This window comes from Microtus pennsylvanicus, chromosome 10 (genome assembly GCF_037038515.1).
Source record: "Microtus pennsylvanicus isolate mMicPen1 chromosome 10, mMicPen1.hap1, whole genome shotgun sequence".
NCBI classification, from domain to species: domain Eukaryota; kingdom Metazoa; phylum Chordata; class Mammalia; order Rodentia; family Cricetidae; genus Microtus; species Microtus pennsylvanicus.
Genome location: NC_134588.1, coordinates 82018092 through 82306449, shown reverse-complemented (window position 1 = coordinate 82306449; position 288358 = coordinate 82018092). Strand labels below are relative to the sequence as shown.

The following is a 288358-nucleotide window of genomic DNA, read 5'->3' as shown; positions in this document are numbered from 1 at the left end:
TTTAGTCATTTTATCAGTTCAGATGCTAATCTCCTCTGGAAACACCTTCACAGACACATGCAGAAGTAAGGCTTTACCAAAGTTGGTGCCGCCCTTATTCCAGTCAAACTGATAGATAAAATTAACTAGCACACCATGACACACTTATTTGAGGACACACTGAAATGTAGGCTTTTCCATAACGCAAGCAGACCTAGCAATCCAATGTCACTTGAAAACAATGTAAGTTTCATCTGGTTGTGGTGGTGGCTCCTAACTACGTGCATCCGTCAAAATTCCCAAATCCTTAGAAGGATAGATCGAGGTGTCTGTAATTCATACCTCATTGTTTTAGAGAATGAACGTAAGGATGGGCATGGGTATTAAATAAATGTTTGGTAAAGAGACAAAAAGGCAAGGAGACTTCCCTTTCATTTGCTGAATTGCAAATTTTGCAGTCTAAACAAAACAACAAAATTGATCTCAGTTGTAAGAGCTCTTCTGTGGCTACTCCAACCCAGCACTACTCGTTGCCGAAAGCTGGAGACTGGAGCCACCGCCACGGGCGCCACGTTCTTGGCACACAGCACTCATCCTTGAAAGCCAATGAAATCGAGTATTAGGACTCACATAGGAGAATCGATGCCTTTTCAATTTCAGTGTGGTGAGCAAGCAAAGGAGCTCAGAGGGAAAAGGTGCTCTCCAGCAAAGCCGACGACTTGAGTTCTATACTCAGGACCCACATGGTAGAAGGAGAGAAAAGACTCAGGCTCAAAGAATCTGTCCTCCACATGTCCCCTCATGGCACCCTCATGCCCTTCACATTCATATTGCTAAATGTGATATGAATTTTACTAATTAAATGTGTAGATAATAGTTAACAAAAAAAATCAATATTTTCCACTTGCTAGACACTGATGACACAGTGCCCCTACGTGTCTGTCCTGGAGGTCTCACAGCCACTTCAGTATCTCCAGATCCTAGCAGGCTGCTTGATAAAAACTGAGTAAAGATGAACGAACAAGTGAGTCTGGCTGAGCCATGCAGAAGTTTTAATGCCCTTTATGGATACAGCTAGAGAAAGCAGGGGCTATTTATAAGTTCCACGAAGTTAATGACAACCTGAAGCCACTTGTATTGACTCACGTGAACTACTCTATAACTAAAATTTCAGGAGTTTGGCCAATCTGCTGTTAATGCAGTCACAATTAAAAACCAAATGATCGAACTCTTCAGGAGCAGAAAGAGAGAGAGCACGAGCATGGAACTCAGGACCGCGAGGGGTGCACCCACACACTGAGACAATGGGGATGTTCTATCGGGAACTCACCAAGGCCAGCTGGCCTGGGTCTGGAAAAGCCTGGGATAAAACCGGACTCTCTGAACATAGCGGACAATGAGGACTACTGAGAACTCAAGAACAATGGCAATGGGTTTCTGATCCTACTGCACGCACTGGCTTTGTGGGAGCCTAGGCAGTTTGGATGCTCAACTTACTAGACCTGGATGGAGGTGGGGGTTCCTTGGACTTCCCACAGGACAGGGAACCCTGATTGCTTTTCGGGCTGGGGGGGAGACTTAATTGGGGGAGGGGGAGGGAAATGGGAGGCGGTGGCGGGGAAGAGACAGAAATCTTTAATAAATAAATAAATTAAAAAAAAAAACAAATGATCTTAGCTTACACCTAGAAATTATATTAAAAATTGAAATAAAAGCACCTGGGATATGGCTCAGTTGGTGAAGTACTTGCCTAGTATGGGCAAACCCCTGGGTTCAATCTTCAATACAGCATACACCAGGCAGAGAGTTATACACTGTTCATCCCAGCAGTGAGGAAATGGAGTCAGGAAGATCAGAAAGTCAAGGTCATCCTTAGCTACCAAGTAAGTTCGAGTCAGCATGGAATATGTGAGACCCCCAAATGAAAAAGAAAAGAAAAAGTTAATAAACATTCAAGATACACTGCTTCCTGATTATTATACTTCAGTTAGCAATGGTCACCACTGTGGGTGATGGGACGTGTGGAATGGTACACTCCCGTCCATTGCTCCCAGAACCACACTCCATGAAGTTACGCTGGTAGTGGGAGACTGGCCATGGGAACAGGACTCACCATGCAAATGAGCAAACACCTGAAGATCAGGAACCCCACTTACCAGAGCCTTCCATAAAACCTTCGCCATCCTGCTGCTGGCTGCGTCATATTTCACACGAGTCCTCCAGACAGCAGACTTCTTCTGTGGGAAAGAAATCACACACGCCATCCTTCCAGAGCCAGCATCCTCTCTGCACTACTGAACCAGAGCCAGCATCCTCTCTGCACTACTGAACCAGAGCCAGCATCCTCTCTGCACTACTGAACCAGAGCCAGCATCCTCTCTGCACTACCGAACCAGAGCCAGCATCCTCTCTGCACTACTGGATCAACAGTTTTCCTTTCTCTCCCACCCATGCCTTGAGGGTGTGCAGAAAGATCATATGCAATGCAGTCAATCAAATGAGTTTCCTCCTCAGTGCAGGTGACTCCTCCCCTAGGAGGAAAGGTTAGATGTTTGAAAACCCACCTATTCCCAACTTAACTGGTCATAAAATGTGTGCCTACATGTGAAGTGTGGGTGCAGGGTTCTCCAGCCTTAAAGAGCTAGAAAAGATGGCCATGCCCGCAAAGTGAAATAAAGCAGGCTTGAGAAAGACAAATATCATATGCTGGCTCTCATATGCAGAATCTAGGTTAAAGTTATCTACATGTGACATGAAAACAGAAGGGGGAGAAAGGAGACCGTGGAAGAGAGACAAGAGGCAACAGGTGAAGAGGAAACAAGTCTATAATATATACCGACAAGAATCAAGACCTTTTATGCTCATTAAAAATAAATTTTAAAAGTGAAGCAACTAATTTAATTATACATTAGAAAAGAAATTCAGAAAACACTTTTAAAGTAAGTGTGGAGGAGAATCCAGTGATTTCCTTTGAAAGCTAAAGTCCAGCCTGACCCTGTGCAGGTCCCAGCCCTGAGGAGATGGAGTGACATAATCCCAACTCTGATTATTTAATGTGTTTATTGATTTTATTTTTTCACTCTTTTTATTTGTTCTATGTGTTTGTTTGTGTGTGTGTGTGTGTGTGTGTGTGTGTGTGTGTGTGTGTATGTAAGTAGGTCAGAGGACAACTTGTAAAAATTAGTCCTCTCCATTTGGGTTCCAAAGATCAAACTGAGGTCATTAGGATTGGTAGCAAGTACCCTGACCATCCCACTAGACCCACGACAAAGCTTTAGCTGTTCCCATAAGAAATCTGAAGCTGGACTGTTCCGTACAGTATATGGACATACATTCGGTACAGGCTACCCTGGGAAGCTGCAAGAGCTCAGGCCAGGAAGCTATGAGCAGAAAAGAGTTAACAGTAAGAGCTAACATCGGCCAGTAGCACTTCCTAGAGTGCCATTTCTTCATGCAGAGACAGTGTCTTTCAGAAATGAAGGGCATCAAGGGTGGCACACAACAGCAGCTATACAGTTCCCAGAAGCTTTGAGGGACCCCACTGTAGGCACCAAATGGTAACACAGATAGTGGGATTCCATCTTTGGGCTCTTAGTCTAATAAATAAAAAAAAGTTAAAAATGAATTCAAAAGGAAGCTTGAGAACAGTTTTTATTAGAGTTTGAGAGAAAAATAATGAAGCAGAAAACTATAAATCTTGGCAGCTGCCCAGATGAGGAAGATGGAGAAGAAACCATACTTTCTGCAGTGGAGGTTAGCAAGCAATGGCATGAAAGAAGCGGGGAGGGATGGAGAGCTTCCCGTAGTGAGAAGACCCATAGCTTCAGAAAAAGCATGCCCAGATTTTGGTTACTATCAAAAGGAAATAAAAACCTGAGAACAAAAGTTCGAGAAAAGAACTGAACTCCCCACTGAACCTCTGCAAGGTTAGTTACCCCACAAGATCATCAGCGATGGCGGCAGACATGCTGGACCTACCCAGAGCCCAACTGCACTTTAGCTTGGGCTATCTTTAACTCCTCAATAGCCGGCCATTTTTGCCTTCTCCATTTTTGAGCAAGCATCCTTATAAGAGATAAACTTATTTTTAATGTATTAACTTAAGGGACCAAAAGCTCGCCTTAACCAAAGCTGAGTGACATCAGATAGCACAGAAGTCTGCAGCAGAAAGTCCCTGCTCTCTTTACCCTACCTAACTAGTGTTTCCACCACTATGTTTGAAAAGAGCTTCAATTTCTGATTTTCTTCTGTTACTATAAAAACTTCATTAAACTGTTTCCACATTAGATCATGGAATTTGGAGTAACTAAAACCTATCTCCCCAGGCTGTGGTCACTCATAGTTGGCTCTAGAACGAGCAATCTCTTTCCCCAGATGAGGTGAGAGTTGTGTTTTTGCATTGGCAAAAGAAGGGAGAGGCAAAGTTATGGTTTTTTGAGTTAAGACTCAGAGAAGTAGACGAGCCACAGGATAGAGGCTCCATGTACTGCCTGATGGAAGCTCTGCAAGCAGTAGCCTAGGAGTGGAGTTCCTAGGGGCAGTAAGTACTTTAGCTCAGTGAGGAGACAATTATTTTCCCCATCTCTTAAGCAACTTCAGTGAATCAGCCTTCCCAAGTAGTGGTCTCTTGGCTAAGTAACTGACAGGCTCAACTAGATTAACTCTCAAGGGAGGAAACGGTAGTGTGCCATGTTCTAATCTTTTGGTACAGAGCAGAACGTCAGGTCTCTTACCCAGGGACAGAGGTGCAATCCATTCTTTTGATCAGGAGGAAATGGCTTTTTCCTACCAGGCCTCAACAGAGGCCCTGATCACCATCCTCTATAGCTTTCAAGGCTACTGTAACAGTTATACTTTCCTGGATCCATAGGAGGCTATTCATTTCCTATGTGTGACATGATTAGCACCTGCAATTAAATCCCTGCTACCACTCTAACCCCATCTTTCTCCAGCCCTGTACTGGTTAATTTTATGTCAACTTGACAGAAGTTAGAATTATCAGAGAGGAGAGAGCCTCAAAGGAGAAAACATCGCCAAAAGAACAGGATGTAGGGAAGCCTGTAGGACATTTTCTTAATTAGTGACTCATGGGGGAGTGGTCAGGCCACTGTGGGCAGTACCATTAATGAACCAGCCTGCCTCCATTTTAGGCTTAAAAACCATCTTGTAAGACAAACTAAGTTCATTCCTGTTTATGATTAAACCTCTGTTTCTCAAGGAATAGGCAGGCTATGCTCCATCTGCAACCTTAACCACAGATGGTGCTGTACTGCATGTTCCAAGAAACAGCAACCATGTCTTTGTTTTCAAAAGTCCTTATAACCATCTATCTTTGTTTCAAAAGGTTGTTACGACTACCTTGTTACAAGCACCTTGCAATCCTGTCTTTGCTTCAGGAGATCATTATGACTAACTTGCTATGCTTACACTCTCCTCCTGCAACCTCAGCTACTTTCCCCACCAAATCCCCAATTTGGAAATCCCCTACCCTTGAGCTATAAGAACCTTGTCTTCCTCAAGTCCAATGCTGACCTTTCGGACCCTGCGTTTATGGAGAGACAGCCTGTGTACACAAATTTTTAAAACAAAGTTTTCTTTAATTAGTTCGGCCATGATGATTTGGGTTGTGGCTTTTTTTTCCCTCAGATCTTTGGGATTAGCAGTCATCTCTGGGGTGGATGGTGGTCCTGGATTCTATAAGAAAGCAGGCCCAGCAAGCCATGGTAGCAAGCTAGGAAGCAGCACCCATCCATGGCTTCTGCTTCAGTGCTTGCTTCCTGTTCCAGTCCTGCTTGCTTGTGTTCCTGCTCTCGCTGCTTTTAATGATGAACTGTTACATGGAACTGTAAGCAAAATAAACCTTTTCCTCCCCAAGTTGCTTTGGTCATGGTATTTCATCACGGCAATGGTAACCCCAGCTAGACAGTGCCCTTCCTTTGCACCCCTGCACTTTAAATGTCACGATATAGGATTCCTACTTTGTCCTTTCCTGCTGTACTGGGGTCCTGTGGCAGCTATAACAAATCTGGTGGTTTTCAACAACATACATGAGTTCTCTAACAGCCCTGGAGGTCAGAAAACCAAAGCTAGTTTCACTAGGCTGAAATCAAGGTGTCCACCGGGCCTGGCTCACCACAAGTTCCAGGAAAGAATGGGATTCCTGACCAATTCCAGCTCCCAGAGCTGCATTCTTGACATTTCTTGGCTCTAGGTCTCTTTCATCTTTCCAGCCAGCAAGGAAGAACTTTGCTTTGCGGTCACTTGGTTGCTGCAGCGTCTCTTTTGAGTCCTTTCTATAAAGATATCTGTGATTAGTGTCCCCTGGATGACAAAGGACATTGTTCCCTCCATCTCAGCACACTCGCTTTGATCACATTTGAAGAGAGGGAGAACACACGTGTGTGAGTGCTATATGTAGAAACCAAAGGCTGCCATTAGATGCTCTTCCTCAATCATTCTCCACCTTTATTTTCGGAGACAGGGTCTCTTGACAAAAATCAATTTGGCTAAGATGACTGGCAGTGAGCCTCAAGGATCTTTCTGTCTCCCTAAGACACAAAACCCCTATTCTATTGAAGAGAGACATTTTCTTTTTTTTTTTTCGAGACAGGGTTTCTCTGTGGCTTTGGAGCCTGTCCTGGAACTAGCTCTTGTACACCAGGCTAGTCTCGAACTCACAGAGATCCGCCTGCCTCTGCCTCCCGAGTGCTGGGGCCACCACTGCCCTGCTGAGAGACATTTTTTTAATAAATAAAAAAGAAATGCATTAAAAAGAAACAGGTGCTAAGGGAGAAACAGTAGAAACTGTATAGATTAGAGATGTGACAGAAGCAATGGGGACAGCTGAGATCTAAGAGGCCATCGGGCTAGGCCTCATGGAGAAAGACATCTGATAAAGTCTTAGATACTGTTACCTGGCAAAAGAGCCTTCTTGTTAGGGTAAGGCAGAGAAAGGTAGTTTGGCAGGTTGGGGCCAGAGTGTGTCACTAAGAGATCACAAGACTCGACAGACCTAATGTAAGAGTTTTCTAGGGTGGTGGTCAGCAAAAGGCCATCTTGGAGTGGAGACATGAGAGAGAGATGGAGACAGACAGAGAGATTGGGAGGCAGAAAACAAAACAGAGTGAGCTGGGGCGGCCATTGATGCACAACTCACAGCACCAGTGAAAAGATGCCACACCTGGCAGTGGCTATGCCACACCATGGAGGCCGCTATGGCTGAGTTGCCAAAAGGCAGGCTGGCAAAGTACCTGATTTTTGCTTCTAGATAGAACTATCCATGCAAAGGCCCTGAGTTCAGCATGTTGGAGAGCAAAGAGGAGAGCTCCCAGAGACTTTGGTGCAGGGGAGTGACAAGATCTGGCTTTAAAGGACTGTTACACACAGCCACGTGGAGCACACATTTCATAGCACAGGTTGAGGGTGAGGGGTCCCTACTCACAGACTGTGCATGCAACACAACACATACGGCTGGAAGTAAACCACAGAGGAAAGCCCGAGGTAGAGAAGCAGAAGGGCCCCCACGAATGCTTTTATATTAATCACAAGACTATTTGTGCCCAACATGAGAATAGTGCTTGGTGCTGACCAGCTCAAGAGAGGACGGATGACTGCAGATTTCTACCACAGCATAGGTGGGATCCAAGGGAAGAGGCCTTTGTATTTCAGGACATTGATTGATTGTAGATCAGATCTAAAATCCTGTCACCTCAGCCTTCCCCCGTAGTCCACCGTTGTCTCCCATCCTGCATATTGAAGAGCGCTCGCTACTTTAGTGTTCATCTGAACCTGCTCTCAGCTTCCTTTTCTGTGGCCAGAAGCATCCTTTTTCCACCTACCTAAATCTTTTCCAGTCTTGTCTAGGCCTGTGTCTTAAAACATCTCCATTCATTCCAGGGCCCACACCCTAATTCTGTTCCCACTGCATCTTTCCAGGAATCAGCGGTTCATTCCTAGTCCTACCCCATTCTCTGGCTCCTACCAAGTTCCTGCATCTTGCCCTCATTCTCCATCCTGAGAAAACTATAAGATCTTCTCACTACCCTCCTCATCTTCCTTCAAGCCCAGCTCATGTGTCAATCTTCTGTCTTTTTATTCTCCCTTGAGATACCATCTTGTTAAGTAGCCTAGGTTGGCATGGAATTCATGATCCTCTTGCCTCAGCCTTCTGTATACTGGAATTACAGGTTCATACAAACACATGAATCTTCATGTGTTAGTCGTCAGCTGATCCTACTTCTTCATAACCTTGTCCTGTTCAGAGTTTTTCTGCCCTTTGTAGTGCAATGTTTGGCAATATGTAGGGATGAGACCAGAGAAAAGGGAAATAACACAAGTTCAAATTCCAGCTCCTCCATGTTCTATTTGCAAATTCATTCATATCAAAGACTTTTTATTTTTATTTGTTTGTTTGTTTTTTGAGGTAGGGTTTCTCTGTAGCTTTGGCGCCTGTCCTGGAACTAGCTTTTGTAGGCTGCCGTCGAACTCACAGAGATCTGCCTGCCCCTGCTCCAGAATGCTGAGATTAAAGGTGTGTGCCACCACCGCCCGGTTTTCAAAGACTTTTTTTTTTAAGGATTAAGAGTTAGGTTTTACTTTGTATTATCTGGGTGAGTATTCAAAGCTAGTGGTAACAAAGGTGACATGTTAGACCCAACACATGTCACTTCTTCCTTCCCTCTCCCTATCCCATGCCTACAGTTCTACCAACTACAGTTGGCATTTTGATTCCTTTATCTACTGCCTTGCTATATTTTGATAAAATTTTACTTCTAAATATACATGAAAACACACTTATTATTGGTGGTAGTAATAGTAATTCTTGTTAGAATACAAGGCTATGGAAAATTTCCTTGGTAATCATCTGTTTGAATATACATCAAAATCACATCCAGAAGCGCCAATCTTTTGACACTGTGCCATGGCTTATGACATGGCATTGTGGTCTATAAAGGTATTGAGCTGCATTCATAGCTATGCTTGGATGTACAAGGCAGATTGTACACACCTGAGTTACATACTTATATACTTGTAGTGCCAATGAAAAAAATTATTTAAGGCTGAGAATATGACTCAATGGGAGAACACTTTTCTCGAATGTATAAAGTCCTGAGTTCCATCCCCAGCAACACAAAAATAAATAAGTAAATAATAGAATCCACTCAGCATGTTTTTCTTACCCTGACACCATGAGGGAATACTATAGGTACTGCCTACCAGCTCCCTCATCATTAGCTCATCCCCAGTCCTGTTTATCTATTTCTTACTCTCAGTTTTTACTTCCGGAGTATTTAAAGCATGTCACCTTGTTCTACCTTGTCCTGTGGGTCTCCTTACTAAAAGGACAGCAACTTGGGGCCCACAATATCTTCCACTGCTAATTTGCCTCCACAGAAACTGACAATAATACCACCAAAAAATTACCTTAATGTGCTTGATTATCAAGCAGTCTCTGGGACAAGGGTCATTAAATGATGAGATTCATTGATCAATCAGCACCATTTCCAGTTTTTGCCATTTGTGTTCATTCATTTAACAAAGTTATTTTCACTGATACCAATTCTGTTTCCACGAAATTTGATTTGTCAGCATCCCCAATTTTTTTCTGCTGTTAAGACTTGCTCTTTGGCCATGACGTCAACCAGGTTTTCTTGACCAGATGCAGCTGTCCACCTCTTGTGAAAATCTAGTTCTGTATGCAATTTTCCACCAATAATCATTTTTTTCCTACATGAAGTTTTAGCTGCTGCTAATCTTATTTGGTGCTGGTTTTACCAGTAATATTCATTATTACTTTGACAAAAGACTGACAACTTAGATTTGCTTCATTATATAGCCAGGGGGTAAAGAACCAAAACTTAAAAGTGCTCTGTATGTGTCTAAGAGAGAGCAAGGGAGATGGCCTGTGGGAGCGAGAAAGGGACAAGGGGGGACCTGGGAACAGACTGAGGAAGGAACTGCAACTGTTAAGATCCTACTTGCTAAGCTTCAGAGCGCGCCACAAACGCCTTGGGGATCAAATGGCATGCTTAAAACAATACGATGCTACGACAGAACAGAGTTGCCCAGAAAGGGCTGTGCAAATAGCTCAGAGCTTTAAATCCTGGGAAGTTAAACACACAGCTGTCATCTTGACACTCCTACCCCTTCACCACCCCCTTTTATGACTCTTTTATTTCTTGTCTATTTTCCTCTGTTCAGCTTGCTCCCTTCTCCTCCCTCCTCTCTCTCTCTCTCTCTCTCTCTCTCTCTCTCTCTCTCTCTCTCTCTCTCTCTCTCACACACACACACACACACACACACACACACGTAAAGCACCCTTAGCAGAGCCTGACCCTTTGAGTTTTACCCATGAGTAGAACAGCATCCTACATTGAAAGCCCAGTGATTAATTGTCCACGGGGTTCTCTTAAACTGACACCCGTACGATTGCTTCTCCCCTAAGTTAGGCAGTGCTGAACAAATCACAGTTTGGGGAACTTGACCCACCACTCCCTGGGGGGTAAGTGGGTGGACAGAGCCCGATTCAGCAGCTCTGAACTGCTGCACAGCCTCCCAGTCTGCAGAATCGAAGCTTGAGAAGTTTTATTTTTTGCCAGTTTTCCCTAGCAAAAGCCTGCTGCACACCCACACATAGCCAGCCTGGGGTGGGGGTGGGGGGCTGCTAAGAGGATCCCAGAGGAGCATGAATCTCAAAGCAGCTACTGTGAAGCTCCTATATCAGACTGGGTCTTCTAGTCCAAACTCATGCCTGAAGGGGGCTGAAGTCACGGAGGGACGCTTGAGGAGAAAGGGAGGAGAGGGCTGCAATCAGAGACTTGGGAGAGGGACACGGAGAAGACCCTGGGGAGTGACCCTGGAGAGGCTCCTCCCAGCTGAGAGAAAGGCAGGCAGCAGAGAGCACAATCCCTAGGCTGTGTCTAGACACAAAGACTTGAGGGCAGCACCCCGTTATAAACTGTGTGGCTGCTGTGTTCCAACTCAAGGGTTAGCAGAAAGGAAACAGAACAGGCTGAACCAAAGGATCTATCTATCTATCTATCTATCTATCTATCTATCTATCTATCTATCTATCTATCTACCTATCTATCCTTACTTTTTAATAAGTAAGTGGGGGAGGGGGAGAAATTGCAGCGAGAGTAGAAGGAAACCAGTCTTCAGGAGTGTGGAAGCAAGAAGGGAGAAAAGGGAACATTTAGGTTTCTCAAACTTGGGGGGCATCACCCAGTGAGTGTTATGATCCAGGCCTGGGCCCCACCAGAGACTGATTTAGTTGGTATTGGTGGGCTCCGAACCTCAGGATTTATTTAAGCACTCTAGGGGGACTCTACTATATGCCTGAGTAGAAACCAAGAACGGAGGAGTAATCTCCCTGGCCTCTACCAGTACAGCAGAGAGGGTTCTGGGACCTGATTCTCCTCTGGCAAGTTCTGAGGTTTGTTGCCAAGAACAGAGATGACAGAGGGCCTGGATTCTAGTTTGAAGCAGGCCTGTTATCACTCTGCGGCCTTGAACGCGGAAGACAGAGGAGATCCCATCCCAGGATTAACTGTGTGCTGGTCTAACTTCTCTCATTGCTTTCAATCCCCCCCCCCTCCGCCCCTTGAAAACCAGATACTGCTCTCTGGCTCTAAAACATCCCAAAACTCTACTTTCATTAAAATAGCCCAGTCACTTCTAGTCCAACAGATTTTTCCCCATGAATTATTCAAGCTGGGGAGTTGGATGTTGAAAATACAGTGTTCATGGTTTCCTCATTAGGAAGCTGTTAGCTGTGAGTCTCTCTCTCCCTCCCCCTTCCCTCTCTTTCCCTTTTTTTTTCTCTCGGTCTCTCTCTTGCTGTATTTACAGAGTTGATTTTTTTTTCAGGACTTGAGGGGGATAAATGCAGTCCATCATTTATAGAATCTCTAGAAAATGTCACGTGAACATAGACAACGGACACTCTGCTGATAGGGAGCACATTCAAGAATTCCGCAGCCCTTAAACAGGTCTCCCAGGCTCGCAGGCGGGCAGTGAATCTCTGCGGCATGCTTGTCTTTCATAAGGAAGGCAAGTGGACAACTCAAGTGTAAGGATCCCCAGTCTGGTCAGCTGATGGACACAGAAACAAAGAAAACAGTGAGTAAGGAACAGAATCTGATCCAGACTCTCAACGACCAGCTTTCTCCTTGACTTACAAAATTACGACACTATTTACTTATTTAAATATCTCATCCTCCTGGAGATTAACTTTCATCAGGCGATGAAAGCAGACAGAGACAGAGACCCAAATTGGAACACCAGACTGAAATCCCAAGGTCCAAATCAGGAGCAGAAGGAGAGAGAGCACGAGCAAGGAACTCAGGACCACGAGGAGTGCACCCACACACTGAGACAATGGGGATGTTCTATCGGGAACTCAACAAGGCCAGTTGGAATGGGTCTGAAAAAGCATGGGATAAAACCAGACTCGCTGAACATAGCGGACAATGAGGACTGCTGAGAAGTCAAGAACAATGACACTGGGTTTTGATCCTACTGCACGTACTGGCTTTGTAGGAGCCTAGGCAGTTTGGATGCTCACCTTACTAGACCTGGAAGGAGGTGGGAAGTCCTTGGACTTCCCACAAGGCAGGGAACCTAGACTGCTCTTCAGGCTGATGAAGGAGGGGGACTTGATTGGGGGGGGATATGGGAGGCAGTGGAGGGGAGGAGGCAGAAATCTTTAATAAATAAATAAATAAATAAATAAATAAAATATCTTGGGTGTGCACACTGGTGAACACGTGCCACAGTGGAATGAGGAGGTCACCTTCTGGGAGTCTGTATTTTCTTCCAGCTACCTGGGTCCCAGGGCTCAAACTCAGGTTGTCAAGTTTGGCAGTAAGTACCTTTCTTTAACCACTGAGCCGTCTTACTGGCCGCTCTCTTGGATTTAGCCATCAGACTGGATCCCAAAATAAAGAGAACTATGATGCTGTGACTCTGCCTGCAGGACATCACAGATGCCACCACGATCTACACAATCTGGGGCTTCTAGAGACGGGATTGTGCAGGTGAAGAAAAGAAAACCCTGTGATTTGTGTACTATCTGTTTCGTACATCTGTCTGCAAATGCACTGCAGTTCTGGCAGAATGGTAATGATAGAGACCAGATGGCGGGGCTGGGGCAGATACAGAGACAGCTCAATCAGTAAAGTACCTTCGTCACAAGTGTGAGGACCTGAGTTCAAATCCCCAGAACACATATAAAAAATCTGGGCAGGTTGGCATATGTTTTTAATCCCAGTGATAGAGAAATGGAAACTATAGGCAGAAGAGGCCCCCAGAGTTTGCCAATCTGCTAAGCTAACTTACTTGGCAAAGTTGCAGGTCAATGAGAGACCCCCCGTCTCAAATAAAAGGTGGAATGACTACCACATGTACATATGTGCACACCCGCTTGTGCAGAGAGAGAGAGAGCATGGAAGTGAAGGCAGATCCATGTGTTTAATGTTTAGACTCCTCTGGTATTGCCGCTTCCTGATAATCAGAGGGGTAGTCCATGCCCTTGCCTATCCCTGCAAGAACTGGTAGAAACGGTGTCTGGGAACTCTGCAGCATGTGTGTGTGTACATCAAGGAGGAATTTATGATTTGCGCTAGGAAAGGTAGCTGTAAGCTGTTCTCATGTGAACTAGCAAGTCCCGAACTCAAGCTGTATCTGAGCCATGTGGAGGCCTAGCTAGAAACACTGCTGATCCCCACCCCCAGGCTTTCTGCTTCTTCAGTAGGTTCCCGGGAGATGTTGATTCTGAGGCGGCCACACGTCAAGAAACACTGATGTGAACACATGATTTCACTGTGCAAATGTTGCCTGAAGCAGCGGATGAAGTCATCTGAGGACTCCTGGTCACGTTCCCTGTGCTCTACTGTTTATGTCTCTCCCTGTCTGTTCACGGTCTCCCTTTGCAGTGACATGACCCATAGCACTGATCCATGGCCAATCAGCCATAGAGGAAAAAAGTGTCCCTTCTGGGCCACCATCACTGCAAGTTATTATTAGCGCCTAGGTGCTACTGCGAAATCTAAAACTTGACTCACTACTGCAGGATCCTTTTCCCTCCTGTTTAGTTTTGTTTTTCTCCCCCAGTAATCCAGAGGTCTTAGGACCTTGCCCAGGGCAGGAGAGATGGTTTAGTGGGGAAGGTGCTTGCCTCACAAGACTGACAATCTGGGTCAGATCCAGGGAACCCACACTGGAAGAAGCAAATTGAATGCCCAGAGTTACCCTCTGACTTCCACATGCTAGTGGCACTTACACGCCTAGGTCATATACATCATACCATCATCATCGTCATCTAAAGTATTAAAGCCCTTGTCCTTGATCCCATGATTTTATGAAGCCCTTTTTCTATAAACCATCCACTTACCTACTTATATGCTAAATATCAGTTAATTATCCCAAAGCCATTTGAGAAGATACCATGTTAAAGACAGCCACAAGGAAGTCCAGAAGAGTGTGGGCACAGAGGCAGGGTTTGAACTCCTCTCTCTTTGCGGTATGACTGTTCTTGGTGTAGGGACAAAGTGAGAGTAATGTCAGAGAAACATTTCCTCCCACGGGCTGCTCATGGGCTTCCAAACAACACTAACACTCATGTTTTTACATCCAAGAGGGAGGCTTTGGCTCCAAGCACCCTTGTTTACTGATCTGGAATCCCACACACAGGAAAAAGTGAATGCAAGGCCAAGAGGGTAGGCAGAGGACGAGGCCAAGCTGAGATGGCACAATTGTCAATGCAGCAGAAATACAGAAAAAGGAAAACGCATCTCAAGACTGCAATCAGTCGTTTTATTTTTGCTAGAAATAGCAACTTTTGACCCTCTCTTTGAATAGGCTTTTAGTTTTGTGGGGAGAGGGGTATACTGTTTCTAGCACTCCTAATAACAAGGTCTCAATGCTTACAAGGTGATAGGAGGAAGTCTCTCTGTGACACAGATGGATCTATCCAATCTTAACATCCACTAATTCAAATCCCAGGCTCCAGTGACACTCAGAGGAAAAGAATATGTTGCCCAAATCTGATCCCTAGTACGAGGGAAGTGACAGCTATCAGCCACCACTTACCTGGGGTCCCTGTGGGGCCATCTGGCTTGACGTAGGCAGTCTTGGAATAGTGCGCAGAGTCAAAAAGGCCACTGCAGTCAGCCGTACTGGCTGTTGGAAACTGCACCAAGTGACTCCCTGGATATTCAGAGGCAGAAGTGTAGGAGCCCTGCAAAGGACTTCTTCCCTCAGAAGGAACTCCTGCCCAGGGTCAAGGCCAGGGAAGAGAAGGGCTAGCCCAGCACTTTCTTCAACTCTTGAATTTTGCTCATTGCAGGTCTTGTCTCACTAGGTCTGGGCTGGGGCTGCGGCTCTGCATACCTAATGGTTCCCACGTTCACCTACGTCAGTGGTCTGAAGAGCATATGCCACAAGTGTGGGAAACTTTCCACTTGGAATCCTGGGAGATTTTATGAGGGTGCTTTCCACATTCGCCATGTTCACTTGTACTCCTTCTTAAAAACAAAACTGAGCCAAAAAAAAAATTAGGTCAAGGTTATAGATTCTCTTTTACAATGTTTTCACCCTTTTTTCAAAGAAGGCCCACTCTCTCCCATCCTAAATCTTGTAACTGGCTCTTTGCCTCAGAATACAAAAGCTCAGGTTTCCAAGCAAAGCCACAACCTGAAATATTGGTGCCATTGCTGGGAAAGTGACTAACGCCGTAAGCCAGGGACAAATATTTCCACAAGTCAAATGGCATTGATTCATTGCTCTCAAAATTGTAACAGGCGGGAATGATCCTCCGCTGGCAGTTTAAAACTCACCTTGAGAGAAAAGGTCATGATATTCTTTCACTTTTCAACTCCGAAAGAATTCAAAACAGTAAATGACATTTCTACAATTAAGCTTCCAATCCTTCAAAAACTTAAAGTTCTTGTCAAATAGGGATTGTATTTTATTACATTAGAAATTATTTATTATGTGTGTATGTGTGTGGGCATATTCTACTAAGCTGGCTAGTCTGTTAAGGTAGGAGGGGGAGTCAGTTAAAAGGACACATTTTATAAACATTCTTCCTCCCACTTCAGAGCACATCTTATATAACTGGTTCAACTCAACACTCACTCTTACAGTGTTCAGGCTGTAACTCCTTTAGTGCAGTGCTTGCCTGGGACACATGAAGCTCTGGGTTTCATCCCCAGCACCATACTTAAGGGGTGGGATGAGTCAGACCTATAATCTCAAGGGAGGTCAGGAATTCAAGGCCACTTTCAGCATCTCGGAAGCCAACCTGCTATCCACGCAAACAAATAAATAATGTTTTTAAAGATATAATCACAGTCCTTCCTGAGAGCCCAACCACCTCTTTAACCATACAGTGAATGATTGTGAATAGAAAGATTCCTTCTAGGTTTAGCCCAAGCACAGTCTATGCAAGTTAGAGGTTGCCTTTCATCAGTCACCATGTACTGCCTCCAGGGGCTTCTTTTACGGATCCAATAAAACCCTACATGTGAAATAGCTTCTAATCTTAAAGTCCTAATCTAAGCAAAGCCATGTGTTCTGTATGTATTTATCACACCATCCTACTAGACGGTGGGTTATTGAGGGTAGCCATGAAGCCACATGCATGCCTGTGTGCTCATTCAAAGTCATCACAGAACTGAGCAATGCTCCTCATTGTCCAGGTGAGGCACAAGGCAAGCAGAGGATCCCACTAATACCTCCCGTGCCATGAGTCCCAAAGCATTGTGAACGAATAAGAAAATGAAGACTTTTACGAGATCTGGGTTCCCTGGAAGAGTAATCAGTGCTCTTAACTGCTGGACCATCTCTCCAGCAGAAAATGTGCATTAATGCAGGGTCCGTCCTGCCAGCAGCACTCAGGAGTAGGGCTCCGTGCGCACACGTGGGTACCGGCTAAGCCTGGCGGACTGACTGTTCTCATAGCAAGGCCTCAGCTTGAATGTGTGAGCATGGAAGCTCTGTCCATCCACCTCTCTCAAGATCCTTACACTTGGGGGCTGGAGAGATGGCTCAGTGGTTAAGAGCATTGCCTGCTCTTCCAAAGGTCCTGAGTTCAATTCCCGGCAACCACATGGTGGCTCACAACCATCTGTAAAGAGGTCTGGTGCCCTCTTCCGGCCTGCAGGCATACACACAGACAGAATATTGTATATAATAAATAAATATTAAAAAAAAAAAAAGATCCTTACACTTACAAAGCCTGGCATCATCAGCACATTATCAACAAACTGGATTCCCCCTTATCCCCGACACTAAGAGCAAGGGATTTTTCTAGTTTTCAAAAAAAGTATTGGTTTTAACCTATAATTTTAAACACACACATAAGTAGAGGGGATATAGCATTAAACAAGCCACATAAGCCCAACACCAGCTGCAACAGCGGTGAACTCCACCCTCTTATCTCGTGTATTCCCTCACCCCTCACTCTTACTGCCCCATACCATGGTATTCTAAGCAAATCTCAGATACCACATCATTTTAACTGTAAAATTTTCAATAATTAATCATTATACAAACTATGATAATAACTTTGTTACTCATAAGAGAGATAATAAAACTTCCAGACTGCTGTGACAAGATACGCATTCTACGTAGCCTTAACAGTACGCATTTATTTTCCTTCTGCTCTTCTCTCAGCTTTAAGTTCAAAATAAAGGCACAAGTAGAGTTGGTGTCTTGGAAGGCCTCCCGGCCTGAGCAGTAGACAGCCACCTTCTCACTGTGTTGTCGTGTGGACTTTTCTCTGGAGGCTCACAGGGGATAAGGAGTAGTTCTTTTCCTGGTGTCACTTACTTTGCTGAAAAACAATAGTCTAGTCAAGTGTGCTGGTGAGCATCAAGATGAGGCAAGAGTCTCAGGGATTGGGCTACACAGACAGACCCTGCTTCAATAAATGTCAATAAACATATAACTAAACTGAGATATATTGTTAGCCTTAATTACCACCTTAACTACCACCTTAAAGGCTCAGCTGCCAAATAGCCACACTGGAGGTGAGGGCAATGATGTATGGATTTGGGGAGAACACGATTAAGATCATGTGGACACAGTCTTGATTTCATGAGACCCCCCCCATGGTGGTACCAAGCAAGTTCTACATCCTCTGTGTTTTCTGAATCTTAGTCATTGGATTTGGAAGATAATATTAAGACTTAATTTCTTGATCGTTTCATAAAAATATTGTATAGTTCCATCTACAACTCTAATTCATATAAACAAGCCTCAATTATTAGCAGACTTACAACTAAATTTCCTGAAACTGGAATCCAATTCCTCAAAATAATCAAAATACCAGGTGTGTTTTTCAATCATGTCAGATTTCTCAAAAGTAGAATCATAGATATTAATAATGGCTAACAAATATTTGTTGAGTACCATGTGACACTTTTTGTTAATTCTTTACAGTCTTGTTGCTATGCAAGAATTTTGATTCCTGATTTTTCCAATGAAGTACATAGAATCTTAAGTTTTCATTTACTTCTTTTGAAACAAGATCTCGCTATGTAGGCCAGGCTACCTTCAATCTTGTGATCTTCTTATTTTGATCTCCTGAGTACAGAGATTATGGGCATGTGTCACCATGCCAAACTAGAACATTTTCTTACATTATTTTAAAATATCTTAAATATTGGGGCTGGAGAGCTGGATCTGTGGTTAAGAGCACTTGCTGCTCTTGCAGAGGGCCTGGCACTCACACGATGTCTCACGACTATCTGCAATTCCAGCTCCGTGAGATCCAATGCCTCCTCTGGCCACGCTGCTTGCTGGTGGTGTTCATGAATATAGGGAAAAACATTCAGACATGGAATTTTCTTTAATGTGTGTTAAAAAAAAAACAAAATAGAAACTTCTTAAACATTTAGCCAAACACCATGATTTGATTCTGTTTTCTAAAAAGTTGTAAATTTGAGCCTGGAGAATGGCTCAGCAGTTAATACATACTGCTCTTGCCAAAGAACCAAGGTTTGTTTCCTGAACCCTTGCTGGAATGCTCACAACTACCCATAAGTCCAGTTCCAAGGGTTCCAAATCCTCTGGCATCCATAGACACCTACACTCGCATGCACATACCCACACACAAACACACATAAATGCAATTAAAATAAAACCAAAAAAATAAAAATAAAAGGCTGTGAATGTGTGAAGATATTAGACCACCACAGTGTCTCCCCGACAGAATGATAGCAGATTGCTGATATGTGTTCACCAAGTTAATTACTGAATTTTACCATGGCAAATTGATCCAAGGTGAAACTAAAAAGAAAAAAAATTATCATGAGCTGAGGCACCCAGCCTGAATCAGTATAGTTCCTCTTCTGTGCATACCCACCAACAGCCAACATTTGCTTCTATTTTAATATATTTTTTCACCGTGCTCTTTTCTAGAAAAAAAAAAGCAAAACAAAACTACAACAACAGAAAAAAAAACTCTTTAACTGATTAGACACTAGGCCTGAGAGGATTCTGATGTTGTCTTCATCTGATGACAACTGAGTCAGTCTTCCAGGTTCTTCACTGTCTGGAAACTTCACAGGAAAAAAAGGAATTGTAGGTCAGAAAACTCCGAGCCTCGGGAAGGAATTTTATAGCTAGGATTGGGGATGTTGGCCAGCACAAGGAACTGAGGTGACTTGGAGATGGGTCCTTCCTTGTTTTGCTGGCATGGGAGGACAGAACTGGTGTGTTTCTGCACTAGCTACTGTGGCTTGCTTCCTGAACTCTGTCACACATGTGCCCTGTTCTCTGTTGAGAATTCTGACCCTGCTGCACAACCAGGTGTTCTGGACAGCTGACATCAGGTTGGATGCTCCAGGAAAGGACGTTGGCAGATGACCAGGAGGGAGGGGAGAAAAGGCAGGTGTTTTCCCTGCTTTCTTCTTTGTATACATCTGGCCATGTTTGTGCCCTTCACAGGTACCGGTACTCAATGGCGCCCATCACAGGTACCGGTACTCAATGGCGCCCATCACAGGTACCGGTACTCAATGGCGCCCATCACAGGTCCTCAATGGCGCCCATCACAGGTCCTCCATGGCGCCCATCACACACGCTCTAGTAACTCTCCTCTTGACTCTGTCTGGGTTTCCAGGGTTGTGTTGGCTTCCTATTACTCTCACTCGCTGGGTGCCTCTCTGTCCTATCTGCTCCCTTGACTTAACTCAAACTTCTACAACCACTTTCTTCATTAAAGTCTCTGCATCTGAAGCTAAGACTGGTGGAACACACCTGCAATCCTAGCACTCAGGAGACCAAAGCAAGAAGATCAAGGCTTGGAGGGCAGCCTGGGCTATGTGTCAAGTCACAGTCTCAGTCCCTTCCTGTCAAATACAATTCTCTTCAGCTTGTATCATGAGATGAACCTGGTTTCATGATGAGACTGTAATTGAGTGACCAAAGTGGGACATGTAACCCTGGAGAGACAAGTAGGTAGAAGACCCAGCACAGTACAGAATGGAGTAGGATTGTTTTAGAGTTGACCAGCACCAAGTGTCACTTACTCCCCAGCTGTGGTCTGTGGGGCCCAAGAAATGATTTCAAACTGCTGTATTTATCATCCACCAGCATTGGTAGCCTCCTCCTATATAAGAAGGACTATCCAAAGTTTCTTAAGATCCTTATTGTGGCTGCCAAGGGCATCTGTTGGAGGAAAGGACTGCTTGTTTGTCCTGACTGCCTGGTTAGCTTAGCCCCGAAATAATCACACAGAAATTATATTAATTAAATCACCGCTTGGCCATTATTTCTAGCCTCTTATTGGCTAACTCTCATATCTTGATTTAACCCATTTCTATTAATCTGTATATGGACCGCCATGTGACAGTGGCTTACTGGCAAGATTCTAACTGGCATCTGTCTCAGGAGGTTCCATGGCATTTCTCTGACTCTGCTATCTTCCTCCCCATATTCCATTGAATTTTCCCCACCTACCTAAGTTCTGCCCTATCAAGGGCCCAAAGCAGTTTCTTTATTAACCAATGAAAGCAACACAAAGACAGAAGGACCTCCTATACCAGGAATCATCACTCTAGGAAAAGTTGGCAAAATTCTCACCAATACTTTTGTTTTTGCTGTGGCTCTAAACACTGCAACATGCCCTTTCTAGTGTGGATGCCATTGCAGTGTTAGAACCAGTGTGCCTCAGTAAGACCATGATTCGGTCCCCATGCTCCTCCAGTGACTTCAAGTAAGTACATAATTCCTCTAGTGTCTTCATTTGTAGACTGGAATAACAACAGAGTTAGGACAGGGACTTAATGACCTATTACATAGAAAGCTCAGCATAGCATGTGACAGGTTATCTCTGCTGCTTATGAAGTCACATAGCCTCAGGCAACTTACTCAGCTTCATGTGTCTCCATGGCCTCCTCTGTGAAGTGAGTTGATGACACTGACTTTGATTGGATTAAATGGAAGTAAAAATGAAAGAAAGGCAAATGAAAGTGTTCTAGGAACTAAAACATCTTGTGAATGGTCTTTTAAAAATACATAATAATAATAATTGTCAAATTAAAGACAAGCAGGGGAATCTAAACAAGAGTTCAGCACACTTTAGCATCAAACACAGAGGAAGAAATTTAATAAAAAGACCATGAGACGTTCTTAAAGAACAAACCACTTAAAATGAAAGGGAGGACAGCCAGAGCTACACAGAGAAACCCTGTCTCAAACTCTGCCCCTCCAAAAAAAAAGAAAGAAAGAAAGAAAGAAAGAAAGAAAGAAAGAGAGAGATGGCTTCATTAAAAGTAATTTTATCACAATAAATATTATCTAAATTAATTTATCATTAAGCTATGATATAAACTATTTTATATATAAACTATAAAATACATTGAACCAGATGCACTGCACTGAATGTAGTCAGCCCCTGGAAAACTCCCAGAGCCCATAAGGTGGTAAACTCTCAGAGCCTACTTAAGGTGGAAAAACTCCCAGAACCCACTTAAGGTGGTTTGAATGTGAACCATCCCTCCAAAAGGCCAACATGTTGACAGCATAACCAGAGGCAGGGCTTTGGGGAAGTTATTGGATCAAGACTTCATCAATAGGTTAACCCATCAGTGGACTCATAATTTGAGGGCATTATTGTGAAGTGGTATTAATGTTCAGAGGTGGAGCCTCGTTGAAGGAATCAGATCAATGGGGTTATGTCCTTCAGGATGTAGCTTGTTTTCAGCCACTTCCTCTCCAGCCACTTGCTGACTGCTATGAGGAAAATAACTGTGCTCTGTGTCATGATGTTTTTCTTTTCCACAGAGAAATCTTTTGTCCCTTGAGTTGCGTTAGTGGAATATTTTTCAACAACAAAAAGTTGCCACAGTAAATTGGTAAGGAGAAGAGGGGTCACTGGTGTGACTATATCAGCCAAGGCATCCAGAGGTGTCATTGGTGTGACTACATCTGCCAACAACCCAGAAGGGTCACTGTGTGACTATATCTGTCAAGGAAGTCAGAGGGGTCACGCCATGTTCAGAACAGCACTCCTCCCTTCTACAGCCACCCCTGCTTGGAAAGCAGACATCACAGTCCTGGTCAATGAGCATGACTCTGGAAAACCAGACTCTCATACTAGGCTACTGTTCTCTCCCTGTCCTTCCCTCTCTAACTTTGCAATAAAATTATTGACTTTTGCCCCACTTCTTTGTTTTCATCTGTATGTGGCATGTGTGCAAATGTATGTGTGTGGGCACACATGTGTGTGAGGACATGTGTACACATGTGTGCATAAACATGGAGGAGTGATGTTGATTTTAGAGAATCCCCCTCTATCACTTTTTGACCTTTTTCACTGACACAGAGTCTTTCAATCAAACTCAGAGCCCACTGTATGGCTAATCTTTCTAACCAGATGGCTAGGGATCCACTGTATCTGCCTTCCAAGGCTGGAATTACACACAGGCCACTGCATCTGCCCACTGGTCCTCAAGCCTGTGTAGCAAGCACTTTAACCACTGAGCATCCCGTGTGCTCAGGGTTTTACCTACTGCTGTTCCCACCATGGTCTTTGGGCCAGCAGTCCTCAGCATGCTCACCTTGAGATTTTTAGAACAGAACATTCTTGGATACAGGTGCAGACTTGTTCAATCAGAACTCATATTAGATTGTTTAGTCCTGGTGATTTGTACCCTTAGGAAAGCCTGAGCTTCCTCTTTTGAACCTTGTGTTTGTCTTGCAAGGCTGCTGTAAGGGTTAAATGTATTCAACAGCCTGGCAAACTGAGGGCTGAGTGTGTTACCTGCCTTCTTCCCCGGAACCTGGCACTGTCTATGCCTTGGCCTGTGCCCTTCTTCTTACCCTAGGCTCCTCAACACTGACCTTACTTGCTTTCTCAAACTCTGTTTCTCGGCCAGATCCTGGAGCCCTGACCTCAGATCTTTCCCTGGCAAGCAGCCTGTGGCCTGTTGCTTACTTTTTTTGCCTTCCCCAAACTCCACCTCTCTTGGCCTGTCCCTTTCTGGGGACACTTAAGAAGAGCTTACACCATTGCTTATTTTAGCCATGCTTCCTCTGCACAAAATGACCTTGGGATTTGCCTTCACAGGCTCAAAGGTATTAGCCCAGCACAGGCGCTCAACTAAATATTCTTCAGGAGAACGACTGGCGAGCTGCTCTGTTGAGTCTCTGTCTCTCTCTGGAGGTTCTCTCTGCTTCTCCTCAGTCCAGTTTCCCTTTGATATACACAAAAGATATGCACAGGAGGCTGAGATGTAACACACAGGAGAGAAAGGCCTGGCTTGCTTAGGACCTAAACAAGTTTGAAGTTTCTTTGTGAGTCCTTGATGCCCCTCAAGGTCCAGCCCCGTCTGCTGGGATTCCATCTTGAGGCCCGAGGGCAGTCAATGTTAAAATGGCTCTGGTCCTGGCCTATTCCTTTATATGTAGGTCACTGTAAGTGACTGGTGTTCTGCCCAAATCACCAGCAAGTACACTCACTCCTAGCTGCTGCAAGGGCAAAGTCCAGCCCATGCTGGACTCAAACTCATGGCAATTCTCCTGTCTTGTTGTACCCTGGTTTTGATCAATTGCCTTGTTTTTTTTTTAATCTGTCATGTCTGTGTACATCTTGACAACACATGTTTCGGCCTGTTACTTTAAGACCAAAGTGCTTAGTAGCTCAAGTTCGTGAATTTACATCATCTTTGATAAGCTTTAATCTTATCACGGTGGTTCTCAATCTTCCTGCTGCTTCCCTTTACTACAGTTCCTCATGTGTGGTGACGCCCAATCATAAAATTATTCCATTGCTACTTCATAACTGTAATTTTTATACTGTATAAATCATAATGTAAATATCTGATATTTAGACTGATATGTGACCCTTAAAGGGGTCACAACCTGGTGTGGGATAATTCTATATTCTGTCAATTATGTTTTAAATAAATGCTGATTGGCCAGCAGCCAGACAGGAAGTATAGACGGGACAACCAGACAGGAAGTAGAGGCGGAGCAAGGAGAATAGGAGAATTCAGGGAAGGAGGAAGCCCATTCCTCCCCAGTCCTGTCCAGACACCTAAGAAGCAGGCTGTGACCTGCCCCACTGAAAAGGGTATTGAGCCACATGGCTAACATAGATAAGAATAATGGGTTAATATAAGTTACAAGAGTTAATAAGAAGCCTGAGCTAATGGGCCAATCAGTTTCATAACTTATGTAGTCCTTCTGTGTGATTCTTTGGGACCTAATGACTGTAGGAACCGGGCAGGACAGAAACCCCAACAAGCAGGCCCTCATGTTACAACAGCCCATAGGCTGAAAAGCACGGCATCTGATGAAGTAACCATCCTAGCATATGTGCTGGTTGGTCTTACTTCAACTTGACACAAGCTAGAGTTATATGAAAGGAGGGAACCTCAATTGAGAAAATGCCTCCATAAGATCCAGGTGTAAGGCATTTTCTTAATGAGTGATTGGTTGATGGGGGAGGGCCTAGCCCATTATGGATGATGTCATCCCTGGGTTGGTGGTCCTGGATTCTATAAGAAAACAGACTGAACAGGTAATGAGGAGCATGCCAGTAAGCAGCACCCTTCCTTGACCTCTGCATCAACTTCTGCCTCCAGGTTCCTACCCTACTTGAGTTCCTGTCCTGATTTCTTTCAGTGATGAACAGTGATATGGAAGTGTAAGCCAAATAAATCCTTTCCTCCCAAGTTTATTTTTGGTCATGGTGTTTCATAGCAGCAATAGAAATCCTAGCTACAACAGCATATAAAGCAGTCATTTATAGCAAGACAAGAGTTGATATTAAGTCTGTGTCTTTAGCTAATTCTATTTTATCTAAAAGAGCAAAGCTGAGGCCTCTTACACTGTGTTCTTACCCTGATACTATTCTGCTTATTGCCATCTTTTTTTTGGACTCATGAAAGTTGTATATCCTAGAGAGGCTTCCAGATCGCCAGCAAGCAACTGTCTCACCAATTGCCCTTGTCTAAGAAATGGTCCCATTTTTTTCTTTCTTTCTCCAATCAAGGATTTGAAGGACCACATCCCAATGTCTAGACAGGAACAAGGACCAGTAACTGAGCTACATTGTGATCTAGTGGAAGTGCACCCCACAATAGAGAGATCAACTGTCTCTTGGGGGGTAGCCTGGAGTAAAAACCTACCTATCAGAGCTATTCCACGGAGCATGGTGGCATAAGGCCAATTACATTCTCCTTTGCAAAGGATGAACGTGAGGATCACAAGGGGCCATGAAGGCCACACAGACCCAGAATGAAATAAGACCAAAAAGAGACTCAAAAAGACAGAAAGACCTCAGAGTTGTTGAAAAGGCTCAGTTGCCCTTGTGTCTCGAGTTGGGTTTCCTAAAACAAACACCAGAATAAGAACTGCTGTGCAAAGCATTGTTAATAAACTGCCTCAGAAGGAAGCTGGTGGGAAATGAAGGGAAGAGAAGAGAGAGTAAACAAGTATAGTGCCAGGCCAGGCCACTCTACCGAAGGCAGGGTAGCTGGAACCTGATCTAGCTAGAAAGGTCTAGAGTATAAATTACAGACTGGAGATGGTCCCGACTCAAAGTGGGGACTACTGGTTTTTTTTTTTAACTTTCCCACAATCAACCACTTATTGAAGGCCTCTTGGCAGGAGACATGACTACATAGATACACGCAACTTTTCCAGGCAGGTGGAGCAGTTTCAGGAACTGAGAGAGTTAGCAGAACCAGTGATGCAGTGAAATTTCGAGTAATGCATGCACAGTGTCCTCAGTGCTCTGTCATGGGAGGCCGTCTGTCCCACAGTGTCCTTAATGCTCTGTCATGGAGGTCCTCTATGTTTCCCGCAGCCTCAAGGGTGCAGCTGATGGGAGTCTTGTGATCTTTGTCCAGTTTATTCAGTGGCTTTAAGAGCTCTTTCTTGGGCACGAGAAACTCAGGTGATAGTGGATCCACTCTCTATTCAGTTCTAAGTGGAATAATTCTGGGTTTTTTTTTATTTGTTTTACATATTTGGTATCTATGCCTTTGCTGAAGTCCAGTTTTCCAAGGCTATGGAAAGACTTGAAACTATTTTGATAGACTATCATCAAAATGAGCATAGTGGTTTCCTATTGTAGTGTAACAAACTTCAGAAAACTTAGGTTCAAACAGCACATTTATCTTCTCAACTTATAGAGACCAGAAGCCCAGGTTCAGCCCACTGTCTTTGCCACAGTCTACCATTTACCGCAGACTGGTCTTAAACAGGCAAAGTCTTTCTTATGTCTCTTCTGTTAGAGGCGGGTGTTGTAGCCCAGGAGCCCAGAACTCAGTGTATACCTCAGTCTGGATTCAGATTCTTAGCAGTCCTCCTGACCAGCCCTAACCTGGTTTTGGTCAACCACCTTGGTTTTTGGATCTGTCATGTCAGTGTGCATTTTGACCACACATCTTCACCTATGTCCTGACCCCTGGTTCTACCTCTCCCCAGCTAATTATCACCTCGCCTCAGCATTTCTGCAGCTGTTGCCTCTGGGCCCATACTCCTAACTGTTATGAAATTAATGGCCTGCCTCAGATTTTACATAATTAGTCATAACTATCATATAAGAAACAGATAAAGTTCACTCAGCTATATATAGTACATCATATTTATTTTACAAGAAAATCTTTCAATTTCTTTCTTTTCTTCTTTCATCCCTCTGTTTCTTTTTTAATGATGAGCATTTCTTTCTGCGAATGTGAGGCAAGAGCCCTACTACTGAGTTATATGGTGGCGGTGCACGCCTTTAATTTTAACATTCAGGAGGCAGAAGCAGGCATATCTTCAAGTTTGAGGCTAGCCTGGCCTATAGGGCTCATTCCAGGACAGCCAGGGCTACATAGAGATACCCTGTCTTGAAAAGTCAAAAGAAAGAACTAAAGGTTATATTAAATTAATTATACCCAACTGCCTTAATACATTTTACATTATTTAAATTTATATTTAGCCCTGTGATAACTTTTTTTAAAAAACATTTAGGATACTGGCCTTGGGGAACTTGGCTGATATTACTAAAAGCCACATTTTGCTAAAAGCTTTTGATTTTATGTGAAAGTTCACATTTTATATGAAATTTAAAGCATCGATTATTAATAGCTCCAATTTATTATCTCTCTTTCCTTAGGTCTTAAAGTGTCACTATATTTTATTTCACCGATAGTAATGGTTAGCAGGAAACATTAGGGAATGAATAACATGTTACTTACCCAGCATTATCAGAAAGAAAGAAAAAAAACAAACAATTAATAATTCATCAGCAAAACAAAGGGAATTTGTGAATGAGGTCATTATTTTAGAGGTTGACTTATCAGGAACAGAAAATATTCAACACAGATGCTTTAGTTTCCAATCCTGTACCATGACAGACATCATCAATCAAGCTTCCAATCCTGCACCATGACAGACATCATCAATCAATCACCATATTCTTTTGTTGAGACTTAATAGAGCTTCAGAGTTTTTATCAACTCTAGACAATTATTACTGATTTAGATAGAGCTCATCTGTATCACGTAGCAGAGACCAAACTGAACCTATTTGGGAAAACAAGGGATTTTTTTTATCCAAATGTAAAAGAGTGACTCAAAAAAGTCAAGTTCAGGAATGTAGTTAGGCTTCTGGAAGTAGGAATCACAAGGCCACTGCCTGGCCTCTGCTCTGCGTTTGTTTGCCTGTTTCTTCTGCTTTTGCCTCTGTGGCTTGGTTTTCTCTGCATCTCCAGCATGCTTGATATCAGATAGATACCCTCAGCACCCATGTTCATTCATCCCCATCACCTGGACCTCCTTGATGTAGGAGGACCCAGCCCACTGTGGGCATTTAGGCACATGAGCTTGGACTATGTAAAAAGGAACTTGTATCTCAATTTCAGTACCAAATTTCCAAAGAAGAATCTCTGTCTGACTATGGTTGGGTCAGGGGACCACCCCTGTTCCAAACATGACTGCCTATATTTACCCTGTGGGCTAGAGAGCAGGCTTCAGAGACGGTGTGGATGGCTACCAGGGAGAACTGACACACTAGATGCTTTATAGCATTATCAGATCATCTATAGGCAGTCGCACTAGAGAGGGTCGTCAGTGCAGACCAAAGGAACTTCCTGTAACAATGTATACATATACATATATATATATATATATATATATATATATATATATATATTTGCTGACACAGCAGCACTCAGTATGGGTGAGCTTTGGAGAACTTGAAATAGATCTGAGGAAATTTTAATCTTGTGTATTTAAAATTAATTTAATAGCTATATACAACAAATGGCAGCCATATTAGCTAGCATAAATCTGGGCCTTTCTGGCTTAAAGATAAGAAAACTCAGCTCCTAAACTATGTAACTGCTCAACTACAGAGCAACTAAAGTCTCTCTTCCTCTCCCTCATGCATCATAGTAAGTAGAATTGAAGACGCCTACAGGACTGATCTTCTCACATAATTCTAATTCCCCTATTAGATTTGTAATTAATTTGTTAAATTAATTTTATTTTAATTTTCTTATTTTGTCATTTTTATTTTATGGATTTTTTTAAATTTTATATTGTAGTCAAAGCAGTGCCATTAGCAACAGATTCTTTCTGAAAAATTAAAGGTGCAGTGCAATCAAGGACAGACATGTTGACCTGGGGCTTTCACACAAATGTGGACGTACATGCACATGCGCCCACACACATGCACTAACAAGTACACATCAACATACCTACACACGTGGGTTTTTGTTGTTGTTGTTGTTTTTGCTTTCTCTTAAGGAAATGTCCCTGTCTTGCCATTCTTTGATGTAAAGTCTTCTAATGGGTAATTCACACAGACTCTCTTGTATTGGGGAGAAACACTGGGGAACTATGCAGCTTCACTTAATGGCACAAGGCTACAGTGGGCACCTCACTTGTCACTCTGGTTAGACCAGCGATGCCCTTGAAATGCTACCTAGCGAGGCTTTCAAGCCTTCCTCAGAATTAAGTCTCTGCAGCTGGGGGTCCTTGCCACAGCTTTTGACAGAAGCCCTGCTCCCTTCACAGTAATAAATCAAGGGGAGATGATGGGCACAATTTCACCCACACTTCTGAACCATTAAGCCAGGAGGTTAGGCAGGCGTTCACCACTAAACAAGGCGCAAAGGGTTTTGCACAAAATTTGCCACAGCATTCAGGTTTTATCTCTATTTTCATAATGAATGGTGAAAGCCTCAGAAAGTCAGCTGCTCCACCAATAGTTTGCCACCATGCTTAACTTTCATTGTGCCATTCTGGGCAGATGAATGCAGTAATATGTAGGGTACTGAAGTCAGGGAGGATGATACACAAAATATCTTAAGAAAGGAAATTCTTCAACGCAATGCCCAGCAAAATCCCAGCAAAATCCTTCAAAGACCTCGAAAGAACAGTAATCAACTTCATATGGAAAAGCAAAAAACCCAGGATAACCAAACCAATCCTGTACAATAAAAGAACTTCTGGAGTCATCACAATCCCTGACTTCAAACTCTACTACAGAGCTACAATACTGAAAACAGCCTGGTATTGGCATAAGAACAGAAAGGAGGACCAATGGAACCAAATAAAAGACCCAGATATCAACCCACACATCTTTGAATACCTGATCATTGATAAAGAAGCAAAAAATATCAAATATTAAAAAGAAAGCGTATTTAACAAGTGGTGCTGGCATAACTGGATATCAACATGTAGAAGAATGAAAATAGACCCATATGTATCATATCACCATCCACAAAACTCAAGTCCAAATGGATCAAAGACCTCAACATAAAGCCAGCCACACTGAACCTTATAGAAGAGAAAGTGGAAAGTACACTTGAACACATTGGCACAGTGAAACATTTCCTAAATATAACCCCAGCAGCACAGACACTGAGAGAAACAATTAATAAATGGGACCTCCTAAAACTGAAAAGCTTCTGTAAAGCAAACGCATGGTCAACAAGACAAAACAACAGTCTACAGAATAGGAAAAGATCTTCACTAACCCCACATCAGACAGAGGTCTGATCTCCAAAATATACAAAGAACTCAAGAAATTAGACACCAAAAGAACAAATAATCCAATAAAAAAATGGAGTACAGACCTAAACAGATTACTCTCAACAGAGGAATCTATAATGGCTGAAAGACACTTAAGGAAATATTCAACATCCTTAGTCATCAGACAAATGCAAATCAAAACAACTCTGAGATTCCATCTTAAACCAGTAAGAATGGCCAAGATCAAAAACACTGATGACAACTTATGCTGGAGAGGTTGTGGGGAAAAGGGAGCACTTCTGCATTGCTGGCAGGAATGCAAGCTGGTACAAATTCTTTGGATGTCAGTGTGGCAATTTCTCAGAAAATTAGGAAACAACCTTCCTCAAGACCCAGTAATACCACTTTTGGGTATATATCCAAAGGATGCTCAATCATGCCACAAGGACATGTTTGTCATAGGCAGAACCTAGAGATAACCTAAATGCCCCTCTACCAAAGAATGGATAAGGAAAATGTGGTACATTTACACAATGGAGTACTACACAGCAGAAAAAAATAATGACATCTTGAATTTTGCAGGAAAATGGATGGAGCTAGAAAACATTGTTTTGAGTGAGGTAACCCAGACACAGAAAGACAATTATCACATGCACTCACTCATAGGTGGTTTTTAAACATGAAGCAAAGAAAGTGAGCCTACAAACCACAACCCCAGAGAACTTAGACAACAAGGCGGACACTAAGAGAGATTTACATAGATATAATCTACATGGGAAGTAGAAAGTAGAAAAACAAGATCTCCTGAGTAAATTGGGAGCTAGGGACCTTGGAGGAGGACTGAAGGGGGAGGGGAGAGACAGGGAAGGGAGCAGAGAAAAATGTAGAGCTCAATAAATATTAATAAAAAATGTATATATAAAGAAAAGAAGCTAAAAAAAGAAAGAAAGAAAATTCAGGAAGATAACAGACTATTTAGATCAGTTTCCTGAACTGCTTCTCCTGAGTATGTTCTGGAGTCACAGAATAGGGAATGATTTTAGGATCATTTTGAAAATATTTTAAAAAAAATCAAAGTGCAATTTAAAAACACTAAAAATTAGTAATAAGTGTACTTCAGTTATTTTCCAGACTTGCAGTAATTATATCTACCCTCGACATATTTGAGATAGTAAGAGGACTCAGGGAGTGGCAGTTGTCACAAACCTGTGCTACTCATTTGTACCCAAACAAAACAAGACACTCCGAGAATCCCTAAACTAGGTCTCCTGCTGTGGGCAGGGCACACAGGCTGAGAATGTGTGAGGAGATAATCCAGGTCCTGCTACCGAAATCTGAGCCACTAAAAGCCAATGAGCGGCATTACACGCTGCCCAACATCTCTAGCGAGAATCTAGACAGATTTCCAGAGGCAAGCTAAAATACTGGGTGTTTGGGCATTACGAGGATAGCTTTAATTGTCTGGGAAAGGTATTTCTGCAATGGTACAGCTGCCAAGCAGGTGTTCCTGAGTTTTGGAAGGGCTTGAGGATTTGTTCCAGGAAAACACTGCTTTTGCCTATACAGCGCTTTAGAAAATAACTTTGCTAAACAGGGGCGTCCTTCCATGTATTTATAGTCAAGTTTTGATTATCCACCAGGCAGGTTTCTGGCTCCGTTTTCAGCCCTCTGTTTGCTTTTCTCACCTCCCACCAACACACACTTGCTGCAGCTTGTAAGCATCTTAGAATTTCCCCTGAGTCACAGCTCTTCTTCCCTGCTTCAGCCCAGCACCTCCTCCCTACCCCAACACCAAAGGCAGCTAAAAAGCAAAAACAACACTTATCTACCATCTTCTCCAGGTCCCCCCCCACAAAAATGGTACAAGGTCACCAGAGACAACTCAGCTGTGGAGTGAGACTGCAGAGCACAAGACAGCCCTGGAGCTCAGGTGCCCCTGAAGCCAGAAGGTTGGGAAGGGCTCACTGGCTGGGGCAAGCCTGGGCTATTCAATAGCTCCCCTTCTCCTTTCACAGTGTGGGCTGAAGTGTTCAGTGTTTTTAAGACATGTGACACACCCTCCAATACTCAAATTCCAGATGCTCACAAAAAAACCACATTCCTCAGCTTCATCTGAATTCTTTCTGACTTCAAAGTACTTTGAACCTCAATGACAGTGGCCCTGGCCCTTGTTTGTGCTGAAAGATTTTCTTCTTGGCCTCCCAATTCCCCCAGGCAAAGCCTGGTAGTGGATGGCAACTGTGGCATACTCGGGCCCAGGTATCTGCTTCAGAGATTCCAGTTTTAACTGGTCTAAGGTGAAGCCTGGGCCTTGAGATTTTCCATAATCCCCTGAGCGATTATTTAGTCCAGTCAAAATTGAGAAGCACTGACTTGGAGCCTCGTGGGTTAAAGTGGTTTTATATGTGGCTCTTCTAGTGTATACTATGGCACCGTTGATGTAGAATAAATGTTTAAGAAGGCAGGGGAAAGATGTGCGCGCGCACATTAAGGCCAAATCAAGACCTATTGTGTATTGCCAAGATCAGCATTTCATTTACTCCTTGACTTTAACATTTCTTGAGGGTGGCTACTAGGTGGGTGTGTACCAAGATGCACAATGAAAATCCGGCCTTTAGACCTAACCATCCCCTGGAAAACTCCCTCTATCCCTCTATCCTACCCAAATACCTTCTGTATATCCCCGTTGGGAAGCTCCACCCAGGCCGGCTCCTCCCATTCTAGACCATGCACCTGAGAAGCTGGCCTTTGGAGGCTCCAACCCTGGAGGGCATTTAAAGCCCCCTCCTCCTGGCTTCCCCTCGTGGTTTCTCTTCTTCCCTGGGACCATCTGGTGTTGACTTAGATTTCTGTCCTGCCCGGTTCCCACAGTCTTTAAGTCCCAAAGAAACACACAGAGGTCTACATAAATTATAAACTGGTCGGCCTAGTCTCTTAGGCTTTTTATTAACTCTTATAACTTATATTAGCCCATACTTCTTGTCTGTGTTAGCCATGTGTCTTGGTACCTTTTTAGTCAAGGCAGTCACATCTTACGTCCTCTGTATTTGGGTCACCACTGCAGAATGAAACTCCCCTCTTCCCAGAATTCTCGTTGCTCTGCCTCTACTTCCTGCCTGGTCACTCTACCTACACTTCCTACTTGGCTACTGGCCAAACAATATTTATTAAACAAGTACAAGAAACAAATCTTTACAGGATGAAACATTGTCCCACAGTAACCTGGGGATGCTTTGCTCAGATTAAACCGGGATTTATTAATTTGGCCTGATCTGATGTGTTGCCTTGGTGGAGAGACTTAATACCGGGGTACAGAAGGTGCTGTAGGACGTCTTACAGCTTGTGGGTACCCGTCTACTGGGGCGTGGCCTTTTATACTATATATGCTGATGCAGAGCCTATGTCTGCCCCTTCTTCCTGGGTTCGATCTCTGTTCTCCATTCAAGCAGAGAATTCTGATTTGTGAGTTTACCCCTAAATAAATAACCATCTATTTCTCAATTCTGAACTAGCGTAGGATTTCTTTTTTTTTTTTTTTTTTTTTTTTTTTTTTTTTTTTTTTTGGTTTTTCGAGACAGGGTTTCTCTGTAGCTTTGGAGCCTGTCCTGGAACTCCCTTGGTAGACCAGGCTGGCCTCGAACTCACAGAGATCCGCCTGTCTCTGCCTCCCAAGTGCTGGGATTACAGGAGTGCGCCACCACCGCCTGGCTCGTAGGATTTCTTTTAAGCCTCCATTCCACAGGAAACCTTTCGTCCCCAACTCCCCTTTGTGCACGAGCAACTCTAGTCCTCCTTCTCCAAGTCTCAAGCTCCCTCCATGCCCATATGTTTGTGTGTGTCTGTGTGCACATACATGTGCATATGTGGCTGCTTATGTATTTGTGTGCATGAGGTAAGGAAGCCAGAGGTTGACATCCAATGTCTTCCTCAACACCCTCCACCTAATTTTTTTTTCAACAGGTGTGTTGTTGAACCCAGAGCCTGACAGTTCAGCTGGACGGACCAGAAACTCCTCTGCCTCTGCCTCCGGAGCACTAGACTTGCTGGTATGTGCTGCCACACCTGGCTTTCACGCATGGCTGTTGGAGCTAGAATTCAGGTCCTCAATGCTTGATGAGGCAGGCACCTTACTGACTGAACTATCTTCCCAGCCCCTGTATATGAGTTGATCCAACACATATAATCTTGATGCCTGTAGTTCCTAGGTGCTCTATAGAGTACAACTGATTGAATTATGACAGTTATCTCTGCTTTTTTTTTACTGCAGAGTTATAAATATATATGCCACTGGCATATTTGAGGAGGCATGTGGGAGGACATGCCGAGCTGCGGGCCTCTCTAGAACAGAAGCTTAGCTCCTCACAGCCAGAGCTTCCCCAATAACCTCCCCAGACCCTCGCCCTCAGGTCTCTTGTATAGAAGGGATTTACTCTACAGAGTAAATCAAAAATCAGCGTCCTAACAGTCGATTCTTTCTTCTGGCTTCCAAACGAATTTCAGAACCAGCTTTGTTTTTCCCAAGGGGAAACTGGTCCTGCAGTCTCTAAGAAACTAGAATAGAGTTAAATGGGTGTACTATGACAGCCAGCAACAGAGAGAGGAGATGGCTGAGCCTGGAAACGCCAGCTGTGCAAACAAGTTTGTTAATTCTAGGATGTGCCCTGCCGAGGTGCAGGTACAACCTGTGTAGACCCAGCAGACCAATGAATCTGCCCTGCTGGGATTTGGAGGAGGAGTCAATGGAGACGGTTTCTTGAGGAGTTCTAACTTTTTACTGAGCATGGTAACATTAAACATCACCGATCAGTCAGTACAGTTTAGCCTGGGACTGAATTGCTTTCAAAAGACTGTACTTTGTGGGCAAGAACAGGCATGTGTATAACAGATAAGTATTATGCAGTGTATGTTTTTAAAAATAAACAAGTAGCTACTTTGATAACAAATATGTTTATTTGCAATGAAAATTGTAATTACGGTGTTGCACAGCAGGTAGAAAGCACCGCCAGTTGTCTAAACTTTTTCATGTTGTTTGGGGTTTTTTTTGTTTGTTTATTTGTTTTTACTTCCCTTGCTAGTTGCAGCCTGATTTGGGAGGATGGTGGGTGGGTGTCAATTTCACCCAAGTGGGAATGGCCATATCCTATCCCCAGGTTCAAGAATGAACCTGAAAGGGCCTGAGGCAACGCCAGTGGCTTGCTTCCTGGCTGGGGTGGGTGTTCTCAAATGCCTGCTGCCAGTGTGGCATCATCATCTTCCTTTCCAAGTCCAGGAACCATCACCATCCTTATCCTTTTCCAGGTCAGTGATCATGAGAGGAACTGAGGCAAGATAGAGAAATAGAAAAGCATTGCTCCTCCGGGATGGATAGACAGATGAGAGGTTCTCAGCAACTTCTTGGGAGAGATTTGAGGAAATTACACCTAAGCATTTCTGCTTGGAGTCTGTTGAGGTAGCGTGTCTTCACTTCGTTCTCCCCACGCCCTGTTCTCCCAGCAACCACGGATGCCTCTGATTCTGTTAAACCCTTTATACCCAGAACGAACAGGGTGTCTTGAAAGTGTTCTGGTCTTGATGTTACAGCATTGGAGGGGTACAGTTCTGGTCAATAAGAGGAGAAAAGTGGTGTGCTGGAGGGTATCTTCTTAGTCCTCAGAAGACTCTAGAAAAGCCATCTCCTGTCTTCATTTGATGCCTGAGACAGCTGTCATGATTTCCTTCCAGCCTGAAATAGAGCCAGTATGCAAATGGGGGCAGAGCCAGGAAAAATGCCAGGAAGAAGAGCCAGAGTCCTGAGGTGCCTGCACCCAGTGGCTTCCTAATTGGTACAGACTCATGTCTCAAGGAGGGAAGGTTTGAGACAGTCTGCCATTGGCAACCAAAGTTCCCAGTGAACCATCATATAGCAACTCACACCTGTGCTGATTCTCCAGGCAAATGAGTACCCAGAAAATCTCAACTATAGCCCACAACAGTGATATAACTATATGAATTATTGCTTTGTACTGTGGATATGTCTATAATATTATATGTAACTTTGTCATTTTTGAACCCTAGTTATACGTTAAAATACACTTATATTGCTAAAGCATCGCTATGGTCCTGTTATTTTGAATTTCTTCTTGTCTTGCCAACAATCAGGCCGCTTTCATCTTGCATGGTAGTACATAATCATAAAAATGGCAAGGCAAACTGAACAAGGGCCAAGCAATCTTAGGAATCAAGAGGTGATACACACCTGCAATCCCAGTACTAAGGATTGCTAAAACAAGAGGAGTATAAACTCAAGACTAACCTGGGCTACATCCCGAGACTCTAGGGGGGAAAAAAAAGAAAAAAAATTACTCCTTTCTGAAGCGGGATCCTAATTAGTTTTAACAATAAAAACCCAGAGTCACATATTAAGATAAAAGAAAGCTAAAAGATCAGAGAAGCAGAGCAGTCAGCCACTTCTTACCTCTCTAAATCTCAGACCAGATGGGGGCTCTTGTCTACACAAACCCTCAGACTGAATGAGCCCGAGATCCTGTTTCCACCCACCTTATATTCCTGTCTCCACCTCCCTCATGTTGGGATTAAAGATGTAAGCCCTCAACACCTGCCTTTGTTTCTCTTTAGACTGGTTCAATCTGCACAGCCCAGGATAGCCTTGAACTCCTGATCTTCCTCCTCCTGAGTGCTGGGGTTAAAGGTGTGTACTGCCACTGTCTGACCTCTATGTTTTAACCAGTGGCTAGCTCCATCCTCTGATCTCCAGGCAAGCTTTACTTGTCAGAACACAAACAAAATATCACACAACTTCCAAAAATACTTAGTAAAACATCAAAACTCTCTTCTTTCATTATGAATGCACAGGGATTTTTTTTAAGCAAGAGTGTTTTTTTAATGGGTTAGACTGAGAATATTAGAAACACTGATAAAATATTCTTATTTCTTTGTAAAAATCTTATCAAGAGCACTTTATTCAATGCCCACCCTCTGAGCACCTTTTTGCATCTTGACACGGTATCATACTTTTTCCAAGTTTGGATTCATTCCCAACATTGTATCCTTTGTGATTCTGCCCATCCAGACAATGTGAGATAATCCCCAATGGACAACGTGAGGATCAGAATGGACATTTTTTTTGGGGAGGGGGAGCTATTATTCTGCCTACTATAACTGCTTAAACAGAAGACAGATAGCTGAACACATCTGCTTGTCCTTCCTTCTTCTGTCCTGGTCCAAATGTGTTTGAGAAATCACCTTAGCTCATAAAGTAACCTAACGACACAGTAAAAGTGGTCAAACAATAGATGAGACTTGTATTCTCAACAGCCTTGGAGTCACCATCCAGTTCAGGCTTACCTTTCTTTGGATATCTTTTTAATTTTTAAGTTAAATTAGCATCAGGGCACATGGATGGAGTCAGAGCACAGCTTTCGGGGGTCAGTTCTCTTCCATCAGAGTTGAGAAGGGTGCCTCTGTGCCAGTGCCTTGCTGTGTGCTCCTGTCTAACTGGCCTGCTTCTGTCTCCCATCTCTCTGCAGGAGGGTTGATGTCACAGAGGCATGCCACTGCATCCTGCTTCTTATGTAGGTTCCAGGACAGAGTCCAGGTCACTAGGCTTGTAGGTCAAGAGATTTTTAACTGATGAGCAATTCTCCCAGACCCTGGAGCTCTTTTTACAAGAATAAAAAAAAAATCTCATTCAGCCACGATTTGTGGGCCATCTTTTATGAATTATGATCAAAATAATCAAGGCATACGAGCCATCATTACTATCTTATACAAAAACATCCTGGTGACCTTTATATCACATATAAAGAAAATGTTTATAGAAACCTCTGATCTTATTTCTGGGAAAGTAAGAAAATACACAATGTGAATTCTCTCATCCTAATGAGTCCTGACTTTCTAAAATGCATTTTCTTTCAGAGGTCTCCATTATGTACCACAAACCTGGATTAATAGTGGATCCTATTTTCCCCTTCTGAGAAAAATAAGAGAGGGGAGTGATGTGGTTTTTCCTAAGGCTGCACATTAAGAAAGTTGGTTTCGTTAGGTCACTATCATATAGGCCAGCAAAACAATATGGTTTCACAGGTCAAATAACAGTAGCTTCCTAGAGTCTCTTGTTAGAAAGGACTTCAGGCTATGTGGACTCACAAAGAAGAGCTCTGAAACTGAGTGATGATATTTAGTGTAGCTAAAAGAGCCGAGAGTAAACATTGTGTACAGGTTGCTTTGGGACTAGAATCTGGCTTTCTGTCATTAGGTCAGAAAAAAGTTTGTCAATTTATTAGAGGTACCCAGTCTCTCAGGGATGAATTTGTGCTAACAAAATCCAGAAGGCAATGATTTATAATTACAAAATCTTTGGGCTGGAAAGATGTCTCAGCAGTTAAGAGCACTTGCGGTTCTTCCAAAGGAGCTGAATTTGATTCCCAAGATCCATGTTGGGTGGCTCATAGCCAACTGTGTTTCCACCTCCAGGGGATCTGATGCCATTATCTGGCCTCTGTGAGCATCTGCACACTCGTGGCATACACTCACATAAACATGTCACATCCAGCACGGAAAAATGCAACACCCAGAGCTCTTCTTGCAGCAGTTTATTCCAGGACTTTATTCACTTTCTCTCTCTCCTCCCCTCTCCTTGACCTCTCTCCCCGGGCAAACCTCTCCCAGCCCTTAAGTAGGCATGGGCTGCCAATCCCGGATTGCCAGGTGGGCACTGCCCATAGGCCCACGCATATGCAAGCAGCTGATAATCATTGCGTGATCATAGCATAGGTCAGGCCTTAGCCATCTCAGGAGTTGATTATACATCTCCATCAGGTGTGACACCACACAGCTCGCTACATAAACACAAAGAACATCAATAAAAAATAAAAATTTTAAAAATAAATAAACCAAAAAGCCAGCTTTGGGAGATAGCGCAGTTGTAAAGCATTTGTCATTCAAGCATGAGGACCCGAGTTTGATGCCCAGAACCCACATGAACAAGCCAGACGTGGGTGCTAAAGTGATGGCTCAGTACTTATGGGCACTTGTTGCTCTCACATAAACCTAAATTTGGTTCCCAATACCCATATCCCAAAGTTCACAACTAACTCTATCTCAAGCTCCATGGGAATTTGATGTGCCCTTTTGGCTTTCCTAGGCACTTGCACGCATGTGCACATGTATACACACACGTACAAATAAAAATAAGGTGAATCTTAAAAGTAAAGCCAGATGTGATTGTGTAACTTTGTAATCCCAGCACTAGAGAGGGAGAGACAGGCAGATCGCAGGGTTCATGGGGGCATGCATGCGTGCAAACACACACTCACAAGCTAAAAATACACATCAACCAGAAAACCAGTATAGTGACCTAAGTTACAAACAAACATAACTGTGGACTTGTTAAGATGTGTTGTCCTATGTGGTATGATGAAAAACTGCAGTCTTTGGAATCAGGCAGCTCTCCTTTTGCAGTCAACTAGGGACATTTGCTTGGTCTGTAATCAGAGGGGAAAAATGTCTTGATCCAATAACTGTCTGAAATCATCAAGGTGGGGAGTGGGAGAGGTCCTCTTGGCCCAGATTTTCATGTTTTCTAGATTCTACCCACCAACCACTCCTCCCAGTAGAAAAGTCTGTTTTCCTAGAACTGAAAGGCTGGTGGATGGGGACACAGATATAAAAGATGTTTGCTGGGTGGTTTTTATGGCTTTTATTATTAAGCTGTTTTCTCAGTACAAACTAAATGATTTAGGAATAAAAAATAGTGGTTTGTGTTTCTGGATGCCCATGGCCTTAAGAACTGGAAGAGAACCAAGCTATGGGGTATGGCTTTAATCCCAGCACTCAGGAGGCAGAGGCAGGCAATCTCTTCAGTTTGAGGCCAGCCTGGTCTACAGAATGAGTTCTGGGACAGCCAGGGCTACACTAAGAAACCATGTCTCAAAATACCAAAACAAAACAAAACAAAAAACCCTAGAAGACATGATCAATGCTTTCCCCTGTCCACTCTCATTTTATATATGTCTTATAGACCAGTATTTACAGAAATAAAACACAAGTCACAACTGTGAATTACATAGGTTAGAACTTTCTAGTAGCCAAATGAAAAACAGGGCAAAATTTCATCATATAGTTCTATCTCTCATAATAAACTGCCCTGCATATCCTCATTCTCAGAGATAACATCTTTATACTTAGCCTGTGGCACCAGGTCTCCCTGGCTAAGGACTGCTGTCTCCAAAAGAACGCTGGAGGCTTGGTCCTCACAAGCCTTAGACCTCTCTAGTCTGCCCTTACTCCTGGGTGGCTGAGAGCAGCTGCCCAGCCTGATATCTGTAGTTCTATTTGTGGTCCACAGCTACTGCTCTCTTATGTCCTCACTCAAGCCTTTTATTTCCACTTTATATTCCTTCCAAAGCTTCCCCTGCAATCAGCAAAAAGTTTAAATGCTGTGGGACAATGGTCTGCACCCTGTCACTTGTATTTTAAATAAATGCTGATTGGCCAGTAGCCAGGCAGGAAGTAGAGGTGTGGCAATGAAAATTCAGGAAAGAAGGAAGATTCTGTCTGCAGTCATAAGGGAGACAGACACAGAGCCCACAAGTTGTGACTGCCTCGCCGAAAAAGGTATCAAGCCACGTGGCTAACACAGACAAGAATTAAGAGCTAATATAAGTTATAAACGTTAATAAGAAGCCTGAGATACTAGGCCAATCAGTTTATAATTAATGCAGACCTCTGTGTGTTTATTTGGGACTAAAGTATGTGGGACTGATGTGGGAGTCCCCTCTGTGTGCTGTAATTACCATTAATGAGTAAAGAAATTGCCTTGGCCTGTTGGTAGGACAGAATTTAGGTAGGTGGGGCAGATGGAACTGAATGCTGGGAGGAAGAAGATGGAGTCAGAGAAGCCATGGATCCTCCACCTAAAACGGACGCTGGTTAGAATCTTGCCAGTAAGCCACAGTCACGTGGCGATATACAGATTAATAGAAATGAGTTAGTCAATAAGAAGTTAGTGCTAATGGGCCAAGTAATGATTTAATTAATACAATTTCTGTGTGGATATTTCAGTTCTAGGTGGCCAGGACAAACAAGCAGGCCCCCCTTCCTACATGGAAGCTGGTGGGACAGAAACCTCAGTCAACATTTAAACACGGACGAAAGAGCAGACCTCTTTGGGGAGGATATTTTTAAGCTGTGCTCTCAGAACCCTCACTGCTTTCCTCTAAACCAGTGGTTCATCATCAACAGAGGGATTATTAAAACACAAGCCACTGGGCCACCTCCAGACTTTCAGAGTCAATAGGTCTGGGGTGCAATTTAAGCATTTGCATTAACCCTTCCCAGGCCATAGTGCTGCTGCTTACCCAGGGGAGGGGTCACACCTGGAGATCCACTGGAGCGTGGTATGCACCAGATGGGGAAAAGAGGGCAACAGAAGTCAACTGGAAGGCATCTGGTTACACCTTTGCTCTCAGATAAGCCTAACCCACTTCTGACATTGCTTTTTCTCCAGAGGGGGCATTTCCACTTCTTTCTCATTCTCTTCTAGCTTGCTTCATATCTCACTTGTAATATCTACCCCTAATACTTCTTAAGGTTGCCATCAATCTCTATGGGGCTCAGCTTAATGGCCGAGTCTCACTTTCTTTTTGCGGTGCTGGGAATTGAGCCCAGGTCCTTGCCCAGGCTCAGCAAGCCCTCCACCGTGAGCTGCATGCAGTATCCGCTCACTTTTCCTTTTTACTTTCCGTGGGAGCCGTACTCATCTAGAGAACATTCATTTTTTTTTCTTTCCTTCATTTTTATTTTCACACACACATGCACAACCCTTTTTTTAAAGATAAGTTCTCTCTTGCTATAGTCCAGATCTTTCTGGATCAGCCTTTGTGCTGCTGAGATTACAAGCCTGCTCTGTCGTGCCTAGGTTGTTCCTTCTTTCTCAAAATATGCTCTTTTAAGTTTTTGGGTTCTCTTGTTCCACATATTTCCTTTGTTGGCTCTTCTCACTCTATTGAGAACATATTCCACCTACCTTCTTCTATTGCAATAATACTTTATGTTATGTAAGTTGATTTTGAGGTATTAAATTCGTCTTTCATTCCTTCAATAAATCCTATTTGATTATATCACATAGTTACTTTGTGTTGCTGATTTCAGTTTGATGTTTTCTGGAATCTCTTGGTCTTTCCTCATGAGAAATATTGGTATATAGTCATCTTGTTATACTCTCTGGCTTGGATAGCAAGGTAATCCTAACCTTAGGAAGTAAGATGGGAAATGTTCCATTTTCTGTAAGAGTTTGTGAAGGATTATAATTGTTTCTTTTTAAAATAGTTTATAGGATTTACCAATAAAGCCATTTGGTGTTGCTTTTCTTCATGAGAAGATTTGGAATCATTAATCAATGTCTTTTCTCATGATAAGTTTACTCACATATTTTGTTTCGTGGCTATGTAGTGACTTCCATAAGTCTGTAAATCTTATCAAAGTTGGTTAATCTGTTATCATTAGTCTATTCATGATATCACTTTGCAATACTTTCAAGGTGTGTAGAGTTGACAACCATACCCCTGGCTTTGTTCCTGACTTTAACAATTATTGCCATTTCTTTGGAGGTTTGTTTTGTGTTTTGTTTGTTGTTCTTTTTGGTCTGTCTAGAGAAAGTCATTCCTATTCTGTGTTTACATATTTTTTTAAATATTTGGAGTTTCGCTTTATTTATCTTCCATCTTCCTGCTACAGTATTTACTGCCTCACTTGTTCCCTTTGCTCTTTGGGTTGAACTTGCACCTGGCCCTCTGTTTCGTATGGAAGAGGTGTAGGACCTTGATTTAAGGCCTTCCCTCTCTTCTGATCCAGGGGTCTCCGGTTTCACATTCCCTCCAGGACTGTTTCAGCTCACCACACGCATGCTGCAGTGTTCAGTTTATGTTCAGCCTAATTAATTCTGCTGTTACCTCTTCCACTCATGGGTTTCTTAGATATGTTTTTAAATGTCCCAATACTGGGTAGTTTTCCAAGCTTTTCTCTCTTACATGCTCTTGTTTAACTCCATTGTAATCAGAGAATGTGTTTTATATAATGTGCTCTTCTTTATCTTATTGAAGTGTATTTGGGGATCTAACATATGGTCTATCCTGAAGGATTTTCTATGTACATTTGAAGTGATGTGTTGAGTCATTGGTGAAATGTTCTATAAATACAGTTAAATTGATGGTGCTGTCAGTCTCAAGTTCCTTAACTGCTTGATCAATTGAGAATGAAGTGCTGAAATCACTCCTTTTAAAAATAAATGTTAAGCTGGTGGTGGTGGCACACACGTTTAATTCTAGCATTCGGAAGGCAGAGGCAGGCAGATCTCTGTGGTCTACAAAACAAGTTCCAGGACAGGTTGGGCTATTAAACCTCTGTTTAACCTTGTCTCAAAAAAACCAAATAAATAAATAATTTTAAAAATATATTTAAAAATCTAAAACATAAGACCAGGAGATACACCTATACAATAAAATACAGTTAAACAAATTAACACATCTATATCCTCCCATAACTATCTTTTTTTTTCCATAACTATCTTTTTGTGGCAAGAGCAACTACAATAGTCATTTAGCGAAAGGTCTGAATACAGTGCATTCTTATGCACTTGGTACATTCAATATCTAGACATACTCATTCTACATATTTGATCCTTTGCATTGACTAACTTCTCCCATTTTCTCCTCCACCTCAGGTAGGCAATGTTTTATCTATGTCTATGTGTTTGGCTGGGTTTTGTTTTTTTGTATGTTTTTTAGACTCCATATGAAATACTTTTCTGTGTCTGGCTTATTTCTCTTAGCATAAAGTCTTTCAAGTTCATCCATTGCAAACAGTAGAATCACCTTCTTAAACCGAGATAATGATGGTGGTGGGGGTGGTGATGTGTGTGTATGTGTGTGCATGCGTGCATGTGTGTGCACATACATGTGGAGCTCAGAGAAGTTAATTCTTCAACAATTCTGCATCTTACCTTTTGAGACAGGATCTCTCGCTGAACCCAGAGCTCACTGATTTGGCTAGGCTGGGATCCTCCTGTTCTGTAATTATGGTCTGCACTGCCTTCCTGGCCTTTTCACTTTTTAAACTTCAACACGTAGGAGCCTGAACGTAAGTCCTCGCTCTTTCCCAGCAAGCACATTACTAACAGTTCCCCCTCCCCAGTCTTCTTGCTCATTAAGATATTCAGTTATATGCTTTCTCATTTGTGACTTATACAAATTCTTTTTAAATTTATACACTAGTCCTTTATCAGATAGTTTGCCTATTTTCCCAGCCTACATGTTTTTATTGATTGTTTTCGTTACCATGAAGAAGTGTCTTAGTTGGATGCAGTTCTGTTTATTTCTGCTTTGATTGACTGAGTTTTTAACTCAGATCATTGAGGGCCAGGGCCAAGGCACTGTCTCTTGTTTCCATTAACAGTTTTCTAGGTCCAGGTCTTTTCTCCATTTTTGAATTGATCTTTATATGTGGTATAAGACAGGGAGCCAATTTCATTAATTTGGAAATGGAAATACAGTTTTCTCAATATCTGAGAAAGTCACCTGTCACTGTGTCTTTCGGTGCCTCTGACAGTAAGTTGATTACATATCTTTAAATTCATTCCTGAGTTCTTTACTCTGTTCCACAAGTTTGTAGCTGTCTTTACTTTAGTGCCATACTGTTTTGATTACTATAGATTTATAACTTTAAATCAGCATTGTGAGGCCTCTGATGATATTTTCCTTGAGAATCCCATTGACTGTTTAAGATTGTTTTGGTTCCATTGAAATTCAGGATTTCAGAAACAATCTCTTTGATGTGTACTTGGAATATTGATAAGGGTTTTACTGAATCTGTCTTATTGTTTGGGGTGGCATGGACGTTTTGGACAATATTAATTTTTATGATCCATGAGCACAGGATATCTTTCCATGTATTTGTGCCTTTAATCTCTTAATTCAACATTGAATAGTTTGCAGTGTACAAGTCTTTCACTCCCTTGGTCAAATTTATTCCAAAGTATTCCATAAGATGACGTGTTTAATTAATTATGTTTAGGTGTGTGTGTCTGCATGCGGGTGTGTGCAAGTGAGTGCAGGGTGGAGATATAGGTAATTGGGCACCAACCTGCCAGACATGGGTTCTGGGAACTGAACTCGGGTCCTCTGGAAGAGCAGGAAGTGTGCTTAATCTTTGAGTGATCTTTCCTGTCCCCCTAAATATTTTGATGCTATCCTTAGTGCCTCCTTAGGAAATCCCTCCCTCATTATTCGTGTGTGTGTGTGTGTGTGTGTGTGTGTGTGTGTGTGTGTGTGTGTGTGTGAAGGGACCAGAATAGAACAAGGCATCAAGTGTCCTCTTCCACCACTCTGTCTCCCTACTTCTTTTGAGGTATTGTCTCCACGAACATTTGGCTCAAGGTTTTTGGCTGGACTGGAGTCGGGAAGCCCATCAACTTCCTCTCTCCTCTGTCTACCTCCTTGAAGTTGAGATCTATGTATGCTTTCGGTGCTAGTTTGTTATGTGACTGCTAGGACCCAAACTCCAGTCCTTAGGGAGCACAGCAAGTGCTCTGACTTCTGAACCATCTCTGTAAAACCTTTTTCTTATTCTTCAGATGAGTAGTGACCCGAAGGCATTGCACAAGCTGTGCAAATGCTCTGCCTCTGATCCAGCTTCAACCCCTATTTCTATTTTAATTTGCCAGGTTTTGTGGTGGAATATCTGTTTCACTAGGCAAAGATGTGTTCCATTTGTTTATGCTCCATTTCTTTGACTATGGAAAGATGTGTTGCGTTTGCATTAATTTAATAAAATTAACCTGGGCTCGGAGAAGCGGGCTTAGCAACTGGTTGACCACGAGAAGTAGCGGGGAGGAGCATAGTGTGGGTTTTTTAGTTGTGATGGTGTGGAAGGGAGTGGCTTCTGAGGTTACCAGCTAAGAAAGAAAGTTAGCCAGTTGCTACTCTAATTCTCTTAGCTCCCAGGTTTTCTATTTAACTGTGCTGCCTTTAGTTCAGCAGCAGAGCCTTTGTCCGGAGGAACAGAACTCCCCCCAGGCTATGGCCTTTGTAGCTGGGCTACTAGTCTTTTAAAGGGCAAGCCACCGTGAAGGTAAAACAGCAAGTTTTCAGTCTATTTTAAAGCTAATTCTTAATCAACGTTTACAATAGTTATGGCTTCTGAGTGTATTAACCACACAACAAAAATACACAGAAAATTTTCTAGTTTTAAACTTATTCTGTTTGCCATACAATCATTCCGGATATTATATAGTTATTACTGTATATTATCTTTGCTTGTGTTTTCAGTTTACTTTTGTCTGTAGTCTTAGGTATTTATGTCACTGTCTTTACTTTGGGGGGGAGGGGCTTGTTCTGTTAAGACAGAGCCTTGTTATGTAGTCCAGGTTTGTCTTGAACACACTATCTTCTTGCTTTGGACTTCTGAGTGCTGGGATTACAGGCATTTGCCACTGTGCACAGTTTAGGTTTCTCTCTCTCTCTCTCTCTCTCTCTCTCTCTCTCTCTCTCTCTCTCTTTTGTTTTTCCGAGACAAGGTTTCTCTGTATCTTTGGTGCCTGTCCTGGAACTATTAGATTAGTACACCAGGCTGGCCTCGAATTTAGGGAGATCTGCCTGCCTCTGCCTCTGGGATTAAAGGTGTGCGCCACCAATGCCCAGCAGGTGTGTTTCTTTAAGCAACATAAAATAAGGTCTTGCTGTTCCACCAGTCTGAAAGAATATACTTAGTGTGTGTGTGAAGACATGGGTTTAGTCTTCAAGACTTAAAACAAAGAGGGCTAAAATAAAATGTAATTGTAAGCACACTAACTGTGGGTTAGTTTGAGTGAATACACTAAGTATATTCTCTGCCTGAACTACACTATCTAGCCCCTTTTTTTCCATTATAGTAGTTTGTCTTTCCTTATTCTAATGAACGTAATAATTGAATAATATAAGTGTACATAGAATCTTAATATATTAAAGAAAATTTGCAAGATAAAGATTTCTCATTAAAATGTGCAAAATATAGAAAACGGATGGCTCATTTCTGTCATCCAACCATAACTCCAGTTAATATTAGCATACTTTCTGTTTTTGTTTTTTCAAAATGTTTTTTTAGTTTATATCATATTGTGTATATAATTATGAAATGTTTATCTTATGCAGTCTTATACAGGTATTGCTCATGTATATCAAACATAGAAGTGTTATTATCAGAGGGGTAGCAGTTATGCAAAGACCCCCTCAGAATTCTGAGTAAATGAAGTGATTCTGAATAGCCTGTTGTTGATACAGGTGATCACTGGTGGGATGTCTGTTGGGTAAACCTCTGAAACTGTGAGCCCAAAGAGATCTTCTGCCCTCTATATTGTTCTCTCAAGGAATTGCCACAGTGGTTGAAAGTCTAACACAGCTAAGTCTAGTGACTTAATGGTGTGAGACCTTTGTGGTAGTTTGTGCGTTGTTTTTGGATATTGTCTTTGCTATCTTCCTTAAACAATTTCATAAAATTTTGCTTTATGTAGTTAAACACACACAAGTTCACAACCATGTACCTTTTTTTTTAGAAAAAAATATAAGGACTTTTAAAAATCTTTTTTTGTGTGTGTCTGTCGAGTGTGGGTATGTGCATGTAAGTGCCGTTGCCTGCTGAGGCCAGAGGCATCAGATCCCCCTAGAGCTGGAATTAAAGGCAGTTGTGAGTTGCTCAACATGGGTGTTAAGGATTGAACTTGCGTTCTCTGCAAAAAGTGCTCTTAACCACAGAGCCATCCCTCCAGCTTATCTCCTTGACTAATTAACTATGCCTTTTACTAGGATAACATATGACCTATTTATTCTTATCAATGCTTATCTTAAATTTTGATACATATATCTGCTACTGATATCTAGATGAGCAATCTTTTGTTTGGTATTTTCTAGGTATATAATCCTTTTTCCTTTCCTAAACTTTTCTGACCATGTGTTTTAGCCATATACCTTGTGACTGACTCATAGCTCTTATTTTTTAAATTGAGCCTAAACATGGATGTATATGACGTCACATTTTATAGACAGGTGTAACCTATTAACTTTTATTATGACTAATTATATCCTTGGACTTCTTTTCATTATCTTGAGCTAAATATTTGTCATATGTTAATTTGCCTGACCCACCATGTTTCCCTGTCTCTGTTTTTTATTTCCACTCTCTCTTCTGTATTTACTAAGTTTTCTTTAGGCCATGTTTGTCCTTTATAGGTTTGAAAGTTAAACTTTTTATTTTCCTCATTTTGGTGAGTATCTCCCAATGTAGTCAGAGTTCTCCTGTCCCAACTGCCTGTTCTTCCCAAATGACTTGGAAATTGAATATGAATTATAAATGCTCGGCTGATAGGTCAGGCTTGCTATGAGCTAACTCTTGCATTTAAATCAGCCCATATTTCTTATCTATGCTTTGCCATGTGGCTCATGGCTTGTTACCTCGTTTTCTATACATCCTGTTTCCTCGGCAGTTGGCTGGTGTTTCCTCTGACTCTGCCCTTCTTCTTCCCATCATTCTCTTAGTTTGGGTCCTGTCTATAATTCCTGCCTGGCTAACAACCAATCAGCTTTTTATTAAACCAATCCGAGTAACAGATTTTCAGTGTACAGGAGAATTATTCCACCGCACCCTGATGTTCCACATGTTAGTAACAGTTTATTATATTGGAGGCATATAATTTAATTATTGTCATATAATTTAAATAGGCCTATTGTAGGATAGCTTCTGGATATAAATTCCCACCTCTTTAGAGAAGAATTCAGAACTCTCAACTTGGTTCAAGTGAGTGGAAGGCATGCACAAGCCAGCCTGGGTCCTCAAGGCCTGGGCTTGTGAGAAGATATCCACAGACCATTCTGGGTTCCTCAAGGTCTGAGATGGCAGGAAGACATCCACAGGCCTGCCTGATGCCACTCAGCTCAGGTGGGTAGAAGGTACTCATAGGCCAGCCTGGGTACTCAAAGCCTAGGATGGCTGAAGACATCCCCAGGCTCACCCGGTGCTGGGCAGAAGGGTGCCATTAAGATGAGCAAATGTGTGGTGAAAAAAATGGGAAAGAGGTAGAATGGAAGACGTGAAGGTGGCAAGGAATGGGACGATATGGGTAGCCTATTATGGAATATTTGTATTCTGTGTGAAGATAGATTATTGCGATTGGTTTAATAAAGAGCTGGGTCAATAACTAGGCAAGAAGAGGTTAGAAGCGACTTCTGGGGACAGAGAGGACTCTGGGAAGAAGAAAAGTAGAGTCACCAGTCAGACGCAGAGGAAGCAGCATAGGCGGTACAGAGAGATGAGTTAACAAGCCACATAACAGCGTAGATTAAAATAAATGGGTTAAGTTATAACAGCTAGTGGGACAAGCCTAAGCTAAGATCACGTTTCCATGCTGTTATTTGGGAGATAGCTGGCAGGCAGAGAAAGACTTGTTACAGTAGCCTGTTTGCCATGCAGGGACATGGTGATTGATGTCCAGGCTTGGGCTGCTGCTAAGGGCCATGACTGGGTTCATTGTCCTACCAAAGCCAGGCTCTGTGTTGACATCTGTTATCTATGTTACCACCAAAGGCCACAAGGATGCCCAGTGTCTGGGCTGCTACCTATGGCCATGCAGGTGTTGGAGGGCCATGCTGCTGCAGGGACCTTACTATTCCAAGTGGCCTACACTGCCACCCAGTCCCATGGTAATGTCCAGGACCAAGCTGCAACTGAGGGGCATGTCTGGGTCCATGGCCCTCCTTCAACCAGGGTCTGAGTTGATGTCCTTGGCTCCTGTTACCACTGAGGGCCTTGTCAATGCCCAGGGTCTGGCCTGCCTCCTGAAGCCACATTGTTGTCCGAGAACCATGCTGCCAGCAGGGTCATACTGATCTGGGTGACCTGAGCTGTCACAGGGGCCATGGTTGATGTCTGGGCCCAAGCTGTTGCTGAGGGCCATGTCTGGGTCCTGCTGTAGGTGGGGTATACATTAATGTCTGTGGCCCGTGTTACTACAGGAGGCCATAAGAACCATATATCATGAAATCCAAGGGCCAGGCTGAGTCGGCCCTGCCCTTCACTGGCCCTGCCCCTCGCTGGACACTGCAGCAAGAGAGCTGGCTCCACCTCTCACCATGGGCTTGAGAGACTTGGCCCTGATGGTGTGGGCCTAGGAGAGCTGGCTCTACCCCTCACCTGAAGAGAGCAGCTCCAGCAGCTGGTTCTGACTAGTTCAACTACCACTCTGGTCCACATTCAGGGCCTTGGAGTAGCCTACCCTAACATCTACACCATCTAAGACTTACTGGAGCATATGAAGGGTCTCCATGACTCAGGGTGGCCACTGGATATCTGGGAGGATTTTTGGTGAGGATCCAGTAATGATGGTGTACCAGAACCAGAGGCCTTGAACCAGGCCCAAAGCAATGAACATTTACAAATGAAGTTGAAAGAACCGAAGGGTATACTGCATGACACACACTCCCAATGCCATTAAGACAAATAAAGAGATGTTGGAGAGGCAGAAAGGATGGAGGAGCAAAGTGTTTTGTTTGGTTGGTTTGGTTTTAATTTTTATTAAATTTTGGGGGGGGGGATGCTGTAAGGGTGAATGAAGGGCAGATAGGGAGAGATGGGACATGAGCTGAATTGGGGTGCATGATGTGAATTCCCAAAGAATCAATAATGTTGGGGGGAAAAAAAAGAATTCAGAACTCTTTTTCTGCTTCTCTTGCAGCTAGCAGGCGGCCTACGGCATAGGCTATGCAAACCAGAAGGACCAGTGGAAACGTGAGAGATGGAGGCACACAAGCTCTGTGCACAGCATGATGTTGAAAGCAGAGGAAAATGAAGTAAAGCTGAGCTCCTGGTACCTGATGCTTGATGGAAATAGCAGTGTATCATGTCGGTTCTGATATGTGGGTTATGATGGTTTTTTTCCCTTAAAAGACTAACCTTGTTTTTTCGAGCTCTCCCAATGATTCTATACTGTTCTCATTTTCACACATACACAATCCGCACCCCCCCCGGCCTAAAAAGGAGTTTAATGGATATAACAACTTGTCAAAGTCTAAAGTCAGTGTATATTCTCTTTCTGAGTAAGTCTAGAACATCTTAACTCCAAACTGGCTCCTAGTATAATCTATTGTATTCCAAGGGTTAGTAGTTCAATTGCATATAGTTTTCAAGTTCTAAAATATCAGAATCTTAAAAAAAAAAACAAAAAAAACTACAGCTTTGGATTGACCAAGATATTTACTAATTCATTCATTTATTCTTTCATATCTAACTTCATTTCTTTTGGGGGACTTAACCTCTTTTTTTCTTCTAATACTATGTCCTTCAGGATTTCTTTATTCCTTCTTTTTAAGATACAGTTTATAGCCTAGCCTAGCCCTGACTCCATAAGTAACTGAGGATGATCCACTGAAGATAATTCTCCTGTCTCTACATCCCAAGGGCTGGAGTTTTTGACATAAACACACCCAGTTTGTAAAATCAGGGGATTAAACCCGGAGCCTTGTGCATGACAGGTGGGAACTCTACCAGGCTACATCAACAGTTCTTAGATTTTTTTCCAAGGAGCATCTGTGAGTCTGAATTTTAAAATGTGCTTACCTTTTTTCTTGAAAGATAGTTTAAGCCTGGTGGTGGTGGCACACGCCTTTAATCCCAGTATTTGGGAAGTAGAGGCAGGTGGATCTCTGAATTTGAGGCTAGCCTGGTCTACAGAGTGAATTCCAAGATAGCCAGGGCTACACAGAAAAGCCCTGTCTCAAAACTAAACAAAACAAAACAAATAATTTAGCTTCTTTTCCATTTATGGATTCTCAATACCCGAGAGACCTTTTCCATCTTCGTTGTTGCTGAAATACCTGCTGACAAGTTCCTTTTAGGTCAGCCTGACTCTACTCAGTGTGAGTTAACATTTCCACATTCTGCTTAGTTTTCTCGACTTTCACTACTACCCGCTTCATTTTTAGTTTATTCCTATGGAGACTCAGTTTCTTCCTTTAACTCATGATTTTCTTTAAGTCTGAACCACGTAGATGTTATCTTTATGTATATTACCTCTCATTCACATTCTCCTCCCCTCCCGCTGAACTCCCTGGGATAAACACTTGGCACCATCAGGTCCTCGGGCTCTGCATTCACTTTCGCTGCTTTGCAGTCTATTATTTCCATCTTATTGGTAGCTCAGATTCTTCAGAAAAAAAATCATTTTTATGCAATAGGGATTATCTGGCTCAAAAAAAAAAAACCACCTAGAAATTGTCTATTTCCTACCATAAAGGCTGTTTTTCTGGTTGTTAAGAGCATTCCATATCAGGTCCATCCAGTGGTAAGTGGGTGACTCTGGGCACAATTAGCTTCTTTAGGTAGCAGTATAAAAACGTTAATGAAAATTACATTAGGTAAAGAATATAAGGAAGGTACTTAGTAAGTGTCTGACATATAGTAGATAAGGAAATAAACTGTTTTGTGGTTGTTTAGCTTATGCTAACTTCCCTGGTGGTTGTTGTATCTGTGCAATCTCTTTTGAACACAAGTTCTGATGGAGACTGTCATCAGCTCCCAGACTTGCCAGGAGTGAATGGCTGAAGCACGGACACATGGGCCTTTCCTTGAGTCTTGTTAGGAGTACTATTTTATGCCTGTGTGAGCAGGGTTGCCGGAGGATGTCAATGGTGTACAGACAAGGAGACCTGACAAGTGGGAGATGGCTTAGGGGGTAAAATGCCGGCTGCAGGAGCACGAGGACCTGGGTTTCGATTCCAGATCTCGCTGGCCAGAGTTCAGCCAAAACAGTGGTTCCATGTTCAGTGAGAGTCCTTGTTTGAAAAAATAAGGTGCAAAGCGACTGAGGAAGACATTCTGTTAAGCTTTCACAAGGGTGCACACCAACGCACATTCACACAACACACACACACACACACATACACACACACACATGGGGGGATTATGGGCATCATTTTAGTATTTGGCCTCACTGGTTACAATGATGTAGTTATCCTGGCCAACTTGGAACTATGTAGATCAGGATGGCCTCAGACTCACAGAGCTCCGCCTGCCTATTCCCTAGTGCTAGGAATAAAGGCATATTCTACCACACCTGGCTGAGCTCTTTACAATGTTAACATATGAAGGAATAATAATATATTTTAATGTTAATAGAACTTGAACATGAATATTTTCAATTTATGCTTAGTTACATAGAAGTTTTATTTTTTTTTCCAGAGTCAACATCTGTTACTATCTCAACAGCTATGGAAATATTGTTGTTAAAATAGTAATATTAAATTTGGATGGTCCTTCAGAATTTCCACAGCCTTTCATTATCCTGCTTGACTGTGTGAGATGAGTAGGCTGGGTGAGACTGAGCTTAGTTTTCTTTCTTCTTTCCTTCTTTTTGAATAAAGAGTGGGCAAGAGACACAGGATGTTAAACAGTGTTCAAAGTGGAGAAAGGTGAGCCCACCTAGGACTGAAGCGACCTCTGCAGCATGATCACACCCACAATAACGCAGAGCCTGCATGCTGTAAAACATTTCCAGCAGTTACTCTTAGTTAAATTTCATCAGCTCAATCCTAACACACTGAAGGGCACTCCTGGTCCACTCTCAACCATACCCTCAAAGCCACTTTTATGCTCCCCAGAGTCTGTGCCGTGCTGCTAACCAAACTCCTGTTGTGCTTTTAAATTCCAGAACTTTAATGCGGTGAGATTCCTGCGTGTGGCTGTTTGTTTAGTTGTATTAATATCTGGGTCCACCTCTAGTGGTAACCAGGCAAACAGATAGAGGTGAGTAAAATCTTACGTCCTTGAGCAAGCTAAGGCTTGGGAAATTGAAATCACAAAGTGGTGTAGGAAGAACTGTCACAACACCTTTGTCTTGGAGGACTCAGGGGCTTTCCTACCACCAGCTCATTCACCTACAATGCACTGATGAAGAGAGATGAATGACAGAATCCTTATTTCTTCTCCAAAGCTGGAGAAAGAATTGGTTACTGGAGAAAATGCAAGGCAAGGACCATTTGTCTCCGTTGGAAGCCTCTTCCATCAGTTATGGGAATTCCTCCATTTTAAAGTAGAAAATATCATCCATGGCAAAAAATATAATTTTAGAAAAAAGATTCTTTCAACAGATGGTTATATTAAGAGATATCAGAAGGCTCATAGTATTAGTGAGTTCGATCTTGCACTTTGATATTGTCTGTTCTTATGGGGCTAAAGAGTTGCTAATGTACTGGTATAATAAACCGACAGTCCTGGCACAGATCCGAATTTCTCTAGACTGCCATTAGGCTCAAATCGATTCTCTAAATAAAGTCTGTCCCAAGAGACACAATGATGCAGGGGAAAAGGGAGGTTTTTTTTTTTTTTTTTTTAAAGCAAGCCTCACGTTTGTCTTCAAACCATCTGTACCTTTTATTAACCAGGGGCTGGAGCCGCCCAGGCGGACAGACACAGGCGAACAACAATCTTCTCCCACACAAGCCTGGAATGGTAACAGTGTGCAGCTGCCTAAGAAAGAAAAGCCTCTTCTGAGCAGTGGGCTGGCGTGGGTGTGTGTGTCAGGGCGAGGGAGTCGTTCCTCTTCTCCATCCAAGGATGCTATTTATTGGAAATCTTGCACATCTTTTTACAAAAATTGATTCCTCTCGAGTGGGAGGCAAAACCCTTTAGATCATAAAGAAAGGGGGGAAATTACATGCAAGATTGAAAGCGGAGCTTTGGAGAGAAAAGCTTGGCGGTCACAACCTGCTCTGGCTATGAAGACCACGCCCTTCCGTCCCGCATGCCAGCAGTCCCCAGTGATCACTTCGTCCCCAAAACCTCGGAGGCATTTTTATTCTCGCTCCACGTGCGCGTCCGGTTCCCCGGGTACCCTCGCTACTCTCATGGAATCAGCGCCAGCCCCGTGCCCTCCCCTTGCACCCGTTCCGGCTGCTTCATTCACACCTGGTTGAGCCGAACCTCTGCACGTAACCTCCACGTGCCAACCCGGGCCGTTACTCCAAACCGGGCTTCGGTTCCTCCCCCATCTCCCGCCCCGGCTCCGCCCACCGCGCCCGGGGCGCGCGCCCAGACCCCCGCCACCAGGCCCGCCCGCTCGGCGCGTCGCCGCTTCCTGTGCCCCGCCCCTCCCTCACCGGGGAGGCGGGGCCTGGACGCGAGCGAGCGCGGCGGCGTAGCCAATAGGCGCTCGGCTTACTCTGGCCTCTCCCCCGCGCGGCCGCCAATCGCGGCGGGCGGTGGTGGTAATATTGTGGAGTGGAGTTTGGATGCCGCCGCTGCCGCGGGCTGGAGCGGCGCGGCGGCGGGGGTTGCCGGGGTATTTCGGGGAGGGGGTGTGAGGCGACGGCGAAGGCAGCGGCTGCGTGTGGAGGCGGCCGAGAGAGAGAGAGAGAAAGGAAAGAAGAAAGAGGGCGGGAGTCCTCGGTGGAGGAGGCGGGACCGGCGGGGCTCTTCACGGCGGCGGGCGGCCGGGGAGGCGGCGCCGCCCCCTGCCCGCGCTCTTCTCAGCGAAGCCGGCCACCTACCTACCCGCCGGCCCCAGGCAGTGGCCAAGCGGCGGCGACCGCCATGGCGTTTCTCAAACTCCGCGACCAGGTAGGTGAGGGACGGCGGAGCGCAATCGCGCCACCGGGAACCCGGAGGAGGGCGGACCAGCGGCGTGGGCCGCCCGGGTGCCCGCTCAGCGCGGTGGCTGCGAGAGAAGAGGGTGTCCCGGGTCGGGGACTGCGCGAGGCTGCAGCCTGGGACCGTCCGCCTGTCAGTGCAGCTCGGGCTCTGAGAAACCCACGTGCCGCCGGGGGATCGCGGCCGCCACCACAGGGGCGGGTTCCGCGCTCGCCGCCCTCGCGTCCGGCGCGCTGCCGGGTAGGCGCCTCCTCTTTCCTGCCAGGTGAGGCTCGGGCCTAACAGGTGGCTTTGCTGGGCAAAGCGGTAAAGCGGCAGCGGTGCTGGTGGCCGTGACCTGGGGTCACGACCTTGCTCTCGGGTGGCTTCGTTGGGTGGTTCCCGGACCAACGCGTTGTCTCGCGGAGAGGTGGTGGCGGAAGAAAGCAAACCTACCGTTCTTGATTGATTCTGCTAGAGACTTGTACCGTGCAAATCCCCGGACTTGTTTTCTCTTGACATTTTCTGCACCATCTTGGTTAGTTTTCTTGACTTAGGAAGAGCTTGTCAAAGAACACCTGAAATGCTGCAAAGACTCATTCTGTGGGCCTGGAAGAATAACTTAGTATCTACCAATGAAATCGCAACTGTGTCTGAATGTTGTTACCTTTAAAAACGTGAGAAGGTGGATTGTAAAACTTTATAATTTGCTTCAGGAGATGTAGATTCTCCCCAATGTTTATATTTTTTGAAGGAAAAAGGAAATTAACGTGTGAAATTTCGGGATCGTGGGAACCTATTAACGCTGAGTACTTATTTTACTATTGTTTCCTGAATAGGAGATACTGAACAGATTTGAAGGGAAAGTTACTTGCATGCATTGGGAAACCATTCCGAAAGTGAGCACAGGCTTACTAAAAACGATAGGGAAAAACTTCATATGTATATGTATTTTCTGCCAGTAAAAGTTTAAGTTCTGAATCCAGCTAATAACATTTTTTACTTAAAAAAATGGTATATTCTCTTTAGACTGATGGCTGGCTTTCTGTATCATTTGGTATCAGCATAGTTTTAACTAATATTAACATTAAGGTATGATTCTTGGAAAAACTTTAGTTGATAGTTTATATTTCAAATTATGTGGATAACTTTATTGTCCAGCATGTTGCCATTAGCCACATATAGTCTTTAATTAAATTAAAAAAAAGAACCAGTTTCTTAGTTGTGCTAGTCACTTTTCAAAAGTGTTCACCGGCCACAAACAGCTCTGGTTACTGTGTTAAATACAACAAACTCTTTCATTGCACAAAGTTCTGTCAGAAAAAAAATCCTGGTAACAATAAGCAGAGTTAAAGCCTACGACATGTAATTCTTATATAGTTAAATCCATGAAACAAGATTGAGATTTTCCACTAATTTTATTATTGTAGTAGCACTTCATGCCTACATATTTGATTCTAACCCTTCACTTTTGAAAAGATTATCTTGTGATTTGGCCCTTTGTGTGCATTAGGAATCTGGTAGACTTTTTAGAACATCTTAGTAAAGAAAAACAATGCATTTGCATCTTTGCATTTGAGTATCTAGGAACTACAATATTGAAGCATTTGTAATACTGATCGAGTTTGATGTGATATCCTTTAATACTCGGTGGTGATAGTGATCTTTAAAATGTCACCTGTAAACTTAGAGATGATGGCATTGCTGGTGAAGACTTACTGTAATACTGACTAATTGTCTCATCTAATAACCTTGCCTTTAGGGTTATTTGAAAGACTTTACCAACTGAGTTTATTTTGCCTAATTTAAAGGGAATTGTTCTTCTTAGAAATCAGTTTATGTCTCGTTATTACAAACCATTAGCAGTGTTGATAGAAACAAAATGGAATGCAGACAGTTTAACCTTTCTCATGTGTAGGAAAAGCACTTGGCTAGAGAGATTGCTCAGTGGTAAGAGAGCATTGGCTGCTCTTCTAGAGGACCTAGGTTCAATTCCAAGCACCCACAGGTTTGATTCCTGGAACCCATATTGTGGCTCACAACTGTCTTTAGCCCTAGTTCCAGGATATCCAGCACCCTTCTTTCATCTGTAACAATGGCAGGATTTTACCTCTTTAAGTATCACTTTTTATCTCTTTAGCTGATAAAAAACTGTTCATATGTATAGTTAAACTTTAAATCATAGGCTTTCTTTATGTTCTATTAAGAAAGGTGGTTGGTCTTTGTTAGATTCCCCATTTCAGAAGCTAAATGGCAACTGACACTGGCTTCAATGTATAGATGATGTGCAGTGGTGGCGATCTTGACCTTAGTATCAGCCATGTTAGTGCGCTGAGCCCCAAGCCTCTGTTGTTGTGTAAGGTCTATCTAGTATTTCTGGAGTTCCATTTTCCTTTAGGATGCCAGACGTTCAGATTGTTAGGTAAAAATCTATTTATAAATGTTGGTAAATTGGTAGCTACCAATGAGAACAATGAATACTCAGGTTATAAAAAAGGACTAGTATGAAACTAGTTTATAACTGCTTATTTAGATGAGTTGGAGAAAAACTACAAAAATGCACACCCATGGCTATAAATTTCTCCCTTAAAGCCACTTTTGCTGTATTTCATCCACTTTAGCAATGTTTTCATTTTTATTTGGTTTAGGAAATTTTAATTTCTCTCAATTTCTTCAAAAATTTATGGTTTCAGTCTCTGTATATTTTCTGTAATTTCACTTGGATTTGATTTGGAAAGATAAAAGAAGCTATTTCAATATTTTTGTATTCATTAATACTTGTTTTATGTTCTAAAATACAATGTTTTGGAGAAAATATCTTGGTAGCCAAGACCAGCATGTATTCTGCAACTCTTGGATGAGATATTCTGTAGATGTTATTAAATCCATTTGATCTATGGTATAGTTTAATTCAAAGTTTCCTTGTTGAATTTTTTTAATCTAGATAATCTGTCATCTGAGAGGAGTATAGTCATGTCTTGTAATATGTAGACAAGTAGTGCTTGTTCGATAAAGTTGAGTACATATGTATTTACAGTCATAGCTTGACAATTACTGCCTGTTAATATTCAGTGATTTTCTTGCTTCTAATTTTGGTTTAAAGTCTGCTTATTAATCTAAAAGTATAACCTACTCCTGCTATTTGCTTGAGATGAATGTGCTGGTGAGGTAATTTTCTTGCACATAGTTGGCTCTTGTTTTCTAAGCCAAACATCCAGTTTGTATGTTTCAATTGAAAGATAAAACCTTGCCTTTAGGGTTATTGAAGGCATGTACAAAATTTCTCCTTATTCACCTTAGGTTTCCTGAAATATTGAGTTTGATTCTTTACTAATTCTCATTTGTTTATTTGATCTCCTAGTGAAATTTTCTCTCTCCTTTGAGCTCATGACTGTGTTTGTCTGTCTTCCTCTCCGTGTAGTATTTTTGGAAGTATACATTGCTCTTTTGATACTCATGACTTGCTTCCGCTTATGTTTATTGTGGGCGTTTTTTATTTCTCCTTCAGTACTTTTTTTTTTCTTTTTTGAGACTGTTTCTCTATGTAGTCCTGGTTTCTGGAACTCGCTCTGTAGACCATGCTTGGCTTGAACTCAAGAGATCCGCCTGCCTCTGCCTCCCAAGTGCTGGATTAAAGGCATACATCACCACCATCAAAGTCTCCTCCAATTTTCAAAGATAATTTTGCTAGATACAAAAATTTTTGTTTCAGTTACTTTAAAGGTGTGAAATATATTAGTACATGCTCTCCTAACCTTTAGGGTTTCTGTTGAGCTTTTTGTTTTGATAGATTCATTGTAATGAGAACGTAACTTTTGCCTTGAAACTTTCAGTATTTGTTTTGTACTCTGGGCATTATAACTGTATGATGCTATGGAGAGGATTTCTGGTCACTTCTATAGGGAATCTTATTGTGTTCTGTATTTGGATATCTGTCCCTTTCCTAAGATTTAGGGGAGTTTTCTGCTTTAATTTCTCCCCTTCTCTTCCCTTCCTTCATTTGGTGATAAGATCTTGCTGTGTAACTCAGGCTGGCCTAGAACTCAACTATGGTCATCCTCCTGGGAATATAGGCATGTGCCATCACACCGTGTCATCTTTATAACTTCCTCTTTTACACCAAAAACATGTATTCTTGATTCTTAATTGTATCCCGGAGATCTTAAAAGTTGTGATAATGATACATTACCCCCTTTGTTACTGTCTGAATATATTCTCAACTATATCTTCAATCCTTGCTTTTCTTCCTCCTACCTATTCTAGTCTCTTGGTGATGCTTTCCATTGAGTATTTTATTTGATTTTTTGAGCTTTTCCTTACCAGGAGCCCCCTTCCACATTATGTATGTCTTTGCTGAATTATCCAGGTTGTTGACTTTCTTGTCCAAGTCTTAAATTGACTTTGCTATTCATTTGTTTATTTGAAACCTCTTTGAGGTCCTTGTCATCTTAAAATTTAATTTTTTAGTATTTTTAAAATCTAGCTTTCCAACTATTTCCATATTTTTGTATTTGGTTATGGAAGATGTGTGCAGTTTTGTAAGATCATTTTGCTTTTTTCATATTGTTTCTCTGCTACAATAGAGATATTATATAATTGGGATAGCTATCTCTCTGGTTTCTATGTGATCTTCTTAGTGAGTAAGTAACCTTGTGGACTTAATTCCCAGTACTATTCAGAGGAGAAAGCCAGTGTTGGTAACAACAGCAATACCCAAGCAAGCCAAATATAGCAATGTCTAGTAAATCTTAAAAGACTGCCATATCACTGTTAACTATAGAAAAAGAAAGAGCAATGTCTAGTAAATTATGAAATTAAAACTATGAAGGTAAAGGTAATAAAAGAGTGAAAAAGAGGAGAAAAAAGATAAAGGAAAAGACAAAGCGCAAGAAAAATTTGATTACAAAGTTTAAAAAGTAAGTAAAAATTAGCTCAAAGGGAGAAGAGGTCGTAGCACAAATAATAAAAACACAGAGACAGATATTGGGGTTCAAAGTGGAGATCAGAAAAGCAAAACAGCCAAGCCACTAGAACAGTCTTAACCTCTGCCAAGGCTGGGCAACTTCAGCAGACTGAGCCCTGAGCTTCTGTCTTTTCCAGTTTTAAATTCCCTTTTGTTGCTGGATTAAAGGCGTGTGACTCCCTATTACTGGGATTCTGGGATTAAAGGTGTGAGGTACAACCTGCAGTGATTGTGTGTAGCCCAGGATGCTCTCAACTCACAGAGATCTCCCCCCCCCCCCCCCCCCCCCGTTCTGGTATTAAAGGTGACACCACTGCCTGACCTCTAGTGGCTTAGTTTTACCCTTTGATTTTCAGGCAAGCTTTATTTATTAAAGCATAAATAAAATATTATTCTAAGAGGTAGGTTAGAGAGAGAACAGCAATGATAGAGCAACCTACATGCCCAAAGCTCTGAGTTTAATATCTAGGACTCTTAAAACAACAGCAACAATAAAAAAGTAGCAATACATAATAAAACAGAAAAGGATTTTTTTAATTAAAGTACTAAAAGTAATATAAAGAAATAAGGTAAAAGAACAAATTAGAGGGTTCTTTCCAGAATCTATAATAATTGTAATCTTGTAGATCTGGAGGATGATGTTGTTGATTATTTTACACTTTGCTCTTTGGTCTTTTGTGGTCCTTTCACACAGCTGTCAAATAAATCACACATGGAGAGACCTATTATTACGTATAAATGCTCGGCCTTAGCTTGGCTTGCTTGTTTCTAGCCAGCTTTTCTTAACTTATCCCATCTATCTTTTGCTTCTGAGCTCTTATATTTATCTGTATACCTTTTCTTCTTTCTCTGTGGCTTGTGTGAAATTGGGTAACTAGCCTCTGATGTCCTCCTCTCCTTGTTCTCTTGCTCCTTCCTCTCTCCTCCCAGATTTCTCTCTGCCTGCCAGCCCCACCTATTTTTTCTCCTGCCTTGCTATTGGCTGTTCAGCTCTTTATTAGACCATCAGATATTTTAGACAGGCAAAGTATAACAGCTTCACAGAGTTAAACACATGCAACATAAAAGAATGCAACACATCTTTGCACCATTAAACATATATATGTTCCACACCATAACAAATGTAACACATCTTATAATAATATTCCACAACAGGAAGAACAGTTTTTACAGCTCCAGTGGTACATCAGTGACAAGGCCTCATTTAGTTTAGCTGGTATCCTTCTCTGTGTAGCTGGAGTTGCTGCTGGCTGCTGTGGGGTGAGGAGATTTCCATTCACATTGGTGGTTCCCAAGTCAACGTGCCTGTGGGCGATAAACATCCAAACTGAGGGATTTCTCCATGTTCATATGAAAATGAGGAAACAGTCCTGAGATCTGCTTTGGAGAGAACTGAGATGTTATGATGTCTTACTCTTTTGGCTTTTGGGGGAGGGAGGATGGACCCACCACCCAGTTCCCAAATAAATCACACATGGACGTTTATTCTTGTTATGATTGCCTGAGCTTAGTTTGGTTTGTTTCTTGCTCACTTTTCTTAACTTACATTATCCTGACTACTTTTATCTTTCTCTGTTTCTGTGCATCTTACTTTCACTCATGCTCTGTGACTGGCCCCTAATGTTCTGGCCTTGGTCTCTCCTTGCTCCTGTTCTCCTCCTCGTTTCTTTTATATTCTCTGCCTGTTAGCCCTGCCTATCATTGCTCCTGCTTCACTATTGGCCATTCAGCTCTTTATTAGGATCATCAGGTGTTTTAGACAGGCATAGAATCACAGCTTCACAGTTAATCAAATGTAGTATAAACAAAAGTAGCACACCTGAAAATAATATTCCCCAATACTGAGATATCCCATCAGTCACAGTGCCTTCAGAGTCTTAACACACAACAACCAGTAAACCACCTTGTAGTTGGAAGGAGTCTGTGGAAATAGAGCAACCTGCCCTTCCTGTGTTCACTATTCCTCTTGTTAGTAAATTACTTGTGGCCTTGAGGCAGGTCAGACTGTAGGTGAGAATGGCCCATGAAGATGGAAGCAAAGCTAACCAGTTCTAATGCAAGGAATGCCCAGAGTCATCACACTGGAGAAGATAAGAATTTTTCCCTAATATATTCAGGGCTTGTCAATTTGAGACTGCCAACCTCCATGACTGGTAAGAAAAAAATGTTGGTTTTTATTTTAAGAATTATTTATTTTGTTTTTTTTGGGGGGGGGGTAGAGTTTCTCTTTGTAACATTCTTGGCTGTCCTGGAGCTCTTTGTAAAAAAAAAAAACCAGGCTGGTCTTGAACTCACAGAGATCCGCCTGCCTCTGCTTCCGAAGTGATGGGATGAATAAAAGGCATGCACCACCTCCGCCTGGCTGATTTATTTTTAATTTTTTAAAGAGAGAAAGTGGGCGTGTGTACACATGAGTGAAGATGCTTGAAAAGATCAGGCTTCAGGTCCCTCTTTAGCTATAGTTATCAGTGATTGTGAGCTGTCCAGCACGGGTACCAAGATCCAAACTTCGTTCCTCTGCCAGAGCAGTACATGTTCTTAAGCGCTGAGCCATTTCTCTAACCCAAATTTCTATCAATTCAAGCCACCAAGTTTGCCTTAACAGTAGTCTTTAAGGGAGTAACAAAAAGATTTAATACATTTAGATTTGTATATACAATGTGGTAGGAGTAAAATTTCATTTTTATGCATATTTACTTGTTCCTGTGCTATTGAATTATCATAACATACTTATCACAAATTTGACAAGTATGAGACTTTATTTGTTCTCTTCCACTGATCTCTGTGTATCTGTGTACCAGTACTAAAAGGCTTGATTTCTATAGTTTGAAGATGGAGAATGAGTCCTAACTTTGTTCTTGTTTTTCAAGTTTGTTGTTATGGGACATTTGTATTTCTATTTTAGTTGTAGCAACAGCTCTGAATCTGTCAGAAAAGAAAGTTGGAGTAATCTCATAGCTATTGTATTTAATGTATAAGTCAATTTGAGAAATACTGAATCTTATTAGTAAGTCTTCAATCTGAGACTGAGTTGTTTGCCGTTTATTAAGGTTTTTAAGTTTCATTCAGTGTTACTGTGTAGATTGTAAGTTTTAGACTTCATTTGTTCAATTTACTGTTTTTATGTTATTTATTGGAGATTTCCTTAATTTTCAGAGTGTGTATAGAAGGACTTTCTCTCTCTCTCTCTCTCTCTCTCTCTCTCTCTCTCTCTCTCTCTCTCTCTCTCTCTCTCTGTAACCCTTGAATTCACAGAGATCCACCTGCTCTGCCTCCCAAGTGCGGGGATTAATGGTGTGCACCACTTCCTGGTTACAACCATTTTTTAAATTGCTCTTGTACTCTGCATTTCCATTGAACTCATTTATTAGTATGAATAGGTTTTTAGTGAATTCCTGGTAGGGTTTTTTTTTTTTTTCTGTGTAGAGATGTATTTTCTTACTGGATGTAATTTTACCTTTTCTTTCTGGTTTGAATGCTTTCTATTTCTTCTAGCTTGCTTTCACCAAGTGGAACCTCCTGTACAATATTTCTAGTACAATATTAAATGGAAGTGGTGAGATAGACAGTCTTTTGGGTATACGTGGTAGCAGGATCTCAGTGGTAGCTTACACTGTCCTGACACTCACTGTGTGTAGCCTAGGCTAGCTCAGACTCATGGCCGTGCTCCTGCCTCAGCTTCCCAGTTACTGTAATTACAGATATGAGTCACTGTGTCTGGGTTAAACATCCTTGTCATCTTCATAATCTCCTGTCATTCACTATTAAATATGATTTCTGCTGTGAGTTTTTGTAGATATCTTTTACTAGACCGATGAAGTTCTCTTCTGGTCTCAATTTGTTTATTGGTAACTTCTTAAACTTGATCAAATATTAATTGTTTCATCTTGGTTATTATAACTATTTGAGTAAAATGAGAACTTAGGAATAAAAAAAGAATTTTGGTTTCACACAAGATTGTGTTATTGATACAATTTTTCCATCCTTAAGACTTCTAAACATTTTAATAGCAAGCCCCAAACTTTTGATTATGGATTTGAGTTTTTAAGCAAGCTCAAATCTCTCCAGCATTTTCCTATTTGATAATTTCAGTCAACTACATTTTACTCCAGATTTAGTACAACTTATTATTCCTTTGATTGACTGATTTTATTTTGCATCAGATTCTATAACCAGACTAAAACATACAAGAATGTGTTTGAAGAAATGTTGACAGGAAATGTGGCCAAGCATAGTTGCCTCTGCCTGTAATCTCAGCATTTGAGGGAGGTTGAGACAAGGGAATTGCTGCAAATTCAAGGGTAATCTGAGCAACACTGAGTTTCTGCCCAACCCAGTACTATATGGCAAGATGTGGTCTCAACAACACCTCCCTAGTCCTCCCAGCCAAAATGTGGGAATATACGGAGCATTGGGCTCATGGAGTGTGAAGTCTATGCTGGAGAGCGTCCAGTCATGAAAGGCCTGCGTTCTAAGGAGTTGGAACTTGATTTTGAAATATCAATGCAGACAGTACAAGATTTGTGTTTTGAATGAATTCTGGAAAATTGATAATATTTTGGATCAGTAAAGTAGAGGAATTACTAGGAAGATAAATCTATTTAACTTAGCCAGTAAGATAAATTTGACTTTGGAAATATTGAAGTTTTAGTGGAACTTCTAAACATTGAAGTGTCCTTGAGTAAGCTGCTAAATATGAAAGTGATTTTATAGAAGAGTGTTTTAGGTAGTAAATGAATTTATTTAGGAAATGAGAAGGGCTCGTGATCAAGAAGAATGTAATGGAAAACCTAGGATTGGTGGAGGAAAGGAATTCTGAGAAACTACCAGAGGTAAGAGCCACAAGAGGCTGCTTATCACAGACCAAAGAGGAGAGATTGCCAAGTGGTAACTGTATTCTCTTGGGATTTGTTTAATTTAGGCTTTATACTAACATGATCTTGATTGAAGCTAGAATAGTTTTCTTTACTAGACTTTCATTTTATGCAAATAGTTCCAGTGTCCAAGATGGGAATTACTACTGAATGCCCATCATAATTCAGAACATTGTTTTAAACTTCTGTGGAAATGATTTTCCTATTTGCCTCAAGCTCTTTACTACTTAAGGCCACTGTTTTATAGCGGAATACAAATTCTTGCTGGGCGGTGGTGGTGCACGCTTTTAATCCCAGCACTCGGGAGGCAGAGGCAGGCGGATCTCTGTGAGTTCGAGACCAGCCTGGTCTACAAGAGCTAGTTCCAGGATAGGCTCCAAAACCACAGAGAAACCCTGTCTCAGAAAAACAAAAAAAAAAACAAACAAATTCTTGATGTATGTGTGCTCGAAGTCCAGTTAGATCACCTTGGGTCTTGCTCTAGAGTCTAAATCTTCCTTCCTATTTTAAAGGCTGTTTTGTTCTTAGTAAGTGGGTCCCAGTTAACTGATATTTACTACCTCTTCATGCATTTGTTGTTGGTCGTGGGGGTGATGGTGGTGGTGGTGGGTGTGTTTGAGGGGTGTGTGTGTGTGTGTGTGTGTGTGTGTGTGTGTGTGTGTGTTTGAGATATAGCCATAGAAAATTTAGCCCAATTGTTTTGTGTTATGAACACTCCTCTTATTTCCCACCTGTTGCCAGAACAGCTTTAGAAACAATGGGTTCAGATCCTGAACTTTGTTAGTCCAAGTAGATTCCAGCTTCCTTAGTCTCCCAGGTGATCATTCATTAACTTGGAGTTTTCTAAGGATCAAAATTTTGCTAAGTGTTGGCCTCAGCTTGTGCTCTTTTTGTTTAAGAACTTATTTGGCTTCCAGTTCTTGTATATTGTTTTCTTTGTAATACGTTTAATAGAAGTAGGTGTAATAAACACCCTGATTGTTGGATTAAAAAAATTCATGTTTACAATCTGCTGATCCTTGACACTGGGGATACATCTGTTTATAAAGTAAGGTATCTGCTTCTACTATGAGATAAAATGAAATTAGATAAGGACAGTTATATTAGCTATCAATTGGAGACATTCAAGAAGTGGCTAGTTGCACCCAAGGGTGAAGTTGGAAGGACTTCTTGAAATTTTAATAGAATTTTGTTTACTGGTATTACTTTTATAGTTTGCAATTCTTTCACCCTCTCTCCCTTGTTGTAGGGATTGAACCCAGGATCTTGGGCATTATAAGCTCAGCCCTCTTTTCTTTATTTTGGCTTAAGGGAATTAATATTCCATTTTTTTCCAAAATGTACTTTTTTAAAAAAAAGATTTATTTATTTATTATGTATACAGTGTTCTGTCTGCATGTGTGCCTACAGATCAGAAGAGGGCACCAGATCTCATTACAGATGGTTGTAAGCCACCATGTGGTTGCTGGGAATTGAACTCGACCTCTGGAAGAACAGTCAGTGCTCTTAATCTCTGAGCCATCTCTCCAGCCCCCAAAATGTACTCTTAATATTAACTGAAATTTGGGTAGATGTTTATCTCCTGTTTTGTTTGTTTTGAAATTTTCCCCCTTTCTTACATATTGTTCCATATTAGTATCTGGATGTACTATGCCTGTTAACTAAGATTGTAATACTCAGGTTGGACACAAATCAGGTAACAATGCACATTATTTGGATTGGTTTTGTTTGTTCAAGATGGGATCTTCATTGTATAGCCTAGGCTGACCTTAAACTTAAAATTCTCCTTCCTTAGCTGTTAGAAGTGCAGAGATTATAGGCATTTACTACCATGCTTAGCCAGAATTTAGTTTAATGCTTAATTTTGCAGTGTATTGTAGTATAACTTTAAAATTACTACTTCTCTGATTAATGAAAACATTTTCCATTGTCAAATAAAAATTGTAAGTAAATGATTTATGTTTGCTGGCAAAAGTGTGTGTGGCTTGTTTTGTATAAATATTTTTAAGGTTCAGTTATGCTTGAACATACTATTTCTTCACTGCTGAATAGTAAGCATTTGTGTGTGTGTGTGTGTGTGTGTGTGTGTGTGTGTACCATATACAGTCCAGTTGATGAACACTTGAATGGTTTCCCAGTTTTGGAAAATGTGAGTAATATTGCTGTGAATATTAAAATATGTCTTTGTAAAGATGTGTTTTAATTTTTTTCTGGAAGTAGTTCTAGAAATAAAATTGTTAGACCATGTGATAAGTTTATGTTTGCAGACTACTAGATGACTTGTATAAGCCCTGCTGTGTAGTTCTAGATTTGGCTTGCTGGGACTTTTTTTTTTTTAATTGCTTTTATTGAGCTCTACATTTTTATCCGCTCTCCTCCCTTCCTCTCCCCTCCCCTTCTATCTTCTGCCATGGTCCCCATGCTCTCAATTTACTCAGGAGATTTTGTCTTTTTCTGCTTCCCATGTAGATTAGATCCGTGTATGTCTGTCTCTCTTAGGGTTCTCTTTGTTGTCTAGGATCTCTGGGGTTGTAAATTGTAGGCTAGTTTTCTTTGCTTTATGTCTAAAAGCCATGGCACTTTTTCATATGGAGGTATTGCTTTCTTCAGAATAAATCTGAGTAATAGTCCACCCGTTGAATTATCTTCATGAGTTTATGAAAACTTGAATTTTTATTAATTTGATATTTGGTATAGTGAATGGAGCTCAGGATTTTTCTTTGTAGGAGAATTTGAAGTACTAATTCCATTTCAAATGGTATGGGTTTAGTCATATTTTCTGTTTTCTCTTGAGCCAGTTTTATCTAGGAGTTTTGTCTAGGAGTTTGTCCATTTTTATCATAGTTGATTGTATGTGTTGATACCGGTTCATATATTTCTTTATAACCATTTTAGGGTCTCTTAAAGTTGGATAGTGATGCCCTTCCTTCCGTTGCTGAATTGGGTAATTTGTGTTTTCTTTCTTTAAAGATTTATTAATTTTGCTCATCTTTTCAGTTTGATTCTTGTTAATGCTATTCCTTCTGCTTGCTTTGGGTTTACCTTGCTTTTGTTTCTCTAATTCTTCAGGTAAAAGTTGGCTTGAAAAATTTCAGTTTTAGTTTTGATGTTTACAGCTATAAGTAGCCTTCTATAAATGTTGTTGATTATATCCTAAGTTCGTGCTATATCTTATTTTAATTCAATTTAAAGTATGTTCTGAGTTCCTTTGTGATATCATCTTTGACCCATGGGTTTTCTTTTAGAACTGATTTAATTTCCAGTGATTTTGGAATTTCAAATATTCTTTTGTTGTTGATTTCTAATTTACTCACATTATGATTGGAGAAAGTTCTTTGTATCACTACTTTTAAGTTTGAACCTATTTCATGATGTGATTTGGAGAATGTGGCTTAACAAGAATGTGTTCGCATTTTGCTGTTGTTAGATTCTTTTAGGTCAAGTTAGTGAAGTTCAACTCTTCATTATTGTTTCTAATTTCTTGCTTACACTTTTTTCATAGATGATGAGATTGGCATCTGCCTGTAACCATTAAATTGGCAATTTCATCTATCATTCTGAGATCTAGAGGTGGAACTCAGGCCATCAACTTTGGGTCACAGTACTTTTACCCACTGAGCCATCACTTTGACCCTGATTTGACTAAACTCATTTTAGTGGAGTGTTTAATCCATATATTTATTTTAAAACATTAGTTTTATTTTTTAATTATATGTATATATGTGTTTGTTTCTGTGTGGATATATGTGTGAGTGCTGATGTGTTCAAGGAGTCCATTAGAGGGTGCCACCTCCCATGAAGCTGGCATTATGGGTGGTTGTGAGCTACCTGTGTGTGTACTGGGAACCAAATTTGGTTCCTCTGCAAGAGAAATATGACTTCTTAACCAATGAACTATTTCTCTAGCTTTAATCCTTTTATTTTTAATACATGTATGTTTTCTCTCTTTCTATTTTATCATTTTTGATTTCTTTTCAAAAATTCTATTTTTCCAACTTTTTGTTCCACACAACGTGTATCGTGTTTATTGCAGTGTACTTCATATGAATCCTGTTAATGCCTCAGTATAGCTAACTCCATTTCCTCTCCTCTTCTTTGTACTATTATATACATTACATTCATTAGCATAATAACCTAATGGCAGTTTTAATTATTCTTTCTATAGTGAATACCAGTTAAAAAATAAAGCAAGGTTTATAGTATTTTTATTAACCTATACTCTTACCATATATAATTCTCTTTATCCTTAGAGATTCAAGCTAACTACATAATGTCATTTTTTTTTTCACTAATACAGCTTTATTATGTAACTCCTTTTTGTGCTTTTTCTATTATGTGTATGTGCCTGGTACATGCAGAGGATGTTAGATCTCCTGGAAGTATACTTACAAACAGTTGTGAGTCACCATGTAAGTGCTGGGAACCAAACCTGGGTCTTCTGCAAGAGTAGCAAGTACTCATAACCTCTGAGCTACTTAGCCCCACTTTACCTTTTTGTTAAAAAGCTGAAGTCAAGGGACTGGAGAGGTGGCTCGGTGTTTAAGAACAACAGCTGTTCTTCCAGAGGTCCTGAGTTCATTTCATAGTAACCACATGGTGACTCACAACCATCTTTAGTGGGATCTGATGCTCTCTTCTGGCCTACAGGCGTACATGCAGCTAGAGCACTCATACACAAAAAAATAGATAGATAAATCTTTTTAAAAAAAAGATGAAGACAAATATTATAGACAGTTTACACTAAGAACACTTTTTCCCTCCTTGCTCATTTTTGGCAATATCTGTGGGCATTTTTTTTTTTATTGTTAAAAATGGGGAGAAGAAGAGGTGCTAGTGCTATTTATTATGTAGAGGCCAGAAATGCTGCTCAAATTTTGCAGTGAATGAGACATTTCCTTTTAATAAAAAAAAAAATCGTCTGAGGATGGGGAAATGTCTTAGTAGGTAAAGTGTTTACTACATACACAAGAGTTTGATCCCTAACATTCACATAAAACCTAGGTAGATGTGGTGGTATGTGTCTAGAACCCAGTGCTAGACAGGCAATTCTCTGGGGCTTTCCTACCAGCTAGTCCAGCCAAAATACTGAGCTAGGTTTAATAATAAACCTTGTCTCATAAAGTAAGGTAGAAGGGTTGTCTAGAGTATTAGCTTAGTGATTAAGAGCAGTTGCTGCTCTTCCAGAGGACCAGAGTTTGGTTCCTAGTATCTACATCTGGCAGCTCACAGCCACTCATAATTCTAACTCCAAAGGATCTGACACCATCTTCTGGCCTCCATTGGCGCCCTTACACATGGTACATACATACACACACATACACATAAATAAAAATAATAATGATCTTAAAGAGTGACAACTAAAATTTCATATTAGAACAACTACAGCAATCCCACAAATATACATTGTAGATTGCTATCCAGAGGGGAAGAATCTGTTACATAATTTGGAAGATCTGACAAAATTAAAGGTGGAAAGTATCACCTAAGACTTGGGGCTTAATTAGAACTGATTGTCAGACAATAAGGTGGGCTTTCATTGTAAATTACTTATAGCAATTGCCTCAGTGACCTGGTTGGTTTCTACACAGTCTCCCGTATTTAGTGAAAAGGCATCAGATAGAAAATACCCCAAGTAGGAAATCCTTTTGTGTATACTGTCGGAATTCACCTGGTATTAATACAAGTCAGCTTGGATGAATGTGCTTGTTGAAATGATCACAGAAAGCTCCAGAAAGGAAGATTACATTTGTTGGTACATGAAAGCATAGTTGGATACTAATACTAGGGACAGTTGGCGATACCAATAGACATGATTCAGGGTGTCTTGAGGGAGAACGAGGGAGTTCTTCTCCAGGGGATCTTGTAGCCTCCACAGTCACACAAACCCCTAAACACGGCATACACACGTACCCAAATGCAAATAAAAATCTTTTTTTTAAAAAAAATGTGGAGAAGGGATTAAGAAATACATCACAATGTCAACCTCTGGCCTCCACACATGCCTACACAGATCAGTACACCTGCGCACACACACAACACACACGATGTAAGCGAGTGTGAGTGTTACATCTCTGGAGCAGCATTGATATCCTGACTTATCCAGAAGCCAGGCTTTACTTAGAGCCACAGTAGGACAGCTGTGAAGGGATAGAGCCCAAGGGATAGAGCTCTAGAAGCTGGAGCTGCAATAGCTCAGCTGTGGAGGGAAAGGTGTCCTGACTGATCCAGAAGCCAGCTACCTGGAGCTGGGGTGTGGTGGGTGGTGGTCTTCACACAGGATATAGCAATCCCTCTCCTAGAGAGCCACTACAGTTGAGCTCTGCTTCTTCTAAGAGAAAGTCCTAGCAGGTCCTAGCAGAGCTATCCACTTCTTCTGCACAAAGATGTTACTACTTCTGTCTCCTACACTTTTCTTAAGGGGAAGCTCCTGCAGAAATGTAGCAATCTCCTCCATCTCTTAGGAAAAACTGTTACTTTTTTGTTGAGCCTTGCTCACTACCTCTTAGGGAGCTCTCAGCAAGGTTCTTCTATTCTGCACTGGCAAATGAAGATCTTCACCCAAGACTCTTTTTGAGAAAGAGATTTATTTGGGAAGGAGGAGTCCAGGAGAATGGCTGCCTCTGCCAGGGAGGGAAAGAATAGCCACAACTGAACAGGCAGAGGGGCTTATATAGGGCTTCTTGGGGAAGGGGACAGTTTTCCCAGGGACAAGTTTTTCTTTCTGCTCAGGGATTGGTTAGTTTAGTTGATCAGGTGCTGAGTTGACTCTGATTTAAGGGTTAAGCTGCATTTCTTTCACTGGCACTAGCTTTTTTTGTTATATTTTCAGGGCTGAAGTGTATTTAATTAGCTCTGGTCTTAGGGACAAAGTGTATTTCTTTGGGTCTGTTTCAGAATCAGAGTGTTTTTCTTTGGTTCTGGGTTCAGAGATAAAATGTATCTTTCACTGGCTCAGGTTTCAGGGCAGGTTTGTTTTTTTTTTTGTTTTTTGTTTTTTTTTTTTCTGGTCCCTTTTCCTTATACATGAGTGGCAGTGGGGCAGGGAACAATCTAAAATTTCAGTATTATTGAGTTTTGTAGCACATTCTAATTGGTATTAATAATAAAAACTCAGATACAGGGGTTAATGCTAAAGATCAGAGAAGCAGAGCAGCCAGCCACTACTGCAACTGTCTCCACCAAACCTCAGACTATATTCCTCTTTCTGCCCAGCCATATCACTCCAGTCTCCACCTCCTTAGCACTGGGAATAAAGGTGTGTGCCACCACTGCCCGGCTCCAAGGTGCTGGGATTAAAGGTGCCATCCATCACTCCCTGGCCTCTAGTGACTTAGCTCTGTACTCTGATCTTCAGGCAAGCTTTTCTTATTAAAATACAAACAAAATATCCCTACAGAGCTAGAGAAACCTTTCTCTAAAACGTTCTGCTTGACCACACAGTCCATATCTTTGTTTTTATGTGAATATGTATATGGATGTGTGTATTTATGGATACATACAGATACACTAGTTTTAGACTCTGAGCAAAATTGTATGTCTCATGTATACAAGCCTGTAGGTGATTAATTTTCTTTTATATACTGAGGAGTTTGTGGCCAACATTGTTTTAGAAGTGCCTAAGACCACTTAGTAATTTGATTGGACTTAGAAGTCTCAGCAAAAACAGTTTAATAATATGGTTTACTGCATCATAGGAATACAGGTTTAACCCACCAATATATAAAGGTACACAGGCCTGGGTCTTGGAAACTTCAGGCACAAAGTAGCAATTGTTCTTTTATTTGGGTGGGGTTTGGTTTTTTTATTTTGGAGACAGCATTTCTCTGTGTAACAGTCTTGGCTATCCTTTACTGTGTAGACCAGACTGGCCTTGAACAGAGATCCACTTGCCTCTGCTGCCTGAGTGCTAGGATTAAAAGTGTGAGCCACCACCACCCAGCAATTTTCAAATTTTATTCATTATTATTAATATATATACATACATACATACACACACACACACATACACACACACACACACACAGATATGTGGTCAGTGGGTGCTCACTTCTCCCAGTAGTGATGTAAGCCTGAACTTAGGAGGTTTACTAACCAGTAATACCCACCTGAGCTTTGGTGTGCAATGAATTTATTGAGTGATCAATCACAGGTAGAGTCAGCCACCTATGTGGCTGATCTTAGTCTTCATCTTCTTCATAGGTAAATCAGATGCTGTGTGGCCTAAAGTTATGAACATAATCTTACTGTTCAGTCTATCAAGAATAGTGTTTGTTTGTTTGTTTGTTTGTTTAAAGCAGGTCATTCCAAGGGCTTAGAATTTATCTTCAAGATTAGTAAGGGTCAAACCTTTCTTTAACTAAAGTTAATTTTTCACTGTATACTGTGAGATTCATTGTTTTAGTTCTTCTTTAGGAACAAATAGCTACCAAAGGGCTGTAGAGATAGTTCAGCAGTTAATTCCACTTAAAGCTCTTGAGAAAACCTGAGTTCTGTTCTTAGCACCCACACTGAGCAGTTTACAACTTCATGGAACTCCAGTTCCAGGTGATCTGACATCCACTTCTGGCCTCTGTGGGCATTCAAACACATGCATATACACACATGAGGAAAGACACATGCACATAAATAAATAATAAAATATTAAAATAATAATTATAGCTACCTGAGTAATTCTCAGAGGCTAATTTAGAATTTATCTGTTAATGGATTTAAGGTTACTTTGTACCCATGTATTGTTTAAGGAACTTGTTTGTCCATTGAAAGCAGTGGTTTTGAAAGCATACTTCATGGACCCATAACCCTGGGGTAAGATTTTCACATAATAAATGTTATATGCATCTTGTACTTTGTTGAAATTTGTACTGGTGGTACAAAAGTTGTGCTTACTGTGTATCTTCTTAGGTGTCAAGATGATGTGTCTTAGTTACTGGTCTACTACAGCTGTGAAGAGATACCATAACCAAGGCAACTCTTATAAGAGAAAGCATTTAATTGGGGGCTTGCTTACAGTTTTAGAAGGTGAGTTGAGTCCATGACCATCATGGGAGGAAGCAGACTGGAGCAGTAACTGAGAACCTTACATCCTGATCCACAGGCAGCAGGCAGAGAGAGAAAGCTGGGTTTGATGTGGTTCTTTGTAATCTCAGAGCACACCTCCAGTGACATACCTCTTCTAACAAGGCTACACCTCCTAATCTTTCTAAAACAGTTCACTCTCTGGTGACTAACCTTTCAAATATATGGAGGCCATTCTCATTCAAACCACCACATGGTGGCATATGTAAGGTCCTATGTTCCATTCCAACACAAAGAAGAAAAGACAAGTAGAAATTACTTTGATTACATTTAGCTCTTGGGTTTATGGAAGATAATGCTTAAGTACTTCACAGATGTGTCTTGTTAGTTGCTCGCCTAAACTAAGACCCAAGAAAATAAATAATACATTTTTACTTGAAAGAGTAACTGACAAATTGTATTTACTCAGACTCAAACATTCCATTGGAAAGGGAAAAAGAAGAAAATTTTGTCACTTCAAGAAATGTACCTATCAATGTTTTTTACTATCATGAAAATTAGAACTTTAAAACAGAAATTATAATCGGAAAGATTAGTATTGGCCACCTACACTTAACTTTACAGTATTTAGACTTTCTGGTCATTAGCATGAACAAATGTGATGGATATTTTGGGGGATGGTATTGCATATAATGAAAAGTATCAATAATTGGAAGATTTATATAATTTAGTAAACTAGTATTTTCCAGATTATTATGCATGGTGTTATTAAGTCGTACACAGGTAAAGCATCCATTCAAAAATGTATATTTGTATATATTCTTTCCAAGGCTAGATATCAAACTCAGGTTTTTGTGTATTCCAAAGTGCTCTATTACTGATTATACTTCAAGACCCTAGCCAGTGGATGTTAATGAAGCATGAAAAATTCATTGATACGGTTCCATTGCAACTAGAGAGATTACTGTATCAATTTAAAAATATTACTTGTCAAGCCTGGTGTAGTCAGGAGAAAATTCACAGTTACCTGAAAAAGACTCTTAAATGCTGCCGTTTTCTGTTTACTAATGGATGCAGATTTTCTTTATGTAATTGAGCAAGGATGACTCACTGCCACCGATTGGATACAGCAGCAGCCAAGACGTCTACTTTTGGTTAAGCCAGTCAGACATGAGAGTTTGTGAAAAGTTAAAGCAGTGCTACTCACCTCATCTTTATCTTTTGTTTGAAGTTTTCAATTTTTTTTCAGTTTTAATATTCAGTATAGTAATTATTAAAGGAATAACTCCTACAAGCAACACTCTCTCAGCTCCTTAGGAATTTAAAAGTGTGAAGGGGTTAGAAGATACATAACTTTTAGAGCAGATGTCCCACTAAGATTGGTCCCTTAGGTAGTTTTGAGCATACATTTCTTTTTTGTTGGGTTAGGCTGCAACAGACTAGATTTAAATTCCTTGGATTTTAATGAAAATCCCCCCCCCCCCCCGATCTGAATATTGTTTTAATAAATGGAATTAGGGTAGAATTTAATAGTGATCAATAAGTCCTGGCTTTATGTGGCTCAAAAATTTATTATAAATCAGATGATTGAAAAATTAAATCAGAAAAGAATGAAAAAGTAATTAGATGGTGGTTGAATTTTCCAGGTCATAATAGACAGGTGATTATGGAGAAAGCATTATGTTATGAAAGTTGCAAAGAGGCAAGATAAAGTTTGACACCTGAAAGGTAAGAAATTATATATTGGTAAGAGGGGAAATAATAGGGAGCATTTTAATTTTTGAAATATCTTTTTTCTAATCTTCAATGAAGGTAGTAGGCTTTCTGTTCTGAAAATACAGGCTTTTTTTTGAGACAGGGTTTTGTGTGTGTGTGTGTGTGTAGCCCTGGTCATACTGGAACTCTGTAGACCTATCCACCTGTCTGCCTCCCAGTGCTAGTATTTAAAGGTTTGCACCACCACACCTGGATTCTTATATATTTCTTCATATAATTAATCAGGGATGCCTTGTTTTAGAATCTTGCTGTTAACACCTTCGATAAGGGTTGTTTGGTCTGTTTTCAATTAATACTTAGAGAAATATCTGTAAAGCCATTGAAAAAGCACACCTATAAAACTATGAAGAATTCTGTATTAGTCAGGATTCTTTAGAGGAACAGAACTTAAAAGAGGATTTATTAAAGTGACTTACATAGGCTGTGGTCTGGCTGGTCCTCCCGATGGAAAGATCAAGAATATGGTAGTTTTGTTCTTCAGTTCATGATGCTGGATATCTCACTGGGCTTAGGTCTCTGTTGGAGTCCCAGGGAAGTGTATTCTAATACCAGTGAAGGAATTCATCATCATTGTCAGCAGCAGCAGCAGCAACAGAGTAAAAGTAAGCAAGCAAAAAACTTCTTCATGTCTTTTTCAGCGGACTGCCATCAGAAGGTGTGACCCAGACTTAGGGTGAATTTTCCCACCTCAAATGATCCAATCAAAAGATCACAGTTGATCTGTTTTATTGTGTTGAGCATCATATGGCTCTCCTTTGTTTATCTTTTTCTCCTTATGCAATATATTCTTTTTTGTGCTTTTATGCATGTAATTTTTTTCTTTTTCTCTGTATGTTATTCCTGTGTTTTCTTAAAGGCAGCTTGCTTGCTGTGAATTGCTTTAGTTTGTGTTTGTCTTGAAAATATTTTTATTTTTCATCAATTTTGACAGATAGCAGCTGGGCATAGCAATCTTAGTTGGCAGAGTTTGCTTTTAGGTCTTGACATATACCATTCCATAGTTTCTTGGCTTTTAAGGTTGCTGATAAAAACTTAATGCTATCATGATGTGTTTTCCTGTGAGTTGCCATTTCTCTTACAGCTTTTATTATTATTTTCTTTGTATATTTGACATTGTAACTGCTGTGTTGTTTAGAGGTTCATTTGTAATTATTTTCAAGCTACCTGTTGTATTTAGATGTCCCTATTTTTCTCTAGACTTTGTCCAGATTTTTTGCTACAATGTCATTGACTACACTGTCTTTATCTTTAGATTACCTTAGTTCCTTTTACTTCACAGATCCTTAGGTTATCCCTTCAGCATTATCCCAGGGTTCTTGAAAGTTGAAGTCATTCTTTTTAGTACTATTATTTTTTTTTTATAAGTGACTGAAAATACCGTCCTAACCTTGACTCATCTTTGAGCTTTGTTTTATCTGGTTTTGTTTGTTGATTGTGGGTGAATTCCTTCCATCTTGACTAAAGATCAGAGAGTTCAGTCCTGTTCCTGTTCCTTCAAGGTTATTGACAGGAGGTTTGACCCAAGGTGTGACTACTAACAGGATGTTTTGCTCTAGGGTGTGGTTACTTGATGCTTTGGGTATTGAGAAGGTGATTACTTTGTTCCTTATATTGTGGTAAAGAAATCCTTTGTCTTCCCTTTCCTGGATCGGGGTATATGAAGCCTATGAGCAATAAATGTGAGCAGATTCAGTATTCACTGGAGTGCCCTTCCAACTCTATCCTGTATCTCTGTCTTTTCTTTGGTATTTTTAATTTAAATCTTTAATGCCATTTCTTAATCCTCATTCTTTCCTCCAAGCATAGGTGAATTAAGCCAGGTGGGACCCTGGCTGATGTTGTCTCCTGGATGCGGGATTAGGCTGTTGATAATACTTTTTCCGCTGTGCTTTTGCTTTTTTGATCCATTAATATTTTCATTTGCAGCATTTCTGTGGTTCTTTTCCAGAGTCTTCATTTCTTTTCTGAACATTTCCTTTCATATTTTTTCTCCTCCATATTACTGGCTGATTCATCGGCTTTGCAAACTTTGTTGTCTAGGTTCTAAAGTGATTTCTTACTCTTTATTCATATCCTTGAATCCGGCAAGAGGTCATTGATTGCCTTCTGAAAGTAGAAATTTGAAATATTTTTTTCCCCTGGTATTTCAAATATCTCGTTGTCTTTGGTTTCCATTTTGTAGTGGCTTGTTTCATGTTGTGTTAGTGTTTCTTACATTTTGTGCTTCTCTCGGGATGGCTCTACAGCCTTAATTTTTTTCCCTTTTTATTTTATGTGAATCTTCTTGGTGAGTTGTCTTCACTTAGATTTATGGTCACTGCTTTTATTTAATGGAGTGTCAGGAGCCGTTTCCCCCCCAAAAATTATTACAGGAACCATCGCCCTGGGGAGTCTGCAGAGAACCCCACACCCCCAATTGTATTGAGAACTGTTCTATTGATAGAGCCTACCCCACACCCAATTATCTGTTAATAGAGAGCTGTTAGCGGAATCCGCCCCACATTCCAAACTATCTAGAGAACTAGGTGTGTCAACCTGTGAACTCCTGGCCTGTGTGACCTGACCTAACGTAACCTCCTGGCCTACTTGACCGTGGACCACGCAGCAAGATTCCATGCCCCTATCCCCATCCCAAGCCAAACTCCTCATCCTATATAAGCTGTAACCTGACTTTAATAAACGGAGGCTCTGACAAACCTAGCATGGCCTTCTTCCTCTCTCTCCACCCATATCTTCCAGATAGCGCCTCTCCGGGACCCTGGAATTACTGAACTGCCAGGCGGGTTACAACCCCTAGACTGAGTAACCCGCTGAGGCAGTTTACAATGGAGAAGCTGACTGTAGTAACAGATAACAATAATTTGACAGCAGTCCCAGTGTTAACTTGAAGTAGAAGACAGTTGTGTTGCCTGTTTGAGAGGTTAGCAGTACCAGAATACTGATTGAGGGAAAGTGTAGTTTAAAGTAGTGAAGTGAGAGGGAATGGGATAGGGAAAAGAAGTAGGATATGCAGAAGAAAGGTTTATGGGTTAGAGGTATGAGAAAATATTTATGCTATGTGCAGAGAAAGAAAGGGACATTTGGGCTGAGGAGATGGCTTAGAGGGTAAAATGAGAACCTGAGTTCAAATCCCTAGCAGGCATGATTGTTATGCCTGTCATTTCAGCATTGGAGGGAGGAGACAGACAGGTCCTTGGAGCTTTCTCACCTACCAACCTAGATGAAATTTAGTGAGAGATTCTGTTTCAAAGGTAAGTTTTGATGGATCAGGAAACGTGACATCTTTCTCAGGCTTCTGTGTGTGTACATTCATCCTCCTACATACACGAATACAAGTATATACCACACATACATACATCACACACGTGGAAAAAATTAGAAAGGGCATCCATAAAAGCTTATTTGAGCAAGATTTAATTTCAAACACCAACTGAACAATTAAAGTATAGAAATATAAATTTAAAAAATTTTTAAATAAAATGAAATAGTCTATCCCATTCCCTCTCACTTCACTTGGCATTGATGTGGTTTCTACCTCTCCTTTGACTGTCTTTTGCAGGATTATTTTTGAAGTGTTCAAGATAAGTCAGTATCTCATGTAGGAAGACAACTTCTAGAATTTCTAAGGTCACCCTGCCAGCAATTACAATCTTGTCCCTGGTGTCTTTAGAATTGTGCTTTCCAAGTGCTTGCCTATATGACTTTTGTCACTGGGAAATCTTCCCAGCCATCAAGAGACTGTACCAGATTCCCAAGGGTGCTTTCTTATTCCTTTGTAACTCATTCATCCAGGCAGTGAGGACCGTTTTGCCTTTTCCATCATTTATCTCCATGGCCTCCATGGAGAACCTCTCAGCTCCCACACCACACCTGCCTCTATCTTCAGAACCTGCTTTATTTCAGCAGTTTTCCTCATAGTGTGTCCAGGCTCTGGTTACATCCCCACAGACTAGACAGTCATCCCCAGTTCTGTATTTTCACATTGCCACTGTGTGTGCCGGGAGAGTACCTTTTAACTGAAGCCTCTCTCTGTCCCTGGCTTGATTGTTGCTTTGTTGAGAAAAACCTTACTTTAGCTTAATCCTTTTTCTTTAGCTTGTTCTCTTATTGGAATAGATTCTTTCGCTGGGTGACAGAGACAGCTAATAATCTGCCATTTTACTTTGTAATCCTAGCATATTCCAGTATTACACTCTTTGATTCGGATTACTTTAGTTTTATTTAAGGTCTTTGTATTACTTTTTGAATTTTTGTTATTTGTTTTTTTGTTTTTTGTCGCCAGAATCTTGATGCTGATTACATTAAATCTATCGCTCATTTTCAATAATGTATCCATTTTCATAGTATGAATTTCATATGTAATTTAGTACCTGAGCATGGGAGACACTCATTTCATCTAAGTACCTGCAGTTTCTGTCTTAGTGTTTAAAAATTGTCACTGTAGAAGCTGTCTACCTATTTGCTTGTGTTTATTTCTAGGTCTTTTTTTTTTTTAAGCTATCATGAATAGGTTTTTTTTAATTTTTTTTTTTCAGAAATTTTATTATTGTGAATAAGAAACCATGGAATTTTTACATTGATTCTGTTCCCAGCTACTGTTGCTGAAAGTGTATTTAAATGTTAAAAGTTCTGTTAAGTCTTTATGCTCTTAAATATAGTGTCATGTCTGCAAGTAGGGAGTTGACTTATTTTATATTTGTCTATTATTTTTTCTCTCAGTACTTGGACACTATGTTAGTTATAAGTGGAGAAAGTAGACACCCATAACAGGCTCCAGATTTGAGAAAAAAATTCTTTTAGTCTTCCCAATTTGCTGTAATATTGACTTTTGGTCACATGCAACTTTATTATGTTAAGTTCTGCTTTTAGGTTCTTCAGTGCTCATATCCTGAAGGGATGTTGGGTTTTGTCAAAGACCTTTTCTGCATTAAATGAAATGGTAACATGACTTTTGTCCTTAAGTCTTTTTATGTACACTGTTACACTTACTGATTTATGTATGTTGGGCAATCTTTTTGTCCCTGGAATGAAACTGATTTACTTGTGGTATATAATTTAATGTATTCTTTAATTCAATCTGCAAGTATTTTACTGAGACTTTGATTTTGAGACAGGGTCTGTGACCTGCCTATACTAGAGATCACCACGTAGACCACACTGGCCTTGAACTTTCAGAGATCTTCCTGCCTCCCAAGTTCTAGTTTGAGGAAGGCTGATGTTGGCTCTTCTCTAAAGCTTTGGTAGAGTTTGACAGTGACTGTTTAGGGCAAGGGCCTTTGTTATGAGACTGTTACTGCTTCAGTCACATTGTCTGGGTTTATCATTTTTATTTAACTTTAGTAGGGCATTTGTGTAGGAATTTATCCATTTAGATTGTTTAGTTTGGGCTAATATAAGTTTTCAAAGCTACTTCTCGATTTCTTTGGTATTTGTTGCAATATCCTTTTTTTTTTTTTTTTTTTAGCTATTCATTAAGTTGTTGCGTGTTTCTTTTTGTTTAGGTTGTTGGGTTAAGAGTTTGTCAATCTCATTTGTTTTTTCATAGAGCCAGCTTCATTGATTCTTTATATTCTCTGTTTTTCCTAAATTTCTACCCTGATTTACTTTTGTCTACTGATAATTGGTTTGTTTTGTTTTTCCTAAGACCTTGAAGTACATCATTGAGCAGTTTATTTTGGATTGCTTTGTTTTTGAAAAGTAAGCACTTATAGCTACTCATTTCCTGTTAGGAAATGCCTTTGCTGTATCTCAAAGATACTGATGGTTGGTACTTTTAATCTAGAAGTTTATAATTTTTTTCCTTAATTTAAAATATTTGGAGAGTCAGAGAAAATTCCATGGGCTACTGAGAAGATAATCCCCAGCTGTTGAGTGAAATCTTCTGTAAATGTCTGTTAAGTATATTTAGCCTATGGTATGATTAACTCTGAATTTCTTTTATTGATTTTTTTTTTAATCCTGGAGCAACTATCGATGAGAGCAAGACGTTGGCATCATGGACTATTAATGAATATATTCTCTTATGTGTAGTAGTACTTGCTTTATGAAATTGGAAACCCCAACATTTAGTGCATATGCATTTCAAAATACTCTATCTACTTAAAAATTTTACTTTAGTTTTGTGTGAATGTCTGTCTGCCCACATGTATGTGTATGCATCACTGACTTGTCTGTGTGGTTCCCACAGAGACCAAAAGAGACAGATCCCCTGGAACTGGATTTACATAAGGTTGTGAGCTAATATGTAGGTGCTGAGAATTGAATGTAGGTTCTTTGCAAGAACAGCCAGTGCTCTTAACCACTGAGCCATCTCTCTAGCCCCATACAAATGATGTCTTAATGAATTGTAGTGGCCTTCTTTACCTCTTCTGACTAGTTGTGGATTGAAGTCTTTGATTTTATATGGGAGTCTTCCAGTGAACTGCCTATTTTTCAGGAGTCTTTTGTTCAGAAAATTTTAATTGTAGTATAATCATACCTGCTGATTTCTTTTTTGCTCCCCCATCTTACATAAGCTACATACCAAGGTCCCCAGAATGTTCTATTTCTTCTGAAAATCTTTTTACAAATTATATATTTTTATATTTTCCTCTTATATGTTGTGTGAAATCCAACCCCCCCACCCATTGACTCTATGCTTTTGTCCTCTCTGTGAATTTAAAAAATTATAGTGTTATGAAAATCTTTCTGAATTTAACTGATATCCCATTGAGACTATGGTTTTAATTTGGAAAACTGATGATACAGTCCTGGGAAAAGCAGATAAACTCATGTTTATTAGGAGCATTTTGACTATGTTCCTAAGTGTCCTTTTCTCCTTCCCTCTTTCCTTCTCTCTTTCTTTCTCTCTCCCCCTCTTCCTCTCTCCCTCTCTTCCTCTCCCAATTTTCCTTTTCCTCTTTTCCTTCCTCTCCCTCCCACTTCCCCTCTCCCCCCTTCCCCTTTTCCCTCCCTCCCTGCCTGCCCTTCCTTCCGTCTTTGTTTGTTTGTTTCTTGCTTGTTCTCTCTCTCTCTCTCTCTCTCTCTCTCTCTCTCTCTTTCTGTGTGTGTTTAAAACAGGGTTTCTCTATGTATCTCTGGCTGTTCTAGAACTGGCTTTGTAGAACAGGCTGGTCTCGAGCTCACAGAGATCCATCCACCTCTATCTCCTGAATGCTGGGATTAAAGGTGTGCACCACCACCACCGGGCACCTAAGTGTTCCTTCTAATAGTAAAGTTTCCTTCTGTATCGTTTTGAGTGTTTTAATCATGAAAGCATACTGGATTTTATAAAATGCATTTTCCTTTACATCAACTAAGATGGTCAGTTTTCTCATTTAATTAACATAGTGTGGCATTTAAAAAATGTTAAGCCACCATACATTCCTGAGATTAAAGTCCTCCTCAGTTATGGTTTGTAATCTTTCATATGCTGCAATATTTGGTTTACAAGTACTTTTGCTGAGGATTTTTATGTTTATATTCGTAAGGGATTTTGGCATGTGGATTATTTTTCTCATACTGATTTTTTTTTTTTTTTTGGCTAGGTAATGGGGTAGTACTGGCCTCAAGAATTACTGATATTCACTTAACTGAGCTCTTTTTGTTGGGAAACAATCACGTTTCTTCCTCTGTTTCGAGACGAATTGATGTTAATTTTTAAATTTCTGCTAGACTCATCAGTGAAGGAATCTCTCCTAGTCTGCTCTTCATTGGAAAGTTTCTTTTTAAATTTTATTTGTGTGTGTGTGTGTGTGTGTGTGTGTGTGTGTGTGTGTGTGTGTGTGTATGTGCGGTGCTTTTAGATCTCTTAAAGCTGGAGTTACAGGTAGTTATGAGCTACCCACAGGGGTTCTGGGAACTGAACTCCCACCCTCTGCAAGAACAGCAAGTGTCCTTAAACACATTTAGTACTGCATAGAAATCTCTAAGACATACGCCAGGAACTGCACATTTTTTGGGCAAGCTGCACATTATTTGAGTCATCATAATTATAGATCATAATGTACTTTAGGTGTTGTTTTTCAATAATTATAACATTTTTATTTACAAAAACAAACAACCAATTAAACAATTTAAGTTCCCAGTACTTTTTAATGCGTGGTACTGTGTAAAACATTTTCCTCTATGAAGAGGCACCAAACAAAATTTACCTAAGTATTTAGTTTCGCCCCTTTTACCATGGGCAGCAGAAACTAAACTCTGCAGGTTCTTGAAGGATTTTTTTCTTTCTACTTGCTTAATACATATAGGTTCATTCTGCTTCTCATCATCTGACAACTCTTTTGGGTGGATCTTTATGAGGAGCTCTCCCTGCACACCCAGCGGAAGGTCTGGTTCCAGGGAGCCTTCATTATTCTCATCTGTTACCCAGTCTCTCACCACTAATAGCAGAAACTGTTTATGCTTCATTTTTGCTTGTGGATTGAGGATGTTGTACACTCAAATGAATTGAAAAAGTCCACGGTTTATAAGGTACAGCACTACTTTTTTTTGTCCATTTCATCATTTTTCTTAGAATGGAACAACACAAAAGGAAGTGGTCCTCATTATCAACGCCTTCCTTTCATGTGGGCTTTGTATTCCTTGATGCAGGTAGGTTTTATAACATTCTCTCCCGTTTTTCTATTGTTTTACCTGTTGAGACAGAAGTATCATGGATCATTGATATCATTGGACAGTATGCTTGTCTTTCCATGATAGGGGAAGAATATCACCTTTTCTGGAAAATATTGTGTTACCTTTCCTCATTCTTGGTATTTTCATTTTCAAATTTGGCATAAACTTCCCCTGTCCCTAAAACAGACTCTACTTTTCTCTGTAGCAGCGATTCAGCTGTAGATGTAGCATTGTAGTACTTATCCTGGTAAAAATGGTGCCTTGTGCCAAGATATGGTCCAAGGGCTCAAAGAACAGTTTCTTGCCATCTCTTTCCTTCAGCAGTACATATCTCCATATTGCAGACATTTGCACACCATCTGAACAAGTAAACAGTATTTTATTATTTTCTGGGTTGTACATGCGGAATTTTAAATGTCCTGTCCATAGAATCATTCCCTTGTCCAAAGACAACAGTTGCTTTGACTTGTATATTGTTTGAAATTTATGCAGGAAATCAGTACAGGTTGGATGTTGAAAAGTCTCCTTGAGTGACTGTCTATTTTGACATTATAGAAATGCCAGAAGTCCATATTTGCTCAAAAATCTATAACAACTTATTGTCTGGAAATATAGGGTAAATATCAAAGGATCTGTTGACCAATAGTCTTTCAGGCAATCTTTTCTTGTTTGACCTATCAGAATAATTAGGCCAAGGAATTTCTTGATGCCCTTCTGTGTAACCGGAGACTACTTTAGTTTTCTAGATGGTGTTTTGTGTTTCATTGCAGTTTGATTGTGATAGTTGGGTAACTATTTGCACAGTTCATCACCAAAAACCAAGATTGGTCACAGAGGTACAGAGTCACTCTGAAACGGAAATGTAATGATCCGAGAATGACCTTCAAACGTTTGTAAGCATGATGGTGTGTCAACTTCACACCAGCAATTATCAGTAGCTTCGTCAGTGTCAGAATCACTTGAAACTACCATCGCCGTGCGCTGCCTTACGGGTCTAATCATTTCACTGTCAGTAGAGTCGGCAGAGTCAGGCCAGGACTTGTCCAGATAGTCATCTGCATCCTTGATCCCACTAGGAATAGCTGAGAAATTACCATTAAATATGGAAGTGTATCTCTTTCATTGATTCCCCTCCTTTTTCTGAGAGAGAGGGCATTTCTAAAAGTGCCAGGAACTTGAAGACTGAAGACTATTTGAATGACCAAAATACAGTGTAACTGCAATGCTTTATGGGTTTGTGCAATTATATAGTTTTTTGCAGATTAGCCTGCAGTTTCCACCAATGAGATTGCTTCATTCAGTGTGGACAAGACAAAAAGTTCACATCTGAGGTTAGTAACAGACAGCATGTGAAACATAAGAAAACTTGTGAGCTGTACGAAATGTGTTAACTGCTGAGCCATCTTTTCATCCTCTATTGGGAAGTTGTTGATTACTAGTTTAATCTTATTTTGTTGTTGTTTGTATGTATGTTCAAGTACTTTTTATTTTTATTATGATTTTTTTGGGGGGTTTGGGGTAGCTTTTTCAGTTCATTATCTAATTGTTGGTATACAATTATACTAACCATAGTAGTAGTACTTACCCTTCCCCCAAGTAAGGTCAGTGTGCCTGCTTCTAGTTTCTAGTTTTTAGTAACCTGAGTCTTGCCCCTGTTTTCATATGATCATTTAGCCAAAGTCCTGGCAATTTAGATAATCTTTTCAAAGGGCTATAGTTCCTTTTTATTTTAGTTACTGTATTTTTCAGCTCTAGAATCTTTGTCTCTCTGTGTCTGTCTGCTGTCTCTCATAATTTCCATTCCCATTGTTTCTTTCAGTGGTTTTATTTTTTTTTTATTTATTTATTTATTTTTTTTTTTATTCAAGGTAGGATTTCTCTGTGTAATAGTTCTGGTACTCACTTTGTACAGCAGGCTGGCCTCAAATTCACTGAGATCCGCCTGCATCTGCCTCCCAAGGGGCTGGGATTAAAAGTGTGCGCCACCACTACCTGACTCTTTTAGTTCTTTGTTCTAGGTTTCTACTAGTTTTTTTATTTAACTTATAAGGACAGATGATTAAAAATCTTCTAATAAATCTAGCAACTGCCCTTTCTTAGAGATAGTTTATATTTTTAATGTATACTTTTGTGTTCATTTACATGGCTCAAAATTTTTGTTATTGTTGAACATATGTAGTACAGTGGTTCTCAACCTGTGAGTTGTAACCCCTTTGGGGTTACACATCAGCTATCTTATGTCGAAGGTATTTACATTTTGGTTCGTGATAGTACCAAAATTACAGTTACGGAGTAGCAACGAAAATAATTTTATGGTTGGGAGTCACCACAAATTAGGGATGGTATTAAAGGGTTGCAACATTAGGAAGCTTGAGAACCACAGGTGTAGTATATAATGTATCTGAGAATTCGGTTCTTTGGACTCCCTGGGGCTTCTGTTTGTTTTTTTTTCCTTTAAAATTTATTCAGCACAATACAATCTCCAACTCCACTGAGATGGCTGACCATGTCCATGACCAAAGCAGTTTATAAACTGGAATTCAGTTGCTGAGCCAGCCCAGCCTCAGCTTTCTTGTCATATAGCACCTACAGCCTTCTTCTGTAGACGTCTTTTCTGCCTCCCCTCTGTGAACCTTGCCTGTTGCTCACTCTCTGGACCTTTGGACTGAGGCCTACCAGTTTCAGGAAGGCTATGGTGCACGGTGACAGACACTATGTCCGAGGTATGTGGAGGAGGTAGTAATGGAGATATTGGATGCTATTGTTCATAAGGTACCAATAAAAACGTTTCCAGGCAAACTGTTCCTTCATGTAGCCTTTAGACTTTAGAGACTTGTATGGCCTTCATTATATGAAGGTTGGACATCTTTCTTGTCAACCATCACCCCTTCTTAGAAAAGGAGTTCATAGATGGCAATCCGATTCTTCTTAGGCATCAACATCCGTGGTGGCCACAGGGTCAGAGAGGGAGGCTGGAAAGGAAGGAGCATGTGTGGCGCAGTGTCCCCCTAGGGATTGTTATTTCTGGTTTTTACGACTTGTTTAATTAATTAATTAATTTATGTAGGGGTAGCCCTAGCCAATCACCTTGCTTGTAGGGCGGGGTTGCCTGAGGATATTTTTTACTAATAAATATTGCTGGTGTGCTCTGCCCCTTCCCTTCCGCTTTCCTGTTCTCTGCTGGAACCTTGGGTTCTGTCTTTTCCCAATTAAAGCTGAATATATTATTATAATTTCTGTCTGCCTTCATTTATGCCGCTACAAATTCATTCATTCATTCTCTCTCTCTATTGGTAGACTGTATTTATTGGGTATCATAACTGAATTCTATCTCCTCCACTCCGTGATCAGCTGTAATTTGACAGACTTTTCTTCAAAACCCTCATCAGAAGATAAAAACTCTACTAGTCTTTGCAGAGCCCTCTGTCTTAGGACAGTCAGCGTTTAGTCATTTCTGCTTGCATAGGAGCTAAAAGATGCACCTAAGGTCAAAGTTCAGGTTCTTGTTAGATGTTTTTACCGAGCTTTTGTGTAGCTTTGGGTATTCATGGAGACTTCTAGAGTTTCCAACATGCATAAGTTTTAAGCCTTTATTCATTTAATTATCTCCTTTTTCAGCCTCTTTGCAAACTTTTAGTTTTGTCTATTGCTTGTTGCAAATGTTATCTCTTGTCCTGGGTAAACACTGACCCCAAAATGATTTTGATACATACCATCTGGGAAGCTGCTTCAACCCTAGGAGTCTCCAAGTCTTGGAAACCAAAACAAGGCCCAAACCCAACCTTAGGTATCCCCATGCCAGTAACTGAAAACAAGCGTCAGATCTATTTAGTACCTACAACTACACCAACATAGGTTGCTATCATAGTGGTTGCAGTCATTTGAGGAAATTGTGGGTGGTGAATAGGTAAATTAAATTACCACAGATTTACTAAAATCCAGCAGCTTCTCTCTCTCCCTCTCTGTTTTATTTTTTCCTCTTTTGGAGTGGGTGTGGTTTGAGATAGGGTCTCACTATTTAGACCAGGCTAGTCTTGAACTCATAGATATCCACCTGCCTCTGCCTCCCAAGTAGTGGGTTTAAAGGCATATGCCTCCATGCCTGACAATAGCTTCTTTCTTTATTAATCATTTTTCTAATTTTTAAGATATCAATTAACTATTACTTAGATAATAATTGGTTTTGATTGTTTTGCTGTGTTCTTCATTGCTTTGTGGTGGCATAGAGTTATTTTGTTTCTTTTTGTTTCATTGATTCTTTGTGAATTTTATTATCATGCCTCTGAAAAGAAAACAAAAACATGAAATAAAAATTTAAAAATAAAAATGCAAATTAAAGAAAGAAAAAACCATTTTACAATGGAAACTGCAATGTGTCACCCATTCTCCCCTTTTGCCTAAACAGCTTTACTTGCAAATGTTCATTGTCATGACATTGGTCTGGTTTACAGCCTCTGGTTTCTCCTACACCATCAATATTGGAGCCATGGGATGGAGTTTAAGTGTTCCTTACTATGCCATATTTTTAATTTCACTACCACCTTTTTGAACAAGTTAAATGGAAAGCAATATAATGTTCATTGTCATGTGCTATTATTAGTCATTTCTTCTCTCTGTCTCTCTCTGTCTGTCTGTCTCTGTCTGTCTCTCTGTCTCTGTCTCTCTGTCTCTCTCTGTCTCTCTCTCTCTCTCTGTCTCTCTCTCTCTCTCTCTCTCTCTCTCTCTGTCTCTGTCTCTGTCTCTCTCTCTATGCCTGCCTGCCTTTCTTTCTGTTTTTCTTTTGGGGGTTTTAGTTTTTTGATATAGGGTGTCTCTGTGTAACTCAGGCTATTCTGGAATTTGCTCTGTAGATTAGGCTGGCCTCAAACTCAATAGAGATCTACCTGCCTCTGCCTCCCAAGTGCTAGGATTAAAGGCGTGCACCACCACCTGGCTTAAAGCCATTTCTTAATGTGTACTAATATTTTCTCATCCCCTAACATTCTATCTCCACTTACTAATTAATAAGTCTTTTACTTTTTCTCACCAATATTTCATTGTTTGTGTTTTACACTGCATTGCTTGATACCATGCTAAGCAAGTGCAGTTTCTGCCTTAATTTTCCAGAATTTGAATGCCGTTACAAATGGTATCTGGAATACTTTTAATTTGTTTGTTCATTGGTATTATCTAAAACTAACGACATATGATTTTTAATAAAAAAACCCACTTAGTTCTCAGAGCGTTTTAGTAGATTTGGTGTAATTTTCTATAGAGACAAGTATGTTCTCTGCTATTGAAGGCAGTTTTATGCCTTCCTTGTCCAATCTCTATGCCTTTATTGCTTTTCACAGCAATGCTAGGGCTTCCATTGACTAGGAGTGGAAAAATCAGACATCCTGCCCTGTTTGCTGTCTTAGAAATCAATCAGTACTTCCCTGGTATCTTTACATTCCCTTAAATATATGTAATTCTCAGTATAATAAAATTAAATAGAAGTCCAGTTTTCCTTCTATACATTAACGTAGGCTGAAATATCTTATAATTCCAGATATACTAAAGTGCATCTATGTCATTCTTTTCTTTGCAGATGTGCGCATTTGTAAATATCTATGAAAACACTTCTTTACAGTTCATTTATTTTTCTTCCTTAAGAGATGAGCATTTAGGAAAATAGAAATGTCTGGGGATTTTATATTGTGGACACTTATTATATTGTGGATATTAAGTTGAACTGTGTGAAATTGTTCACTAGTTTGTAGGCTGTAAATCTTGCAGAGACAACAGTGCCCCCAAAATTGGGGGAAGTTATGACAGTTCTTATAAGAAGATATAATTTAGTATTAAGTGTTAATTCATGAGAAAAAGTCCACCACTGCATATGATACATGTGGTCGTGCTCCTGAAGAAGATGCTGTCTCAAGACTGAGACTTTTACAATCTTCTTGTGTGTTTGATTCCGCGATTTATCTGTCGGAGTATCCACATTTAGGTTCAGATCGAATCCACTTGTGATCCTAGTTTTATGCATAAAACATTTTGGGAACACATTATTGAGAAATGAAACTTTGTTTACTTTGCTGTGTTATAATTTTGTGCAGGAAGCTGGTCTACATATGTCATTATTAGTTTATGTGTGGGGCTGTTTTGCCTGCACGGATGTATGTGCATCTTTACTTGCGTGCCTGGTGTGCCCAATAGAGGCCAGAGGATGGTATCAGGTCCCCTGGAACTGAAGTTCCAGAAAATTGTAATCTACCATGTAGGTTCTGAGAATTGAACTGGGATCCTTTGAAGAGGAGCTAATGTTCTTAACTGTTGCCATCTCTCTAGCCTCCTAAATACATTTTTAGGTGTTTTTAACTTAAAATATTTAGGTCAGGGTATGGATTTGAGAAGTGGAATAGTTACAGATAAGCAGGTGCTTTTCCTTTCAAAATAAATATTTCAGCAGACGATAAGAATGGCAATAAAGCAAACAAAACAGGAAGGTTGTGCATATCCTTTACTTTGTTCTTTTTGTGTAATTTTTTTCATTGGAAATTACTGGTGGAAGAAAGGTATACACTCTGTCTCTGTCTCTCTTCCTCCCTCTCTCTCCTCCCTCCCCCTCTCTCTCTGGCTCTCGAGTGGGTTTTTTTTTTACTATCTATTCTTCACACTACTGTTCCGTATAACAAAATCTGGGTAAAGATTTTATATAATGTTCATGAAACCAAAAAAATCTTGTTCATTGCTGTAATTTTAGCACTTATATAAATAGTTATTAACAAGCAATAATTTGAATAAGTGTGGGGATAGATTGTTAGGCCACCTAATTTGGTTCAAGTAAGAAAATGTAATTTGTATATTTTTTATTTTAATACACGGTATTCAATAATCATCAAAGAGTCACATGCTTTTTGGAGTGACTAAATTGTGTTTGTCAGTGCTGTTACAGGAGGCTGTTGTTTTTAGTCCGAAATTTGAGCTTGATTGAAAATGTTAAAGTCATTACTGACAAAAGTTGGATATGTTGGCTAGCACATGCCAGTAATATTAATATAAGGGAGCTGAGGGAGAGGGGTGAGAAGAGTGCAAGACTGCCTGGTCTTGTTTCTGTGTAACAACCCCAAACCTCTTAAAGTTTGTTCTGGGCAGTGATGCACATGTCTGTAATCCCAGCACTCTAGAAAGCCAAGGGGCGGGGGGAGTGACTTTGAGGCAGATTGAACAACATAATCAGAACCTATTGTTGTTGTTGTTTTAAGAAGAGTAATAAAGCCCCTCCTTCATTTAAAACTCCTGTTGAAAATATAAGATTTAGAAAATATTTTTATATTGGTAAACTAAATAGAACTGAATTTTTTCTTTTGTATTTGCTGCCACCAAGTGGCAAATTAGCGACATTGCCACTTCTGTTAGTATCTTTTTGTTTTGACTTGGGTTTGTTTTTTAAGCTGTTGCTCAGCCTGACCTTGAACTCAACAAAGCCTTGAGTGGTGGGTTTTACAGGTGTGTATCACCCTGCCCAGCCACTCTGATATTTCAGCTAGCTTGATTTGTTCCTATTTTAACAAAGGATGAGTAACACATTTTAGTACTTGACAAGCCTCAGCTTACCTTCTTGAACCAGAGCTAGATAAGAGCATTTCTGTGTTTCTTGCATTTTACAAAGGCCTATTAAGACATTAGCAACAAGTTACTGTTGACAAAGAATATTTTTTTAAAAACACAAGATTTTTCTAGTGTAGTATGAAATATGATCGATACAAGCTAGTTTACAGAAACTTAATTCTTACACGTATTCTTTAGTGATACTGCATATGAGAATTCTGTCTTCCTAATCTTTTAGAACTAATTTTGCTTATTTTGAAGAAATTTTGCGAAATTAACTAGTGGGCAACTTATTTTTATTCTTGGAAAACTATTATATAAGAATATGTAACATTCTTAGAAACGTGTTTAATATTAGGAGGTGGGTTTCATGCAGCTTGATATACTTTGGTATATAACTTGATGTAATCTTTCAAAATGTTATAGAAGACTGTGTGAAGACATGGATAAATCATTGTCTCCAGAAGTACATGCCCATTCTCCCACGTGTTTCTTCCTTCACACCCAGCTTAAATCCCTACTAAAACTGATTCTTTCTCTTTTTTGGGGGGGGGGATTTTTGAGACAGGGTTTCTCTGTGAAACAGCCCTGGCCATCCTGGAACTCACTCTGTAGACTAGGGTGGCCTCGAACTCAGTGAGATCTGCCTGCCTCTGCCTTCTGAGTGCTGGAATTAAAGGCGTGTGCCACCACCACCTGGCTTAAAACCCACTCTTAATAAGCCCCCACTTTGTTTTGTGGGGAAGAAGCAAATTAACAAAATACATAACTGAAAGTATTTAGAAACATATATAGAAAATACCTAGCAGTGTTTAATTTTTTGATAGATCATGGTAAATTCTTAAATTTATGTATTAGAAATTAATGCTTGGTATTGGCATAAAACAAACAGGAAGACCAGAGGAATGGAATTGAAGATCCAGATATCAATTCACACACTTATGAACACCTGATTTTTGACAAAGAAGTTAAAAATATAAAATGGTAGAAAGAAAGCATCTTCAACAAATGGTGCTTGTATAAATGGATATCAACATGTAGAAGAATGCAAATAGATCCATATTTATTGCAATGCACAAAACTCAAGTCCAAATGGATCAAAGACCTCAACATAAAGCCCGCCACACATAACCTCATAAAAGAGAAAGTTGCAAGAACACTTGAACGCATTGGCACAGGAGACCAATTCCTAAATAGAACCCCAGCAGCACAGACACTGAGAGAAACAATTAATAAATGGGACCTCCTGAAACTGAAAAGCTTCTGTAAAGCAAAGGACCTGGTCAATGACACAAAATGACAGCCTACAGAATGGGAAAAGATCTTTACCATCCCCATATCGGACAGAAGTCTGATCTCCAAAATATACAAAGAACTCAAGAATTGGACACCAAAAGAACACAGAATCCAATAAAAAAAATGGAGTACAGACCTAAACAGAAAACTTTGAACAGAGGAATCTAAAATGGCTGAAAGACACTTAAGGAAATGCTCAGCATCCTTAGTCATCAGAAAAATGCAAATCAAAACAACTTGAGATTCTATCTTACACCTGTCAGAATGGCCAAGATCAAAAACACTGATGACAGCTTATGCTGGAGAGGATGTGGGGTAAAGGGGACACTCTTCCATTGCTGGTGGGAGTGCAAACTGGTACAGCCGCTTTGGAAATCAATATGGAAATTTCTCAGAAAATTAGGAAACAATCTACCTCAAGACCCAGCAATACCATTTTTTGGGGTATATACCCAAAGGAAGCTCTTTCATACTACAAGGACATGTACTCAACTATGTTCGTAGCAGCATTATTTGTAATAGCCAGAATCTAGAAACACCGTACATGACCCTCAACTGAAGAATAGATAAAGGAAATGAGGTACATTTATACAATGGAGTACTACTCAACAGTAAAAAGTGACATTTTGAAGTTTGTAGGCAAATGGATAGATCTAGGAAAAACCATATTGAACCAGAAAGACAAGTATAATATGTACTCACTCAGAAGTGGCTTTTAGACATAAAGAAAAACCAGCCTACAGCCTACAACCGTAGAGAACTTAGACAACAAAGAGGAGCCTAAGAGAGACATATATGGATATACATAGGAAGGAGAGGAGGCAAGATCTCCTGAGTAAATTGGGAGCGTGGGGGTCATGGGAGAGGGTAGAGGGGAAAACGGGTGGAAGGAAGGGGAGCAGAGAAAAACATAGCACAATTTAAAAAAAAGGAAAGATAAAGACAAACTAATCTTTTATATGTAAAGGTATAAATAATATTTTATGCATCACCTGCAACTTCTTAAACCATGTATAAATAAATATGGCTAAGTCATTGGATATGTTGTCAGAAAATATATTTGGACAGGGTTTTTGCTGTGTGTGTGTGTGTGTGTATTTTAAGATTTAAGAGGATAATTTATTGCCACTAGTTCTGAAAAAAAAAGCCCCATACTTTGTGTTTCTTCGAGAATCCAATAAGGTTTAACTTTTATATAGAGGTAATCTTTAAAAGTGCATGTATATATGATATATGTTTCATATAAATATGGCGTGTATACATCTGTAATTCTCAGAGTTGTAAGTTGGAGGTAGGAGGATTGAGTTTGAGATCATCCTGGACACCATAGAAAAACTTTGTCTCAAAAAAATAACAGGAATAAAAAACATATCCTACACAAATTAGTTTTATTGATAGGAAGATAAAAACTAAATTCTGAATTAGTAAAAATCAAAGTAAACTTTCTATCATTTAATAACTTTTCTTAAAGCACATAGTCCCTTCATTTTGTTTGTTTGCTTTCACTGACCTGTGATTGGAACTACTGCTTTCACTAGAGGAAAATAATATGGAAATTCATGTTATATCCTAGTATTCCTGTGTAGTATTGTCATTGGCTTTTTTTGTGCTACTTATGCCTCCTTAAAACTTAACCTTGCCACACATATAACTTAACCGTACACATAATTACATGTGACTTAATACTTAATGCCAGCCCCAGTTGGAGGCAGCTAATGTATAGTAGTGAGCTCTGTATTGGTGAGAGAATATGATGGGTGCCTCTTCCTAGATAGATCTTACTTAATGTTCTTTTTATAGCTTGGGGAAGAAAATAGTAAATAGCTGAAGATAATGAGCAGGCTGCAGCTTGTTTTATTTTCTCCTGTAAAACCAGTAAACACTTGCATCCTGTTTCCCGGCTGTCTGTTACTCTTCCCTTCTCTTAACTATTAAATGTAATACATACTTTAATAATTATCAGCCACAGTAATCATTAGGTGAATGTCTCCTGTGGTTTTAGTGAAAGTAGTTTTATAAAAATATCTTAGACTGCAGAGGAAAAGCATTAGACTGGGGAGCACTAGAAAGACATTTGAGTTTGATATGTGTGCTGTTTGTTGGGCTTCACATTTGAAGTGGAAACATTAAAGACTGTAGTCAGTAAAGGAAGAAACCGTGGTTTAATAATTGTTGCTTTATAGTCACTAGGCTGCAGTTACTATGTTTTTGTTAGATGTCTTTATGCTCTCAAAACAGTAATGCTGCTTGATATTACTCAATACAGTATTCTTCAGAACAGAAAAAAGTACCCTTACTGGAGTTGTATTTAAGTTGTCTTTGATTTTTATGTTAAGTTAGAATGGAAAGCTGTTTGTTACCCTGTGATGAATAGACTATTCGGTATGTTAAACTGGACTGAATATGATTACGTTCAAGATCCATGTTCCCTTTAACAGTTCTGATGTATGAGATACATGGCTGCTGGTGTCTCTTTACGTGGCCCCCTTTTAAGAAAGTCTAGATGACATTCCAAATGACCACTCTTTTGTTTTTTTACGATGCTGATAGGCACATGCTAGCAAGTGTTCTCTTTTCCTTCATACTTTATTTCTCTCCCCCACTCCTTACCACTACCACCCCCTTTGAGACAGTGTTACCATGTAGCTGTAGCTAGTTTCTTCTCACTTTTTTTTTTTTAAAGTTTTGGAGCCTGTCCTGTAGACCAGGCTGGCCTTGAACTCACAGAGATCTGTCGGCTTCTGCCTCCCAAGTGCTGGGATTAAAGGCGTGCATCACCACCACCTAGCCTTCTCACTTTTAAAAATGTATTGAATGACTCATTTGTTATTACCTGAGAGATGTTGGTAGCTAGATTTTCACTGGAAAATTCTGTGCTTCATTTGCTTTCTGTTCATAAATCATCTTGTAACTCCTGACTCATAAAAGGCTTTGGATAAATCATAAAGTATACCTATTCTAGTTTCTTTCTTAATTCAGTGTTTGAGAAATGGATGGACAAAACAGAAAAGCAAACAAAAAGTCCTATGCAAAAGAGAAAGACAAATCAAAAAACCTTTAAGAGTTTGTGTGATAAATAATTTTAATTGGAAAAATACGACAAATAGCTGATTGCTAATAACACACATACACACACGCCTCTGTTAGTGTTGAAGACTACTGAATTTTCAACCTGCTTTTGCTATTGTTTTTGTAAAAGTTGTAATTCTTACCTTTTACCACTGGGTGGTGCATTTGCATTGTTACTACTACCCCTTTATAAATTTATATAAGGGAACCATTTGAAAAATCCATAATAAAATTAAGGTGGTGGTATAGTTTATTGTGCATTTGAGCAAGTTTAAGCTAGTTCCAAAAAGTATCTTGTGATATACTATGCAGTTAAAGAGAAAGAGTGAGAAAGTGTGTGTTTGTGTGTTTAGACAATGTCTCATATAATTTCAGAATTTGGGAGACAGAAGCTAGAGGATTTTTATGAATATAAGGCCAGCCTGGTTTGCATAGTGAGTTCCAGGACTACATAGAGACCCAGTCTCAGTAAAACAGAAAAAAGTTAAGATGTTTTGATATTGTAGGTAATAGCTTCATCAAACTAGGACCTTGTACACGCTAGGCAAGCTGTCTACCCTTGAGCTCACAGATGATACTGTACTTTAAATGACATCCAAGTTATTTTTTTTTAAAAAAATTCATAATTTCATAAAATGCTTAAAAAACAGGGAGCTCTGGTTTTAAAAGGTATCCTTAATTATATCATTTTGTCTTTTTTCTCCTGTCCCATAGCTATTCACACCTTTATGACAAAAACTTTCCTTTTTTAAAAAATATAGCTATTATATTTGCATTCTACTTTTAAAGCTACCAAATGTCTTGTTGACATTTTTTATTTCAATGAGTTAAGTAGTCAGGTGTCAAGATTTTATTTGGAGTTATAGCAAGGTTCCAGTTCAGAGGAGAAAACAAGCAAAAACAGGCATCCTAAATTACCCTATGTTGTAGTTTGTTCAGATTATCTGAGCATGTCTTGTGTTCACGTATAAATGTAGGTGCTCTCCAAGGCTAGAGGCCTCAGATCTACTGGAGCTGGAGACAGACAGCTGTGAGCCATCTGTCGTTGGTGTTGGGAATAGAACTTGGGTCTTCTGCAAGAGCAACTTGCCACCAAACCAGTTTTCCAGGTCCTATTTTTAAGCTTTTGAGGAATAAATTTAGAGGTTTTTATTACCCAGTGAGTTTAGAGCGATAGTTCCCAACCTCCCTAATGTTGTGACCCTTTAATACGATTCCTCATGTTGTGGTGACCCCTCCCCCAAGCATAGAATTACTTTCATTGCTACTTTATAACTGTAATTTTTCTACTATTAAGAGTTGTAATGTAAATAACTGATATTCAGGCTATCTGCTATGTGACCCCAGGGAAAGACTCTTCTGTCCCAAGGGGGTCGCTACCCACAGCATAGAAGGGAGGCTTTGGCTTTGTAGGTTACTTTTTAGCTTAATAAACACAGTCATTACGTTTTGGCATTGGGAGCTTTAGTTGCTTCATCTTCCTAGGCCTTACTTTTCTTAGTTATAGGATAGTCTTTGAGTTCAGGGAAATGAGAGTCATGGCTCTAAGGCTGGGCGGTTGTGGCGCACGCCTTGAGTTCGAGGCCAGCCTGGTCTACAGAGACAGTTTGAGGACAGCCAAAGTTACAGAGAAATCCTGTCTTGGAAAACAAAACACACACACACACAAACACAAACAAAAAATATGTGACCTATGAAGGTGAGAATAAATAATCCATAATCCTGCTGTGGCTTAATTGGTCTGTTGTTTAAACAAACAAAACCAGCCATAACATAAACACAATGACTGTCGATTAAGCTAAAAAGTAACCTACAAAGCCAAAGCCTCCCTTCTATGCTGTGGGTAGCGACCCCCTTGGGACAGAAGAGTCTTTCCCTGGGGTCACATAGCAGATAGCCTGAATATCAGTTATTTACATTACAACTCATAACAGTAGCAAAATTACAGTTATAAAGTAGCGTGTGTGCACGCACACACATACACAAAAGAATCTAGCTCAGTATTAGAACATTTATCTAAGGTGTGTAAGGCCTAAGTTCAATCCTCAACACTCAAACTTTCTGCCATAATTAAAACTGTCACACACACACGCGCGCGCGTTTTATTCCATGTGACATAAGTATTGTTTTGTGTTTTTAGAAATCTCTTATAGAGAAGCAGGGATGTAGCTCAGTGGGTAGAGTACTTGTTTAGCATTTGTAAGGCTCTGTAGTTCTTCAGTCTCCAGTATTTCAGGGCAAAGGAGATTTTGAATATCAGATAAATGTGCATTATATGGCATATATTGTATTTTAAATCATTCTTTTATTCAGTATTAAGGTGACTTCATGTTTTAATGATGTTTAATAATCTTACTATGTACACTTTATAATCTTCATATTATTTTCTTATGTTTACTTTTTTTTTTTTTTTTACTTTTTCGAGACAGGGTTTCTCTGTGGTTTTAGAGCCTGTCCTAGAACTAGCTCTTGTAGAGCAGGCTGGTCTTGAACTCACAGAGATCCGCCTGCCTCTGCCTCTCAAGTGCTGGGATTAAAGGCGTGCGCCACCACCGCCGGGCTATATGTTTACATTTTTTACAAGTGGAAATGATAGCGAAAAAGTTTGAAAGGCATATTGATGTTATTGATAGCTGTTGGCAGATTGTTTTTTCCCTCCAGTTCACTGTCTTGTGGTCTCTGGCATAGAATTTTGCAGTAGCTTACTGGTGGTTATCTCTGCTATAGTGGCAGCTCATTTTTAGGTTACTTTTTATTTTATGTCCACAGTGAGTTTTTTTTATGTATAAACTTGATTTTTACTTTTCAACTTGATTTAAAAGGTACAGTCCATCATTGTACAGATTTAAAAATCTGTTTGCTATATTATGACACTCATGGCTCTTCATGACTTAGCTGCTCTCTAATTTTCTACTGTATTTTATACAGCCCTACTATATATTCTGTGGATAAGGAGGTGACGAGGGAACAGTGTATATACAAAGGCAGAACTATATGGAATGTTGTGACATATTTTAATTGTAACAAATTGGCATATGTGAAACTTAGGGTACTAGTAGAAGTCTTTCTGATTTTGTGTGTGTGTTATAACTCACAGAGGTCAGAAAATACCTTGTGTGCATTTATTCTCTCCTGTCATGCAGATTCTGGGAATCAAGCTTTGGTTGTCAGGCTTGGCATCAAGTGTCCTCACCCCCCTGAGCCATCTGACTGGCCCTGAGACAAATATCCAGATGAATTGGGTAGTGATATTTGTCAGGTACAAACAAAAAGAAATAAAAAGATTACCTAATTAGATGGTACATGCCTCAAAAGGGGCAATGCTTTTATAAGCAAGTTTATTGATAACATTTGCCGACTAAAGTTTCTCTCAACTCAGAAACACAGGTGCTCTGGGGATATCCCTGTGTGTGAACAGAGCAATAGCTAACAGTAGAGAAGACCTCTAGAAAAGCATGAATTCAGGAAAACAGAAGATAAAATGGCTTTTTTAGGGTAGACTAGATTCAAGAATTATGCACAAGAATTTATGATCTTATTCAGAAAATCAAGTGAACACAATGAAAATTTTGCCTCTATTTCCTTTCAAAAGACTATAAACAAAAAAATGTAATAGGGTAAGCAACAAGTAAGATTTTTAGAATATATCTAACTTGTCAAATGTGAAGGACATAAAAGGGAAAACTGTTCTAATAATTATGTACCATTACTGTATTTTGGAAATTACATTTCCTCATATCGCAGGAAGTAGGTTGAAAATAAGCAAAGCTACTAATCATTCATACTGATTTGAAAGCCAATATGAATTAGAGGGTCTTTTCCCCCTCTTTAATGTTTTGTTTTCTCAAATCTCCCATTTGATTTGTCTAGTATTATTAGTTTTTTGTTTGGTTTTGGTGGGTTTTTTTTCCCTCTTTTCCCTCCCTCCTTCCCTTCCTTTTGACTGTCTTGCTGTATAGCCCAGTCTGACCTTTAGTTCAAATATGTACCACCATACTCAGCTGAAACACACTAACTAGGTCTTGCCCTTTAAGAAACACTGAAGAGATGGCTCATTAGTTAAGAGACTTGGTACTCTTTCAGATAGGATCTGAGTTAAGTTCCTATCACCCACGGGGCAGCTCATAACTGCCTGTAACTTCATTTCTAGGGGAAATCTCATGTCCTTTTTCTGGCTTCCATGGGTACCACAAATTCACAGCATGTGCTCGCGTGCACGCGTGCTCGCACACACACGCACACACACGTGCACGCGTAGGACTCATACATACACAGAAATTAAATTATTAAAAAAGACTAAGAAGCCGGGCGGTGGTGGCGCACGCCTTTAGTCCCAGCACTCAGGAGGCAGAGGCAGGCGGATCTGTGGGAGTTCGAGACCAGCCTGGTCTACAGGAGCTAGTTCCAGGACAGGCTCCAAAGCCACAGAGAAACCCTGTCTCGAAAAACCAAAAAAAAAAAAAAAAACCAAAAAAAAAAAAACAAAAAAAGACGAAGAGCCTGGCAGTGGTGGCGCAGGCCTTTAATCCCAACACCCTGGAGGCAGAAGCAGGTGGATCTCTGTGAGTTGGAGGTCAGCCTGGTCTATGAGAGCTAGTTCCAGGACAGGCTCCAAAGCTACAGAGAAACCCTGTCTCAAAAAATGAAACAAAACAAACAAAAAAGAATAAAAAAAAGATTATTTACAGCGTGATTATTCATGTTGGTTTCTATAATTTGAAAACACTTGGGTAAATGTGGTTACTGTACTTTAAAAGTTAAGGAGAGTGAGTTGCTATGGTTACCCTGTGTTTATTTCTTTGAGCAATAATTACATGAGACAGCCCAAGAATTTCCACTAGTACAGAGAGATCAGTCACTTACGTGTACACTGGTTATTCCACACACAAACTAAAACTGTGTATCACTTATGTTCGAAAGTAGCTATCATTTGGAAAATAATAAAGAAAATGACTCATGTCTTTTTGAACTGTAACGGGGCGGGGACATACTGAACATTCTATTTTAAAATTTAAGCAATGACTCAGATAGTTTAGAACATTTTTCTTTAGTTCCCTTTATCAAAAAATGCTATATTTTGCATGGAATGGTGGCATACACCTTTAATCCCAGTACTCAGGAGGCAGAGACAAGTGGATCTCTTATTAGTTCGAAGCCAGCCTGGTCTACAGGAGCAAGTTCCAGGACCACCAAGGTTACACAGAAAAACCCTGTCTTGACAAAAAAAAAAAAAAAAAAAAAACAGACAAAAAAAGAATGTTGTATTTCAGCATAGCAATTTTTATGGCTAAAAGAAGGAAAGTAGTTTTCTGATGTGTTTGTGGTATGGAGTTTCTTTAAAAACAAAACAAAACACTGCTGTAGTAACCAGTGTTTTGGAGAGCAGCAATCTTCAGGAACACAGAATGGGATCTTTTTTAAATATTTTTTTTACTTTAGTAAGCTTATAAAATGCTATGATTATAACTGTAAGCAATGCTAATTCCATTAGTTGTAACTGGTTCTAAACTTTTTAAAAATAAAGGAGCTGTCTTATTAGAATCTGTGACTAGTCCATTCTTAGCTAATTTAGTTGTTAAGCCTACCAACAATGATGCTTCAATTTTTATTGTTTTGTTGATGTTTATATTCATAATATCCAGCATCACAGGCATACTTAAAAACTTTTGAGCCAATATAAGGTTAATCATTATATTTTAATAACTTTTATTTGTAATAGAATATTGTTTGTCCCTTAATATTAGGGCTATTTTAAACTGAAAATAATTTATATTTAAAATAGAAACTGGATTAAATAGTAAAGGGTCTTACCATAGCAGTAGGAATTGAAATACTGTTCTTCAGGTTGAGTGGTTTAGTTTGCTTACTGCTGGACCATACATAGGTTTTCCCTCTGTTAGACTTAGCGTGGACTCTAAGATAACTCCATTCAGTCATAAGATACCCAGCATACCTCATGACATTATTATCAAACATCCTTGTTCAGTAGGAGGACCATTTTTTTCTCTCCCTTAGATCAAAAAAAAAAAAAGAAAGAAAGAAAGAAAGAAAGAAAGAAAGAAAGAAAAAGAAAAAAGAAAAGCTTTCCTAGAAGCACTACAGCTGACTTTCCCTGGCATGTGACAGAGCAAGCTAGTATGATTGCATGTCAGTTACCAAATTAGTTACTTAGTAGGTAGAATAGAATTACCATGATCACCTTACTCTATTCAAGATTTCTCCAAGCCATGTGTTATATAGAACAGAACTGAAGGTAGGCTGTAAGAAGGGAAGAGTTAACAAAGGTTGGTAAGTAGACAACCAGTAGCAAACTACATATTAACATAGAAAAGTTAAATTTTGTCATTGTCTTCCAGAGTTAATTTCCCTACTTACTGTAAATTATTCACAACACACTAATAATGGAAAATACGCTGAGGGTTCTAGAGTGTTTTTGTTTCTTTTTTAAGGGGGGGGGGACTCTTAAAACAGACTGAAGGAAACCCTCGTATAAATGCTATTTACATTAGAAAAAATGTCAAATTTAAGAAAATATATTTGAGACTGAAATAGGAAAAGTTAATTTTGACCATATACAATGAAAGTTTTATCTTCAAATGTTTCCTATTAATCTTCCCTATGAAAACCAACCTCCTTTCTGCATCCTTGTGATCATAATTCTCCGCTTTTACCTGCTGATTGGGGCGCCTGGGCTTATTCTGTAGTTCAACTATTGCTAGTACTGTGATAATGGTGGCCACACAGTGTTTCTGTTATATGTCAACTTTGACTCCTTTGGGCGTCTACTGCAGAGTAGTATATAAATGGGTCACATAGTAGTTCTATTGTTAGTTTTTTTTTTGAGGAACTTCCATGTTGATAGTGGCTGGACTAGTTTACATCGTCATCAGCAGTATGTAAGAGTGGTTATGTTGGAGTTGGACATGGCAGCCCAACAGGAAGAAGAGTTCCAAGAGTCAGAGTTCTCACAGTCAAGGGTGCCATAAAGAAATAAGCTAATAGCTATAATATATACACAGAGAACCTGGTGTAGACCCATATGTTCCTTGCTTAGTTGATCCAGGGGGCCTTGTTCTCACTCTCCATCATCTCTGGCTTTTCCAGTCTTTCTCCTTCCTCTGCAGGATTCTCTGAGGTCTGAGGGAAGAATTTCGTGGAGACCTCCCATTTAGACTCTCTTTCTCCACATAATATAATATTGTGGGTTTCTCTATCTTACTTTGGACATGTTAAAATTTTAATTTGCCAGCTTTTGCTTAAAAATGTGACTAGGTAAGAAATTACTTGTGTAGGTATCTTTATATTTCTATTAGATCATACTAGTCTAAGATTTGAGTAGCTTATTCATGCAGTACAAATAGTGTTTTTAAATTTTGAAACCTTTTCCCCCAAATGTGAGTTCTGATCCTAAAAGCTCCAGCTAGTTATTACTGGTTTAAGAGGCAAAGAAGAAAAAAAAATTAGTAAGTTAAAACAAGAAACCTAGCAGTGAGGTTTGTGGATAGCTTTGTAAAAACAATTGGAAGGTCCCTTACATGCCAGTTACAGTTAATGAATTTGTATATTATTCACTGCCTCATGAATGTGTGGTCTGTATTTCCTGTGTAAGCCTCTGGTATATGATGTTGCCTTTCAGTATCTTGTGTTCTTATACTGGTTATTTTTCTTATTTATGATATAGCAGCTTGCTTATTGTCTAATGTCTTAGCAGATGAAAAATTTTATATACACGCAAACACAATATTTTCTAATTTTTTTGATGTGCTGTGCATAGAAGAAATAAGACTGAATATCTGTTCAATCAATGCTATATAATTTTTAGTAAATATCTTTAAAATGGGTGTTCTTGTTCAATATGGTTTTATTTGTGCTTCTAGATTATTACAGTAGTACTGATGCGCTAACCCTTCATTTCCAGTCATGCTGTAGATTCTGACATAGGGGCTTTAAATAAAATTTTAAATTTTTGTAGGATAAATTTTATGTAAAGAATGGTTAGGAAGCCAGGTGGTAGTGTCACATGCTTTTAATCCCAGCACTTGGGAAACAGAGGCAAGCGGATCTCTGTGAGTTCCAGGACAGCTGGAGCTATATAATGAAACCCCGTCTTGAAATCCCTCATCTCCAAATGGTTGGGAAAACCTTCAGTGTAAAAGTTGGTCTCAAACAAGAAATAGGATGCAACTTCTTTAATCAAAGTAGATGAACTTACACCAGATCTTTGGAGCAAGTAAAAAATTATTTATATAAATAGAGGTTCTATTTTAGAGAGGAACCCTGAAAATAGGCAATAAGATGTTATTATAATTTTATTTTTATGTTTCAAGTGTTAGAATGATATATTTGATTTAACTATATAGTGATGGGTAGCATCATATGTTACAAGATTTGCCTATAAAAACATTTAATATATTTTAAAGTAACTAGTATGTCGTGGTCAGGTGCCAGCCCAGACCATAAATTACTTCTCTGGACGAGAGGGGAGGTGTGGGATTAAAGACTCAAGTCACATCGCTTTATTGGGAGGGAGATTCTCAGTGATCCCTCCTGAAATCCTGCGTTCACATCCTGAAAATTCTCACCCGCATTTATTCTCCAAACAGCTTTTATACCAAAACTTTTATACTTAAACTGAGGAGGGAACTCATAAGCATTCTGTTCCCTAGGTAGCTAGGCTAATGTCTAAGGTCACGTCCGTACCTATCTATACCTGCTCTGTCACATCTTTCTATCTTCCTGTTCTGTACAGCAGCTCTGTAGCTGAATTAGTATCTCTATCCTAGGTGTCCTCCAAATTACAAAGAAGGAGCAGAACAACATTAGCATATGCTGACCCTTTGTTAGGTTTGTCTGGAAAGGTTAGGTGACCACCTTCTGTGTGGTCAGGTGCAAACTATGGCTTGAGAGTCTGGCCGCCATACAATGTAGACATATGAGCCTGTATAATATATGGCCCTACACTAATAGAAGCAGACATGGTGACATGTACCTAGAGTCCCATCTGCTAGGCAAAGCAGGCAGATCTGTTCAGTGCAGGAGTTCTAGGCTAGCCTAAGCAACATAGCAAGAGCCCATTCTTCCCCACGGAAGATTAACTATTGAACCCCATGTGAATGTTGGTTTTTCTCTACGTGAATACTTAATAATTTTCAGTAATTTTTGTCTCTAATTTCTGGCCTTCTTACTTATATTAAGTCCTCCTCCCCATGATTTAATAAGTAAATTGGCCAGGCGGTGGAGGCGCACGCCTTTAATCCCAGCACTCAGGAGGCAGAGGCAGGCAGATCTCTGTGAGTTCGAGGCCAGCCTGGTCTACAAGAGCTAGTTCCAGGACAGGCTCCAAAACTACAGAGAAACCCTGTCTCAGGGGTGGGGGGAACTTACTCACAAATAGATAATCTTTTGTTGCCTAAACTTTCAACAGTCATTATCAGTTTTCTTTAATGATCAGTTCTTCCACATAGAAGTAAAGTTTTTTTTTAAAAAAAATCTTAATGGTAGTAGAAATATATGTTTTTTGGCATTAAGCATTTTAGTCTTCTGAGTTCTTTTTTCCTATATAAAATGTGATTATAGTAGATCATTATATTAAGGGAAAATATAGCACCATGCATAAAATGCTGAAAAATAGCATGAGGTTGTTTATAAGAATACGAGATGATAAAAGGAGAAAATACAGATCAAGATGGGGCATAGTATTTCTTTGTAATAAATTGAGAAATATTCTTAGTTTGGGGCAAAGTGGGAAAGGTAGTGAAAGACATCTTCACAGTGGTTTTGGGTGGTTTTGTTTACAGTGTTTAGGATTAAACACATGGTCTGGTACATGCTAGACAAGTGCTATAACATCAGCCCCCAAATGGTTGGTTTTCACACTGAATTGTAGCTTTTGGGAAATTATTTTATCGGGAAGGAGGGCTTGGTTGTTTAGTTTCTATGTTAAGATTCTATGCTCTATGTAATTCAGGACAAGAACTTTAAACAGCTGTTTTATGCAGCTGCTTAGTGGGTTTTTAAGACTTCAGAGCATATTCAGATATGAAGGTATTATTTAATGTCTTCAGTGAAAATTCAAATGTTTCATAAAATCTTAACATTAGGACTTCTACCTTTATGAAATTTAAAATTTTTTCTTTAAAAAAGTATGAGTCAATAAATGATTGACTCATTAATATAAAAGTTAATTCATTAACTTAGAAGTCATAACAAGCCTTAACATTTGATTTTTTAGAACCTCTTTCCATTCTAGAAAATAACATACATCCAAAGGGGAAGAAGAAATGAGAAGGGAGGAAGAAGGTGGTCTTGGAAAAATAAAAAGTCGTGCACCTTAACTTAGGTTCATGGTCTTTAGTCTGATACACTATGTCTCTTTCCTCTTGAGATCTCTCTTACTCACTACGGACATTCTTACTGCAGCTGCTATTATGGAGTTAAACATTGGCTGTACTTGTCGCATACGAAAGCAGTTAAGCTGTTTGGGATTGTTTACTTGCTAATGCCAGTGTTACTCAGCAGAGGCAGTACACCAGATTTCCTTGTGGCTTTTAGTGGAAAATGTTAAAAGTGCACTTATTTTTCAGTTATAGAATTTTCAGTTTGATCTGGATTAGTCACAGAACTGGCATGAACCCTCTAATTGTGAAGGCTGTCCAAATGCACTGTTTTTTTCTCCTACTAGAGGAAGTTACATCCGTTACATCCTGAGCAGTCGTTCGGCTCTCTGGTAAGTGTAACGTGAGCATTACTAGGCATTTCATCCTGCGGGTCTTCAGACTGTTGCTCGGTCGAAATGCTTCTGCGGGACTGATTCTGAGGTTGTGTAGGTATTTCTCAAGGGCTTATTCATTTGAAGATAACAGTGGAATTTTGCAAGATCATCTGAGGAACAGGAAAGCATCTGAAATCAACTGAAAAGAATAACTCTAGCGGTTTTTACCAGGGAAGGAAACTGTATTGGCACAGAGGCAGATGACTGAATAAAGTAGTTGGCTCAGAGAAGATGCACAGTCTGCTGTTTTCCCTCTGAATGAGGACTGTTTAATGGAAGCTGTATTCATGCAGAGATGAAAGGAAGTACTAGAGCGATAAACTACTCAAAATGAAAACTCCGAAGCAGTAATTGGAGCTCAAAGGTCTTCTGATTCTTTTGCTGTCTGCTTGTTAGGATTCTCCACTGACACCATTTCTGCCTGGTGCCTGTGTCTTTTTGCTGGGCAGCCAGGAACAACTGCCTGATGGAGAAAGAATAAAAGCTTTGCCTTGCTTCTGTTACTGATGGGATAAAGCTCTGTGTTTGGACTGCTGTGTGTGAAGTCTGGATTATCAACTTGTATTCTCGTACCAGAGGTCCTCTTGTCTCCTGTGATCTGACTCATCACGTGTAAATGTGCTGCAGCTTTGCCGTTAATGCAGAGTGGTGGCTTTTTTTTTCTTTCCTAAACACAGAAAGAATTGTCAACCCTTGAACTTCATTTTCAGGATTTATACTAACTTCTATATTTTTTGTTTATTTGTTTCCTGGATAATATCTGTATTAAGTCGTTTAAGCTGAAAAAATGAAGACAAATTAGAAGTGGAAACAGAATAGTGAGATTCTGTTGTTTTTATTTTCAGCTACAAGCCGCCCAGCCTACTGGTAACTGTGTGACCTTGTAGACAAGAGTGGGGCTGTCTGTGGCCACCTCTATCTCAGCAGTTGTTTCTGATTTCATTTTTTTATGGTGTGGTGTCTGTCTCCCAAAACAAGGATTGTTTTGTACAAAGTAAATTTCAGAGCTTAATGTAACTATTTTGGCAGAAGAAAAATATTTTTAAAAGAATTAACCCATAGATTTGAGCTTTAATTATTGACATATTGATGTGAAACTTTTTATAGATTGCAATAACCTGGCAGAAAGAAATAGGTTTTTATTTTTAGGAAGTTATGTGTCATAATTTTAAACTTCAGTTACTCTAATATTACTATGAAACCAGCTGCACTGTTCAGAGAATGTTCATGAGTGATATACAGAAGAGGAGGAAAAACTGCTCGTCCCACTGTGACTTCTATCATAAAGCGTGGAGTTTAATGTTCTAAAAGAGCGAATGAGTCGAGTGTGTATTGTTGTCTTGGAGGAGGTAGAAGATGATTCTCCCGTATTCATTTCTAAGTTGCCCCAGGAAAATAAATCTCTACATTCTCCATTCTCTGGAAATGTATTGGTAAGCTATGAGAGTTTCTGTTGATTATATTTTATAGAGCTAGTTATGTAAATTTAAATTTGTAGTAGTACATTGAGTTAGATTTTACTAGCTTCATTAGAAACTCCAGGCAGTATGTGGGTCTGTATGATGCAGTATTATTTGTGTGTAAAATGAGTACACTTCTCAGTTTCTCTTTTTCAAATGCTTAGTTTTTACTTTAGACTATATCTGTTCATCTCCTTATGAAGACTCGAAAATAAACCAAAGTAGTTATGAAAACATGCTCTTTGTTTTCTTTTGGTTTTAGAACTGATCTGACAATCAGGGATTCTGCATATTTTTGAAAAGGTTGACTACTACCAGCAACGTCAAGGCATAGCCTTTTCTATAATGAATTTTACCCATTTTCATACAAAACTTTATATTAAAAAGAATCAGGGTATGCCCTTAACCTTATTGTAAACACTGTTTTCATTAGCTAACCCTTATTTGACTAGTATATTATGATGCCTTGCAGAGGCTATGCTGATGGTTAGGAGCTTATATTTAGATATGACATGCATATGTTTGTCTTTCTTGTTATTCAGATGTGTATTATCTTTTGGTCTTTGAATAGTAGTTATTTTTATCAGATGCTAAATTTTGTTTCTGGGATTTCTATCATTATATATTATATACAGGGTGTATGTTTTCAAAATCTCCTTCTTTCATAGTCTTTAGTGGATTAGGAATTGGTTCTATTCCAAGAATAGATTTGAGTTATCAGACTTATTTGTATGTCTGTCTTTTCATCAAATTAAGCAAAGGGCTTTCACATAAGAAATAAAATGAGTGTCAAATCTGTTACTTAATTTTGGTCAAATTACTTTTGAAAAGATTTATTAATTAGGCTTCTTTATTACACTCCCCAGGATGAACTGCATACTTTTAATATTATTAGACTGCATGAAATGTCTGATTTATGTTCCCTACCCCCTCAAAAAAGATTATGGCTACAGGGGAGAAAAAAAAAACATTAGATTTAGAAATCATGCAAAAATATCTTTAAAGTTATATATATTATATGATCAATGTTTATTTATTTATTCATTTTCTTTTTTTTAGCCATCACTGGTGCAAGCTATATTTAATGGTGATCCAGATGAAGTTCGAGCACTAATATTTAAGAAAGAAGATGTTAACTTTCAGGTAAAGCAGTTAATTCAGTTATACCAACCTTTTTAGCCTACTTTTAAAAACCTCTGTCCTAGTATTGTGATTTTGTTTGCATGTTTTTGTTTAAAAGCATAATTTTGCAACAGTTGTTTTCAGTGAGGGAGGGAAAATCCTGCTCGTGATCAAAAGAGATATATTGGACATATATAATGTACTATCAGAAAACCCACAGCTCCCAGAACTCAGTCGAGAGGTTTTTGTCCTCTGAACTTTTTATATGGAAATTTTCAAATGCAGGAATATTGAAAAAATAGTCTCAAGACCCTTCCTTCGGTTCAGCATTGATAACATTTTGCTGTTCTCATTCATAAAGAGCGTGTGTGTGTGTGTGTATGTGTGTGTGTGTGTGTGTGTGTAGAGATACATGTTTTTATTTTGTTGAACCATGTTTTGAAAGTAAAACACAAATATGACAGTTTATTATTTTTAGATATGAGGATTCTTTTTAAAACTTGACAGAAAAGATTTCTGTAAAGTTAAAATGTATCTTATGATATCAGATATGATTTCTGTAAATAATTGTGGTGAGAGCTTTGTGAATACTTTTTGTTAAAGTATATTTGCTGTACAAAATGATGGGCTTCATTAATCACATTTTTTGTTCAAGTAAATTATATACTTTGATTTTATTTACTCTCTATTATCCTTTTTTATCCTCTTCCTCTTTCCATCCCTTCCTCTTCTCAACTAGTCTTTTTATTTTCATGGGTCATATGTATGTGATTCTATGTAGACAGATAGATATATACATAGATACACACAGAGACTCTTGATTTTTATTAGACTCAATTTTGATGGATTGTTTGAAAACTTTTTGAACTTAATAATATAGTAGCTGTAATATTCAAGGTTAACATGCTAGAAAGTGTAGAAAGAAAATATATAAAACAGTATGGAGATTATTTTTTAAATATATAATATTTATATGTAACTGTTCTGAAATAGGGTCTTATTTTGTAGCCAGTACTGACTTTTTTTTAACTTATTAAACTTGCTTAAATAATCTAATGTAGTAAGACAAAATAATTTCATTATTTTATAAACATTTCCTGGAAATAAATATTCCTCTTAAGTAAGGATGGCATGGAAAGTCCCATGACTCCTAAAGTTGCTATAACACTACCAAAATAGATGTTCTAGAATTTTTTGTAATTATAAGAAATATATACTATAAACATAATACACTACAAGCATATCTTGAACTCTTATCTCTTTCTTTAGTTTTATAGAGTACCATTTAATGTTGTTAGATATTTAAACGTTTATCTTCTGAAGTTCAGATTATCTAAATAGATGTGCGTTATTGACTCAAATGGTTGATTTCTAAGAACATGGAGTATTGACCTAGAGACTGCTGTCATAACTTTTCAAGTGAATGGCTTCTTGGTTTATATTTAGTTGGAGAAGCATACACCTAATTCAGGATTTATTTATTTTAAGTGGAATGCATGGTTCACTTTACCTAATTAGGCTGTCTTAGCAAGTCCACTTTGCCTAGCACAGACAATAGTTGTAGGAGTGTAGATGTATGAGGAGAAGGGAAATGAATGTACACTATTTTGTTTGGTCTTTGACCTTTAGCTTTAATAATACTAACATTTCTTATTTAGTGAGAATCTCAGGAATAATCTAATTACCATGGCTAATTACTCCATCACAAAGCTCGTAGGTGCCATTTATTCTCTATTCAGTCAAAATACCTTAAATGGAAAAAATAAATCTTGTTTTTGAACATCATTAACACTATAAGAAATATCAGTGTCCCTTCTTTGAGGGAGACTGTAGCAGGTTCCTAGTAATAACAAAGATTAAGTGTTGAAGAATTATGCCCCTTGAAACTCAGATTTCTTGTTTTTAAAGGTTATTTTATGCAAGTGTGTTTATGTTGTATTTGTGCGTGCGTGCATGTGCTCTTGTCTCTGCATGTGGAGTCGAGATGTTGACATTGGATATCTCCTTGAGTTCCTCTTCACCTTATATTTTGAGGCAGGGTCTTTCACTTAATCTAGAGATTGCCTACCACCCAGCACTGACTGGGGTTTCAAATGCTTGTTTTCACCCCTAGATTTTGCATAGCTGCTGAACTCAAATAAGGCCATTTACTGGCTCAGTAAATGGAAGCTTTTTGTATGTGTAGTTTGTTGGTAGTATTAGTTTGTTGTAGTGTTGGTGATCAAATTCAAGGCCCTAAGCATGCTTGTTGAATAATTTACTCCAGAGCAAGCTGATTATTAGTCGGTCTTATGACAATGCAGAGTTTAGGATCTGAGCCTTGTCCACACAGCATGAAATGAATAACAACTGCACATGCTCAAAACAAAGCTGAAAAAATATTCTCCAGGTTTCCTTTCAAATCAGGAGAAAGCATCTTTGCTTAGAATACTGACAAAATATCCCCTAAAGTCTTGATGATTATAAGCCTGCTCTATCAGTAGGCAAAATAGAAAATGGTTACCTACCTACCTACCTACCTACCTACCTACCTACCTACCTACCTACCTATTACTTAGTTTGCTTATGTCTGTTGTGGTTTATTGCCTGCTTCATTTCTTGGGGGAAAGAATAGGAGCTTGTTTGGCTATGTCTATAGTGATTCTGAATTTCCATAGGAAGGAGGAATGGAAAAGTAGTTGCTTATGTCCGTAACTTAGCAAGGATAGATAACTGATTACTTTACAATAGAAATAGCAAACTTTGAAAAAGGAAGTTACTTATGAAAGAAACACTGTAAACCACTAGGGATAAATAAATAACTTAAAAATTAAAGTTATGTTGTTATTTATAGTATAAAGAACATTTGAACTATGAATCAAATTTTCTTCATCATTTTAGACAGACAACTTAGAACAGTTCCCTCTAACTTCAGCGTTGACATTATGCTTTTGTTCTACATATGTAGGGTTACATTAATTAACTTCAGGGTCATTCTTGAATCCAAATTTAGGATTCTCCAAAGGTCCTCAATGTCTTTGAATGCCTTCCTGATTTTATCCAGAAGATACCACTTGTTTTTCTGATTTATATGACCAAAATTATAATTAAATGTCTTTCCTTAGAATTTATAAGAATTTGATGTCATATTGTAGTTCTCAGATAATTTAATCTGAAACATTTATGGCACCCTATTTCAGAGAAAAGTTTGATCTATATTTATAGCAAGCTATTTTTCTACAAGTAGAAATTACTTTCCTCTGTCCAGAGTGGTAGATATTAGTGTTACTTACAAAGTTTGACTTCAGAGATGGACATATGTATGAACCTTTTAAAAATGTTTTACTCAAAGAACAGTCTTGTAAAGGTAGCAGAAAAATATTTGTATTTCATCATTCAGTGTCAAAATAAGATTTATGAAAGTTAAAACTGTCTAGGATTGGCAAGTATAGCTTAGTATTCAGATATTTTTAGCTTATGTATTTAGCTAAGTTTTCATTTCTTTTGCCAATATTTTATACTTTCACTGAGTATGATTTTTGTTAGGTTTTTCTATATTTTGTGCTTTTCGTTCCTAATGTAAACAGTGTTTCATTTGATTTGAAATGTTTAATTTTTTTTCTTCGTGCTCAACCTGTTTAACAAGCTCTCTTCTCTTTAACACAGACATTCTCACTGAAGATGACATTACTTGTAGCTAGGCAAAAAGATTTTTTGAGTATGTTGGAAAAAGCTTACATGCTCTAGCAGTTCATGGTAAACAAAAGGCCAAGGTATATAAATTACAAACACTGTGATTTTAACATTTCCATACCTGTGATGAATCAATTTACATGGAGGAAAGTTTTTTCTGTTGATACATCTCCACTGACCAGAATGCACAGCTACCGCTAAGATCTTTCTCCGTGTTCCTGCACCCTCGCCATCCTCCTGATTGTAGGTGGTCCACCTCGGCCATTCTCAATATCTCCCATGGGGTGAGACTGGCTACAAAGAAGTATTAAATGTTAGGACTCTGAATTTAGAATCTACCTCTATCTTTGGTTTTCTATTATAGTAGAAGCAAGAAGCCCAGAAGAATCCTCTGTGTGGTGCAGTACTATTTTGGATGAGTTCTGATGTAAACAAAATGGAATTTATCTTACCCTTCTAATATGGTTCCTCAGTTTGTGCCATCCATTGGGGTCCCTAAACCATACTAAAGAGCTTTTTTGGACATTGACAAAGATAATACTTATGGACAGTTCTTGGTTGTTTTAGTTGCTATTAATAACTAAAGTATTAGTTACCTTTGGGGACAATCAGTATGAGGAAAAAGCTGCCGTCCTTTTATAGATGAGTGTTAATCTCTGTGAGACTTGTGTGTATGTGTATGTATGTACATGTGTTGTATGTATATAAATGGAGATAAACCATCAGTGCCTTTCTGTCACTCTCTGCCCTATTCTTTGAGACATGGTCTCACTGACCCTGAAGTACTGATCGAGCTAAACTGGCTGGCCGGCAAGCTCTAGGGATCTGTCTATGTGCCACCTACCCATAGTAATGGAATTACAAATGTATGTCCAAACTCGGGTCAGATTTGGCTGCAAGCACCTTAATCCATTGATCCATTGTCACGGCTCTACCTCGACCAGCAAGGAAGACGCAACACCGGAGCTCTTCTTGCAGCAGTTTTATTCAGGACTTTATTCACAGCAGTCTTTCCCCTTCCCCTTCCCCTTCCCCTTCCCCTTCTCCCCCCCCCCCCCCGGCAAACCTCTCCCAGCCCTTAGAAAGGCACAGGCCGCCAACCCCGGATTGCCAGGTGGGCACTGCCCATAGGTCCACGCATATGCAAGCAGCTGACAATCATTGTGTGATAATAGTATGAGTCAGGCCTTACGAGTTGATTATCACAGAGAGCTTTTGGGATCGTGGAGGGCAGGAGCCAGCACCATCAGGTGCGGCTCCACGCAGCTCTCTACAATCCATCTTGCTGACCCTTATGAGAGCTCTTTATCACCCAGTCATATTAGAACGCCTTATTATCTCTTAAACTCCTTCCCCATTCCCATTCACTGTCCTCTTGGCAGCACCTACACTTTGGAGAGCACATTCAAATCATTTTACCCTCAGTGCTCAGGTCAGGAACCTCAATTTCTAGAAAAGCCATTTACTTAAAGTTCTTATCAGTATTCTGTCAAGCTGAGGTTTTATCATTGTATTACAGAGAGGAAAGTTAGAATTATAAGATTATTAAGCATAAAATCATAAAAGTAACTCAAGAAGTTATGAAAGCCTGGGGCAGGGGCAAAGGAATAGAGACAAGGTGGATGCTAATCACCACCATTCTGTACAGTGCTCAATTGAGCCAAATGTGTAGCATTTGGTAATATAAAGCTTGCATTTTAGATCCTGCTGCCCGATTATTGGTACATATAAGCCAGTGTAAAAGTAACTGATATATTCAAAATTGTGCAAATCAAAATACTTTGAGTCAAGACTGAAAGGGAAAACGCGCCTCGTCCCACTTAAAGCCTGTATTCACAAAGAAAATATTTTACTCTCATTACATACATAATTGAGACTCTCTACTATGAAATAAATGATTGTAGATTATTAAATAATATAGTTTTAGAAAATTGCTAGGAAGCCTTGAAACAAATCTTTCATGTCTTATAACCACTTGTAGACTAACTTCATCTGACTTGTACATTTAAAAAGCGCACTATACTATTTTTTCTGTTGTTGTCTTGGCACTCATGCCAAAGTTCTAGGCACAAGCAGCCACACCTGGATTTTCACATGTTGGAGGTTTAGATTTAGGTCCTGCTTGTGCAGCAACCACTCTTGTACACTAAACCATCTCCCCAGCTTTTGTTAGTTTTATAGAGAATCAAGGATTTGAATATATCTTACCAAAGTTGTTTCAAAGATGTTCTCCAATACCAGTAAAATACAATAAACGAACTATTTTGGGATGTGTCATATGCTTTAAAGAAAATCAAACACAACAAAAAAATCAGGTACGAAATGTAGGTCAAGTATTTAACATTGATTTGAAAAAGAAATAGCATTCAGTGAAGGTTTGTAGTTTTATTTATGTAGAAACTAGGTTGCTTTTTTGCCTCTCCAAGATTACTTTATGTGAATCTTCAGTGATTTCTTTAGTATCTTAGTGTCCATATAGAATCAAATGGATATTGAGGGATATAAAGAGTGAGCATAGTATTTTTATTTTTCTAGTAATGTTTTGAACTTAAAATGATAATCATTCCCAAAGGAATAAAACAAAAGCCAATAGGTATGCTTTGTTTTTTGGAAGGGGATTTCAGTGCTAAGGATTGAATTTGGATTGAACATAGAATCTGACGTGAGAGGCAAGAGCTATTTCCCCAGCCCCCTTTTTTTTTTCTTTTTCAAGACAGGGTTTCTCTGTGGCTTTGGAGCCTGTCCTGGAACTAGCTCTGTAGACCAGGCTGGTCTCGAACTCACAGAGATCCACCTGCCTCTGCCTCCCGAGTGCTGGGATTAAAGGCGTGCACCACCATCGCCCGGCTTTCCCCAGCCCTTTTATCTGTCTATCTATTCATTTATTTTTGCTTTTTCAAGACAGAGTTTCTCTGTGAACCAGCCCTGGCTGTTCTGGAACTCACTCTGGCAAGCTGGCTTTGAACACAGAGATCTGCCTGCCTCTGCTTCCCAAGTGCTGAGATTAAAGGCATGTGCCGCCACCACCACCTGACTTCCTTTAATTTGAAAAAAAAATTTTTTTTTTACTACTTTATTTTATGCTTGTGAGTGTTTTCCCTGCATGTATGTCTGTGAGCCATGACAGGCAATGTCAGTAAAAGTTATTGGATCCTCTGGAACTGGAGTTAAAGTTAGGAACACTATATGGGTACTGAAAACCAAACCCTCATCCTCCAAGAAAAGTAGCAAGTGCTCTTAATCACTGAAACATCTCTCCAGTCTTCTCTTTTTTCTTTATTGATTTTTATTGAGTTCTGCATTTTTCTCTGCTCCCCTCCCTGCCTCTCCTCTCCCCTTCAATCCTCCCCCAAAGTCCCCATGCTGCCAAGTTACTCAGGAGACCTTGACTTTTTCTACTCCCCATATAGATTAGATCTGTGTATGTCTCTCTTAGTGTACTCATTGTTGACTGGGATTATGATTTGTAGGCTGGTTTTCTTTGCTTTATGTTTAAAAACCACTTATGAGTGAGTACATGTGATATTTGTCTTTCTGGATCTGGATTACCTCACTCAAAATGATGTTTTCTACTTCCATCCATTTTCTGAAAAATTCAAGATGACTTTTTCTGCTGTGTAGTACTCCATTGTGTAAATGTACCACATTGTCCTTATCCATTCTTTTGTTGAGGAGCATTTAGGTTGTTTCCAGGTTCTGGTATGACAAACAAAGCTGCTATGAACATAGTTGAGCACATGTCCTTGTGGCACAATTGAGCATCCTTTGGATATATACCCCAAAATGGTATTGGTGGGTCTTGAGGAAGGTTGTTTCCTAATTTTCTGAGAAATCACCACACTGACATCCAAAGGGGCTGTACCAGTTTGCATTCCCACGAGCAATGCAGAAGTGTTCCCTTTTCCCCACAACCTCTCCAGCATAAGTTGTCATCAGTGTTTTTGATCTTGGCCATTCTTACGGGTATAAGACAGAATCTCAGAGTTGTTTTGAATTGCATTTCTCTGATGACTAAGGATGTTGAGGATTTCCTTAAGTGTCTTTCAGGCATTATAGATTCCTCTGTTGAGAGTTCTTTGTTTAGGTCTGTACTCCATTTTTTTTATTGGATTATTTGTTCTTTTGATGACTAATTTCTTGAGTCCTTGTATATTTTGAAGATCAGACTTCTGTCTGATGTGGGGTTAGTGAAGATTTTTTTCCCATTCTGTAGGCTGTTGGCCATTTCCTTTGCTTTACAGAAACTTTTCAGTTTCAGGAGGTCCCATTTATTAATTGTTTCTCTCAGTGTCTATGCCGCTGGGGTTCTATTTAGGAATTGGTCTCCTGTGCTAATGCGTTCAAGTGTACTTGCCACTTTCTCTTTTATGTGGTTCTGTGTGGCTGGCTTTATGTTGAGGTCTTTGATCCATTTGGACTTGAGTTTTGTGCATGGTGATAGATATGGGTCTGTTTTCATCCTTCTACATGTTGATATCCAGTTATGCCAGCACCATTTGTTAAATAGGTTTTCTTTTTTTCCATTTGATAATTTTTGCTTCTTTATCAAAGATCAGGTGTTCGAAGGTGTGTGAATTAGTGTCCGGGTCTTCTATTTGGTTCCATTGGTCCTTCTGTCTGTTCTTATACCAATACCAGGCTGCTTTCAGGACTGTAGCTCTGTACTAGAGTTTGAAGTCAGGGATTGTGATGCCTCCAGTAGTTCTTTTATTGTACAGGATTCTTTTGACTATCATGGGTTTTTTGCTTTTCCATATGAAGTTGAGTACCGTTCTTTCGAGGTCTGTGAAGAATTTTGCTGGGCATTGAATCTGTAGATTGCTTTTGGTAAGATTGCCATTTTACTATGTTAATTCTGCCTACCCAAGAGCATGGGAGATCTTTCCACTTTTTGGTGTCTTCTTCAGTTTCTTTCTTTAAAGATTTAAAGTTCTCATTATACAAGTCTTCCCCTTGTTTAGTTAGAGTTACTCCAAGATATTTCATGCTATTTGTGGCTATTGTGAAGGGTGTTGATTCTCAGCCCTTTTATATCTGTGTGCAGGAGGGCTACTGTTTATTGTTTTTGTTTTTGTTTTTTGGTTTTTTTTTTTTTAGTTTATCTTGTTTCCTGCTACATTACTGAAATGTTTATGAGTTGTAGAAGTTCCTTGGTAGAATTTTTGGGATCGCTTATATAAACTGTCATATCATCAGCAAGTAGTGATAGTTTGACTACTTCTTTTCCTATTTGTATCCCCTTGATCTCCTTCTGGTGTCTTATTGCTCTAGCTGGGACTTCAAGAACTATATTGAATAGATATGGAGAGAGTGGACAACCTTATTTTGTACCTGATTTCAGTGGGATCGCTTTGAGTTTCTCTCCATTTAATTTGATGTTGGTTGTTGGATTGCTTTATATTGCCTTTATTATGTTTAGGTATGTTCCTTGTATCCCTGCTCTCTCCAAGACCTTTATCATGAAGGGATGTTGGGGGTTTTTTTTGTTTTTTGTTTTTTGTTTTTTTTTTTTTTTTGGTTTTTCGAGACAGGGTTTCTCTGTGGCTTTGGAGCCTGTCCTGGAACTAGCTCTGTAGACCAGGCTGATCTCGAACTCACAGAGATCCGCCTGCCTCTACCTCCCGAGTCCTGGGATTAAAGGTGTGCGCCACCACCGCCCAGCTGGGGATGTTGTATTTTGTTGAAAGCTTTTTCAGTATCTAATGAGATGATCATGTGGTTTTTATTTTTCAGTTTGTTTATATGGTGGATTACGTTGACAGATTTTTGTATGTTGAGCCATCCCTGCATCTTTGGAATGAAGCCAACTTGGTCTTGGTGGATAATGATTCTGATGTGTTCTTGATTCAATTTGCTAGTTAGTTGCTAGCTAGTATTTTATTTAGTATTTTTGCCTCAATGTTCATGAGTGAGATTGTTCTGTAATTCACTTTCTTAGTAATATCTTTCTGTGGTTTGGGTATAAGAGTGGGATTTGATCACTCAAAAGTTTAAGGCATTATTAATGGTCTTTTCTGTCCACCTTCTAGCTTCTGGAGAGGAAAGACTGAAGATTGGTGTGATCACCAGTGATCACACACAGGAGTTCCTGGAGGAATGACATATACACAGGAAGATAGAAGGAGACTATAGGAATCATAATTTATAGTTAGAAGTACAGAAAAGACAACTTGGAACATGTGACTAGTGTCTGAATTGTGGGCAGTATTGAGGAACTGAGCCCTCTACTGTGTCATTTAATACTACCTCCCAAGTAAAGAGTGTTAGTACTGAATTTGAATTGAAGATCATCCAAACAAATCCACAGCAGGACTGATAGCTTGTGTCCTGATGGTAATAGGAAACCTAAATGTGACACATTGGTCACAGACATGGGACATACTATATTTATTTGTTCTTTTATCCTTAATGAAAAGGCAAATATTCCAATTTTTTTAAAAAAGGGCTAATGATGAATAAACACACCTCCAGAGAAAGTGCACAGTGGTTGATAAGCACATAAAGACATGCGGAACATGATTAGCCATTAGGGAAATACTAATCAGAACTACAACTGAGATGCCATTTGCTACACAGTGGGATGAAGTTGATGGAGTTGTGGTTTTTGTTTTCTTTGGTTTGTCTTGGATTTTGCTTTTTGCTTGTTTAGGCAGGGTCTCATTGTGTCACCCTAGATGGCCTGTAACTTACTATTGTAGACTAGGAACACCTTGAACTCAGAGATCTGTTTCCTGAGTTTGGAATTAAAGGCATGTGCCACATGTGCTTGATGGAGATGATTAACAAATGATGTCAAGACTTTCTAGATATTGGAGCCCTTGTTCACTCTGCTAAGAAGTCACTGTAGAAGACAGGTTGGTAGTTCAAGTCTAAATATGAGTTGCTATATTTATTACCGTATTGTTTCATTCCTAAGAATATACCTTCTAAAAATAATAAACAAGTTCACATAAAGATTCTCTTCTTCCCCCCTTCTCTCTATCTCTGTTTTTGGTGGTGGTGGTTTTTGAGACAGGGTGTTTTTCTCTGTGTATCTCTGACTGTCCTGGAACTAGCTCTGTAGACCAGGCTGGCTTCGAACTCACAGAGATCCTCCTGCCCCTGCTCTTGGGTGCTGGGATTAAATGCATGCACCACCACCACCTGACAAGATTTTCTTTGTAGAAATTAATGTTCTTGTCATTATTACTAGTAATAGACAAAAAAATGTAAGCAATTCAAATTTCCATCAACTGAGTGAATAAAAAATGTAATATATCCCTACAGTGGAATATTATTAATCAGTAAAGTGGAATGCTAATAATTCTATGGTATAAACAAACCCCAAAGATATGTAAGCAAAGCAGGCAAATCCATAGAGATGGTGTGTTTATTTATTTTGGTAGGGCTAGGAATAATGGAAGTAAGGAGGAGGCAGTGGTTCTCAGCCTTCCTAATGTTGTGATCCTTTAATTCAGTTCATTGTGTGGTAACCCCCAGCCATAACATTATCTAATTGCTACTTTATAATTATAATTTTTGCGGTTAATGAATCATAATGTAAATATCTGATATATAGAATATCTGATGTGCAACCCTTTTGGGGATCATAACCCACAGTTGAGAACTGCTGGCTCAAGAGAAAAGCTTCTCAGGTATAAGGATAAGGTGTTGTAAGATTGATTGTGAAGATACATATATAACTGAGAATACCACGTAGCACTGAATTGTGTATTCAGTATGTTTGCAAAGAGCATTTCGAGAAAGCATTTTTAAAAAGCTTTCCACCTTTTGTTTGAGATGAGGTCTCTGGATGACCTGAATCTTGTCATGTAGGCCAGGCTACCTAGTCCAGGAACCAGGGATCTGTCTGTCTCTGCCTCCCATCTCACCATTGCTGGTATTTGAATTACAGGCATGATAACTGCACTTCTTATGTGTGTTCTGGGGATCGAACTCAGATCCTCATGCATAGTAAGCACTTTGCCAAATGAGCAGTCTCCCTAACTCATGAAATCTTTAATAACTTGAGTCAAAGATAATATTCTGTATTTATGAGAACTTTTAATTTTGCTCTTTACATTTAAAACATACTCGATTAAAATTTGCATATAACAGTAGACAGGAAGAATTGTCTTTGAGAAGATTGTTATGTGTCAGTGTATATGTGTATGCTCACGTTTATATGGAATACCATTTCTCTCTCAAATCTCAAATTTTGGGTTTAATATAGTGTTTTATTTGTGTTTTAATAAATAAATAAATAAATCTTGCCTGACAATCAGAGTGCAGAGCTAGCCACATTAGTCAGCCATACAGGCTAAGCAATGGTGGCACACACCTTTAATCTTAGCAGCCACACTAGTTAGCCGTAGAGGCTGGGTGGTGGTGGTGGTGCAGGCCGTTAATCCCAGCACTATAGAAGAATATAAGGCAGAATGAGGCAGGAGCTCGCTCTCTTTCCAATCTGAAGATTTCACAGAGGTAAGAACTCTTTAGTGGCTTGCCTGCTTTGCTTTTTTGATCTTCAGCTTGAACCCCAATATCTGTCTCTGGGTTTTTATTACTTGTGCTACACTTTAATTTGAAGGTTTTAGATGTTACTTCATTAAACATATTTTCTGTCTTTCCTTCTGTATTTTGTTGTGGGTTGTTTGATATAGAGTTGCCATGTAGTAAGGATGGCTTTTCCTTATCCCCTGCCTCTCTCTATCCTCCTAAGTGCTAGGACTATAGGTATGCACCAACAACTCCGCTTCTTTTCCTTCTTGAACTCCCATAATGCAGTGTTTATTCTCCTGTGACCTACAACACACCCTCACCTGTCTCTCCCTTTCCGTCTCAATTTAAATTTTAAGCACAGTATTTCAATGTGTAGATGTCCAACTCGTAATCTTCTTTTCTGATGTGTTTAAAGTATGACTATTGCTAAGCATTTCAGTATAACAATATATTTACCAGGGATTTCCCTAAATTAAGCTCGAGGTTTTTCATTAATAATGTGCGTCTCAGTAATAGGAATATTTTCCTTGCACTGTACCCACAGTGCATTTTTAATTTCTTTAAGTGGTATGAAAAATTAAGCCTTTAAATGAGCATCTTAAGCTAGGCCTGGTGGCATATGCCAATAATCTTATCACCTTGGAAACAGAGTTATGATGATCTTGAGTATGAGCCTCCATATATTACATAAGAGTTCTAGGCTAGCCTGTGGTACAGAGTGAGACCCTCTTGGGCAAAGCTAGTCTTAGAATAAAACTCCTGAGATTTTAATGATTACTAAGGCCCAAAGCCTAGTGCTTCAGTTGTCTCCTCTTCTTCAGTTCTCTAGCACTCTTTGAATGTTTTATAGCTTTCCTTTACTAAATTTTAAAAATAATATTTAGCCTGTTGATCATAGACATATTTGATTCTTTGTTCCTAATTTGTCAATTTAAATAGAGCACATATACATAAATTACAAACACATTTTACTCTTGGTATACACAGACCCCATTGTTTGTAGATTTGTTAGTAGAAGACTGTATGAGTCAAAGTACCTCATGTACAAAAAAATTAATTATTCATTTTATCTAGGAAACCAAGAATATTGGTTAGTCATGTGAGTTAGTTAAATAAAAATTGAAGAAGAGCCTCTCGTGTCACATTAAGTAGCCATTTAGGGGACATCAAATTTAATAAGGTCTGTTTTTTTTTCTTTCATTATTAATTCCCTCCTTTTATTTGATTTACATAAAGGGGTATTATGCTCATATGAGTCATAGCTTCATAGTATTCCAAGCGTTGAGTCATAGAATTCCAGGCATCTCTTAGACACAGATGACTTACTTTCTGTGTCATCGTTCTTTCTGTCATGTTTATTCATTGCAATAGAGATGTTTTTCTTTTTTACTGGGTCTATCATATCTTTACATTAGTAGAATTTCTTATTTAATAAGTTGTACCAAAATGTCTTAAATTAATATTCAGCTTTCAGTAAATCTTTATCTTTCAATGTTTGTTAGATATTCTGTGTTAGCTTTTCAACAACTGTTTGGTGTGTGATTCTCTCAGTCTATTCCGTTTCTTGTGATGAAAATTAAAATAACAAAACTGATGCACTAGCTTCTAACTCTGGTCATAGATGTAAGGACTCTCAGCTTACTAACTAAATTAACATTATAATACTAATTTCCCATATAGTATTTTTATATGGTATTGCTAACCCCCCCCCCCCACCCAATTTGTTGTTCTTTCTTAAAGTAATTTAGAGATTCTCAAACTGGAAACTTACTACAAGATCAAGTAAATTCATTATATTTTAAAATCTTGAGGCTGAGGAGATAGCTCAGTGGGTATGCTGGACAGATATGAGGACCAGAGTTCTAGCAGCCACATAAAAGCTGGATGTAGTGGTACAGTCTTATAATATCAGCACCAGGAAGGCACAGTCCTGGAGATCACTGGGCAACTAGACAAGCCTAAGGAGCAAGCCCCAGATCCCAGTGATTGATCCTGTCTAAACAAAGTAGACAGCTCTTGAGAAATGACTTCTGAAGTTGACATCTGACTTCCTCATGTACCCTTGTATTCACACATATAACCCACCACCCTCCCAAAAAACTATGAAGACTGGGGATTATTCTACTTTATACAAGCTTATTTTTTCAAGTAGTCTAGAAGTTAGAGTTCCAAGATGGTGGCTCAGTTCTTATGAAATCATTTAGAATCTTGTTTGACAGTCTGTGATACTGATATACATCTGCATGTTCAAAGCTGACTTGGTTTCACATCTTCCTGTTAGCCTGTGGGAAGTGATAAAACACTCCAATTGTAAGCTAGTTTTTGTTTTGTTTTCATTTGTTTTGTTTTTTTTTTTTTGTTTTTTTGTTTTTTTTTTTTTTTTGTTTTTCGAGACAGGGTTTCTCTGTGGTTTTGGAGCCTGTCCTGGAACTAGCTCTTGTAGACCAGGCTGGTCTCGAACTCACAGAGATCCGCCTGCCTCTGCCTCCCGAGTGCTGGGATTAAAGGCATGCGCCACCACTGCCCGGCTTGTTTTGTTTTTTAAGACAATATCTTACTATATAGCTTAAATTGATCTGGAACTTCATAATGTAGCCCAGGGAAGTTAATTATGATATTTCTGCCTCAGCCTTCCAAATACTGCTATTAGGCTTGCTTACTTACCCAGTTTGACAGTTACCTTTTAAAGTGAAGGTGATCAGAAAGTTCTGTGAGTTTTCACTCACTCCTCTATTTTGGAGTACACTAATTATAAATAACATAACTTTAGGTAATCTAAGGATGTAACCTCATCATACAGTAGATAACAAGCTACAGTTTGCCAACACCCCCCCCCCCCCCCCGCAGGGTATCTTAGGGTTTCTATAGCTTTGAAGAAACACCATGATCATTGCAACTCTTGTTACAAAGGAAAACATTTAATTGGGGTGGTTTAGGTTTAGTCCATTATCATTATGTCATTATGATGGGACATGGCAGCATGCAGGCAGACATGGTGCTGAGAATTCTACATCTTGATCCAAAGGCAATAGGAAGTGAACTGGAACACTGAGTGTAGCTTGAGCATATATGAGATCTCAAAGCCCAACCCCACGGTGACTTAAAACTCCAACAAGGCCATACCTTCTAATAGTGCCATTCCCTATGAGCTTACAGGGAGGCAGTTACATTCAAACTATCACACAAGGTTTCTCTGTGTCGCCCTGGCTATCCTGGAACTCACTCTGTAGACCAGACTTACCTCTAACTCATAGAGATCCTCCTGCCTCTGCTGCCTGAGTGCATCAGTTAAAGGCGTGCGCCACCACAGCCTGGCACAATTTGCTTTCTTTTTTTTTTCCTTTTTTTTTTTTTTGGCTCCCGAAAGGTGGAATTGAACCACTCTGTCGCTAAACAGCTACAGGTTTGAAGCCTGCACCCTAGACCACTGAGGATCATCCAGGCAACAACTTGCTTTCTATAGACAACAAATAGAACATGGTGGAAAAAAACTTAATCTGTTACAAAAACTCTCATTAACAGTACTAAGTGTAAATCTCAAAATAGTTACCTCTAAATGAGTGTTTTTTTAAAATACAACCATGTCAGTTATATTCCAATGTAATTTTGTATTAACTTTGTTAATTAAAAGTCCCTTAATGTGACATTACTTTGTACCTTGCTTGATCAATTGGAGTACACTTGCTTTGGAGGAAGAGAATTATAAAGCTGTACATTAAATGTAGCTTCCCTTTCTGGAGGAAGATTTAGGGAAAAAATGCATTTTAGGTATTAAAACAGACATGTATATATTTTGAGTATGAAAGTAGAAACCAATAGAAACACTAAGATTAACCTTGTTATAGTGTTAAAGGATAATTCTAACTTCACAAAGTCATTTCTATGTCCTATGAGTACACCTATTTAAAGTTTGTATTTAAAGTGTTAAGCTTTTAAAATTGTGGAACTGTTTTGGCAAAAGAAAAGTAGTAAAAAGTGAAAAAAAAAAAAGATTTGCTCAAGCCAGATATAGTGGCTTTAATAACAACATTTGGGGGCAGAACAGGTGGTTATCTTTGAATTTGAGGCCAACCTGTTCGACATAGTGAGACTCTGTCTTGAAAAAGCATGTATATGTATGAACATACTGTTTCCTCATCTGTGTTTTTTAAAGTTTTATTTATTCTTTTATGGACTTTATATAGGATGAATATCTTTATCTAAAATTCTTGGGATCAGAGTATGTGAGATTTCAGATTTTGAAAAATATTTTGGGTGTGTGTGTGTGTGTATGGGGAAATTGTTTTGAGGATGAGATTCAAGTTTAATCATGAGACTTGTCATCTCAAGGTGCCTTATACACATCAGCTGAGAATATGTGCATAATATCTTTTAGAATTTTACATGTGAAACAAAATTTCTTCAAAGTTAATTTTCCATTTGTGGTGTCATGTTAATCCTCAAAACCTTTTGGAATTTGGTTCATTGCAGATTTTCAAAGTAGGACCGAACCATTCAACTCATGCCATGTTTTTTTTTAAATGCTTTTATTTATTTATTTTTAAATATTTATTTATTTATTATGTATACAGTATTCTGTCTGCATGTATGCCTGCAGGCCAGAAGAAGGCACCAGACCTCATTACAGATGGTTGTGAGCCACCATGTGGTTGCTGGGAATTGAACTCAGGACCTTTGGAAGAGCAGGCAATGCTCTTAACCGCTGAGCCATCTCTCCAGCCCCCTCATGCCATGTTTTTATAGCTATAGCCAACTACATTTGTAAAGGCTTTTTCTTATCTTAGCAGTTGAAACATCCTATATCTTGTTATTGAGACTTGTGGAGTAGATTTGTAGAAATAATAATTTGGTAGTTACTAATGCTTCTAAACTCTATCTTATGCTATTTCATCTTTTCGCAGGACAACGAGAAGAGAACTCCTTTACATGCCGCTGCCTATCTTGGAGATGCAGAGATCATTGAACTGCTTATTTTATCTGGTACGACAACTCCTCTGATGAGTTCATTGTGTTTGGTTTTGTCATAATTACTATTTCTCAAGCCTGGCTGCCTACTGAATATATAACCTGTTTTTTAATATTGGTTTCATAAGTTGAAGCCAATTTGATCATTCTACAGATTCTGATCATATAATCTGATGTAGGTGCTTAAAGTACTTTAAGAAGTAGAACAAAAATTGCTATCCTTATAGACTTTCTTCTACTCTGATAAATACAAGTAATGTTCAGTTTGCTTTTTTAAAAAAAAATCTGTTATGGAAAAATGAAAAGCGTAAATAAGGAGGAATGGGTAGGAGATAACTTTTACAAAAGGCCTTATATATTGTAATTTTCACGGACCTCATTGAATACATAGTTACAAGGAGACAGTTACATCATTCCAAAGGTGACTTCTCCAAAGGGGAGAGAATAATAGTGGTAATAGTGTCCCAGAAGCTAGATGAGAAGAAACAAGTTTTGGTGTATACAGAAATTTAAGGCAGTACTATCAGAATTTCTTTAAATGACTTTTATTTAGAGCTGAGGATATGATTCAGTTGGTAAAGTGATTATTGTATAGGCATGCAACTTAAGTTTAGATTCCTAACCCACATCATAATGCAGGTTTAGCAGTACACAGCTGTAATCCCAGTACTAGAGGAGGCAGAGACAGGTGGATATCTGGAATTTGATGGCCAGCCAGACTGCCTAGCAAAGGCAGTGAATTCTAAGTTTAGTGAGAGACCTGATTTAAAAAATAGGTAGAAAATTATAAGGAAGACAGCCCAATATTGGCTTCTGGTTTTCACATGCACATTTATACCACATATACCTATGTATGCCACATACTCCTACATAGGAAAACACACATCAAAAAGAAAATAAATTTTTTTTCTTCAAAATTTTTAAAGATTTTTTAAAATGCCTTTTTAGAAATTATGCTTTATGTGCTGAGTTTATTATAGCCAGAATTTTTTCTGTATATGAGTACATGATGTGTATTCACCACATCTATGCCTGGTACCTACAGAGGTCAGGAAAGGGCCTCTGATTCTCTGGAAGTAGAGTTAAAGCGTTGTGGAACCACCGTATGGGTGCTGAGAATTGAACCTAGGCACCCTGTAAGAGTAGCAAATGCTCTAAATCACTGAGCTCTCTCTCCAGCCTCTAAAACAGATTATTTTTCTGATATTTGTTTGTAAAGGATATGAGACGCTGAATTTTTCTTGCATTTCTAGGTTGAGCATATAAGTTAACAATGAAATGGAGTGGTATCATTCTTTTGATATTTTAGTTCAGTCTGGATGAGCTAAGGAAAGAAATTTTGTAGTGTAGTCTCTTTAAAAATCGCTCCGTAACTCGGTAGGCAGAGGCAGGTGGATCTCTGTGAGTTTTAGGCCAGCCTGGTCTACAAGAGCTAGTTCCAGGATAAGGCCCCAAAGCTACAGAGAAACTGTGTCTCGAAAAACCAAAAAAAAAAAAAAAAAAGACAAAAACCAAAAACAGTAAGGCTGGAGAGATGGCTCAGTAGTTGTGAGCATTGGTTGCTCTTCCAGAGAGCCCAGGTTTAATTGCCAGCACCTACATGGCAGCTCACAATTGTCCGTAACTTCAATTCCAGAGGATCTGACACCCTCACACAGACATACATGCACACAAAACACCTATGTCCATAAAATAAAAATAATAAATTATAAAACACACAATTTCAAAAAATACCATTATACATATACTTAGAATTTTTAAATCTGGCTTTTATAATAAATTTTATGGTTATACAGAATTAAATATGGTGTGGACCTATCTGATATTGTTAATTTCTTTATGAATTATTTTATCTCTGTTTAGTCATTAGTTTTCAGCTAAAACTTACTGAAGTTAAGAACAAGAAGTTGAAAAAAAATAACCTTTTCCTCTTAACTAAGGCAGATTTTTAATAGAATATGTTGATGAGTCAAAATTTAATACAGGGAAGTTTTGTCACAAAATTGTTGAAAAACCATTTTTTTAAATGTTTAGAAATAGCTGTGCTAGGGCTCGAGAGATGACTCAGTGAGCAAAGTGCTGTCACATAGGCATCGAGACCTGAACTCAGATCCTCAGAACCTCTGTGAGACCAGGCGTGGTGGCACATTCCTAATCCCAGTGTACCCATGTGAGACCAGGCGTGATGGCACCTTCCTAATCCCAGTGTACCCATGTGAGACCAGGCGTGATGGCACGTCCCTAATCCCAGTGTACCCATGTGAGACCAGGCGTGATGGCACCTTCCTAATCCCAGTGTACCCATGTGAGACCAGGCGTGATGGCACGTCCCTAATCCCAGTGTACCCATGTGAGACCAGGCATAGTGGCACCTTCCTAATCCCAGTATGCCCGTGTGATACCAGGCGTGCTGGCACGTTCCTAATCCCAGCGTGTTGACTGATGTTTCTGTCCCGCAACCGTTCAGTCCCAAAGAAATACACAGAGGTCTACATTAATTATAAACTAGTTGGCCTAGTAACACAGGCTTCTTATTAACTCTTTATTACATCTTAAATTAGTCCATAATTCTTGTCTGTGTTAGCAATGTGGCTTAGTACCTTTATCAGTGAGGTGGTTTCATCTTGCTTCCTCTGCGTCTGGGTGATGCCTGCAGACTGAGTCTTTCCTCTTCCCAGAATTCTCCTGTTCTTGTTGTCCCACCTCTACTTCCTGCCTGGTCACCCCACTTAACTACCTACCTGGCTACTACTGGCCAATCAGCATTTTATTAAAACAATACAGTGTGGCCAAGTGAGATGGAAGACAGAGACAGGAGAGTCTTTAAAAGCTTCAATATATAATGGTAAACAACAAAGGTAACCCTGTTGCAAAACACAGTGGAAGGAAAGTACAAGAACCTGCAGTTGTCTTCTGACTTAGACACACATCATTCAGACACATACATAGCATACATGAAAAGATAAAATAATAAAACTAGCTATGTAAGAAGCAGCACAGTTCTGTTTATTTTAATGTCTAAGACTTTGATAACTTGTAGGTTGTTTTTAAGAATTGTGTTCATTTTTATTTTAATATACACACTGTTTTATATTATCTATTATGGAGGGCTCCCTTCCCCATTTAGTTAAAAGTGAATAGTTCCAGTAAGGACTTTGTTCCCTTAAAGAAACCATATCATGTATAAATGGCACCAGGGGCATTCTCATTTGACATTATTACTGAATCAGGAAATAGACTTAAAGCCTAACACCTTCTGAGTCTGGTCCCTAGACACTGAACAAATTCCAAACAGTCCTATAATTCATGACTGACAAAGCACTAACAAATCAAAGGATGTGTAATAACTAAACAGTTTCAAGTGAGTTTATTTAAACCATGTGTACTTTGTTTTTTATCAGCATAGTCTCTTATTGAATATACTGTTGAACTTAAAGTAGCTCTTTTCCCTCAAGTCCATAGACTTATTAAGTGATCTATTGCTGACTGGCTGTTACCCTCCCTCATCACCACTAGTGTAAATTAACCACATTGTCTGCTTAATCTCTTAGCACAGTGTTTTCTGTGGAGAGGTAACAGCTCCAGATCATATGAAAGAGTGTTTGGGACTTTAGAATATACATAGCCGAGAGAAAGGAACACGTTAACACTTGTACAAAATGTGCTTTTTAGAGAATTTAGCAGCCTTTCCTGTAACTGAAGAAACTTCACTTGAGTCAGTGTCCATCCTCATTGGGTACACATTTTCCCATAATATGTAGAATTTTTTAATATTTTGGTTTATGATAGTGTTAGTTTTATTATTGTTGTTGTTCTGTAATAAAAGCCAGTAGTGTTTATTTGGGGCTTCTGGTTCCAGTAAAGTGCATAAGGACAGACACAGCATGAGAGCAAGAGTCAGCCATGGAGGCTGGAGCAGGAAGGAGAGAGAAAGAGCGAGCAAGCGAGCGCAAGCACTGGAAACCACACTTGGCTTTTAAAACCTTAGAGCCAATCTTCATTGACACACTTTTTCCAACAAGGCCACACCTGAAGCCTTTCCCAAATAACTGGGGATCAAGGATTCATATGCTCAAAACTTATGGAGGACATCTCATTTGAACCACCACATTCCACTTGTTGGCCAACATAGGCTTCTGACCATCTCATAATGCAAGTAAATACATTTAGTCTAATTTGAAACTCTCCATAGTCTTTTGCAGACTCAACATTGTTTTAAAATTTCTTCTGAGATTCAAGACTGTCTCTCAGCTGTAACCCCCTGTAAAATCAAAAAAGCAAATGCATCCTTCCAACATACAATGATACAAGATACACATTACTATTCATTCTAAAAGGAAGAAATAGAGTCATAGTGGGGAAACAGTAGACCAAAGTAAGACCAAAACCAGCAGAGCAAACTCCAGATTCTGTAACTTCTTGTCTGATGTCAAAGTGCTTAGATGGCACTGTCCCTCAAGCTTTACTGCCTGCAAGATTAACTCCACCACCATCATGGGGGTCACCAACACAAACCAGAGTTTACCTTTCACAACTTCAGACAATGGCCTCTTCAGGCCTCCATGCAGGGACCCCCGATCCCAGCCATACCTAGCCTCAGTGACTCTCTTCAACTGCAGAGGAAGTTTATCTTCCATGTATCCTTCATGACTCCAGAGCCAGCACCTTGTGCATGACACTGCCAGGGAGAGCTGCAAACATGGGATGAGTTCTGCCCCCCCTGCCTTTAACCACAGCAGCACTTGTTGTTTTTGTTGCTTTATAGGAACAGAATTTTTTTTTTTTCTCACAAGTTGGGAACTTTGTTGGCTGGTGTCTTGTCCTAAGGGCACCCTTCACTTTATTCCACCGCAGACTTGACCTCTTTTTAATGGTGTGACAATATTCTTAACAGTTACAGTCTCTTCCCCAGCTCAAGCCACAGCTATAACATTTAGCTTGTCAGTGTCTTTTTTTTTTCTCTCCAAACTATAAATTTTGCATTTCTTTCTACCTCATTTGCTCCTTTTCATTGTAGACTTACATATGAATGATTGCTAATAACCATGCAACAGCACTGATATTAGGCTATATTGAAATCTCTACCAAAGAAATTAGTCCATGACTTTTAAATTTAGCCTTAGGAAAGTTCTTAGGACTAAGGTTTAAAAAAAAAAAAAAGCAGCCACATTATCTACCAAAATATCTGGAGTGGTCTCTAGCCTACTTGTTAATATTGCTTATCTGAAATCGCTTGCATTGGACCTCTACTTTCCCATAGCTCAAAGCCCTGTACTATACTATACTATACTATACTATACTATACTATACTATACTATACTATACTATACTATACTATACTATACTATCATGGTCCACTAAGTTCCTATCAAGCTTTGCAAGTGTTCACTACTTTTCTAGTTTAAAGTTCCATATTCCTCTAAAAACCAGCATAGTCAAGTTGGTTAAAGCAGTAGCCTTCTCCTTGGTACCAATTTCTTTATTAGTTACTTTTCTGTTTCTGTGATAAATACCACGACCAAGACAACTTTCAGAAAAGTTTATTTTGGACTTAGAGTTCCAGAGGGTTAGGGTTCATAATTTTCGGGACAACATGACAGCAGGTACCAGATGTAACAGCTGGAAGCTGAGAGTTAAGAACTCAAATCTCAAACTAAAAACAGAAAGCAGAGTGAACTGGGAATGGCATGTTGCCTTTGAAACTTCAAACACTTGGTTCAGCAAGGCAACATTTAAATGTCTTAACAGGACTACCAACTAGGGACCAAGTGTTCAGATGCCCAAGGCTTATGGGGAGCATCTCATTCAAACCACCACAGCTAGTATTAACCATTTCCTCATTGAAGGTGCTGTTTCTTCATATTCTTTTAGATTTTTCACAAAATTATTATTTTGTAATCAATATTATTATCAATAATAATCAATGCTATTTTTAATGAGTTGTTTTAAGATTAAATTTTATAAAGCTTATAGTCAAATTTATTACAAAGTAAATATTTCTGTATGATGCAGCTCCAAGGCTTGTAAATAAATAGTGCTTTTTGACATCCTACATATGGTCAAGCTTTCTTAGAATATGGAGTTAAACTGACATCCACTGGAATTAATAATTCTTTTAGAAGAAGTAAAATAACAGTAAGCAATGATTACTTAATATATCTCTTTAATGATATACTAAAAATAGCTTTTTCTTTTACCCTATTTTACCCTCAGCTCTATAAAAGTATTACAAAACAAGAAAACAGAGACATCTTTTGTTGAATGCTTGACTTACAACTGAAGCTTATACTATTATTGAGGCTGAAAAGCTAGAGGCAGAATTCAGTCTCACATTCTGTTCAATTCACATTAACTCTCCATAATTTGAATCTCTCTTCTTTCCTGTACTTAACCTCCTTTGTTACCACTGTTGCTTCACATTGAGCAAAATTTGCATACGCAATAATTTTTGTTCTTGAATGTCCAAAAGACTAAAAATTTTTTATCACTTAAGAATAGATACTTTGTTTGAAAGCAATTAGTTTAATACTTCCATTCAAATCATATTAGCTGACTAATGAATTTTTAACCTCCCAGCATATGGAAAGCATTACTCAAAAATTCATTTTGTTGTTCTCTCATGGAAAATAACTCTAAGTACAGAACAAGAGTCTGTTGTTTCTGTCCTCAAGAGTTAGACATAAAGTATGAACCACTTGAAAGTTTGCTTGTAACTCAAGTGTATTAATCAGCCAGGACTGTCGTTTGAAAAAAGAAAAGTTCCGTCAAGCAGGCAGCTTAAACAGCAGAAATCTGTTTTTTCACAGTTCTAGTCAGAAACCTGAGATGGAGTCATGAGTGTGATTTCTTCCTTCTTAAAAACAAAGGCTCTGTTATGTGCCTCTTCCTTTGGCTCATGAGTAGAGGCTTTCTCCCTCCATTTTCAATCTGTCTGTATCTATCTACATTTCTTGTTCTTTAAAAAATAAATTACTAATTCTTTGAGAACTGTGTTTTGAAGGCGGAGAAATGGTCCAGCCATTAAAATAGTCATCAATGCCGTCTTGCTTAAACTGTTCTTTTTTTGTCTTCAGATTGTTTGCAGTGATTTCTCCTGCCAAAACTTCTACCAGTAACCTAGCAGTAGCAGTGAAGATGGGGTCGCTAGTGTATAGTTTCTGTTTGAATGACCAGGATATAGTAAAGAGGTTAATATTTTTTTAGTGACTTTACATCTTTGTAGCTCATAGGTTTTTATCCTTTGTCATATGTGGAGCTTGTGATGATACTACTAAAGACTGTTACAGTTTTGTGGGTTTTTTTTTTTAAATTCTCTCCACAAAGAGAGTTTGTTTTGAGGGGATATAATGTTCTTCTCTCTCTCCTCCCATTCCTTTTTATTTTCCTTTCTTTCTTCCCATCTTCCCTGTTAACCTTTCTGACTAGTAGTCTATACTCTTGACTAGCTGTTGGACCACTTAATTTTACTCTGGCTGTATATTTTTGCATTGCTATATTGGCTTTGCTATCCAAAGTATAAATGTATAGCTAGCTAGTCTTAGGAGAGTTCTTTGTAGGACAGAGATCTATTGCCTTCAGAGAGTACACCAAAAGAGGCTCTAGGACTCTGAAACATCAAAAATGTGCTGCTTCGCTTGTGACTCTTATACATCATTATTGTTGGCTATTGTTATTCCCTTTTTGTTTCTTAGAAACACAGCCAAATTACTTACTGTTCTTGGAAATATGTATTAGTATATCTTGTTTGTTAGTATGCAAACCACATATAAATTAATGCATGTATGTAAGAGAGAGATCTTTCTCATTGGTACCGGCAGAGTTTTTTAATTGGCCTTTACAATATAAGAAATCAAAACATTTCGTTAGTGCTTTTATTTTTTAGCATAATATTCTTATTATTTAGAAATTTTACATAATGCACCCTGATCACCCTACTTTAAAACTTTTAAAATATTTATCTCCTTTCTCCCTTCTCTCTCTCTCTTTCTCTCTCTCTCTCTCTGTCTCATAAAAGCTTTGGAAACAATGATTAAGGATAGCTAAGAATTTTAGCATTTTATTCTACGTACTAACAAAATAGAAACTACGTGGGTTGTTAATTTTTTTGTCCACAGATCACCATGAAAAATCGTTTTTAAAAGATTTTTGTTTGTTTTTGGGTTTTTTATCGCTTGTTTCTTTTTGAGACAGGGATTCTTTGTATAGCTTTAGAGCCTGTCCTGGAACTAACTCTTGCAGACCAGGCTGGCCTCAAACTCACAGAGATCTGCCTGCCTCTGCCTCTCAAGTACTGGGATTAAAGGCGTGTGTACTTCTACCACCCTGCTACTCTCAAATTTTTAATACATGTGTTCTGCATGTTTTATAGTCTCTTGGGTTCAGGTCATCTAAATCTACCATCAGCATATGTACTGGGTATACATATGTTATATGGTAATCTTTGTACCGAGGTATTAGGAAATCCGTTTATAGATGAAGGAACTTAGGTTTAGAGGTGGTCACACAGCTACATTACAACTATAGCATAAAGTCACTGCACTTGATTATCCATCCCCTGCAGAAATTTAAAGCCAGGCCGTGGTGGCACACACCTTTAATCTCAGCACTTAGGAGGCAGAGGCAGGCGGATCTGTAGTTCGAGGCCAGCCTGGTTGGCAAGAGCGAGTTCCAGGACAGGCTCCAAAGCGACAGAGAAACCCTGTCTTGAAAGGAGAGAGAGAGAGAGAGAGAGAGAGAGAGAGAGAGAGAGAGAGAGAGAGAGAGAGAGAGGCCTTATAATGTAATATTTTTTTTATCTTGTTGGATATTTTATTAGAACTTTTGTCCAGTAAAATTTTTTTAATTATGCATACTTGATTTTTAAAAAATTCTTCTTTAAACTTTAGGTATAACCAAGAAAGACATGTAAATTGGTTTGCTTCTTTGTTTTCATACATTTGTAATCTTTGGGTCTATTTTGTACAATAACCTTATAGTAATAATGTATTTATAGTTAGATCTGTATAACTATATTTATATTACTTTATGACATAATAATTCATTAGTAAAGGAATGCAACCAAGATTTTAAATTAATATACAATTCATCTTGGAGTAATATTGTGTTCATTTCTTTAAAGTATTTTGGGGTTAACACATCCTTTAAAGTGGGATTTGATTTTATCTTGAATATGCTCTGTATAAAGGTGACTTTTCTAGCCTAGATATAAAATGTTGTTTATTTTATTTTTAATAGGAAGAACTGATTCATTTTTTGATAATTACATCAATTTAGAAGAATGATTTTGTTTTATAAGCAGGGTAACTTATTGGCAGAAAATATACAAATTGGGACTACATCTAACTTGAGATTTATTAAAAATAGTTCATGTAAATTATTTCAATTACTTTTTCTTCTTGTTACAGGAGCTAGAGTTAATGCCAAAGACAGCAAATGGTTGACACCTTTACACAGAGCAGTTGCATCTTGTAGTGAGGTATGATATTTCTCTTAGTCAATTGTATATAAAGAAACACTAAGTAAGCCTGCATGGGTCCATCTTTAATTGAAGAAAAAAACTACTAAAATATCTAGGCTGGTCTTTTTATTCCAGAATTTGTACAAACTAAGTTAATTGTTGGATTTCTCCTTTTGTGTGTAAGGCTCTTGGAGTCTGGAGTAAACAAGAGTAGAAACCCTATTTCAGTCCCTCCAAGAGAAAGCGTTTTTCTATTTTATTTATTTTCATTTTTATTGGTATTTTGCCTGTATGAATTTCTGTGTGAGAGTGTCTAATCCCCTGGAACTGGAGTTGCAGATAGTTATAAGTTGCCATGTGGGTGCTGGGAATTGAACCTGGGTCCTCTGGAAGAGCAACCAGTGCTCTTAACCACTGAGCCATCTCTCCAGCCCTACAAAGCATTTTTCTAACACATAATCCTATTTGAGTATTTTCTTTACTGCATCATAATACTCTGTCCCAAGGGTATGCTAAACATACTGTATATAATGACTAGTTTTAAGGATTTATTTGAACATTGAAGTTAATTTCAGAAATAATACTTTTAAGTGCATTTTTGTGACTGTCTTGTGCATATGTGTGTCTGCATTCATATTCACATGTGTGTGTGTGTGTGTGAGTGTGCTTGCATTGGTATCACATGCATGTGGAGGCCCAAAGTTGACATCAGACATTTTTCTTGGTCACTATCCACTTTATTCATTGAAATGGGATTTTTTTGGTGAATCAACTCTGGCTGGATAGCTAACTGGCTTGCCCTGGATATTTCTTGTTTCTGCCTCCAAAGTGCTAGGATTACAGGTAGCTGCCACACCTACCTGGCTTTTTAGTTTATAACGGTTCTAGGGATACAAACCTGGGTCTATACATACTCGTACTTCATCCAACACTGCACTGTGTTTCCAACTTTTAATTCCCTTTTCAGTTTGAAAAGTATTGTCTTAGTGAGTGTGAGTTTTCTCCCATGGATAAAAGACTCTTTCCTGCTTATAGTTCTATGTGCTGCTTATGCATTAAGATAACTGATATTTTTAGAAAGTTTTCTTAATGTGTTTTTCATCTTCTAGACCTTATAACACCTTGATGAGAACAGATGTTTGAAGGCAACTGTTTTTTGCTTTTTCTGTCATTTTGCTGCTTCATTAAAGTGCATGAGATACTTAACTTGCCCTTTCATGTCTCTTTTTATTCAGCTTTCCATATCCCCAGAGGCAGCTAGAGTTATTATATACTATCATTTTCCCTGTTGTAGAATTTTGTAAAATTGAATTAAACAATATGTACTGTTGTTTTGATTTCTGCAACATAACCTTTTTAAGATTTGTTGATGCTGCTGATATTAATAATGAGTTCCCTTTTATTTGTGAATAGTATACAGTTTGCCTTTCTGATTTCTTATTGGGTAGATATTTGTATATTTGATTTTATGGCTGTTCAAAAGAAATTTATATGAGTAGTTGTCCTTGTTGGGTTTGTTTTGTTTATGCAGCTTGACAGAGCATGTCATCTGAAAAGAGATTTTTTTTTTCCTCTCTTTTTTTTCTTTTGAGACAGGCTTTTACTCTGTAGACTGACATCAGACTTCTGATCCTCCTGCCTCAACCTCCCAAGTGCCAGTGTTATAGATGTGTATCACCATACCCAAGCTTGGTATGCTGTGTGCTGGGGGTGAGGGGTGGGGAGTGTTTGCCGGCATGTATATCTGTGTACCACATACATGATTTGTACCCATGGGTACCATAAGAGGGTATCAGATTTCCTGGGACTGAAGTTACAAATTATTGTAAGCTGCTGTGGGTTCCATGAAACAAACCCAGGGCCTTTTCAAGAGCAACCAGCACTCTGAACTGTTCAGCCCTCTCTCTAGCCCCAGAAGAGGGAATCTTTATTGAGAAAATGGTGTTAAGATTTTGACCTGTAGGCAAGTCTGTGGAGTGTTGTCTTGATTGATGATTGATGTGGGAGGGCTTAGTCCACTGTGGGTGGCACATCCCTAGGCAGGTCATTCTGGTTATTTAAGAAAGCACACTGAACAAGTGGGGAAGAGCAAGCAAGTAAGCAGCACTCTTCCATGACCTCTGCTTACCTGCCTCCAGGTTCCAGCCTTGAATTCCTGCCTTGACTTTCTTTCATGATAAACTTTAAGATGAAATAAACCTTTCCTCACTAAGTTGCTTTTGGGTCATGTTGTTTAGTCATAGCAGTAGAAACCCTAACTAACAGCATTCTTGAAAAGGTCTGTTTATTTTCTCTAAATGGAATGGAATTGTAGGGGCCATAGGCCTCTTTGTATCTTTGATACCCTGCTTAACTTCCTCAGCAAGTTAGTAGATTCCTGAGCATTTCTCCAGTTCTTCTGCTAACCCTATTAAATACTACTGCTGTTTCCTGTATTTCAGACAATCTGATTGTTCTTTATTTCAAAGACCAACATTGTGCTTATGCCATTTAGTCATCCTTGAACCCTTGTTATTTTATAGCTCTTCACACTTTAATGCTCTCTGTGTGCACTAGGTAGTAATATAACAATTGGGAAAAGAGCGGTGCTCAGTTAGTATCCTCTTTCTCCTAGACAGGAGCACCAAGGGGCAGTCTTACAAACTTGAATCGTGTCTTGTAAGTGATATGTGCCCGAGAGTGAAAGCTGAGTCATATAGTAGTTCTGTTTTAAATTTTTAAAGAACCCTCAAGCTAATATTCATAATGGCAGTATTAATTTTTACCTTCAGCAGTGAATGTGGATCTTTCTTTCTCTACGTCGTCCTCAATATATGTTGACTGTGACAAGCAGAACCAGTGAGCTGTGAACTGACCAGCATCTGCTGGGAGGTCCTTGAGCTATGTCACACCTGGAGGGTGTTGGAAGTTCTAGAAGGTCCTTAAGAGCATTGGCCAGTGGCTAGCTCTGACAGTGACAGCTCTAACTCATCAACTGTGCAAGAAATTTATTAAGGATTTCTGCCTCCTCCCCGCCACCGCCTCCCATTTCCCTCCCCCTCCCCCGATCAAGTCCCCTTCCCTCATCTGCTCAAAGAGCAATCAGGGTTCCCTGACCTTGTGCAAGAAATTTGAAGGTCTCAGGAGCCAGAGTCACACAGTGGTCAGTTTCAGTCTTTTTGCTGATGGGGATCAGTGCAGTGACTTGATGTCAGGGAGCTTTGTGTCAGAGAGCACAGTAAGGTCTGTGGCCACCTCCAGTTTTGTACCGATCCAGTTGGTGTTAGCTTTGCACTTCCAGGACTCACATTTTAGGGCTGATTAATTAACTTATCAGAGAATCTATCTTAGGCTTGGCTCCTATCTGAGTTAGCTGCCTTATGACTAGCTCCTTAACACAGCTTGCTAACATTACTTTTTTTTTTCAAAATCACATAGAATGGTTTTACATAAAATAGTTCTAGTTATGTTCCCAGCACTGCCCGATTTACTTATCTAGATTTATTTACTTTGACTTTATGTGTCTTGAGTGTTTGACCTGCAGAGTCCAGATAAGAGCCCTTGGTCCCCTGGAACTGGAGTTCCAGGTGTTTGTAAGCTGCCATATGGGTGGGTGCTCAGAGCCAAACCCAAGAGCAGCAAAATACTCTAACCTCTGAGCCGCCTCTCCAGCCTCTGTTGTTAGATTTTTCGATGATAAGCCATTCTGAATAGGGTAAGAGTAGTTTTAATTTGTATTTCCCTAATGGTTAGAGATATTGAATACTTTTTAAAATCAGTCATTGACTGTTTGTGTCTCTTTTAACTGCTCAATTCCTTTACCCGTTTGTTGATTGGCAGTTTTATTTTCATGGTATTTAATTTTTTGAGTTACTGTAAATTCTGGATATTAATTCCTTGCGTGACATGTAGCTGAAGAGGTTTTCTCCTATTCTGTGCTGTTTCCTCTGTTGATAGTATCTGTTGCTGTTAGTTAAATTTTCATAAAGTCTGATCTGTTGATACTTAAGGCTAGTTACTGTGCTGATAGTGTTTATTCAGAAAATTCTTGCTGAGCCTAGTATCTTGAAGAGTATTTTCTGTTTTATTTAATTCAGTGTTTCAGGTTTTAAATTAAGGAATTTAATCCATTTATAAATTTTTTTTGCAAAGTGAAAAATTAATCTGATTTCATTCTACTGCAGATAGATACCCAATTTTGAGAACACCATTTTTTGAATAGGCTATCATTCTTTCAAATATGTGCTTATTGTCAAAATTAAGTGGGCATAGCTTTGTCTTTTATTTCTGAGTCCTCTTTTCTGTTGATTGTCCTTCCTGTTTTTATGTCAGTACTAGACTGTCTTTATTACTATACTGATAGTACAGTTTGGGATCAGGTATTGTCATATCCCCAGCAATATTCTTAATGCTTAGGATTACTTTGGGTATTTATAGTTTTTTGTGGTTCATGATTCTTTGTTTTCTTTTTCTAAATATATTCAGTGTGACAGTACACTTACTGATTTGTGTGATCTGTTTTGAATATAACATTAGATTTTTTATAGATAATTGCACTAAATCTGTATTCTTTTTTTGTAATACAGCCATTTCCACAATATTAATTCTACAATCCAAAAGTATGGAAGGTCTTTCCATCATCTGGTACCTTCTCTGATTTCCTTTTTCATTGTCTTGAAGATTTTGTTGTATAGAGGTCTGTTCACTCTTTGATTGGGTTATGTTCCTAAATACTTCAAGGTTTTTGGAGTTATTTTGAATGGAATATTTTTGTAATTTATTTCTATGAGAGTACATTGGTGGAAAATATGAAGGCCACTGGGGTATTTTTTTATGTTGGTTTGTGTATTCTGCAACTTTGCTGTGTTTATTAGATCACAGAACTTTCTAGTAAATTACATAGGGTCTTTTAAGTCAAGGGTCATGCCATCTACAAATAAAATTGATTTGACTTCTTCCTTTCTTATTTTTATCTGTCTTCTGTGTCTTTCTTTTGCTATAGCTAAGACTTTGATACTGTATTAAACAAGACATAGGAGAGTGGGCATTTTTATGTTTTAGAGGAAATGCTCTCAGTTTGTCTCTGTTTGCTATAATGTATGCTATAGCTTTGTTGTATATATTCTATTAGTTTGAAGTATATTCCATCTATTCCTAATATCTTCAAAACTTTATCATGAAAGTATATTGTATTTTGTCAGTGGCCTTTTTTATCAAAAATCAAAATGATTATGTGGGTTTTGTCCATAAATTCATTTATATGGTGTATTATATTTATTAATGTATGTATGTGAACCAACATTGTCTTTCTGGGATGAAGCCCACTTGGTCATAATATATAATCTCCTTAATGTGTTCCTGAATTCTATTTGCAAGTTTTTTGCTGGAAGCTTTTGCATCTGTGTTCATTAAAGAAACTGGTCAGTAGTTTTCTTATTGTTTTTCCTGTGTCTTTACGTGGTTTTGACATAAGAATAATACTCACTTTATAGAATGAATTTGATAATGCTCCTTCATCTGTTTTGTGGAACAAGTTAAGAAGAATTGGTATGAGATATTCTTGGACGTTTGATAGAGTTCAGCAGTGAATCATCTAGCTCTGGGATTTCTTTGATGGGAGAGAGGCCTTTGACTATGGCTTCAGTCTCATTACTTGTATATGATAATAATAATAATCATATTTTTTTCATAATAATCCCTCATAATGTTTTGTATTTTGCTGCTCTGTTGTAATGACACTCTTTCATCTAAGAACCAACCCTGGTTGATTTTTGTATTTTGTTATTTTGATAGTTCTTTAATTTATTCACTAAACTTTATTATTTCTTACCATCCACAGAGATATTTGCACTCCCATGTTTGTTACTGCTTTAGTCACTATAGCAAAAAAAAACCTAAATGAACCTAGTTGCTCATCAAGAAATGAATGCCTATTAAAATCTTGTACAAATGGAATATTATTCAGCTTTAAAGAAAAATGAAATCACAATTTGAAGAAAAATGATGAATAATTTGAAGAATATTTGAAGAATAATAATAATTGAGGTCACAATTTCAGAAAAGAAAAATACTGCATATTTTTCCTCATGTGAACTCTGGTCTATAGTTTATATGTATATACAGTATAACGTGTAAAAAGAACAAGAAAGGGAAGATAGTAGGTGATGAGGAAGGGTGGAACGTAGGCATAGGACACTTACATGAAAGGATATGAAGCTCATTGTTTTTCTAGTTTTAACTCATGGATTTGGAGTGAGGGTGTGGTAGAATAAATGCATAAAAATAATAATTGATATTGAAAGTAAGACCCACAGCTGAAGTTCTTCAGCTTCAGAATGACTCTTCTACTTGTATAAATTCACGTGATTTTTGAGTCTGACTGTTTTCATTGTGTGATGTTTTTTATTTGCAAGTTCTCAACAATAAAGTTTTTAATTATTTTTAAAAGGTCATAGTACTGAGATTCTGTTCTAGTTCTGTTGCTTTTATTTTCGTATGTGATTTTGTACTTACCTACCAAAGGTAGGATTATCACTGTAAGGACACAATTTTGCTGTTTAATTATGATTATATTTTTTGATGCCAGTGACATAATAAAGTCCTAAGAATCCTGCTTTATACATCTGCTTTATAAAAGTGATAGTGTAAGGTTCCCACACGCTTCTAAGGATGAAATTTTGGGACAGTAATTCTTAAGTTGCTTCCATAATAATATTCCTGTTAAATAGCATTGTAATAAAAAACTTTTTCTGTAGTAATTTAATGAACCAGACCTAGTGATTTTTTTTTCCACTTGGTAAATGTATGCATAATTTTTTGAGAGGTAAGAAATGTCTTTTTAAGTTTTTATATTTAATATTTAAAAGTACATGTTATTTAAGGTATACAATGTATACGCTGATGTATTTTGCTAATAAGAAACCAGATGAACACTTAATGAAACACATGCATTTCTTTTTTTTTTTCCTTGTGCCTTTTAATAGAGTGCGTGCTTTAGTGAGAAATGCGAACATTTGTTATCAGGATACATCTTTTTATGGCTCTAAGTACTACCATTCAACTAAAAATATTTTCTTAAATTGTCATTACTTATAGGTAGATTCTTTTCAGAACTTTTATTTTCTCACTATGTGTACATCTTTATAAATTCCTAAAAGTATTCACGCCTCTTGTTTATATTTTAGGAAGCAGTACAGATACTTTTGAAGCATTCTGCTGATGTTAATGCTCGAGACAAAAATTGGCAGACCCCTTTACATATAGCTGCTGCTAATAAAGCTGTCAAGTGTGCTGAGTCTTTGGTGCCGCTTCTGAGCAATGTGAATGTATCAGATCGAGCAGGGAGGACTGCGTTACATCATGCAGCTTTCAGTGGGCATGGTGAGGTAAGTGCATTCAATGAGAAACTGATTCTTTCTTCCAGCCTTTGATTATTAGTGAATTTGCCCCCTTTTAATTCATTCAGTTCATAGGAAAAGCAAACAAAATATCCTAGCTTTTCTTTTCTAGTAATATAAGTGTTTTCAAATTTAAAAATGTATTTAGTACTTAATACACATACACTAGAATTTCATAATGGCCTAGAATGACAGCACTGTCTGCTCTAGGATAAACAAACATAAGAGATGTTTTGTCATTGTCAAGAAAGTGCAGGGAGACAACAATTTCATTGTTCTTTCAGAAGGTAGAATAATAGCAAAGAAAGGCAGTGGTGAAATCATGCTTTCTTCTATTTCATTATTAAAATAATTCCTTAGTGACAGAACCATCAAAAGAACAGATTAAGAAAATTAGTTGGGCTAGAGAGATAGCCCAGCAGTTAAGAGCACACTGGCTGCTCTTCCAGAGGTCCTGAGTGCAGTTCCCAGCAACCACATGGTGGCTCACATCCATCTATAATAAGATCTGGTGCCCTCTCTGTCATGCAGGCATACATGCAGACTGAACACTGTATACATAATAAATAATAAATCTTCTTAAAAAAAGAAAATTAGTCACTACAGGACTGAGGAGATGACTCAGTCCCTAAGTACTTTCTGTGCAAGCATGAGGACAGATCCCTAGCACCCATATAAAGAGCAGGGTGTGGTGGTGCATACCTGTAATCGCAGTCAGATCTCTCAAATTTGTCGGTCAGTCTGCCTACCCAAATTAGTAAACTCTAGGTGTGAGATCCTGTCTCAAAAAAAAAAAGAAAAAGAAAGAAAGAAAGAAAAAGAATAATTAGCATGCTGGGCAGTAGTGGTGCATTGCCTTTGATTGCAGCAGTCAGGGAAGCAGAGGCAGGCAGATCTCTTGAGTTCGAGGCCAATGTGGTCTACAGAATGAGTTCCAGGACAACCAAGGCCACACAGAGAAACCCTGCCCCATCATCATAATAGGTGGAGCGTGATGGAGGAAAACACCCAATATCAACTTCTGGTCTCCACGTGCACAAACATACACTAGCACACACACACACACACACAGGTATACACTCCACATAAAGTAGTTATGCTTTCATCAGTATTGGCAAGCCTAGTTGAATCAGCTAGAACTTTGTCCAGCCTCACACATACTCCCCATCTTCGCCTACCTTCCTTACTTTCCTCTTTTTTCTTTCTTTTTTGCACTGTTTTTCCTACTATCTTCACTTCCCTTTCTTAATTAAAAACGAGATATTACTATGTTCCAAACTCCTTAACACTAGGCTATCCTCCTACCTTAGCCTCTTCCAAGCAGCTGAAACAAGTTGCACTTGATTATACCCAGATCCTAGTCCTTCAGTGTGCAGACCCAAAACCACAAAATTTTAGAACAGCATTCTCAAGATCGTGCAGCTGGAAGCCTAGTGGCTTCATTGTTCTCATTTTAATGTGCCAAATCCTTGCATCAACTGTAGCATAGATCACAAAAAGGAGAAACAATCATAAATATTATAACATAATTATTGATTCATTATGTTATAATAGACTATAAATATTGAATTTGAAATATAACATTTGAAAATAGACTTTGTAATAATTTGATTTAAACATAGTGGATCTACCATGAGGAATAAAATTAAATTTCAGACATTACTGGTATGTGACAGTTCTTTACATTCTAATAACACTTTGGGCTATAAATAGCAGTATTTCTTTTTAAGTATTCCCAGCTTTAGACTTTCAAGGTTTGTACTTACTTAGATGTTCATAAAATGTTGAATTGCAAAGGGGCATCTTAAAAGTAACTTCAGTAACACAGTGAACTTCCTTCCACGTTATCATATTATATTAAATGGCCTTTACTACTTTAGTTTTTTTCTACAACTACAGCCATTCAGTGCCAAAGAAATAAAGTTAAATAATGAAGTTAAAACAAGGCATATTTATAAACAATTCATCTTCTGAATCTCCATGAAAATATTTACTTTTATTCCAGATGGTCAAACTACTTCTGTCCAGAGGTGCCAATATTAATGCTTTTGATAAGAAAGATAGACGTGCCATCCACTGGGCGGCATATATGGGTATGTACTTTTTAAATTGACTTTTAACAATATATTTAGGGGAAATAATGCATTTTGGTTTTGGCATTTATGCAATTTTTCTATGGCATCTATGCAATTTTCTAAAGTATAACAATAAGTATACTTATTGTTATACTTTAGAACATGTAAGAGAGGTTTATTACAACAGTACACTGGATCCAGGCTATAAAAACTGAATAAAACAAGAGACATCTAAGATGATGGCCTGGAATATTTAACTTAAGATGGGTATTTACTAAAAGTTCGTTCTCATATCCATCCTTCTTTTTATTGGGTTATTAATAAGTTGTATAGATGAATTGAGAAGCATCTTATTAAACTGGAGGTATAGCTGAAATGACACTGTGTTTGCCTTGCATGAAAGAAAACTAAAACCTATTATTATGATCTAAGCACTATGTGTGTGTGTGTCTTCATTTATTTGTACATGCATCTGTATATATGTGTCAGGTCAGCTTCCAGTGTCATTTCTCAGGAGCTGTCTGCCTTATTTTCTGAGTCAGGGCCTCTAACTGGGACCTAGGGTTATATTAGACTAGCTGGCTAGAAGCCTAAGAGCTTTGCCTGTTTCTACCTCCTCAGCACTGGGATTATAAGTACACTCCCAAGTCTAGGGTACCGTTTTGGTCACATACATTATTTTGATGGCCAAAGCCTAAAAATGTAGTGTTTACTATCAAAAATATGTCCCTCTTCATATGTAATGAAATTTTTTTGTGTGTTAAAGGTAAAATAGCCAGAAAAAGTTCTGTTTCATCTTAAAGTCTGTTGTTCTATGTGGAGTTTTATATGCTTAAGTTTTAAAGGCTTTCCTGAATATTCTATTGTCAGTTATTCATTGGGACAGTTTGTTTTAGAGTGTGATTTTAAAGAGTACTTTTTGTGTTGAAAAGGTCTGCACAAACAATGGAGTATAGTAAGCCTTTTACTTTAAAAAAATTTAGGTTTGACTTCACAGTTATTTTTATGAAATGAAGAGCCAGAATAATTTTGTGGCTTGTTTGAAGTTGAGCTTCTAAAATAGTTAAGTGTGTGAATCTTGGCCTGGGCATAGCTTGGTTCGGATGTCCTTGATAAACTTAATTATAAGGTATTCTGTGTTTTAGAGTTAGCAGCACATTTTTTATTTACCTTGTGTTACTATAATGGAATACCTGAGATTAGGTAATTTATCCTGTCAGAATTTCATTTCCTTCAAATTTTGGAGATTTGGAAATCCAAGATGAAGGTTCTGTTATCGGGTAAGTGTCTTCCTTTCTACTGTGTCATGTTGTGACGTGACGGAAGACATCACGAAAGAGAAAGATGTTAACTTTGGGTAGAAGAACAAGATTGAGTCAAGGTTAACACTAGATAAAATAGTGAATTGCAATGTTTTTAGTTGTTTTCTCTACAAATTTTTGTCAAAATTCTAGTTTCTTAGATTTTTTTCAATTCTCTTGAAGTATAGCATGAATTATTACTCATGCATTATTATGCTGTTACATTTCTTAAAAGGTATTCACAATATGTTTAATAATTTCTATGTACTGATCTGTTTGAGTTTGTTTGCTGTTTTTGTAAATGTATTTTCAGGTCACATCGAAGTAGTGAAATTACTTGTATCTCATGGAGCTGAAGTGACATGCAAGGATAAGAAATCTTACACACCTCTTCATGCAGCAGCCTCTAGTGGAATGATCAGTGTAGTCAAGTACCTTCTAGATCTTGGAGTTGATGTAGGTATATAGATTGAGCAGTATAAATTAATGTATTATTTGTTTTTACTATATTGTCAGAAATTAGGTTTGAAAGACAACAGTAATATCTTTGTCTTTTTACCAAATCTTTCCAACCCTTTAGTTATCTAGTATCCTGATATGATCAGCATATGTGTCTTAGTTACAGTTACTATTGTCTATGCTGAAACACCATGACCAAAAGCAACTTGGGGAGGAAACGGTTTATGTGGTTTATGCTACCACATCACTGTTCATTATTGAGGGAAGTCAGGGCAGGAACCTGGAGGCAGGAGTTAATTCAGAGGCCTAGAGGATTGCTGCTTACTGGCTTGCTCCTTATAGCTTGTTCAACTCTCTTTCTATAGCACCAAGGACCACCTTCCCAAGAATGGCACCACTCACAATGGGCTGGGCCCTCTGCATCAATCATTAAATTAAGAAAAGTGCCCTATAGGTTTGTCTACGCCTGATCTTATGGAGTCAGTTTTTTGATTGAGTTTCCCTCCTCAGATACACAGATGTGTCAAGTTAACATAAAACTAGCCAATATAATAGGTAATTAGTCAAAATATATAAAGAGTTAAAACCCATTCCAAAGAGGAATGATTCCAAAGATGAATGATTTTTCCCAAAGCTTTTCTTTTCCATCACATTTCAGGTCCTGTAGCTCTGTTTCTTCCAGTTCTCTGGGAGCCAGCAGATCAGACACACGTTGACTAGGTAGCTGTGTTACTGTCAGTTTTCTGAGTGGTAATTCTACCTTTATTTAAATAACTGTAGCAGATCACAGTATGGGATACTGACAAAAGCAAGGAAGGAAGACAATATACTTATTAACCAAATATACATATTGACTACTATAAGCACTATATAGTGATACCATTCTGATTAGGAGGGAATATTGTTTTCTTGGTATATAGCTGATCCCTGAATAAGAATACATGTAGCTTTTTTATGCCATTATTTAAATACATGTCCTTTACTTCTTCTTTTATTTTATTTACTCTTACTTTGTTTTGGGAACAGTCTCATTGTGTAGCCCAAGTTGACCTCAAATTTGGAATCCTCCAGTCTCAGCTTCCAAGTGCTTGGGTCTGTGCCACCATCTTTTTCCTAATATCATTTACTCTTATTGTATGTAGGGACATGTTGATCAAACTTAACTGGTTCTTCAAAGCAGTGGACAAGGAGAAAGGACAGTGCAAAGACAGGGAAGCAATAAAGTTAATGTGATTCTAGTTAGACCAGATATGACAGGGCTATGGAGCTGCATTATCTGAGGACTGTGAGAAACCCTGTACTGAAAAACAAGGAAGAAAGGCGTTGAAAATGTAGGAAATAGAAGTTGCCAAACACCCAGACATACTGTTGAGTGGGATCCTGAAAAGTACAAGATGGGTAAAAATTTCAGTTTTGTTCAATAGTACCTATAGTTCTGTTTCAACCAATTAGCTTAGTGGCCTTAAAAGATGTGAGAAACAGATGAAGGAAGCATTCTTGTTTCTGCTCGCATTTATAATAAATTCTCCCTTAGCTCAAAGACTTGAAAATATGTTGTTTTTAAAATAACTCTTGTGGAGGAATTTAACATTGTATTGTGAAGTACATTCTCTAAGTGTATGTAACCCATTGAACACTAAATTGTTTACTGTTGTGTTTATTATGTTAAAAGAACCTTAACATTATAAACCTCATCTTTGTATTTATTCCTTTTCTTTAACTAATAATTTAAAATAGTAATTTTAGTAATAGTAGTGATAAAAGAACTACTTAACATTCACTTTTTTTCCTATAGATGAACGAACCAAATGCCTATGGAAACACACCTCTTCATGTAGCCTGTTATAATGGACAAGATGTTGTTGTGAACGAGCTCATAGACTGTGGTGCTAATGTAAATCAGAAGAATGAAAAAGGTTTCACACCTTTGCACTTTGCTGCTGCATCAACACATGGAGCACTGTGTTTAGAACTCCTGGTTAGCAATGGGGCCGATGTCAATATGAAGGTATGAAAGAAAATTAGAATCCACACTTTTGGTACTTAGTTAACTGTCTAAAACAATATTCATAACACAGACCATCCAGAATTAAAAAGACATTCTGGTAAACTTAAGAACATGAATAAGGCCAGACATGGTGGTGCACACCTTTAATCCAGGTCTCTGGAGGTAGAGGTAGGTGGATCTCTGAGTTGAGGCAAGCAGAACTATACAGTGAGACCCTGTCTCTACTACTACCCCTTCCAATAAAAGAACATGGATAAATCTCTAAAGTACTATGCTGAATCAGATAAAGAATTTAATAGATTTTCCATCTCCCCCTCCAATAAAAGAACATGGATAAATCTCTAAAGTACTATGCTGAATCAGATAAGGAATTTAATACATTTTCCATCTATGCAAGATTCTAGAACAGATGGAATTCTGCTTATTTGGAGTTCCAGAATTTATAGTCAGAGGGAAAATAACAGATCAGTTGTTGCCCATGGGAAGGAAGGATCGCCGGGCAAGGGGCATGAGGAGACCTTACAGGGTAACAGTGCTACTTTGTTCTTGGAAGGAATTGTGTAATGTAGATACGCACTTGTGGAATAGCACCAGGGTTCTTAAGACTAGCGCGCTTCGTAATGTGTCAGCTTCCTGTTAGAAGGAAACAATAACTTCGTGTTAGAAGGTTTGAATATTGAATGATACACCCTAATTGTCACATTGTGATGACAGCTGTGACTAACGCTAAAGCATCAAATAATTGTATCGATAATGTGATTAAAAATACAGAGTTAAATGTTGGTGATGGAATTCAGATATGTATGTGGATATTCATGCTGTAGTACTGTTTTGAAATTGTTCTCATTTCTGAAATTTCTGTTACAAAATTTTTCATAGTGTTAGGATGAAAATGTTATCTTTTTACACATAAAGAATAGTCGTTTGGCTATTTGTTCATAATTGCTTTCAGGAGTAAGCATTTTAGAAATACGTTAAAATTCAGGACTCAAAATAAATTTATTTTCACTGTGTAATTCTGTGAGAAACATCAGTAACCAATATTTCAAGCATTATTATTTCATAGTATATAATTGTTTTACATTGTTAAAGATGTCTTTTCACTGTTTCTTCCTGTATTCAATCATCAGTTTATCACTTAAAGTACCTGATAAACCCTATCTTGTGTTATGAAGAAAACCACAATCAATCAAATTTGAATCTTGTAAGATTAGTAGAAATTTATAAGCTTAAAAATAATGTTTATGGAGAATTTTAGCTCCTTCTGAACATGGATGTACATGAACACTGCCTTTCCTAACTGAGAATATTAACCTACACAAGAGAAGTAAAGCACCATTGAGTCTAGTGGGAGTTAGTTCATTCTCTTCTCTTTCAACTGAGACAATTTTATTTACTTCACACTCAAGGAAGGAAGACCAGAAAGTATCACTTAAGAGCCTCTATTACGCTTCAGGCTAAGCTGTCCTTTTTAATTTCTTTTAATTATCTTACTATTTTATGTATATGGATATTTTGTTTGCATATACACCTTGTACTCATGGAGGCCAGGAGTGGGAGTCAGATCCCCTGGAACTGGAATTACAATTGTGAGTCACCATGTGGTTGCTGGGAGTCAAACTGGGACCACCGGAGCACTTAGTTGCTGAGCCATCTCTCAAGCCTAGGGACTGTAGAAATACTCAGCTAGCAGGCCTGGGGACTCTAGGCCAATGATAAACCCTCCCTTCCTTAGAAAACAAAGTGGGTGGCGCTTGAGGAACAACCATATGTTGTTCTTTGGCTTCCATGCATACACATTCATGTTCATTTGTACACAAAAACATGTTCAAAATTTATGCATTTAAAGATAAGTATAATGACGCATGCTATAATCATAACACTTGGGAGCTAAGGGATGGTGATTTTGAGGCCACTGTGGGGTATATAGCAATATACTGTCTTAGTTGAAAAGAAAACATGCATGTATGCATGTATATGTATGTTTTCAATCCTCAAGTCTATGACAGCCTAAGAAGAACCAGCTTCTGGCTATAGGCAGGGTTAAAAGGAAAAATTCACTGCATTATGAAGTTAAAACCTTTTTCTTTCAAAGGGATTTTTTTTTCTTAGAAAAAAATGACACATTCACACCTGTTCTCTTGTATTCCTTCTTTATTCTCACACGTTACAGTGTTACATTCTCTGCTTTCTCAATTCTATCTCTCATTTTAGCTCTGTCTTTACTTTTTTTCAATTTTGTTTATTGATATTTATTGAGCTCTACATTTTTCTCTACTCCCCTCCCTCCCTCTTTCCTCCCCCTTTAAACCCTCCCCCAAGGTCTCCATGCTCCCAATTTACTCAGGAGATCTTGTCTTTTTCTACTTTCTACTTTCCATGTAGATTAGATTTCTATAAGTCTTTTTTTATTTTTTATTTTTTTTTGGTTTTTTTGAGACAGGGTTTCTCTGTGGTTTTGGAGCCTGTCCTGGAACTAGCTCTTGTAGACCAGGCTGGTCTCGAACTCACAGAGATCCGCCTGCCTCTGCCTCCCGAGTGCTGGGATTAAAGGCGTGCGCCACCACCGCCCGGCTATAAGTCTTTTTTTAGTATCGTCATTCTTGTCTAAGTTCTCTGGGATTGTGGTTTGTAGGCTAGCTTTCTTTGCTTTATGTTTAAAAACCATCTATGAGTGAGTACATGTGATAATTGTCTTTCTGTGTCTGGGTTACCTCACTCAAAATAATGTTTTCCAACTCCATCCATATTCCTGCAAAATTCAAGATGTCGTTATTTTTTCTGCTGTGTAGTACTCCATTGTGTAAATGTACCACATTTTCCTTAATCATTCTTCAGTTGAGGGGCATTTAGGATATTTCCAGGTTCTGGTATGACAAACAAAGCTGCTATGAACATAGATGAACACATGTCCTTGTGGCACAATTACGCATCCTTTGGATATATACCCAAAAGTGGTATTTCTGGGTCTTGAGGAAAGTTGTTTCCTAATTTTCTGAGAAATCACCACACTGACATGGAAAGAGGCTGTACCAGCTTGCATTCCTACCAGCAATGCAGAAGTGTTCCCTTTACCCCACAACCTCTCCAGCATAAGTTGTCATCAATGTTTTTGATCTTGGCCATTCTTTCAGATGTAAGATGGAATCTCAAGAGTTGTTTTGATTTGCATTTTTCTGATGACTAAGGATGTTGAGGATTTCCTTAAATGTCTTTCAGCCATTTTAGATTCCTCTGTTGAGAGTTCTCTGTTTAGGTATGTACTCCCTTTTTATATTGGATTATGTGATCTTTTGGTGTCCAATTTCTTGAGTTCTTTGTATATTTTGGAGATTAGACCTTTGTCTGATGTGGGGTTAGTGAAGATCTTTTCCCATTCTGTAGGCTGTCGTTTTGTGTCATTGACCAGGTCCTTTGCTTTACAGAAGCTTTTCAGTGTTAGGAGGTCCCATTTATTAATTTTTTCTCTCGGCGTCTGTGCTGCTGGGGTTATATTTAGGAATTGGTCTTCTGTGCCAATGCGTTCAAGTGTATTCCCCATTTTCTTTTCTATGAGGTTAAGTATGGATGGCTTTATGTTGAGGTCTTTGATCCATTTGGACTTGAGTATTGTGCACTGTGCTAGATATGGATCTATTTTGATTGTGCTACATGTTGATATCCAGTTATGCCAGCACCATTTGTTAAATATGCCTTCTTTTTTCCATTTTATAATTTTAGCTTCTTTGTCAAAAATCAGGTGTCCAAAGGTGTGTAGATTGATATCTGGGTCTTCAGTTTGGTTCTATTGGTCCTCCTATCTGTTTCTATGCCAATACCAGGCTGTTTTCAGTACTGTAGCTCGGTAATAGAATTTGAAGTCAGGGATTGTGATACTTTTAGAAGTTCTTTCATTTTACAGGATTGTTTTGGCTATCCTGGGTTTTTTGCTTTTCCATATGAAGTAGAGTACTATTCATTCGAGGTGTGTGAAGAATTTTGCTAGGATTTTGATGGGCATTGCATTAAATCTGTAGATTACTTTTGGTAAGATTGCTATTTTTACTGTGTTAATTCTGCCTACTCAAGAGCATGGAAGATCTTTCCATTTTCTGGTGTCTTCTTCAATTTCTTTCTTCAAAGATTGAAAATTTTTGTCATATGTGTCTTTCATTTGTTTAGAGTTACTCAAAGATTTTATGCTGTTTGTGGCTATTTTCCCATCCCTTTACTCTGAGGTGGTATCAGTCTTTGAGGTTGAAGTGTGTTTCTTGTATGCAGCAGAACGATGGATTCTGTTTATGCAATCTGTTAGTCTGTGTCTTTTTATATAGGTGATTTGAGTCCATTTATATTAAGGGATATTAATGACAATTGATTCTTATCTCCTGTTAATTTAGTTTTTGTTGTTGGTGATGTTATTTTGTGTGTTTTCCCCTTTTTGAGATTTGCTGCTGTGAGATTATCTATTATTTGTTTTTTTGTTGATGTAGCCAACCTCCTTGGGTTGGAGTTTTCCTTCTTATACTTTGTGTAGGGCTGGGCTTGTGGCTATGTATTGGTAAAATCTGGTTTTGTCAGGGAATATCTTGTTTTGTCCTTCTCTGGTGATTGAAAGTTTTGCTGGGTATAGTATTCTAGGCTGTCAGCCATGGTCTCTGAATGTCTGCATAACAGTTGACCAGGACCTTCTGGATTTCATTGTTTCCATTGAGAAGTCAGGTGTAATTCTTATAGGTCTGCCTTTATGTTACTTGACCTTTTTTTTTTCAGCTCTCAATACTCTTTATTCTGTGTGTTTAGTGTTTTGTGTATTATGTGGTGAGGGAACTTTTTTTGGATCCAGTCTATTTGGTGTACTGTAAGCTTCTTGTATCTTCATAAGCATATGTTTCTTTAGTTTGGGAAACATTTCTCTGTGATTTTGTTAAATATATTTTCTGTGATTTCGAGTTGAACTTCTCATTTTTCTATACCTATTATTCTTATGTTTGGTCTTTTCATGGTGTTCCATATTTCCTGGATAGTTTGTGTTAAGCTTTTGTTAGATTTAATGTTTTCTTTGACTGATGAGTCTATTTCCTCTATTATATCTTCAGTGCTTGAGATTTTCTCTTCCATCCCTTGTATTCTGCTGTTTGTTTGCATTTGTGGTTCCTGATCATTTTCTCTTGATTTTTGTTTCTATAATTCCCTTTGCTTGTGTTTTCTTTATTGTCTCTATTTTAGTTTTCAAGTCTTGAATAGTTTCTCTCATGTTTGATTGCTTTTTCTTGGCTTTCTTTAAGGGGTTTGTTGATGTCTTCCATTTTTTGTTTGTCTCACCCTCTATTTCTTTGTGGGAATTTTTCATTTCCTCTTTAAGGGCCTCAAATATTCTCCTGAAGTTATTTTTTAGGTCATTTTCTTCGGCTTCCTCTGTATTTGGTTGTTCAAGTCTTGCTGTTGTAGGTCACTAGTTTTTACTGGTGTGTTCCTCTTTGTGGTGGTGTATGTGTTCTTACCTTGTCTATCCATTTTTTCCTCTGAATGGTATATTTGGGGCTGTCTGTGACTGTGGTGATCAATCTTCTAGGTGCCAGTAAATCCAAGGCTCTGATGGTTGTTGCTCCTGGTGGCACAGTCAGGGCCATGGTTCCAGTCACTCCATTGGTCACTCCATGTTCCTGGAAGTCTCTCAATGGTCTTGAGGTTTGCTGTACAATATTGAGGCTCGTTAGGGCTTTCTCCCACCGAGATGGTTTGCTTGTGGCTCTTTCTGTTGAGGTTACTGCCTTGGGCCTGCTGGCAGAGTCCTGGCTCGAGCCTACTCCTTTGGGGGTTCCTGATTAGCGCCCTGGACCTGCAGAGGTCTCTGGTTTTTGCCTACTCCCTTGGAGGTCCCAGATTCATGTTTCCTTAACGTCAAGCTAAGCTGTAGTACATGACAGCTCTTAGTGGGAATTTATAACCCCTGACTTGGGTAGTATTTCTTTCTTTGTATTCATTTTTATTAATCAAAACTCTGTATAAGCTAACATTATAAATATCAACTAAACAATGCAGCTAAGGAGGAGTTACCTTCTTGACAGTCCACAGATAAAAAATGCCCAGTAAATAGAGATGTAATCATGAGATAAACACACTACAATACGTGTAGTGAGGACTCCCCACATATAAATACATCATATCAGATTCCAGAGAAGAGCATGTAGCAGCAACAATAGAAGGCACAGCATAAGTAAAAGGCTATATTTTCATAAGCCTTGCTAAAACTGAACTTCTGGTAGACTACTAACATCTGAGTATTAATTGCCATCTGCTGTATTAAATGATAATATCCTCTGGCACAAGTCACTTAGTAACATTCTTTAAATAGTTTAAATAAAATGGATATGAAAGTTTTCAAGTTTTCATTGTTTTGTTTGAGAAAAGGTCTCAGTGTATTATCTGACTGGCCTAGAGCTTGCTGTGTAGAGCAGGCTGACCTTGACACTTCAGACCGTCCTGCCTCTGGGAGTGCTGAGTTTAAAGGCGTTCACCACCACCCAGGTGATCATTTTATTTTGAATTCTTACCAAGCCCAGAAAAATAACAATTTCTGTTGTAAGGAGAATTGTTTTTTTCCCCAAAGATAAAATCTTTTAGTTTATCTTAATGGAACTCAGAGGCAAAGATCAAATCTAGTTTTGTTATGTTGGTTTTTCGTAACAAGAGTTTCTCCTTGTAAATCTAGGTTTGTTTGTTTTTTTAGGTCTCTGTGATGTGTTTATGAATCATTTACTAAAGTCATACAGGGCCCAAAGGAAACCTTCATGGATTTTTTACAGATACTGATATCAGTAGTAAACAGAATGATACCCAATTCAGAAGCTAGACAATTAGTAATTGAACCTCTGGCTTTTGAAAATGCTAATTCTCAATGCAAAAGATTAATTATGCCATTAAAGGCAAGGTCAGCACCTTTGGAGGAATGGATCCAAGATACACTTAATATTTAATCTTTTGACCATGATGATACCGGAGAGGTGATTTCCAGAGGTTGGGAAGAAAAGCCGAAATTTCAAGTGTTTAAATTGTGACAGACAAGGTCACATTAAAAGGGATTGTAAACAGGGCATTCCTAGAAACAATGTTTTTGTCTAAGCATGATCCATTCAGAAAGCCTCTCCGTTCTGGATTATGGGGATGGTGTGGCGAAGGCAGGCATTGAACTAATGACAAAAAGGGATATGACAACAAGGGTCAACAGGCATATTCATGGTAATCCTTTGCCATTGGGAAACTTTATGAGGGCTCTCTTTCAGTCCCCTGTACCAAATCCGGTTCAGTTGTTTCCTGTCATCGTAGAGGAAGCTCCTTCCCAGAGTAATTAAAGAACCTAATGCCTATTGTAAGAAACCATACTACTTTGGATAATAGAACAGGTATAGAAGAGAAAATTTAAAAATCAGGAAAATCCATAAAGCGGGTATTTTGGCAAACTTTTTGTTGTTTTTGTTTTTGTTTTTTCAAGACAAGGTTTCTCTGTAGCTTTGGTGCCTGTCTTGGAACTAGCTCTTGTAGACCAGGCTGGCCTAGAACTCACAGAGATCCGCCTGCCTCTGCCTCCCAAGTGCTGGGATTAAAGGCGTGCGCCACCACCGCCCAGTGGCAAACTTCTATAAATGAACAAAGACCAAAATAAAAATACAAATAACTGACATTGTCATTGAAGGTCTGGGAAACACAAATGTGGATATAACAATAATTTCATCAGAATCTTGGCATCTAAATTGGCCTTTTGAGGATATAAATGTTCAGTTTTTGGGAATCGAAACTTTATGTCACATAAAGCAGAACGCAAAAACAGGTTGACTGTATAGGGCCAGAAGAACAGAGAGAAATATTAAAACCATATATGGCTAACATAGAAATGAATTTGTAGGGATGTCATTTGTTACAGCAATGAAGTATTCAAATGACCATTCCCCCAATCTTAGAAACAAACTATATGTTTCTGGGGAAAATATTAAAGATCAGTGACCAGCCATTCAGGTTGTACAAGAACAGGGCGCAACAGCTGCTGACCATTCAAAGGCACCAACAGCCCTACCTTTAAAGTGGTTGACCGACAAACCTGTATGGGTTAAGCAATGGCCTTTAACAACAGAGAAACTGCAGGCTGTAGAACAGCCGGTACAGGAGCAACTAAATGCTGAATCAACCATAATGAAGAATCAACCAGCCCTTGGAATTCTCTTGTATATGTTTTTTAAAAGAATCTAGAAAATGGAGAATGGTAACAGATCTAAGAACTGTTAATAAGGTGATTCAGCCAGTGGGTTTTCTACAGTCTGGCATTCCATTTCCTTCTCTGCTGCTTATGGATGGCCATTCTTATAGTTGTTGATTTAAAAGATTGTTTCTTCACTATACCTTTACAAGAAAAAGACAGAGATAATTCTCAGCTTGCTAAGAAATATCAATGGAAGATTCTCTCACAGGGAATCTTAACTAGCTCTACCCTGTGACAATATTTTGTAATTCAACTATTGGAAATAATGTTCGCAATTTCCTGAATTTATAGTTTACCTTTACATGAATAACATTTTACCATGTGAGTCCAATGTAGATACTTTAGAAAGAATGTTTGAAGAAGTAAAAAAATTTTGCTTTTTTTAGTGAATACAAATTGCTCCTGAAAAAAAATTCATAGAAGAGATTCTATTTAGGCTATAAAATAGGTTTACAAAATTAGACCTCAAAAGGTACGAATTAGGAGAGATCAATTGCAGATTCTTAATTACTTCCAAAGAATGCTAGGAGACATTTCCCATCTACATTGCACTATTGGAATAAAACATGATAAACTGATTAATTTAAACAAAAGCTTAGATGGTGACAAGGACTTAAATAGTTCAGGGAATTATCAGCTGAAGCTGAGAGAAAATTGGCTTTGATTGAAGAAAAATTACAGAAGTCACATGTGGATCCTGTGGATTCAAATCTTAACTGCATTCTGGTCTTATTACCCTCCAAATAGTTCCCTACAGGAATTTTAATGCAGAGAGACAATACTCTCTTAGAATAGATCTTTTCACCACATAAACTGAATAAAAAGTTAACACCTTATGAGGAAAAGGTCTCTGAGCTAATTCTAAAACGAAAATTGATACTTTGTCAATTAGCAGGCATGAACTCAGCAGAAATGATAGCACCTTTTAATAATGATGAAATTTACAAATTGTGGGAAGAAAGTAAACCCTGACAAAGAGCTTGTAGTAATTTTTGGGGAGAGATTAACAACTGTCCTAAAAAGCAAGAGAATTCAACTTATAAAGAGAACTAACTGGATCCTTCGTTGCATTCCGGACACACCAATAACAAGAACCTCTACATTCTATACCGATGCAAATAAATCAGGAAAGGCAAGTTATAAATCAGAAAACTTAAGTAAATGGATCAAAGCCCTTACAAAAGTCAGAATTACATGTGATTCTAAGGGATTTTAAAGAACCTCTCAACATAATTGCCGATTTGCAATATGCAGAAATAGTTGTTTTGTATATTAATCTGCTTACTCAGTAAATATTTATTTCTTGAGTCTCTGAGGGAGTTAAAGACTAGATAGTTACAGTTTTTCTTGTTTACCAGATGCAGAAAGCAAATTAAGATAGAAAGTAAATTAGGTACAAGACTTTGGACTCACCAAGATGGCATAGATAATGTAGTATTTCCCCTGAATTTGTCAAATGCAAATGGACTAGACATTGTTGATGTATTTATTGCCATATATATATATATATATATATAGTACTTATTGTGCATAGTTTTTCTTATATTAGTTAGAGCCTTTTTATTTTAGACAAAAAGGAGAAATACATTGGTATATCATTTGTGTTTTAATAAATAAACCTTGCCTAAAGATCAGAGGGCAAAGCATCCACCATAGTCAGCCATACAAGTCAGGGAGTGGTAGCACACACCTTTAATCCCAGGACTCAGGAGACAAAGACATTGGTTTTTTAAATGACTAATAGTGACTAATGATGTGGGAGTGATTTCTTTCTGATCTGTTGCTTTCATTGGTTAATTAATAAAGAAACTGCCTAGGCCCATTTGATAGGCCAACCCTTAGGTGGGTGGAGTAAACAGAACAGAATGCTGGGAGAAAGAAGCTGAGTCAGGTCAGTCGCCATGATTCTCCTGCTCCAGACAGACGCAGGTTACGATCTTTCCTGGTAAGCCAGCTTGTGGTGCTACACAGAATATTAGAAATGGGTTAGATCAATATGTAAGAGCTAGCCTATAAGAGGCTGGAACTAATGGGCCAGGCAGTGTTTAAAAGAATACAGTTTTCGTGTAATTATTTCGGGTATAAAGCTAGCCGTGCTAGTGGCCTGGTGCGAGGAACATAGCCCACCGCTCGTATTACAACAGACTAAAGATGAGAGGGTTCTGGGTTCCATTAAAGGAAAGCATTGGTGCAAGGTGAAAGTTTGAATGTTAAACTTGGGAAGCCCATTGTGACTCTACCACTTGAGGTTATGGTACACTTGGTTGAATCATTTAATATCCTGTGTTTTAATTTTCTGACCTGAAGAAATGGGAATGCTAAGATTATACTCTACAGTGCCATACAAGATTTGTATAAATAGTAATCATGGGAGTTTTGTGTGTTTTTGATTTGATTTACATTAAAATGAAAAAGCCAATTCAATTCATACTTTGAAAAGGTGGTTTAACCTCTGGAAAATGTAATTCTTGAGTAACCTTTATGAAATTTATATAAGAAGGTATCTAAAGTACAACTGAAGAATGCATATCCTGGTATAGCATAGTAAACAATTTTTTGTTATTATTTCAGAGTAAAGATGGGAAAACCCCACTACACATGACTGCTCTCCACGGTAGATTCTCCAGATCACAAACCATTATCCAGAGTGGTAAAAAGTATTTCTGTTTGTTTCTTTTATTTCTTCAATGTAGTTTTTTGGTTTTTAATTTTAATTTACATAGTGAATGGCACTGTGGAATTGCCATAGCAGTGTATATACTGTTAAAATTTTATTTTAAATCTCTTAAAAATCAGTAGAGTCTAAAATACCATGAATATATATCATTCATAGTTACTTCTATTCTTCTGAATTATTAATTTTATTTCTTCTCTTTTGAGTAGATAGGAAGGGAGAAGTCTCCCTGCGTAGTTTTGGCGACCTTGAATTCATAATCCTCTTACCCTGTAACACCACCTTGCCCAGCTATGAGTTCTATTTCTATAGCAATTAGGGTCAACCTTTTTCTTTTTCATTATTGCTAATTGGAAAACCGCCTTTTTGTGTATATTTTTAATATGTGCTTTGTTTTATTTTTTTCATTTTTTCCTGTTTGAATGCTTTGAAATGAACTCCTTTTAAGGTTTTAGTTTAATCTCTGCACTTTATTCTCTTATGTTTGAATTATTTCTAGGTAAATTAAACTTTTTAGTATTTTTATGGCTATTAATGTAAATCTGTTTCTTAGACCATGTTCTAAAGGAGTGTTTGTTAATAGTTCTTAATATACAATTTTTATTAAAGGTTTTATTGATCTCTAAGATTTTGTTTCTTTTTATTTTATGTACATGAATATTTGCCTGGATGTCTGTCTCTGCACCACATGCATGTGATGCACATGGTGACCAGAAGAAGGGGTCAGGTTCCCTGGGACTCTCATTACAGACAGTTGTAAACTTTGATATTGCTGCTGGGAAGTGAACCCAGGTCTTTGGGAAGAATATCCTATACTCTTAACCAATTAGCTATTTCTCCAGCCGCTTGTTGGCATTTAAAAAAAAAAATTCTGTTGGGTTTTGGTGATGTACACTTTTAATCCCAGCACTCGGGAAGAAGAGACGGGCAGATTTCTGTGAGTTCGAGGCCAGCCCAGACTACAGATTAAGTTCCAGGATGGACTCCGAAGCTACACAGAGAGGCCCTGTCTCGAAAAAAACAAAACGGAAAAACAACAACACAATCTTTTATGTGTATATATTGGTTAATGTGTTTGAGAAAGAGAGTGAAAGAAAGGCATACAGATGCTATAGTGGACATGTAGGGATCAGAGGACAGCTACAGATGTTAATCCTTCCCTTCTACCTTGTTTAAGATAGAATTTTATGATGTTAGCTGCAAACTGCTGTCTCATGCATGGGCTTCCCTTCCGGGGATTCTTTTATTCCTACCTCCTAACTCATCATTTGGGCGTTTGACTTACAGATGGGTGCTACCATACCCAACTTTACATGAATTCTGTTACTCATGTTTAATAGCAGGCATTTGGCCCACTGAGCCATCTCAAGAACCCCTTTGTTTTTAGTTCCTAGAGTTCTGCAAGGGGAAATAACAATAACAATGATCATGATGATGATGACATCAACAGCAACAATAATAATAGATCCCTGACCCAAAGATTTGTAGAGTACTGTGTATGAGCAGTCGACTTTATGAAACATGGGATAGCTCTTAAGTACTGCTCTAAAGCAGTATGTTTAGACTCATTGCACCCTAGAACTCTTTTCTACTAGTTTAAAATATGTTTAAGTCCTATTCTCAATTTACAAAACTTTTAAATTTGCAGTTGATAACCCCAAGTAAATATGCTTTAAATGAAATTAATTAGAATTGCTATATCCATTAGTTTATACTTAAGCATCATTTTATTATGTTGCATTTCACAGAGTTGACCAATCTCTATATAATCTAGTGTCTGACACTATGTCCTTTATCATAGGAGCTGTAATTGACTGTGAAGATAAGAATGGAAACACCCCTTTGCATATAGCAGCCCGGTATGGCCACGAGCTGCTAATCAACACTCTTATTACAAGTGGTGCTGACACTGCAAAGTAAGCAGTACTTACAGAGCTGGTAATTGCTGTCTGGGGAAGCACAGAAGCAAGTGTACAGAGTTTTGTAGAGATTTCAAGTGGGAGTGTGCGTTTTGTCTTCAAAAGTGTAGTCATTGGCTTCTTTGTTTGCTTTCTTCTTACCTTTTATCCTGACACTGATATATCTTATATGTTTTGTATATAATTTTGAGTAGCCAGTGTGGCATATTTTTATATTTCTGTTCATTTTTTCTCCAGCATAAATAATACATGGTTTTGATAAGAAACTTAACTTTTATGATCCCTTTACTTTTCAATCTAGAAGTTATAAAAATTGTGCATACCAAATGCTTTTCTTGGACCATCTATAGACAGTGATTTCAGACTGTGCTGTGCAGAGCCCAGGGAGTCCCTGATACAAAGGAGTCCCTGTCCCCCAGCCCCATCCTCTTTAAGTTGCCCTGTACATTTTTAAAATATACATGGTTTTATATACTATGAAAGTCAAAACCATAATTATATTGGTATTTCTAATTTGTATGTCATTTATATGTATTAATAAACAAATTGTAAACTTTTTATGTATTATAGATGATATGCTGTGTACCTTTTTTTCGATTTAAAATATATGTGTTTGCTGATAGAGACTTTAGGTTTTTCAGATCTGTTTATACAACTTGGGTTTACTTTACGGGATTTAATTTTATTGTATAAGGATACATACAATATTCTCCTTACTTGCAATCAAGTTGCTTTCAAATTTTTACTATTATAAAATGACTGAGATGAACATTCTTGAGCCCAGCACCTTGCAGAAATGATTTTAAATTGTGAAGTGAGGTGGAGAAGAAGTTTTGCTTCATGAGCAAATACCTGGAAATATTTTCGTTGGGGAGAAAAGTATCAATAACATAACCCAAAGGTGCTGCTAAGCATTTGACATTAGAATATAGACCTCATAAATACACCATGAGTCTTGGTGATTGGTGCTGTTACACACCTTTAATCCCAGCACTTGGGAGAGAGAGGCAGGCAGATCTCTGTGAGTTCGAGGACAGTCAGGCCTATACAGAGAAACCCTGTCTTGCAAAACCAAAAAATAAAATAGTCTATTATTGTCCTAGTACTAAGGTTAGAAAGATAAGCTTTGGGAAAATATAGCTGGGTAGTTAGTTTTACCACTTTTCAATGACTGGCCAGACTTTCTCCAAAGTATTTTTTTTTTTTTTTTTTTGGTTTTTCGAGACAGGGTTTCTCTGTGGTTTTGGAGCCTGTCCTGGAACTAGCTCTTGTAGACCAGGCTGGTCTCGAACTCACAGAGATCCGCCTGCCTCTGCCTCCCGAGTGCTGGGATTAAAGGCGTGCGCCACCACCGCCCGGCTTCCGGCTTCTCCAAAGTATTAAGAGATTTCTTTTCACCTAATTTTTACTTAAGTAAATTTTTTTATAATAAATATATTTATATTATTGTATTTTCATGTGTTCAATGAAGTTTCTGTCCTATTAATTTAAGGCGTGGTATACATGGAATGTTCCCACTCCATTTGGCAGCCTTAAGTGGTTTTTCAGACTGCTGCAGAAAACTTCTTTCTTCAGGTAAGTGGAACCTTCTCAGACCAGTTTGTTGGTGCGTGCTTGCTCACACGTTCTCTCTCACCCTTCACAGTTATCAGTTCTGAGAAATGCTTTATTCTTATAGTTGATTCTCTTTGTTAATTGGAGACATGGGGTGTGAAGTCTATAGAGCAGCTTCTATCTAGTGATGGTAGTCTCTTAACTTGCCCTATCTAACTTGTTCTAGAAGCAGTACACCTTAATTTGGCATGTTTCATTGATTTGGGTCTTAATTTTGAGAGTTAAAAGTCATAATCTTATAGGCTTATGAAATTATTAATTTATTGTTAATACTTAGTTTAAAATGCTATAACTGTAGTTGGCGTGGATTTTTTTCCGTATTACTGCAAACTATGATTGTTATTAAGTGCAATAAATTACTGACTGTATAGGATTTGTTTTTAAATTGCTTTCTATTTCTCAGAATATAAGAACGTTAAACATTAACACTCATGTTTATTGAAATAAATTGATGAGGTTTCAGTGAAAATATTATAGAGTGAGACAGATATTCTTCTGAGGTTTGGGGGCTCTGCTTGTTGGGATGTATGTACAATACATTTTTATTTGAGTAACTTCATTATTGTGGTTGTTTTATTTAAGTCTGGATCAACATGTATTCATATGAAACTGTCCATTTCACTTTCATGAAAAGGAACATTAAAATCTCTTCTCAGTATTAATAATAGCCACATGGAACAAAGTACATGTCTTTTTATTTTGGAAGGGAGGGAGATGATGAGTGGAGAGTGTGTAAAGCCCAGGCTGACCTTGAATTTGCAATTCTCCTGTTTGTGCTTCCCAAGTGTTCAGATGACAGGTGTGTACCATCATGTCTGATTAAAATGCTTTATTGAGATATCTGTGTATAATACACTTCTAAATTCACTTATTTAATGTATACAGTTCAATATTCATATGTTCATGTGGGTATATAACCATAAATTTCATCCATTGTGGAATATCTTTAATTCCTATAATAGAAATTCCATTAGCATAATGTGGTATATTAGTTATCACTCATACAATTTCTATAGAATTACCCAACAAAATCTTTTATGACTAGCATTTTGCATTTCATGATCTTAAGGGTTCTGTTTGTGTCTGTTATTTCTTTTTCTTGTTGACTATTATCCCCATTGCTCCCTATAGCCTTTTAGAGATTAGAGTGGTTTGCTTGCTTGCTTGCTTGCTTGCTTGTAACAGTTTTTATACCATGTTGCCAAGGCTAGTCAAGACTCAGATTAGTGATCCTCCTGCCTTAGTCTTCTGTGTGACTGGGACTATGAGACTGAAGGTGTGAGCTATCATTCCTGGCATATACAGCCTTTCAGACAAGCAATATAGCGCTTGTAAAATTACCAAACTTTTAGTAGAATTTTTTTGTAATATTGTATATTACCAGTCTTCTTTTTTATATATTTTTGTACTTGTTAAGAATATATGCTAAATAAATGAATGAATGAATATATAAGTTTGCTTAAGATTGAAAAGAACAATGTGATATATTTTTTGATAATACTATCTTAATGTAAAGTAATACATCTATGATATTATATGAGAGAAGATATTCATTCTTACAGGATTTGACATAGATACCCCAGATGATTTTGGCAGGACCTGTCTACATGCAGCTGCAGCTGGAGGGTATGTTAATAGTATTTTTATTTCTTTTATGAAGACAGTATTAGATTATACACTTAGCACCCCAAGAGCATCTGGGTTCATTCCAGAAATCTCGAGAGACAGATACCAGTCATGAAGGCTGTCTCTTTGTTCCTCTTTATTAGTTCTGAGTCTCCCCATAATAGAAACTGAAACATACCTGGAGTTTAACAAAAGACAGTCCAGGGCAGCAAAAGTTACCCCCTCCCCCCGCCATCGCCTGTTGGCTTTATTTCAACTAAGTCATGAGTGTTAAGTCAGAAAGAACAAACCTACAAAAGAAAGAGAAAATAATCCCTATATAAATAAAGATGTTCATGAAATGATGAGAACATTCAAAATACTAAAAGTATTGTTTAGTGTTCTAAATAATACTGTGTACTCCACTATAAATAGTACTTTAAAAATTATATTATCAGAGAAAATATGTTGATGATATAGTTAATGTCTTGGCTCAGAAGAAATGTGATTAGAATATTTTAGACTAAATTTTATTTATATTATTTTTAGTTTAGGGTGTGTGTGTGTGTGTGTGTCCCTATTTTTGAGACAGAATCTTGCTGTGTAGCCAAGTCTCCAACCTCAGCCTCTGAAATGTTGGAATTATAAGCACACAACACCCTCCTTGTTTGGATTAAGTTTTAAGAAACACTGTAGGGAAAGCTAGTCAATTAGTTCCATTGAATGACCAGAGGTCTTGGTCTCTGCAAACATTCTGTTATCTTACTGCTTCTGATAAGTTAGATTTGTGTTAAGCCATTTAATATTCCAAAGGACATTTTGTGAGCATTTTATTTCTAATGATAATTCCTTAATATTTCCCTGTTATTTCAAAGAACAAATGTGCTGAACCAAGAATGCCACCATGCAAGTCTAAGTTATAAAGATGAATTGAGAGCATATGTGACTCACTCCCTTGTTCTTCTAAGGTCACCAGAGGACATTTCAGTTAAAACCTAATCTCTGTGTAACTTGCCTACAGAAGTCAACCGGCATGGTTTCCATTGTAATATACAAAGTTGTTCAGGTTGATAAAAATTAAGTTATAATAATAAATTATGTAAGCAGGTCCTACAATTTTAAGGTTCATCTAAATAAACAATGAAAATATAGGAGAGTGGGGGAGATTAATTTACTATTATGTGCTTTAAGGGTATAAAAAACTTTTGTTGTTTGTTTTTAGTTAATTTTAATTGAGTATTTTTAAACTCCTTGAATTTAAGACATTTAAATATAAGTGCTGGTTTCCTACAAATCTCTTAGAATTGTTTACAAAGTGATCTTCCTTTTCTACAGAAATATAGTTCACTTATTTCCTTTGTGCCAGTATATGCACATAACTTTTTAAAGTGCTAAATATAATAAATTTTAATGTTTTATTCTTTGTAAAATGTAATTATCATTTAAAAAAAAGTGCTAAATATAATAAATTTTAATGTTTTATTCTTTGTAAAATGTAATTATCATTTAAAAATATTCATTTATGCTTATTTAAGCCTACCATTTTTATTATAAAATCACTGATAATTATACTTTCAAACTTTTTTTTTCCCTGATTAGAAATTTGGAGTGCCTAAACCTTCTGTTGAATACTGGTGCAGACTTCAACAAAAAGGATAAATTTGGGAGGTAATCAGTTATATGACTCATTTCAAGCTAGGTTAAATTTGCTTACTTAATGGCTTCCTGGGCCTTTAACTGACCTCTAAGATTTACATTTATGTGTCACACAGCATCTTTGGAGTTGTAGTTATGATTACTAGACTCTGAAGCAAACCTGGGGTTGTGACTTATCTTTCCAAGTGCACAGGATTGCATTTGATCCATAGCACTGCCAAAAGGAAAAGAAAAAGAGCACATGCGTACACCAGCCAGCTAAGTCAATGGGTTCTAAGTGTTTGTTCTCAGCCCCAGCCTTTTTGTTTATTTGTTTGTTTATCTGTCTGTGTAGCCTTGGAGTCTATCCTGGAACTAGATTTTATAGACCAGGCTGGCCTCGAACTCACAGAGATTCGCCTGTCTCTGCTCCAGTGCTGACTGCTGGGATTAAAGGCTTAAAGCCGTGTGCCACCACTGCCCCGCAGCTCCAGTCTTTTAATTGGGTTCCCCTTACAGTCCTAGCCTCTGTCGTCGTCCCCCACCCACCCACCTTTTAAAGAATTTTTTTTATTTTATGTGTGTAGGTGTTTTACCGGCTTGTATGTTCATGGAAGCCAAAAGAGGAAACATCAAATCCCCTGGTGCCAGAATTAGAGATTATTATGAACACTGAACCAAGGTCCTCTGGGAATGCAGCCAGTGCTCTTAACTGCTGAGCTGTCTCTCTAGCTCCTTACCCTTCTTGATATTAATTGTCCTCTTCCTATAATTTTGGCATAGGAACTTAAAACTACATTGTAACAGAGTGCCTTTACAAAATTCATAGTACCTAGAATTTTTCCAAGTCATCTTTTGTGAAAGTTTCTACTTCCTATACCTACTTACCACTACTAAAAGGAAAAAATAGGTTACAAATATGTGTGTGATTTTTCCCTTATACACATCCATATAACCCACTGAATACAGTCTGCAGGAAAACGGCTATAAAAGGACAAAGTCTCATTTCTAGCTTTGTTGTTACTAGCGTTTGTAGTAGTAGCAGTTGAAGCTTTTATTATCTACTCCTATGTTTAGCAGGATTAGACACACAAAGTACATTAAAACCATTCAGGAAAGAATTAAATGCAGTTTGAATTTGTTTGAAAGATGTTGGTGGTAGCATAAGCAATATGTGTCAGCAGGTAAAAACTACAAAAGACTTGTGACGGGAAGGAGATGTGTAGGTTTGTATTAGTTTCTTGTAAGAGTGCCAATGCAGAAGAAAAAGGAAGAATTGTGTAAGGTAGGAAGTAAGAAATAAATAGAAGAAAACTAAGTGCTGTTTGACCCCTTAATACTTGGAAGAATAAATGCACTAATAAAAAGAACAAATGGCCCACAGAATTAAGTTTAAAGCTATTTTTTTATTTGCAGTAATTTTTAAATTCCATACAACAAATAGTAAAGAGAATTTTTGAAGCATATCATATTCTAATATGAGGTTGAAAACTGTATTTCCAGTATTAACTCCATTTTAAAAATCTCTATAATAGCTGGGAATCATAGCACTTGCCTTTGATTCCAGCACTGGGAAATAGATCTGTATGAATTTAGGCCAGTCAGGGCTACATAGTGAGACCCTGCCTCAAACTAATAAATCGTAAATAGTATAATATCCAATAAAGCAAAATAATATTTTGGTATCATTTCCTTATAAATGTATTAGAGGGAAAGAATACACTGTGAAGAACTCTGAAATGAAGTTACCATAATTTTTTTCTTTTAATGAAATCATAAAATCATCTTAGATCTATCATCTTGAAATAGTTATCCTATGTTTAATAGAATTCTGTGATTTTAGTAATCAGAGAGAAATTAGTTATGATTATTCATAACTTTAGAGATTAAAACAACACATTAGCTTCTTTGAATAGGAAGTTAGTCTGTAAGCCTGCACCTAGCTTATGCTTGAGAGCTCTGGTGTTACTGCTGAGGCCTATGTGGAGTTGATAATGACCACTCTTGTTTGTGTCTGTGTTTTTCTTCTTTGCTTTTTCTACTCAAGGCATGGACTCTGGGGCATTTTTGTTAGCGTAAGGCAAACTTTATTAAAATGAAAGATTTTAGGTTTCTAAGCAGAATAAAGAGGTTGTAATTGACTTGGGATTGTATTGTAACTAAATGTGTAGAACAAAGGTCAGCTATGCTTATGTTTACAAATGTATGTTCTTGGCTTCTATATATCCTGTGTTACTTGATCACAAAAGATCTCCACTGCACTATGCTGCTGCCAACTGCAATTACCAGTGCCTGTTTGCTCTTGTGGGATCAGGAGCAAGTGTAAATGACCTTGATGAAAGAGGCTGCACACCCCTGCACTATGCAGCCACGTCAGACACAGATGGCAAGTAAGTATCATGTGGAAGGAGAAGAAGATTGTTCTTTCTATAAACTGGCATCTTCATATGGGTACCGTTTTACTGCAAATGTTTGTTGCCTTTTTATATTTTTATTACCATTCCCTGAGTCCACAGTTTGAAAAATGAAGACATTTCATAATTACTATTAAATCCTAGCTGTTGCTGTCTCCCAAGCATCTGGCTTTTAGTTGAAAAATCTAGTAGAGGATGGTCTTATTCTTCCTGCAAAACAGTGTTTGTTTGTTTTTTGTTTTTCATTACAAGGTTTCTCTGTGTAGCCCTGGCTGTCATGGAACTCACTCTGTAGACCAAGCTGATCTTAAACTCAGAGATTTGCTTGCCTCTGCTTCCTGAGTGCTGAGATTGACATATAGTAGGTACATCTGGCTTGAATATTGTTAGATAGCAGACCGAGAAATGTTGATCAAGAGTGGTGGGTGAGAAGAAAAGGATAAGTGGTATACAAACCGGCAAAAGAAATCCCGTTACCAGACCCATTTGTAGTGCCTCAGTATAAAATTTTTCTTAGACTGATATCCAGTGAAGACAACAAATTATATCTTCAGTGTTTCTAGTATCCCTCGTGTGTCAGAGGAGGAACAGTTAGTTATTCCTAGGGAGCAATGCTAAAAACATGGTTCTGGGAAGTTACAGTTAACACAGAAGCTTTTGTTTTTCACTTTTTAAATCCTTTTCAAAATGTGTATAATTCAGGCTGGGGAGATGACTCAGTAAATAAAGCACTTGACCTCACAAGGTTGAGGACCTCAGAACTTATGTAAATCCAGATTAGTTGTAGACATCTGAAATTCTAACACTTGTACCTTGCTGTCGGAGTCAGATAAAGAATCCCTGAAAGTTCCCTAGCCAACTAGACTGAGATACATAGCCACAGACCACAAGAAACCTGTCTAATGGTAGAAATTAGGGCTGACACCTAGGGTTGTCTTCTGACTTCCACATACCTCCTATGACACACATAACCATACCCAAAAAATGTGTGTGTGCATGTTTTATTATTTATTATTATTGTGAATATATATTATAATGTATGTACACATGCTCTTATAACTTAAATTAACCCATTTATATTAATGTGTGTGCTGTCTTAAGGCTCATTAATCTAATGTATATACTTCCCACCCTGTTCACTCTGTGTCTTATGGCGTCTCTTCAAGACTCCCCTCCTCCTCCTTCTTCACAACATTCTCTTCGTCTGGTTCTCTCACCTAATCTTATCCTGCCTAGCTATAGGTCTGTCAGCTTCTTCTTTTTTTTTTTTTTATTGAGAAAAAAAAATTTCCACCTCCTCCCAGCCTCCCACTCCAGTCACAGTTATATATGCTCATGCAGTATAATGGTATAGTCTACAGTATAGAAAAGTTTATTGAGTTTTATAGTCTTTCTTTAAGCCTGGTTAATTTTGGCATGTGATTTTGTGGGCTTGTGGTATTTTTTTATAATAAAATAGTTAAATGTAAAATTTGGAATTTTCATTTTTGCTGTTATTATATATAGGTGCCTGGAATACTTACTAAGAAATGATGCAAATCCTGGAATCCGGGACAAACAAGGATACAATGCAGTTCATTACTCAGCTGCTTATGGTCACCGTCTGTGTCTTCAACTGGTAAGATTTATGAATTCTCATGACAACTAGTGTGAGTTTTTTAGTTTAGTAATATAACTAAAATGAGACTAAGTCCAGCAAACATTTAGCTTTGTTCTTTAACATTTTCATACTCCATTTCCCTCTTAAATTCATAGTTGCTTCAGTAAGATACCTCTCATTCTCTAATTACCTTTTGAAAAGGGAAAAACAGCAGGGCAGTGGTGGCAGACACTTTTAATTCCAGTACTTGGGAGGCAAAGGCAGGTGGATCTCTGTGAGTTTGAGGCCAGCCTGGTCTATAATAACTAGTTCTAGGATAGCAACGGCTGTTACACAGAGAAAACCTGTCTCGAAAAACCAAACCAAACAACAACAAAAAGGAAAAACAAGCCACTAAATCCAGTGCGGTAGCACATACCTATAATCCTAATCTTTAAAAAACTAAGGCAGAAATATTGTAAATTTGGGGCTCAGTGAGATACTGTCTAAATGATAGTGCATTTCATCTCTTGAGGGGAGTCAGGCACAGTGGGACATCTCTGCAGTCCTACTTGGGAGGACTGGGGAAGAACACTGACTTGAATCCAGGACAACATAGAGAGAAATTCCTAAAAAAAAAAAAAGGCAGATTAATCTTTGAAGAAGACTATGAAAATGTTGTGTTTCTTGAGATGGTCGCATATCGCAAGACTGACCTCAAACTAGCTGTGTAACTGAGGATGACCTTGAACTTCTGAGCCTCCACGTTCTGAATCCTGAGTTTGCACCATCCCACCTAGTTTTATGTGGTCTGGGGATTTCGTTCATGTGAGCACACTACCAACTGAGCTATATGCCAGCCTTCAGATCTTTGTATTGTTCAACTTCTAGGTCTATTGCATTTATTTCTACCCCTTTAAATAAATATTTCTCCCCCCTTTTTAGTTTTATTGATTTCTATTGAGCTCTACATTTTTCTCTGCGTCTCCCCTCAACCCTCTCCCAAGGTTCCCATGCTCCCAATTTACTCAGGAAATCTTGTCTTTTTCTACTTTCCTTGTAAATTAGATCTATGTATGTCTCTCTTAGGGTCCTCATTGCTGTCTAGGTTCTCTGGGATTGTGATTTGTAGGCTGGTTTTCTTTATGTTTAAAAACCACCTATGAGTGAGTACATGTGATGATTGTCTTTCTGGGTCTGGGTTACCTCATTCAAAATGTTTTCTGGCTCTATCCATTTTCCTGCAAAATTCAAGGTGTAATTCTTTTTTTCTGCTGTGTAATTCTCCATTGTGTACCACATTTTCCTTATCCATTCTTCAATCAAGGGGCATTTAGGTTGTTTCCAGGTTCTGGCTATGACAAACAATGCTGCTATGAACATAGTTGAACACATGTCTTTATGGCACGATTGAGCATCCTTTGGCTATAAACCCAAAAGTGATATTACTGGGTCTTGAGGAAAGTTGTTTCCTAATTTTCTGAGAAATCGCTACACTGACATCCAAAGGGGCTGTAACCATGTCTTACTTGAAAAAAATAAATCCCCTGAGGGAATTACATTTCCCTCATGTGTTTAGAGAACTATGCAAAGTCCTTTTGTTTCCCAGTTCTTAATAAAGGACAATCTGCTTTTGCAAAGGAAGTTTGAATTTCAGTCATAGTCTTGTCCTGGAATATACACGATTCAGAACCCTTCTTTGCCAAATTGGAAAGGAAGAAATGAGTTAAAATATACTGCAGTGCATATACTTCTTGTTTAGGTCAAAGCTTCCTTTATAGACATGTATAAGCATTGCTTCCCTTCAGTAGGAAATAAAACTGAAGGAAGGCATCTAAGAAGGTCAACATATTTCATATAACCATTATTGTGCTACTGTAAAAATAACCCATAATTTCATAGGTTACTATGCATCTTTAGAATTAAATTATAGGCTTTGTATGTAGATTTGTTGTCTGTGTTAAAGACTTCTTTTTGAAGGCAAAGAAATCATGGGTTTAAAACAGAAACTAACAAAGCCCTATATCAATAAAAATGTTAAACATCTTAATATATATGAGTAACTTCATAAAATGTCATTTCGTTTGTTTCAGATTGCAAGTGAAACTCCTTTGGATGTTGTAAGTATTAATTGAGTCCCCCCCCCCCCCAAAACATTTAAAATAGTGTATTTCTTTATTCTCATTAAAACTAAAGTTAGACATATTTTCACATCATACCCCTGATACCAAAGACAATGACAAGAATGTATATTCAAGAAAGGAAGGTATTTACCTGATGGAAGAATGTTTCTTCAAACACCTGGTTGATAAAGCTCAGAGCCTGTGATTCTTACTATGCTTTTGTGATTATGCTGTTTTGTGAATTTGCAGAGTTATTGACATACTCTAAAATGGAGTGAGGGATAGGAAGGATAACTACTACTGATATATTTAAAAGTATCATTTCTATCATTTTTAAATGGCCTCTCCTTTTTTCAGTTAATGGAAACCTCGGGAACAGATATGTTGAGTGATTCAGATAATAGAGCGACAATAAGTCCTTTACATTTGGCTGTAAGTACTGCCTTCATAGCTAACTTTAATGGTTGTTTCACTATGGATCTCTGGTATATACTTGTGTTGATTGGTGTAGTCATTATCATAGAATTAAGACTTAAAGAACTTTTTAATCCTTTACTTTTGAGCTTACTTATGTTCATATTGCAGTTTATATTCAATCAGCTTATCAGTGGACACTTAGTGTTGCTTCATCTCTTGACAGTGTAAGTGCTGGTGTGTTAGGTTTTTAACTGAAATAGACAGTTTTGCAATTTAATGATTAAATTCAATGAAATGTGATTATTTTACAATTTTAACATTTTATATCTAATCCTAAGAGACTTTCAGAAATTAGTTAAAGTAGTTTTTTAAATTATTATTATTTTTAAACTCAGGTTTTCAGATAAACTTCACTCCATTATTTCTTCCTAATGTTGGTGCTAGACACAGGCTTTTCCTTCAGTCTTTTTTTTTTTTTTTTTTTTTTTTTGAGACAGGGTTTTTCTGTAGCTTTGGAGCCTGTCCTGGAACTCCCTTTGTAGACCAGGCCGGCCTCGAGCTCACAGAGATCCGCCTGCCTCTGCCTGCTGGGAGTGCTGGGATTGAAGGCGTGAGCCACCACCACCCAGCCTTCCTTCAGTCTTGTAGAAGGAAGTGATAAGGAGAAGAGCTCTATAAAAAAGCATCTATTTTCTCTCCTCTTTATTTTTTTTAAATACTATCTTCTGTGTATCCAGTGAAATTCTTCAAAGTTCATTCTTAGAGTAGCATGAGTTCTTCCACCTAATATTGCCATATAAAATTGGGTGTGATCCTAAAATTAATTCTATTGTCTACACTCGTGTTATCTTTGAGATAATTAAGTTTGTAGATAAACTTCCAGCAAAGCCAACCTTTCTCTTTGCTTGTACTTTCTGACTTTTTCTTTCCTTTTAGAGTAGACACTCTGAACCCTCTGTACCCCGTTTTCAGACTATTTCCTAAATGACTTTGATTGTGTCCTACCATTACATGAGTTCTGGAAATTGAACTTAAGTCACCAGGCTTGCAGAACAAGTGCTGTTACACACTAAGCCATTTCACTGGCCCAATTTTTGGACATTTTGCCCAAGAAATAACTGCTTTATTGTCCTTTGAAGTTTATTGCTTTATTTCCTGTAGAGTGTCCAGTGCAGTGTCAATGCAGTGTCATTGTTCAAGGCGAACTGTCTGGAACACTTTCTTGTCACCAACTTCACAGCCAGAGCTTCCATGCCTGCTGTTATTCAGGCATTGTTACCTCCTGCCATTTAAGGCTTTATTATTTACAGAATATATGTTTCTTTATATGGGAGAGTGCTGGTGATTCTTATGGAAAAGAAATCTATGATTTAAACTTCCTGACTTCTCAATATAAAAGTTTGTATTATCTCAGTTGTAACAGTGTAAAACTGAATATGCAGGCTGGAGAGATGGCTCAGTGGTTAAGAACACTGGCTGCACTTCCAGAGGTCCCGAGTTCAATTCCCAGCAACCACATGGTGGTTCACAACCATCTGTAATGAGATCCGGTGCCCTCCTCTGGTGTGCAAGCATACATGGAGGCAGAGCACTATATACATAATAAACAAATCTTTTTAAAAAATGAATTTGCTAAAAAAAAATGAATTTGCTTACATTTTTCAGAACATTAGTGTATTAGGCATGTAACTCAGTGGTAAAACTTGCTTACTTACCTGGCATGCACAAGTACTTAGTTTATATTCCCAGAATAGAGAAAGAGAGAAATAGAAACCTAATTGGGGAGTTGGTCTAAATATGTATTTTTTTTAATTTATATATTTTTATTTCTAGGCCTATCATGGTCATCACCAAGCCCTGGAAGTGTTGGTACAATCTTTGTTAGATCTTGATGTAAGAAATAGTAGTGGTAGAACACCCTTAGATCTTGCAGCATTTAAGGGCCATGTTGAATGTGTGGATGTACTCATTAATCAGGGAGCTTCAATCCTCGTAAAAGATTATGTTTTGAAGAGAACACCTATCCATGCAGCAGGTATGCCAAATATTATACTTGATAATGTTTATAATCCTAATGTACTTTTTCATACTGATACTGTAGTTGTGTTTACTTCTATGTTAAGTAGTCAAATTATTGTATTCTGAAGGAAAAGCAACACTTTTATAAAATCATATACCTTTAGGATTGGATTTATGAAATAAAATACTTAGGTTATCATCAGAGTTTAGTGTTTTGTACTTTACTTCCTTGCTTCCTGTCCTTCCTTCCTTCCTTCCTTCCTTCCTTCCTTCCTTCCTTCCTTCCTTCCTTCCTTCCTTCCTTCCTTCCTTCTCTCTTTTTTTTTCTTTCTTTCTTGTTTGTTCTTTGAGACAGGGTTTCTTTTTGTAGCCCTGGCTGTCCTGGAACAAAATTTGTAGACCAGGCTAGCCTAGAACTCAATAGGTATCTTTTACTTCTTTCTAATGAAATATTTTAGATTAACATGTGCTTTCATGGCAAATCATTAATGTTTTAAAAATAAGTCTTTTTCTTTTTAAGACTTATTTGAATTCCATGTGTATGAGTGTTTTGCCTGCATATATATGTGTGTGCCACATGTGTGCCTGGGACTCAAGAAAGACAGAAGAAGGTGTTACATCTCCCAGAATTGGAGTTGTGGATGGTTGTGAGGCATGTCAGGGTTAGGAATCAAACCTGGGTCCTTTGCAAGAGCAGAAGCTCTCTTAGCTACTGAGCCATCTCTCTAGCCCTAATAGTCTCTTTTACTATTTTACTGGTTACTGCATTAAACCCTCAGAAAAAAATTCACAAAATTTTAACTTCTGCAAGAACTACCCCAAGTTGTAGTTTCATAATTTTGCCAGTGTACTAAAAAATGCAGGGATGTGTAACCAAGATGTTGGTATGTAGGAAAAAGATTGGCAAGGGGAAAGAGAACAATTATAGAAATGACTTAGTACCAACAGTATATCAATAGAAGACACAAATTTCCCAGTTCTTTATAAGAATTACTACAAGGCACAGTACTCATTTTCAATAACCAGTACTGGTACAACTGAAAAATAGTAGCCAAGTGTTTTTCTTAGTTCCAATCTTATGTGACCAGATTCAATTCACTTTGTTTATGGAACATTAACCCATTCAAATATATGACTTGATTTGTACTTGTTTTGGGGAAAGATACATTTTAGAAGACTATAGAAATATAGAACACACTAACTGTTGATCCCAGAGCAGCTTTTAAGAAGTATTTGTTATTCAGGCAAGGTTTATTTAGAGACAAATAACAAGCATTTAAACTCTCAGATAAAGATGTCTGTAGAAGCTGTCAAGTGGTGTGAATAAGATGGAGTCAGCTGGGCAGTGTAACACATGCCTTTAATTCTTCTAAGTGGCAAGCTAAATAAAATGAGGATTCTGTTAACATGAGGGAGGATGAAGGGGTAGGGGCAGTATATGCATTCCGCTTGCTGTGTGCAGACAATTCCTTAATAGCAAATACAGTATAAAACCTTCTTTATACACATAGTTGTTGTTCTGCTTATTGAATTCAGTAAAACTGTCCCCAAATTATATTCTAAAAGATGTGCTATCTCTAATATATTTTTGTTTAATGATGTATATTAAAATTATTTAAAATTTTTGATTTACAGCGACAAATGGCCATTCGGAATGCTTACGGTTATTAATAGGAAATGCAGAACCACAGAATGCAGTAGATATTCAAGATGGAAATGGACAGTAAGTTTGAATAATTTTTAGATTAACTTTTTTTATGTCTTACAATATAGCCCCAGCACTCCTCCATTTTACAATCTTACTACCTTACCACCTCACCCTTTTTAATGCTGGGTACAGGCATGATTACACTATACCTTGCCTTTGATTGTTGTTAAAATACTAGATGTTCTAATACTCTGGCCCCTATTTTAGTAAGTTTGTAATAGTTTGTATACTGGAGAAAGGCAAGCATATATTTAGTTTTTTTTTCTTTTAAACACATAAAAAATTATGTCACGATAGTGCATATATAGAAAATAAGCCATGACATCATTGCTGTTTTAGAGTTTTGTAAGTGATAACACTAAACCTAATTCTGTTCCTGTTCAGGACACCTCTAATGCTATCTGTTCTCAATGGACACACAGACTGTGTATATTCACTACTGAACAAAGGAGCAAACGTAGATGCCAAAGATAAGTGGGGAAGGACAGCATTGCATAGAGGGGTAAGCCAAAATTAAATTAACTAAATTTGGTCCGTGGTGCCCACATAATGTATTTAATACACCCAAATTGTTTTGCAGGCAGTTACAGGCCATGAAGAATGTGTAGATGCATTACTTCAACATGGTGCTAAGTGCTTACTACGGGACAGCAGGGGTCGGACACCTATACACTTGTCAGCTGCCTGTGGACACATTGGAGTTCTTGGAGCTCTTTTGCAGTCAGCAGCATCCATAGATGCAAATCTAGCCGTACTAGACAATCATGGGTATACAGCACTTCACTGGGCTTGCTACAATGGTTAAGTATCCGATAAAAACCTGCACTGAGTGCCTGCCTACTAGGTACTAATAAGTAAAAACAGGCAACTCAAAATACATTGTGGTATTGATGACAGTAGCATATTTATAAGTCGGGCTTAAAATGTAAGATTAGTGGAAAGACTAGGAATAATCTACTCTCTAGTTGTATCTTACTCCTGTCCTTTATTATGCTAAAGACAGGTCATTAATTTTCAAGTGTTTGAGATAGCTTTTATGTTCTTTTCCTTTCAGCTCTCTTGAATTGATGTTTAATGGGTATAGTAGAGTAGCCAAAGATTGTACCTGAATCAAAAGAATTGCTGTATATTGTCATTGAAGTTTGATTTGTTTTTATACTATGAATCAACATTTTATGAGTCTAATAACCTGAGAAAGTATCCACAAATGTGAATTTTATGTAAAAATCAGCAAGATAAACTTTTTAAGCAAAATTTTTTTTGGGTGGTGGGTTTCGAGAGGGGTTTTCTCTGTGTAGCCCTGGCTGTCCTGAAACTTTGTAGGCCAGGCTGGCCACAAAAAGAGATCCACCTACCTATGCTTCTCAAGTGCTGAGATTAAAGGTGTGTGCCACCACTGCCTGTTGAAGGCAGAATTTTTTATTGGGTGATTTTTTTTTTTAAAGTGATCAGTGACATTCCATGTTATACAGGAAGTGTATTTCCCAAGGTAGAGCATTTACTTGTCTTTTGGAGGTTTACTCTCATAGAAACAGAATTTTACACCAACAGCATGCCTGGTTGCCATTAAAAACAAAATAAAAAACAAATGGGTCTGATTATTATTTTTTTTTTTAGAAAAGCAAAATTGTAGTGATTCTGAATTGAGCTAGAAGAAATGTAATGTTAGTTCACGCTGTAACAGACTATGCAGTCTAAAATTAATGCCATATTTTTAGCCAAATGCCTCCCTTATAATTTGACATTACATAAGTGGAATATATTAAATGGTTTAACTGATTAGTAATTTTTGTACAGAAAAATGGAAGTACTCTAATCAAAACAAGCTTTTCTCTCAATGAAATGATGACCAGGTTTTAGAAAATAATTGACTATAAACTTACTAAGCTTAAAGTCCAGAATTTCAATTTATTGTTCCTTTCAACAACTAATCAACTTGATGTTCTTAAGCACCCTCAGAAATAACTTTCTGAACCAGGTAGTGATGGCACAGGCCTTTAATTCCGGCACTTGACACAGGCGGATCTCTGTGAGTTCAAGGCCAGCCTGGTCTACAGAGTGCCTTCCAGGACAGCCAGTGCTACACAGAGAAACCCCGTCTCAAAAAAAGGAGGGGGGGGGTGGAGGAAGGACGAAAGAAAGAAAGGAAAGAAGGGAGGAAGAAAGGAGAGAGAAAGAACTTTCTGAAATACTAAGAGAAATAATAAGACTGTATTTAGATTGTAGCTTGGTTCTACCCAGTGCTAATCCCTGGAGATAGCAGATAAAGTACTCTATAACTCAGATAGTGCATCTCTAGCCCTTGGTCTCAGGCTTTGTGGGTTACAGCTATTGATGATACCTGCATTGTTAATGGGACTTGAGAAGTTTAAAAATCTTTACAAGAGCAACTTTTTAAGGGACCTGCAAAATGACTTAGCAAGTAAAGGTGCTTGCCACCAAGCCTGACAACCTAAATTTGCTTCCTGGGACCCAACTTCTAGGCTAAGTAAAACTAGTTTTTGTTGGGATCTATTGTTTTGTTGGATTTTTGTTATATGTTTTTAAAGCTGCTTTTTAAAAAAGCTTTCTGCCTATTTCTCTCAGAATATTTTCCTTTTTCACAATACAGTGTTTTAGGAAATTGTCCTATGCATGCTATTATAGAAGATGCATACAGTTTATTAATTGAAAAGGAAAGTTGCAGAACAAAGTATACCATTTGAATTGTAAAAAGAAAAAATAAGTGTTTAGGCAATTGTATGTGCCTGGAAACATTATAGCACTCTTGAGATCACTGGTTATGGTCTAAAAAGAGTGAAGGTTGGATGTAACAGTCTTTTTAAACTGTCCCCTTCTAGATTCTTCTGTGCATTTGAGATTGTTGCAAGTATCTCTTGGATTTTAATATCTGGTTCTTATGTCCGTATTAGGTCATGAGACATGTGTGGAACTACTTTTAGAACAGGATGTTTTCCAGAAAATAGAAGGGAATGCTTTTAGTCCATTGCATTGTGCTGTGTAAGTAAAGTCATAGTGAATCAAATTCCTTTCAGTGTTTTAAGAAACACTGTTACCATAGACTTATCATCTTGTACCTTTTTCAGGATCAATGACAATGAAGGTGCTGCTGAGATGCTTATTGATACCTTAGGAGCCAACATTGTGAATGCCACAGATTCAAAGGGAAGGTAGGATCCAGTTAATAGCACACAGTATTTCTTTGCATAAGAGAAAGCACTGTAATTTGACCATCTGTTTGAAAGTTTATAGAGAACTCATATTTAATTGAAAACAAGACTTTGCAGATGTTGTAAATTATTATAAAGTCTTAAGTTCTTTGCATTATTAGGACATTTAATTTTTTTATCAATTTATTTTAAAATATAAATGTTACTCTCCTGATTTAAAAAGTATGATTTTAAACCCAAATAAAATTGTTCATATTTCTCTAAATTAGATTAAAGGCTGAAAGAAGAGTCTAGCAATTGTAATATGTAGTAATTTTGGAGTAAATTATTTATCCTTTTAAGTTTTCTTTAACAATATAATGTTAATAGTATTATATAGCTCATCCTTTTTTTTAGGCAAGTTGTAGTTTAAAATAGATTGTGTCAAGTATACTTATCTAAAGTAGAAATTTGTAAGTTCCATTGAACTTATTTGTGTTGAGGATCCCACAATTGGTATCTTAGCAATGCTTTTATAACCTACTAGATAAACCCTTGAAAATTTTTTGTCCTGAATTAAGGAGTAATTTTTCGGTGTATGTGCTATTCAGCTTTTGTTGTGTATTTCTCTGTGTCCCAGAACTCCTCTCCATGCCGCTGCCTTCACAGACCATGTAGAGTGTTTACAGCTGCTGCTCAGCCATAATGCTCAAGTCAATTCCGTGGACTCTACTGGAAAAACACCCCTCATGATGGCTGCAGAAAACGGACAAACCAATACAGTTGGTAAAGAAACTGTTTAGAGAAGGCCGAGGCAGTAGGACTGCCTCTGAGTGTGAGGTCAGCCTTGGCTGCATAGTATCTCCATAAGAAAAGAGAAGTTGTTTAGAACCTGGCTTAGTGTGCACCTATAAACTCAGCTACCAAAGAGCCTGTCAGAAGATCACAAGCGTAAGGCCACTCTGGGCTAGGTAGTAAATCACAACCCATGTTGCTTTTTTTTTTTTTTTAAGGTTAGTATGAATTCTGTTGTATGTGTAACTTAGATCCCAACCCTTCTGACTTCCATGAATTATCCCACCAAATTCCACATTTTCATTTTGGTTTATTGCCCTTACTGACTGAAAAGTTTTTTTTTTTAATCAAGGTGGTTTAACCTCATACAACACAGGCTGTGGAATCAGACTGCATGAGTGTGAGTCCTAGATCTTAAGTGACCTCTCCTACCTCACTTTTTTCACTTATGAAATGAGCAAAATGACAGCATCTACTTTAAAAGATTGATGTGAGGGTTAAAAATAGCCTGTAAGTCCAGGGCATATAAAACTTTGAACATTAACACTCCAAAATGTTGGTTATTGTTGCTAGGACATGATTGCATAAGAATATAAAAGTTCCGTATAATTGCATAGTAATATAATGTGTATGTATGTATTATAGTGTTTTACTTGCAAGAGGGCTTTTTTTTCTGTATGTCTTAATCTCTCTACAGTAAGTTATTGATAGTCTAAGAATCATGTCATAACAATTGATGCATTTTTTTCCTCCCAGAGATGCTGGTGAGCAGTGCTAGTGCAGACCTGACTTTACAAGATAAAAGTAAAAACACCGCCCTTCACTTGGCTTGCAGCAAGGTTTGTACATAGTTTAAGGATATATTTTCTTGGTTACTATTGAGTAGCATTTAAGTTTTTCCAGCTCACTAGAATGAACAGAAGTCAGAAACAAGCCTAAGAATTACTAACCCTGAGTTTCTGGAGTGGGGTGGGAGGTGTTGGCTTACTAGGTTTTGAAATACGAGCTTAATACTTAGCTATTATTGACCTGGTTTTTATTCACATTTCTGATACCTTTGAATAAACACTTCAGACATTATCTTAGAAAAATTGTGATATGCGTGTAATATTGTACATATGTTAGAGATAGTTGAGTTGATGTGTTTATTCTTAATAGTTCACTGTTTTTAAGATCTATTTGCCACAATTTTAGGGTCATGAAACTAGTGCCTTGTTAATACTGGAAAAGATAACAGATAGAAACCTCATCAATGCAACCAATGCAGCCTTGCAAACGTAAGTACTTTGAGTATCTGGGTAAACTTAGTGATCTCTATAATTCTAAAAAAGGATAAATGCACTTTTAAAATGTGACCAATAGTATAGATCAGTTACAAACTGTAAATCATATAACTAAAAGCTCTATTACTTAAAATTTTTGATATTTGAACTGAAACTTTTACAACATTGATGGATTTTTTTTCTTAGTTTACTTTATAATTTTCTAAAGGAAGGTAGTTCTAGTCTGTGTATTATCATAATCATCTGAAAGATACCATTTCATACTAGCAGTAAATGAGGTGAGAAGTGCTCTCTCTCTGTCTCTCTCTCTGTCTCTCTCTCTGTCTCTCTCTCTCTCTGTCTCTCTCTCTCTCTCTCTCTCTGTGTGTGTGTGTGTGTGTGTGTGTGTGTGTGTGTGTGTGTGTGTGTGTGTGTAAATTTAAAGAGGTTTCAGAAAGAATCAGTCTCTTGGAATAAGCAGTTAAGTCTTGAATTTGACTCGCAGAAAAAATAGGCCCATGTCTCCCATCTTTGTCTTCCAATTTCCATTGATTTTAAAAAACAAAAAAATGCTTTTAATAGTTCACATTGTAGGTTCAGTCAAATCTCTCAAAGGCCCAAATCTTTTTTTTATATTTATTTATTTATTATGTATACAATATTCTATCTGTGTATATGCCTGCAGGCCAGAAAAGGGCATCAGACCTCATTACAGATGGTTGTGAGCCACCATGTGGTTGCTGGGAATTGAACTCAGGACCTTTGTAAGAGCAAGCAATGCTCTTAACCGCTGAGCCATATCTCCAACCCCTCAAAGGCCCAAATCTTAGTCATGGGGGCCAATAAACATCTTTTAAAGATTATTAAAATTTGTAGTATTGCTGTTTATAGCTTTTATTATATATTTGTTCACTTCATTGCTTATAAGTTAGGGCTGTAGTTCACCTAGTCCCAGTGGACAGCTACTTAAACCTAAGATTAGTGAACATTGTAAAGAGGGGACTGAAGGTAAGAACCAAAGGGTCATGGAATATCTTATGAGACTGTGTCTTCTGGTAAGGTCAGAAGCTACACTCAAAGTCTTGCCAACATAACTGCCTAAACATGACCTGAATAAGGGCAACAACAATAACCTTGCTAGAGTGGATCAGGGAAACCCAGGAGGTGTCAACCCCTTTTAAAGAACTATTGGTTCCTAAGGAATGCTGAGGGCAGAGAAATGGTCTTCTCCAAGGAAGAACACACCAATTCAATACCAGTAGTCAGACCTGAAAACATACATACAGTATGTGCAAGTAGCATTATATAGACTGAACAAGTTATATTTAGTAATATACCTGTATATGCGCATATATCTATAGATATATAGATATATAAATATATGGGAGAAAAATAAATGAAACAAAGAGCAAATGAATTTGAAAAAGCACAAAAGTGGGAGTATATGGGAGGATTTAGAGGAAGGGAAGGGGAAATGATGTAATTATAATAAAACTTCAAAAGTATAAGAAATTTTTAAAAAAATAATGTAATTTATTTGGTTAACTCTTTTTAAGTATGGAGTCTTGGAAGGTTCAAAGTCTTGGAAGGTTGATGAGGCCAGGAAACTACTACTAATGTTTGAGGTGCTACTGTCCTTCCTGTCTTCATTGTTTGAGAACTGGGTGTCTTGGATTCTCATCTCTAGTTCTTCACAACTTGATCAAATGCTCTTTGCAACCAGCTGTTTGTCTATGCATGCACTGCACATATATGTACAATTTTCTCCCCCAGGCCTTTGCATGTTGCTGCCCGAAACGGGCTAACAATGGTTGTTCAAGAACTTCTGGGGAAAGGAGCAAGTGTACTTGCCGTCGATGAAAATGGTAAGTTCTGTGTGCCTTCCCTTGACCAATTTCTTGGTAGAAGTTTTTCTCTTGATGGTGTATTTTTGAAATAAAATGAAGTTCAGTACTTTTTTATTGTGCAAAGAAAAGTGTTGAAATAAATATTGAGTTCCTTGTTGTAGATAAATAAGAATAAAAAACAAGAAAGTCATCTGTAGGTGAGCTTCTGAATTAATGTATCTTCTGTTAAGCCAGATTTGATGTTCACTATTTGGTCACCACTATTACTCAGTTGGTAGCCAAAGATTTTGTTATTTCAAAAAATATTTACCAAGGCCCTACTAAAATATCATATTCTTAGGCAAAGCCAATAGTTCTACTCTTAAATTAGATTCTGTTACTTTTTCCTACTAGAGACTATGCTCAGTTGGAAGTTCCACCTTGGTCCCACTCCTCCCTATTCCAGACTCCTGGCCCCTGTCCAGTTCCTTCCCTGAAGGTCTCCCTGTCCCTAGATTTCTCTTCCTCCTCCTCCCTCCCTCTCCCTCCCCCCCCCCCCCCCCCCCACCTCACCTCTTGGGACATGGAAAGGTCAGCCAAGAATGATTGGCTCATTAAACCTGGTCTTTTTTAATTCATCTTGATCTGGCTTATTGCTCTGGTAGAGAAATCTATTATCAGGGTACCAAAAATGCCTGTCAGCTATCACTTTAGCAATTGTTCTTTGTCAGTATATCACTTTTTTATGTGTTGTTGCAGTCAAATTCAGAGCCTTGTGCATATTCTGCAAGTACTCTACCACCAATTGCACCCCAGTCTCCCCCAGCAACATTAAGGTTCTTCCACTGTAGCAATCACTAGTCTCAAAACTGCTGCCAGCTCCACTATATTTCTGTCTTCCACTGCAGCAAGGATGACTTTCTATAGGCAGGCCTTTGTCCCCATTACATTGTAGAACTCTTCTCATCAAGGTTCTTGGTTCTCCACAGTATTAAGTCAGCTTTTGTTTCACTTGGCTGGCCAGCTTTTGGTATATGATTACTCCTTTTCTCTTGGTAAACTTTCTTTACTTGGCTTATAGGGATTCTACACTGATGTAGAGTTCTGAAATCTAATAATCCTGTTTCTTATTTTCTCTGTCTACATTTACTCTCTAGGTGACTACTCTAACCCATGATTCTGAACATTATTTGCAGAGATTTCCTACATTTATGTTGCCAGCCCATACCTTCCCCAGTGTCTGTCTGCATTCATATATCTAACCGCTGAATTCATAATACCATACAGATGTCTAGAACTGTCAACCCTTTTCCTTACTCACTCTAAACTTACCCTTCCAAGCCTGATTCAGTTGAAGACAGATCTTCTCTTTATATCTCGAGGCAAGAATTTGAATTGTCCTTGGTTCCTTTCTCACGCCCACTGTACACTCCAACAGCAAACGCAACTGATTACATTTAAAGTAAATCCCATATTTATCCGTCTCTCTGCTATCCCACACACAGATACCCTTAAAACACACGATAACATATTTTTACTGCCAATTTATTCATAATTCTCACAGTGACCTACAAAGTAGTCCACTCTTATGACCTTTCTGCCTCACTTTGTCCCTCCTACGAAACTACCCCAAAGTGTGTGTGTGTGTGTGTGTGTGTGTGTTACAGTTTTTGCTTTAGCTGTCTTCTGACAGGAACGCTCTAATCTGCAAGTATTCTTTAACCAAATCCTTAACCTATTTCAAATCAGATTTCATCTCCGTGAAGCTTTACCTCACTAATTAATTGTATTATGGCATTCTTAGTCCCAGTTAGCCTGTTCATCTCTTATTCTCAATAAAGCTTAGTATAGTCTAACTTACTGAATATGATGTACTTTTCAATGCCGATGTGTGTATCTCCTCCATTAGAATGAAAACACACTCCATAAAAGCAGAGAATCTTTGTCATCTGTGTTCATTGATGTTTCTAAGTGTCAAAAGAATTTGGGAGTTCGGTGGATATTTGTTGCATGTTTAATTATGTCAGAACTGTTAAATCTGAGACTTCTGTGTGAAATAAGTATGACATAGTCTACTCCCTATAAAGGAGCATTAAAGACTCTTGACCATTCCTTTTAAGATCAGATAAAAGGCATTCCAAATAGCAGCAAGTTGGGAGGGAAGTTTCTTTAATTGATAATTTTTTTTTTCATATATTTTGATCATGTTTTCTCTTTCCAATTCTCCCAGATCTTCCCTACCTTCCTACTCACCCATTTTATGTTCTCTCTGTCTCTCTCTCCCCATCTCCTTAAAAATAAACAGAAAACACACAAACACACACAAACAAAGAAAAACATGAAAAATGGAAATCAATAAGCAAAATACCAAGAGGAAAAAAAAATCCAAAGCAAATGAGTCAAAATGTCTACAAGAGGGGGCTGGAGAGATGGCTCAGAGGTTAAGAGCATTGTCTGCTCTTCCAAAGGTCCTGAGTTCAATTCCCAGCAACCATATGGTGGCTCACAACCATCTATAATGGGGTCTGGTGCCATCTTCTGGTCTGCAGGCATACACACAGACAGAATATTGTATACATAATAAATAAATAAATATTTAAAAAATGTCTACAAGAATACATACAAAAATATTTAAAAATACAAAAGTAATGATTATTGGCCAACTACTAATGGGCATGGGGCCTGCCCTGAAGTGTGGCTAATATACTCAGTGAAGCTAGTAAAGAAAACTAATTTTTTCTTTGCCAGTGGTTTTAAATTGCAGATTGCTCCTTAGTTAGAGGTGGGAGCTCTATCTGCTTTCCTTTCTCAGTGCTTGAACCCTATCTGGCTTGAAATGTGTGGGCTTTGTTTATGCTCCCACAGCCTCTTAATTCATATATGCATCAGTCCTGTTGTGTCTGGAAGATGTGTTCCATGGAGTCATCCATCTTCTATGGCTCCTTGAGGGGTGGGGAGGGTGGAGTCCACAACAGGGTTTTTCAGTGTGACACTCTTGCTGTCCTGAACTCCCTCTGTAGACCAAGCTGGCCTCCTCTGACTCTTAGAACCTTTCCCACCTCCTCTTTCACAGAGATCTTTGATCCTTTGAGGGGAGAGGACATCCCATTTAGTAATAAGTACTCTAAAGTCCCTCATCTGCACATTTTCCAATTGCAAGTTTCTGTGTTAGTTTGGGAGAGAACCTTCTAAGCTGAAAGAGTAATAAGCCTCTTGAGAGATAGAACCTGGGGTAAGTGTAAGCATTAAGTCAACTTGTTAGGAGTCTAAGCATTAGAAAGATGGCAGTTAGTCTGAAAGGGGAACAGCAAGACTAGATTGGGGAAATAAGAGAGGCATAGGTAGCCAGTAGCATTGAGATGAGTACTTAGAATGAAAAAATGTTTTCTAGGGTGTATGATCTTTGGAATTTGGTAAAGGAGTGAGGTTTTGTAGGTGAAGTTATACCCAGTATGCTTGGGAAGCTTGTGTGGATGACACTTTAAATGGCATTGGGCCAAGAATTACCCTATATTACGCTTATTTGGGGACATAGGGAAACCTGAGTGAAAGTGAGCAATTAAATGTATGGATCTGAAGCACAAAAGCAAACTATATTTCTAGGAATACAACTACTTGTATAAATTAAAATGAGGGCCACACTATGCACATTATAACTGCCAGTATGTATTACTTTGTTTGCAGGAATTCATATTGTCTTTTTAAAAATAAAAAAGAAGTGGGGCAGTGGTGATGCACCCCTTTAATCCCAACACTCATGAAGCGGATGCAGTCAGATCTCTGAGTTTGAGGCCAAGCCTGGTCCACAGAGCAAGTTCTAGGACAGATAGGACTACATAGAGAAACCCTGTCTCAAACAGACAAAGAAACAAAAAGGGAAAGGAAAGGATCATAACCCTGTTGATGAAGGTTCCCCACTAGTGACCTAGTTAACTTCTAATGCCCTTTGACATGTTTCATAATAATGTGGCTTCAGTTCACAGGTTAAAGAATTGTCAATCTCATCTTACGATTGTGTGTAGTGTTAGTTGTAAATCAGTCTAGTAACAACAGGTTGGTGATTAATTACGTTCTGAAGACTAAATAAAGACAAGATAAAGTCGCCAGTACATTCTGTACCTTTGTTCACTCCCAAGAATGGGATTAGTGATATTGAGATGTATTTCTGAATAAGAAGAAACATGTTACATATTCAGGGAATGTCATCAAAGAGTTTCTCATGTAGAAAAGAGAGAGACTTCTGTTTTAAGAAGCCTACAGATACTGACGAGAAAGATATTCCCTCTCATTCGGGGCATCATGTCCTATCTAAGGATTTGGCTATGCTTGCCAGCATTGGGGTAACAGTAACTAGCACCTTCACATTTTCAGAAGAGCCTTAAAAGATAGGTGAGACTAATGTACTTGCTTGGGCATTTGAGGAACTAGTTTAATTAAAATACATTCATCCTTCAGTCACTCTTTCCATTTCTTTCTGGAAATCAGCTAGTTTTCCCTTTGACCTTTAGCAAAATGACAGTTTTACAAGGGAAAAATTGTATTTTAATCATGAAGGCTAATAATACCTTCATCATCATCATCACCATTATAACAATAATAATAGTGGAAATATATTGAAACAGCCAGATGTGCAGTAGTTAAATGTATATATTGCAGTATTATCATATTAATGAATACTATACAACAGTGAAAATTAGCTGACTATAGTTGTCTGTTACAATATTAGGTCTCATACATAATTAAGCAAAAGAAGTCTGATTTTAAAATGTGTATACTATGTGCTTCCATTTAAATTAGGTTCACAAAAACTAAGTAACAAGGAAATGGTTACCACAGAAGGAAAAGGTCAGGATAATGGTTATCAATGTGGAGGAAGAAAAGACATGTAGTATTAGTGGTGTACTGGTAATGTTCTCTTTCTGTGTTCTTTCTTGTTCTGACTGGTGACTATCAATATTTGGTGTGTGATAAATCTGTTTTAAAAACAAGTCTTTTGTAATCCATATGTATGTGGGTTCTGAAATGTAAGCATAATAATATGAAAAATAGTGCAACAATAAATGAAGCTATAGGCTAAAATTATAAAACATCTGTGGCATTAGCACTTTTTGCCTCCACATGGCTTAAAACAAAATCAAAGCTTCATATGGAATAATTGAAATGTCATCACACATTTTCTCACCATTTTCTCCCCCTTCATCCACAAGGCTCGTTCTTTACCAAGGAAGGGACCACATGCTTCTCTGTTGTTTGCCCATTGATGCTTGTTATTGGGATACTTTATATCTGAAGAAGCTTTTCTGCTAAGATAAAAGGAAATATTTGTCTTAGATTTCGGGCTTTTAACATTTGCCTTTTTAGTTTATCATTTTTCTTGTGTGGATATGTCTGCCCAGTAGACCTCAGGAATCCATAAGTGTACACCACAGTACATGGTGTAGCTCAATGAATGGAGGTCCATGAGAACCTGAAGTAAAGGTTAACAAATGTTTATTGGGGAACACTCACAATAGAAAGCCACTGCCAACAGAACTCTGACCACCAACCATGTGAAAGGGATAAAAAGGGGGCCAGGCATGCTTCCTGTCTGTGCTTACAGTACCTCAGACCACACCCTAATGGGCTGGTATCTAAAAGGCTATTGGCATTGGCTGAATTAATTCCTACAACACCCTGGTTTACTTACATGGATTCTGGAATTGAACTTAGATTCTCATACTTACACAAGGTACTTTACCTACCATAGTCTTCATCCGAGGCTGAATGACAAACACATTAGGAAAAGATGACTCTTAATAATTCATTTAGTATGTAGTAAACGAATATCTCTTTAATGCTTAGTTCGTATACACATTTAGACTCAGCATATAAAAGTTGACTTACACAGATATGAATGACAGTAAGCCTTGGCTCACTGTTTTAAACCAAGATGATTGACTAGTCTGCGGATTTGTTGAGGTTTTTTTCCTTCTCCTTTTTCTAAGAATACCCAGTATTTTCTGAGTTGGGTTGGGTGTGTGAGTTGTGAGATGTTGGGGAAAGTGTGCATCATGAGGCCCTAGTTTCTTCTTTTATTATTCAGTTTGAACACTCTCCTTCTACTCTGCGTTTTTATGATCGTGTCTCTTTCTGATTGCTAGAAAGTTGTGACTCTATCTGCTGAAAGAATTTGTTGTAAGCCATAGAATCTATGTGTAAAAGTTTAAGACCTTTAGACTTACTACCTCATGCTTCATGGATTTTCGGATACTAATTTTTATATTTTAAATTGAATCCTAGGCTATACCCCAGCTTTGGCCTGTGCTCCCAATAAGGATGTGGCTGACTGCCTGGCTCTCATTTTGGCCACCATGATGCCTGTCTCGTCAAGTAGCCCATTGTCATCCCTGACATTAAATGCCATTAACCGTTATACCAACACCTCAAAAACAGTTAGCTTTGAAGCCTTGCCCATCATGAGGAATGAACCTAGCTCCTATTGCAGTTTCAACAACATTGGTGGGGAACAAGAGTACTTGTACACTGACGTGGACGAGCTCAACGATTCTGATTCTGAGACCTACTGAAAGGCTGAGTTAAAGGTTGAAGGAAGTTTTAACACTGAAACTTCAAACTGGGCTTTTTCAGGAAAAAAGCACTTTTCTTACTCATACACAAGTTCATCCTGAAGAAAGATCACGCAGTGAATGGATAGAAGAAATGTGATGACATTAGGAAGAAGAATCTGAAAGGCAAGTTTTGCAAAAGGAGCTTAGAATCTTAATAATGACTTGACCAATGGAAAACACATTGATGTCGATTACTTTGTGGGATTATTTAATTGGCTTTTCAGTGCCAGAAATTGGGACACTGCTCCCTGACTTGCTTATACAGACAACACTGCTGTAAAGGAAGAGATGAAAACACTAGGTTAAATTTTACCCATAAATTTACAGCTAAATTTAAATGCAATAAAGTTTGGTATAATAGGCATTATGTACACACCAAATTGCCAAAGGACCAAATAACGTACAGATTTTTCTTAGAACGCCGTCTGTGGAATAGAAGTAAGTGAAGTAAGACATCATCAGAAGCAAACCAATACTTCTGAAAATGAAGCTAACATTTGGTCTGGTGTTGATTTTTGTAAAGAGAACATCTAAAAAGCCTTCAATGCTATATTAATCCATGAGAGAAAGCAGATGTCTTTGGTTTTTTAACGTAAAAATTTTAAGATTCCAGTTTTTATAGAATTCAAAAGCAGCTGACTAGGTACTGTGTAAGTGGATATAGACTAGGTCAGGGCTACTGCCCACTTTTGAGTGTTTGGTTTTAAATTGAATTATTTTTATTTAAGGAATTCCATAGGGGAAATTTTTTGATGAAATTAAAAATCAGATTATTTCACCTGTTGTAGCCCAGTTGTCCTGGGGAGTGGGACTGGTTAAGCCTCTGCAGGGTGGCACACCTCCACCTTGGGTTGGAGGACTTTCATTCACTCACTAATCTTTGAGCTTTGCAAAGCAAGAATCAAAATAAAAAATTTTAAATCCTTGTTATGAGAGATCATCTAAAGCTGGTTTTAAGTTGTATAAAAACTGGAATTTTAAAGTTTTTATGTGACATCTGCTTTCTCATGGTTTAATATAGCAGGAAGGCTTTCAGATGTTTTCTTTTTTTTTTTTAAGACAGGGTTTCTCTGTGTCGCTCTGGCTGTCCTGAAATTCACTGTGTAGATCAGGTTGGCATTGAACTTAAGAGATCCACCTGCCTCTGTCTCCTGGGTGCTAGGACTAAAGGTGTGCCACCATGCCTAGCTTTGGGTATTTGTTTTCTTTATAAATTTCAACAAACCATTTGGCTTCATTTTCAGAAGTACTGAAGTTTGCTATAGATGATGATTTCTATCATAAACAGAATCAGGTCACCTGGAAGGCATTTATATATTGGGCAGAATTTAAAATACTTCAGGCTTTGGGTTCGACTCAGATCTAGAGTAGCATGTTTGCAGCTTGTTGCTGTCGGAGAAAGATTGCCTGCCAAATTGAAGACTGCCTTTCAGGTAATAGAGAAGGGGCTGAGCTGACATTAGGCTTTTAAATAACACTTCTCTGTGGTTTTGTTTTACTATAGCTGTCACTTTCCCAGTAAAAATAATTTCACATGGGAGGGGGTTCTTAATAGAGCCGGAGAAAGTTCCATACATTGCAACAAAATGATACCCAATTCATCTTATCCTTTTTGTATTGTGAAACTGGAACTTTATGACATTGTAAATTATCAGCTGGTTTTTCTGAATATAAAGTGTGAAAACACAGAACAGTATTTTGATCTTTGATAATTTTGTGGGTTTTTTGAAAAATTAATGAGCATGTACATAGAAATAGTGACTGCTTGAATACTGTATTTACTTGCACTCTTTCAGTACATCAAGATTCCTGTATATTTTAGAGTATAATAAAACACAGATGTGAGTTGTATTTAATGAATAATGTATTTGTATCTGTGCATATTACTTAAAAATCTATAAAGTTTCTAGGGCATTGACTACTAGATTTTAAACATTTTTTTCTAAAATATTTACAAAATTATAATCTCCATCTTTTCTTTATATATAAAGAAGTTGTAATGAACCCTTTCTAACTAATAATGGTAGGAGGGTAAATATACATTTTAAAGACTCTAGAGTACATTTTCTATTGTACCTTAAAAAAAAAAACTCAAAAGGATTTTAAAAGTATACCATATGTGTGCTTTCTCTTTCCTTTTAGGAATTCTCTTCTGAATTCCCTGAGGGAATTTTCTAGAATCTCAGAATTGAAAGAGACCTGAGGTTCATCCAGTCTAACCTCTTAACAAATGCAGGCGTCCCTTCTCCAAGGTTGTCTTTCCACCTTGAACACTTGCAGTGACTCTACCTCACAAGCAGTGCGTTCATTGTTGAGCAGCTCTGTTAGGAGGGCTCCTTAACGGAGTTGAAGCCTCCCTCCCGGTAACTCCTGTCCTGGGCCCAGCTCTGTCCTCAGGAGAGTGTTGGAAGACTGACTCTTCCACCCTCTGCCACGTCTTCTCTTTCACAGGCTGTTGACTCCTTTGCTGACATGACTTCCAGAAGGACTTGTTAAACACACTGTCTCCACATCTAATGACATCCAAGGTGTAGCTATAAAGTAACAAACTCATCTTTTAATTTATCATCATATGTATGTAGAGACCATAGATTCTGCCTCACTTTATCTAAATGATGCCGTAACTGGAAACATTTTGGAGGTGGTTTGTGCTGTCTTGTCTCTGGCCAACTAGAAAAGCTGTTCCTTTGCTTTGCGGAAGTTTGTCTCTGGCTCACTTCCTTTGGTATGCACCGAAGAGGGAAATTCTGAAGTACTGTCCCAGAAAGTGTTGACCAACCCCAGTATTTGGAATAAATACACGAGCAAAGCACAACATCATACGTTACTTTATAGTTAACATACACCTAGTGTGCAAAAACACTGGACCTGGTTCTGTGGTGTTTTTATCCTCACCCAGAAGGGAAAAGCCTGTCAGCCTTTAACTTCTGTGTGAAAAGTAATATCTGAAATACATGTGTTACAGTAATACCAGCTTTTGCTCAAAAACAACTTTGGGGAAATAGTGATCATAGGTGACCTCGAACCAGTGCCATTTAGTTCAGGGGATCTCTAAATGTAGCTATAAATTTGGGGTTAATTTGGCTTCATATATTGGATCTTTTAAATGAAATAAAAAAATTTTAATGCAAAAAAATCAAGTGTCTTTCTTTTTTACATGTAAAGAATGTTTCTATTTAAAATGTACAGTGATAAGTTATGGCAGGATTTCAGACAAGTGTTTTTTTAGGTTGTTTCTGGGTCTTAAATAGTCCAGGATGGATTCCTGGTCATTCTTCTTCCACCTCCAAGTGCTGAGATTACAGGTATGTGCCTCCATGCCCATTTCTGACTTTTTTTTTTTTTTTGGATTTTTCTAGACAGGGTTTCTCCGTAGCTTTTGGTTCCTGTCCTGGAACTAGCTCTTGTAGACCAGGCTGGCCTCAAACTCACAGAGATCCGCCTGCCTCTGTCTCCCGAGTGCTGGGATTAAAGGCGTGTGCCACCACCGCCCGGCTCATTTCTGACTTTTGTCCTTAAAAATTTAGTGACTTTTTAACAAAATTAGACTTTCGAATTTATCTAAATGAATCTTTCAAATGTACTAAGTTTTCCTTACCTGCTATGTACCTGGGGGTAGCAATGGGCAAAATGGTGGTGGTATCCTTCAACAGCTAGTTTGATCTTGAGACAGTGTAAATAGATGATGACAAAATACGATTGAGATAAACTGCTGAAGAAAGCAAAAACAGGACACCTTGAAGAAGACAGAACGAGCTTTGTGGAGGAGGTGGCAGAGAGACTGGACATCAAGAACAAGTCTGATTTAAGCAGGTGAAGAAAGGCTAAGTGATTTCCTTAGTTCCAAAGCAGAGCCAGTGGGCCTCAAAGTGCTTGGAAGATGGCTATGTGGGGATGCAGTGCTCTTCAACACTTAGCATTCCTGAGTGTGAGACTATAAGAAACTATATAAAGCTTACATAACAAGCACAAAATATAGATATTAATAGCTGGTTGGAGCAACAGATAAAGGGAGCTTTCCTCTTTCTTGAAATCATCTCTGTAGGTAACAGTAATAGAAAGGCCAGTACAGCATCTGTCATGTGCAGGCAAAGTCATAAATACATTATCCCTTAATCCCCATGACTGAGATAGGTACTATTAATAGCATTTAACAGGGTGTTAGTTTTAAAATTTTGAATTTAAATGCAGGCAGTCCTCCATTGCTATGATCCTTTAATGTCTCTTAACATGTTTGCTGATTTTCTGCTTTTTATCTTGACTTCAAAATTGTTAAGTTCCCTTTAGTTTTATTCTCATAGGTCACTATTTTTAGAACAAACAGAAATTTGGTCACAACCGTTACTGAACACCTGCTACTTGCAAAGGAACTGAGGCTCTGGATGTAGAGAGGTAAGGGAGGATATAGTGTCATTCATCCTGTGATGGAGTGGCTCTGGAAAGCCCACCAGCTGCTCACCTCGGTTACTGTTGCCCTCTTGAGCACCCTATATCTCACTTGCTTAAAATAAGCCTCATGCCTTTGCAGGTTGGCTGATAAAGGTTTCTTAGAGTGACTGCTTCAAGCTGGGGCCAATGCAGGGCTTTGCCACCTTTTAGGAGCTGACCTTCGTTCTTTTTATCTGTATTCACTCTTGAGCCTGGGTTGAAATATAAAAAGTTACATGTAGGGCTTTCATGCTCCTGGAAGGAATTCTGACCACACCATCATGATTTGTGCACTCTGTATATCACATCTCCTGCCATCCCATTGAGCTTAACGAGTGGCGTGGCAGGATAGGAGAGGCTGGTGGGTGCAGCTCCTACAGTCACAGTCCTGAGATGCTTGTGCCAGCTGGTGGTTGCCCTTGTAAGTCTTATTTAATGCCGGTTTCTTCTTTGGTTTTATGCTCTTTGTCCTGTTTGTTTCCTTGGATACGGGGTGTTACTATGTATCCTAAATTGACATCAACCTTGTTCTCTCCCCGTCTCCCCCGGAGTGCTTCAGTTACAAGTATATACTGCACCATGCTCCTTTCTTAACTCCCTGCTAGTGTGGGTGGGATATGGGGCTGGACTCTTCTCCAAAGGTAGGGAACCAACTTCTGCCTGCCTCAACCTTGAGAAGAGCCTAGTCTTCTCTGTAGTTCTTACCGTGATCATTCTTTCCAAAGCGGAGGCTAGACTGAAGAAAGATCATAAAGTTTTCCTAGTGGTTTTTTTGTTTGTTTGTTTGAGCTGTACTGTGGCTTTAAATCATTCTCAGATACACTAGACAAACGCTCTACCCCAGAGCTTTCTTTGATTTTCTTTTGAGCTAGTTTGTTGAGTGTGAGCCCTCTTCGAATGCCCCTGCCTATACAGCATTAACTTGCTTTGCCTCCAGATAGCCGGAAAGATGGCACGAGACTTGAGTTAGAGAAGCACTGTTTCCTAAAGCATGAGCCTTATACAAATAAAGAATGGGTAAGAACATCAGGTAAGTTGGTTCTTTTCTGATCCTCAAAACATCAGCAGGCACTGTGACTACTAGGCTCTGCTCTAACAGAGACAAATGCACACTTCACATGGATGGGAAAACTTGCCATTTAACTTCTGCCTTGGTAATCTGACGTGAGTCCACATTCTGGTCACATATATTAAGGCATAACATATGTGAAAGAAAAGTTCTTTGTAGTTCTTAAGGATGAAGCCTCAAAGCAGGAAATGCCAAAAACCCAAGAGAATGAAGGAAGAAAATCTAAGGCAAAGTTGTGTCTGGAGGAGAGTGGCCTTCTTTAGCTGAGCAGCTGTGAATGTTAATAGTATTGGGTATGGGGGGAGTGCGGAGGTGCACCCCTTTGACCCCAGCACTAGGAGCATGAGGAAGGGGGAAGGCCTGCAGTTGCCTGCAACTCTGATGTAGGAACAGGACATGAGAACAGCAGTCAAAGTTTGGGCATTGGGGCCTGGGTTCAGGACTCTCATCTCCATGCTTCCCCAGTGTTGGACTTCCTGTGGAGTTATGTGCCCAGAGCTGGTTGGAGGCTGAGTGTTCAGGGAAGGAGCCCGTGCTTCACTAGAAACATCTAAGCCCTGGAATGAAAGATGGCCAGGGCCATAGGAGTGCCCAGGTGAGGCACTTGAGGGGCTTGAATGGCAGATGCCTCACCAGTTGAACTGAAAAAGGACTTAGGACAGACTTTCTCACTGCTGGCTTAGCGCTGTCCTGTTGCTTGTGTTCTGACTCCAACAAAGACAATTGATAAGAAAAGGAGGGACCATCTCCATCAGGGAGGTGGAGACCAGAGACTAGCACTTTCCTGTAGTGGACTGTATGATGCAGGTACTCAGTTCCAAATATTTACTGTGAGGCATGGAAACTCCAAATGTGCACACTGATGCCAAGCTTAACAAAGATCTGGGCTAACTATTGTGTTTGTGTGCATCTATTCAGAAATCTATAGTCAGTATAGAGAATTGTCTATATGTCCAGTACAGTTATGAAACTTCAATTAATAGAAAAGCGTTTGCCATATGACAGTGAAGAAGGCAGAATAAGCAGTTCTGAAATTTGCTTCCAAAGAAGTATTGACAAAACTTACCAGCATCGAATTTATCAAAAGTGGACATGAATGGCTGCTGCCAACCTTCAGAGTGTGTGTTTAGGAAAAAGCAGGGACTGTAAAAACAGAAGTGCCCCAGCCTTTGGCCACACCCTCACTCCCCAGCTCTGTGGTAGCTTAGAAACTTGTACTTCACATTCCTGATGCCACCTGGCAGCCACTAGGCATCAAAGCTAATAACTCTTTCAAAGCAATGTTCCCATTTTTGCCCTGTGTTCAAAGTCCTAATCTTTCTCTTTGACATTTAACAATAGGGTATCAGAACCAATGATACAAAAATTAAAGCTGATGCGTCCACTTATACACCTGAGGATATCCCTACCAGTTAACCAGTGATGGGAGACTAGCAGGTGGAAAATCAGCAGTCATAGTTGATCTCCACAGCAGCATCAACTGCTAGACATAGCAGACAACTGCTGTAGATTACAACAGCAAAATACACACTCATCTGAACCACACCAAATAGACTGCATTCTGGAGTATAGAACATCCTTTAGCAGACTTAAAACTGTAGAAAATATATGGAACCTTGGTGTGGGACAATGGTCTGTATTCTTTCAATTATATTTTAAATAAACGCTGATTGGCCAGTAGCCAGGCAGGAAGTAGAGGCGGGTCAATGAGAACAGGAAAATTGTGGGAAGAAGGAAGTCCTATTCACCAGTCCTGATCTGGCCAGAGAGCAAGCAAGATGTAACTGCCTCACCGAAAAAGGTACCAAGCCACGTGGCTAACATAGACAAGAATAATGGGCTAATATAAGTTGTAAGTTAATAAGAAGCCTGAGCTAATGGTCCAATCAGTTTATAGTTAATGTAGACCTCTGTGTGATTTCTTTGGGACTTAATGACTGCCGGAACAGAGCAGGACAGAAAACTCAGTCAACAGAATCTGCTTTTGGACACTGATAGCATTAAGTTAGAAATCAATACAATAGAAAACACTTAAAGATTAAATAATACATATAAACCAAGCAGGTAAAGAAGATACTGTGATTTTTTAAATGGTGAATTAAATGAAACATTAAGAATTGTCTGTGTTGGTACTCAAGCAGTGTTTAAGTGTAAAGTTTCTGGCATTGATTGTCCATACTAGGAGAGAAAAAAAAAACGATCTGAGATCAACCCTGTGAGCATTTCACCTTAAGAGACTGAGAAAAACCAGAGCAAAGTAAATCCAAAGTAATTAAGCAAAAATAAAAGCAGAGGCTCAAGCCTTTAATCCCAGCACTCAGGAGCCACAGGCAGGTGGGTCTCTATGAGTTCAAGCCAGCCTAGTCTATAAGTTCTAGGACAGCCAGGGCTACCCAGAGAAATCCGAAATAATGAAATAATAAAAATTTTATAATTAGGAAATCCAACACCTGGTGCTTTGCAAAGATTGTTAGATGTCTTTATCAAAGCTTTTTTTAAAGGCACAGTGAACCAACTTGACTACCAAGCCAGTGAACATGAATAATAAAGGATTGCCACCAGCAACTTCCTACACACAGATTTCATAGCCTAGATTAAACAGACTAATTCCTTGAAAGAATTTGTGAAAAGCTACAAAAAGAAAAATGTATATGAGGTAAATGAAGTGAATATATAAAACAAACTGGAACAATATTTCATGCTCATCAAAATATGAAGATAATAGGTCCTCCTTATAGAGTCAATACAGTCCAAATGGAGTTTCTAGCCAGTTTGTTTTATAAACAAATTGACATTAAAGTTTGTATATAAGAAAAAGAGAACCCTCACAGAATACTGGAGAACAAAGAGAATTGACAGGAGTTGACTTCATAGCCTTACAAAAAGCTACAGGACAATATAGACACTGACTAGAGAGTATGACGTTGGAAAAAACTTGGAACAGAATAGAGTTCAGGCATTGGGGTCACAACATCCAACCCATCTTTGACAGCTGAGTTAGGATGATAAAATAGAGCTAAAGAAAACCATTTAGACTACTGGAATTCATGAACCTCTACTAAAAGTCAGTTGAGGCTCAGAATGTACACACTTGGAACTTCGTTCAGAAACTGATTGCATATCTAAATGTAAAATTCTTAGAAGATGCTATAGGCAAAATCTCAATGCCTTGGGGTTTGGCAGTGACTTTGGGTACAACACCAAAGGTACAATCTGAGGATAGAAGCTAGACCTCAATAATTTTAAATTATGCTTTGCAAATGTCAACTGTCAGAGAATGAAAGGCAAGCCATAGACTCAGATAAGATACTAACAAAAAACATGGCAGATAAAAGAATGTTATTCAAAATAGACAGATGACTTAAAAATCAATTATAACCTTTTGTGGAAACAGACCATAGGCTTTGCCAAAGATCTTACCCAAACAGATAAACAATATTCTCCCCTTATTTGTGGTTTCACTGCAGGCCAGAAAATTTGAGTGTCAAAAAAGCAATTCTCAAGCCCTGAAGTTGAAGGCATTCTTTGGTGTGGTAATACAGCTTCCGATCCTGCTCTGTCCCACTAGGGACGTAAATCATCCTCGTGCCCTGTATACCTATGATGAACACACTAGTGTCTGCTGATAACTTAGACATCTGCCTATCAGTTCGTTTGCTACAACTGTAACATGAGGGCCTGCTTGTTGGAGTTTCTGTCACGCCCAGTCCCCCAGCCATTTAGTCCAAGAGAAAATCACAGTCTACATTAGATATAAACTGATTGGCCTATTAGCTCAGGCTTCTTATTAACTCTTTTTAACTTATATCAACCATTTATTTATTTATTTGTTTGTTTATTTATTTATTTATTTATTTGGTTTTTCAAGACAGGGTTTCTCTGTGGCTTTTGGAGCCTGTCCTGGAACTAGCTCTTGTAGACATTATTCTTATCTATGTTAGCCACATGGCTCAGTACCTTTTTCAGTGGGGCAGGTCACATCTTGCTTCTTCCATGATCTGGACAGGACGGGAGGAGCTTCCTTCTTCCTGTTCTCTTTGGCCCACCTCTACCTTCCTGTCTGGTTTTCCCGCCTATACTTCCTGCCTGGCTATCAGCCAATCAGCATTTATTTAAAATATAATTGGCAGAATATAGATGATTGTCCGGCACCACACAACCTCAGTGCTGGTGTTCAATGAATCCTTACTGTGCCGAATAATGGCCCCAAGCTCAAGAGCAGTGCTCTGAAAAGCAGGCATACTATGGAGAAGCCATACAGTGCATCCTGCAGCAAAGGATGACTTTATATGGAAATCAACTGTGCTCAGATTTATTTATTTATGTGCTAGAGTAATGTAGTTTGAAAGGTCACACGTAACTTGTTACAGTATGTTTTTATAATTTTGATTATTGGTTGTCAATCTCTTACTAAAATTTACAAGTTAAATATATACAGATAGAAAACCACATGGAAAGCCTGGTACTGTGAGGTTGCAGGCATCCACTGAGGCCTTGGAATGTTTCCCTTATGGATAAAAGAATAGACAGTACAGATGACAAAAGATTGGAAAGATGCTCCACACCATTGCCATAAAAACAAATGGAGCACTACACCAATCAGAGTGATAGAGACTGAAGACACCGACACCACAGAGTGCTGTTGCTGAGCATCTGGCAGAACTCCATCCATTGCTAGTGGGAATTCAGAATGCTTCAGCCACTCTGAAAAAGCGCTTTGGCTGTTACAAGACTAAAACATTTTAGGCATGGTGGTACACCTTTGACTCCACCCCACCCTAGCACAAAGGAAGACAAAGGCAAGTGGATATCTGTGAGCTCAAGACCAGCCCTGGTCTACATAGCAAGTTCCAGGGCTACGAAGAGAGACTCTGTCTTAAAAACCAAAGACATACTCATGTTAGTTACTTCATGATTCAGCAATTGTGCTCTCTAGTATTTACCCAAAGGGACTAAAAATGTATGTCCACACAAAGGCCTGCCCATGAGTGTTTATAGTATATACAATTGCTAAAACTTTGAAGCAACCAAAAAGACCTTCAGTAGGAAAAAGGCAAAGCAAACTAGTACATCCATGGTTACTCAAAGCTAAGAAGAAATGACCCATCATGGAGCTCAGGAGATGGCTCTGTTGAAGTGCTTGCTATGCAACATGAGGGCCTGAGTTCAGATTCCGAGGACCCTTTAGAAAGCTGGGCACATTGGCACATACCTGTAATCCCAGAGCTGGGAGTTGGGGGCAGAAAATAGGATTCCTAGATCTTGTTGGCCAGCCAGTCTAACCTAAGTGGTAAGTTCTAGTTTTAGTGAGAGATGTTGCGCTCAGTGTCAACTACGGGTGTCTTCACACATAATACACACAAGCACACACGCATGCAAACACATACACACACATATACCACACACAGCACACAAATCCAGGTTACCAAGTGAAAAAGCCAGAAAGACTGCATTCTCTAAATCCAACCACGTTCTCTTGGGGGAGGAGACATCTCTAGAGAGATGGCAAGCTGTGAGTCAACCAGGACTGGGGCCACCGGATGCCTTTCCCTTTAGGCATAACGGCTTGCCCCAGGGCTGAGACAGCACCAGGAGTTTTACAGCGAATTCACACTTGCAAGAGCTGTCCACCAGAACCTAGGATACCCTCAGTTAACCTGCCAAGGACCAGAGAGGGAATGACCAATAGCTAGACAGAAGAGGGATACACAGTGCTGGTGAGCAAAGAAAATACATAAGGAGAGATTTAGGTTCGAGAAGGAGAGAAGGACAAGAGAACATGGAAGAAAGAGGGAGACACCTGGAGCCAGTTAGGCAGCCACCAGTCAGCCGACATGAAAAGCAGTGAAAGTAAGATATACAGAAGGAAGAAAGGAAAAAGCCCGGAAGCAAAAGGTAGGTAAAGAGAAACAGGATAATTGAAGTTAAAAGAGCTAGCCAGAAATGAGCCTCAGCTGGGCTGAGCATTCAAAACTAATAATAAATTTCAGTGTCATGATTTGGGGACTGGTTGGTAGCCCAAAAGAGAAAGCCTGGTGCAGTTTTTTATTCTAAATTCTAGCAGTTTTTCTTTCCTAGAATGACTTTTATTGCACTCCACTGGTTGTTGAGCCCTGAGGTATGCAGGACTTAGAAGGGGGCAGGGCTTCTGAAACTCAGAGGCAATGAGAACAATCATTTCAAATGGCGTCACTCCCCAGCTTCACACTGTCACTCTTGTGCCCCTCCACAGTCCTCCACAGCCAGCAGGGCACACAGATAGTAGTCACTAGTGTCTCCTCCCTGGCCTTCTCTATTTTTAATTTTTTAAAGACTGTCAAGCAGCCCAAACCATATGGTTCGTGGATGCCAGCTCTGATTGTTTGCCGCATAACAAGTCATCCCAGAACTCAGTGGCTCCAAACAACAGTTACTTCATTTTGCTGGTAAGTCTGCAGCTTGGGCTAGGCAAAGTGGAGATGTCGTGCCTCTCCTCTGGGGCATCTTTCTCAGAGGACAGCAGAATATTTGCTGGGCTACAAGCCAGCCAGGGCTGAGGCAGGGGGCCACATTCTCTCATCCTGTGAGCCTGCACATTTGGCCTGCATTTCCTGAGTAGCTGTTTGTAGTCACAGAAATAGTGCAACCTCCACAATCCTCACAGATGTCTTGCTATGCATCCCAGCTCTGAGTTTAAACCAACTTTCTGTTGGTTTGTGTTTGTATGTGTTTGAGACAAGATCATACTATGTAGCCTAGGTAGGCCTTGGTCTTTCAATTCTCCTGCTTCAGTCTCCTGAGTGCTGGGATTACAGGTATGTGCCAACATGGTTGGCTTAAACCTAGCCCTTTTGTATAGTACCATAACTATAGAATCCATTTGGTGTTTATTTGAAAGCTAATAAGTGTGTGGACTTGCTACAATTGCCATAGTTAACCAGCATAGCCCCATTCTGTTTCACCCATGATGTGGTTGCTCAGACAAGTTTTCCTTGGTGGCAGCGGTGGGCATTTTTGCCCCTATAAGTGGGTGGTAGACACTGGATCAGTCTTCAAGAAGGCTGTTGGGGGTTTTGCCTCTCTCGGGTCCAGATGTTAAGCTCAGTGTGAATACATCTCATTGTGCCCTTCCTTCCTTTGTGAGAGAAGCCAGTTAGGCACAGCTGCAACTCCAGAAAGCCCACACAGTCTAAGCAAGCCACTTCCCCCAAGTCGGCCTCCACCAGAAGTACTCTGGGCTTTGTGCCTGAATGCTGTGGTCAGGGTTACCATTTGCTTCCTGAACTTCAGTATTATAGTTAACAAAAGCATACCACAACCATTAGTCATCAGTATATTTTTATCCAGAAATGGTTGGTTTTATTCATTTTCCCATTCTTCCCTTTGTTCTGCCATCTGGCAGCTTCTTTTAATTGCGAGAGTCTTTTTGTTCTGCCACCATTATTTGCTGTTGCCCTTCTGTCTGCATGACAATTCTGAATTGTCATTAGAAAGTGACTCTTGGGAGGGTCTGGGCTCCAGCAGGACACGATGCCTAGGATTGTCACTCACTGAGGGGACTAGCTGTAGCAGGTCTGAATTCAGGACGAGCCTTTCTATATAGCTTCTCATGCTGGTTTGGGTCATCTTGGCATGAAGTGGTGATAGGCATTTTTAAGAGAATTCCTGTCTCTCTAGTTTGGGGGCAGGGAAGCAGCATGGACTGTGGGCAGCCATATCTGGAGCCACATCCAGCCTGCCAGCTCCCGCCTCCTGGCAATGCCTGAACTGAGAGAGCAGGCAGAGACTGTCCTCTGGTGGGAGAGGTCCTGCACCATCCCCCGGGCCGTTCCAGGGCACAGGAATCCCAGGACTTCCTGAGGGATTCTGAATTGTTCATCCCTGCTCATTTTCTCAAAACTTGACTCATGCCAAGCCTTTGCAAGCTGTGAGTCAACCAGGACTGGGGCCACCGGATGCCTTTCCCTTTAGGCATAATGGCTTGCCCCAGGGCTGAGACAGCACCAGGAGTTTTACAGGGAATTCACACTTGCAAGAGCTGTCCACCAGAACCTAGGATACCCTCAGTTACCCTGCCAAGGACCAGAGAGGGACTTCCCTGCCAGAGCATGGGAAGAGTGCAGTTTTCATTTCATACAGTTTTATAATTTTGTTGTTTTTTGGGACAGGGTTGCGCTAAGTATTCCTGACTGTCCTGGAACTTAATATGTAAACTAAGTTGGCCTAGAACTCACAGAAGTCTGCCTCTCAAGTGACTCCATGGCACATGTGCCCACATACACAGGCACACTCGCGTGTACACACACACACACACTCACCCTCATGGTTTGGGTTTTTTTCTTTTTTCTTTTGGTCTTTCAAGACAGGGTTTCTCTGTATAACACTCATGGTTTTAAAGGAGTTAAATAGCAACATTAAAGAAGCAAATTTCATCCCTCAAGATAAAAAGCTAGGCAGGAAAGGAAAGAAACAACAGCAAGCGGTTTCTGTTCCTTTGAGGCTGGGATGATCAGATGAAACTTCCGGGTTGACAATCTAGGTTTCTTATCTTTCTTGAGGGCAGGGTATACATCCAAAGAGACTGTGTAAATGCCCTGGGAATTTTTACATCTTGGAACTAGAATCGGTTCTGGTCTGTCCTAACTGTAGCTGGAATATTGGAGGTGTGAACAAGGACAGGGTCAGACCTGCGTCACACAGAACACACCTCTTCCATGTCTTCACCTAAGGCTGAGATGAATTACCGGTACTCAATGGAAGTATGACCAGCCCCCATTATACACGAAGCAGCAGCTCACTCAGAAAGATCCTCAAGTCAAAGCCAGTCCTATCAGGATGATGGTCGCTGCCCACTCCAAAACTAAGATAGTCTTACCTGGAATAAACAGGGTTTTACTTGTTTAATGGTTAAGGTCAGACTCAGTCCTTAATTGTACTTCAATGAAGGATTTGCTTTCAAGAAATGTGTTTGTTTTTCAAATCTGTTATTGTAGGAAATAATGAGTATTCTGACTAGTGGGAAAAAAAATAGTATGTTTGGTTTGTACATAGATGTGGTCTTTCTCACAGCCTTCCTGCACAATGGATTTTAACAGGCTCAGCAGGGAATGGCTCTGGGCTTCCACAAGTGGCATATGTTTCAGGAATTTTGCCTTTAAGCATTTCCCTTCAGTGTATCTGAAGCACCTCTACATCTCTTGTTTCTTGAATGGTTTTACAATTCTTTGAATATATGGACAAAGGGGAAAATTAATCCCAAGTGTTTTGTTACTTATCAGGTGGTATATGAAATATTTTCTACTGTTGGGGCAAAAAAGAGGCAAATTTCAGAAGACTATCCATTCTGTACTCAAAAAATAATAAAATAATAAAAATAAAAGAAACAATTGCTCTGTATAGAAGTAAAATACTTTTTAAATGGCTTTCAAACATTGGTTGCAAAGAAAGTATCAGTGGCCTATAAATGACGTCGCTGTGCTACCCATGGCTTCTCAGCTTCTGGTGCGCATCTGTTACTGTGCACAGTCCTTGCTCTGTGCTTCTGTGGGCCCTGAGAAAACACCTGCTGTGACGCGCTGAGCTGAGTTTGTGACTGCAGCAGGCTGGCCAGGCAGCTCCCAGCCTCTCTGCACGAGGGAGACCTATTGGGTGCAAACTCACCTGAGCACAGCTAAATCGATTGGCTAAGGTCTCTGGAATCCCTGGATGAGACGCTTTGGAGGGAATAATTCTATTACTCATGCTTTCCTAGCCTGGCCTTGCTCAACATTTTCCAGCCCCCGCCCCCTCCCCACTTCCACAGCACTGCATTCCTGCAGAGATTCCAAGCCTGCCCACACTGCCACCACGACAGCAAGGCACACGTGAGAAAGCCTCGCTGTTTCTAGGGCTACATATCTGCCACTGCTGGTAGCTCTGACTTTGCCACCGCATCCGAACAGAGTCCCTGTTGACCAGAACAGGATGATTCACCATGGCAGCTCTTTTCACAGCTTTTGCTTCGAGAGTCTGTTTTTTACCACGGAAAGTGTTTGAGGCTTGGAGAATATGGATACTGTGTCACTAGATCAACAATGAAAGAATAAAACGGAAAGAAAAAAAAAACAACCAGGGCTCTGTGGGATTGTAAAGTAGCAACTTATGTCTATTTGTTATTTTAGCATTTAAAACTAATTGCGTAGTAGGAAGAAGGTGTGGTTTGAAAAAGAGTGTGAATAGAAAATACCACAAAATGTCTGTCATTATGTAGAAAGGAAGAAGGAACTGCCTCTCCCATCTTCTTACAGTTCCCAGGGTGGGACCAAGGGTGGGACCCTGTGCCACGGACGTGCCTTTCCACCCTCTGGGTAGAGACGGTCCTGTGGAAAGGCACGCTGGCACAGCCCACTCCACTGACCACACACCTTTTCTAGTCCCTCTCATACAACCGCCCATAGAGAGCTGCTGTCACCAGACCAGAGGACAGTCCACTCTTCCTCAAGAAATAGTGGTCATTTTCCCACCCGAGCTGGTCAGGGGTATCCAGAGTCATCCCTGAGGTGAGAAACAGAGGAAAGATATAGGAAGTGCTGAAGTTCCCCCACAGGTGAAAGTCAAACAGGCCTTGTGCCTCTGAGATCTCCTGCCCACAAGTGTCAAAGCCGAGGCCCCCACACTTGACCAGGGCACAGACTTGAATGTAGTAAGTGCCGTGTACCGTGTGGAGCCCATCAAAGACACCCAGGGCGTACAGCTCTTCGGACAGGGTGGGTCTCTCGTAGAGTAAGTGACAGCAGAGACCGTTGGAGCAGACCTGGACATAGCCTTCCTTTCCCCAGACAGGCACCAGGGTGAAGTTGTCGTACATCATCTCTGAGTGGAAAGTAGGTGGTGCGTTCATGTCCCACTTGGCAGCCTCCTCACAGTGCACTTCCTGGGCGTCCTTCTCACAGGACAGGTCACCGGCCAGGATTTTTAAGAACTTACTATGGGATGGGTCCGTTTCACTAGTTGCATTCTCTATCCCAACAAGTCCCAGGGGGTTTGTGGCTACCTGGGCAATTATAAGGTGGCCTTCGGGGTTGTCCATGTCATGGTACCAAAAGGACTTCAGAGGGGTGTGGATGCCACTGCCAGTCATCCCCAGAGTCGGGTGGTGGATGTTAGCTGCCAGAACACTGACACCAAAGGCAGTGGCGAATGCTTTCTGGATTTCAATGGCTGCCAAGAGCGGCAGCTGGTTCATCCAGGCCGTGGGGTACACAATGTGCTTCACCTTGGAGTCTCTGAGGAGTTGGATGGCGGGCTCAAAGAACAGGATGTCAAAGCAAGTGAACATGCCAAACTGGCCCGCAAAAGGGGTATCAAAGGTGACAAGGTCCACATGAGCAGGGGTATCAAAAGCCGCCTCAAAGTACAGATTGTGCTTACGGTAGCGGGCAACAAGGGTTCCATTGTGGCTGAACACCACATCTGTATTAAATTGGTATCTCCCGTCATCTGGGCACCTGGGGTCACTGCGAAGGCAAGGCTCTTTTGTTCCAAGATTGGCCACCAAGAACATCTGTCCCTTGATGGCCATACAACTCAGGCGCTGGAGGACCTGGGGTGGACAATAAATAAAATAAGTTTAAATACTGCCTTTTGGATCATATTTTGGTAAAGAAGTTCCTGTATTGTGTCTGTCATATATAAACAGCTATCATAAGTCAGAGGGAAAACACTGTGAGAGTGTACAGAGGCTAGGAACATGTGATTCACAGGACAAATGTAAGAGGCACCTGCAACTAAACTCAGTAGTGACGACAAAATGTAAATTCAGGGAGCCTTTGTTAGAATGGCAAAAGCTCAAGGAAGTATTGCATCTAATGTTGACCCAAGGGCAGAAAAACAGACTCACAAATTAGTACTGGAGGTATGTAAAATGAGACAAACATCTTTTAACCCCGAAATTTAGTATTTGAAAAATACATTAGATATTAATTAAACTAATTAAATTCCATTTCCAAGAGTTTTGCAGGAAAACTTGAACATGCTTACAAAAATATACATACAGAATGCTCACTGAAGCAGTGCTTAAAATAGCAAGCGGGAAAAGAAGGGAGCTTGTCTCCTGCTCAGCCGGAGGTCAGCGGAGGGGGAGAAAAGAAAGCACAGCACACCACTGTTGGAAGGAAGCTTCCAGAAAAGCCAGTGGATGAGGGCCAGGCAGTGCTGAGCTGAACTTTTAGAGTGTTTTGTTTTGTTTGAACTTGACTTGCTTAATATGTTTCAGTTTGCGTGTGTTTCTTGTGTAATTCACCAGTGAAAAGCCCGGGAGCTGAGTAATGTCCTAGATTAGTTAACAAGGGGCCTGGGGCGTTTGGGTTCGGTGGTTTGGAGCCCAGACCTCCTTCAGTCCTCAGGCAGCATGCTGTGGCTTTCGGCCAAGGACCTGGTTCTGCTCAGCCTACTGGTCCTCTCACCTACCTCCGTGTCATTGAACCGAAAGGGCTCCAGACAGGGGTTCCACCTGACCAGCCTGGGAGATGGCATGAAGTCCAAGAATGGGTAAATGGATGTTCTTGTGAAGTTGAACCCATGGATGCCATCTTCTGGGAACACTATAATCTGCACACCCTGTAAGTAGAAAGACAGAGGAGAGTGTCAGGAGGTAAGGAAGCACCACGTTCTTGGCTGCCAAACATCAACAAGCCGACGGACGGGGCTGGGAAGAAGATGGCTCAACTCAGCTCAGTGGGAAGGCTTGCTCTCGGGCCATCAGTTGACCGCCCAAGTGCTGGACGTGGCCGCACGTGTGTCCGCGTCCTGGAAGAAGAACCACCAGCATGTGGGGATGGAGGGAGGGGGGAGCAGACGCCTCTAGTCCAGCTGCTCTTGCCCATCCTCTCATGCCTAAGTCAGCTGGGGAACTTCTGGGAAAAACTCTGATATGGAGGCCCATCCATAAAACAGCCGACTGGAATGTGGGTGAGCCCTGGCTGCAGTGTTTGTTCAAAAGATTCCACTGTGTAGTCACAGTTGGACTCTGGGGGCCATGGATGAGCAGCAAGTGTGCGGTACACAAAGCAGCTCCCACCCGGGACTTAAGAGTCCCTTTAGGGGCTCTTGCTGCTCTGCGGGCCTCTCCCCACACTGTGGCATCTACAGCAACTTAGGGAGAGAGAAACAAACAGGGCAGCCCTCCGCCCTGTCTCACCTCGCGCTCCGGGGGCTCTCCAGCTCTGTGGATGAAAATGTCAGGCCTAGATGTCGGCCCAGTGCGGAGGGTGGAGGCGGCAGGTAGCGACGGCGGCCACACACAATAGCAGGCGCGCCAGCACTTAGTTCCTCAGGGAACTGCAATTTTATTTAGGTTTGTTTACCCACTCCAAAGTTTAACCATATAAAAATCTGCAAGACCAAACACCTTAAATCCATCAGTGCATATCTCTAACACAAAGATGCCTGTCGCCATTCTGCCAGTCCTTTTCCCCGTGTGTCTGGGTGCTGATGAGATGGTATATTGTGTAGCATTTGTCCTTCTCATAGAGAACAAGCAGACATGCCAACTGTAAGGGCCACCTCATACATAAGATGCCACCATTTCTCCTCCATTGATCATCCGAATGCAACCTCTGCAGTAAAACCAAAGCTGAGGCAGCTGTCGGTGTGTGGTCTGTGTGTGGCGCTCACTACCCTGACTGAGAGGTGTTCATGTCTTTAGTTGGCTTCCACTTAGAATACAGTGAATTTCACATGTGAAACCGCTGGGTTAAAGAGCGGGAAAAGTTTTACATTCTTTTTTTTTTTTTTCCATTTTTCAAGACAGGGTTTCTTTGTGTAGCCCTGGCTATCCTGAAACTCACTCTGTAGGCCAGGCTAGCCTCAAATTCACAGAGATCATCCTGCCTCTGCTTCCCAGTGCAACCACCATTGCCCAGCAAGTTTTACATTCTTAATACGCATCGACAAACTGGTGTGGCTCCCCATAGCACTGAGTGACAATGACCTTCCCATTGCACAATGAGCCTTGACGGTGCAAACAAACTGATCACAAACTCAAGAAGGAGATGGCCTGCCTTCCCAGACTAGCAGGCTTGCTACAGAGTTAGGCGATTTGACTGTGTACAGAATATGCCACCACTGCCTTTTGTTAATTAAAAGATTACTCCAAGGAGATGGAGGTTGGAGGCTCCTGAGCTCAAGGCCAGCCTAGCTAACAGTTGAGCCTGGTTCATCAAAATCAAAATGGAACAAGTCCTCACACTGAAGACTGCATCTGTGTCTTGAGGAACAGTTGCTTATTTTAGCTAGCAACAAATTCTCCCGGTCACTGCTGGGTCACTGGCAACATTCCCTTTTTCAAATTCCTACCATGATCAAATGAGTTAAATAAAAACTTTTTATTATGTATTTGCATGAGTCCCTTCTGGGGGGGGGGTCCGAGACAGGGTTTCTCTGTGTAGCCCTGGCTGTCCTGGAACTCACTGTAGACCAGGCTGGCCTCGAACTCACAGAGATCCGCCTGCCTTTGCCTCGGCCGGGATTAAAGGCCCGCACCACCACCACTTGGCTATGAGTCACTCTTTTAACGTTTTGAAAATTATACTTGGAGAGAGGTTTTCCTTTATTCAGAAAAAAACCAAAACAACAAAACAAAAACACTTGAAGGAGTCTTACGGAGCCTGCCATTTCAGTTACGTCTACACATTGACTACAGTGCTTCGGCTGGGTCCTGACAGGCCTAATGAGCTCAAGAACTCCTGAGGAATGAAGGTCACCAACCCTTGGGACTGCACAGTCTAATCTTTAGGGCTGACTTGTTGTCCCTCTATGCCAGGGGTCCTGTGGGGAACTCTTGTCTTCAGTGCATCTGATGTAAGACGTGGATGCCGCAAACACAGCGTAGGAGCTAAGGCGCTGGACAATACAAAGCAGCCCTGTGAGCCCCTGGCACGACTCACACAACCATGTTTGGGAGTTCTAAGCTGGAGATTCGGTAGTCACCATGGACAGATGGAGAAGCCAGGTGAGCCTGCAGGTGCTGAGGAGGCACCGTGCCATTCAGTGCCCTCCGCCACAGGGCCTGCCCTTGTGTGGGTCAGGGCTGGTAGGAGGCCTGAGAGTACAGCTGGGATTTATTTTACACTGACTTCAGCAGAGACATAAAAGGGATAAGTATCAAATGCATGAATGCTATGTAGATGTCAGTAAAGATCCCTAAATAGCCCAACAGGCCGGAGCAGGGAACAGCTCGGATGGGAAGGCTTGCTCAGGTTGTCAGCTGACTGCCCAAGTGCAGGGGGGCCGCACACAGCCTCGTGTGTAAAGGAACAGGAGGTCCTAAGTGCCCTGGAAACACAGTGTGATGTGACTGCCAGGAGTCCACTGGGGACATCACCTGGAGCAAGAAGGCTGGGAGAAGCCTGCCACCCACCCTGCCACCCACCCTGCCACACAGCAGTGCATTCGTGCCCACAGTTCTAAGAGAAGTCTGAAGAGGACTGGAAGCTCGGGCTTTTCCGGGGGGACTGGGGCAGGTGTGCAGACGTTGGAACTCAGCGGCTTTTCAAGGTCAGACTGTGGTCAAAACCTTCCCAGAAGTAGCACACCTGGGAAATAGTGCGTCCTGAGCTACTGAGGGGGGCCGAGAAGCCAGGTGCCAGGTGGGGACAAGAGAGGAGTGCCATCCACGAGGAATGCTGGACCATATACACTAACTAGCCCAGGATTTTAAAATGCACCAAGAAGTGGTAGCTATGTCCTTTTGGGTCACGAGGTGTGGGCATGGGGTGGTGGGTCTGTTGGCATGGCCAGGTCCACACCAGCAGCAAAGGCAGGGCATTGGCTCATCGTCATTAGCACAGCAGGCCTTCCTCAAGCAGCTGGGCTTGGCGGCCCCACCAACAGGGAAAAAACTCAGATCCTCTTGGTTCCAGACTTCCCCACCCCACAGTTTCTTCTGAGAGCAGCACTTCCTCCCCTGTCCCAGGGGAGCCTATCCTCCAACCCCACCCTTCCTGGCTGGCAGAAGAGGAAAGACAGCCAAGAGGAAGTCCTTACAAGGCCTGGGGTCCTATTCCGTCTGGACTAAGGGCTCCCCATCTGCACGAAGTGCACCACAGACAATGGGCAGACAGCCAGCGGCAGTTCTGTGGGCACTTACAAGTTCCTGTAAGCTTTGAACGCCTTTCTGAGCATGGAGTTCACTGTGCTCAATGGTTTTCAAGTGGGTTTTTTTCTGTTGTTGTTGTTTGTTTCTGAATATCATTAATCCCCCGGGGATGTGCTGTGCACACTCCCACAGCCCAGACTGCACCCATTCTGGAACAGTCGGCTAGGGCACCAGACCCAAACTCCAGCTCTTGTTTACTTCACCGTCAAATCCCAGGCAAAGCCACCCAAGACCTAAGCAGGGGCTTCTTCAGCTTGGGGAAAACACTCCTTGGAGATGACCTTGCTTAGCTTACTGGTCCTGACTCTGGAGGTCAGGAGTGGGGCCCGATTTAATAAGCGGCCATGTGCGGTTGGTTGGGCCGCTGACTAACTTCTGAGAAGCAAGATGCCAGTCAGCTGACCCATCAACTCAGACCAGAAAGCTGACGCATTTCTCAGGGGGGCCTTGAGAGGCTGCGGTTTCTCCTTGCTCAGAGCAGCTGGCTCTGCTAAGGACAAAAAGGGCTCTTGCCTTCTGGGCTGCAGCCATCACTTGCTGTTCATAGATGTCGAGGTTCTGCTTCATGAGCTCCAGGGCCTGTTGGCGGCTGGTGAGCTCCAGAGGGTTTGGGCTCAGGACCGACCGGTGCTCATACACTGCAGCAATGTAGTGCTTGGCCTCGCGGTGCTCCAGGGAGCCTGAGCCGAGGCCCAGCGCAAGCGCACAACAGCCGAGGAAGAAGACAGCAGGCGTGGTACGGGCTCCAGACATAATGCAGACCATAAATCTGGAACGAACCGGCAAGGGGAGAAGAACTGAATAAGGAGGGCTGCCAAGGACTGAACTTTCGCAGATGTGATTTATTAATCCTGGCAATTACACTCGCCCGCAGTGATGCTGCGGCTCAAAGAGTTTGTTTCATGTCCCTAATAAAAGCCGTGTTTTTCTCTCCAAACACGTAGAGCTGCATTTCAAATGGCTCGCTGTGTTAATAGACTGGTTTCAGAACATTTGCAAAACAGACTCGGTGTTTGCCTCTGTTTTCTTACGCAGCATGCAGGAAGCCTGCAATGCGCCACTGCCTTGCTAGCCAGGCGCCTACACTGTGTGCTGCAGGAACTGTGCGGAATTTTTGACACAATTTCTGTGATATATTTGACGCTCTGTCGGAGCCTTCCTACTCAGTGCTACAAGTCAGCCCTCTATGACAGCTGTAAAGGTCGTGAGGCTCCTGAACACAGAGCAGCTTCCTAGCTGACATTCTTCAGTCTATTTGGGGGCCATCAGGAGTCCTAGCATTTGCTGTATCACCCACAGGGCAGCCATACCCAAGTTTCCCAGTCAGAGCTCTGCAAGGCTTTCCGCTCGAACCTGGGTGAGTCTTGCCAGCCACTGCTTTCTACACCTTTGTCTATGCTACTCCAAATCACTTGCTAAAACACACATCTGTTTGGGGTAGCGGTGACGCAGGCTGTTAATCCCAGCACGTGGGAGGCAGAGGCAAGCGGATCTCTGTGAGTTCAAGGCCAGCCTGGTCTACAAGAGCCAGTTCCAGGATAGGTTAAAAAAAAATGGAAATAAAAATCCTTCTTACAGTGATAACATGGGATTTTTCCAGAAAATAAATTGGAATTTTGTTGTGAGTATGTGAGTAGACTCTACTTACCATAGACAAAAGTGAATGACACTTCTGTATCCTCCCTTGTCCTGTCCCTGACATAGAAATAGTTGCTCTCCATAATTGCATGTGTCACTAAGTGTTTTTCAGTGACTGGCCCGATTGTGCCTTGAAAAAAACCCCTGGTTTCCTAGCTAAGCCCCTCCCCTGGAGGTGTACTACAGTCAAGCGGCTGCCCTGTGGAGACAGACAGGGGCTGACAGCCACCCAAGAAGAATTCTGGTTCAAAGCCAACGTAACAACGACAAATCAAGGAATCCCACTGCTGTTCTTTAAAATGGCATCCCATCCAAAAAAATGACATCCAAGCCTCAACTCGGGATGCGTATGTTTATATCCCAAACAAACCGCCTGGGCTGCTATTAGTCTTCTTTTTATTATTTGGCTAAAAGTTCCAGAAACAAGCCATATTTATTACAGCCAAGACTAGACATAGGGATCCTCATTCAGAACCCTTCGACATCAAACTCTCCTCAGGGAGCTGCCTTCTTCCTCCACCCCCATCACATCTGAAACTGCCATTCGTTTCACCGGGGAATAAATGGACCATACAAAGCCCAGGGTTTGCTGCCACTCATCTGGACACTGTAAGCAATGTTGTAGGGCAAGAACAAGGGCCTTTGAGTGAGCAGTCACGAGTTTTGGAGTAGACACAAAGGAGTAATTGATAAGCTTTCTTATTGGAACTTTGTCTGCAAAGACACCAAGGAATAATTTTACATGCTTCAAAAAAATCTACTTTGCATTCCTCTTTGAAAGGACAGTAATGGGGCGGCCTGGGCGAGGTCACAGTAATAGTGACAATACTTTTAAAGCCCAAGTTGATGGCCCCTTGAGGAGGTGTGGAAACTGGCTGAGGTCGAGGGACACATAAGGCAGGCCTTGCTGGTGGCAAGTCAGGGACTCCCAGGCTAAGAGGGGCCTTGACAGTTTCTGTGTGCAGATATGGGCACACAGGGAAGGGACGGAACTCACAAATGGCAGCCTAGGGCTCTGCCACTGAGCCTCACCCAGGCCCTGAGATACAGATATCTAACTGCAATCCAAGGAAATAACAAGGAAACTGCAGGACCAGCAAAATACCACATTCCTTTCTATTTTCAGAAAGTGAAATTTGTGTTCTTTGTAGAAGGAGTACAGTAGGAAAGTCCCAAGTTGCAATTGTATGTGTGTGTGTGTGTGTGCGTGTGTGTGAACAAAGGTAGATCGATAATTAGAGGCTATGCACAGTTAACCAGGTATTCACGCTTCAAAGACTCAGGCTTAACGAGGTAGGAGAGAATGACTAATTACAATAAAAATAGCTGCAAGAGTTTGCCCTTCCCCAATGGCAGCAAAGCGGGAGACATTCTCACCAATGCTGTGAAGCTGGCTTCCTCTCTGCACTTGGCATCACACAGTCTCAGGAAAAACATAAGGAGGCTGAGCAAGGACGCCGAAGGGCTCAGCAGCAGCAGAAGGGTGCTCAGTTTTAAAGTGACAGAGTCGGGAACTAGGGAGGCAGCTCAGCTGTCAGAGTGCTCGTCTGATATGCACAAAGCCCTGGCTTTGATCCTAGCGCTGCACAAACCAGCCATTGTGGAGTGTATCCCTAGAATCCCAACACCCAAGAGGTGCACGCAGAAGAACCATTAGTGCAAGGTCCTGGATCAGGGGACATGGCTGGGGAGTAAAGTGGCTCTAAATTCAGACCCCAGCATCCACATAAAAGCTGGCATGAGGGCACACCAGTTACCTCAGAACCGGGCACGGGGGCGCACCTGTAACCCCAGCACTGCAAGGGATGGACATAGGTTGATCTATATGTCAGGCTAGCCACTGGACCCTGAGTCAATGCGAAGCTCTGTCTCAAAAAAGAAAAAAAAACAGTAAAGAATGCTAGAGGAAGTCTGCTGATGCTGGCCTCCGCCATGGGCACGCGCATCACATATACCACACACTGCAAAACAAAAAGAAAGTCAAGGTCATCCTTACCTTGAAACAGAATTCAAGGGCAGCTTGTGTTAAAGAGGGGGCAGGGAGGAAGGGATGTTCTGGAGTGGCCAGCACTTCTAGATACATGTAGATGAGGCAGTTGCTAGGTACTGACTCATGATGTACAGATACTGGGATGCAGGGCTTCCTGGAACAGGGGCTCTGGAGCCAAGGAGTTTTTGGAAACCCAACCAGTGGCCCATCTTTGGAGATGGCCAGGACCTTAACCAAACAGCCAGAAGTAAGTGTCTGGCCCAACATGGTGGTAACAGTCCTTTTACTGCAGGAACAGGGAACTGAACTGTGGCAGGGCCTCGACCAATATACAGCTGAGGAGACAATGTGCCTGCCCTCTGTGGGCGTGCTCCACTCTGAGACAGGGTCTGGTCTCTGAGGTACCCCACTTCTAAGAAGATACTCACTCCAGACATCCATATACTAGCCAACTGAGCCAGGCCCAGGAACATGTCTGGAATGCATCAGTAAGCAAACAGGGCTTCTTGGAGCTCATCACTGGATACACAGGAGGCTGGACTTAAAGACGTTGGTTTCTATATGTCAGATAGCAATATGGGTAAAGGAGAAAAGACAGTGAGAGTGCACAGTTCGTGACAGTGTGGAGAGGAAGGTCGCCAACCTCTGACCTGAGGCAGCTGTGAGAGGCACACTGGACCTGGAGGAGGGTGCAAGGTAGCAGCATGCCCCTCCATTCAAGAGATGGCCGAGGAGCTGCATGGCTGGAGCAGGTGGGAAGGGGTGGTCAGAGGATGCAGGTGGGAAGGGGTGGTCAGAGGATGCAGGTGGGAAGGGTTGGTCAGAGGATGCAGGTGGGAAGGGGTGGTCAGAGGATGCAGGTGGGAAGGGGTGGTCAGAGGATGCAGGTGGGAAGGGGTGGTCAGAGGATGCAGGTGGGAAGGGGTGGTCAGAGGATGCAGGTGGGAAGGGGTGGTCAGAGGGTGCAGGTGGGAAGGGGTGGTCAGAGGGTGCAGGTGGGAAGGGGTGGTCAGAGGATGCAGGTGGGAAGGGGTGGCCAGAGGATGCAGGTGGGAAGGGGTGGCCAGAGGATGCAGGTGGGAAGGGGTGGTCAGAGGATGCAGGTGGGAAGGGGTGGTCAGAGGGTGCAGGTGGGAAGGGGTGGTCAGAGGATGCAGGTGGGAAGGGGTGGCCAGAGGATGCAGGTGGGAAGGGGTGGCCAGAGGATGCAGGTGGGAAGGGGTGGTCAGAGGATGCAGGTGGGAAGGGGTGGCCAGTGGAATTAGAGGAAGAGCGGTGTCTGGTCACTGGACTGAAGACCTCTGTGCACATCACTTGTCCTCCTCCCACATCTCATTAGAGGTGTTATGTTGTGGGAACTCCTTCAGCCAATAGCCTTTTAGATACCGGCCCCTTTCTTTGCTGGATACGGTTCCCAGCTTCCAGCACCGAGAGGACTGTGGATCTCTACCCTTACTGTCAGTTTTAACCCCAGTAAATAAACCCTTGTTATACTCCATTCTGGGCTCTTGTGGACCTCTCTAACAGGCCTACAGTGTTAAGCAGAATTATGGCCTGATTATCGTTTTCATTTGAAAATTTAGCACATACGAAGATGTCACTGTGTGTCAAGTTGACAAGGGGGGAACATAGTATGACTAATCTTGGTTGTCAACGTGACTACATCTGGAATCAACTAAAACCCAAGCTACTAGACACTCCATCAAGGTTTTTGTTGTTGTTGTTGTTTTGTTTTGTTTTTAATTATTTGAAGTAGGAAGATTTATCTATGTCTGGGCCCCACCTTCTGATAGCAGGTCACATAAATGAATACACAGGAGGAAACTTTGCCTTTGCCTGCCTGCCCTCAGCTTACCTGACCAATTCATCTATACTGTGGCTGCTGGTGATAAATCAGATTTCTTCAGGATTCCACTGTAGACTGAACACCAGCAGCTCCCCATGAATCTGCCCGGACCCCAGCTTCGCAGACTAAACAGTGAGCTGATTTTGGCCTTGCTGTCCCGAGGGAGCCATTGCTGGGCTACCTGGGTGACAGCCTGCAAGCCAGTTGAAAAGGTCAACTGTAAATAAACACAGCGTGGCAACCAGTGACGTGCGAAGTCACGGCTGAACCCACAAGAACAATAAGGAAAGTGCCAAGTCCTCTGAGGTGTGACTTTAAAGAAGATGAGGCAGAAATGGCTCGGTACTGCGCCTTGGACAGGGACCAAGTTCTGCTGCACTAATTAAACAGCTTAAACTAAGGGAGAAATCCAGAGATCATGACATGTTAGCTTACATTTCTCTGAGATGAGGTTCATTTGAGTAAAACCTCCCGAACTGCAGCTGTGGCTCTGCAGTCCAGCATTGGCCAGTTTGTGCAAGGCCCTAGGTCCTGGCCCACGACTGCGAACATCTTCCTGCAGTGCTGAAGGATTTCGGTAAGGAGGTGGTTGTTGTTTGCTGACTGCATTTGAATTTAAATCTTGGGGTCTTTGTGTGCGCCATCCGCTGTGGGAAAGCCCAACACACTGATTTTACAGGTGTGACTGCCACCTAGTGGCCCACCTGAGAATCACTACCACCCGTGGGTATTTATTTGACAGGCAGTAGCGGATGGGTTCTGTTTCCCTCCTTCCCTCACCTACATCATAATGAAAAAAGAAAACTTAATATATCTGATTTTTTTTTTAAGGATTTGGTCTTCCTAAACCAGGCGTCAGAAATATCACCTTTATTTCTCAGGTGTTTTTCCCATACAGCTAATGGGATCTGGGTACATTTTAAAGTGTTTTCATGAGCACCAAAGGATAGTGTTTTGAAACTATAATTCCAATTTTTCAGGAGACAGAGGCAAGAGGATTACCTACTTCAAGACCAGGCTGGGTAATATAGTGAGAGTTTGTCTTAAAATAGGTGATTTGAAGTGTGCCTCAATAGGCACCAATAGGGAATTGTGGAAATTACTCCTCCATTTTCCTGTTGAATTAATTAAAATTTAAATCATAAGAACCACCTTTGAAAGACGCAAAGTTGGCAACACAACTGGCCTGGAGTCCCCTGTCAACCCTGCCAGGGATGACAATCTCAGAAGACAGAACGAAGGCTGCCTTTTTCTATTAAATGCATGACGGACACCTAATCTCACGTGAACGAAGGTCACAATGTCTAGGTATGTGGCAGATGGAACCGGACAAGTGCTCCAATCAGTCCTGTCACCGTGTGCTCTTAGAAAGCCAGTCCTCTGGAAGAGCTGAAGACAGGGGCAGGCTGTACATGAGAGGGCCAAAGACTGCTCCTGTTCCCCACACCAAAATGATAGTCCTTCACAGGACAGTCTGTAAAAACACAAGTGATGGTGGGCAGTGTGTGTGTGTGTGTGTGTGTGTGTGTGTGTGTGTGTGTGTGAGAGAGAGAGAGAGAGAGAGAGAGAGAGAGAGAGAGAGGGAGAGGGAGCACAAAGGCCAAAGCAAAGAGTCCTACAGATAACAGGTGAAGGCACCTTCCTCCACAGAGCTGAGCGGCACAAACTGGCAAAGGTAACTATGTCCAGAGAGAGAGGAACAGAAAAACTCATGGATCTTGATGTCTTCAGTCCCTGGATCAGGAAGAGGAAGGAGCATGTGACAGATCGTATGGGACTAAGAGAAGCCAGTGGTGTTGTGTTCAGACAGAGGGCAGGACATGATAAAATGACAGCTCCCTGTTGGGGCCTGCTTACCCACTCAGCCCATGCTCAGCAACAGCAGTGCAGACTGTGGAGTGACTCACCAAGCGGCCCCAAGCATTTCTGCCTGGTCTGATTTGGTTAAATCGGGCATTATGTGATGAATGACGTCTATTTCTATAGCAAAGGTCCCAGCTCAGTCTCAGCGGTATCCTGATCCTGACACACGGCCAACTGTCCTATGCTTTCCAGTCTCTTAACTGGACAGGCCCGTGGCCTGTTTTCCCAAATCCTGCAGCTTTACCAAGCTTGAGGGGCCAAGTCCTCCAGACCTGGGGAAGCCAAAGGTGCTGCAGCTATGGCCGGGAAGGGAAGGTTCGGCTCCTTCCATGAATGTTGCAGGTTCTACACTTCTTAGCATTTACTGCAAAGCTGCGGTAGACATTCCAGTTCCTTGGCTGGAGAGAGGTGGCCCTTTACCTAAAAAGGGACTGAAGCCACAGCCAGGATTTCACATGTGTCGGAGTTCACACAGCCTTTCAATGCCTCAATCAAAACATGGAGGAAAGGTAGAATAAATACACCTGGGGCGGCTAAACAATTTGGAAATAAGCTCAAATATCTTGTGGCATGCACAAACAACTGCCAGACACCAGATATTTGGGACAGCTGTCTAAGAGATGAGGCAGTTAAACCGGTCAAAGAGCAGACTGACAGAATCTGCACGCAAAATATGAACATCAAGGCGGCCCTTAGGCAGACAGGCGAACCACAGGCACGGGAAAAGCCTCCGAACTTCCCTAGAAGACCAATTCAAACTGGTACCTTCCCAAACTTTGAGTTGAGAAAAAAAATTAAGGCAAGCAAGTAAAGTGATCACAGCGATCTCTAACTGGCCCAAACAGATCTGAAAACTGGTGTTCCGAGTGCGCCACCGTTTGTTTCGGGGGCTTTATCTCAGGGCGTCATTCTAACGGAGGAGGAGGGTGTTGGGGGGAACAACAGCGTAACACGGAAGTAAACGAAATGGGCGTTTGGGTTTCATTGCGCAGGGGGCTAAAGATCAGTTCTGATCCTCGTCATAAAATAGGGCGAGAAAACGAAGCTTTCACCCCTTCACCTGTAAGTTGAAAATAAAGCTTCTGATGTGGAGTGCTCACTGTTCCATTCCCTGACGTGGCCGATCCTGGAGGTCCGGTCTAACAGGAAAGCCATGAGCAGTAGGAAGAAAATCACAGAAATCAATGCATATCGGCAACACGGAGCATTAGGCAGAAGGTTAAAACATAATTAAGAAGAACCTTGATAATGAAATACGCTTAATATGTTCTCTTACAGGAAACCATCCATAGCGACAGCGATAGCCGCTGGGTAAAGCACATGTGCGTGCCAGCAAAGACCGCAGATGGCAGATGGTGAGGGAGTGGGAGCACACACGTTATCTCATAGCGACTCACCACGTTCTGTGGTTCTGCTTTGTTTTGAAACAGGGTCTCACTATGGAGATGGGGCTGGCCTTGAACTTGCAGTGATCCTCTTGCCTCTGCCTCCTGTGCTGGAATTGCTTAAAATGTTTTCTTTCCTGGGCAGGGGTGGTGCACACTTTTGATCTCAGCATTGGGGAGACAGAGGTAGGTGGATCACCGAGGTTTTGAGGCCAGTCTGGTCTGCATAGACAGATCCTATCTTTTTGTTGTTGTTGTTATGTTTTCTTTAGTGTTACACGGTTTTTCTAATAAATGACAACTATTAAAAACAATATCAAGGGGCTGGAGAGATGGTTCAGAGGTTAAGGGACTTGACTGCTCTTCCAGAGGTCCTGAGTTCAATTCGTTGTGAATACAATGATCTATAATGAGATCTGGTGCCTTTTTCTGGAATGCATGGAGGCATAGAGACATAATAAATAAGTAAATAAATAAATACATAGATAGCAGAGAGTTCAAGTTTCTGGTTTGGCCCACAGGAAGCATAGATACGGAGACTTTATCCTACTAACAAACTGAGGATCAGGGGCTCTCCCAGCTGTACATTAGCATACAGACAAACACAGAGAACCGCACTGGGAGGGCAGAGGCCTGGGAGCAAGCAGAAAGCTCCTTGGCCCCCAGAACCTGGCAGGAAGCCTAACTGGTAATTGAAAATTGCAAAAGGCTCAGATGGACAGGCCCAGGGACCAGTCTGAGCATGCCTCTAGGAAGGCTAGCGATTTTCGCAATGAAGATTAGAGAAAAGCCCTCGTCCCATTTCTGGGAGGGTCAGGGGAAGTCACAAACCGCTACCTCTAGCCCTCTCCAGCTGCCGCGTGGGGGAGGGAAATCTCCCCAATAGCTCCTTCTGGCCTTTCCACCTCACCTTGTGGGAGAGCCCTGAGTCCAAGGTCAAAAGTCCAAGAATACAGACAGTCCACGACGCCCCTGCGAACTCCAGGGCACCTCTCTTGGTACTGTGACAGCAAGACAGTGCAGCGGTTCCTCCATCTTATATTACTGCTGCAGCCATTTTAGATGGAGCTGGAATTTGATCTTTTGTTGGTAAGCTCTGTGGAAAATTACCCAACTCTGTTCTAGGAACCCAAGGTCAAGGTGCCCCGCTAATTTAGGTAAGCTTCTGTTGAATGGCCTGCCTAGGGAAACCTCCAGCTGCAGCAGACCGCTTATCTTATCGTCAGTTACACTCCTCTCAGGCACAAAACCACCCACTGCAACGGCCAAGACAGAGTCACCAGGATATGGTTTTAGCCTTTAAAAACCCCTTACTCTAATCACGGGGCACTCACTTGGGTCCTGAATCCCTGAGTATAGGTCCAGCCAGCTGGAATGACTTTCAGCTGGTGAGTGGTCTTCTCTGGTGGGCTCTCCACCCCACCACCTCTTTACCAAAGGCCTGGTTCCTGAAGCTGCTCGCGTTACCAGAGCATGATGTCATTCTCTCAACAACAACAACTTTTTTTTTAAAGATTTATTTATTTATTTACTTATTTATTATGTGTACAGTGTTCTGCTGCCACAAGTCAGAAGAGGGCACCCGATCTCATTCTAGATGGTTGTGAGCCACCATATGGTTGCTGGGAATTGAACTCAGGACCTCTGGAAGAACAACCTGTGCTCTTAACCCCTGAATCATCTCTCCAACCTTCTCAACAAAAATTTACAAGGATACTAAAACGTCAAAACCAAAGTTTGAAAAGGCAGTACACATATCAGAATAGCACTTATAATACTATGACAACTATGCTACGGGCTCAGCTGGGGGGAAAAAAGACATGGTGGAAGAACGGATGGGTTCTTCCAGGTACAACATACAAAAAACTAACAGAAATGAAGAATCCTTAGCTGCTCCTTAGTAGAATAGACGTGGCTGAGAAAATAATCTCTTTACCTTACTCTGCTAATAGAAACTTCAAATAAAAGGACTCAGGAAGCCAGGAAAGGGGGGCTGTCTGGGGCAAGCACCACAATACAGCAAAACTGTCTTTCAAATGGACGAACCAGCCGGGCGGTGGGGGCGCACGCCTTTAATCCCAGCACTCGGGAGGCAGAGGCAGGCGGATCTCTGTGAGTTCGAGACTAGCCTGGTCTACAGAGCTAGTTCCAGGACAGGCTCCAAAGCCACAGAGAAACCCTGTCTCGAAAAACAAAAAAACAAACAAACAAAAAAATTAAATGGACGAACGACAGCCACAAAAAACTCCAGAAAGAAAGCAGGGACACACACTATGGGACGATTACAAGGTTGTGAACACGCGAGTGGAGAACCTGCACAAGGAGAAGGAGGAGGAGTGCAGGATTCAGGGCGATGGCTGGAAATTCCTAGATGACTACCAGACACTGAAGCCACAGGTCAATGAAGCTTAGGGCACACAGCAGGTGCTTCCAGGCGAAGCCGGAGGTTAGCGTTTCCTCTGCATGTCAGAAGGGCCAGGGTAAGTAGGGCAGAACTACATGCCAAGGGGGTAAGGAGAACACTGGCAATCAAGAAGGAACAGAGGGAATCTCGCAAGGATGGAGAAACACAAAGCTGCTGCCGCGAAAAAACAGCGCGCCTCAGCTCCAGCCCTGGCACCCTAGGGAGGAAGGCGCACAAGGCAAGCCTGACAGCCCCGGTGTCCCAGATGGCAATTCTAGCCACAGAATTCCTCTCTTCCCCAGCCTTAAATCTAGGGCAAGCATTTGCCTGGTACAACAGGCCAGCATTGGAGAAGTCCCTGGCAGTGTTTCTCAGAGACTCACAACACTGGAGCCAGGTACCAGGTTGAGGGCTCCAGTGCTGGGAACAGCCACAGTAGGGGCCTGGCGACGTCCACTGCAGAGTCTGCGTGGGAAATGGCAATGGGGGCCAGTCAGGGTGCAATGGTCTGAAGGAGAAATACACTCCCTTGGTTCAAGTAAACTTGGTTCCCTGCTGGTGTTGCTGTTTGGAGGTGGTGCGGCCTTGAAGGAACTGTCAGTGAGGGATGAAGCTTTGAGAACTCATGGTCTAGCACTGTTTGCTGTCTTGGCTTTGTCTTTGTGGTTGAAGACTGATTCGCTCAGCTTCCTGCTCCAGATGCCTGCTCCATGCTGTCTCCGCTAGTGTGCACTACAGCTCTTTAGAACTGCAGGCCCAAATCAACTCTTCTATATTTGTATCACAGCCACAGAAAAGTAACTACTGCGTAGCTGGAAAAGGAGGGTTGAATGTCTAACAGCCCATGCAGTGGTCGGTGGCTCTGCCTTCTGGTGACAAGTGAGCCCTGTCCTGTGCCAATCAGCAGAGACTGAAGGCCCGATCTGGGTCTCATGGCTGGGAAACTGCTCAGCGTAAGGAGCACCTCATTCACAGCCATGTGCCTGAAGCCGGTGAGCTCAGCTCTGAGTCCAGAGTGCAGGACTGCTGGACTTCGATAGCCTCCTCCTTCCTGTAGGGTGAAGGACTATCTATAACCACTGTGTCTGTGTCCAAAAGAGGGCTGCAAATACCATGGGCAGAGCAAATCCTAATGTAAACTACGAGCTTTGCTGGATGATGATGGGCCAAGGCACGTTTATAGCCTGTACCAAATGTACCACCCTCTGGTCCAGGATGTTGATAATGATGCAGGCTGTGTAAGAATCAGGGCGATGGGTACAGGCTAACTGTAATTTCTGTTCAATTTTACTATGAACCTAAAGATTTTCTTAAAAATAAAGTCTTTTAAATAAAAAATAAGTTAGAAGCCAGAATGGGAAGGTAGGATTGGAAGATTTCCCAAGCCTGGCATCTAAGATGTTTAGTTTTTAATTGTCAGAGACAGTCTAAGAAAAAAAAAAATCTTAGGGTTGTGGTGAGATCTGTGCATCTAGCTAAGAAGACGTGAGGAACTATTCCCTCACCGAAAAGACGGAGGGCTGGAGAGATGGCTCAGCAGTTAAGAGCACTGGCAGGTCTTCCACAGGTCCTAAATTCAATTCCCAGCACCCATGTGGTGGCTCACAGCCATACATAATGTCTCTTTCTGATGCCCTCTTCTGGTGTGCAGGTGTACATACAGATAAAACACCATGTACATAAAAGAAATAAATCTTAAAAAAAAGAAGACAGATGGAAAAAACCACACACACCTGCCTGCCTGCCTGGAAAAGAAACTGCTGGACCTGGAACCATATATCTCATCTTCTGCTTTGTTCTAAGTAGGAAAATAAAAAGCCATCAGCAATCCCCCCACTATCTCCAGAGAAGGGATGAGTATTCCCCAGTATGATCCCTGAGAACTAATCCATTTCTGACCCCAAGGATCCTTCAAGTAAAAAGAGACAATGAGGGAGGGGCAGAACCAGAATGCTCTGGTTATTGCTTTCCTGAAGAAGACAGAAAGGGACACTGGGAACCGACAGACCAGTGCTGTCACCTGTGAGAAGCAGAGAGAACTTGTTTGGCTATATGACCCTAAAGACAGCTTGACCCTGGGATGCTGAACACACAGAAACAAAGGCGGCAAATAAGAAAGACCAACACTTAGTCAGCTTGCCTATAACCCCTTTACCTGGAGTAAGCAGGGTGGCGAGGAGGTACCGTGGAGGGGTAAGTGCTCATGGTCTCCATTATCACTGGACTCTCCTATGTCTGGGTATTGTCTTCAGTCTCTTGGCAGCTTACCCATCTGCCATAGCAAAGTTAGGCTGTGGACACTACACTTCAGAGAAGTGATAACCAAAGCTTTTTGTTTACAGTGAGTGGGGAATTCAAATTCTGACAACACACACAACCCAGGCCACAAGATAAAGGTGCTGAAGCACAAAATTCCGAAGATGTTCACATTCCTGAGACGCCTGGAAATGTCAGTCCATGCCCCCTCTATAGAAACTCTTGATCCAGACCACACAGGACATTCCAATTAGAGTCATCAACAAAATGTTCAACATCACAAAACAAAGAAATTATTACTCAAGGGAATCCAAAGAACACAGCAAAATGAGACCCCCAGCAAATTCAGATGATTGTAACCCAAGTGAAAAATGGCAAAGGCACTGATGATGACTGACAGAGCCCAGTGGGCCCTAAAGTGGATCAAAGAGCGAGGGATTATTAAATAGAGTCAGATGGAGAGGTTTGTAAGAGATGAATGAGGATTAGAGCTGGCACACAGCATGAAGGGCTGGAGAGATGCTCAGTGGTTAAGAGCACTTGCTGCTTTTAAAAAGGACCTGGGTTTGGTACCCAGCACTCACATGGCTGCTAACAACCATCTGTAATTCCAGCTACAGAGGGTCTGATGCCCCCTTCTCAGCTCCTTGGGCACTGCACGCATGGGGGGCACTGCACGCATGGGGGGCACGGACAAATATTTAGGCAAACACCTAGATACATAAAATTCAAATTAAAAAAATCTTTAAATTAAAAAAACATACAGCACAGAAATGGCAAAAACAAAGAAAGTAGGGTAGAGACAGGGAAACCACATATGATGTCCCACAATATTCCTACGAAGTAATTACAGGAAAGCCTCATGTCCGATAACGAAACACAGAAATAATAAATTCAGGATAAAAAAGAACCCTACAGCCGGGCGATGGTGGCGCACGCCTTTAATCCCAGCACTCGGGAGGCAGAGGCAGGCGGATCTCTGTGAGTTCGAGACCAGCCTGGTCTACAGAGCTAGTTCCAGGACAGGCTCCAAAGCCACAGAGAAACCCTGTCTCGAAAAAGCAAAATAAAAAAGAACCCTACAGCAAGGCAATCTTATGCAATCGTGAGTCTTGGAAGCAAACGTGGGAAAGCATGACCTTTAAAGATACAGGTCTTTGGGATCATCCTGATGTCTCAGTGGAGAAAGCTGTGGCGGCCTGAGTTCACGCCACAGCTCCCAGATAAAGGTGGAAGAGAACCAACCTTAGGGAGACCTCCACACACCCACCTGGCATGCGCTCCCCCGCCCACACCCTAATTTTAATTTGAAAAAGCTGGTACAGTGATTTTTTTTATGGTGAGCTGAACAATAGTAGACTTTTCAATATCAGAGAAAGAAATAAGATATCTTCAAAGTGCAGAGAGAAGGTAATTATCACACAGCCTTGTTTACCTCCCACATAAACTCCTACAAATAAACCCAAACTGTGCTGGAGGATTCACTCGTTCTGAACTGAGTAAACAAAAAGCCAAAGATATTTTGAAAACTACTATAAGAAAAGAAATTGAAGATTACTCACCAGAAAATTACCACACGTAGTAAAAATTGTTACTAAACACTCTGTTATGAATGAAAACAAAGCAATAATTGCTTATTATATATTTAAAAACCAGCACAAAATAGACAAGAGAAGGAAGCATTTAAAAGAGGAGGAAGAAGGAGGGAAGGAAGACAGAGAGGAAGAGGACAAAATGAAATGAAAAAGAAGTAGGGAAGAAAATAAGGCTAGAGAAACCGACCTGTGGATAAAGTGGCTGTGTGCAAGCATGAGAGCTTGAGTTCGGATCCCAGCGCCATGTAAGAGGCAAGGATGTCCATGTCCATCATCTGTAAGGCCGGGTCCAAGGCCTTCCTGTCCAGCCAGTCCAGCTGCAGCTGCAAGTTCCAGGTTCAGCAAGAGATTCTAGACAGCAATTGAGGAAGACACCTTATACTCCTAACGTCTACCTCTGGCCTCCACTTGTGCCCTCAACAGCCTGTGCTCCAACCCCCTACCCTCCCCCCAACACACACACAGTTATGGCAAACAAAGGAACCTGACGATGGTGTAAATGAAGTAAACAATAGAAATCTTCAAGAATTAGAAAAGCAAGCGACGTGAACGGGAATAAAGACCTAAAAGGGAGTCTAGAGAAAATGAACAGTAAGGATGACAGCTGGATGAGATCTAAAGACAGGGTAATAGGAGGAAACAAAATAACTTGTGTGGTGGGCACAACCACAGGGACTTCACTGTATAATCAAGTCATTCCTTCTGTGTTGGCAGCTCCGGAATCAATGAACCACAAATGCTAGGCTAAAGGACAGCCTCTAGGGCAAGAAGACAATAGCAGGCAGTGAAGTAGCGTGTCGTAATCCAAGTGGTGGAAAGGCCAATACAGTACACATACAGTTTTGTTATTTCGCACTGAAAAAAAACCAAAGGGCAAAGGGCAAGACACAGAATCAGTCCCAGTCCTGGCACCCGAAACTGTGTTTATACCGTTATGGAAGAGGCAAGCCGAGTTCCCACTTGGCACATAGAGATATAAACCTGGGAGGTCTTCACTAGCCACTGAGTCTTCATCTCCAAAATACTATCTGGAAGTAGCTGTGAGGTTCTGTTACCTTCACCACCTCCCAAAGTCTCTTCAAAACAAAATGGCAATTTAGCATTGTGCAGTTCCTGGGTGTCCTTTCTATTTCAGTTTACTAGGCGTGGGACTATGCTTCAACGCATACTCCACCCGCCTATGGAAGTGTGTGACTCTCCCACCACCTATGGAAGTGTGTGACTCTCCCACCCACCTATGGAAGTGTGTGACTCTCCCACCCGCCTATGGAAGTGTGTGACTCTCCCACCTGCCTATGGAAGTGTGTGACTCTCCCACCCGCCTATGGAAGTGTGTGACTCTCCCACCTGCCTATGGAAGTGTGTGACTCTCCCACCCGCCTATGGAAGTGTGTGACTCTCCCACCCGCCTATGGAAGTGTGTGACTCTCCCACCTGCCTATGGAAGTGTGTGACTCTCCCACCCGCCTATGGAAGTGTGTGACTCTCCCACCTGCCTATGGAAGTGTGTGACTCTCCCACCACCTATGGAAGTGTGTGACTCTCCCACCCGTGTATGGAAGTGTGTGACTCTCCCACCTGCCTATGGAAGTGTGTGACTCTCCCACCTGCCTATGGAAGTGTGTGACTCTCCCACCCGCGTATGGAAGTGTGTGACTCTCCCACCTGCCTATGGAAGTGTGTGACTCTCCCACTGCCTATGGAAGTGTGTGACTCTCCCACCCGCCTATGGAAGTGTGTGACTCTCCCACCCGCCTGTGGAAGTGTGTGACTCTCCCACCTGCCTATGGAAGTGTGTAACTCTCAGCAGGACATTTGCATCACATTCCCCCTACGTGCTGAATCCTTAGGAGGAAACCACCACTCTACAGCAGCCTTTCACTGCTGCATCCCTCAATACCTTCATTAATAAAGCTGTTAGTTTACTCACCAAGATGTCGAGAATGGGCGTGCTTTTTTTTTTTTTTTTTTGATTTTCGAGACAGGGTTTCTCTAGGTTTTTTGGAGCCTGTCCTGGAACTAGCTCTTGTAGACCAGGCTGGCCTCGAACTCACAGATATCCGCCTGCCTCTGCCTCCGAGTGCTGGGATTAAAGGCGTGCGCCACCACCGCCTGGCTTGGGAGTGCTCTTCTTAATAATACTTTAGCTGCTAAGATTTCGTTAATTTCCCAAGAAATCAATTCAAGCTGCCTTCAAGAATTAACAAAACTCATGTTCCCTTTCTTTACATAATCTTCCTAAAATTCTGTTCACTACTTTCTAATTAATTATGTGATGGAATGTTAGTATCTCTCCAAATCTTGAAACTTGAATTTTGAGAATGCATTGAATTTCTGTGTTAGTAGAAAAGGTCTCAACTATGTTTCTAGTGAGTCTTCTGTAGAATACCATTTCTCACAGAACTGTGACTACTTGCACAACTTTGCACAGAACTACAGTTTTTTTCTTAATTTTAACTGTTTGGATAAGAATGGACTATATATTTTTCTCCAGTCCCCTTCCACCCTCCTCCCTTGATGTGGGATTCCCCTCTGTATAGTGTGAATATGTTTTATTGCTATTGGTTAATAAAGAAGCTGCTTTTAGCCAATAGCTTAACAGAGTAAAGCCAGATGGAAAATTCAAACAGATGTAGAGAGAGGGTAGGTGGAGTAGAAGAGACACCATGTAGTTGCCAAAGGAGACAGATGCCGCAGAACCTTACTGGCAAACCATGAGTCTCGTGGCAATACATAGATTAATAGAAATAGGTTAATTTAAGATGTAAGGGTTAGTTAATAAGAAGCCTAAGCTATTGGCCAAGAAATGTAGTAATTAATATAGTTTCTGTGTGATTATTTCAGGTCTGGGTGGCCTTGAAATGAACAAGCAATCTCTATCTACAAAATGGTGTCCACCAAATGGGACATGGATCTACATAAGACCTAAAAGAAGCTTTGAGAGAGAGAGAGAGAGAGAGAGAGAGAGAGAGAGAGAGAGAGAGAGAGAGAGAGAGCGCTTCTAGACCCACAAAAATGGGAGTCAAGCACAGATTCTTGGTAACCACTTTTTTTTTCCAGATAGGCTCTGTTTGTTGGTAGCAAGCAAAGAGGTGTAGCGCCTCTAAGAGAAGGCTTCCTGATTCAGCACTAGCAGTAAAAACTTCACAGCCTCTTTTAAAAAGGGGGCAGCCCCCTCACTCTTGCTAGTAGGGGCTTGTGAGTAGTGTGCTACAATCTGCTAATGGCAACATAGACCTGCTGCTGGCAACATAGACCCGCTGTGTCCCTGGAGCTGGGACACTGAGCATGGCTCACAGAGGCAGTGAACATTACTTCCACCATGTTGACCTGGGCAGAGCAAACAGGCAGGGCCATAGAATTGGTCCTAGCCATGCCTGCTTAGCTTTTTTTTTTTAAAAAAGGTGATCCTATCAAAAAATAATTACAGATACGCAATAAAGACAGATTCAGACAAAAATAAACCTCTGAAAAGGTCACAGTGTTGGAGAAATGTATGTAGGCTTGGGATAGAGAAGAAAAAGAGTATAGACAATTATAAAAAGAAATAAGTTTAAAAAATAAAACAAAGTCTTTAAAGAGACAGTAAAAGTAATATAAATGAGTACAGTCATAGATTAAAGGAGTAAAGAGCCGGGCGGTGGTGGCGCACGCCTTTAATCCCAGCACTCGGGAGGCAGAGGCAGGCGGATCTCTGTGAGTTCGAGACCAGCCTGGTCTACAAGAGCTAGTTCCAGGACAGGCTCCAAAACCACAGAGAAACCCTGTCTCGAAAAAAAAAAAAAACCAAAAAAAAAAAAAAGGAGTAAAGAAAAATAAGCCACGTAATGATGGAAAATACATAGAGAGTCTGGATTATGCATATTATTGTGTTTTCTTTAAAATTTTTGACTGTGAATGAGCTAAGTACAGAGAGACATTTCATTGTACAGACTGCTAAGCTAAACCAAAATATATTTTAAAGGTATCTTGACTTCAAATTTGAGTTAGCTAGTAACAATCCTAAGCTACTGGCCAAATATTTATAATTAATATTAAGCCTCTGCATGATTACTTAGGAGTGGCTTGTAGGATAGAAACTTCTGCCTACATAGGATATAGAAGAATTTTTTTCTCCATGACGTCAGACTCAAGAGGTTTCACTAAGACTCGAATTCTTCTCTTTCCATCCGCCTTTGCATGTGTCTTCCATCTGCAGGATTACCCTGTGGTGGCAAGATGACAGCTCCAAGTCTAGGCACCACATGGTGGAGAAGCAGGATGTACTTGCCAGTTCCATTGACTTTCCCCAAAGGTTGCCTAGCAACCTCTTCTAGCTATGAGGAAGGCTTGGCTAATGGAAACTTCTTTACCACCTTAAATAAAAATTATGGCTTTTGTCAGACATGGAAAGCCAGTCATATCTGATTTTCACATAATTTCACATGTTAAAAGTATCTTTATACTAAAACTTTTTCCACTGAGAATCTAAAGCTAAAATTTAATTATGTGTCTAGATGTCTAGGTTTTGTTTTTGTTTTATTAAGTCAGACAACCTTATTTATAAATGTTCATGTAATTAAAACACTTTTAGAACCACCATGTCTCTTTCTTTCTCTCTTTTTTCTTTTTTAAAAAAACAGTTTTGTTGGAACTGGAGAGAGGGCTCAGTCGTTAAGAGCACTGACTGCTCTTCCAGAGGACCTGGGTTCAATTCCCAGCACCCACGTGGCAGCTCATGGCTGTCTGTAACCCCAGTGGCAAGAAATATGACACTCTCTCTCACACACATGCAGGCAAAATGCCAATACACATAAAATAAAAAGAAAAAATTATTAAAACAGCTTTGTCACCCACTAAACATTAATTTACTGTTGCCCATTTGAAAAAAAAAATAGACTTTTTAAGTGTCTTTTAGTCTGTAGGCGCTTCTTTCCTCTTTATTTCCTTAAAACTAATAGAGAAGATGTTGTCAGGAGGTGCCCTGGTCTGTAATCTGCCGGCCATGCATGTTACCTCATATCTTCAGCACTCACGTGAATGTGGGGAGCACTGGTGTATGCTGTAATCAGGGAGACCATGTCTTAAAATTAAGTTAAAGAGCAACTGAAAAAGACATCCGGCATCTGCCTCAACATGTACCTGCACATGCCACTCAAATATGTACATACAACACACACACACACACACACACACACACACACACACACACACACAGAATAAGGCAGAAGCCAGATGTGGTGGCTCAGATCTGTAATCCCAGCACCTGGGAGCCTGAAGAAGGAGGATTGTGAGTTCAAGGCCACACTGGGCTATATAACTAGTTCTAGGTCAACCTCAGTACATAGAGAAACCTTGTTTTAACAAAATGAGCCTGGTGGTGGTGGCTCACACCTTTGATCCCAGCACTTGGGAGGCTAAGGCAGGCAGATCTCAGTGAGTTCGAGGTCAGCCTGGTCTATAAAGTGAGTTCCAGGATAACCAGGACCGTCCCACAGAGAAACCCTGTCTCGAAAAACCAAACCAGACTTAAAACTCTGAAGACACTGTCAAAAGAAACAAAATAGTATCATATAGGTGTTAGAAGAGGAAGCAAATAGAAAGTTTTATTCAATATATATATGATGGAAATAGAGCAAATATATGTATATATGTGATATATGTGTGTATGTATGTATATGTGTGTGTGTATAAAATGACTTGAATTAAGAAATGTGCCACATGGGCTCATGTATTTGCCCACTTGAGCCTTGCTGTTTGGCACTGTTAGGAGAGGTTATGGTACCATTAGGAGGTGGAATCTTTCCAGATAAAGTATGTCACTGGGGGTCACTTTAAGGGTTTACAGCCTCATTTTTCTTCTTGCACATGGGAATCAATCTCTCTCTCTCACCTCACCCCCTTCCTATGTAAATGAAAATATGATCAGCCCGTTTCCTGTTCCTGCCACCCCGCCATGCCTTCCGTGTATTGATGAGCGCTATCCCTCTGGATCTGTAACCAAAATACACTCTTTCTTTCTGAAGTTGCTTTGCTCATGGTATTTTACCACAGCAAGAGGAAAGCGATGCATACATGAAGCTTGATATGTGTCTAAAGCGACAGAACATGATACTGGAATCAGAATGAACTGTTACAAATGGTGCTCAAACAACTGACTATTATGGCAACTTGACTATTACAAAACCCAATCAATTAGTTCCCTCTCTATTTCCTCATAGTGTAATTTAGCTCAGAGTCAAGTCTAAGTTTAGCCAAGTAACTTGGGTCAAATGGGACATTACCAAATGTGCAAAGGCTTACACAATGGGTCTTGTCCCATTCTACAGCTATGAAGAAAGCAGGTGTCTAGTGAGATGTGTTTCAGTGGCAGATATGCCAGGTGCCCAGACAGACAACCCTGTCTGTCAACTGCCAGTATAATCTAGTGATAGGCAAATGATCAGACTCATGAATGAGGCCAGCTGATCATGAGCCCAGCTGAACCTGGGTTCACAGATACGTAGGTTGTTTTTTTTTTTAAACCACCAAATTTTGGGTGGATAGATTTCCAAGCAAACCTAATTCATAAAGGTGTTGTGTAGAAACAAGTGCAGGTTCCACACACCTCTGCCCCTTGTGTGTGTGCATTTCCTGGTTGTTGGGAGCCAGGCCAACCCAAGGCTTTCTCAGAGGCACTGATGGAATAACAAAGAGAACACTAGTTCTATGTATTTGCCCAGAGGCAGACTTGGCAAGATCTGGTTTGGGGCTGGGTTGAGGGCTTGGAAGGTGTTAAGGTTTTGGTTCCTGGGAACCTGGCTTTTCCCCTGAAGAGACTGGGGTTATCAGTCCCAAAGCTGCCATGTGCTCTGTCTACACACTTGAGATTCCCTGTGTTCCCTTTGTACATCATTGCTTGGTTAGCTTCCTGCCGACACCATCTCATTGTGTGATAGCTGTCTGTTGACTCTGCCCATTTTCCCCTGTAAAATGTATATAAGATGCTATACTTACTTGGCATAAACCATCAGCTTAATTGAGATCTCCTGGTCCCAGAGTTTCTGGGTGCTTTGTTGTTATTTTTTATTTTCTGTTCCCTCATCCCTGGGTCTCCCCCCTCAGGATCCTGCCACTGAAGAATGACTTGCTGGACCAGGTCACCTACACCAGGTACACTAGAGACTTAATGAGCTTGGCATAGTGGTATACATCGGTGATCCCAGCACTTGAGAAGCTGAGGCAGAAGAATACCAAATTCAAAGCTAGCTTAGACTACCTAGTGAGTCCAAACAAAGTCAGAAAATCAAATAAATACAAAAGATGAAACAAACTTTTTGACACAGAAAAAGGGTTAAAAGTTTCAAATTAGGGACCACTTATAAAATGAGATACAAGAAATAAAACATAAAGGAAAACAATTATCACAGATAATTAGAAAATTCAACATCTCAAAGGGAACTACAGGCAGATCTCTAGTTTAAGACTAGTGTGGCTCAAGTAGGGAAATTTTTTCTCAAAAAGAAAAAAAGCAACTATAAACAAAGAAAAGACAAATAATTTGCATTCAGGACATATAAAAGATATCTATGAACCAATAAGAAAAAGATAAATAATCTAGTAAAGAAAAGGGCAAAACTTTACTTCATTCATAATCATAGTATCTTTGGAAATGAGAAGTTATTTTATGTCAATCAAGTTGGCAAAAATTATAATTTTATTTTAATGTTTCACTAGCATATGTTAAATATGCATAATGACAGGTTTTCTTATGAGATTTCACCTATGTACGCGATGCATTTCTTTTTTTAAAGTATTAAATTTAACTGTAAATTTGAAATATTTTAAATTTATATTTTAAACTAAATATAAGAACATACTCATATTGATTTAAGCATAATTAATTTGCCACTGTCTTTCCCAAAAGTTTCACAGTGCTATTATAATCACTGACAGCAGCAGTACTTTTTGTTGTTGTTTTTGTTTTTTATTGTTTTGTTTTGAGAGAGGGTTTCTCTGTGTACCCTTGCCGTCCTTAAACTCACTCTGTAGACCAGGCTGGCCCTGAACCCACAGAGACTCACCCGTCTCTCTCTCCCAAATGCTGGGACCAAAGGCCTGAACCACCATAGCCCAGCTAGTTACTTGAATTGTGTGTGTGTGTGTGTGTGTGTGTGTGTGTGTGTGTGTGTGGTGTGTAACAAAAGAATGACATGAAGCCAGGCAGTTGTAACACACACCTTTAATCCCAGCACTTGGGAGGCAGAGGCAGGAGAATCCCCGAGCTCGAGGCCAGCCTGGTCCACAGAGTGAAATCCAGGACAGCCAGGCCTACATAGAGAAACCCTGTCTTGACAAAACAAAACAAAAATAATAAAATAAACATTTCTCAGTTCTGCAGTATTGATACTTTGGACTTAACCCACACTTGCCTAGAACTCACAAAAATCTAACCGTATCTGCCTTCCTAGTGCTGGAATTAAAGGCAAAGGCCACCAGGCCTATCTGGACCAGATAATTATATGCTGTCAGGGCTACTACAGGTTATTAAAATACCCAGATGCCGGCAGTGGTGGCGCACACCTTTAATCCCAGCACTCGGGAGGCAGAGGCAGATGTCTGTGAGTCCAGCGCCAGCTTGGTCTATAAGACCAAAGCTACAGAGAAACTCTTGTCTAGAAAAACAAAAACAAAAACAAAACACCCAGATCATAGACACTGTTGCAAATAGTGTCCCTTGATAGTGATAACCAAAAATGTCTTCAGAGATTTCTTATACTCCCTAAGATATAAAATCCCATGTGTTAAGAACTGGACTGTGGGGCTGGAGAGATGGCTCAGGAGCCAGAGAGACAGCTCAGAGGTTAAAAGCACTGACAGTCCAAAGGTCCTGAGTTCAATTCCCAGCAACCACAGGGTGGTTCACAATCAACATGATGCATTTCAATCATATTCTTCCTTGTTACCCTTCTTTGTTTCCTGCTATTAATCCTCTTCCTAATCAAGACTGGCCTTGAATTCACGATGTAGCTGAGGATGAACCTGCCTGCTGTCTCCCAAGTGTTAGAATTATAAGTGCGCACTACCATGCCAGACTAGATTGGCAAAAACAAAAACAGTAAGGTTTCAATTGATGGAGAAAAGGGCAGTTCTCACACAATGATGTTATGAAGGAAAGTTCTTAAAATGACCTTGGAGAACAATTTCTGATAAAACCGGCAATACCTCACACCAGTATTCTACACAGAGACTCACATAGGCGTTAAGACATACAAAATCTTCAGAGTGCGCTATCCATATCCTGAGAAACTAACCTAAAAGTCTGCTACTGTTTGACTGTGTTCCCCTAAATGGTATATTTCCCTCAACACAGCCATGCTGGAAGGTGGGGTCTAGTTGGAGGGAGTCTGACTCATTTATCCTCATGAATTGTTTAGGAATGAGTTCACCATCTCTAGTTTGGTCTTCTTTTTCTCTCCTCCTCACACATTTGCTTGCCTTCCTGCTCTGCAGTTCTCACCAAAACCCGATTCTAGTAACGGACTCTTCTGAGCTGCTAGAAAAGTGGGCAGAAATAGGAGTCCTTACACAGTACTTAGCAGTGACCAGGGTTGATAATGCAGACTCTATAATCCCCAGTTGCCTGGGAAGCTAAAGCTAAGGCTCACCAGTTCAAGGCCTTCCAGAGTGAGTTCAAGACCAGGCTAGGCAACTCACAGACCCTACCTCAACATAAAAAGCAGGGGAAGGGTCAGGGATGGAGGTGGAACAATCGCCTCCCCTGCACCACAGAACAATAGGTAATGCCTAGTGTCATGTACTCTTTTACAACAACAGAAATGGATTAAGACACCCTAAAAATGGATCATGAAGGTATTATAAACATTAAGTTCAAAGTAATGGCTCCCTCTATGGGATGGGAAAGGAGATGCGGTCAGGGCGGGACACAGGAGGCCCGCCCACTGTGTGGCTTTCCTGAGCTAGAAGCTGGCTTGTAGCTTTGTAGTAACTTCTGATCCTTTCATGGGTCTGAAAGATGCCATAAATATTAACTATAAGAAAACAATGAGTTGTTGATAAGCCCCAAGAAAGGGCTCAAAGGTTATGATGAAGAAACCAGTTTATGATATTAAGTCTTCCCTTATGAAAATGTCCTTAGTTCAACCCTGGGGACTTTGCAGTTCTGTTCCAAGGAGAAACACTACATGCTGAGCTATTATGCCTTCATAGCACACATATCATTGCGGTGGTTATTGCTAATGTGAAACTCTTTCAAATTTACTTTAAAAAGAAAAGAAGAACAAAACAAACCCAGAATGGACAAAGCACGAGAACCACATTCTTTCTGTTTTCTTTCCATAGTGCTCCCGGCTTCAGTGCTAGGTCATGGCTGCATTAAACTACTAGGCAAAGTTCAGGCCAGAGGCAGGAATCCAGCTTTCTCTAGGTCAGAGGATACCAGGGGAAAGTGCTTAGTGCCTTTCAACAAAACGGGGACCAGGAGCTTTTATTATTGAGTTATTACTAAGCTGTCCCTGACGGCTCCAGCGTCTAAAGTTGTCTCCCATGGGCAGTTTTGCTTCAAGCTTGTCTCTAAGCTTTGCTACTATAAAGGTGATAAATTTAATGAGAAGCAAACAGAATCAACTTAGCCTGTTACACTCGAGCAACCATTTTACCCCTTATTTGATGCCTGTTCTGTCTCTGTTGATGTTTTCTACAGCGCATTTCCTGCAGTGTAGTTTAAGGGTTGTTTGTAAAAATAGTGCTCTATATAGATTTCCTTTTCGTTTTTGTTCCTGGCTTTTTACTTGCAGGTGGCATAGCTGTGTGCTCTTAGCTACTCAGAAGACTGAGCCAAGAAGACCCAAAGTTCAAGGCCTACCTGGACACTTAGTGAAACCCTGTATTAACGTAAAAAAGCGAAAACAGGCCAGGCGGTGGTGGTGCAAGCCTTTAATCCCAAAGGCAGAAGCAGGTGGATCTCTGTGAGTTCAAGACCAGCCTGGTCTACAAGAGCTAGTTCCAGGACAGACACCAAAGCTACAGAGAAACCTTGTCTTAAAAAAACCAAAAAAAAAAAAAAAAAAAAAAAGAGTAAAAACAGGGCTTAGTGGTACGAAGACCTCAGAGTAAGTCTGAACATTATTAACCCACCTACCCAGCTTCTTCTATTGCTTGACCGCTGTCCTATATTCTCAGTCATGGGGGAACAGTTGGTTAAAAATTAAGCTCTCCATCGTGTTAAGATAGCCACAGACTTGTGTAAGCAAGTGTCCACAAACCCCGTTAAGTTTGTACAAATACCTTGTTATCACAAATTGTACTACTAATTATAAAACGTTATCACATGTAAATTCCCAGAATGTACCCAAATTGTCACCCAGAGCTTAACCTCAAATTGTAAAGATTCTTTTTCTTATATCACCCCAACCCTGCCCCCAACTTGCAGCTTTTGCTTCAAAAAGGACCAACTCCCCCTGCTCAGGGTCACAACGCGGATCCCCCTGCTTGTGGCCCTAACTAGTTAGAAGTTCCGGTACCCGCGGGGGGGGGGGGGGTGGAGTAAAGCTGCTTCTGCTCTTTAACATATGCTCTATTCCCAGGCCCAGCAGGTGTAGGAGCTGCCTAGCAAGCCCAAGGCCCTGGGTTCAATCCCCATACCAGAAAAGCAGAAGATATGGACTCAGTTTCCATTTTGATTGTTAGCCACTTTGATTTTTTAGCCCTTCTATAATATGTCACAAATTTCCTAGTTATCATCGATCGTCAACCTGAAACAGCCTGGAGTCAACTGAGCAATGTGTCTGCATAAAGTAGCTGCCAGTCTGCGGGCACATCTGTGAGGGACGAATCAAGATGGACATCAAGGCAGGAGGGCCCAGCTCATAGGGCAGGGGGTCCAGGGCTATCTGAAAAAGCTCAGTAAGCACCAGGCAGGGAGTAAGCCACAGAATGAACCAGCGAGTAGGTTCCTCCATGGTCCCTGCCTTCAGTTCTGACCTGACAACCTTCTCTGAAAGATGGACTATGACTCCTTCTCCTCCCTGAATGTGCTTTTGGTCAGGTGTTTGTCACGACAACAAAATGAAGGTGGACTAACAAATAATCCTAATTCCTTCTTTGTTTGGTAACCAAGCACCACTTTTTGGTAAGGCATGACCTATTTATCACAGGTTCAGCTAGGGTTGTAAGGAGTCCTAGTGTTCGTATGAACCGACAGAGATAACATCACAATCTGGGGCCGTGGAATTACTGCCTATAGAAGTTGCCTTCTTCTGAAAGTTAATCTTCCTGGGCATAATATTGCGACTTTCTTTTTAATCACTTATTTTTGGGTCAGGGACACTCTAGCCCAGGCTGGCCTTCACCTTGGGATCTTCCTGCCTTAGCCTCCTGAGTACAGGTATTGGAGGCATGCCTCACCACACCCTACCTACAGCTCTCCCTGCTTCTCCCAGGTACCTAGATATTATCTTCACCCACTTGGAGGAAAGTTGCCAAGTCACTCCTCATAATCTCAAATCTAGATCATTAAAATAATCACTATTTAGATTCTGATGATTGGTTCTGCCCTTTGGAAAGTTTTGTTACCAACACTGCCTTTTCTTTTGCTTTTTATTATTATTGTTATTTTATTTCATGTGTACGAGTGTTTTGCCTGCATGCGTGTCGTGTTCTATGTGTGTGCTTGGTGCCCTCATAGGCCAGAAGAGGCCATCTGTTTCCTTGGAACTGGAGTTATAGAGGGTTGTGAGATACCATGTGGGTGCTGAAAATCAAACTCAGGCCATGTGGAGTGTCGCCGCTGCTCTCAACCACTGAGCAATCTCTCCAACCCCCTAGCCTTCTGTTTTAAGAAAGTTAAAATTTAGAGCTGGTGATACAGCTCAGTGGTAGAATGCTTGCCTGATACGCACAAGGTCCTAAGTTCAATCCCTAGCACATTTTTTAAAGATTTATTCTTCCAGCGGGGCAGTGGTGCCTTCAATCCCAGCACTTGGGAGGCAGAGACAGGCAGATCTGAGTTCAAGGCCAGCCTGGTCTACAAAGCAAGTTCTAGGAGAATCAAAGCTATGGAGAAAACCTGTCTCGAAAAAACAAAAACAAAACAAAAAGCTTATTCTTCCTTTGAGCAACAAGTAAACTTAAAAACAATGCCAAGGAGCTGAAGAGATGGCTCAGTGATTAAGATCACTGGCTGCTCTTTCACAGGACCTGGGTTCAATTCCCAGCACTCACATGGCAGCTCACAACTGTCTGTGATTCCAGTTTTAGGGGATCTGACACCTTCACACCAATGCACATAAAATAAAGTTAAATAAATTATTTTTAAAATGCCAGATTTTTTTTCTTCCTTCCTCTTTATTTTTGTTTTGTCATTTCAGACAGGGATCTCTCTACATAGCTCTGATGTCCTGGAACACACTAGGTAGAGTAGCTAGGCTCTCATTCACAGAAATCCACCTGCCTCTGCTTCCCAAGTGCTGGGCTTTAAAGGCACACACCACCACGTCTGCCTCAACCAGGGCAAAATTCAACAAATAAAATCTCAAGCACACTGCCAGCATGATTAATGTGTGCAATGATTAACGTGTGCAATGCCTGCACAGAGTGCTTTGTGTAAATTACAGATCCTGGGGTTACTATGGTGCAGTGGGATGCAACCGGAGTGACTCTTGGCCTTCCAGTCAGTGTTCACATCGCTTCTGCTCAATCACTACAGGCAACGAGGGAAGCGTGAAATGCTGTACCATGCACTGCAGGTGAAGACAAGAACCAGCTCAATGGTTTTTCACTTGGCTAAATGGCAAAATATGGTCAGTTGGAGGCTAATTCTTTTATATAAAAAACGCACTTAATCTGAATTACAGTGATTTGTTCTAATCAGAGTTAAGTGTGCACTTCATACAGAGTTCTGGTTGTGATTGTTTTGAGAAAGGAATCCATTGGCTGTATAGACAGCAGGCTTCGCCTTGAACCCGTAAGTCGAGAGCAACCAACATTATTAACTTAGTGACACTCCACAGGAACAAAAATAAATAAAAACCAGGCAGAGGGCAGGGGCAGCTGCGGTGTGAAGGATGTTCTGGACAAGTTTATCTTTCGACAAACAACCTGGGTGTCATCTATGATTAAAAAAAAAAGAGTACACCTTTGAGCACAGACCTAAGTAACGTGCACATTCTGTGGCGTGCAAAAACCACAGTTATGAAATCAGAGGGTGCCGAAGCATGACAGCACGACCCATGGGTCATTTTCCTCAACTTTCCACTAGCTCCAAGCTAGCCGCGTCCCAGCAGCCTCCACGCGGCTTGCTCCGGTCAGCAAGAAGCCCCGGCGGGGGCGGGGCCGGGGATGCGCGCCGGAGCCACGCCCCTCCCCACGTGGTCGGCTTCAGCCTTCACCCTCGAGGTGCACGTGTGTTACCCGCCTGCGCGGGACTGAGCCCCGCCGCTGCCCCGGTGGAGACGGAAACCACGGCGGGCCAACTCGGAGGTTGGGTTTCTTACCTGCTCGGCATAGGCCGCGGTCTCCGGTTCATCCCGCCTCCGCTGACGGCAGAGCCGGGCAAAGGCTGAATGGAGAATGGGCGTGCTCATGTTATCGCCTCACGGAGGGCTGACTCCTAGTCCCGCCCCTTCTCTTGGCTAAAAGCGGTTGGCTGTCCTCCTGTCGGTCAGAAGCGGGTGTCACCAATAGCGTGCGGCCAACTCTGAAGCTTGTCTGGATAGTGAGGCTGTGGGCCGCCAGAGTGCCGTGAAGTAACTTTAGGTGGAAGATGCCGGGAAGTAACTCGGGAGAGGGTAGCGATAGAAGCGAGGAGCAGGTGTCTGGTGCTAAAGTCATCGCCCAGGCCCTGAAAACGCAAGTATGGTGGATCGTCAGGGAGAGGAGAGAGGGAGGGAGGGAGGGAGAGAGGGAGGGAGGGAGGGAGAGAGAGAGAGAGAGAGAGAGAGAGAGAGAGAGAGAGAGAGAGAGAGAGAGAGAGAGGAGAACGCGTTGTCATAGAGACGGAGGGCGGCGGGGCGGGGGGGGGGGTCCTGTTGGCCTTTCTGGTGATCTGCGTTTATTCCTCTGTACCCCCTCCCCCCCAGAATGTGGAATACATGTTCGGAGTCGTAGGCATCCCCGTGACCGAAATCGCCCTTGCTGCACAGGAATTGGGCATCAGGTACATCGGGATGAGGAATGAGCAAGCGGTGAGTGTGGACATGGCCGAATGACAATTATTCGCTGCACACGGCGTCCCATCACCTCTAAAGCATTGCATATATCACACTGTTCCTACTTGACAGGAAAGTGCGATGCAGAGAGATTAAGTCAAATTTGCCCAATATGAGTCATTTGGTAGTGGCATTGGAACTCAGATATTCTGAGTTTGGGTCTGTGCTCAGACGTCAGAACTGAAAGGGATGGTCCGTGGCCACTATCAGGCTGTAAGTTCTAGCTATGTTGCTTCATCGCTGCATATGTGATTTCTATACATGACAAGGGCTCAGAGAGCATCTCCAGGATGGATGATTGAAGGCTAGGACTCATGCTGCATAACAGGCGTGGGGTAAGCTGAAAGACCTTAACGACAGTAAAGCTCTTACTGGAACCCGGGTTTAATCTGGAAGCGGGAAAAGCAAAGTAGACATTTTGTGATCCCACTTACATTGTTTCCTCTGGCTGCCCAGTCTTACCCTCTCTCAGCAACACTGGCAAGAATCTGCTGTGGATGGAGGGGTTGAATGGTGCTTGCTACCAAGACTGATGATCTGAGTTCAGTGGCCAGGACCTACTTGGAAGAAGGAAGGAGATAATTCATTCACATTGTCGTCTGACCACACACACACACACACACACACACACACACACACACACACACACACAAATAATTTAAAGGATCTAGAATTGGGGCTAGAGAGATAGCTCAAGTTAACAGCACTTGTTGCTTCTTTAGAGACCAGGGTTTGATTTCTGGCAACCCACATGGTAGCTCACAACCACCTCTAACTCCAGTTTTAGATGATCTGATGGTTTCTTCTGGCCTCCATGGACACACACACACACACACACACACACACACACACACACACACACACAAAGTAAATCTTAGAAAAGAGTAAGAATCTATTTTGAAACATTGTCTGTCCAGCTGAGGCAGAGTCCTGTTTTCTCTTCCACTGTTGCCCTTTGATCTACCCTCTTGCCCCCTCTTGCCTCATTTTCTCTGCCCTCAAATGTGAGCTCCAGTGCAGCAGGCGTTAGGGTTCATTTTCCTATCTCCATGGTGCTGGTTTGATTGAGGCGTTTGTATAATATAGATAACTACTACATTATTTACTAATTGAAAAATGTTTATCAACAAGGTTTGGAATTTATAGGGAGCGTTTTCAGTCTGAAAACTGGCAGATATTGAATTTGGGTTGCTTACTCTTTTGCCCCCCACCTTTCTTCAGTGCTAGGAATTGAACCTAGGACCTTGTGCATACTAAACAAGCACCCTGCCACTGAGCTGTGTACACTTACCTTTCCCTTTTCTTACTTGGAACAACTTTGTATTTTTTTTACCTGCGTGAGAAAGTATAGCTGCTGATCTACATTTTACTGTTTTTCTAGGGGAAGTGTGATTGCCACTGCTTTCTTTTTCTTGCATTAGACATGTGCTGAGTATGTACTATATGCTTGGTAGATGTTGCATAAGCAGTGGCAGAGAGGGATATAAAGAAGAAATAAGGTTTACTTTCCAACTACAAGTTGATCAGCTGGGAAAAGTGGGGGCATGACAAAACAAGGTAATCTAGAATAATGGGCCTCACAAAAGGAATCCATGAAGAAACAGTAGCTGCAGAGTATGTGGCTGGTTCTCTGATAGGACAGGGAAGATTGCTCATGGAAGTAATGTTTGTTGCATGCTGCATCAGTATAGCTTAAAGGCACAGCAGGCCGTAAGAGTGGACAGGTAGGCCAAAGGATGCTTATGGAAAGTCTATGGCTTATAACTGTAATCTCTATCTACTCGAGTGAAACAAAATCACAGGTTTGGAGCCAACCCAGTGAACTGAGATTTGGACAGCTTGTTTTATCTTTCAGTGGTAGAGTGCTTGCCTAACATGCCTGGTGCTCTGGATTTCCCTAGTGCAACAACAAAAAAATTACATAGACAGACAAATACAGTCTTCAGAGAAAGCATCCCACAGAAGATAATGCCAGAGCTATCTTGAGGAAAGAGTAGGCATTACCTATTAGGAAGGAGGTGAATGCTAGGTTAGGGACTCAGACTATAAATGATAATTCTACTGACTGAGGTTGAGAATAGAGAGAGGAGGAACAATCTAGAAGGGAAGATGGTGGGTTTAATGAAGGGAATATGCAAGAGGGCTCAGGATTCAAGAGCATGTTTGTGCTAAAGAGAAAGATATACCTGGGTACTGCTTGATTATCATTCATCAGCTCCTTAGAGTAGTTGAGACATTGATCATGTGGCCAGAAAGCGGACAGATTGTCAGGAAGCTGATTCTCAGCGCTTTACATGTCTGAGAGCCCTGATTCATCCTCCTATCAGTGCTGTGAACTGCATTCATCTTATAGATGAAGAAGCAAGTGTGCCGAGAAACTTGTCAAAATCAACAGTAGAATGGAAGGGCACTGGGGTCAGAATCAGAACACTTGGACTCCAGACTTTTACTAGCCTGCGTTGGTGGTGCACACCTGTAATCCCAGTGGTGCACACCTGTAATCCCAGCACTTGGGAGGTGGAAGCTGGCAGATCTCTGTGAGTTCAAGGCCAGCATGATCTACAGAACTAGTTCCAGGACAGCCAGGGCTACACAGAGAAATACTGTCTTGAAGAACCAAAGAAAAAAAGAGATAAGTAACACTATAATGTCCTAGACAAAGAATAATTTTAAAATGCACTCAGCATTTTTTCCTCGGCATCTTGTATTTGATTTAACTTTGTATTCCTTATCTTCCTTATACACTGAATGAAGCACAGTTGAGTGAAAAGTGGCCAAGCGTAGTAATTCCTAGCTGGTTCCTGGAGCTCACAGGTTTGTGGGGCTTACCTTGCATTCAAGGCCAGCCTGGACCACAGTGGGATCATGTCTCAAAACAAACAGATAGAAAACCATGTTGGCCTTAAAGAAAATTGCAACGGATTGCTTGCTAAAAATTGAAAACATACAGTAAATAATGTGTAACAACCATGTGGAAGCAAACTCAGTAACAGAAGGATAAGTGAAAAATCACATTTAAAATGAAGCAGCACAGGGCTGGAGAGATGGCTCAGTGGTTAAGAGCACTGGCTGCTCTTCCACAGGACCCAGGTTCAATTCCCAGCACCCACATGGCAACTCATAACTATTTGTAACTCTGGTTCCAGGGATCTGACACCTTCACACAAATGCACACAAAATAAAGTTAAATAAATTAAAAAGAAAAAAGAAGAAACAACACACTCACTGCCTCATATACCTATCTGAAAACACATAAAAGGAAACACAATAAACAATAAAAGGGAAAACACAGATCACCAGTGTGAGGAATAGAAATACAGACCTTGCTACAAACCCTAATTTAAAGATGAGTTGAAGAAATCACAGTGGCAAATAGAAAATATTTTAATCAATTTGAAAAGATGAACATCAAATATAATTCATAATATGTAGCTAAGATATTTTACCCTAAGTAGTTGAGGGGAATCTGTTAGTAAAGTTTAAAACCAGTGCTGTCCTCTTATTTCTCAAGACACTAGGAGAGGAAAATCAGATCTAACTCAAGGGAAGAAGTTAAGTAACTGATGCATAAGCAGAGACTAGTGAAGTAGAAAACAATACAGAAAAACTAAAACCTTAAAAATTCCAGGACTTGGAAGGCTAATCACCATGAACTACACAACAAATTCAAAGCTAGCCTGAGGTAATGAGACCAGACTCTGAACAAATCAACTAACCCTTCATAAGTGGAGTGCCAAACATAAATGATTGATAAGATTCTAAAGGTGATAATATAATAACAAATAGCAGTGAAACGTTCCTTGAAAGAATAAAATTTAGATACTTAGATACTTAAGCCATTCCTTAAAATTTATGGTTATCACATCTCATAAAAATGAGTAGTATTCCAGTTCTTCCTTTCCTTTCCTATGTAAACTCTCAACTACTTTTGTTTCATTGTGTTTTTGCGACAGAGTTTCTCTGTGTGGCCCTAACTGTCCTGGAATGCACTCTGTAGAACAGGCTGGCCTCAAACTCAGAGATCTGCCTGTCTCTATCACCTGAGTGCTGGGATTAAAGGCATGCACCACCATGACCAGCTCAGATTTACTCTGTGATAACCCTTTGGTATGCTGTGAATATATGTTGCTCTCACTGGTTGATAATAAAAGCTACTTTGGCCTATAGCAAGGCAGAATATAGCTAGGTAGGGAAGCCAAATTGAATACAGGGAGAGAGAGCTGAGTCAGGAGAGATGCTGCCCAAGAAACAAAATGCCAGCATACCTGTAAAAGCCATGGTAACATCTCAATATATAGATTAATAGAAATGGGTTAATTTAATTGTAAGAACTAGTTAGTAATTAAGCCTGAGCTATTCAGTCAAACATTTTACAGTTAATATTAAGCCTCTGAGTGATTATTTAAAAGAAGATATGGGCTGGGTCGGGACAGAGCTACCTCTGTTTGCACAAATTCTCATCCTTTAGTAACTAGATTTTTTTTGTATTTATACCAGAGTCCTCTATGTCTCATTCAGTCCTGCTGCCCTTTCTTTGTAGGCTTGTTATGCTGCCTCTGCGGTCGGATACCTGACGGGCAGGTAACTAAAGTCCACTTCATTAGAATACACCGAAAAGTTTGGGGTAGAAATATACATGTCAACTCACAACTTAGTTGGCTTGAAAAGATTGTAGACGATAGTATTAGTAAGAAGTAACCCTTAACTTCCTTAGGCCACTTCATCTAAAAGGCTTGGTTCCAAATGAGGTTGCTAGCGCACATTCCTGTCTTCTCTGTTAGATAATTACTCAGCCCTCGCTTTTTACTAAAAAGTAATACTTGTTAAAAATAACCACTTTAGAAAATGTAGAAAATATAAAAGGAAGAAAAACTAAAATTACTGTAATCCCACAACCACTAAGGTTTTTTTTTTTTCATATATTTTACTTTTTTTCTACATTCACATATTTTTTAAGGTGGAATTTGGGCCTTTGTTAAAATTTGTACCATACTTTTTATGGCATATATATATAAGCATTAGTAGGATTTTTTTAAATTCTAAAAGTGAAGTTAATAATTAAATTCTAGAAATATAAACAAGCAAGAGCTCACAGTCCTCTTTAATGGGAACCTTCTGAATTTGAGCCTGAGGAAAACCAGGCTGTCTGAAACAGCCTTTGAACTATTCTGTGGCCTTATCTGCGATTTTGTTGACCCTGGAAAGCATTTAAATTACAGTCCTTGATGCTTTAATTGATTCTGGAATGATGATTATTTTTACAAACTGACAGTTTAGTTTGAAATTCTTATTTTGAACATTTTAGAGTTATACTGTCTAGTATTGTAGCATTAGCGATGTGTAGCTATTCCATTTAATTAAAAATAACCAAGATGCTAAGTAGAACTGCTTTTTCGTAGTGGCCACACTGAAAGTGTTCAGTGACTGTGTGGGGTCCATGACCTGTCGAATTGCACAGGGAGGGAGGATGTCTATATCTGTAGGGCTTGCTGGGGATGGTACTGCTCTGGTTACTTAGAACTGTTGTTAGTGTTCCTTTAAGTCTGAAAGATTGGGAAATGTAAAGGCTTCACTGCTGAGTGGCTTAGGCTCAGGAACTGTGTCAGCAGAAAGCATTCAGAAAGATGGGGAGGAAAACCATGCATCTAGAATCACCGCCTCATGGAGATTGAGTGTATTATATTTATTTGTTAGAAAATGAAAAAATCCATATAAAATATATGTGGCTGTCAAAAATTTGCTTCTGTAATCAGTGAACTTGTTCCAACCCAAAATGATTGGAGCAAAATACGAAAGATTAGTAAAATACAATGTGACGGTAATAATGTACATTATATCTTAAAAGAAACTTGATGTTACTCATTTTTAATTAAGATATTCTAATAATTGTTTACCAATTATAGTAAAGACTACATGTCTTTCCACCAGGAACTTTCCATGGAAACCCTAACTAACATAATACGAATTGGTACTTGGTGTGTTCAAAGCTGAGATAGCTGGTTGGCATTCACACCTCTTTTCTTTCTGCTGTTAGGTTTGACGCTGTTGATAACTCTGCTTTACTTGTAGGCCAGGAGTGTGCCTTGTGGTTTCTGGCCCAGGTCTCATCCACGCCTTGGGTGGCATGGCAAATGCGAACATGAACTGCTGGTAATTAAATCATTCTTGCTCAAAACTTTTTAAATGTGTCTTTGTGTGTTTTAGAAAAGTAGAACTGATCTACAGTGGAAAGACTTGGGGGAAACAAAAGTCCACCCTGCTATGCTTGGAAACAGAGTAGAAGGTCATGAACTGGGAAATGACTGGAGATGGGGAAGATGGGGGTCAAAAGGTGCCTGCCGCGGCTGAGGTTCAATGTGCAGCACGAGGACAAGAGTTAATAATATTGTACTGAATGCTGGAAATTTGCTACAAATGTAGATTGGGGTACTTCTGTGATATATAAAAAGGTAACTGTGACATTGTGAGTGTTGATTTGCTTGACTATAGTATCTGTTCACTATAGGTATCAAAACAACATTGTAGCCTTTATTATATGCAATGCTAGGAAGAACATACTAAGTCCATCACTAAGAAAGAAACACTGAACATTTTAGAGTTTCATTCTCTGTATGTATTTGTGTTTATGGATGTGAGCATGCTTGTAGTTCTAAATAAAGAACTACTTTTAAAATGTGTTAAATATTGAACCTAGACCCTCGCTATGTTATATAGGCTTGGCTAGTCTGGAATAATCATAATCATAATAATACTGTCCTGGAACTTACTCTATAGACCAGGCTGGCCTCGAACTCACAGAGATCTGCCTGCCTCCTGAGTACTGGGACTAAAGGCATTTGACACTACACCCAGCTAAGCTTTGTGTGTGTGTGTGTGTGTGTGTGTGTGTGTAACAAAATCTTATTAAGTTAGTCTAGGAGGCTTTGAACACACATGCCCCAGACAGGCCTTAAACTTGTGATCCTCTTGCCTCAGGCCCCTGAGTAGTTAGGATTATGGGTCTATAGCACTACTCCTAGCTGAGAGTTTTTAAACACCTTTGTTCAGTATGTAGAAGTGTGTTTCCATTATCTTGCTTTGCCTGGTTAGCAACTGTATTCTTTGATTTGTTAAAATTTGCTTTATAAATTGTTTAATGCTTATTCTCCATCCTTCCTTTATTTAACCTTCTCTCAGCTACTTTATCAGTAATAATAGGATGAAGGGGATTATGTTCTGATCAATTGAGAACATTTTTAATGTGAAGGACATTTTCTTCTTTGCACTTTGTGTGTGTGTGTGCGTGTGTGTGTGTTTGTGCATACCCACACAGGACCTAGCATGTGGAGACAACCCACAGAGGTTGGCTGTTTCCTGCATCATGGGCTCCAGGAACTGAACTCACCTTATTAGGATTGCTAACAATTGCCCTCACCCACAGAGTTGTCTGTCTGAGCTTCACTGTGTTTCTTTCTTCCTGTCTTCCTTCCTTGTCTTCCTCTTCCATATCTACCTTAGAAATTGATATTTAAGTCTGGGGTCTGGAGAGATGGCTCAGTGGTTAAGAGCATTGCCTGCTCTTCCAAAGGTCCTGAGTTCAATTCCTGGCAACCACATGGTGGCTTACAACCATCTGTAATAAGGTCTGGTGCCCATTTCTGGCCTGCAGACATACACACAGACAGAACACTGTATACATAATACATAAATATTTTAAAAAAATACATCAAACTTAAAGGTTTTTTTTTTTAAGATTTATTATGTAGTGTTCTGCCTGCATGTGTGCTTGCATGCCAGAAGAGGGCACCAGAGCTCATTCTAGATAGGTACTGGGAATTGAACTCGGGACCTCTGGAAGGACAGACAGTTTGATGTATTTTTTAACCTTGAGAAATAAAAAGTGGAGAACTTTTTTAGCCTTGAGAAATGAAAATTGAGAACTATTGCTCATTTTTCCATTTCCAAATAGGTTTACTCAAGAACATATAAATTTTCTTCTCTCCATCTCAGGAACAGTAAGACATTAAGTTGATTTTGTCACTGTACCTGGAAACCTAATTTTAACATGGAAGGAGGGAGCTGATGTAAGAAAAGCATTTACTGTACGTTTTCCATTTTTGTGATTTTTGAGAATGGGATCTCGCCCATCAGATTACATCTTAATTTTTTTTAATCTCTAGGTTTTCAAGGAAGATGTAGTTTTCTTTGTTCTCTGTCTTAGTCACTCATAATTGTCATGCATTGGACACTGGTGAATGTTTTCTATATTCTCATTTCTAACTATCTTTTTAAAAAATTGCTATTTCAGGCCCTTAATTGTGATTGGTGGTTCTTCTGAAAGAAATCAAGAAACAATGGGAGCCTTTCAGGAGTTTCCTCAGGTACCCAGCTCTACCATCTGAGCAACGATTAAATACTGCTGAAGTAAAAACACTGTCTTGCCTGGGGTTTCTGATGCTTGGTGGAACACTGTGGCCCAAACCAACTAGGGATGAGAGAGTTTGTTTCCTCGTCCTGGGAAGTCAGGCAGGGACTGATGCAGAGGCCACAGAGGAACAGCAGGTCAGCAAGACTTGCTCCTCAGGGCGCACTCAGCAGCCTGTTTTCTTATACAACTCAGGAGCACCTGCCCAGGGGTGGCCTTGTGTGCTGTGCCCACCCACTTCCGTTAATCAAGAAAATGCCCTACAGGCAATCTAATGGAGGTATTTTTGTCGGTTAAGGTTCTTCTCCCCAGATAACCCTCATTTGGGTCACATTAACCAAAAACCTCTCACAAACACAATTTATAACGTCTGTTAAAAATATGAAATGTGGTGGAATTTTGTATGTGATCTAACAAGTAAAGCTCGCCTGAAGAGTGAGTGCAGAGCCAAGCTATTAGTTAGCCCCAGAAGCCAGGCAGTGGTGACACACACTTCTTGCAGAGATGAGAGTACCCAGCACCCACTTTGGGTGGTTCACAACCATGGGCATTTCAGCTCTAGGGGAACATGATGCTCTATTCTGGCTATGTGGGTACTACACTCAGATATATGTGCATATATAGAATTAAAAAGATGTAAAGCAAAGGTTCTCAACCTTCCTAATGCTGTGACCCTTTAGTACACTTCCTCATGTTGTGGTGACTCCAAACCATAAAAATATTTTCATTGCTGCTTCATAACTGTAATTTTGCTGCTATTATGGATCATAATATAAATATGTGTGTTTTCTGATGGTCTTTAGGTGACCCCTATGAAAGGGTCATTTGATCTCCAAAGGGGTCATGACACACAGTTTGAGATCTGCTGATCTATACCAAAATTGACATGACTTAATTTTTTTGTTATATTATTTATTTGTCTGGATGCTTTGCCGCATGTATATCTGTGCAGTGTGTGTATAGTGCTTGTGAAGGCCAGAAGAGGATGTCAGATCCCCTAGAACTAGAATTTCAGATGGCTGTGTCTACCATGTGGGTGATGGGAATCTAATCTGTGTCCTCTAGAAGAACAGCCATTGCTCTTAACCAGTGGGCCATTTCTCTAGTCCCTATAGATCTATTTTTAGTGTGTGTACGTGTGTGTGTGTGTGCAGGTGCCCACAGAGACCCCTGGAGCTGGCATTACAGACGGTTGTGAGTTACCTGATGTGGGTGTTAGGAACCAAACTCGGGTTCTCTGAAGAGCAGTAAGTGCTTTTAACTCTCCAGCCCCCCGCTCCCCCCCAAAAAACTGACATGATTTTTAAACTGAAATTAAGTCCTTTGCATAGTATTAAAGATGTAAGAAAAAAAAACTGGGTGGTGGTGGTGCATGCCTTTAATCATTAGGAGTCAGAGGCAGGCAGATCTCTGAGTTTGAGGCCATCCTGTTCTATAGAGCGAGCCCGGGACAGCCAGGGCTACACGGAGAAACCCTGTCTTGAGGAACCTAAATAAATAAATAGATATATGAATAAAAATGGATTTGGGGTACAACCCTCAGACACTACAGAAATAGCTAAAAATTAACAAAATTATCTCAAAATTATCAGACTTGTTATACATTTATTTTTATTTTAGGAGAAAAGAAAGTATTTCAGAAGTTGAAAAAATTGTCAGCAAAATGTTACAGCTTCAAAAATAACTTGCAGGATGCTAAAGAGATGGTTCAGCAGTTAAGAGCACTTGTTGTTGCTGAGGACCTAGTCTACCAGATCCACATGGTGGACCACAACTGTCCATAATTTCAGTCCCAAGAGATCTGACCTCCACAGATACTCTGCACATATATGGTGTACATACATATATGCAGGCAAAACACTCTTACACACAGAATTAAATAAATCTAAAGAAAAAAAGTGATAGAATGAAAACAGCTGAGTGAATGGGTTGACCTGTAACAGGAATGCACTGGAACTATGCTATAGGCTCTCTACCATTGACCCATACTCAAAGTTTCATACGGAATTTATATTGCATTAATATAAAATACTACCCTCGGTACAAGTCCTTATACTCTTTTATTTATTTATTTTTATTTTTTTATTATTTATTTATTTATTAAAGATTTCTGTCTCCTCCCCGCCACCGCCTCCCATTTCCCTCCCCCTCCCCTAATCAACTCCCCCTCTCTCATCAGCCCAAAGAGCAGTCAGGGTTCCCTGCCCTGTGGGGAGTTCAAGGACCTCCCACTTCCTTCCAAGTCTAGTAAGGTGAACATCCAAACAGCCTAAGCTCCCACAAAGCCAGTACATGCAGTAGGATCAAAACCCAGTGCCATTATTCTTGACTTCTCAGCAGTCCTCATTGTCCGCTATGTTCAGCGAGTTCGGTTTTATGCCATGCTTTTTCAGACCCAGTCCAGCTGGCCTTGGTGAGTTCCCGATAGAACATCCCATTGTCTCAGTGTGTGGGTGCATCCCTCGGGGTCCTGAGTTCCTTGCTCGTGCTCTCTCTCCTTCTGCTCCTGATTTGGACCTTGGGGTTTAGCCTTATACTCTTGAATACAAAGTTTTATTGGTTAATTATAACAGTAACAAAAGTTTTCAAATGATGCTAATGTATCCAGAAAAGTAGAATTGATAAATAATTGAAAGGAAATTTAGGTGTAGTCTTGGGTATGGTGCCACACACCAGTATTTCCAACAGTTATGAAGCTGAGGCAGGAAGATTGTGCATTTAAGACTATCTTAGGCTAGCAAGACCCTGATTTAGAGCAAAACAAAAATAAAATTTAGGGCAGGTGAGAAAGCACAGTGGGAAAGGGTACTTGCCATCAAGCCTGACAACCTCGGAACAGACATGATAGGATACTCAACTCCCACCCTCACAGTCCACACACACAGTGTCTGTGCTGTGAGGAGACAGCATGACCATGACAACTCTTAGAAAGCAAAACATTTAATTGGGACTGATTTACGGTTCATCATGACAGGAAGCATGGCAGGGAGTCCATGTCTGGATCTACAGGCAGTAGGAAGAAAGAATGACACTGGCCTGAAAGCCTACGCCCAATCCTTCCTCCAACAGGGCCACACATCCCAATAAATAGTGCCTCTCCCTCTGGGCCTGTGGGGCCATTTGCATTCAAACCACCACATATAGAGGGAGATAAATGTGTAAAATAGTTTAAAGAAAATTTGAAGTTACTTTAAAAATTATATTCATATGAAGCATGGAGTAGAGCATTAATGTCAGCCATTAAAATATATTTTCCTAAAATAATAAGTTTATTAGATTGTAAATTAAAACACAGTTTGATTTAAAATTCAAATATCCTTTTCTTATTGGAAGTTCTTAAAACTGAAGGCCATGAACATAAGATTCTGAAAAACTGAAGGATGTCCTGGCCCCCTCAAGCCTGTGTGACTAAGGTTGTCATCTTTTCCATAGATTTCATACTGAAAAGTATCAAGGGCAAATTCCTCCATGTTCCTCAAAGTGCATTAGACAGTGTAGAGGTAGCACTTCCAACTCCCATGTTCCCATAGCATAGCAAAAAACACATGAGAAGAGCAGCAGGAATGGAAGACGATGTAAGATGCATCAGGTGAATTTTCATAGCCTTGCTGGGCACTTGCTTGTCAGCTAACCTCCCCCAGCAGTTTATAAGAATACCCGTTTGCCTGTTTTATGGTACATGGTGTATATTATTTTTATTTTTGCTAATCTGAGAAAGGAAAATAATGTTTTGATTCTAGAATCATCCTGAGAAAGGACTTTGATTGTGATTTGAATGTATTTTTGAGATAACCTAAAAAAAAAAAGCCACATTTTTTTTTCTATCTTGCCTCTAAATGTAAAAAGCAGTAATGACTTGAACATTTTATCTTCCCTTTATGAGAACAATATAATTGTGATCTGAATTTAAATGATCTTCATTTTCTGTATAGGTTGAAGCTTGCAGATTATATAGCAAGTTCTCTGCCCGGCCAGCCAGCATAGAACATATTCCTTCTGTTATTGAAAAGGTACAGTATTGACTGAAAAGCTCTCCGGAGATTGGCCCCAGTGTCTCATGTAATGTGCCAAGCACATACTCCTCTGCAGAGCAACACCTTCAGCACTGCTATTTTTGTTCATAATGGAGCGATAATATTCCCAGACTATAAAAATGACATTGTTAAAAAGCTATTTGCATTCTACCGTTCACTGCCATTATATTTAATTATTGAAACAGAGGGAAAGCAAGCTATTTTTGGAATAAAGTTTCTCCTGTATGTTAGTTCCTTAAATTATCTTTTTATTTGAACCAAAGTAAAGATAAATATATATCTGGGTAATGATCTCTTAAGCACTTGCAAAAATTTTGGGAATATTGCATATAAGATCGTCTTTTACTTAATTAAATAACATTTTGTAAATTAATGTTACCTAGCAAGAGTTTTATGTGAAATTATAATTGAGCTATTTCAAAACCATGCATTACAGAATCAATTTGATACATCGTAAATTGTCACAGTTTCTGAAAACGCTGCCAAGTAGTTAAGGTTAAGAAGTGGGTAAAAGTTCATGATCCAGCGTAAACAGCAAGCAGAGACTAATGGATGATCTTCAAGTGTAATAGAGCATGAATCTCAGGGCCTTACAGGAACTCTTTATCCCCCTTTAGATGAAACTATCTTTCAGAAATAAGAGTTAATGGAGGACATTTCAATTTTAATTATAACTTTTTGTTTTTGTTTTTGTTTTTCAAAACAAGGTTTCTCTGTAGCTTTAGAGCCTGTCCTGGAACTAGGTCTTGTAGATCAGGCTGGCCTTGAACTCACGGAGATCCACCTGCCTCTGCCCTCCAAGTACTGGGATTAAAGGCGTGCCCCACCACTGCCCTGTTTAATTATAACTTTTATCCAGCTAAGAATGCCTCAAGAAAACTTAGTGTTCACTTCACACTTTTAGATTAACTTGAAGAAGAATATGATAATTGAGACATTTTGTTTGTCATAAACACAGGCAGTGAGAAGCAGTATCTATGGTCGGCCAGGTGCTTGTTACGTTGACATTCCTGCAGATCTCGTGATCCTCCAGGAGAATGTGAATTCTATAAAGTAAGAATTATTCAGATTCTTCCTTAGTTTTGTGTTATCATACTTACTCTTCGAAAAGAATTTATCTAGCAGTTTGTTAATCTCCAAGTGTCTCAATACTTTTGATGATTTTGTAATTAAACTGAGTCCTAGCCAAAAGGCTTGGTTCTCTTCATTTAAATGGTATTACTTAGTAACTGTCTATCGATTTAATTACTAATCTAATACTTGGAACTTCCTGATTCCTTATTCAAAGTTATTCACCCAGTTAATAACCTCAGATATATATCTCCATTAACGTATGGGTTATTAACATATAGGTTGAATTTCTCTATGTCTCACCAGCTGCTCCCAAATAACCATAATTTAATTAAAATTAATTAAAATTATTAATTTTAAATGATAGGCCAATAGCTCAGGCTGATCCTAGCTAACTCTTACATTTAAATTAACCCATGTTTCTTATTTACCCTCTGTCATGTGGCTGTAACTTCTTTCAACATGGCACTTTCATCTTGCTTCTCTGCATCTGCTCGAGATGCCTCTGATTCCACCCTTCTTCTTCCCAGTGTCCTTAGTTGGCTCGCCCCCTAACCTTATCTTGTTCAGCTATTGGCCAGTTTTGTTATTAAATCAATGACAGCAACATATATTCACACATTGACAAGCATTTCACTGTAAGCCAAGAGATAAGATAGATGATTGGTGAACGCGTTATTAGGATTTAGTATAAAAAGTGTTCGTCTAGCATCCCTATAACTGAAAATGTTCTGAAGTGTGTTTCTGTGATTTGTCCCTCACTTTGATTTCTTAAATAAACCTTGAATGAAAAGAAGTACAAGAAAGTCACACTTAATTGTCATTCGCCTTGATAAATATGCTACCATAGTCCATCAACCCCCTAAGTGGTATTTCTTTAGTCTTAGGAATAAAATATGCCTTTTCTGTTATAACATTTTTAGAGAAATCCAGAAATGTCGAAATCATTCTTTTAAAAAAAGTTTTATTTTATTATTGTACTGCTGTCTGGGGGGCCAGCCTCCAGCAGCACAAGGTTTTGGCAGGAGTCTACGGAGTCGGCGTAGCTGATCTTTTCTATCGGAGGGGTGTTAGGGGAAAAGGCCCTCACAAACTCTGTTGGTGATTTCTGGGTTTATTCTCTCCTCATGTTGTTTCACAGCTTTTATACCCCAGCAGAATCTTCCAGGCAGTGCAAGAGTCAAAACAGTTGTGTTCCATTTCTCAAGTGAAAGATTATTATTGGTAAAAACATGTTTTTAATCTCCCTCATATGATTAAACATTTTATATATTACAGGTGAAATACAAATTATCCCAAGAACCCACATGCATTCATACCCAAACAACTTGTAGATTAACCATGTGGCAAGCATGGTGTTCTTGTCAGGTCTTTCACTGGCAGGCTACATTCTACAGTTACAAAGAGCGGGCCAATTACTTTATTACTTATCTTGAAAGGAATCTTAAAGAAATAATAAACATAAACTTTGATATTTGAAAAAGAATCAGGGGGCTGGAGAGATGGCTCAGTGGTTAAGAGCATTGCCTGTTCTTCCAAAGGTACTGAGTTCAATTCCCAGCAACCACATGGTGGCTCACAACCATCTGTAATAAGGTCTAGTGCCCCCTTCTGGTCTTCGGCATACACACAGATAGACTGTTATATACATAATAAATAATAAATAAATATTTAAAAAAAATCAGTCAGGGGCTGGAGAGATGGCTCAGTGGTTAAGAGCATTGCGTGCTCTTCCAAAGGACCCGAGTTCGATTCCCAGCAACCACATGGTGGCTCACAACCATCTGTAATGAGGTCTCTTCTAGCAGGCATATATGCAAACAGAATATTGTATCCATAATAAATAAATAAATATTAAAAAAAAAGAAAAAAGAAAAAGAATCAGTCAGCTCTCCTTTAAATCTTTAGGGTACATATTCATTCATTAATAGTTTTTTACATCAGGAGATTGAGAACAGAAATGGATATAAAGGATTAATCATCACCTTTGGTCATCATCCAAATCTAGCAATGAAAGTCCATCAGCCAGTTATAATTGGACTGCTTTGTTCTTGTTTCCTGACCTTAAAGAGTTTCACATTCAGCTATGTTCCTTTCTAAGACTTTAGATAGTCTTCTTGGGTTTTTTACCTCAAAGTTACTTAACAAAAACATCTAAGTCTAACTTTGTTATTTTCAAAGCTTTGTTTCAGTTGTGATGCACTCTGAGACCCATGAATACATCTCCCAACATTTAGGTTAAAGAATTTAAACTAGCTATTGGGATTTGATTGTTAATTGTCATTAACTTGAGCTCCAATCCATGCAGCCCCTTAGGTGAGACTCACAGACCTTGGCTGTGAAACATCCTTGTGTTTATTTTTATTCATCAAAACTCGGTATAAGCCAATATTATTATTATCAAAGTAGACAGTACAGCTTAGGGAGAGGTCATCTTCTTGACAATCCACAGGTAAAAATGCCCAGTAGAATGGTACCTTTCCTTTTTGTCATGCATATTTAATCAACATGTTGAATTTATAGTTAGAAGATTTAAGACTGATTTCACTGTGTAGTCCAGCCTGGTTTCAAAGCCAATCCTTTTGCCTTCACTTCCCAAGTACTGGGTTTACTAGTGTGCACTACTGTCCTGAGCCTTCATACACATTATATAGGTTACATTCCTCCTGTAGTTTATTTATTGAACATCCATAACAATGAACATTCATTGTTTTAAGTGTGTATATGTGTGTTGAAACAGTGTCTCACTACAGAGCCTTGGCTGGAACTCTCTGTAGATCAGGCTGGCCTCAAACTCAGGTATCTGCCTGCCTCTGCCTCCTAAGTGCTGGATTAAAGTGTGTGCCAACACTGCCTAGCGTGTTTCATTGTTATTTCTTAAACACAATGTTTGTGGACCTTGCTATTATGGAAATGGTTCTCTAGTAGCTACAGACAGTGGTCAGTATATTCAGTATACTGGGGTAGTTTCTATTTGTTAGAACCAGACATGATGACATCTAGTGTGTGTGTGTGTGTGTGTGTGTGTGTGTGTGTGTGTGTGTGTGTATGTGTGTGTGTGTGTATGACTATCAAAATAATACTGAGGAATGAAGGACAGTGTGCCTTAGGTGAGTTGAAAATGTAGCCTCTCTTTAAACTTGTGTAGCGTTGATGTCCTATTTTATTGTGTGTCTAGATAGTTGGATAATATAAATCTCATTTTTTAAAAAATTTTTTCGAGAACAGGGTTTCCTAATAGCTATAGACCCAGTCATGGAACTTGCTCTGTAGACCAGGTTGGTCTCAAACTCTCAGAGATCCACCTGCCTCTGCCTCCTGAGTGCTGGGATTAGAGGTATGCACCACCACTCTCAGCCTAAGGCATTTATTTGTGTGTGTACATATGCATGCTTTAGTGGTCTTTGGACTTGGTGGCAAGTGCCTTTACTTGCTGAGCTATCTCCAAGCCCCTAGCCTCATTTCATTATTACAGCATCATTTTTATTTCTAGGTACAAGGAGTGCTGCATGCCATCTCCAGTTAGCATGGCTGAAACCCCTGCTGTGTGTATGGCAGCATCTGTTATTAGAAATGCCAAACGGCCCCTGCTCATCATCGGGAAAGGTACAAGAACTCCTGCTCTGGTGTTTGTAATTGCCACAAATGGTCTTTTCATCCATTTCCAAATCACAGAACTCATGTTCAGTGGCCTGAAGACCTTACTTTTACAAAGAATAATTTTATTTCTTGACTTAGAAGTAAATAAGTGGTATGGGAGGTCTTCTGTCTATGTGTTGCTTTATTGATTAATGAATAAAAAACTGCTTTGAGCCTGTGTCTGGGAAAAACAGAACTAGGTGGGGGAAAAGAACTAGGCTGTATGTTGAGAGAAGGAAGGGACCGAGTCAGAGAGATGCCATGGAGCCACTGCCAGAGACAGATGTGCTGAGACTTTGCTGGTAAGCCACTGCCACATGGCAATACACAGATTAGTGGAGATGGGTTAAATTAATATGTAAGAGTTAGACAATAAGGAGCTAGAACTAATGGGCCAAGCAGTGATTGAAATAATATGGTTTCTGTGTGATTATTTCAGATCTGAGCTAGCCGGTAACCAACAAGCAATCCCTCCCTCCTACAAATAAGTTTTTTCTATTACAGATATTTCAGAAAAATCAAGAAAAGTTTTAGAAAAAAAGAAATCACTCCATCCAAGGAAATCAGTTTTGGCCAACAGTATTTTATTTATTTCACTTTTAAAATTAATTAGTTGATTGATTAATTAATTAATTTGGTGTTTTGAGACGGTTTCTCTGTGTAACAGCCCTTGCTGTCCTGGAACTAGCTCTGTAGATCAGGCTGGCCTCGAACTCACAGAGATCCTTCTGCCTTTGCCTCCTGAGTGCTGGGATTAAAGGTGTACACCACCACTGCCCAGCCAGTATTTTATTTTTTATGCCTATTTTACATATTGTGATAATGCCATATAGACAGTTTTATATTTGATAAGCTATTTATAATAACTATTTTTCTTAAAATTATTTCCTAAACACAATTTTAATGTTGAATTGTATACATTGACTCTTGTTGTCAAATGTGTGTTTGTTTATAGTAGCTGTGGTAAACATTCTTATGCGAAGTTTTTCCATAGTTAGGATTTATGGTAGTGCTCCAAAAAGAGAATTAACTAAATTAAAAAGTATGGGTATCTGAATGACTTTTGGAACTGAAATTGCTTACTCCTTAGGTATCACAGAAACAATTTATATTCCTGTTAGCAATTTATTATTTTTTTCTTTTTCTATTTTGTAGATGGATTATTTATTTATTTATTTTGGTTTTTCAAGATAGGGTTTATCTGTGTAGCCTATCCTGGCACTTGCTCTGTAGACCAGGCTGGCCTCAAACTCATAGAGCTCTGCCTGCCTCTGCCTCCCAAATGCTGGGATTAAACAAGTCCACTTTACAATTCTTTTTAATTCTATGTATGGTATGTGTGTGTACATTTTCATGCATGTGCATATGTGGATACCAAAAGTCTTTCTGTAGCTGTCAACAGGGTCTTTTACTGAATCCAAAACTCACTGATTTGGCTAGAGTATCTGGCCAGTGATTCCTGCGATCCACCTGTCTGCATTCCTCCAGTGCTAGGATTACAGATGTGCACCGCCACATCTGGATCCAGACTCTCCAGTGCTAGGGTTACAGATGTGCACCGCCACATCTGGATACAGACTCTCCAGTGCTAGGGTTACAGATGTGCACCGCCACATCTGGATCCAGACTCTCCAGTGCTAGGATTACAGATGTGCACCGCCACATCTGGATCCAGACTCTCCAGTGTTAGGGTTACAGATGTGCACCGCCATGTCTGGATCCAGACTCTCCAGTGTTAGGGTTACAGATGTGCACCGCCACATCTGGATCCAGACTCTCCAGTGTTAGGGTTACAGATGTGCACCGCCATGTCTGGATCCAGACTTGGGTCCTCATGCTTACACTGCAGGCACCTTATCTACTGAGCTACACCCTCACTGTTATATATATATATATACTCTTATGCTGTGTGCTCTGGGAAGGTGGGATGGAGTTATAAGAAAGGGAGTATTTTATGTGGGTGTTGTGAAGAAAGGATCTAGAGGATATGACATCCACAGCTGTACCATTAAGAAATAGTCGTTCCCAGTGTAGACAAGGGGAACAAAGGTGTCTAAGAAGCAAGGCCTGAGTATACAAAGACACCCAGACAAGAAAAAGAGTAAGAAAACTTTCTGGCTGAACTAAAAGCACTATTTTTCTTGCATATACATAATAAAGAATTTTAAGATGACCTTTTAGTGCAAAACATGATACTGGATATGAATGTAACTATACTATTTAGTAGAATTCTATAGAGAAATGGATGATATGCTATTAGCTCTAAAGAATATAAAATTAAAGCTGGGCGGTGGTAGCACACGCCTTTAATCTCAGCACTCAAGAGGCAGAGGCAAGAGGATCTCTGTGAGTTTGAGGCCATCCTCCTCTACAAAGAAAGTTCCAGAACAGCCAAGACTGTTACAGAGAGAAATCCTGTCTTGAAAAACAAAAACAAAACTCTGTGTGTGTGTGTGTGTGTGTATGTAATTAAATAAAATAATAGCAGTCATGATGACTACAGAAATGAGATTATTCCTATATGTCGAAACAGTTAGTAGTTTTCAGTGTCACTGAGGGCATGTTTTATTCTGCAGCACACAGTTGTAAAAACAGATATGTACCACAGCATTGTAGCAACCCTCAAAACTCAGACACAGTGTACTGCAGAGGAGGCTTACAGGTAATAGAGGGCAAAGGTCTTCCCTGCCCATTTATATTCAGGGAATTGTGGGTAGTAGTTTAGCAGACCCTGCGCATAAAGCAGGAAGGTGAGAGCAGCAGGAGATACACGTTTTTGTTTAAAGGCAGTTCTTCATTTTGCTTTAAAGCTGATGTTTATACAGTAGAGGATCACATGATTCATTGGAGGTTCCCAGTGTGCAGTGTGACTGATCATCCAGTGATTTGCATTTCTTGTAGGTGCCGCTTATTCCCGTGCAGAGGACAGTCTCCGGAAGCTGGTGGAGCAGTGCAATTTGCCATTTTTGCCCACCCCTATGGGGAAGGGTGTTGTCCCTGACAATCATCCAAACTGTGTAGGTGCAGCCAGATCCAGGTGTGTGGCATTCCAGGCTCTTTGTTTCTTTTTTGTTTGTTTTTGAGACAGGTTTTCTCTTCGTAGTTCTGATTGTCCTGGAACTTACTCTGTAGACCAGGCTGGTCTCAAACTTAGAGAGATCCTTTTGCCTCTGTCTCCTGAGTGCTGGGATTAAAGGCTCGTGCTATCACTTCCTGGTAGTTGTTTAGACTCTTATCCAATTTTCATTTTTTCTATATCTGTAAAAATTCTTCAGTTGGCATCACACTAGTATAATATTTGCCTTCTGCTACCTACAGAGTGATGTGCTTACAGTACCATCGGTAGAATCTTTGGAATTTTCACAAAGCAAAAGTCCCAAATTTAGATGATGAAGTTACTGAAAATTTGTGAAAGCACAACCTGGTCTCGATTATTTGCATATTAGGTGAAAATGCATATAGTATATTTTCGAAAGCAATTCCAGACTGACGATGTAGCTCAATTGGGAGAGTCCTTATCTAGCAGGCAGGAAGTCCTGCGTTGTATAAGTTGGGCATGGTGGCACATGTCTTTAATCCCATCACCAAGGAGAATCTGCTCCTGGAAATCAGTGTGAAGAATGCATTGAGATGCAAACATGGGTCTGGGAGCTGGAGTGGGACTCACTAAGGTGCTTGACTAGCATGCTTGAGGTCCTGGTTTCAGCCCCAGAAACACCTACAAACCAAAAGCTAGCCAGGCACAGTGGTGCATGCCTGTAACCTCAGCATTTAGAGGCTGAGGGAAGAGGACCACAAGTTTGTTTAAAAAGCAATATCCCATCTTCAAAACAAAACAAAATTACAGATTATGTTTTTCTATGTGTTGGGGGGTAGAGTGCATACATGCAGGTGTGGATGCCAAGGATTTCTTAGGTTTCTTCTCAGTCACATTTCCCCTTAGTTTTGAGACGGGGTCTCTAACTGATCCTGAAGCTTGCCAGTTTGACTAGGCACCTGGCTTGCACCTGTCCCCACCCCCAGCGCCCAGGTTGGGACAGCACCATAGCAGTCACCCTTTATGTGGGCGCCAAGGGTCCAGATCAGGTTCTGATGCTTGCACAGCAAGCATTTTGCCCACTGAGCCATCTTCCCAATCTTTCAAAACTCAATTAGAAAGATCAGATTTACTCTAGAAGCTCCAAATTATCTAGACTTCGAAAATATTTTAGGAAAATCATTAGTTTCTTTGCTGTTAATTTTTAACAGGGCTCTGCAGTTTGCTGATGTGATTGTGTTATTTGGTGCGAGGCTGAACTGGATATTACATTTTGGATTGCCTCCAAGATACCAGGCAGATGTGAAGTTTATTCAGGTACTGGGCATGGGGGCGGGGGATGACTCTGATCAGCTCTGTGCTTCTTTGTTCGCCCTCTTTTGTAAAGAACCTTTTCTCTTACAGAAATAGATTTTACAAATTATCTGATGTAATTACAGGTACCAAAGTCAGCTGCCTTTTCAAGCCTACAAAGTATCTTGTGCTAATTTTAAGGAGAAAAGCTTTCAAAGTCGAGTCTGAAACAATCTGAAAAGCATAATTTGCCTCTTCCTTGCAGCTGGAGTGTATTTAAAGACAAAGAGAGGCTTAAGTAGGAAGGACTGGAGGGACACCTCGGCCTTGTAAGGAGGTGAATTGTCCTTTTAGATGCTAAAACTGCCTCTGGAAATCTCTAGATGACTCTGCCTTGAACTCACCTGCCCCTAAACTGAATGTCTGGAAAGTACTCCAACCTCTCCTGGTGCCCCCTGAGGTCAGCAGAGGGCACCACATACCCAGGAACTGGAGCCAGTGTTGGGACTCAAATTGAGGTCCTCTAGAAGAGGTCTTAACTTCTGAGTCACCTCTCTGTCCTTCTTAAAGTTTTTTGTTGTTGTTGTTGTTTTTATTTGGATGGGTTTTGTTGTTGTTGTTTTGTTTGTTTTTGTTTTTTTGGAAACAAGAGTTTCTCTGTTTAGTCCTGGCTGTCCTGGAACTCATTCTGTAGACCAGGCTGGCTTCATACTCTGAGATCCACCTGCCTTTGCCTTCCAAGTGCTGGGGTTAAAGGCATGCACCCCACCACTGGCACAATAGCCTTTCTTAAAGGTTTTTAAGAGCTGGTTGCTCTTCCAGAGGTTCAGGGTTCAATTCCCGACACACATTTGTAACTCCGTTCAAGAGTATTCAATGCTTTCTTCTCTCTTCTTTGGGCACCAGGCACACATGTGATACAGACATACATACAGACAAAACACTCATACCAGAAAATAAAAAATAATTTCTCAATTTGTTCAAAACAAAAAAGACCAAACATGGCTTGTTCTTCAGGTTTTTCTCTTTTTTAGATTGATATCTGTGCAGAAGAATTGGGGAATAATGTAAGGCCTTCTGTGACTTTGCTAGGAGACATAAATGCTGTTTCTAAGCAGGTAATTCCTTTCTCTGAATTTTAATTCCTGTGGACTGTTCTCTGTGGACAGTCAATTCTGGATAATGTTAGTCTTGATTGGCTTGGTGGCAAGTTCATGATGGGAAACTAACTTTAACTGTAAGTTTGGAACTTGGTAAATTCAGCTCATTGTACACTGTTCATATTTGTGGAAGTTAAGCATTTAGAACACTAATTTGATGTCATGAAAATTTAAGGTTATTCAAACCAGAATTCAGTAGGTAGAATTCAGCTTTCTGAGAAAATTACAATATAGCATTAGTTTAACTTGACTTACACAGTGGAAATATAACAGTATATTTTTAGGTAGTAAAGGAATTTTTACTCTTTAAACTATAATCAAGGACTTGTCTAACTTTCTATTTATATGTAATCTATACATTTCACTGTGGCCGGAGGTAAAATATGGTCACATTTATCACTCGATTTTGTATGATATTCGTTATCTTGAGTACACAGCATTTGAGATGCAGATGCAGTCCATGTCACATGTGCAGTCATTCTGCAGCATTTGGTCTGTGAGTGTGGCTCACCCTGCCACCCACTGGTCTGCCATCAGTTGCTCTGCAGGAAGAGAAGCAAGTGTGAGCAATGTGAAGGGCAGAGCTGTGTGCCATTGCCTACTTTAAGGAAGTTTGTTTGTTTGTTTGTTTTTAGCTTTTGGAACAGTTTGATAAAACCCCATGGCAGTACCCCATAGACAGCAAATGGTGGGAGACTCTGAGGGAAAAAATGAGGACCAATGAAGCTGCATCCAAGGTAATGTGGGACCAGTTATGTTTCAAGATCCCTTCAAGTTGATGAGTTGCTTTGGCCTCTCATAGTGGGGCATAGACAATCCTAGGAAGTACTGCATTGTGTAGGCTTGGGGATCAAAAGGGGTGCTGCTGGGGCACAGCTCTCAAAAGGTCCACAAACCAGAAAGTCAGATAATAGCCTAATAGAAAATGGTAGTGAAGCCTGGCATGGCGGCACACGCCTTTAATCCCAGCACTGGGGAGGCAGAGGCAGGCGGATCTCAGAGTTCATAGCCAGCCTGGTCTCTAGAGAAACCCTGTGTGTGGGGGAAGGGGTGGATAGTAAAGTTTCAACCTTGTAAATAGTTAAGAAAAAGCATATGCATGCCCCTGTGCATGCTTTTACTTTACCTTGAAAGGGCCTTAAGCTCCTTGCATAATTGAGCATCCAAAGGGTATGGTTGTTTTTTTTTTGTTGTTGTTTATTTTAAGGGTATGGTTCTTGAGTCACTGTGAGCTGTGAAAAGAAAAGCAATCTGACCCTGGAAAGCTGTCAGTTTGATTTTGGTGCATAATATCATAATTAAATCCTATGACATTTAAGGATTGATGCAAGAATGTCCCTTAAGTCCTAAGGGCATGTTAGGACTTAGTTATCTGCCCTTAAGATATCTTTCCTTCAAGGCAAGTGTCAGTCCACCCCTTCCTCACACACTGCCATTTATCTTTCAAGTCACTGCCAGAAACTCTTGTGGCTTTCACATCTGCCCTTGTGGCTTTGCCTCATAGTGAAGGTTTGGAGACTGTCTTGAATTTTGAGGTCACCACTAATCCTTCCCAGCGAGTACTACAGTGGGTCTCTTCAGCAGTGTTGCTGTTTTCTATTCAAAGTCATTGTAAATACAGCACTTTCTCTTTGATTGTCAGATGGGGTGGTAGGTTTTCTTTTACTGTTTTGTGTATTTGGGTGTGTCTTGGTTCAGCTGGGTGCAGTGTTCAGTATACATTAGGGTTTCTTCTTTTTAAGTTGTTGATTCCATTTTGTGTGAGCTTGCATATATGTGCACCATGTGTGTCTAGAACCCTTGGAGGTGAGCTGGAACATGGTAGTTGTGAACTACCATGTATGTACAGGAGCCCAACCTGGGTCCTCCATAAGAGCAACAAATGCCCTTGACCTCTGAGCAGTCTCTCCAGCCTGCCCTAGGATTTCCTCCTGATAGAACGATACATTTGCAAATCTGCAGTTTGTTTCCTAATGTAGCTGTCATCATAGAGTAAGTTTGTACTTTGAACCAAACGTCCTAGCAGAACTGATGTGGCTGACTCTACCGTGCAGAGGAATCTTAGTCAGTGACCATTTCTACTGCCAAGAACCAGTCTAAGTTCTAGTTTCTCCATAGTTGTAAGTAATGCGTCTTTCCCTAGGAGCCCCTTAGGGTTTGCTCCTTTGTCCGCGCTAGGGGCGTGCACGGGGGAATGTAACCTTCAGCAGAGCAGGGTAGCACCAGTGAGGCTGGAGTGCCGGGACAGGACTGTTAACTGATGAAACACCAGTGGCTCCTCTCAGCACTGGTGGCCATGAGGCTGTTTGAAGACCTTGCTACAGCTCTGTCAATCAGGGACTTTTTAAATAGATGTAACATAGCTCCTCTACACTGTGAGAGAGAAGAACCAGATTTTCAGGTCATCTTCTGTAATCCTAACTTTTAGTTTTAAATTTAGGACCATACTTCAGATAAAACTGTTCTGAAAAATAGTTAAGACAATGTTTTTCTAAGAGTGCACAGGTATGACCATTCTGTTTGTTTAGCCCAGTGTTGCCATCTTTACTATAAGACTTCTCCAGGTGTTTAATAGGAAAGGTTCATCCACTTACCAGGTCAAGGGGATTCCCTACCTTATGTATTGTGTCCCAACTGGGACTGTAGGGCACATTGTTCTTAGCATGGTTCTGGATTGTTCGCAGTCAAAGAGTAGCCAGCATACAGCCATTTGGGAATCTTGTAGCTGACTGGTGGTATTAAACTGTTCCAAAATGACTTTGGTAATAGCTTATTGACACTGTTATTATCATTATGTCCCAATGTAACTCAGCATATACCTACCTCTGTTTTTAGGAATTAGCTTCCAAAAGATCCCTCCCTATGAATTACTACACAGTATTCTCCCATGTTCAAGAACAGTTACCCAGAGACTGTTTTATAGTAAGTGAGGGAGCTAATACTATGGACATTGGCCGTACCGTGCTTCAGAACTACCTTCCTCGCCACAGGTAAGACTCCAAGAAAAAATGACAGTGTGTTTAATTTGAAACCACAGTACTACTGATTAAGAAAAATATTTTAGACTTGTACATGCCAGGACCAGGCTGGCCTCAAATCCAAGAGAGAGCCACCTGCCTCTGCTTCCTGAGTGCTGGGATTAAAGGTGTGCGCCTCCATTGCTCAGCTCAAGTTTACTCTTAGGTGAGATTTTATAGTTTTACAGTTTTTGTGGTTCATAATTCTTGGTATAATGTGATGGTTTGTGTACTCAGTTTTGTTTTTTTTCTGTTGTTTTGTTTTGCTTTGTTTTTATTTTTGAGACAGGGTTTCTCTGTAGCTTTGGAGCCTGTCCTGGAACTAGGTCAGTAGACCAGGCTGGTCTCGAACTCACAGAGATCCTCCTGCCTCTGCCTCCCGAGTGCTGGGATTAGAGGTGTGCGCCACCACTGCCCAGCCTGTGTACTCAGTTTTTTACATTCATCCAAGCAATCATGTGTGGCATTTTCCTTTCATGCCGCTTATCCTTGACAACTCGCTTCCTTATATTCCAAAAATTTAATATTAAAGAAAAATGTCTATTTCTTAACTTTTTTCATAAACCATATAAATACAGATTGAAAGGTTTGTGCCACCTCCACCCTGCATGATATGTGCTACAAAGTTTGATTTTAGCTTTGTTCTCAACAGGCTTGATGCTGGCACCTTTGGAACAATGGGAGTCGGTTTGGGATTTGCTATTGCAGCTGCTCTGGTGGCTAAAGATAGAAGTCCTGGGCAGCGGGTCATCTGTGTGGAAGGCGACAGTGCCTTTGGGTTTTCTGGCATGGAAGTAGAAACCATCTGCAGGTAAACAGAGCCCTAAATCATAGCATTTTATTCTCATAATATGAAAACGTACAGTACTCACTTGCTTCACAACAGGAGTCCGGGATAGCATCATGTTTTGAGGTTCCTAGTTATAAACTTTCATGGAGAGACTCCCACTGCGTCAGCGTGAGGGCTCTCCCGACCTCTTACCCCAGCTGTATTCAAACTATAATAAGACTGTTCTACTAGGGTGGTAGGTTTTTTGTGAAACATGTTTTGGGACTTTCAATACTTTGGTATAAAAAACTATCAAGATCAAACCAAGTTTGGCAATGCACTCCACTAATCCCAGCATTTGGGAATAGAGATGACAGAGTAAGCAGAAGGATCTGGAGGCCAAGGTTATCCTCACCTGCTTAGCAAGTTCAGGGTCAACCTGGACTACAGGAGAGGCTTTTCCTTTCTATAAACTATATAATCTCACCTAAGAGTGCACTTGAGATAGGCAGTGGAGGCGCACACCTTTAATCCCAGCACACAGGAGGCAGAGGCAGGCAGATCTCTCTTGAGTTTGGGGCCAACCTGGTCTATAGAGTGAGTTGCAGGACAACCAGGGCTGTACAGAGAAACCCTTTCTCAAAAAAAAAAAAAAAACCAAAACAAAACAAAACAAAAAACAGAAAAAAGCTAAAAACAAAACAACAACAAACCAAAACAAAGAAAAAAGAATATACTTCTGTGGGTCTGGAGATGGCTCAGAGATTAGGAGCACTTGTTGCTCTTACAGAAGTCCTAAGTTTGATTCCTAATACCCACAACAGAGGCTTACAACTGCCTCTAACTCCAGTTCCAGGGGACCCAAAAGCCCTCTTCTGACCTCTGACTTCTGAGGGTACCAGGCAGGCACATGTATATATGTAAGCAAAATACACACATACATAAACTAAATAAATCTAAAGAAAATTTAAAAATACACTAATGAAAAATGTTATTATACACTAGACATGTTCAATTCTCACATGCTTTTCATAGTCAGCATTATTGCGGTTTAGTGGAAAGTTTGGCCATTAGAGGTCTATACTGAAAATCCACATATGTCAAAAAGATGATGTGTGAAAAGAATTGAGCCTTTTAGAGGGTGGTAATTCCTTTCCAGCGCAGAGAGCAAATGGCTTCCACGGTCATGTGACTCAGTTATGTCGTTACTATAAACCCTCAGGGAAAAATATGATAAAGCATTAATCTAATTAACTTTAATCAATAAAAAACTGGGAGTCAAATATTAGGTTAAGAACCTGAAAGATCAAGAACAGGGAGCAACTGCCAGTTGTTTTTCTACCTCTTCAGTTCCTCTGTCCGAAAGGGCCCAGATCTGTTCTCTGCCCCACCTTACTACTTCCTGCCTCCTCTCTCTACAGTCCTTCAAACCTTTGTGGTAAATTTTGGTCAGATAGTGGCTAACCCTACCCCCTGGTGCCAAGCAAACTTTATTTGTCAGAACACAATCAAAATATCATACAACAATTAATAAAAGCAAACCCACATTCTTCTTCAGCCTTTTTAGGCTTTTCATCTTTGCTGCACTGTTTGAGACATTTGGACACTTATCTTCTGTACCGATCATGCCATGCTGGTTTTCATTAGAGATGCAGATTGGGTGTTATTTGCCAATGTGTCTTTCACAACATCCAGCATGAGCTGTTTGTCATTGACACTTTCAACAATATAATGGGACTTTTCAGACAGTATTCCTAGGAACCGTGTAGAAATAGGCCTAGGAAGGGAGGGAATGGAGAAGGTGTTTTTCTTGTAGCTGCCTGTAAAAGTTTAGTTATTTAAGATCCATAGCTAAGCAGACTATCAGCCTTGAATACATCCTACAGCTGCAACGTTTCTATCAATGGTTTTATATTTTTATTAGGATAATTAATGCTTGGTTTTCCCTATTGAAAAAAAATTATTGAAATTGTCTCCTTTTAAGTAAATATTTCAGTTTTAAGAAAAAGGAATTGCTTTAGAAAGAATGATCTCTTCATAGTTTACTTTCCCTTTTAGGTACAACTTGCCAATTATAGTCTTGGTAGTAAACAATAATGGAATCTACCAAGGAGTTGATGCAGACACTTGGGGGAAAATGTCAAATCTTCAAGAAGCTGCCACAATGTGAGTAACTCACAACAAATGTACAGTTAGATTGTGTCATGTGTTTAGTCTGTCTTTTAAAAGTTTGCTGGATTGGAATGTGCCTACATGCTGTAAACTTGGTTAGTTTGTCGGCCTTTTTAAAGTGGATCTTTTCCGTACAGCTGTCTATGATTGTTTACAATCAGGGACACTGAAGACTCAGGTCAAGATTCGTGATGTCTACCCTAGGGTAATAGCAGTGCTGGTATTTACACCAGGGAGAACTGTTAATGCTGTATTTGTCAAGGTTCTCTCAAGGAACAGAACTCATGAATGTAGATGTGAATCTGCATATATGAAAAGGGAATGTATTAGTGGTTCACAGACTGTGGTCTGGCCACCCAACCATGGCTGCTTTCTAATGGATGGCCAAGAGTCCAGTAGCTGTTTAGTCCACGAATCTGACGTCTTAGCTTATCTGTAGTATTTACTGGAACCCTGAGAAAGTAGTCTCTAACACTAGTGAAGGGATGCCTGGCAGCAGAATAGAGGAACATCCCACCAAAGCTGAGGGCAAGTGAACAAAAAGCAAGCTTCTTTCTTTCATGTCCTTTTATCTGGACTGCCATGAGGTGTGGCTCGCATGTAGAGTGGGTCTTCTGACCTCAAATGATCCAGTCAAGAAAAATCCCTCACAGTCATGCCCAGATGGGTGGGTGTTAGTCGATGCAGTCAAGCTGACAGCCAAGGTTAGCCATCACAAATAGTTGGCATTTAAAGATCTTCCTTACTTTTACCACAAAGCTAAGCCTTTACCATCTGATGGAAGAGTCAAGTAAGACTGTCAGAACTGCCGTGGGCATTGACAGAACTTTCTGAGGCGTTCAGAGAGTAGAGTGCCAGTGTTTTCATTACACTGTTGTTTTTCCATAGCTATTTGTACTAGTTACTTTTCATTTTCTGTGATAAAACACCGCAACCGAAGCAACTTGTATTTTTTAAAAAAGTTTAATTAGGCTTACAGTTTTAGAGGGTTAAGTTAATGAGGGTGGAGTGGAGGCATGGCCCTGGAGCAGCAGCTGAGAACTCACATCTTGATCCACAAGCAGGAGAAAGAGAACACATTGGGAATAGCATAGTCTTTTGAAACCTCAGAGCCTGTGCCCAGGGACACACCTCCTCCAATAAGGCCACACCTCATAATCCTTCCCAAATAATTCCACTAACTGAGGACCACATGTTCAAATGTAGGAGCCTGTGGGGGCCATTCTCATTCAAACCACCATGCCATGCCTTTTGGCTTCCTTCTAGTTGATAGTATAGACTGTGCTATCTGGTGAAGAAGCTCTGAATCACATGTTACTACATAAACTTCATTAAAAATAAAGTGACAAGTTCAGTTTCTAGGCTTCAGTTGGTAGAATACTTGCTTTCTTATTCACAAAGCCCTAAGTTTGACCCCCAGTATTTCATACCAGTTGGGTATGCTGGAGCACACCTATTAGTCAGAAGGTAGATACAAGAAGATCAGCAGTTCAAGGACATCCTTGACTATATAGCAAGTCTAGGTCAGTCTGAGTTACATAAAACCCTGTCTCATTAAAAGAAAAAATCAGTACCCTTTCCTCTTTGACTGAGAAGTTGTTGACAGTTGGTAAAACCTCTTGGCTTCCTTGGGCACTGCACACATGTGGTAGGTACATAGACGTACATGCCAGCAAAACACCCATACTTATAAAATAAAAATATTTTGTTGCTCGCCATGTTCAGAGAGTCCAGTTTTATCCCATGCTTTTTCAGTCACAGTCCAGCTGGCCTTGGTGAGCTCCCAATACATCAGCTCCGCTGTCTCAGTGGGTGGGTGCACCCCTCATGGTCCCGACTTCTTTGCTCATGTTCTCCCTCCTTCTGCTCCTCATTGGGACCTTGGGAGCTCAGTCCAGTGCTCCAGTGTGGGTCTCTGTCTCTATCTCCATCCATCACCAGATGAAGGTTCTATGATGATATGCAAGATATTCGTCAGTATTGCTATAGGATAGGGTCATTTCAGGTTGCCTATCCCCAGCTGCCCAAGGAATTAACTGGGGACCTCGGCTTGGGCACCTGGGAGCCATTCTAGGTTCAAATCTCTTGCCAACCCTAAGGTGGCTCCCTTAACTAAGAATTGTGCTTCCGTGCTCCCCTATCCAACCTTCCTTTATCCCAATCCTCCTTTTTCTCCAAGTTCCCCCCTTCCTCCCCTTCTCCCTTTTCTCTCCCCATCTCCCCTTACCCCCATCCCACCCCACCCCCAAGATCTCAATTTTCTCTCCGGCAGCTTTGTCTACTTCCCATAGCCAAGAGGATAACTATATGTTTTTCCTTTGGTTCACCTTCTTACTTAGCTTCTTTAGGATCACCAATTGTAGGCTCCGTGTCCCTTATTTATGGCTAGAAACCAATTATGAGTGAGTACATCCCATTTTCATCTTTTTGGGTCTGGGTTACCCCACTCAGGATAGTGTTTTCTATTTCCATCCATCTGCATGCAAAATTCGAGAAGTCATTGTTTTTTACCGCAGCATAGTACTCTAATGTGTATATATTCCACACTTTCTTCATCCATTCTTCCATTGAAGGGCATCTAGGTTGTTTCCAGGTTCTGGCTATTACAAATAATGAGAGCTGATGAGACACCAAGGACAATGGCAAGGGGTTTTGATCCTACGTAATGTGCTGGCTTTGTGGGAGCCTACCCAGTTTGGATGTTCACCTTCCTAGATATGGATGGAGGGGGGAGGACCTAGGACTTACCACAGGGCAGGGAACCCTGACAGCTCTTTGGACTGGAAAGGGAGGGGGAAAGGAGTGGGGGGAGGGGGAGAAGGGTGGGAGGAGGGGGAGAAGGGTGGGAGGAGGGGGAGGGAAATGGGAGGCTGGGAGGAGGTGGAAACTTGTTTTTTTTCTCATTTTCTCAATAAAAAAAAGATTAAAAAAATATTTTGTTGCTATGCATGGTGGCACACACAATAAGCCCAGCACTTGACAAGTAGAGGGAGGCAGATCTCTGAGTTTGAGAGTGGGTTCTGGGACATCCAGGACTACACTGAGAAACCCTGTCTCAAAAGTAAATAAATAAATAAGTATTAAAACTTCAATTTCTCAGTTTAGTTACATTTCAGTTACCCATAGTAACAGGCAGTGATGTGACCACCATACTGTATGTAAAGAATTTTTATCATTATAGAAAGTTCTACTGGACATTGCTATATAAACAATAAAAAGCACAGGGAGCCAGGTGTAGTGACACACACTTGTCGTTCACTAGTCTATCTGGAGATGGGAAGAGGAGATCATTGAGCTGATGGGTCCAAGACATATCTAGACTCCGTCATACACAAAAAAGACTCAGTGGAAAGTAGGGGAAAACTGTAATTCAAGCCCGTGGGAGGCTGAGGCAAGAGGATTTAGAGTGAGGTTACCAGCATGGGCTACATACTGAGTTCCAGACCAGACTCTGCCACACAGCAAGGTCCTGTCTCAAAACAAGCAAAAATAAAGAGGAAGTTGCAGTTTTATGTACTGGCATCTCAGCTCTGCCTCTGTACCATGCCCTCTGCTGGTTCTGTGTGGTGACCAGCCAGCTGTAGCAGAGGACAAGTGACATGGGCCACACTGCTCTGCTCTGTGACATTGCCAGTTAGCACCCTGATACCTGTATGACCACACACATCACAGCCTGCACCAGGCGACTTGGTACGTGCTTTGAGAAATGCACATTTACCTGAATCACATTGAACTATTGAAAATTCAGTATCAACAAGAACCAAAGATGAGAATCTTCAAAAAGTTGAGATACCTGATGGCTTCAAAGTTGAAGACTTCAGATTGAGGGGTATATTCCACATCCAATAACTAGAATGCAGGTGACATTCAAAATGCTGTCAAAGGGATTGTTGGGTATCTTCGTTAGGCTTGGATCCAGTGCTTAACTGATTGCTTTTTGTTTTTGTTTAGTTTGCTGTTTTTGTTGTTGTTGTTTTGCTCTAAAGGGAAAAAAGAACTAGGCTTAAAAAAATCCATAAATAAATAAAAAGGGGGTGGGGAACTAGGCATGGTGACACACACCTTTAATCCCAATACTCAGGAGGCAGCAATGGGCAGATCTCTGAAAGTTTAAGACAGTCTGGTTTATACAACAAATTCCAGGCCAGTCAAGGTTATATGATTCTGTCTCAAAAGCAAATGAACAAAGGAGAAAAAAAAAACAACAAAAAAACAAAACAAAACCTAACCCAAAACCCTACAACAGCCAGCCAGTAACTTTTAAGAATGTGCCGCCACTGGTAGAGAAAGCTGCAGGTTCTTCTAGCAACGAAGGCCTGGAGTTTGGCTAGCTCACCTAGGGGGCATGGAAATATGAGATGGAATAAAGGAGGAACAAGGAATCACATGTGTTCTGCATATTGCTGTTATAGAGAGCTGTTCTGCAAAAAAGTATGCCCGTGGGTCAGCTTATGTTTTTCACAGATAATTTGGGGACATTACTTTTTCTAGAAGCTGAAAGATTTAAATTTTATTGACTTATAACTTGCTTTTCAGTGTCCCTCCGATGTGTCTCTTGCCAAACTCGCATTATGAGCAGGTCATGACTGCATTTGGAGGCAAAGGGTATTTTGTACAAACACCAGAAGAACTCCAAAACTCTCTGAAGCAGGCACTGGAAGACACAAGTAAACCCTGTCTTATCAACATCATGATTGAACCACAGAGCACACGGAAAGCCCAGGCAAGTTCAGCTACTGAGCAGAAAGCAAGAAACACATGTTCTCTCCTGATTCCTCCCTGAGAGGCATACTCTCTGGGATTCAGAAGTCTTTTTAAGTTTCTTTCTGAATTTGGAAGTTTCATTTGCTTGTTCAACAAGTATTTGTTGAGATATTGTTATGTGTGCTTGTTGGAGTAACAAGTAAGCAAAACATGACAGAGCAAAGGACATGACGGGAAGGAACTGACTTGCAGTTCTAAGCAAGTCTAAGTGAAGAAATACATTGGTGCTATAGGCAAAGCTCATTGGAGGTAGTGCTTAAACTGAGATCAGAATGAGTTAGCAAAGAGGAGATGAAAAGACAGGGGCTCTATGTCAAGAGGAGCAGGCTCATAAAAGAAAATGCAGTGAGCACAGCATATATGAGCCTGTAATCGTGGATCTGCATGGTTGCATTCGGCTCAGTTACGTGACCTCTGGCGCATAGTGACGCATAGCTAGTGTCCCTCTCTTGGTTCTCAGACAAAGATCTACTGCCAGTCTCTTTCTTCTTTGCGTAAGATGGGGCACAAATGGTCAGATACCTGAACAATCAATAAAATACACAGCAACTAGCTTGGAAACTGTCAGATATATAGAATTCTGCTAAAATTCTGTTTGTGTGAAAATAGACATCAGAGACTTGAGAATTTACCTTTGAGCTGAGAGAAAGGATTCCAAGAACAGAGCCTGCTGGCTAGGCAGATGAACACACATAGGTTAAGCTGAGGAAGCAGGCAGGTGGCATTGGCAGGAATCTTTCTAATTCTTTTAAGGATCTGCTTTAAATCTGTTCTTCAGTTTTCCTCTGAACATCATTTGGGTATTTCTGGAGAAGTATAAATTATCATCCCCATTAGTAATTCTGTAGGATTATTTTTATATTAAACACTTTAATATATTTTTAACCTTCATTCCAGTGGAATCCTGACATATTTTCATTTCCAAGCTTTTCTCTTTTAACTGAATGTTTGTCTAGCACCATTTGCCCTTGACTCACAATGCAGGCTGGCTGCTTCCTGCTTTGCATAGGAATCTCTCTCTGTGGCAATGGTTCTCAACCTTCCTAATATTGTGACCCTTTAATCCAGTTTCTCACATTGTGCTGACTCCCAACCATGCATTTTTTGTTGCTACTTCATAACTGTAATTTTGCTACTGATATGTATCATAATGTAACTATTTCTGGAGGAAGACGTTTGCCAAAGGAGCCGCGACCCACAGGTTAGGACAACTAACTGCTCTGTGGTAACCCGTGTCTTGGCCAAGTGGGGAGGACATTGCCAGAAGCTCCATAGTTCTTCCTGTTTGTGCATCTCAGGCCTGAGATCGTGGTCTTGCCCCTTCTCTGTCAAGTAAATGTCTGTTTCTTCCTAACTCTGCTTTTCTGTGTTCTGATCACGGTTAGTGGAAGAAGACTCGGGAAAAGTAAGTTTCCTAGGCTGCTTTGTGTAAGACAGCTGGTTTCACTAATTAATTTTTAGCTCCTTTTGACTAGACCAAACACAAACCTTATTTTACCATGATTGTCTAGTTCTACAACATAAAGCAATTACAGTGAGTCAAATACTGGTATTTCTTCTGACTGAATGTTGTCTTTTTTTGTCTTCCTTTAGGACTTTCACTGGCTGACCCGTTCTAATATGTGAATAAACTGTTGACGGTTTTGAGGAACTTTCTCTTTCCAGCAAGGTAGAATTTACTTTCCATAGCAAAAACATTTAAAATTATGTTTTATTAAAGAACTTGATTAAAAACGGAAAAGGCTTTCATTATTTGTTATGATTTTGGATCTTAAACAGTCCCAAAGGCTTATATGCCAAAGACTTGGTGAGCAGCTGGTGGCCCTGCTGGAGGATGGTTCAGCCTTCAGGACATGGGGAGTGGAAAGAGGAAACTGAAGATTAGGACCCGGGCATACATGCCACCGTAGGCAAGTCCTCTCATGACTTCCCTGTCCAAAGCAAAAGAGCCAACTGACCACAGACCGAAACCTTCCCAGCTGAGCCAGGAGCTGGAGACAACTCAGCATTTAAGAGTACAAACTACTCTTGCAGTAGAAGTGAGTTCGGTTCCCAGCCAACATTGGGCAGCTCACATTCACCTGTAATTGCAATTCCAGGGACTCCAGCTTCTATGGGCGCCTACACTCACGCACATATTCACACACAGATCCACATGTACGCATAATTAAAAATAAAATAAAGCTTAAAAAACTATGAATCAAAATAGATATTTCTTCTTTTTAAATGGATTTTCTCAGGTATTTTTATTAAGGAATGAAAATTGACTAACAGTATTCTACCACATAAATAATCAAATAACAGCATTGTAAGTGTCTAATGGCCAAGTTACTTATCAGTTTCCTTTTATGTAAACCCATTTCCGAAGTTAAAACTTTACCTTTTAAAAACTCTTTCTGGTCAAACAGTGGTGGCACATGCCTTTTATCCCAGCACTCAGGAGGCAGAGACAGGCTGATCTCTGTGAGTTCGAGGTCAGCCTGGTCTACAGAGTGAGTTCCAGGACAGCCGGGGCTATTACATAGATAAACCCTGTCATGAAAAAACAATAATAACAAAAGAAAAACAAAAACAAACAAAAACTCCGAAGTGTTGTGGAGAAAGAAATGAAAGCTCCAAAAGTGATGTATATAGAGACACTTTGAGTAAAGTTGTGTAGGCGCGGTCTAGTTTGTATTTTACTGTTGGTTACTTGGCTCTAGTCTCAGGTGCAGTGGAGCTTGTCGTATAGTTGGTGAGTTGAATGTTTCTCTTGGAAAGAACTTATTGAAGCAGAGAAGTCACACCACCTCTAAACTAACCACTGTAGATTAGCTACCTTGTGTGTTCACACTGCACCGAGACCAGCAGAATTATCCATGATATATAGTTCTGTACTGTTTAAGGGCGTTTTGCTTATTGACAGATAGCAGTACCTTAAGATTATAAGGGAGCTGAAAAATTCCTCTTATCAGCCTGGGTTACATTGAGCGCTCAAGGCGAGCCTGAACTACATGTGGAGAGACAGTCTCAGAAAGCCAGGTCTGGAGACATTCTCTAGAACACACAAAGCCCTGAATTTAGCCCTAACATGATGTCCTACCTTGCCACAGGCCCCAAATCAGTGGGGCCCACTAATATAGACTGAGCCCTCAGAAACAATAAGCCCCAAATCAGTGAGGCCCACTAATACAGACTGAGCCCTCAGAAACCATAAGCCAAAATAAAAATTGCCTGCCTTCCGTTGATTTTCTCAGGTGTTTTGTCTCAGCACTGGAAAGCTGATGACTGTCAGATGTCTCCCCCGAAGGTATATAATGACCCCAGAAATAAATACCTACCATTTCTAGGTTAGATAATTACAATAACTTTTAAATTTGGCTATTGCTTATGAAGTGCTATTCAGTTGTTACTTGAACTGCCTTCCTTCCAGGCATTGAGGCCAGTGATAAAGGCAACCATTGAAACAGCTGGGGTTTTGTTTGTTTGTTTTTTTGTGGTCTGAACCTTTAAAAACGGTGGCCCAGCTTTCCCTTGGTGAGTCAGCCAGGGTGGTAGTATGACCTCTCTTTCCCACATAGTTGGAGGCAAGGACTGTCATCCCAGGGCCTCTTGAAAGACCAGTGATAACACATGGGAACTTTTGGAAAGGCTGGTTGAGCCACCAGATGAGGGTGTAAATCAGACCCCAGCGGAAAGGGAGAGGGGAGGTATCAATGCTTCAGAAAACCAAAGAAAATGGGACAAAACTTCTTCCAGAGAGGGCCACCTTGCTGCCCTTGTTAGACTCATTGGTGGGGGATAGCACAAACCTGGAAGATGTGGCCACAGTACAAACAGGTGTGGCATATTTGAGATTGGTATTTGGGGCTCTTGTCTCAGGCGTGCCTCCATAGTTGGAAGGAGAGTCCCTCAGTCCCCTCAAGTGCGTTCTGAAGGTCTCCTTGCCACTGCCTTTAGACTGAAATGAAAACCTGGGAAGGCAGAGTTCATTCTGTGAGACAGATCCAAGGATATGTATGACCCAAACCTCTTTGCAGCAGTTCACTTTAGATGGGTCTCTCAGGGGGGAAAGGTTTTGAGTATGATGAGTCCGTGCCGGCTTTGTTTTGGTAGTTGTCCAGCCTCTCAGACCCTCAGCTTCCTCTTCTCCAGTGAGGGGTGTAGGAAACATAACTTAGAGTTGTGTGACATATATACTGTTCATGGAAACACTCAGCAGCCACTGGAGGTACACACTCCTCCCCCCACCTCTTCTCCTTTGTTGGGCCCCAACCCACAAAGTGAGGGGTCAGCAGAAGTCTAGCTTTGGCCCATCGAGGAACCCTTTGGTAAGCCGAGTCCCCACAGCCACACAGTGACTGTGTGTCTGGCATTCTGGGGAGCCAACCACAGGCGACATTTCCCTTGGCCGGCTTCCTTCCACACACACCTCAGTACAAGGCTGAGCTGTGTTGTTAGCTCAGGAAAGACCTATTCATCTGAGCCAAACTGAATTAGCCAGCTGTCGGCAGCCAGGAAGTCACATGCTGCATTCCCAAACCAAGTAGAAATTAGTTTTAAATTGTTTGTTGGTTGCTATTATCCATGCCACAGCTTCCTCCTATTAGGGCACATCAGGGAAAATTGGCTGCAGTCGACGAATGGATGTTTGGCCAGGCATTTGCTAGCGTGGGGCTGCCCTTTCATGTGGAGGAGCAAGCCCGCCGCCCACCCATCACACTGCAATCAACTGAGGGGCTTTAGATAACTTTGATGGAGCATATTGGAATCTCCAGGTCGGACTCACACAGTCACACTGTTTAAAGTACCCCCACATAGGTTTCCAGTGTGCAGCACAGTTTACGTGAAAGGTCGTCGCAAAGCTTCCACTTCTAATCACGGGGACAGAATGGCCTTGGAGAAAGAAAGCATGGTTTATTTCCTTTTTAAAAAAATTATTTTATAATATGTATATGAAAGTTTTGTCTTCATAATTCTGTGGGCCATGTGCATGTCTGCTATACTCAGGGAGGCCAGAAGCAGGCTTTGGTTACATGTATGAGAATAGCCCACGTTGAATACATGGTACCAGTTAGTGGAACTATGGGAAAGGATTAGGGATGTGGCCTTGTTGGAGGAGGTGTGTCACTGGGGACAGACTTTTCAAGTTTCAAAAGATTCGTGATCCCTAGTGCTCGCTCACTCTTCCTTGTGAGTTGTGGATTAAGATGTGAACTCTTGGCTCTTCTCTTCACCATCATGGGCTCTTCTCATCACCATAAGCCAAATTAAATCCTTCCTTTTTAAAATGGCTTTGGTCATGGCGTTTTAACAAGCAGTAGAAAAGTGACTAAGACAGAAACTAATTTGCCTGCTCTCCTTCACTCCTGCTGGAAAGTTCATCTACCCTGTCAATGAGACAGTCCTACTCTGGTGTTAGAACCTTCGTCCTTGGGATTCCAACAGACTGAAGACCAGCAGCTCTCTAGGACTTCCTGGGAACCCAGCACTAGGTTGGGACTGCTGAGACATCTCGTCCTGTGGACTGAACAGCTTCTACACGCTTGGGCTTTCTGTTTGGAGACACTGTCCAACTGCTCAGGCCACAGATATCAAATACATCATATATATGAACAGAGAGGGGAAGTATCCTTACATATGCGTGTGTGTGCGCACGTGTGTGTGTGTGTGTGTGTGTGTGTGTGTGTGTGTGTGCATGCGCGTGTGTTCATTCTATCAGTTCTGTCCCTTTAGAGAACCCCGACTCCTACAAGGGCATTTGAACCCTGGAACTGAAATTACAGATGGCTGTAAGTGGCCATGTAGATACTGGGAACCTGGGTTCTCTGGAAGAGCAGTCAGTACTAACAGCTGAGCCATCTCACCAGCCCCCAAAACTCAGTCTCCTTTAGTGCTCAGTCTGTTTTAGTGTTATGACTGACTGAGGTGTGTTCCAGAAATACCCGTGCATCTAGGACTTGGTTTCCAATGCAGTGTTCAGATATGAGGCTCTGGGGAAGTGACCAGATCACGAGGGCTCTGTCTTAGTGGGTAAAGCCATTGATGGATTCATAATTTGATAGTTTATTGGGAGGTGGTAGGGTCTAGGAAAAAGTAGGCCATGGAGAATGTGGTCTTGAAGGGCATTCCCCCTCTGTTCTTCCTTCCCTCCTCTTCTGTTCTCCTTACCTCTTCCTCTACCCTCCCCTCCTCGTCCTCTCCTTTCCCTTCTCTTTCTGCTGCTTCTTTATCATCATAAGGTAATAACCCACTACAGCGCCCATCGCTACAGTATTTTGCTTCACCTCCCACCTAAGGCATGAATCCTACCAACTAAGGGTTGAAACCTGAAATACATTTTTCTTTCTTAAGTTGGTTTTCTTGAGTATTTTTTGTCACAGCAATAAACATTTAAGAGACTTCTTTCCTCTCCCCGTTTCCTTCTTCTCTGGGGCTGATCTCATGCGGGGGTAAGGCAGTGAGACACATATCACCAGGGGAGACATCTGCTGCAGTATTCTTCTATCACAATGTGAATGTCGCATCAAATTCTCCATTGTGCCATGCCTCATTGCGACACCAGAACGCTCCACTATGTCATCAGTATCCTGTAACATTGAGATGTTCAATTGTGACATCACACTACTATTGTGATATCAAATGTAGAGTGTGATGATCCAGTGCTTCACTGTGGTGTCACCGTATTGAATCACGATGTCAGAATTCACCGTCCTCAGAACTGAGCTGTGGCATCCCCTCATAGCTCTCCTCTCTCCATCAGAATGTGCCGCTGTCTCATCTCAGTGCTGAATTACGTCTTCACAATGCCCTGCAAGGAAGCCACAGTGTGCCTTTCTGATGGGACAATGTTCCACTGTGACTACCTAATGCCTCATTGTGACACTGTGATAATCTATTGAGCCTTCATAATGCTTCAGTATTCAATCAGTGTTATCTTGTGACACCACAGTGCCTTATTTGGCCACGGACATCGGAATGTTCCATCGTAATTTCACAGTACACTCTTTGGTCATTACAACGTGAAGTGTGTCACGATTATGGAATCATGATGCCCATTGTGCCAACACAGCAGGGCAGCGATGACACGAGAGCAATGGGACATCACAATGCTATAACCCAGTGCAATAACACAGTGCAACTCTGTGACAGCGCAACGGTGAATTGTGGTGTCATGATTTCGTGCAGTGATGGCACAAGGGAGCATCAGCTCATCCCAGTTTACATCTGTGATGCCGCACTAGAGAACTGTGATGTCAGAATGGGGCATCATTCTTTTTGTGGTACTCAAATGTATTCTGTGCATACACATGTGGATATGTGGATATACATAAACTGCTCAGACAAGTTATAGAAGGCTATACTTTTAACCTTTCATTTCTCACTATTATGAGTGCTTGTTTTCTGGGGTTTTTTGATAGTACAGTCCCGTGTGTGTGTGTGTGTGTGTGTGTGTGTGTGTGTGTTGCATATGCATGTATGCATCTGTATATGTGAATACATACACATGCAGGGGGCCAGAGGTTGACTTTGGGTGTTTTCTTCTATAGATATCCACCATAGTGTTTGACACAGGGCCTCTTCACTGAACTGGAGCTTGTCATTTGGCTAGAGAGACCGGTAAACAAGTTTCCAGAGGTCTGTTCTCCACCTGTCTCCCACCCAGCAGTCATAAGTAAACACGGCTGTTACAGGCTGCACTGCCAATCTCTTATGTAAGTTTTAGGGATCCCACTCATGTCTTCACGATTGCTAAGGAACAACTTGGCTCACTGAGCCATTTCCCAGCCCTACGCTTTGAGAGATGGGTCTGTCACTGGGACTGGGGCTGGCTGATTAGGTGAGGCTGGCCAGCCAGATCAGTATGCCCAGTATCCAGTGTTTCCCCTCTCCAGGGCTGTGATTGCAAACACATGCCACAATGCCTGGGCTTTTATGGGACTGTTGGAGATTAAACTTGAATCCCGCTTATGCTGCAAGCACTTTCTCAACTAAGATATGATCATTCAGTTATATATTATCCGTAAATTATGTATTATATATTACCATGGGGTATCTGATAATATCTGTGGTTAAAATTCTTTCCCTAGAGATATGAGCAATGTCTATCTTTTCCCCTAAAATCTTCAGATCTCACCACAGTTCTTAATGGAGAACCAATTTACTGGACTTACTTGTAGAGCATGGATGAGGGGATACTAACAGGAGCATGGGTGACCCCAAAACATCTGGAGTACAGAGTTCTAACCCAGCATCCCCACGTCCTCATAGACACGTTCCCAAGTCTGCTTTCCCCTAGTCTTCCCCAATATGCACATTCCAACCCTTCCTCAAGTCCCATTCACACATATGGTTGAGAGGAGTGGTGGAATATCAAGGGAGAAACCAAGGACGTTCCCCACTGCTTCCTTCTCTAAAGAAGCCCCCATGTCCATTTGTGATGAACTGTTGCAAGTGGGCATAGCTGATCTCATGAAGATGGCCAGCAAAGCTGTTCAGAAGACAGTCTTCCAGCATATCTCACTATGGTTCTGATTTGCCTTCCTCTCATGATTAGTGAAACTGGGTTTTTCTTCATGTAGTTGCTGAGTATTTGCATATGTTTTCTTTGAGAAGTGCCAGTTCCTTAGCCTAATTTTAATTTTTTTTGGCATTCATCTTTTGAGTTCTTTATGAATTCTGGGTATCATCTCTTGTAAGGTGAATAATTTGCCAATATGTTCTCAATTTTGTAGTTTGTCTCTTAGTTCTTTTCTGTACAGGAGCTTCTTCTATATAATATCTGATATAATTCCATTACCCGTGGCCTCTGGTTTTACCTAAATCATCATTGCCTATAGCCAACCTTGTGCAATCTTTAGACATTGCAATATGACATTGTCATCTACCAAGTTCATATTCAAGATCTGCCTGATCAAGTTACAAAAACAAAACACACAGAAATCTCATAATCTTTTAAGTAAGTATGATTTTGTGTTGGGTTGCGTTTATCTTGGGGAGCATGCAGACCACAGGACTCAGAGGAAACACACCTATAAGGGTTTACCTTGTGTTTTCTCATAGTAATTTCAGTTCTAGGTTTAAAATGTAGGTCTGTGATCCTCTTGGGGTTGATGTCTATGAACTATCACTAGAGGAAGATATCTAGCTTTGACTTCTACATAGTGCAGGTCCAGTTTTGCCAGTACCATTTAATGATATCACTTATCTTTCCTCAGATATATGTTCTTGGTGCCTTTGGAAAAAATAAGTCAGCTGCATAAATGAGAATTAATTTCTGGCCCTCTGTTTTGTCCCATTGTCCCATGTTGTCTGTTTTTGTACTAGTGTCATGCTGTCTAAGTATAGCTTTAGATGATGTTTTGAAATTAGATATTGTAATGCTTCCTGGTTCTCAAACCAGTGGTTTCTTGTTTCTTTGCTTTTCTGACAGTGTTGGGTGATTGAACCTAGGACTTCACGCATGCTGAACAGGTACTAACAACTGCCTTAATTCTTTGTCTTCAGTCATGCCCTCTTCCTTTATTTTTGGTCCTGCTTAGAATTGGTTTGGCTATTCAAGTTTATGTGTGTGTGTCTCAATTAACTAGGAATTGTTTTGATTTATATGAAAAGCGTTGCTGATATTTTGATGAGAATTACATTGAAACTCTAGACTTTACTTATTGTTGTCTGAGGTTTTTGTTTTTTGTTGTCCCACACCACTTCACCTCTTTTTTTTTTAAATAAAAAAAAACCAAAGAACTCTGAATCTAATATCCTTTGTTTAGTTTTTCACCTGACCATGAGCCATAACGACCCTTAACCAACATTCTAAACAAAGGAAAATAGTCCATTTTTGGGGAATCTAGGTGTAGTTTTCCAGGCTACTTCCTGCTGGTTGGAGGCACTGATAATCTTAAGGGGACCTAAAGAAAATGTAGAATTATGATCAAGTCCTGACTGGAGTCTCCTGTGAGGCTTGATCATCTCAGGTAGCATCTTGAATCTGTTCTGGATGCAGAACTGGACATCTTGGCCATCTGTTCCTACCGAAGATTTCTCAGGTGGTCTTCCTTGCTCAAACCTGATTTTTTTCTTAACTCAGAATAAATCCACAGCCTCCCATTTCCTGGTATATCTTTGACTATCCTGGAACTCCCTCTATAGACCAGGCTGTCCTTGAACTCACAGAGGTCTTCTTGCCTCTGCCTCCCAAGTTCTGGGATTAAAGGTGTGTGCCACCACACCCAACTACTCTCTTTTTTCTTTTTTCTCCCAAGCCTACATATATTTTTAAACACAGTAAACCATTTAGAGTTTTTTTTTGTCTTTGAATCTGTCTTTACTGTATTCCTCTCTCTCTCTCTCTCTCTCTCTCTCTCTCTCTCTCTCTCTCTCTCTCTCTCTCTCTCTCTCTTTCTGACCACATGAGTCTTTAATTTGCTAAGCAATATGGGTAGGATTAAAGCTGTGGCTTTGAAGACTGGATCCAGCCCATATTTTAGCTTTCTGAAATTCCAGCCTCGTGGCAGAGGTAATGGCAGGAGCCATGTTTATTGCCACAGTTCTATGGCATTTCAAGGTCCCTGCCACCAAGCAAGCTATCAGCAGTCTGCTCACAAACCACACTCAAATGCTCTGTAGCTGGACCTGCTGCCTGAAAGAGTCAAGAGTTTGTGCTGGAGGCTGGCCCAGAAAGCCAGCATTTTAAAACACTGTGGCTTTTTTCCCCCGCTACGGCTGAAAAACAAAAAGCACGTGGTCAGCTTTTCATCAACACCATTGAAGTGTTTTGTGGCAGGATCTCTTAAAAGAGCTGCAAGGTTTTATAGCTAAAGCTGAGTCAGGAAGCCTCTCTTAAATGGGAGCACTTGCCTCTAGCAAGCAGAGCCCACCCGAGAGAGTGCTGCTATCAATAAGCTGTGCTTAACTCTATTATTTTATTTATTATTTCCCAAGCTCTGTTAGGCTTTATGTGGATCAGTTGTCCATGTGGGTTCCATTTGTTGTCTGAGGTTTTTCTGTCCTGCCCAGTTCCCACAATTGTTAAGTCCCAAAGAAATCACACAGAGGTCTACATTAGTTATAAACTAATTGGCCCATTAGCTCAGGCTATCGTGTTGATGAAAAGTATAGTCTTTTTTGATATGCTATTATTATATTCAGTTTGATAGCATCTGATTGAAAATTTTGATGATGTTAATTAAAGATATGGATCTGTAGTTTGTGTTTGTCTGGTTTAGTGTGAGTTATGCTGGCCACA

At 40.2% G+C, this 288358-nt stretch overlaps 3 protein-coding genes and 1 non-coding gene across 12 annotated transcripts; 2 read left to right on the top strand and 2 right to left on the bottom strand.

Moving 5' to 3' along the window:
• The first annotated feature begins 55757 nt into the window (after nucleotides 1-55757).
• On the top strand, nucleotides 55758-195137 carry Ankrd28 (ankyrin repeat domain 28). 3 transcript variants are annotated; one of them, XR_012912091.1, is made up of 29 exons: nucleotides 107711-109475; nucleotides 110562-110645; nucleotides 127679-127757; nucleotides 137147-137217; nucleotides 144363-144563; nucleotides 146581-146668; nucleotides 148265-148407; nucleotides 150206-150418; nucleotides 161226-161304; nucleotides 163130-163244; nucleotides 164740-164822; nucleotides 166424-166487; nucleotides 168066-168134; nucleotides 170351-170491; nucleotides 172022-172133; nucleotides 174188-174214; nucleotides 174575-174649; nucleotides 176468-176669; nucleotides 178289-178376; nucleotides 178746-178863; nucleotides 178942-179161; nucleotides 181274-181361; nucleotides 181448-181531; nucleotides 182151-182296; nucleotides 183062-183144; nucleotides 183500-183582; nucleotides 185341-185432; nucleotides 191673-192124; nucleotides 194144-195137. XR_012912091.1 is itself a non-coding variant. In XM_075988794.1 (28 exons), exons 1-28 carry the CDS (start codon nucleotides 56070-56072, stop codon nucleotides 191957-191959), a joined length of 3162 nt encoding a protein of 1053 aa, XP_075844909.1. In that variant the 5' UTR covers nucleotides 55758-56069; the 3' UTR covers nucleotides 191960-193857. The 3 variants fall into 3 exon arrangements, 2 of the variants coding, with proteins under 2 accessions (XP_075844909.1, XP_075844908.1); XM_075988794.1 differs by lacking the exons at nucleotides 107711-109475; nucleotides 194144-195137 and adding an exon at nucleotides 55758-56096 and having other exon boundaries at nucleotides 191673-193857; XM_075988793.1 differs by lacking the exon at nucleotides 194144-195137 and having other exon boundaries at nucleotides 191673-193857.
• On the bottom strand, nucleotides 126135-126221 carry Trnastop-uca (transfer RNA opal suppressor (anticodon UCA)). Its single transcript has one exon. It is a non-coding gene; the product is annotated as a tRNA-Sec (tRNA).
• Nucleotides 195138-206873: 11736 nt separating the features above from the next.
• Nucleotides 206874-243145, bottom strand: Btd (biotinidase). Of its 5 annotated transcripts, none has more exons than XM_075988788.1 (4): nucleotides 243061-243145; nucleotides 214126-214381; nucleotides 209925-210074; nucleotides 206874-209058 (listed from the first exon to the last, which is right to left on the bottom strand). In XM_075988788.1, the coding sequence occupies exons 1-4, from the start codon at nucleotides 243090-243092 to the stop codon at nucleotides 207886-207888; spliced, it is 1611 nt and encodes a 536-aa protein (XP_075844903.1). In that variant the 5' UTR covers nucleotides 243093-243145; the 3' UTR covers nucleotides 206874-207885. The 5 variants fall into 5 exon arrangements, with proteins under 5 accessions (XP_075844903.1, XP_075844905.1, XP_075844907.1 ...); XM_075988790.1 differs by lacking the exon at nucleotides 243061-243145 and adding an exon at nucleotides 216628-216804 and having other exon boundaries at nucleotides 207599-209058; XM_075988792.1 differs by having other exon boundaries at nucleotides 207747-209058; nucleotides 214042-214381.
• Hacl1 (2-hydroxyacyl-CoA lyase 1) lies at nucleotides 243113-279336 on the top strand. 3 transcript variants are annotated; one of them, XM_075988786.1, is made up of 18 exons: nucleotides 243113-243419; nucleotides 243646-243750; nucleotides 248315-248355; nucleotides 249844-249924; nucleotides 252062-252134; nucleotides 256111-256188; nucleotides 257171-257265; nucleotides 260777-260889; nucleotides 263824-263959; nucleotides 265171-265276; nucleotides 266287-266370; nucleotides 267048-267149; nucleotides 269248-269402; nucleotides 270082-270240; nucleotides 272257-272364; nucleotides 276907-277093; nucleotides 278728-278803; nucleotides 278914-279336. In XM_075988786.1, exons 1-17 carry the CDS (start codon nucleotides 243330-243332, stop codon nucleotides 278758-278760), a joined length of 1746 nt encoding a protein of 581 aa, XP_075844901.1. In that variant the 5' UTR covers nucleotides 243113-243329; the 3' UTR covers nucleotides 278761-278803; nucleotides 278914-279336. The 3 variants fall into 3 exon arrangements, with proteins under 3 accessions (XP_075844901.1, XP_075844900.1, XP_075844902.1); XM_075988785.1 differs by lacking the exon at nucleotides 278914-279336 and having other exon boundaries at nucleotides 278728-278875; XM_075988787.1 differs by lacking the exons at nucleotides 248315-248355; nucleotides 278914-279336 and having other exon boundaries at nucleotides 243266-243419; nucleotides 278728-278875.
• The last annotated feature ends 9022 nt before the right edge of the window (nucleotides 279337-288358 follow it).

Bases quoted from the DNA above. Each gene is read 5' to 3' on its own strand.
- Hacl1 (XM_075988786.1), top strand. From the start codon at position 243,330: ATGCCGGGAAGTAACTCGGGAGAGGGTAGCGATAGAAGCGAGGAGCAG. The intron at 267,150-269,247 runs GTAATGTGGGAC...CTCTGTTTTTAG, and splicing joins CCAATGAAGCTGCATCCAAG to GAATTAGCTTCCAAAAGATC. The intron at 270,241-272,256 runs GTAAACAGAGCC...TTTCCCTTTTAG, and splicing joins GAAGTAGAAACCATCTGCAG to GTACAACTTGCCAATTATAG.
- Btd (XM_075988792.1), bottom strand. From the start codon at position 243,092: ATGAACCGGAGACCGCGGCCTATGCCGAGCAG. The intron at 210,075-214,041 runs GTCAGCTTTCTG...TTCTACTTACAG, and splicing joins AAGGCCCCCCTGAGAAATGC to GGTGTGCAGATTATAGTGTT. The intron at 209,059-209,924 runs GTAGGTGAGAGG...TGTCCACCCCAG, and splicing joins TTCGGTTCAATGACACGGAG to GTCCTCCAGCGCCTGAGTTG.
- Ankrd28 (XM_075988793.1), top strand. From the start codon at position 109,359: ATGAGTCGAGTGTGTATTGTTGTCTTGGAGGAGGTAGAAGATGATTCT. The intron at 168,135-170,350 runs GTAATCAGTTAT...TGATCACAAAAG, and splicing joins AAAAAGGATAAATTTGGGAG to ATCTCCACTGCACTATGCTG. The intron at 181,362-181,447 runs GTAAGTAAAGTC...TACCTTTTTCAG, and splicing joins AGTCCATTGCATTGTGCTGT to GATCAATGACAATGAAGGTG.